The sequence below is a fragment of the Acanthopagrus latus genome, chromosome 6, assembly GCF_904848185.1.
Source record: "Acanthopagrus latus isolate v.2019 chromosome 6, fAcaLat1.1, whole genome shotgun sequence".
NCBI lineage: Eukaryota > Metazoa > Chordata > Actinopteri > Spariformes > Sparidae > Acanthopagrus > Acanthopagrus latus.
Window position 1 is genome coordinate 29,165,749 of NC_051044.1, and position 230,286 is coordinate 29,396,034.

General features: G+C 41.5%; 5 protein-coding genes, 21 non-coding genes and 2 pseudogenes across 27 annotated transcripts; 15 read left to right on the forward strand and 13 right to left on the reverse strand.

Moving 5' to 3' along the window:
• Window positions 1-63,679: 63,679 nt before the first annotated feature.
• Window positions 63,680-113,339, forward strand: cdk18 (cyclin dependent kinase 18). The gene is made up of 16 exons (XM_037102351.1): window positions 63,680-64,029; window positions 85,526-85,661; window positions 95,422-95,558; window positions 99,269-99,400; window positions 100,542-100,598; window positions 101,788-101,902; window positions 102,984-103,078; window positions 103,176-103,238; window positions 105,319-105,442; window positions 105,927-106,047; window positions 108,349-108,446; window positions 108,579-108,684; window positions 110,149-110,191; window positions 110,299-110,389; window positions 112,081-112,158; window positions 112,795-113,339. Exons 2-16 carry the CDS (start codon window positions 85,544-85,546, stop codon window positions 112,827-112,829), a joined length of 1,413 nt encoding a protein of 470 aa, XP_036958246.1. The 5' UTR covers window positions 63,680-64,029; window positions 85,526-85,543; the 3' UTR covers window positions 112,830-113,339.
• A 7,615-nt stretch (window positions 113,340-120,954) lies between these two features.
• Window positions 120,955-162,043, forward strand: mfsd4aa (major facilitator superfamily domain containing 4Aa). Its single transcript, XM_037100856.1, has 10 exons — window positions 120,955-121,300; window positions 124,594-124,792; window positions 125,428-125,679; window positions 128,102-128,231; window positions 128,306-128,421; window positions 128,523-128,696; window positions 155,350-155,497; window positions 155,980-156,050; window positions 156,615-156,735; window positions 160,538-162,043. Exons 1-10 carry the CDS (start codon window positions 121,068-121,070, stop codon window positions 160,588-160,590), a joined length of 1,497 nt encoding a protein of 498 aa, XP_036956751.1. The 5' UTR covers window positions 120,955-121,067; the 3' UTR covers window positions 160,591-162,043.
• LOC119021995 lies at window positions 131,615-131,730 on the forward strand (annotated as a pseudogene).
• Window positions 131,962-132,080, reverse strand: LOC119021985 (annotated as a pseudogene).
• Window positions 134,830-134,902, forward strand: trnaf-gaa. The gene has a single exon. It is a non-coding gene; the product is annotated as a tRNA-Phe (tRNA).
• On the reverse strand, window positions 135,080-135,151 carry trnag-ucc. The gene has a single exon. It is a non-coding gene; the product is annotated as a tRNA-Gly (tRNA).
• trnaf-gaa lies at window positions 136,159-136,231 on the forward strand. Its single transcript has one exon. It is a non-coding gene; the product is annotated as a tRNA-Phe (tRNA).
• On the reverse strand, window positions 136,409-136,480 carry trnag-ucc. Its single transcript has one exon. It is a non-coding gene; the product is annotated as a tRNA-Gly (tRNA).
• Window positions 138,144-138,216, forward strand: trnaf-gaa. The gene has a single exon. It is a non-coding gene; the product is annotated as a tRNA-Phe (tRNA).
• trnag-ucc lies at window positions 138,395-138,466 on the reverse strand. Its single transcript has one exon. It is a non-coding gene; the product is annotated as a tRNA-Gly (tRNA).
• Window positions 140,129-140,201, forward strand: trnaf-gaa. Its single transcript has one exon. It is a non-coding gene; the product is annotated as a tRNA-Phe (tRNA).
• Window positions 140,379-140,450, reverse strand: trnag-ucc. The gene has a single exon. It is a non-coding gene; the product is annotated as a tRNA-Gly (tRNA).
• On the forward strand, window positions 142,113-142,185 carry trnaf-gaa. The gene has a single exon. It is a non-coding gene; the product is annotated as a tRNA-Phe (tRNA).
• On the reverse strand, window positions 142,363-142,434 carry trnag-ucc. Its single transcript has one exon. It is a non-coding gene; the product is annotated as a tRNA-Gly (tRNA).
• On the forward strand, window positions 144,756-144,828 carry trnaf-gaa. The gene has a single exon. It is a non-coding gene; the product is annotated as a tRNA-Phe (tRNA).
• Window positions 145,006-145,077, reverse strand: trnag-ucc. Its single transcript has one exon. It is a non-coding gene; the product is annotated as a tRNA-Gly (tRNA).
• On the forward strand, window positions 146,085-146,157 carry trnaf-gaa. Its single transcript has one exon. It is a non-coding gene; the product is annotated as a tRNA-Phe (tRNA).
• Window positions 146,335-146,406, reverse strand: trnag-ucc. Its single transcript has one exon. It is a non-coding gene; the product is annotated as a tRNA-Gly (tRNA).
• On the forward strand, window positions 148,070-148,142 carry trnaf-gaa. The gene has a single exon. It is a non-coding gene; the product is annotated as a tRNA-Phe (tRNA).
• Window positions 149,316-149,388, forward strand: trnaf-gaa. The gene has a single exon. It is a non-coding gene; the product is annotated as a tRNA-Phe (tRNA).
• Window positions 150,562-150,634, forward strand: trnaf-gaa. The gene has a single exon. It is a non-coding gene; the product is annotated as a tRNA-Phe (tRNA).
• Window positions 150,812-150,883, reverse strand: trnag-ucc. Its single transcript has one exon. It is a non-coding gene; the product is annotated as a tRNA-Gly (tRNA).
• trnaf-gaa lies at window positions 152,547-152,619 on the forward strand. The gene has a single exon. It is a non-coding gene; the product is annotated as a tRNA-Phe (tRNA).
• trnaf-gaa lies at window positions 154,450-154,522 on the forward strand. Its single transcript has one exon. It is a non-coding gene; the product is annotated as a tRNA-Phe (tRNA).
• trnag-ucc lies at window positions 154,700-154,771 on the reverse strand. Its single transcript has one exon. It is a non-coding gene; the product is annotated as a tRNA-Gly (tRNA).
• Window positions 162,044-162,071: 28 nt separating the features above from the next.
• On the reverse strand, window positions 162,072-183,526 carry elk4 (ETS transcription factor ELK4). The gene is made up of 6 exons (XM_037100857.1): window positions 183,329-183,526; window positions 175,207-175,421; window positions 169,359-170,129; window positions 168,161-168,400; window positions 165,397-165,516; window positions 162,072-165,311 (listed from the first exon to the last, which is right to left on the reverse strand). Exons 2-6 carry the CDS (start codon window positions 175,411-175,413, stop codon window positions 165,213-165,215), a joined length of 1,437 nt encoding a protein of 478 aa, XP_036956752.1. The 5' UTR covers window positions 175,414-175,421; window positions 183,329-183,526; the 3' UTR covers window positions 162,072-165,212.
• A 6,756-nt stretch (window positions 183,527-190,282) lies between these two features.
• Window positions 190,283-198,825, reverse strand: si:ch211-117k10.3 (Krueppel-like factor 15). Its single transcript, XM_037102388.1, has 3 exons — window positions 197,819-198,825; window positions 194,315-195,486; window positions 190,283-192,694 (listed from the first exon to the last, which is right to left on the reverse strand). The coding sequence occupies exons 2-3, from the start codon at window positions 195,418-195,420 to the stop codon at window positions 192,526-192,528; spliced, it is 1,275 nt and encodes a 424-aa protein (XP_036958283.1). The 5' UTR covers window positions 195,421-195,486; window positions 197,819-198,825; the 3' UTR covers window positions 190,283-192,525.
• A 14,083-nt stretch (window positions 198,826-212,908) lies between these two features.
• nucks1a (nuclear casein kinase and cyclin-dependent kinase substrate 1a) lies at window positions 212,909-227,842 on the reverse strand. Of its 2 annotated transcripts, none has more exons than XM_037101615.1 (8): window positions 227,546-227,842; window positions 220,655-220,704; window positions 220,251-220,341; window positions 218,152-218,198; window positions 217,910-218,059; window positions 215,602-215,751; window positions 214,822-214,974; window positions 212,909-214,540 (listed from the first exon to the last, which is right to left on the reverse strand). In XM_037101615.1, the coding sequence occupies exons 1-8, from the start codon at window positions 227,560-227,562 to the stop codon at window positions 214,290-214,292; spliced, it is 909 nt and encodes a 302-aa protein (XP_036957510.1). In that variant the 5' UTR covers window positions 227,563-227,842; the 3' UTR covers window positions 212,909-214,289. The 2 variants fall into 2 exon arrangements, with proteins under 2 accessions (XP_036957510.1, XP_036957509.1); XM_037101614.1 differs by having other exon boundaries at window positions 217,910-218,062; window positions 227,546-227,839.
• Between the last annotated feature and the right edge of the window lie 2,444 nt (window positions 227,843-230,286).

Genomic DNA, 230,286 nt, shown 5'->3' on the forward strand with positions numbered 1-230,286 from the left:
TCACGATCTACTACCTCAAGATATGCAAGAATAATACAGCCTCTACTGTGTATCCACATCCACTGGACAACTTAACAATATCCCATTCAGAGCTCAAACAGCTGCATCCACTTTAATTGTCTATTAAAGAATGCACACTACAGCACCAAGGTTACATCAGTCATGCTGTATAAACTTTATCCACCTGCATTTTGTTGCTCGCTCCCTCGCCTCCTTCGGTCTCCCCCCTTTTTTCCAACCCTCTTTCTCTACTCTCGCCATCAGCCGTTGGTATTCTCATCTGAAAGAGGAGAACAGAGCGCGAAAGAATAAGCATGGGGATGCAAGGACGCGTGGCGGAGAGAATACTAAGCACCGATGGGTGTTAAACACAAAGCCCTCAACAGACGCCGGTGTGCACACACACAAACACACACACGCACACACACACAGAGGTGTATATAAGCACACATTACTCAGCGGCACAACGGCGCGCACACATGTACACAAACACACACTCTGCTGGGTATTAGCCGACCCCTTGGTGCTGGTTGAATAGAATGTATTTGTACCTCAGGCTTAAACAGTGAGGATTATGGGGGATACGAGGGGAATGCTAAAGCCAGGAGGGAGGCCAATGACCTTGGTATGGACTCAGAGGAGGAGGAGGAGGAGGAGGAGGAGGTAGTGGAGGAGGAGTTGGTTGTGGGTGGCACATCATTCAAAATTGCGGTAAACATGAGCACTGAAAACAATGATGGCCTTGTGTGGTTTGTGTGTGTGTGTGTGTGCGTGCCTGTGTGTGTGTTCATTTGAGAGAAATCAGTATCGCTGTCATCAGATATTCGATGCTGAAGAGTTTCATCTGCCCAAAACGATGCAATATGTTTGTGAACGACGAGCTTGGGCTTGTTTGAGATTAGCATCAATACATTCAGGTCTTTGTTTTCCAACACTTTTTGTGTGCTTTAGTTGTGTGTGTCTGTGTGTGCATGTGTCTTCCTGCACAACCACTTTTCCCATTTTGCATGTGTTTCTTTGTGCCCAATTGTGTGGAAACAGGGGATGTATCATATACTTGTTACGAGTGGTGTGACAGAATGCATAATTCATTTTCATTTGGCCTCCTGTAATAGGGTGTGTGTGTGTGTGTGTGTGTGTGTGTATGTGATGTGGCGGTCACTGAGAATGTGCTTTTTCTTGGTCTAAATGTTTCGGTGCGTGTGTGTGCGTGTTAGCGATTGAGAGAGAGTTGGCACATCTGTGTAATAACCTGGGATTGGATGTGTCAGGTCATTTCTACAAGTGTTAAAGAAAGCAGGGAGGAGAGACAGGCAATCTGATGAGTGGCGCTGCATCTCAGCTCATCAGTGGGGTAAAGGGGATGGAGAGATGGTGAGGTGGAGGAGGAATGGGGGATGGAGAAATAACAAGGGTGTTGGAAGAATAGCCAATGTAGAGAGTGAAAGAGGAGAATGTTAAAGTTCATGAGGAAGGGGGGAGCGAAGGACAAGACAAGATGGATAAAGAAGGATGAGGAAGTATGGATGAAGGGCAAGAGAGGCATGGAGGTGAGATAGACTAGTAAGGGATCACAGGACTACATGAATGGGGGAATGGCGAGGGATGGAAACAGGAATCAACACCATAAGAAGAAATCACAATTCAGATGAAATAAGGGAGAGGTGTGTAATACAATGCTATCTTTATTGGTATCAGTATATGTTTATTTTAGAATAAGCTTTATGAGCTACACCGGAAGGTATCATTTATCATATATGAATGTTGATAAAGGAGAAGAGTTCATCTAAACTCACTTGAAACAGAAGCCTTGTAACTGTTCATGGTCCAGATGGAAAGCCATATTGGAAATAGAACAGGAGACTTTAGTGGGAAAAAGATTCAGAGGAGATTATTGGGTTGTACTGCACGCAGGTCATATCTCATGGAAAGAGGCCAAGTAAAGTTGGTCTTTATGAACATGGCTGATCCGTGTATATACAAACAATAAGAAAGCTATTTACAAAGACCAGTCTATAATAGCTGTGGAGCCGTTCCGTCCTGGGCAATGCACGAACCATTCCAGTTTGCGATAATATTTTAGTCAGGATGCTTTCTGTTGCTCCTCTGTAAAAGTTGGCAGCAGAATTTAGCCTCATTAAGTTTCCTCAAGAAGTTTTTCTTTGCTTTTTTAATCTGTTTTCTCTTTTTCAACCAGGGTGGTGATCTGTGAAGATCAAGACAGGTTCTCTGCGATATCGATTCCCAGGAACCTGAACAACTTGACTTATGTAGACATGGGGGGGCGTGTCTTCGCCTCCTTGTTTTGCTGACATCGAGCAGTAGATTGTTCTTTGCACCACTCTACAAGTTTGTTGATTTCCTCCAGATATAAACTCTTATTGTTGTTGTTTGTAATGCGGTCGATGATGGTTGTGTCGTGGGTACGCTTCAATAGATTTCTCTTGATTTTTTGATTGCACTCATGGGTGTACAGGTTGAACAGGACGGTGCTGAGCACACAGCAGAGAAAAGGTGTGACTGCCAATCCAAACAGTCTTGGGGTCTGTTTGTGAGTCCAACAGCCAGTTACGAGGGTGAGATTGTGTTGGGTGCTGAGCTGAAATCAACAAACAGTTTCTTGATTTGGGTGTTTTCACTTTCAAAGTTTGTGAGGACTGAGTGGAGGTGGATATGACATCTTGTGTGGATCTGTTGGTTTTTGAACGCATGCTGGTGAGGTTCCATGCTGGCTGGGATGATGCCTTTGATACGCTGGAGAACCAGTTTTCTCGAGGCACTCGAGACTGCAGACGTTTGAGGAACAGAAACGATGGCAGCCGTTTTTGAAGCTGGTGGAAATCCTCGTGTGAGAGCGAATATGTTAGAAATGTCAGTAATAACATCAGCTAACTGATGTTTTTGGTACACGGGTTAGGGATATTGAGGGGGCCCAGCAGCTTTTACTCACATATACCATCAGCCCGATGTTTCTCCCAGCCACTGTGGATACAGACAGTTCCCAGTCCTCTGATGTTGGAGAAAACTTTACAGCTGACTGTTTGTCAAATAATATTCTTAAGCAAGCGCAGAACGTCTGTCGCTCATCTGGCAACATGGCATCACACATGTTGTCGCCGATAAAGTCAGTTGAATTAATCAATCAGTTTGTTTCCTCCATACAGCTGAGGAGGTGTTTGACACCACATATCTGCTGGCTCTGAAGTATGGAAATCAATATCATATTTATATTTATTAGACTGAGCGCAGAGATGCGATGGATGGAGAGAGATTTTGAAAGGGAAAGGTAAGGGTGGACTGAGTGATGGAAAAGGATGCTGGAGGAAAAAAATAGAGATGTGTGGACAGAGGAAAAGAACCTGAGGGAGGCTACGGAGGCTGACAGGATAACGGAGACACGAAGACAGATGGAGGGCAGCCGGAGGGTCGGAGCAAGCTATGGATGGAGTCTGCGGAGCAGGTGGATGGAGGTTGCAGAACGGAGAAAAGGAACACAAGAAAAAAGGGTTTAGGAAGAGGATGAAGGGAAGGATGATAAGACTAAAGGAGGGATGGAGGGGTGTTGGTGGGACGGAGAGGTACCTCACTTAAGAATGGTGTGTGTGTGTGTGTGTGTGTGTGTGTGTGTGTGTGTGTGTGTGTGTGGGCATTTGATGTTAAGGTGAGCTGATCAGTCACCGGAAACTCCCTCATACCTCCCTCACTACGGCTGTTTAAGGTCACCTTGTCCCCGTAGCAACAGGAACGTCAGTGAACATCCCTCCCCAAAACCCCCGCACGACTCTGACCAAATGCCACCATCTGTGTGTGTGTGTGTGTGTGTGTGTGTGTGTGTGTGTGTGTGTGTGTGTGTGTGTGTTTCCTGAACTTCGACAAATGCCACTGACCAGTGACACCATGAAACCAAACAACAGGGTCTTGGTAGGGTTTTCAGATCGTGTTAGGAGTGTTCGCTGTACAGCACTGAGGCCACACACACACACACACACACACGCACACACACACACACACACACACACACACACACACACACACCTACTAACAGTGCCCATGTTCTCTCTGCACTCTTCTTTTGTACTCCTGTTTTGCCTTTTCCAAAAAGTTTAAACTGGCGAGAGTTTAGTACAGCATGTGCGCCGTTCTGGCCACGCATACAGTATATGCACACTCACTCACAAACACACATGCACACACACAGACACACACACACGTCTGAACTTTCTTCAGGTGTTGAGTTAATTGGACTTTAGGCCATGCATTTACTTTATATGCATGAATGTGTGTGCCCGCGCACCTATCCTTGCCCCCTCTCATTTGCCTGCAGTGACAGGCTTGCCTCTCCTCGCTAATGCTAACACGCTGCTGCTTAGCTTCTAATTAAGATGTATGAGTCACCATGTCTGCGTGAGTGTGTGTGTGAGTGTGTGTGTTTGTGTGAGTGCGTGTGTGTTGTCATCACAGTCTGCCACACATGAATAGCGCTGTCTGCGTTGTGTTTGGCAGGGTTCAGCGGTTTCGCGGCCAGGAATGTTGTCTAATTTAAGATGTCACACATGCTCGGTGGCTCATGTACGCCGTCCTCTCACACACTCACTCCGCTGTAGTAACAGGCAACACGCCGCGGCCCAAAGGCCACACACACATAGATCCACACTTGTGCCACAGAACATCTTGACGGATCGACAGTTGGGCGAGGGGGTGTTGATGAGAAGCGCACACAAATGTCATCTGTTTGCGAACCCCCCCACACAAAAACGTGCCATTTTTTTTTTCTTTCTTTTTTTTTTTTGTTTTAAAAACAGCAACCACAGTGCCATCAGTTCCCTGGCAGGGGGTGATTACTACTTTTATCATCGTGCTCATCATCAATCATCATCCCACAGACACATGTGCACTATGCCGACACAAAGATGCTTCAGCTCTTAAACACATATATGGGCCGCAGCATCCGTCTTAATGATTGTACCAGTGATGAATGATGTTTCTGTGAGCACACATTCATGTCGGCCTAAATAATGGAGCTAAAACGTTTTGTCCAAATCGAGTGAACAAATGTGTGTCATAAAACCTTTATTTATGCTGGAGCGAGGTAACAGGCGTAAAAAGCATGTGCGTCGTGTACTAAGCTAGGCTACTGCTTGAGTTTTGGTGAGGGCGGGCAAGTGTGAGCAAAGATAAAACACATTTCTTTGTTTTAAATATGGCTCATTACAGACGACCCTCACTCCCAATGTGTCAGATATCCTCAAGCACCCCTCTAGGTGCAGTATGTGTTTAGCTGAGTAGCTTTTACCTGACCATATGATCTCTGAAACTCAAATCAGCCGACTCATCTCTTAGGAGGGCCGCTACAGTGCGTGCATGATATTTCGTTTTAAATGCTCTTTTTATTTCCATTAGTAACATAATAATACAGAAATGCAAACAGTGATGAGTGTACATTTTTGTATGATTAGTTTTTTTACAGTAAGTGCAAATCTTGCTTTCCCTCCTCTCAAATAACACATTGAAACCTTGGAACACTGAAATAACAAATTCAGCTGAATTCGTACTTACCATTTCTTGAGAGAAGACACCTGGCCTCATATTTAACAAGAAAAATGCAAACAGAAAAACATCTGAATGCACATTAGCTTTTAACAGTGCAAATCTTTTTTTCCTAATAAATAACCCTGCACTAGACCTGCCATCGTAGTCAGGAATCCCGGTGTTACGCTGTGGTCGGGCTCACACCACTTACATTACCTGACCATTATCCACCGCCGTTATTTTGCTTTTTATTCAATCAATAGTTCAGCTGCGACTGGATGCGTCTTCAGCAGCGGAGAAAGCAGCAAAGCTGCAGGTCAGCAGGAGTCTCTTTTAACTTGGAGCGTGGAGAGGGCAGACTAAAGAGACCAGAGGTGGAGGATTTGTTGTCAAAGTGAAAAGCAATCACGCCTGTTTGGCAATATGTGGGATTTCACCCTAAAACAGGAAACATGATAATGTTTATGCAGATGGTCTTTCTTGTTCAATAATCCCAGGGACTGAACAAAACTACTCCCCAGCATATTTCAAATGGATCTGCTGTCTACTAATGTCGAAATATAAGAAAGGTTTTGCTCTGTAGATGCATGTTTGAAATCACAGACAAAATATTTTGCTGACTGTATCATGTTACTAGAAGTGGCAGCTTGAGATCCCTGCTTTATGTCATCACCCCCGAATTTGTCGCTTGCATGTACACATCAACACAACCTTCAGTCAGTGTGTGGAGTGCACATGACTGCAGTGAGGCAAGAATAACGATAGCACAGGAGACAGAGAGAGAACGGGAAGACGAGTCAAAATAGTGCTGAGATGGAGCGCATCAAAAGGAGAAGAACCTGGAAGGAAAGTGTCGCCACACTGGGCTGGACTGTTGTTAGATTCCTGGCTGGAATTTGTATTCAGTCCGCTCCTCGTTGTTGAAAGTCTCCTGGATTTGCATCCCAAAACCTTTCCTAACTGTTTCACAAGGTTCGAAACATGCCAAAACTCATAGTCATATCACAATTGTTCAGAGAGCTTAATTTTGAAAGTCTTTTCAGATGTTGCACATGCATTATTGATAACTTGATTGTCGAGCCATCCGTGCCAAAAAACTGACTCCAGAGAGGCAGGTAGAGTGGAGGCTGGAAGCCAAGCTGCCGTGTTTGATGAATGTGCAGTAAGAATGTGTTGATCATTACAAATAGGCCATGCTATGTTCAAAACATAGCAAGAAGTCACTCAGCTATTAGCAAAAATAAATAATTAATAGAGATTTGATGCATTGCTAGTCATTTAGTCATTTTGTAATCCCATCCCAGCCCCTCTGAATGTGAATCTAATCCCAGAGATTCCCACCTCTAGCATAAAGTGCCACTGGGTTGTTTGAAACAGCTAAACAAGTATACAGTATGTCTGTTCTGGAGCAAAGCCACCAAAATGTCTGGGAGAGCCAAAAGAGGATTGAAGGGGGATTCTCTCAGTGATCGGGGAGCAGGAGACAGAAACTAACAACAGTAATGTGTTGTTGCTGCTGTTTACTGTCTTGTGCGCGATTAACAAGCGAGAAACCGTAATTATTGTGTTACTTTTTTACACAGGTGTTTATTTTGACATTAATGTAAGTGCACTTCAACTGTAGAGACTGTGAGGCTGCACTGACGCTCAGCAGTGCTTTTAGCTAAATGCAAATGTTTGAGACCCACAGATGAAGTCGTTTATTGCGGATTTCAGAACGGCCTCTGAACTGAGCTCTGTTTCCTAAAATCCTTCACACCTAGGTGCATATTCAGCTTTGAGCTACTGTTGGCCAGGATGACAGACCCCCCTCTGTCCAGATAGTCAAAACTCCAACTCCTTTGTTCTCTCGCTCTCCGCCTCTCTCCCCACAGGGCTGCCTGCCCTCAACTTGTCTTCTCCTGGATTCTTTTGGACCTAAAAGCTGCTGTGCTACATTTCGTTCATTACATTTCATTTTGATGTGAATTATGCTTCAGTGAGACTCAGGGCCTTTGCACGCAACTAACCACCACCAGACTTTGGAACTTTCATGCTGTCTGTTGATTTGGTGAATTGGCAAGCTTTTACCTTCTGCAAGTGTGGTGCCCTGAGGTGATCTAATGTAAATTTGATCTTGTAGTTTATCATCATAATAACTAGCCCTGATAATGAATGATATCAGGGACAGTCATTATTTATTGTATGTTTTATTATATCAAATTTAACCCAAAACTCCCTGTTAATGCTGCATGAAGCACTACACTAATGTTGGAATGGCCACACACACAATAACACTGTTTAAGTGTCGATGTTAAGCAGGTCATATTTTCCACTGTTTCTATCCTATGGTACTTGACGAGTTCTGGTCCACATCGCTGTGTTAGCATTGGAAAGAGGACACGCATTATCATTCCGCTATAACAGGGGAAAAAAAGCACTGGCTTTTTATTTTTACAGTTTCTCTAAACCGGTCACAGTCGTGTTGGGCGGCACAAAGCCCAGGATGCAGCATTGTAACCCTACTTAAAAAAAACAAACAACAAAAAAACCTTCAAAACTCCACGTTGTTCCTGGAGAGGCAAGTTCATCACTAAGGACCGTCTTTTTTGAGTTTCACAAAATAAACTGACGTTCTTCAGATCTGGCTGATTTGACTGTTCAACTGCAGAGTGCTTACTCGCCAGACTGTTTATCGTCCACGAGGGCCTGTTTGTTTCCATTGCTGCTGTTTTCTTGCCACTGAGGCATGTTGGCAGGCGGCTGCTAGGAGGCTGACTCTACCCAGCCAGTACGTCACTGGCCGATCGGGAGCCTTTAAACAAGCGCACCCACACACGAACAAATACACCTCCCTTTCATTCCATCTTCATTTCTGAGGCATGAAGGCCTGCATAGCCTTTCTGATTCCTGACTGGTACATTTTGAGTGATTATACACAAATAAGCCATTCGGATTCTATGATTTCCTCCCTATTGTTCTCCATGAGACATTTTGTTTTGATTGCTCACTTACAGTATTTAATTAAAGGCCCTGCTGTTCTTCAGAATGACTAAAACATTTCCCAGAATGATGTAACGTGCTAAAATGAATCTGCTGAGGAGGAAGTTGTTGATGTCTTGTGCCAACTGATGCTCTGTTGGGCCTTTGCATCTGTTCTGTTTGTTCCTTTTTTTTCCCTTCCAACTGAGTGAACCGTTTGAATGCTGGAAATCATTTGTATCACCAACACTGAAGCAAACGAAAATTCTAAATCTTTCACAAATTATTATTAGACAGGCTCATCGTGGGCTTTGGCTACTTTCAGTCATATTTCATGCTGTTTGAAGACCAGAGACACAAATCCATCCACACGCAGTGATATTCTAATGCATTAAGTGGACATGAGCCAAACTCTCCCATATATGTGTAGTACAAGACAACGCAGTGGAGGTCTGTCACAACTCTTGCCCTGAACCGGTCCAGCAGCATTGGCATTATGGACCAAACAGGCCACTGTGATTTCTCTGTTGAATTCATGCACCGCCAGAAGAAATCAACCGACCAATGAATTATGTTGCAAGCTTGATGTTGGAGTTGGTCTTTTCCTTGGCAGTGAACGCGGTTAACTCAGACTGTGAACGTGGCATGCACAACATAGCCCTGGTTAAATAAACTGAATATATTAATCTGACGTTAGCTCAGTTACCAGTGTATAAGATTCTCTGTAGATGTGCCGACTAAAGCTGTGTGTACGCACAAAGACAGAAATATGCACACACACAATATTTTCATCAGATATATATAAAGCTGCGTGAAAGCATGATTCTGTTTTATAAATAAAAAGAGTCATTGTGGAAACAGCTAACACCCATAAACAGCTGTTTGTATATCGATACTTCAGCCCGCTCCATCCCTCAGAAGACCTAGATGAAAGAAAAATGAAAAGTGCAATGCGGTTCAACCGACTGTGTTTCATCAGTGCGCCAACAGCTGTCATTACGTGCGCCGTGGCTATTTAAAGCACCGCGCTGGCACATATACCTGCTCATATCAAAATCAGAAAGGTGCTTTGCAATTCAGGATGCAATGAGAAGATCATTAACAGAGAAGCAATGGCTCCAAAGTAAATAAAAGAAGGATAAGATTCATCACTCATAAATCATTTAAAATGACCTTTTTAGATGAGCCTCTCTGTGACATTAACAGAACGCTGAGTAGATTGTTACTAATGTTCATAACACAATTAGTGAACTTGGCAAACAACCTAAATGAATTTCTCACCTCATAGTTGATGTCTTTGTTGCAGCCTAGAGATATGTGTACTTGAAAAAAGAGTAGATCAGACCCTTTACTTAGTGACATTGTTTTATTTAATTTGTACATTATGTAGCAATTATATTCAGTCAATAAAGTTTTGATTTGTATTAGTGCATATACAAAATAATATATTTCTGTCCTGAGCAACATAATATGTCATCAGCACACGTGCAGCTGTGACGTCATTGATTACGGTTGAAAATGTAATTTTGTTGTGCATGTGTGAGCGCTGGAGAGAGTCTGGGAAAAAACAAGCATAAAAAAGTGCAGCACGGGGGAGAATAAAGTTGCCAAACTGAAGACGGAGTCCTGTCTGCTTTAAGGGTGCAACATCTTACTCTGACATCTCACCAAAAGGTGTCTCTAGAAAAACGTGGATACATGGTGTGCAGTATGCTTTAGGTACTCGTATTCTTACTGCAGGCTCTTCTTTTAGAAATACAAATTTACGTGTGCAAAAAGTGCACACATGGTTTGTGTGCACTGACGTCGTTTGTGGTACTTGAGATGGACCCCGCGTTGAGGAACATTTTAACTGATCGCAGACATGCAAGCAGCTTGTGCAGATAGCTTTTGAGATCTTATAGCTAGATCCCTTGTAAAAAAAAAAATTTTTAAAAAATCCATAGGCGCATTCAAAAAAACTGGATGCGCCATCCCACTATAACTGCCCCTCACAGGCTGACTTCAACCAAACAATAGGAGAGCTTAACCGGCATATTTTCCAACTTCAGTGCCCGGCTTCGCTCCTCTTTTAATGAAGAAATGTTGTCCACTTCAGCGTCCATGCTGACTTCTTAGGAGGCCGTCATTATTTAAGAGCTGGCAGTCGGTTCTTGCTGTTGTCAGATCTAACCCACATCTGTGGCTGCCGCCTCTATTTCATCTGGAGAACCTGATTGGTCACAAAAACGATGGCCACAAAAGTAAATCTTGAAGCCTGACAATATTGACTTGGTAACATACCTGTGATTTCATAATTAAAACCACCTCAACATGTCTCTCCTGTTCTGTACACACTGAGGGTGGTATACTGATTTCCTCCGATGCATCATTCATGTATATGGTTGTGTGGGTGTAGTGCATGGATATATTCAAAGATGACGACGAGGATGAGGCCAAAATGTCCCAGATTTGTACGCTGCCATGTTGCACTGTTGATGTCATTTGGAGTCAGAGACTGTGAGGTAGTGATCGGGTGGTGGAGCACTGAGTTCCCGCCCACGCCCACCAGCTCAGCTGTCAATCATTACATCTCCCCCTCTTTTTATTGCATCAGAAAACTAATTTAAACCAAATCAAACAGAAAAAAATGAACATTTAAAGATCAGCATGATAAGGAAGACTTCAAATTCACAGAAACCATCAAATGGATTTATGTGAATTTATTGTGTTATTTATTATGTTAATTTATTCAGTAATTTTAATATATAACACGGAGTGGGCAGCGTTTATGACTATACTGCAGCCATCATCGAGAAGTTTTGGTGTACATGGGCTCACGTTGATAACAATGCACTTGATAAAAGTATACGGAAAGGAGAAATAAATGCGCAAAAGTTCTGTCTGTCCACTCTGGCACCACTCCTGAGGTCCTGTCTCGGTGTTTCATGTACCCGCAAAATTCTCTGTCATGTGAAAAACTGGTTTCTCTTGAATCAATACACAAAGTCAATTCACTGTTTCAGCGAAGCCTCCTGAGGGCCTTAATGAGGCATGTGTGCGAGGGCCACAGTCACTTTGTAGAGAGGCAGTTGTGATGTCTTTAGGTGTTTAACATAATCCCTGATGACCTTCAGTCCCCTCTGGGTGTCAGTGGCTGTTCACAGGCTTCCAGCATCAATAATAGAGAACAGGATGAATGAATAACATTAAAGGTATCCTCTGAGTGTTAGCAGGCCTGGGTGAGCCAGACTCCTGGCCAATTAAAAAGACTGACTGGATTAATAATGAAAATACATGCGTTTGGCATGTACAGGGTGGACGCACGAGATTTGGCATCAAGTTGAAAGTTGTGCCGATTGTCAGTCTTTTGAACAAGAGAACTCAGAGGCTTACTACACTTCTATGACCATCTTCTGTATGAAAACGTAAATAGAGAAGCATTAAATCATGCAGCTTTATTTGACAAGGACATCTAACTCAGTGGGGCAATCATTTTGTATAACAGTGACAGATTCTGCAAGTTTGAAATATTGATACTGGTGCCATTCTCACGCACCACGGAGGAACGGGAGACCTAAAAAAAAAAAAAAAAAGTTTACTGAGGAGATGATAAAGATACTCAAACATTGACTTTCTAAGATTAAAAAACTACACTACCAGGAAAAAGGGATGAAAATATATTAAAGGATGCTGTGAAATGTCTTTTCTTGCTGCATGGCTCTCTTCTGCAAAATATGTTCCAGACTTTGGTCCTGACTGAAAAATCTATTGCATGGATTGCCATAAAATTTAGTCATACAGTCATACATGGTCCCCAGAGAGCAGAAACAAATTACTTTGTGATCCATTCATATACCCTCTAGTGCCATGATGAGGTTGACATTCGTGGTGTTGCATGAAATCTCTCAAGATAGTCCAAACATTCCTGTTTTCCTTAGGATGAACAGGCCTAATTTTTCCTCCAGCGCCATCGTCAGGTAAAAATGTTGTCAAACACTTCATGTTATATTTTAAAATGCCTGCAACACTAATGACAACACATCCTTACAATAAAACGACTGAATAGGGCAATTATATATATTATATGACATATATCACCATTCCAAAGACAACACAGCTGTTGATCGAAAGCATAAAATATACCGGACCTTCGTGGTACAGTGTGAGTTTGGTTATGCTCTTTGTGTTTATCGTCTAGCGTACCAAGACAAGTTGTAGTTAGACAGAGAACATGGTAAGCTCTAAATAATATTAAAATATACTGTAAATCTATAAACTTCATTACACCTTCTTATCACTATGTCAGCAATGCCATTGTGAACATGTTACCATGCTGATGTTAGCATTCAGCTCAAAGCGCAACTGTGGCTAAATACAGCCTGATAGAGCTGCTAACATGGCTGAAATCTGTAGTTTGAGTGTGTGCCAGTGGATATTCACATGGATTGATTATTGTATAAATAAGAACATTTTCATTGTATTGTTATTGTCCATTATGGATTACTTACCTTTCCTTCAAATTCGTGGGACAAACTGGAAATACACCACTTTGGTTTCTGTCAGAGAAAGCTCGTCACTGTCACACTTACAGCAGCTAGACACCAGATCGCTCTAATGTCGTATCAAGCTAACAATCTGTAAAATAGCGGAAATACATTTACATTTTCTTGTTTAGAGGCAATTATCCATGGTACTTAAGATTCAGTGTCTTCCGATGGTAAACACTTGACATTGTCACTATGTTACCAATAAAAACCTCTCTAAATAGACAGTGATTAACCCATGTGCCCAGAAAAGGTCACATGACATGAACTCTCCATCTGCTACAACATATGGAATTCTAAAGATGTGTCAACTTGTTTTTTTTGTTGGAGAATAAAATGAGACGAAAATGTACATCAGTGACATCAGAAGGCTGACATATCCTATTTTAAAACTGCAGGCTCGCATTAGTGAGCGGGGTCCCTTTCCTGTTTAACAGTCTGTATCAGTGCATGCGTGTTGATTTCAATCTATTGTCCAAAATGTTAACACTTTTAATCAATTATTATCACTATTAATCAATATGCATGTTGTATAATTGTCTATTCATTTTAATCCTTTAACTAATAATTGAAATCCCTTAAACTGCAGGTTTTTACTTGACAGCAACAATATGCATTGCAGTAGTTGAATTTACCAAACTGGAATGAAGAAGCCAAAATGACCTGGACCTATTCCATGTACACCTGCTTAACCTCTGGGGGGCTGGAGCCTGTCCAAGTTTGTACTGAGTGAGAGGCAGGGTACACCTGGAATCGGTTACCAGTCTATCACTGAGCCACTTGAACTTTTTACAGCCTTAGAACACATCTTTAAAACTTATGTGCTTATATAGGCAATTAAAGCAGCACTAATGGATTTTTTGGCAACTTGGGGCCAACTATAGCACTCTCCAGTAATGGGCACGAGTTCATGATAAAAAAAAAAAACAACAAAAAAGTAAAAAAAAAAACCAAAAAAAAAACCCGTCAAAGAGCCAGATATCAGTTAGCTCATCTGTAAGTTATTCTTTTACGTAAACATTATCTTTACTTCATCATTACACACACTCAGCATATGCAATTATGCGCTTATGCACACACACACACACACACACACACACACACAGACTCACAGGGTGAAAACACCGACCAATGCTGTGGCTGCTGGTAACCAGGTTCAGTGTTTAAATATGTTGGATATATTCAGTAGAGGTACAGAGAAAGATGACGTTAGAAGACATTTTATTCATTTTGTATTTTTAGTTCACAGATTTTTATGTTGTGATAACTATCTGAGGTCATGTCTTATCTAATAATGTTATTTCTCTAAAATTGCTTTTATTCAGCTGTGTGCAAAGGGGTTTACATGCAGCCACCTCAATCATTCAGCAATACTGAGATAACTTCTACAGGAACTGTTTGCAATCCCTGTTGTCTGATACAACAAAGCGGGTATCTGAGCGCCTGCCTGCCAAAATGTCGTCAGTCAAAGAACTCTGTGACATACCTAACAAAAACTTCAGAAATATTCAGCCTGATAAATTGGTTGGATTACAGAAAATATGAATTCTTTTCATGATTCTGTCATTAATGCCTCTTGTAATAATAAGACAACTCAGTCAGAATGTCATGACAGGCTCAGGAGGATAAATGGTTTTGGTTTTCAGATTAATTTTCTACCTGAGAGTCATGACCAAGAGAGATGTGCAGCAGGAATTGTTTGACAGAATGGCAATTACCTCTGATTACTTTCCTAATCATAATCAGACAGGCTCCATGTTGTCCGTGACAGGGTTGAACTCAAACAGTGTCCTTGTCAGAGAGCAGTGATAATGATGGCAGTTTTTTGGTTTTTTTTTTTGCCTCAGGTGAGAGGAGATGTGTGTTTGAATTGTGTTTACTTCCCACAGTAAACACTTGCTCTATCAGATGCATTGCTTTGAAATGAAATTACCAACTTGTTTTCTCCTCTGAAATGATAAGGCCTGAATGGCGCCCATTTGTGTGAATCACCCACATGTTAATTGCCTGGAGCTAGTCTAATACACATGTAAATTCGGTTTTGTAGTTCATTGACAACAATTCCTAACCATTTAGCATCTCATCTGTCTGCCTGGTGTTACAAAACATATCATCTCAAGACCTCTGCAGTGTGGGCATTGTGCTGTTATTTTAGGTGCTTTACGAGATGGCACAGTTACCCTAATGGATTCTGCTGGAGACCAGTGCACCCGGCCAACTCATCAGCCTTATGAGGCAACTCAAACCATTGTACCCAGGAGATGAGACTTCAGTTCAAAGTAATCGGCTTGGATGCAAATGATAGGAGGAGCAGAATAATAGCTAATAATAGCTGATGTGCACCCATTTCTACATTCTGCTGAGGTAATAATGTGGTCACCCTCAGATACTCAGTTTATCCTTTTGTTTTATCGCTATCTTACAATAAAAAAGGATCACTCATCCAACTATATATTGTAAATGGGTCCTCCAAATGAAAAGAAAATGGAAATGGAATGGCCCTTCAGTGTTCTTTGATCTGATGCACCTATTGACAAGATGTGTGTGCCTTCCAAAACCATTATAAATCACTGCTGCAAAAATGAAAACCTTTTTCTGACAGCACCATAGTAGATGTTTGGTTAGGACTGGGCACAAAACTGATTTGGTTAGGGTTAGTGAAACATCGTGGTTTGGATAAAAGGAAAACTGTAATCTTTTGAAAGAGTTTGATGAGAAGGTCAATAAAACTTTCATATGGGGGCGCTGTTGAGCGACGAGCAAGTAGGACACACTCTCCAGTGGCTCTCACGGACTTTAAGTTAAAAACTCCATTTCAACAAAACCATACGATCCAAACTTTGGGGAATTTACCAAGTAAGAGTTTGAGAACTTTTATGCCAGAGGGGGCACGCCAATAATGCCGAGACAGGCCAGCATGAAGCCTCAGGCTCGGCTACAGAGATGAGAGCCAGTGAGAGTGTCCAGCAACGTTGTGCTAATGGCCATAACTTCACTCCACTCAGCGCTAGCAATTATGAAGTCGAAGCAGTTATGAAGATCTGTAACAAGAATGAGGTGGAGATTTCAGCGGTAACTACCACCTTGAGAGGGGAGATGCGCTGAAAACCGAAAATAACCCAGCAGTATCGACGCTTGATACCCAAATGGATGCACAAAGGCAAGCTTTGAAGAAGCTAGCAGACGCTGCTAACGACACTTCAGACACAATACAAGAATTGGAAGACAAAGTTAAGAGATTCTCTGGCCAAGTTGAATCGCTATCAGAGAAATGCCTTGATCTGGAAGGCCGTTCGAAACGACAGAATCTGAGAGTGGCCGGAATTAACGAGGGGAATGAAGATGGCCAAAAACCGAGGGAGCCTGTGGCTCAGTTGTCAAAAGAAGTGTTAAACCTCACAGATGCACCAGGTACAGACCGAGCCCATAGAGCCCTGAGGAAAAGACCTGGCAATGATGAACCCCCTCGGCACTTTATCGCAAGACTACCTTACTGCCACGCTTAAGACGATATAACACAGAAGGCGATGTCCATCAGAGATCTAACGCACTGGGGCCAGCGGATACAGATCTTCAGAGATCTGCCGCCTGAAGTCGCAAGACAATGGAGGACTTCAACAGGTGACCAGAAGTCACAGCAGTTGCCGGTGTTCTGTCTACATTTAAAGCTACAGTTAATGTTTCTAGCGTTAATGTGTCATATGATATTCCTTTTACATATGGTTTAATAAGCTAAGACATGCAATGGCTGTCTTGCTGAGTTGACGACAGGGTTAGAAGCTCTCCCCATTCCATGTGGTGCTGTTCATGTATATAAATAATTCTTTATTTGCATGCGCATTTAATGTGGATCAGATGGTGGCATCAGGAGATGCTGTTAATGTTAGTGTTAGAATCAATATAGCCACAGTTTATTGAGGTTTTTGGTTGTTTATATAACTGCAGAGCTACACAGTTAGGAGCAGGATGGTGATGATTAAGAACAGGTTTTTTGATAAGAGTTGGGGAGATCGGACCTCTGGGAAAGAGGCCTGGTCTCACTTCCAGGTTTTTGACAGTGGGTTGACCTGTGGGGAGTTGTTGTCAGGGTTTTTCTGTATGGTGCGTATTGGGGCAAGGGCAGGGTGGGTAAAATTGCCACTTAGATCAAAATACAAGGTAACAGACGTGCCACATCAGGGATCACAGTTGGAGCAGATATGTCACCATGACTACACACACTGACATGGCAGAGGGAGACATGAGAACAGGGGGAAATTTAAAGTTTTGCTCGCGGAATGTAAATGGAATTAATGAACCAGTAAAGTGAGGGAAGGTGTTATCTCATCTGAGGCAGATCCAAGCAGATGTGAATTTTTTACAAGAGACACATCTGAAAGATGAAGCACACAATAAAATTAGAGCCAGACGGATAAACCAAGTACACCATTTCAAATTTACAGCCAAAGCAAGAGGAACAGCTATGATAATTAGTAAAAATGTTCCCTTTCTACATAAGTCTACCATAGCTGACAAAGATGGGAGCTATATTATGGTCGCAGGAGAGATACGCTCCATACCAATCACATTACTGAAAGTGTATGGAAAGTGAAAGTGAAAGTGATTTTTTTTTTCTGCTAGACGGCAAACTTCTATTTGGGGTAAACAATGTTAAATGCCACAACGTAATAATCTCAGACCACTGTCCGGGTTCTGTCTCATTGAAGCTGCATGATTTGAAGAGACATTTTGGATCCTGGAGGCTTGATCCACAATTGCTAACAAGAAAACGATTCTGTGAATATTTGGACACTCAGATAGAATTTTGTTTTGAAACAAACTCCTCCCCAGTTCTTTTATGGGAGTCTTTCAAAGCGTATATAAGAGGATGCTTTATTTCCTATCAGTCCTCACAAAAGAAACGCAACAATCAAAAGCAGACAGATCTAGAGGAGCTGATATGAAAATTACATGCAGAAAACGCCGCCCAACGTTCCACAGAGAAATACAATCAAATCTCAGCCCTCAAATATCAGCTCAATACACTTATCTCTGAAAAAAATTCTAAAGCCTTTACTTCTACTGAACAGACTTTTTTGAATTCGGGGATAAACCTCATAAGCGGCTGGCAAGACAACTGCCAAAGAGGGAAAGTGATAGGGCTATTCATAAGATAAGACCAGGCACTGGCACCCCTGTCACTTCACACAGCGATATTAATAATGCATTTCGCCAATATTATGAAGTTTTATACAGCTCCCAGGCACATGCACCTGAGATTATAAACAGTTCCTAAATGCATGTCAACTACCAACATTGTCGGAGAGTGATCAGAATTCCCTAGGAATGGAACTTACAGAGGGAGATATAAGGAAAACAATCAATTCTCTGAAGAACGGCAAAAGCCCGGGACCAGACAGGATATGTAATGAGTTATATAAGAAATTTGGCAGTATAATATCTTCATTTCTTCTCAGGATGTATAAGAAGTCCTTGGAGGGTGGCAAATTGCCATCAACACTGAATGAGGCTACAATAACGCTTATTCCAAAGAAGGGAAGGACTTGGAGCAGGTGTCACTGTTAAATTCTGATTTGAAAATCTTGGCTAAAACTCTGGCTTCAAGATTCAGTCCTCTTGTAACCAAACTGATACATCCGGTTTACACCAGGTTTATCCCAGACAGACACTTACTGTATTTCATAATGTTAGACACCTACTTAATATCAGGCATCCAAAGGAAGAGTTTAGATGCTGAAAAGGCTTTTGACTGTGTAGAATTCCCATATTTGCATGCTGTATTAGAAAAATTTGGACTTGGAACAAGATTTATCTTGTGGATAAAATTACTTTTTCCAACCCTAGTGCCAGAGTTCTCACTAATCAGACAATGTCAGGGACAGTTAACCCATAGAGAGGCACTAGACAGGGGTGCCCTCTTAGTCCCTTGTTGTTTGCACTAGCACTAGAACCCTTAGCTGCGACTGTTTGCACAAATAAGGAGATTCATGGTTATGACACAAATATTGCTAAATGTGGACAACATTTTGACCTTTATCACAGAGCCACAAACTTCAGTGCCAGTCTCATTGTAGACAATTGATTTATTCAGCTCGCTCTCCAGATACTAAGTGAAATGGGCAAAAAGTGAGCTGATGCCAGTGTGACGCAGTGACCCAGGTGCACTAGAACGAACCCCATTCAGATTGGCATGGGAGAAGTTCACATATTTGGGGTTAGAAATGATAAAGAGATATGATAAATTATTCGAGGATAATTATGTGGCTATATTAAATAAATCTAAAAACAAACTAGAGTTCTGGAAAACCTTCCCTATTTCCCTGATAGGTAGAGTAAATGCAATTAAAATGGTCTGTCTCCCTCAGTTATTGTACCTCTTCCAAAACGTACCCATCTTCCTTTGTAAAACCTACTTTAAAAAGCTAGAAACTATGACTCCTCCATTTATCTGGAATTACAAAACACATAAGATCAGAAAGGGGCATCTGTGCAAAAGTAAAACAAATGGTGGGTTTGCCCTCCCAGATTTTGTGAGGTAGTATTGGGCAGCAAATATTTGATGCATCTCCTACTGGCTGGATGAGACAGTTGTGCTTGCCAGCTGGCTGGACATGGAGCGAGAGGATTGTATTCCCTATTCGTTCGGTGCTATTGTGATGTCTCCCACCCACCTTAAAAAATCATATTATAGCTACAATCCAATTATACACAGCACTTTTCAGATCTGGAGGCAAATATCAAAACAACTCAAACTTTGGAAGCTATCCTTTACACTCCCAGTAGCAGCAAGTCCATCATTCGACCCTTCTATTATAGATGGAGGCTTCGATAGATGGAAAGAACTTGGACTGCACAGTGTGGGTGATCTGTACATTAGTGGTTCATTTGTGTCACAACTGCAAGAGAAATATGGTCTGGCTAAAAGTAATTATTTTTTTTAGATATCTCCAGGTCAGACATTTTGTAAGGACACACCTGGGCCACCCCTTACAAGCCAGCCAGGTGTCTCAGAGACTACACAATGGAGAGGAATGCAACTTCAGTTATGTACACACACTACACACTATGCCCCAAACTGGAAGATTTCTGGACAGCAGTGTTTTCATTTTTCTCAAAGGTCTTCAAGACTACATTAAGGCCAGATCCAGATCAGGGAGCACTGGGAACCTGCAGAATAGGCAACACCAACTTCTATCCTATGGTCTCCTCTGTGGGAAAAAAAACTTGTTCTCCTCCAATGGAAAAAGATGGAGACACCACCTTTTAAAGCATGGTTAATGGCACTGATACCTTGCATCTTGAAAGGATTTGTTTTTCACTTAGTGACAAATTGGAGGACTTCAAAAGGATGTGGCAAACCAATTATTTCTTTCTTGAAACAGGATGTAGGACAAACCTGAGTAGCACTGGGTGGGACAGGGAGGGAGCTAAGTACTTAATTACTTTATTTTATCTTATTTATTTAGTTATTTTTGCATTTTTTACATTTTTTCCCATCTACTGTTTTTCATTTAGTTACTTACTTCTAGTACATCTTTGCTACTTATGTTACAAAACAACAAAGTATTGCATAAACTAAAGATGGCTGTATTTTTGATATACTGTTTGCTTCACAATAAAAATATCTGAAACAATAAAACTGTCTTATATGTTAAATACAAGGCTTTACCCAGCAATGTTCAGGCCCGAAATCTCTGACCTTTGTAAAACTGTCACTTCTCTCAAAGTTATTGGAATTTAACAAAGAAAACAAAACAAAAAAGCTTGAGAAACCCTAGACTTTAGCTCTGTGGCAGCATCTGGTGGACATGTAGCTAGCGGATGGTAGCCACATCAGGTTGCACAGAACAGATCGATCCAGAGAGGAAGCCAGACAGCGAAACGACATAGAGCAACTGGTCAGTTTTTAAAATGATACAACACACCCTGAACACACGCACAGCGGACCTGGCAACGCTAAAAGAAGAAATGAATGAATGATGAAACTCATGGCATTGCAGAGGACACCAGAACACACAGCATCGTTAAAATAATAACTGCTTGGTTATGGTTAGGAAAGATGGTTACGGGCTGGAGAGTGGAAGCGAACATCGGTCTCTCATGTCTAGGATTGATGTTTGATGTTGTTTTGTTGACCCATCCATCCATCTGCAGACTGTGGCTCTACACCAGTGCCAGTGTTTTTCTTTTCTCCCAGCTAACAAGAGACAAGAAGGCTTCTGTCACTTGAGGATAAACGCACCTTGTTACAGGCATTTGGCGTAACAGTTGATGGTGTCACTTTTCTTGCAAGAACAATCTAATCTCATGAGTCGCAAGTCTTTTTTTTTAATGAAATAATTACTTATTGACGTTACAGATTTATCATCAAGATTTATTCCCTGCAGCCAAATTGCGCTGTCTGGGTGCACTGACATGTAGTCACAAAATCAACTCCCGTCAAACAAGACATGCAAATCTAATAAATAATCAAAACTGTGTCAGGTGTCACACAGTATTGCATTGCATAATCAGAAATACACATTTACACTGAATATAACCAATTACTCAGTGCCACGAGAAATAATCATTTCTGTCCCTTGCACCCCTCAGAGAGACAGCAGGAGCTGGGAAATCTGCCGAGCTGTCAGAGGAGCCGCAAAGAAAGAAACATGTTGTTGTTGTTGCTGTTAGGAGCTGTCGATGGAATCTAACCATGCACCTAAACTGACATTTTTATTTACTACCTTGCTTTTTAAAGCTGAAATTCCAACTTCTCACACATTTGTGCCTTTTTCAGTGGCAGGAGGAAAAAGCGTGCTACGAAGAATGTCAAAAATGCACTAATCAGTGTTTTTATATTAGCACTGGCTCAAATTAAATCTAATGTCAAAGTTGGCAGCGAGTGAAAAACCCAACGATTATTATCAACCAGCTCTGCAATTCCCGCCAGCTCTGCAGAGCATTTTTAGTGTCCTTCAACTCATTGTTTTGGTTCTGCAGGTTCCAGCCCCCTTTACCAGCTACTGTTCTGGTTCAGTGTCCTGTCCTCATCGCTCTCATGGTAACTGAAGGGCTTTCCAGGCGGTAACTACTTATTATCGCAGCTGGGAGTTTCAAACAGAAATTGCAAAAGGGCTTTTTAAGTGATCGACACCAACTTCTATCAAATACATAACTGGTTATCATGAGTTTGTTCCTTTGCTGTTCTAAAACTGGCAGATTGTGTGAACGACTGTGATTACATCAACCACAAGTCACAATAAATGCTCACCTCAGATACCATCTCAGTAACTAAAACTCCTGTTTTGTCTGCATTGATCACCCATCCTGAACCAGAAAAATGACCATATGTGTCAACTATGCAATCACCTTTTAAGACACATAATCTTTGGTGGCTGTAATGATTATTAAGGTAGCAAAGGAGAAAGTATCAGGTAAATTATTATAAAGAGGGATATAGGAGTTGCATTATCCCAAATTTTCCCAACAGTGTTCAAAAGCACAGAAATCCACAAGTTTACTCGAGCTAACGTTTCATTTGGTTGGTGCTGCTAATTCCGATGTAGGGAGGTCGGCGATTGAGACGAAATCTAAGGTAAATAAAACTTTAAAACATTACCACATCTGTGAACATTTGAAATGAGTTCGACAGCAGGATAATTTCTGTGTATTTGCTTTACTCATGCGGTGTTTATCTGCCCCAAACAGCCAGCTTACTTTGCAGAAGACTAACCATGAGCTGATGTTACCAAGCAATGGCACACTGACGGCATCCATGTGGTTAAATTCAGACAACTCTCGGTGAATTTAGTTGCTTTCTCACCACAGACTCTGCTTCTCCCTTTTATTTCCTCGTTTTCTCACTGTCATGTTATTCACGAGGTTAAGTAAGGGAGACCCGGGGCTATTGTAACAATGTATGGTTTTGATGTCATTACTCAGAAACCACTTTGACTAGTTGGTGAAATTTTCTACGTAGGAAACTTCTATCAGTGTTTTTGCCATCAAATGCTGTTCTAATCAATGTTGACTCACAATTGTGATTGAAGCTCCAGAAGTCAAATCTGCCCCCATATGCAGGGGCGATTGTAACAGCAAGTGTAACTCCTACATATACTCTAAACACCAAGAGCCACAATAAACTCCCAAATATATAGATGTAGTTAAAACAATGTAATACCCGTTCAAAAAATGTATTCCATTGTGAGTCCAAAGTTAAAAGGATTAGTAAGAAGTAGTAGAAGAAGACTTAGTAGAAAACTGGTAGAAATAGAATGATAAGTAAGAGACACTAGGCTGTTTGTTGGCTGGCAGAGAGACATCATCACAAACAACATTCATAATGCTTTCATGGCTCTGTGTTGTTTCTGCTTTGTGCAGTTCCAGATGTTACGTTTGCCCCTGGTCTCTACATTTCCCCTCCAGCTCAACTCAGCAGTCAACATTACAGAAGATAAACATCTGGAGATGGAGTTCAAGCTCCACAGATCGCTGCTGCAGTCAAGAGTGAAGATAAATCCACTTTTTAATTCCAAGATTTTGAAAGTAATCGCCAAGTGTCCCTCCCGTTGGTAAACGGCGCTGGATCAGAGCAGAATTTGAAGCCAGGTGTTTAGTCTCTAGTTCGCTCTAAGCCGCTTCCTTATCTTGTACTAAACCTGCAATCTTGCTTTAACTTATCATTCTGAAGTAAATAATACATGGCACACCTCACATAAATTGTTTTTCTCCTGTGCTATTCAGTCCACATTTTTTCTGCATAAACAAAGGTCGAATTATGGCAGGAAAAGGGGGAGACGCATTGTATTTACTGGTCGCTAAAGGTGAAAGGTAACATTGGAACAACTGGAATAACTGTGGAACCTGCAACTGCAAAAGAAAAAGAACCTCTCTGACCGAGGAGGCATGGAAGGTGAAGGAAAGTGACCGAAACCGAGGTAAATAGAGAGTGAACGGCCGAGCAGTCACTCGATGGAGAGTGCTGTGTCAAAGTCTGTTCCCCCGCTGATATGTGTCACATGTCCCCACTGTGTAAGCATACTTTCTACTAGAAAAACCTGCCTGCTTGTTGAAACAACAGACTGTTGTAAGCACTGAGACTGGGGTTTCCTGGTAAAATGGTGATTCATACTGTTTTTTTCCTTTGCTTTGGACAGTACCGCTAGCAGTAGCCATGTTGCTAATGTCGTGTGTTCCGACAGCACCGCCAACGGTGATGACACAGGGAATCGCTGGAAATGCTGTGCTTTTTGCAACCCAAACTGCGATATTTTCCTAAACCTCCCCAAGTAGTTTTCTTGCCTAAACCCGATCAAAGTACGAGTTGCGACGAAGGTGCATTGGGAGCAATGATACATGTTGTCTTGGGAGTCACCGTCAGCCAACATCAACCTATTCAGTTGTACGGGTGTGAGGGGGTTTTGGGATTCATACGTTGCTCTATATTGCTTCACACAGTCCGCTCTCTTCTCTGAGGCCAGTAATCATATTGATTTAACTGTCAATATAATGTAGACTTCCTGTGGTTTCTCTCAAGTCGGTTTCTGTGTTTGAGGTTTTTGTTCTTTTTAACACAACTTAATAGCTCTTGACATCGCAGGAACATTTATACTGGTGTGCCAGGATCGAAAGTTAGCAGCCAAACTATACCTAACTTATTATGGCTAAAACTGCGAAGCTGTGATCTGATAATTAGTGCTGCAGTTATAATGTTTTCATATGCTGTGTTAGAAATTGAATCAGATGGTATTACTCCTAAAGCCCTGTAAGGTGACACTGGTACATGGAGCAATTTACAGTCAATAAAGCCCATAATGATTAGTAAAGTGTTTCGCCATTTAGAGGAACAGCACGTTATGTGAATATTGGATGACTTGGAGCGTATTTAGTGTAAAGGAAAAAAAAATGCAAATTTGTTGAAGTCATTTTGTGGACTGCAGGGATCCTCCTTATGGCTGATTACAGTGAAAGGGATAGATGGATGCGGTCATGTTACTGATGACTTTGTGTCATGCTGTGATGAATTTTCCTTTGACTCAAAACATTTTACAAACTAAGGACATAGCAATAAGTTTCCTACAAGATTACCGCCTTTCTGTAATCGAAGGCAAGGAAATTGAGTCGGTGGACAGCTATAAATATCTGCTGCTGATAGCAAACTGTGCTTCAAGAAACATGCAGGAGCAATCTGTACAGGCGTGGCAGCAGCACCTGTTTTTTTTTTTTTTTTTTCCTGCAGGAAATAATCTCTTTTAATGTGGGTGAAAAGCGATGACCTCGCTTCATCAGAATTCTGTTCAATATGTTTTGACATTTTGTATCGTCGGCTGAATTGACGTGCTGAGTGTGTATAAATCAGACTGAGGGGAAATACAGCCAGGAAAGGTTATCTGTGGGAGAAGGACGAGGTAATGGTGTGACATGATGTTATCATGTGCTATAGTATCTTTCTGCTCTTCTGAAACAGCACTGGTAGGCTTGTACTATTAACCGTTCAGTAGCTATATTTTACAAACAGTATTTTCTGCCATTGGACTGACCTGCTGACTTATGTAACGACTTGTTGTTGTTGGTTTGTGTGGTACATTACACATAAATGTGCACGGTGCTAAACGTGTTGAAGCTTTTTATGTGAGTCAAAACAGTCATTTCTATGATAGTAATAATTATGTATCAAATGACAATGTGACAACACCGCTAAAGGCGCCACTTGTAGTGACGAACCTACAGAGAAAAACTCCCCCGAATCTGCAGTTTAGCTCAGCTTTAGGCCTCATGTCCACTTAGCGTTTTTTCTTTTGCAGGCAGAAAAGCGCTTGCGGTGTGCTCAGGAGCGCTGGGAGCAAAGAAAAAAAAAAAAAAAAAAAACGCTGCTCGTTGGTTTTGATTGACAGCTGCTGGCACTATGGTAACAGAGGGCTGACATCACAAGCGTACACTTTGTGGATACGGGCTAGCTAAGGGCAGCTGTGGCTCAGGAGGCAGAGCAGGTCAAAGTGTCCTTGGGCAAGATATTGAACCCCTGCTCCTGATGGCCGTTCCATCTGTGTTGAGTGGACGTGTGAGAGGCTGCGCATAGAAATATCGGTGGGAACTTTGGTTTGGAAGTGTTGTTTTGCCCCTGATAAGAAGGTCGGCACCTTGTGGAGTTGTAAAGCACTTCTAGTGGTGAAGGCTAGAAAAGTGTCATATAAATCCAAGTCCATTTACCAATTAGAGGCTGTTCCAACTTTGCCATTCTGGTTCACTCTCGCCGCTTCCATTGCATTGTTTTTAAAGAACCACTGAACACTATCTTCTCCGCACCAGGAAGCAGACAAACATAGTTAGAGACTAGTTTACTCAAGTAAAAGCAAGTACAGGTTCTGAAATGTACTCATAAGTATAAAAGTAAAAAGTGTTCCTCTTTTGTCCATTTCTGTGTAAACCTCTTGTCACATTAATGTAATTCACAGACTATTAAACGTAAAGGTAGAAAGGCAGTCGTTTCCTCAGAGTAACGACTGCGACAATCACCGGACGAAATGTGAGAATTCATTTGATCATTTGATCTCTAATGGAGATGTGAAACCAGGTAGAAATGATGTCAGACTGCCAGCCTTTGTGCCTGGTGGCAGACAAAAAAAATACTATAGTGAAAGCAAAGTTTATGGGAAACAAATCCAAATGCTGGTGCTGGCATTATTCTATAGCTGTTGTATTGTGCAATCAAATTTTACTTTATAATGATACCTGAAAATGAAAAAAAAAAAACAAACAAAACACCAGTTACAATCATTGGTACAGGTACAGTCAATGACATGTGCCCATATGGGGAGCAAAAGCTGCTTTTTTTTGGAGAGTTTTCAGGCGTCGACATGCTGCAGATGTGAAATTGTACAGAAAAAAAACACACAGAAAACAACAACAGTTGGTTGACGCTGCTCCAGGGCCAAACAAGTGAGATTTAGTTCACTTTGTGCAAGGAAATGTTAATGTAGTTCACTTAGGAACATTTTAACTAAAAGCAGGTGTGATTGTGTCTTTCCCAGGCAGATGGCAGACATCCCCATGCAGTCAAACAGTGGTGTCTTGACACACACACACAAAGTTGTATGAATTCGTCCTGTAGGGAGCATAAACGTCTGTACAAAATTCCATGGCCACTCCAGTAATTACAGAAATATTTCCTTCTAGAACAAAGCGGTGGACCAGCAGTCCAGCCGGAATTGCCATCCCTAAAGCCACACCACTAGCAGGGCTTAAAAACTAAGAATTTTAAATTGAATGTTGCACCGCAGTCCTATCCAGATTAATTTGCCATTGCTAAAAAACTGATAAAATCTCGAGAAAATATGCAATTTGGTACCATTTGTCTGGCAAAGTTGATGCCGCTAATGTGTTGTGAAATGTTTAATACATCTTTAAAAGCTTAGCTGTGTTTACTATTCCCTCTATCTGTTTAAATTGTGCCAAAATGCTGCCAGCGGTGATAAGGGCTGAACTAAACTACATTAGGGCAAGGCTCCTGTGCAGCAACACCATCTGTCTGTCTGTATCGCTCTCACACACATTTTCTTTCTCCTCCTCTTTTCTGCACAGAGGTGCTGCTGTCTCTTCCTCTTTTCACCAAGTTCCCCCTCCGCTGAAAGGAAGATGCCCAAAATCAATTGCATTCACTCAATTTATATCAGGTGAAGTCAACACGGCTGAATGGAATGGAGGGGACGTGCCGCCTCCCGCCAGTCTAAACAGCTGCGACGCTAACGCAGCCGATAGACATCAAGTACAATGAAAGGGCACAGAAAATAAGCATTACTGTTGAATCGTAGATAACAGTATGCTTCATTCTCCTGAGCAGCGCTGAGGCAATTCAAAACAGACCATTATGTTTACTATCACTTCCACTCGCAGCAGCGACGGTCCTGTAAGTGAGCCCCGCTGTAGGGACTCTATCATTTCAACCCACTAGCCAGGAGGACTGTCATGTGATACATAGAGGGGAAAAAAAAAAACCTGTCCGAGTCTCTGGAACTCAGACTTGCTTTGAAATGATTTTTACCCAGACGTTCAGGCAATCAGCATAAGTATAAATAGTCAATAAGTCACTGTCATGAAGATGGATAAATGTATTGTTCCAGTAAAGGCACTATGCACTATGCAGGATTTATCAGTTGCTATTTGTAAACACACGGTTTCAAAAGTGTAGGACAATTGATTGGTGAGTCTCATTCCCAGGCCATGGGTTGGTCGCAACCAACCCAAAATCACCTGAGACAGAGACTCCGCAATTATCTACAATTTCTTAACTGTGGATATTGTTAACTAGACAGTATCCAGGCATGTTTGTGGCAATTTAAAAAAAAAAAGGTTTTTGTTTAATGACACAATTGGGCATCTTCAGCGGTGTTCCCAATGACAAAGCCAAGTATTTTAAGACATGACACAATTTTTCCTCACGCTTAGCACATGTTTTTTGTGCCTAAATCTAACCAGACAAAACACCCAGGAGGAGCGCTGTTTGACATCGTGGCCAAACTAAGTAGCTACAACTTCCTGTGATGCACTGGGGCACAGAAAGATTTTTCTTTTCCCCATAAGCTTACATTAAGTCTGAAACTTAGGGCTCACACGTGTCCTTAACAACTCTGTAAGAACACACCCACACAGAGTTTAAAAGCCCGCTAACCCTGTTCCACTTAGCTAGAACTGAAGAAGCCTCTTGGATAACAGGTGAAATGTCTTCAAGAAACTGAAACAAGTCCAGTTGCCTACGATACAGCGCCTAAATTTACCATGACCTGGGTGACTGAGAACCTTCATCAACATACATTGTGGAAGATACGGCTGTAATATACATGCCTGCATAGTATCCCTTTGATTAACTATTATTTCTTCCCTCTGTGGCTTGTTCATATTGATATTTCATAACCTCCGTTAGAGGACAAAAAGGAAAAGAGAGAGAGAGAGAGATTTACGGATCAATAACTCACCTGCTTATTTAATAGTGAATAATTTGACGGTCGAGCCAAATATCCCCACTTCAACAAACAGAATGATCATGTGATGCAAAATGACGAAATTGTTCTGAACTCCGGCTTCACCTCACAGTGACGAGTTCTGCAGAAAGCAAACTCCATTTTACCTTTAAAATATTCATAGTCATAATGTATTGGCAAACACAAACAGCTGATGCAAGTGTTTGCCCTGGGATATTGGGCTGGAAAGGGAGCAGCATCTTCCCCTCGCGGGAGGCAGAAATTCAATTGAAGGATTTGGAGAAAATCCTGTCGGGTGAACTGTGTCTGCTCCAGTTGCAAATGCAGTGTTCTCCAGCATCCTGTTGTTTCCCTCTGGGCTCTGTGTATGTGTGTATTAGTGTGTGTGCATGTTTGTCAGAGACTGTGAGGTGAGGGGGCGGGTTATAAAATCAAAGTTTTTTAGTTCCCAAGGCCTCAGAACTGTGAAAAGAAGGGAAAGTAACAATCTGCTCCATTTTCATGGAAATAAGTCTGCATGGTGTGTTATCCTCCATAGCTGTGCAGCAGGGATTGCATCGATGACCACTATGCTGTTAATTTTGCTGCTGAGCATTACTTCTTTCTTCAAACACCCGCTATAACTCAAAAGTAAGCCTGTAAGACAGAATATCTTTAATAAACACCATGGAGTGTTTTATTAGAACATGAATCTTTCTTCGAATCACACGCCCGGCAACTCTGCAACCTTCAGGAGCTTAGGAGAGTACAAGAACAGCATACCCTGTACCTGACAAGAGAGTGGCAACTCAAGACCTCACAGTGATGCTCTCTACATGAGGGTTAAAGTTGCTTTCAGCATGAACATGTTGGAAAGTTAGGCTGATGATGCACTGCAGACTCCCAAAGGTCTTACACATCCAATGCGCCAAAATTATATTACTTGATTAGAGTTCTACGTATGCTGGATTGAATGTTTGCATATATATATATATATATATATATATATATATATATATATATATATATATATATATATATATATATATATATATATATATATATATATATATATATATTACCGTGCATATTCTCAAGTCTACATCCATTCGTAATTATGACCAGATTTTCCATCTCAATTCACCGTTAAAGGTAACTAAAAGCATATTCACTGCTTTTGTAAGGGATCATAGCCAATGAAGTGTCCATTATCATGAATGAATGGACAACACGTAAGCCAGAGTCCATTATATCCTGATAATGGACACCTAAAAGGGCATCACCCGGATTATACCATGGTCACAGGCCAAAGAAAGAATAAAAACCCTTAATTTATATTTTCAAGCACTTTACAGGTGAAATTATGTTTTGGAACATATGTACTTTGAACATATATGATAATTTTGATGCTAGCGTAAAAGTGCCCCATGCACTCCTACTGAAAATGAGTTTGAGCGAAACGAAAATACGGTCAATCTTAAAAGTTCCTCTTTCGTCGTAATTGTGCTTTTACATGAAGGTTTGACTCATATACATTCACAAAAAAGCCTAGGTTGCTTTTTGGCGAGAGTTTCACTTTAACCAGGCAGTACAGTTCTTCGCTTTGTTGTTTGTCTTAGATAAAGCTTAAGGAAGATGTGAGGGCGAGACTCGGAGGTTAGAGAAGGACATAGGGGATTTTGAAGAAACGGATTCCCTCATGTGCACGGCATACAAGAATCAGTATTTGATGTTCTTGATGGAATATTTTAGAAGGCATTTACCAGCTCAACGGCTGCTTTATTCTTCAGAAAACCACAGAGTGCTCAGACTGGAGGTGTCTGCCCGAATGAGGAAGGGCTGATAAGAATACCTGATCTCCTCACAACTGAGACAACAACATTACCTTTCATCTGCTCTCTTAGAAATCAAGCATTTTACTGACACAATGTTACACTATATCTTTTGTATCAGTTAAAAAAAAAAAAAAAAAAAAAAAGCATATGATCATTAAAAGTATCAGAAGAACCCCTTCATGTAAAAGCTCTACCTCTCTGTGAAGTGCCAAGTGCTTCTGTGCTCAAGGATCCCTTCAAAATTCATGAAAAGGCCCTCCCTGTGTCCCCCTATCACATCATGACATCATCTAATACTGTCCTGCATTGAAAAGATACGAAATACAGACTCACTGGAATGTATGATTGAATCAGAAGGGCTGCTGACATTTGACTTCCACTGGTCCCATCATCCTTTGATCCTTCCTAACCCTGTCTCAGAGCTGGCCCGGGGCTCCAGTGAACTGAGAGGCTGCTCAGGGCTCTGCAGCCACCACGGGCCTCCAGATGAAACATGTCAAACCTCACAATTTATGCCCAGTGCCGACTTTCAGGGCCAATGACGGAAGTAGTGTGTCTTTAATGTAATGAGGCAGAAAGCAAAGGCGTGGAGGTCGGGCGTGTAGTGAGTCTGACATTGATGCCGGCAGAGAGAGTTCACGTACTGTCATAGAAATGACACTTGCTCTGAACTCTAATCATCTTTCCCCAACAAAGTCTTCTAGTGCAAGACTTTAACCATTAGCAATACATGTGTTCACCCAGACATGTCACGGTGTGGACGTCACGGTTTGGTGGATGCAGTTCAACAGTGCTCCGTGGTGGAGGGTGCACAACATATCACCTATCTGAGAGTGTATGCTCACTGTTTACTTCTTAATTCACTAAAAGCTCTGCCAAGTACCTCAGGTGGAACTTTATGTTAAATAAACCAAACAGACATGTTTTTCTTACCCTAACCAAGAGTGTTTTTTTTTTTTTTTGTTCTTGTTCTGGTTAATCCTAACCAGACCAGGAGCACAGTAATGTCACAACATGAAATAGAATCTAAAGAAATGTAAAGTTGCGATGTGTATCCATGGTTTTCAGAAACATACACCGACAACATTCATTTATTCTTGTGATTTGGTTGTTCAGTTTTTCAACAGGAGGCTTGGGCCGCTGTTTGAGCATTTAATAAGACTAGTGCATCACCTGTAGGAAGCATGTATTCCTATAGAAAAGTGGCAGGTTAAGTAGTTTTTTCATGGATGGCCAAATGAGGCTGTGTTTGAAGGCGGGACTTCAGGGATATATGTAATTGGCCATTTTTGACTACTTTTGATTTTACCATTATTTCATTATTTTCAGCTCAATCTTACATGTGTGACTGTACAGTTATTTTTTTCATTTTGACATACACTATATTAACACAATGGACCTAAAATCACAAAAAAACATAAAATCAGAGTAGGAAAAAGTTAGATTTTTTTAGACTTGGTTCAGACTCGTTTGGTCTCATTAATCTACAACAGTCAGTTGTTGATTAATCCCGGTCCAGCTCACGCTGCTGCAGGTACAAAATCTGCTTGTTTCTTAAGGTGTGTTGTAGGAATGGGCTCTGCAGTGATTGGCTCTGGTGCGCACGTGGCTGTGGTGGCTATGGTTGACAATGCTAGTGGAATTGGTAAAGCATTTATGAAATAATTTATGAACGGTATCATTGTAGTCCAATCAAATCCAATGTTGCACACCCTTGGACCACGCAGCAGCCATGTTGAAAATCTCAGGTCAGTCTGATCCTGATCTGCAGAGATACACACACACACACACACACACGGACAAACAGACAGTTTCCTTGCTTTTATAGAGAGATATGTTCAGGCCTATTCATGGCATTAACATCAGGCTGCTGGTGCTCTGAAGATGGACATGAGAACACTGAGTGATAGGTTCAAATTCATATTTATATTATTCGATATCGATGTGAACAAATTCCTTAAAAGAAGACAAATCCATCATGGTGGTAGTCAGATAGGCAGTCAGGTAGTCAGGATGGACTGGCCCACCACTGACTAATGATAGATGAACACATTTCCTAAAGTCATTAAATTTCTGCCTGTGATTGACCACAGCGACATATTTCAGAAACATGCAGCTACCTCCATTTTGTGGAGCTCAGTGTGCCATGTACCTTTACGTTTCTCTGAAAATGTCTCGCACTCACCACTGGATTCTGTATGATTTAGTGTGTTGGACATATTTGACCACTCACAGACGAATTCACTGGTATGGATTTAAATTATAGATTTAAAGCTGCATCAGATCCATATGATGTAGGGGGAGGGATGTTGCCAGGCTGCGGAGACACTGGTAAAAAAAAATTATCTCTAAAGCAATACGTCTTAAACTCCCCACGTTCCTCTGTACCCCTCTCTCACTAAGCTCTGCGAGTTAACTGCTATGCTCCTCCAAAATTGGTTGCTTTTTAATGTACCCTGGGTTTTCAGGGATTTGGCCAAAACATATGCATCATGGTAACGGAAAAACTTACAAAGAAATCTGAAAAATTGACTGGTGTTCATCATGGGTAACTGCATTCAAGTAGTGAATGAAGATAAAAGTCAATTTTATCCCTCTGCTTCTTCGCCTGGATTTTTTTCCCCTGTAGTTAACAAGAACAAACTCAGTCAGATTGTGGTGTGAGTGTGGGTCTACAAAGACACAAAGACTTACAGTGTTTCATAAAACCTGAGTGGCAGGAAAAGACGATCTATCACACACTTTCTGTGGTGAATGTCTTGCTGCCATCAGGATGGCGGTACAGGGTACCAGCTTTGTGGACTTCCCGTGCCCAGAGATTCTATACCTGTACCTTCATGTATACCTGTTAGACAGATCTGTCTGATAAAAGGTTTGTGCCACTTGCATTTTTACAACAGTTACAGACAAAAAAATAACTTCTGTTAATAAACAAAACTAACTAGATATTTAGTGATGGATTTTTTTAGGGCATCAACTGAAAATGGTGAAGGAGGCATGTGGGTGATTTTCTTGAGTGCTACTGTTTTATTGTGCAGTTTTGTACATGGTGCATTTTAATACATTGTGATTTTCTACGGCTGTTACTTGGCTAAGTCTGTCTTGGAAAAGAGATCATGATGTCAATTGTAAAGCAAAAGTGAAACAAAGCAAAATTATTAATAATATTCTAGGACGGGAAGCCTTTGCGGGACGGATGTGCCCGGAGGTGTGCTTTGGAAACACTGCATTAAGAAAACATCGCAGGCCAAAATGCTTCAGGTACAGGTGGAACCATAACATACAATCCAGGAAGCTAAGTCTGAGTGATAACTTCATGAGTCTGACGGCTTATCGGGCTCCAAAACCCAATTCAAAGTTAGAGCAAGTACAGATCTCAAAAGTCTACAAAGGCATGAGGGTGAGTCTTTTAATGTTCTGCCTCGACAACTTCATTATAAATGGTAAACTTATCAACGAACGCAGCACCCTGCAAGATGATGTTTCCTTGTGTTACAGTAAAGGAGCCCCCCTGTCTGTCGGCTGCAGTCGCCTCAATGTAATGAATGATGACAGTTCTAATTACAGTCTAACCTTTTCCTCATCCAAGTGGATTTAAATCTTATGCACTTATTGCTCTGTTTCAGCAGTTTCATTACTGACAATTAGAGCCCGGCCGATAAAGGATATTTAAGGCTGATACGATACAAATATTTGGTGATTTAAAAATCTGATATTCCGATATATTCCAAATATATACTTTTTTTTTTTTTAATCCAGAAACATGTAACAAAACATAAACAGATCTCTATAACACTGGTTATTTGTAGTTATTTATGAGTCCTCACTGAAATAATATGATAATGCAGTTTTGAAAACAGGAACGTCAAAATATATTACAGGGTTTGTGGGGTTCTAAACACGAGTGTTGCCGAGACAGAGCAGGGGGGCACACACTTTATTAGCGAGCTGCTTTCAAAATGACCAGGTCAAAATGATTCACAGACATAAAATATAGTAAACATCTATTTATTTATACATACACTGAGTATACTTTATATAACACAATGTATAACTGATCTTGAGATTAATCCAACCCTTGGTATTACACATAAAAACTGACAGCAGTAATGCACATAGGTGACAAACAGCCATCGATACTGCACACAGTTTACACACCAGGAGCTGCTGGTTTACTCAGTGAAGTTTTCGAATGTTTGAAAAATGTCCTCTCACTGCGGTGCGTTCTTTCATGGGCAGTAATGTTAATAGCTCCTCTTTTGCAGTCACCCCCCGAATAAAAATGCACAACTAGGCTGTATCGCTGGTGTCTGCAGACTCGTCTAATTGCAACGAGAATCCCTCGCAAGTCTGCGATGTCTCTCCAAAGCTGCTGTGTCAAATCCTCTGCCATCACTTCACAGTGCTGTGTAACTGTACTTTTTAATCGCTGAAGCGTTCTGATTGATGATAATATTTCTGGTTTGTTTTTAAAATCCCGAAGCAAGGCACAACAACTTAACGAAGGGTTATTGCTCCGTCTTGGAAGGACTTCTTATGCATGATGATGGAGTGACTGACCCATAACGATGCTTCGGTGTCAGTGTTTGCTTGTGAATTCCGCTGTGTGAAAAATGGCTGTTGTCCGATTAACTGTGATTTTAGTTCTCTCACCTTTCTTTTTCTCAGCTCACTTTTTGGAGGTCAGTCAGCGTTGTACTTTTTATGAACAGTTTGAAAGTGCCTCTCAACGTTCCCCTTTTTTGGAATAGCGATGGTGGTTTGACAAATCAAACGAATGCACCTTATTATATCCCGTCTTTTGTTGATATCAACTGAAGCCACTAACCACGTCACTTAGCTCACTTGTGTTTTGCAGTAGCTAGCGCGTTTGTGCATGTGACACGTGACCCCTACAAAAGGATATCTGTGTTTCATCCTTTTTAAAATTTTATTTTGTTAATATTCAGTAGTACATTCATTCATAGTTTGGAAAATGCCTATTATTGGCGGATTAATTGGCCTGGAGATAAATCAGTCGGGCTCTACTGACAATCCTACATGTGCATGTACAGTAGGGCAGTCCAGTCTACCCACAGTCCTCTGCTGGTGCCACTGAACAGCTCCTCTCCCATTTCTGTTATTCTGGCTGATATGTCTGCTTCCAAAACACTGACTGGCTTTGGAGAGACACGGAATGCCAAGAAATCCTCAGACCTCCTCTTCTCAGCGAACAGACAGCGAGGTGCCAACATGAGGTTTTTGCAATCTGTTTTCGTCTCACGCTTCTGTCTTCACACTGTTTCACAGGAACTCCAGAAATGCCTGCAGATGTGTTGGAGCTCCATAAAAAATCAGTTAAGGAGGAAAAAAAAAAACTCTCTCTTGCTTATACACACTTGAAGCAGCACAGCATTTTCAATGTAGCTGATGTATTTGCTTAGGATACAATCTGAATAAATGTAATGCAATGTTCTCAGCAGGAGCAAACACCACATGGGATATGTGGATCCTGGCTGCCACCCAGTGGCTCCAGTGGAGAATCACATGTGTCTTAGCTGTCTCTGGGTATAAAAGCTGTGAGGACATAGAACTTTTCATCTCACACACAGTCTCACACAACTCTTGGGCAGTTAAACTGATAAAACACGGACCGAATGTCATGGCATGTTGACAGGAACAATATATTTTATGGTTAAACTATTATTATTAGTTTAATTTGTGTGTTTATTAAGGGAAAATCACAGTTTCTACAGCACAGTGCAAAATACAGAATGTTATTCACAATCAGGACTAAGTAACCTTTCAATATCAAGAAAAACTGGCCCTGCCACTGAGCCATAGCCACAAGGTTCCTAATGACAAAATGGCCTAGCCCCCACTCTCCTTATCATTAGGTCGACTAATTCAGTTTTATGTATATACTTTTAACTTTCGGTATTCCTGTGCAGGTTTGTATGGCCCTATATTTAATGACAGATGCGTTCTGCTGTATATAAACATCTGGTGGGAAATCCGAGACGAGTCAGCCCAGCATGTGCAGCACCCGACAATAAATCCACAGATCCATCACTTTAGTTTTTTTCCAGTCCCAGTTTGGATTAGCTTTGTCTGCTCATGTTCCTATGAAGGCATGAAGTGTGTAATTTGTGCCGCTAAAAGACTCACAGGCTACCAATTGACCTCCATCAAAGAGATGCCCAATACTGGAGCAGTGGAGCACATCACAGCTGACCCTGCATCCACAGATAAACAGCCCTGTTCCATTAAAATGGCCCCGCGGCACTGCCTGTCACAACTCCGCCAACCATTACAAGCTTTGTTTAGATTTAGACTTTAACTCAGATTAACAAGTTTGCCAAACTGGTTTATGGACACGGCTGGGAGCTACACTTTAATGAGAAGAACAGAGTTTTAAATGTACCCCAAAGCTGTTAAAGGTCGATTTCAGCTTGTGATGCAGAAATCCTGTGGACGTTTTTGAGTGAACATTCGGTTGAGATCCATACCAGTCATCTACAAACCTACGGTAGATGCTTTGCTTTGTTAAAGGACAACAGTAGCATCATCTTAAGGAACAGTCAGCCTGAGTTGGGTTGTTTCACAGTGGTCAGTAAGTTGCTTGAAAGATGAGAAGCACCAGCCTTGAACGATGGGTTCTCTAATGTACTGTTTCGCTGTACTGATGCAGCCCCATCAAAAGTATCTGGAGGTGAGCAGGCCTCTCTGGATCTTGTCCTCTTTGTCCCTGGGCAGCTGTATGCACTGGAGCTGAATTACATTTAAGGCAAAGCTGCCCTGCTGCATGCTACTGACTCTGCTGTGTCCATCTGACTGTATTTCACACTGAACACTGATGAACAATTTAATTCAGAATAGAACAAATACAAAAGAAAGCAACAAGATAACATTTAATCTGGATTCCAGTTGACTGGCCACAGACAGAGCACCTGCACCACAGTTTATCAGTCTCTTGACTTCATGGCCACAGCTTCCATCAAAAGAAAGAATTGAGGGCCTCCACAAGTACAAAAAACGGCAGGCTGGGTCACTGCAGACTTACCACCACTTAGTTTCACAGCCTGCTGTTAAACTAATGGATTCAAGGTTAAAGGCCATCGGTAGCCACGAATCATCCTACCAATGGAAAAACAGATCTTACACCAATTAGTCATAACATTATAACCAGTGACAGCTGAAGGGAATAACACTGATTAACTTGTTACAATTTCAGTTCAGTTCAGTTCAGGTCTTCATTGTCCCTCGAGGGGAAATTTGATTCACAGTAGAGGGCAAAAAAAGCACAAAGACAACATAAAGAGGACATGGGACATTAATCACAGTTACAGCAAACAATCAACCAAAAGATTAAAAGTAAAAGTATCAAACCACTGACCTTTTCCCCTGGCGCTACATTTCACCTGTCTGTAGGAATACATTTGTTGCACAGTTGATGGAATGTACTGCCAAAGGAAAAGGCAGTTTAACAGCAACATAAAGGGCCAAAAATGGTCCTCTGTCCTTTTTCCCATAGTGCATCCTGGTGCCATCCCCCCTACAGGTAAATGATGCATGTGCTACTGGCCATCTAGCCTAAATTGCTACAAATATAGTGTGCACTCAAACAGATATTTATCTAGGTGGCTGGTCTGTGTTTGTTTAGTTATGTTTCAGTTCAAATAATCATGTGATATATCATGCCATCTGCTAAAGAAGTGCATCTGGGTCTGTCCTATTTGCCTTTAAACCTGTGTGCAGCTCACCCTCGGATCCTAGAGCCAGAGTCTAATAGATTAAACTCAATAAGTAAGACTCTAACAGGTTACACCTTCTGTGTTGTCTGTGAGGTTCAAGGTGCAGTGTGCACATCACCAATCACAACAAATGGGTACAATAAGAATGCATAAATGCAATGTATACATGTGTTGAAATTATGTTTTAATCAGTTAAAGCCTGCCTGTAAACTTAATTAGTTTATTAACTCAAAATTTTGTTTTGGTAATTTTGCCCTCGGCAGCATGCAACAGTCCACACATAGAAGTGAATTTTTCTGTCACCTGTAATAGGAAGACGTTGGAATAGTTAAAAAGTTGGCACCAAAAGTCTCTTTACTTTCTTTTGTGGTTGTTCTCTCTGTAGCGATACTGCTCTTCAGAGGAAAAATGATGTGACTGTATCATCTAACACTGAGCTCACATTGTAATATAGAGATGGTTCCCAAATGCTTTGTCTCTTTTTTTTTCACTCAACAATGTGCTTTCATTATCAACATTTTTAGATCACAATGTCCTGCAACAACTGCAGCACTGCAGGTGGATGGATCGCTAACATACAGCGATGGACCACCCTGATCTGTAGAATACCAGATATAATATGATATAATATAATATAATCTCTTCCTTGAACCGGCACCTTATCGTGGTGGAGGAGTTTGAGCACCTGAATGATCCTAGGAGCTATGTTGTCCGGGGCTTAATGCTGCTGGGCTTAACCCTCTGTCAAGGAATACTTCGAGGATCTCCTCAATCCCACTGACATGTCTTCCATAGAGGAAGCAGAGGCTGGGGACTCGGAGGTTGACTCATTCATCACCCAAGCCGAAGTCACTGAGGTAGTTGGGAAGCTCCTCGGTGGCAAAGCACCGGGGGTGGATGAGATCCGCCCTGAGTACCTCAAGTCTCTGGATGTTGCAGGGCTGTCTTGGTTGACACGTCTCTGCAACATTGCATGGCAGTCGGGGACAGTGCCTCTGGACTGGCAGACCGGGGTGGTGGTCCCCCTATTTAAAAAGGGGGACCGGAGGGTGTGCTCCAACTATCGGGGGATCACACTCCTCAGCCTCCCTGGGAAAGTCTATTCCAGGGTACTGGAGAGGAGAATTCGGCCGATAGTCGAACGTCAGATCCAGGAGGAACAATGCGGTTTTCGTCCGGGCCGCGGAACACTGGACCAGCTCCATACCCTCCGCAGGGTACTCGAGGGTTCATGGGAGTTTGCCCAACAGGTCCACATGTGTTTTGTGGACTTGGAGAAGGCATTTGACCGTGTCCCTCGTGGCATTCTGTGGGAGGTGCTCCGAGAGTACGGGGTCGTGGGCCCTCTGTTAAGGGCCGTGCAGTCCCTGTACGAGCGGAGCAGGAGCTTGGTTCGCATTGCCGGCAGTAAGTCAGACCTGTTCCCGGTGCATGTTGGACTCCGGCAGGGCTGCCCTTTGTCACCGGTTTTGTTCATTATTTTCATGGACAGAATTTCTAGGTGCAGCCACGGGCCGGAGGGGATCTGGTTTGGGAGCCACAGGATTTCATCTCTGCTTTTTGCGGATGATGTGTTCTTGTTGGCTCCTTCTGGCCGGGACCTCCAGCATGTCCTGGGGCGGTTTGCAGCCGAGTGTGAAGCGGCTGGGATGAGAATTAGCACCTCCAATCCAAGGCCATGGTTCTCGACCGGAAAAAGGTGGCTTGTCCCCTCCGGGTTGGGGGAGAGCTACTGCCTCAGGTGGAGGAGTTTAAGTATCTTGGGGTCTTGTTCACGAGTGAGGGAAGGATGGAGCGTGAGATTGACAGGTGGATCGGTGCGGCGGCCGCAGTAATGCGGTCGTTATACTGTTCTGTCGTGGTGAAGAGAGAGCTGAGTCGAAAGGCGAAGCTCTCGATTTACCGGTCAGTCTACGTTCCTACCCTCACCTATGGTCATGAACTTTGGGTCATGACCGAAAGAATAAGATCCCGGATACAAGCGGCTGAAATGAGTTTCCTCCGCAGGGTGGCGGGGTGCTCCCTTAGAGATAGGGTGAGGAGCTCTGTCACCCGGGAGGTGCTCGGAGTAGAGCCGTTGCTCCTCCACATCGAGAGGAGCCAGTTGAGGTGGCTCGGGCATCTGTTTCGAATGCCCCCGGGATGCCTTCCTCGGGAGGTGTTCCTGGCATGTCCCGCTGGGAGGAGACCCCGGGGAAGACCCAGGACACGCTGGAGAGACTATGTCGCCCAGCTGGCCTGGGAACGCCTTGGGATCCTCCCAGAAGAGCTGGAGGAAGTGTCCGGGGTGAGGGAAGTCTGGGTGTCCCTGCTCAGACAGCTGACCCCGCGACCCGGTGCTGGATAAGCGGAAGAAGATGGATGGATGGATGGATGGATAATATAATATATAATGTGACGTTATGTGGTCAATAATAGAAAGTCAAATCAAGCAATCCCACAGCAGCAGCAGTGCAAAGTCAGTAAGTGATATTAGATTATAAGCATCAGCTTTAAGATATCATTGCTGCTCTTCTCATATTTCATTAGCTGGATAGTGTCCATGCTGCATGTGAGTCATCACCATCTCATATGCACCTGGTATTACAGTAAAAGGTCAACTTAATAATCTGAACCAACTTAAGAATCTTGAACTGAAATGCAAATATTAATTAACTAACACATATTTGATCATTTCCATACACATTTTGACATGACAATCCAGAGCAACCAAGACAGCTCTAATACTGGCTTTATTAATCATTTATTTTATACGTTTTTTTATGAATGCACTGCCGGATTCTCAGTATTTCTATTGTTCCTACTGAGGAAGCTGCAAATCACTGTTATTAGTGTCACTCCACACCATGCTAGTGCCTTTTATTCGCAGCAGTGCACATAAATGGTATGCAGGTACATATGCGGACACAGGCTTGGATGACTGGACAACAAAGTTGGTCGCTGTGTTCACAGACGGGGCTGCTGTCAACGTTGGTGTCTACAACAGCATTCTGCCAAAACTCTGGCAACTTGCTGCGGTTGGAGACTCCCTGGTGCACATTCTGTGCACTGCACACACACTGGAGAATTGTGCAAAATCAGCTGATCGCAACGTTCCTTCCTGTGAGACATTTAATTTCTCTGTGATCAAGCTGTTGCAGTTTTATTTGCAAAAAGAAACAAAAAAAGAAAAAGAAAAAAAACTGCTTCACTGAAGAAGCTGTGTGAAGAAAATGGGATCTCCTTTGTGAAACTGGTTAAGTTTCATAATATCAGATGGTCTGCATGGAGGCATGGAACACTGCTAAAAATATCAAGACTATTGCCAGCCATTAAAATGCAACTGGCTACGAGTAATAACAGTGAATTGCAGCATATCTGCACAGAGCGTTTTCAGTGCTTTCTATCACACATGCTTGACATTGGCAACATTTTGAAGACCACATCCATTAGATTTCAGAAGGAAAAGCTGACCACTGGAGAATGTGAGGATGATCTCATGGTGGCTATTGGACAGTTCACACTTCTGCCTGATGGTGACGGCCACAGGGCACACGCTGTTCCTAATGCTGATGCTGACAGAGACAAGACAAACTTGCTCAGGGGGTTAATTGAAGAGTTTGAATTCAGATATGACTCCCTCAAGTCATGCGATCATTTCTTAGTATTTGATCCTTCTACATGGCCTCAGGAAATGCAAGACCTCCACAGTTTTGGAAACACAACAGTTTGCAGCATTCTCAAGAAATATGAGGGCACCTTGCAACTTGACAAAGACACCTCTGTGACAGAATGGATGCGCTTAAAGCAGGCAGGAAGATGCCTGAGAGCCTCTTCTGTATATGAATTGGTCCAAATAGTAAATACAAGTAACCCAGATGCTTACTCCAACATCAGCAAGGTGGTTAAGCTGTCTCTTACACTGCCTTTAAGCAGTGCAGCTTGTGAGAGGGGATTCTTATTTCTCAACATAATAAAAACCAAGTACAGATCTCGTCTGTCACATGCTCGTCTCTCAGCTCTGATGCACATTCACCTGTCAAAGGAGACCACAGAGACATTTGTCTCAAAGCAAGCTGTTGACCTGTGGATGGAGACAGCTAATTGGAGGCTCAACCAAGGACAGGGAAGTGCATCTGCAACATCTTCATCATCTACCATGCAGGAAGCTGAAGCAGAGGACAGTGGGGGCGACGCTGAGGAGGACAGTGAGGAAGACTGCACTTTTTAAAACCACGCTACATATGGGGTGAGTACCAAACACAATCTCCTGGTACTCACCTGAGTAACTCACTGAAAAAGTTATGTGCACCCCTGTTTATTAGAATAGAAAGCATTCTCTCAAACAGTGTAACCATAAAACACAATTTCTTATTTCATTGGTGGTAGAATTTGTGTGTGTTACTCATTCCCTCGACCAAGGAATGATACATTTTGGGATTTTATTTCTACAAACACATACAGCACAGTGCAGAACATGCAGTAGAATTGCTCTTTTTATGGGGAATTCCTTTTCTTTGAAAATGGAGCAAGAGAAGCGATTATAAATGCTGTTTGCTTAAATTTGAGAGGGAGCAGAGCTGCAGTTTTAATAATGATGATAATTAATAATAATAATTTAATAATAACTTTAGCTTCTTATGGTTGACGGCATCTCCCAGGTTCCAGAGCTCCTGCTGCAGCCATACAACACGTATACTTTACAGTCATGGAAAAAATTATTAGACCACCCTTGTTTTCTTCAATTTCTTGTTCATTTTAATGCCTGGTTCAACTAAAGGTACATTTGTTTGGACAAATATAATGATAACAACAAAAATAGCTCGTAAGAGTTTAATTTAAGAGCTGATATCTAGCCATTTTCCATGGTTTTCTTGATAGTAACCAAAATCACTTAAGTTCTTACATCAATAGCTATGGCACTGTACTGCCAAAAACACTGCTTTTAAGCATTCCATGTTTTCTTTTCTGTTTGCTTTAAACACATGATACACACAGGAGTTAGTACTTGATTGCGTAACCATTGTTTTTGATGACTGAAGCCATGCGTCTTGGCATGCTCTCCACCAGCTTCTGACATTGTTCTGCTGTCACAGCAGCCCATTCCTGTTGCACAAATTCAAACAAATTTGCTTTGTTTTTGGGCTTGTGGTTCTCCATTTTGAGTTTGATGATTTTCCATAGGTTTTCAACTGGATTCAGATCTGGTGATTGAGCAGGCCAAGGCATGGTGCGAATGTTGTGGTTCTCCATCCAGGCTTTAACTGACCTTGCTGTGTGGCAAGGGGCATTGTCTTGTTGGAAAATCCAGTCATTCGAGGCAGGAAAGAGTTTTCCAGCTGATGGAAGAAGACTGTTTTCAAGAGTAGCCCTGTACATGACCTGGTTCATTCGCCCTTCACACAATTGCATTTGCCCTGTTCCACTCATACTGAAACAACCCCAGATCATCACTGATCCACCCCCATGTTTTACTGTAGGGGCAAGACAGTCTGGTTTGTAGGCTTCTCCAGGCCTCCTCCTAACCAGTAAGTTAGCTGGAGTGGGCATCAACTCAAAATTGGATTCATCACTGAAGAGAACCTTAGCCCAATGATCAACAGTCCAATCCTTGTGATCCCTAGCAAAGAGTAACCGGGCCTTCCTGTGCCTTTCGTTGATGAAGGGCTTCTTCCGTGCTCTGTGTGACTTCAGACCAGCTTCAACAAGTCGGTTTCGAACTGTCCTTGCCGAACAAGTCACATTTCTCGACAGTGCCCACTCATTTTGAAGGTCCCTGGAGGTCTGACGACGATTCCTGACACAGGAACGGACGAGTGCACGGTCATCTCGTGGGGTAGAGAGACGTTTCCTGCCGCGGCCAGGTAGCAATTTGGTAGTGCCGTGTTCGGCTTGTTTTTTCTTGTTGTAATGAACAGCTGTCTTGGAGATCTTTAGTTTTTTTGCTACCTGTCTCTCACTCATGCCAATTTCCAGCAGTGCCAAGATGGCTGCCTTTGTGGCTTCACATAATTCTTTTGTTTTAGGCATTATGTGAGAGCTGACAACTTCTGAGCTGTGCTATGGCTTGAATGTAAGCAGGAAACCACTCTAAGCCTTTGCATGTGCAGTGCTGCTTATGATATGAAATGGCCTCTTATATACCCTGGGAATACAATTAAGCTTAAGATTGTCAAATAGGACATAAAGTATTATGTGATCAGCTGCATTTTTTGTTGTGTTCATTGTATTATACCTTTAGTGGTACCAGGTATTAAAATGAACAAGAAATTGAAGAAAACAAGGGTGGTCTAATAATTTTTTCCATGACTGTATGTGGGCTTTTGTGGTTGAGCTGCAACACGGCCTTGCACAGTCTATAGTTTGTTTGTGACTGCAATGTTGTTGAGGTAAGGCATTAAAGTTTTTGTCAGTTTCCACAAAGCAATTTAAAATCTTGAAAGAGGAAAAAAAACAAGGCAAAAAGGCAAAATATGAATCATACAGTCCAGCTGGGCAACATGAAATCTCTGAATAACAGCATTTTGAAAGTGCATCATGTGTACGGCTGTTGGAGGAATTCACCTATAGTGTGTTTCACCATGATGCTGAAGTCACTGCTGCTGATGACTGTCTGCTGTAAACACTGACCTCTGCTGGACACCTGTGACATGTACACCATTGTTAAAAATTCTCCAACCATGTGAAAACCTTTAAGCTGCTTTTTGCAGAAGAAAACATACTGCGATGTGATAAGACTGTGGTTAAGGTTTGATCTGGTTTAGGCATGGAAACTACTCTGCAAGACCGAGGGGAAAGGGCATGGTTCGGTTTGAAATGCGTTCTTTGTTCAGGTTTGGAAAACAGTGTCATTCGGGTTAGCGATAAAACTAAATTTCTGCATTAAAATCTACAAGATCTGTGTTATATATTTTGTTGAGTTTTGTAATTAGATAAGTCTAAATTATCCCAGATCTGCTAACAAGGCATTTGAAGTGGTTGCTTGCTGCTAGAAGGTTCCAGGAGTCCTAGAGTAAGGAAAGCAGTCGGCAAATAAGATTATTAACATAATGCAAATTCAACTTTAAAATGTTAGATCACTTTTTTAATTCCGAAAAATAATACGCTCTCTTGGAGCTCTCCTCACATTTGTGAGCACCGGTCACTTAATCTCTGCAGGGGGGGTCTCACTCTGTGTCACGGTGTGTTAAACCATGGATTAAACTTAACACCGGAATATCCCTTTAAGGTTACAACCATTGTTACAATGATAAATGCGAGGAAATGATGAGTTGACAATTGTGGTCATGCCTCTTTAAAAACCAACATTGGCTGTCAAAAGTGATGGATAACCAATAAAATGCCTGTACCTTATACCACACAAGAGTGTGCAGCACGCCATGGGGTCACTGTATGGAGTCTGCTGGAATTGCTAAGAAGTACAATGTGTCGGTGTGTGGCCAACTTACAACAACATATCAAAATGGATATGAAACCGAAGTGGACTGAAAAGAACTTTATCGCAGTGCAGTGTGAACTTGATATTTGTCTTTGGTGCAGTAATTGGCATCACTCCTAGTTTTTCAGCACCATCTGTTTGTGATCCCTCCACCCATTCACCTTTCAAAGGGACAAGTGCAGACAAGTGCAGTTGAGTTGAGAGCCGGCGGGAGTGCGAAGACGAGTGACAGAAAGGACCTCAAAAGCTACTGTGGGTGGAGGTTAACCACACTGTGGATGAAGGGATGTGGGAGTTTGAAGCCAGTGCAGAATTGGCTTTTCACAGAGACAGACACATCATGCACTCACAGATGCATGTACCACAGTGAGTAACAAACCTTTAATTTGTCTCCATCTCCTGTACTGTATTAGAACTCTTGTGTTCTAATGGCCATTTGTTATAATATGTCAAAAAGTTTGACTTGTACCACTGTCAGACTGGTGGTACATCAGTGTATTGGTGACTCTAGCAGAGCTATGAACTGGAGGATCGATACGGCTACAGGAAGTGAAAAATTGATTCCATAAACCTCATTAAGGTTTCTTCTTTTATTTCTCACTCAGGATCTGACGACGTCCATTAACCTGCAACCTGACAGTTAAATTATTAGAAATGTACCTCTAAAACCTTATTTTTAGTTTAAAGGAGACATGCTAATATTCAGGTCAATTCTTACATTGTGGGTTAGTACCAATGCTCTATATTCAAAAAACACATGTTTCTCACACTGTCCAGTGCTGCAGCATTTTATTCACCCAGTCTTCATTTGAGCCCAGTCAGTCAAGTTGGAGAAGGCACTGCGAACCATATCACCAATAGCTTTGCTTAATGAGCTTCCAGGTAGAGCAGGGGTCTGCTAAATGCAGCTCTAGAGCCCCTCTGCAGTGACTTCCTGTGGCTTTGACATCTACATGAAAATGAATATTTTTTTCTTTTTTTTAATCATCATTACTGTTTTAGGTGTGAAGTGAGTCTTACAATCTTCGACACCAAGATTGGACACAGAATTCAGTATCAGTATCTGTTCTATCAAGCTGTGATAAATGGAATGATCCTGAGTTAATATCACCGCTTCTAAACCAAATAATTTTCCAACTAGCATTAGAGAGGTAATGTAATATGTGTATGGAGTTAGCAAGCTAACTACTGGTTGCTTATCAAAGTTCCACTCAGTGGCTGTGCAGTTTGACCAAGCTATATATATATCTTAAGGAGGTACATATTTGTACAACAGCAACACACAAACATATACCAGCAAGGGATTCCCTGACCGTACTGGGCTTCAAATAACAATACAACTATGCTAGCTGAGCTAATACTGCGGTAACCTATGACAACGTAGCGAAAAGCAGCTTAAAAATGCAGGTACCAGCAAACCTACTGCTAGTTATTCAGTTTTCTTCACATACAGCTTTACGTTCAGACAGATTCTTCTGACTGTTTCTCAATATTACCACATTAGTTCAGCATTGACCCAGACTGGCTGTAAGCACATCAGCTGAGCAACATGCTAACGTCTAAATCAACTGGCTGGCTTGCAAAATATACCCAAAGCAACATAAAACATGGCAAAACTCACAGTCAGGGACTGCTGGAAATGATATTCTTCACTTTGGCCAGTTAGTGGGACTCATTGATAATGGAGTCCGTAGCAAAATCCACTCATCTAACCCTCGCTCAAGGACACTTCAATGTGTAGACTGCAGGGGCCGGGTATCAAATTACCGGCCCTCCAGTTGGTGGATGACCAGTCTGCCCCCTGAGCCATGGCTACGCAATCCAAATTCTGATTAGCCTGTTGAATCACATCTTTTCTGATGGAGGCAGCCCTCAAGAAATTGACAGGGTCGTCTCATATCACAGTTTGTGGTTAGGTAGTCACTCCAGATATCAAAATGTATGTGAAATGTATGTGTATCTGAAAAAGCAAGCGTGTGATAGTAAGATAAAAATCTTAAAGGCCCAATTTCTAAGATAGTTGATTGCTGAGTCTCATTCCCAACTTCAGCGTTGGCACTCTGGGTTGGTAGGTCGGGCTGCACATCAACCCAACATGTCAGAATTTAATGAGACTCACTGTCAGCTTTCTTTAGGAGCACAGGCAACCTCATTAATGCCTCTATTTGCCTGTTAAAAAAAACAAACAATCAACCATCAGAGTTCTCTATGCTGGCGGAGAAACAGGTATTATCAGAGAGAGAAATTAAAAAAGAAAGTTATAAAGTGTCACATCCAGGACACTATCACAGCACCGGGCAGCTCCTTCAGAGATGGACTGATTGTGTGAAGGAGAGGTAAAGCAGGTCCTTCCTTCCTTCCTGCTGTCAGACTGTACAACCAGTGCTGCTCCCAATAGGCCTCACTGTGCACTGTGCAATACAAACTCTATACATAGCCCATTTCTCATTTGAGTTTGCACTTACTGGGCAATTTTCATAACCATATTTCCGATTTATTTAAAACAATACACTGCCACACTGTTAGTAATTACACTGTTTATATTTGTACATATTATGTACATCAGGGCTATCACTATTTTTTACATTTTAGTTATATTTTTTATTTTTTTTCTATTATTATTGTTTATTGTTACATTGCTGCTGCTGCTGTGATGCACAAATGTCCCCGTTTTACTACAAGAGGAATCCTGAGTCTAATTCTGATTCAGTGCAGCTGTACATGTTGTGAGTCTGCTTTCAGAGAAAGCAGATTTTAGATTGGAATCTTTCTTTGATCATAACAAATAAATAATAATTATAATTATAATGTATAGTAATACACCTGCTTTATTGCTTGGGGTTGAATAAGAAAATCAGCACCTCTTTCTTTTCTGTGCATATATAGTTTATAGCTGGGCCTGTGACAATGTGATGAAAAGCGAGCTGTCCGAAGTAAAAAAGAAATAATAATGAAAAAATAATCTACATCTACATTCCATTACACCAACTGACACCAACATTTGCTAGTGTTTCAGGTTTTCTAGCTAGCACAACAAATAGATAGATAGATAGATAGATAGATAGATAGATAGATAGATAGATAGATAGATAGATAGATAGATAGATAGATAGATAGATAGATAGATAGATAGATAGATAGATAGACCTTTAAGATGCTTTGAGAAATGAGACCTGGGCCTGTATGTGGAGTTTGTTGTAATCTGATTGAGCATAAAAGATTGCTCTTGACCTTGGCTGTGTTTATGAGTACATGCAGCACAATATCTCTCACTGTTGAGGTGGAAAACCAGGCAGATTTAAGTTTTTTTACTGCCAGGTGACAGTAGAATCAGTAGCTTCAATGTGTGTAGTAATTCTTCAAGCCAAAACGTTCCAAAGCTTGGGAAATATTTGGAAGTCTGCTCTTTAGATTTAATAGGCAGTACGAATGAATCATTCATACCGATGTCCCCAAGAGCTGAGCTGAGAAAACTATATTTCTTCTTTGTAGTCTCTGGTGGGGTGGTGAGTGTATTGGCCATTTCTCACCATTTCTAGCGCATTCTCTTGTCAAGACAACAATTCTGCCATCATTTTCTCCCAACCAACTCCACCGTTCCCTTCCTCCCACACAACTTCCCTCCTTCATCCCGTTCTATAACTGCTTCATTCTTAAGCAATCGTGCCTTCTCCCCAGTGTTCACTCACCCACAGCCACAGCGGGCACCTGTCCTTGAAATGTGTGAGTCCAAAGCAGCCGCCAGACGTCCAAAGAACTCCCCTACCCTGACAGTGGATGTTAGTAATTAGTGTCAGCTAGTCTAATTAATGTCAAATCTCTTGGTCGACGTAGAGCCCGGAGGAAACCACACAGCCTGTTAATGCTGGATCTGCCAGCACACAAACACTTTGAGCCTCCTGTAGCAAGCTGCGGTTAATAAATATCCTGCTGTAACTAAAGAAAACGGTGCAAATCATTATCAACAGCAGTCTTGTGAACTTGTTAAAAATAGTTACATAACAGCGACACATGGCCAGCTTATGTTTGCAGTGAGTGGGCATCTTTAAAGCACACAGCCCCCATTGTTTTTTGTCTGTTTCACAACTGACAAAGTACACAACCTCCAGCTCACGTTATCTCCAGATCTCAGATGGAAGGGGCAAATTAATATGGATGTAGCAACATTTTGGCAAGTGTATTATTCTGCAGGCCTGGTTTAAGAAGTTTCTCTGGACATTTTGCTGCTGTTTATGCCTGGCATTAACACGTGTCTTGTGTGATCCCGCCTGGCATTAGGATGTGTCTGAACATACGTCTCAAAGGAGTTGTGAACAGATCTCACCTCCCAGATCGGAAAGATAGAACTTAACAAAGAACAGTTTACAAGGATCTTTAACAAACATCAATTCCCAGTTCATTTTAAACCCACCAGCATGCTGAGGCAGAAACTTGTCCATCCTAAGGACCAAACAGCAGAGTAATGTAGTTTATGCTGTTCAATGCAGCCAGGACTGCACAGATTTACACTGTACACTGGGGAGATAAAACAACAAAACTGGGGAGATAAAACAACCTCTCCAGAAACGAATGGCAGTGCCAGCCCTGAGCAATTTGGTGCCCTAGGCGAGCGTTTAGCTGGAGCACCCTTGCACCGCAGTCATTTCACAATCAATTTTCATACATTCGCACGGCAACTGCATGTATGAATTAAAAGTTTATTTCTTTTAAGTTAAAAATATTGCAACAAATGAAAACCGAAGAAAGCTCTCTCAGCCTCAGTTAGTACCATCTCCTGCTTATCTATTGTCAGCCCCTTTGCGAACCTCCAATTCCTTCCATATCGCCATGTGGGTATTGTGCTCCTGGCTATCCTCATGAACCTTCAGCAAGTGGCGTGCATTTGTCTTGTCTTTTAGTCCTCCCTTATTAAGTCTGTATTCTTTTGGAGAAAACATTTAGCAGCAGAAGCAGTGCAAGCTACCATTCTTGTTTGAGTACATCAATCAGCTTCTTTTGACTCTTTCCCACTTTGACTAAGACTCTGTTACAAAAGTTGTGTTGACACTCTGAACATCTTTGTTTCTGGGAAATGTGTAACTGCTTTTTGATTTGAAATGGTCCTCTGTGAACTAGCTCTCATCATATGTAGTCAGTTAGAAGAGACGGCCAGTCAGCAGGGTGTGTTGTTGCAGCCTTTAGTCCTGATGCTGTGTCACTCTGCTGTGCGGAGGTCGAGGGACAGGAGCACCTGATGCTGTGTCACTGGGTAGGTGCTGAAATATGTTGAAAGTGCACCTGAAGAGAGAAGAGAAGTAAATGTGACCACTGCATGTTATATTTTATGTTAAAAACCTTCTTTTTAGTAAACTCTGTGTACACAAACAATGTTCTCAATGCTCGTGTTCATGTGTAGAGACCCTGGTGATACTACAACCAAAGATTCATGTTGTGTCGAGCCTTCTTAGTGTTTTAAAAGTAGCGATTTTGATGCTATCGCTAAAGTGCGCCAAGCACTCCCACTGATGACGAGTTTGACCCGAAAACTAAAATACGGTAGCTCTTAAAAGTGCCTCTTTCATTGTAATTATGCTTTTATATGAAGCTTTGACACATATACATTCACAAAAAAAAGCTAGGTGGCATTTTGGTGAGAGTTTCACTTTTACAGTAATACACTTTAACTGCATTTTAGCATTGAAGTAAAGCCCCTGTTGATGACGCTGCCTAGCATTTGTCTATACAGCATATGCCTAGGGCCGGCTCTGACAAATGGCACAACACAGGAGGGCCAACTCCTCAGGCCAAGACTCCACTTACATCTGAAGGGGAAGAATCATTCCTTTGAGGACAACAATGTGAACATCTTGACCAGAGAAGTCAGACGGTTTGAAAGAGGACATAATGGATCTATGTCAAACTGGAACAACATTCTAGGACGTTTTTATGGTTGAATGTGGGCGTGTAGAGGGCGTGATGTGAGGCTGTGATTTTATCTGCCAGTAAACATACACTTCCGATCATACATACAACATCATACATACAGTTCCGATCCTGTGCCCTGATTTTATAAATGAAGCCCTTCTACTCAGTGTGCTGTCTGCCTGTGAGAAGGGAGAGGCTCAATAATAAACTCAGTTCACTCACATTTATGATTAAAAAAGTCGAACGGCAAGAGAAAACTCACCCCGTCTCACCTCACTGTCTCTCTGGTTAACTGCTGTGCCAGGACCCTCCTGCTCGTCTGTCTGGCTGTCCGTCTGTCAGACTTTCCGGCTGGCTTCCCATGAAAATGTGTGTCTGTTTTTTATATCTCATGGAGCTGAATGACGACCTCACTGCTAACAGATTAAAAAATCCTCAAATTTTAAGTGGCAGTTTATTTTTCCACACAGCAGCGTTTTACCGTTGCCTGGTGTGGTGACTACGCTTCCTAAACTCATTAAACTCTGTAATTGAATGATTACAAAAAACGAGCAAATGGTAGTAGAAAACATTTTTTTGTGTTCCATGTCTGCTGTCTATCTGCCTTTCTCTTTCTGCTTATATGTCAGTCTGTCTGTCTGGAACGCACGGGGCCGGACGGCCCTGCAATCAAGCAGCTTGTTCAGTATCGTCTGCTCACAAACCCAACATAGAGGAACTGTTAACTTCTCATTCAACAGTGAATCTGAGCCACTGGCCATCTTTTAGCTTTTTACTAAGCGCTCTTTGTTCTGTCTCCCTTTGCAGCCATCTGTCTGAGCCTCCACACTCACCACTCATTCTTCTTTCATCTCTGTGTCTCAAAAGCGAGGATTGCATTATTCATTATGAAAATTGACTTGGTATCAATGATGTGGGCTTTCACACAAACACACACATTCACACACACATAATTACAATATGATTGCGGTTCCTTTTTAGTCGAAGGAACAAGAGCAAAACTGGAAACGTGAGGACGGAGGCACTGCGACCAGCAGCCTGATACAGAGCGACGTATTCACCAAACTGTCACAGATTGCAAGACTTTTCAACGATAACAATCGCGGTGCAGCTCAGTTGCCAGAATAAAATGTTGGCGGTTTACTTTCCAGGCACATTTTGTCATACATGCCTTTTTGAAATATTCACCATATATTCACAATCACATTACATGCATTTCAGCTTACCTTCAGTTTTCACTTTATCTTGTGACAATGCTGTGCTTGTGGTCCGAGAATCAAAAACACAGGACATGAACTTATCCCTTGTGCCACCAGGATGAAGTGATAGGGATTAATTTACCATGACAACATAAGGGATACTAACAAAGAACATACTCAGTACTAAATATTTTTCAAGTCTCAGAACATGAACAAAAGTTGATGTGAGAATGGATGGGCCGGAGGGACGGGGTGCTGGGTTTTAGTATGGTGAGGATAAATAGGAATGTCACTAGACTAGACTGCTCTCTCAAAAAGAATCCATATCTGATGTCAAATACTCACAGATTCAAGGTTTCAAGTGTAAGGTTTGCCACCCGTTATTTTCCCTTACATCATCTACATTCATCAGGTGGACAGAAACATGACTCCAAATGACTGGAGCACACAGTCTGCGGGATGTGCAATTGTGCAACACATTCCCCACACCAACTTCTTAAAGTGGACAATTCATCAACCTTGTGTTTACAGCCACGCAGCAAGAAAAGACTGGGTTTGGACCTGCCAGCTGACTGGGACCTGCCTCTGTGGAGTTTCTATGTTCCCAGTGTGCCCGTTTTTTCTCCTGCTTTCCTCCCACAGTCCAAGGATCGACGTGCAGGTTCGGTGAATTAGCTATTGTGAACTGCCTGTTAGGCATGAATTGAGTGTGAATGGTTGTCCACCTGTTTGCGTCCACCCTGCGATTGTCCGGCAACCTGTCAGACTGGGATAAGCTCTAACCCCCCTCCAGACCCTCCAAAGGATAAGTGGACACAGCTAATGGATGGATGGATGGTTTTCACACTGAACATTTGAAATGACTATCTGATCACAGTCACTGATATAAACAGGAGCTCAAAAATCAATCACACAGATAATTCTACACTCTGACCGCGCATTGGTGACAGTTAGACAAAAAGGCTTTTGGATGGCAATAGTAAATACTGGAGATGAATGCACAGCTGTTCAAAAAGTAACCTACACCTTAGCCACTTTAATTTCACCCTGAGCCAAAGCAAACACCAGAGATGCAGAGGAGAGCTGTTGTTACTGAAAATATCCCTGCTGTCTCTATCTGAGGTGGTGCAGCTGTTGAGAGAGAATAGAGGTCTCAGCAGGGCTGGGAGGCAGGAGAAGGTGTATTTATCCTCCTGCTGAGAGCTGAGCTATTCTGCAGTGCTTCATCTCTCACCGTGCCGCTCAATCCGAAGGGGAAACTCCCCCATCTGTTTCCCTGCAGGGAGAATCTCATTTGGCTGAATGCGACGACCTCAGTGATCCTGGCAGACTGTGAGGTTCATGCGATGGTTGGTCGAATGTGCATGTCTGCCTGTGTGAGTGCTCTCTCTGTAGTCTCGTGGAGACGGTTGCGTAATAGGCTGCACTTAAAACGACAAAATGTACATGAAAGACACATACTGTGTCTCTTCAGCAGCACGGCAGTGTTAATACCATGTTCTGTGCTGTAAATTATTGATAGACCTCATGACATCGGTTCTAACCTGAGCTATTTTCTGCTGAAGTTATTATTGACAGGTCTTTTAAGGTCTGTCCTAACGAACAACACAGGATTTACGAAAAGAACGACATATAGACTCATACAAAAATAACCCATTTTAATCATCACGTATGATCCACTAAAAGTGCATGGATGTGGCCTTTTTTTATTGCCATATTTTCAATATTTTTTCAGCTTTTTGAGTGTTGTGCAGGGATGCGGTGTGTTCATTTGTTGTAGAACGCAACCACATAAAAACAATCCGAAAATTACGTTTCAGTTCTTTGAACTAAATGTTACACTGCTTTGTTCTCACTCACACCACTTCCTGTCTTCATTCACTCTCTAGTTCGCCCGACCACAAGCTGCTTTTTCTCACTCTGTCACTGCTGTTTAGCAGGGAGGATGGGCCAACTTTCAGTGATGATTTTACCAACAGTAAAAACAAATCCTTCATAGTATGCCATTAAAGGATATGGCTGGTGTTAATCCCATGAAGACTGAAACTGCATGCCAAAAAAAAATGCATAACAATGAGCTGAAAGACACTATAATCTCTGGAAGTAGTAATGTCAGTTTGGTGAATTTAGCTTTTTATAGCTTGACACCCATTAACCTGTGAAACGTCTGTTGAAAAAAAAAGAAAGCAAAATGACATGGAATGTAAGTGAGCTCTGGCACACAGCGTCAGCTCCTCTGACAACAGTTGTTTCACAGAGCTGGGCAGGTTTCCGCACCTTGTCTTGTCACTGTGTCAGAGAAAAGAGCACACTGAGCTGCATCTTTCAGCCAATGCAGGCTGCGTGGAGGGTGCTGTCATTTGTGAGAGCTGTCCAGCAGTCACTAGCTATCCCAGGCGCTTGTTCTGTTAAACATTAGAGTTGCATCACACATGTTCACTTACATTTGACTTTCTTGCCTTTCTGAAGAGAGGGGTGCTGTTAGCAGACAGTGTGTCCTGTAGGCAAATGAACCTAATGACCAACACATGTAACCAGTCAAAAATTAAAAGAGAGAAAAAGATTAAGGTGATGACAATTCTGTGGAACCACTCTGTGGATGCAACCTTTTTCACATACTGTACAGGTAGTCATGTTGCCCATTATTATAATAAGAATATTGAGCAAAGCCGCTCTATAATCTATAATCTAGTTATTTCTGAATTACAAGTTGCCTGTGATATATTGCATATATTTGTAAAATGATAATCAAGTAAATCTAGCTCTTAAATGTGTATGAGGAAATATAAATGTGTTGTGAAAGTTTGCTTCTGCACCCACAGATTGTCCCTGCGGAAAGCACTTAGATTTGATCAGATTTATCCAACTATTTCATTGTTTTTAGACATACGGTAAATGAGGAGAGCACTTTTCTGCCTGCAGCACAGACTCATTAACATATGTCCATTACACTGTTTATACAGCTCTCCAATATTAGGATGTTAGTCACCTGCTGTGTCTCTTTGAAAACGTCCTCTGGTCTTATGTTTTATTTTGCCATCACTGCCAACACTAATTCAAGCGATTGGTTGTAAGAGAAGAACATTTTCAAACAGAGCACAATTATGGACCCTTATAAGACATGTTTTCAGAGGTTTTCAGTTTCCACGGGACACTGACGGTTGGTTATTTCAGTGAAGCTGTTTGGAGTCATCATACAGTCAAAGCATTGCAGTTTGAAGACATTGTCAAATGTCTTTGGTAAAAACCGATGTTACGCCCCTGGTCTAGGGGAACCCAAGATGTTACATAATGTGCATCTCCCCCATCCTTTAAACTTGTAAGAAAGCCAGTGTCACAGAGGAGTTATATTCAAAGTAGCACTATTTTTGCTTCAGAGGGAGGGCAAAGCAATGAACAAAATAATCTGTTGCCCTTCCTTTCTGCCACAAATCAAAACAATAAAACAAAAGACACAATCCTTTCTCCTAACTCAGGAGATGAAGAGAGTCTCCCTCCTACTATGCTACTACTCTCTATTTACAAAGGTACAAAGTACCAGTTTGTTCTTCAGCAGAGTTATACACAACAGCTGCAACAAAACACTAGTCAAACTAGACACCGGTCTATGTTGGTAGTGGTTGAATTGGGGGAGAGGGAGACTGCAGTCAGCCGGCAGTTCAAAAGGAGCTCCTCTCCTCCCTCTGACCAATCCCGTGTCAGCAATTAGGCTGATCAACCCAATCGGCAGGTCCAACCTGCTCTCAACCACAAAAACACACACACACACACACACTCAGAGAGACTGCTCACACATGCAACAAGCAGGAGGAGGGACAGATCTGCCGCAAATGTAAACACAATAATGACTCGGGGTCATAACACAGCACAGGTGATGTGTTTTTTACTACCTCCATGCCTAACTGTGAGGGTTCAACCAGCATTAGACGGAGGGAAAAGGAATTAGAGAAGGAGAGAAGGAGAGAGGGAGAGAGAGAGAGAGAGAGAGAGAGAGAGAGAGAGAGAGAGAGAGAGGGAGCCCCGTGTTTGCTGACCAAATATGAATCAGCTTCCTTGGTGCCAGCAGCTCTCCAGGATAGATTTTAATTTTCTGTAATGCTGTGTGCTTGTACACTTTGTCCTGTGTCACTGTACGAGTGTGTGTGTGTGTGTGTGTGAGAGAGAGAGAGAGAGAGAGACTTGTCCTGTACTGAAGGACAAGGGCAATCTAATCACAGTGAAGAATGTTCTAGGCCAGGCTGTTGGCTGTTCCCTGGTCATTGTTGTGTTTGATGTGATGTTTTTTTCCGTGCTTCTCCACAGAGTTCACATGAGATGAAAGAAAAGTTTTTTTTATTTGTAATTTCTCCCTTTCTTGTGCATTTTAATGGCATTTAATCTTTCTTTGCCTGTCGAGTCATTAAGCAATCTCCTCTTCACAAAACATAATGCATTACATTACTGTATTTCCAACAATACTGCATTTTGCAAAGTGAAATATTCCACTATAATGTTAAACAATACAGTCATACTCTATGTGAATCTCACAAGCTTATCGGTCGGTGAGCTCACTCTGCCAGGACCACCTGAAAAGGTCCACCGAGCTTGACTGTGGAGCAGTTAGTCGATGCAGCATGCCGCAGGGTTGTCATTACTGTTTTATCACTGATGAAGTCTGTTTGATCACCACCACAGTCCAATTAATCTTGTTTAGGACTAATGAATGGTTTGTAATAAATCAGTGTAAAAAGTGGCATCCTGTTTGGGTGTCCTAGGGGTAGAATTGGTAGTTGAGCACCTATTTACCCCTCCCCCCCATCACCCAACATCTTGCCACTCACCCTTTGTGCTTCCTGCGTTATGGTGACAAGCTTTTTTTTCCTCTTTGTTAGCTCTGTTGCCAGTCTGCCTGTCACATATCTCTCGAGACAATTCGGTACCTATAATTCTCTCATCGTCCTGCAGCGGTCCTCGTGGTATTCCCACCTTCTCAGCACCCTGCTGCTCATCAGCTCCTCACCAACTTGTCCTGCCTGTTGTGCTTATGGCATACTGCCTGTCTTCTTCGCGTGCTTGCTTATACCAGTTTGGTCTTGGTCACCTCTTCTGTTACCCATTTCTGTTCTTTACTGACAAAATAATCTTTGCTTTACCTGTCCTATTTTGCATGTGAGTAATGAACACGGAGGCCTAGAATCAATACCACGCTGGAGCGCTACCTGTCCCCAGGTTGCCTGTGAGTCTTATTAAGGAATGTACACCATGCGAGCACAATCTAGAATAAACGTCACAGACACATACTTTGGCACAGACCCAACCTTCAATTCCAAAGAGAAAAAGGAAGCAGCATTTGAGCGCTGCTTACCAAGTTCAGATCACATTGTTAAAAATTTGGCGATGCTGATAAAATATAAATCAGGACACTTTTACTGCTATGTACCGCTACCTACGTGTTCACTGCTAGCTATGAAATGTTTTTTGAGAAGGTCTTATGAGAACAACATACACACAGTGCGATGTCATTCTCGGCACACAGCAAATTGTTGTTTTTGCTATATTAATGTTCTAAATCTCAAATGTTCAAAGTCCTACAGTATGTTGTTCTCTGGTGGCACTGATTTGCAATGAAATAAATTACTGTTTACCTGCTTTGCCTGGTTGGCGAGTTTAGCCTTAAACTATCTGTTACTTGCCCTCCAGATCCAAAAATGTTGTGTTGGTGCTTGGTTTGGCTTGAGGACAAAAGCAGGACATCAGAACCTCCATAAAGGTAGGAGATCTTGCAAGACTGATAGATTAAAATGCATCAGTTTAAAGCAATATTTAGAAATTGGTATTTTTAAGCAATCTGACTTGTACATATAAATCCCAGGCCTGCAACACTCGTCAGACATAATGTGGGTGCTAACTACAAACAAAACTCATTACATCTCAACATTGTTACGTGTTGAAAACACATAAACATGTATGTAATGCTGTGATCCTACTGTCTCACTGAAGTTACAAAGGGCAGAAGCAAATGATAGAAGTCTAGGGTTTAAGACAACACACTGTAAAAAGTTAAATAATACATAAATATGTTTGTACTTCCCTACATTGAAAGACTGGCAGACTTTTTGTAGTTTAACTACTCAATAACTACAATTCTGACCAATAACATGAAATATTTTTTTTTATTCAAAAAAGACCTATATAATATAAATTTTAGTTTATTTTTCTTTGAAAAAAGGCATGAAACATGTCGTGACATGCCAAGCCAGCGCTGCCTCTGATTGGCTTGCCCTGGCAGCGCTCAAGTGCTTCACAGAGTGGGTGGGTCTTTGTGCCAAGGAAGGCAGTGCTCATATGGCACAAGCATGTCATGGACAACCCTCCACTACCCCCAGTGTGCCCCCTAACACACCAGCCCCAACCACGGTCATATTTGAGCATGTACAGTACATTTATTAGATATAGATGCATCTACAGGCACGACCTACTTGTTCACATGTGAGCCCTGCAAGCCGAAAACAGCAATAATTTAGACGTTTTTAGACTTTTAGACTTTAGACTTTAGTAGCTTTGTTCAGCATGAACATTTCAGTCTTGTACAGCAGGTATACATGTTACCCCCATGCATTTCGGATTCAGTCGACAGACAAAGAAAATTTTCAAGAAGTTTTGAATCGTCCCTTCAATGTGCTTTACATCAAATTATGATGAGTTGAGATGAGTTTCCATGATCATATTTTCTGTTTACTCAACCACACAGTTGTTGTATGGCTCTAACAAACAGATCAAATCCTTTAAAGAGAATTGAGAAACGATCAGAATCAGAATTTGATTCATCTTCTTCCTCTTGTTTTCCTGTTAGCAGTTAACATCAGCAAAGCACCTACGTGCTATGACTTTACAGCAAACAGACATACACATATCCTAAGCAATCTGGATGACCATGAAATCTGGGTTACCATAATGTTGTGGTGATAAAGATGAAAAGAAGACACAAGAAAAGGTGTTGCAACAGCAAAGTTCTCCATAGAGATTTCTCTTCAATCTGGACCATGATCTAGTAGTATAAAGCATAAATCGGCATCATTAAAAATATCTGGGTGATGTACAAGTGTAATTTTAATTAAGTAAAGTACGTAGATTTTAACAACTTTTTCAAGGCATTATGTTCATGTCATATATTGGGATGGCTGCATATATCATGGACCAATGCCACATCCCGCAATCCTTACATTCAAGCCTAATCTGTTTTTCAGTGCCTGTCCTTACTGGTTTTGTCTAGTTATAAGCAAATTATGTAAAATAATATGTACGATATAACAAGTACATCCAACTCAGCTGTGGGGTCGAGGAGAACATGGACCTGCTTCCAGATCTTAGTAACATGTAATCTTGGTAACTGTAACATTTACTAAGGAACAGTAGAAACGTACAGGGCGGTGACTGCATCCTGTAGGGAGCACTCAGTCATGTAGTTAAAGTCAGGAGGTTCAGGATAGCATCTTGATTACTTAATGAGTCTGTTTTGCAATAAACAATACCAGAGAAGGGTTGCTTGCCTCAGGGCTTGCAAAGCATTTATGAACCCACTCATAACCCTTATGCATGTATACTGTGGCCATTTGAAATCACACTTGTATGTTAGTGTTAGTGTGCTGTATGAAACTTCAAGAGAGGCTAACTCTCTATCCCTGTGCAGAGGGTCATGCTCCGCATGGTACTGCTGCCATTAATCATCACTTTACCAAACACCCACAGAGTGACCTGCCACCACTCCTCTATATCTAATGCAATCTATGTGAAAAGCCTGCAAATGGACTGTGATAGCTGCTGAGTCCACAGCGCCAGAATGAATTTTCATTGTTACCTGAAATGAATGAACTCTGTATGTGTCTTGGTGACAAAAGTCTAAAAAGAGAGCTGGGCAATGACAACGTTGGTTGTTGTTCCCACTGAGCCCAGTATGGGAGGGGAGAAAACTAAATCAGTGCAGCTGCATTCAAGAAAAGTTGCCCTATTTTAGAAATGGCTTACTAGGGCTGGACTAGTTGACCTTATTAATTATGGGTATTGCAGAAAGGAGAGACGAGTTCGTGGATCAAAATGTATCAAAGCAGCACCTTTTCAACACTCTGTGACTTGAAGTCCGCAGTATTGACAGTAAAACTAGTGGACAGAGCCATCATGCTGTCGGCCATTGATTTTTGAAGGGCCAAAAAGAAGCTCAAGCAGGGTGACACCGGCTGCTCTACTGTCAGCTAATAAAACAATGTGTAGAGGTGGAGCATGTATTGGGCTGAAGCAAGCCTGGTTAGTTGACCAGACCCACCTACCAAGCTAGCTAAGACTTACAAGCTGTCCGTGTTCTAACATATAAATTAGCGTATTCCACCGCTCAGTTTAACTCCAGTTTTTTTTTTTAAATGTTGTATCTCAAATAGCCCAAATACCTTACACAGTGCTGTAGCCACAAGACAGCGAATAACAACTGACTGTGTGTGTTGTGTGCGTCTGTTTTCAGTTTTGTCTGAACAAAGTCACCAGTTACTTCTTTCAGTTATCCTACAGTGTATTTTTTTTCCCCCATCTCCTCTCTGTAAGTTTGAAAAGTAAAGTACGTCCCCATCCATTCAGCAGTCAAATAAGAAAGAATGACAGTTCATTACAGTGGATTTCGGCACCGCTGCAGCTCCTTGTTGTGGACAGCTTGAGTAGCAAGAGTGATAATTGATTGAATTTTTGATCTCAGTAGATTGAAACAACTGTACTCTCCTCGAAACCCTGGGGTATTCCTCCAGAAGCTCTGAGCTCTGCCCAAGGCTGTCTCCTCCACAGCTCACCGGCACCAGCAGATGTCTGCTGGTTAACCCTTACATGGTAGCCTGTTAATCCAAAACTCTGTTAGTCCAATTCAACTTTAAGCACATCATATTGTATATGGCCAATATTTGTATTAGAAATTCTCCAAAAGGCATCAACACAACAAACAAGGCTGAGAGGTGAACATCTGTGAATTAGGTGAGGTGTAGCTTAGCAGACTGCTTACAGGCAGTTGTCACTGAAAGTGACCATGCCTCTAATTACGTATAACTTAAAGCCTCAAACAAGTACACAAGTGAGGTGTATACAGATTCACCTCCGTACAGTTGTCATGAGCAGGGTAGCTATAACATGCAATGTTATGGGGATTCACGCTCTTTTGAAGCTGTCCTAAAGGAACTGCAGTCTTTGGTACATCCACGTTGTCCTCATATTTTCAGCCCTGATGGTTGCTGCTTGGGTCTGCAGCCATGCCCTGTGAGGCTCAACTGGAGACACGTTCAATATTTAGTTTGTTTGCCTTCATGCATCTGTGGAAGAGATTTTCAATAACAATGGTGAGGAAACTTTATAATAGACCATGAGGTTTTGTAGTGATGTATGTTAATATGCCATAAATTAAGGGTGGATGCAGTTAAACATGTTGATAAAGTTACAATTGATCTATAAAGCCTTATTAAAAGATCTGAAAATTGATTAAAAAATTGTATTGTACTTTTTCAAACCTGCTATATGAAACAGAGCTTCATGGAAATAATCATGATTTACCTAAGTAAAAAAAGTAAGTAAAATTTTCATAGCTGACAGCCTTGTTTTATAAAACAGATTATCATTAGTTCATTAGTACTAATGAACTAAAGTACGTATGGTAATGCCCCATACGTTGGCTTTCAATTAAATCATGTCAGTCATGAAACCCAAACTTTAGAGCATCTGCTGTCATCTCAGCGCAACAGAGAATAGTGGCTCAAATTGCCACGCTTACAAAGAAAACGAAAAGTGTGAATTGTTCTCCCAGTACAGAGTGAGGTGGAGCTCACAAAGAGTCTCTTTTTGGTAATGTAATGTTAACCTCCGGCATGAGAATGCAGAGTTGCAAAGAAATGTACAGTATGATATACTCATGCTTCAAAATATATGTGACTACAGACCACTAAGTGCCTTTGAATGTTCAATGGGCCATAAATTGGCTGCATGTCTGTTTAACACTGCTGCTCCAACTTATCTCATGCTGTCAGCAGCTGCTTTGTTTGTTTTGTAACTGTCACACTCTTGCACTTAATTTTGTGCGAATGGAATTACAAACAGGAACACTCATATCACATCAGGTATAAATACACAGCTGCTGCAGAAATGCTGCGAAAGGAAACACAAATATTCACACTCACACATACACTGGTGCAGTACAGCAAAGGTGCACGGGCGTTTTTACACACGTGTGAGCATACAGACGCACAAATAGATCTACATTTATCCACTCTTTGCTGCATGTGTGCAGATTTCACACACCACTGCATACACACACACACGCAAACACACACTGTATAATTACACTGTACACATACAGTTGCATACATCAATACCACCATACCAATGCACATGCAGACTAATGCACACACAATCATAAACATATTTATCTACATGCTTATATACGCACAAACATACAGACATGCTCTCACTGGTGTGTGACAATCCAGTCACCACCAGAGGCCAGCCGAAGAGGAGGAGGAGGAGATGGAGAAGAAGGAGGACGGAGAGGAGGAGGCTTGTGCTATGCCAAGTGGTGATTGGCCGTCGCCATGCCAACAAGGGAGGGCCAAAGTCAGAGACTGGTGGAGGAGGAGCTGCAGGCTGATTATAAAACACTCTGAGCAGCAGTTTCCTCCTCTTCAGAGCTGTCTCCACTGTATCTCTGTCTCTTTATTTAGCCTTTACTGTTATCTGGCCAGTTAGTCAGCTCGCAGTGCTCTGTGTGGAGGACCGAGGGAGGGTGGAAGGGTGAGCTGTCAGAGGGACCCGTGGACAGGTCGCATTTACCCAGCCTGCCAAGCTGTATGTCAATCACTGTTACAGGGCTGCTTGCATCTTGTGGATTTATCTCTGTGTGAGTGACACCTGGGAAGGCGAGGGAGACCTGAGCAGAGAGGCCGGAGGCTGCGCTGTCCCTCCTGTGCGTGTGGATGACCTGTGCTCCTCTGTAAGTAGCTCTGCTGCAGCCGCAGCCACTCACACTCTTCATTAAAACATGTCGACCTTATAGCGAGGGTCAGGGGTCAGAGGATGGCAGAGACAGAGGTACATGTCACATGATTTCAGGCTGAACGTGTGCTTTGAGAATTACTTTTGTTCATTCATTTTTATCAGGATCCCTCATCATCTCACCAGACATCTCAGGGGGTGTTCCTACGCTCCAGTGAGTCTACTAATTGGCTACATTAGTGGTTACTTTTCTCTCTTTTTGGTCTTAATCTTTATCTTGAGATCGGACTTTTATGTTACTCTGTATGTCATGAAATTCAGAGGTTGCATCGCTGTACAAAATACCAAACTGATGTTACACTGGAACTGCACATACTGTTCTACATAACACAGTCAGTTACTGATAGTTCTGTGCGCAGTGGTGACCACAAGGTCATGCTGTTTTTAACACTTCAACAGTGTCATATAATTAGATGAGGCTGCAATAATTGATTTGTAAAAGTCTTTGTAAAAGAACATGTCAGGACATCTGAAACCCCCTCAACCACGCACCAACCCACACACTCATCCAACCACCCCTCTCCTGTCTGATGAGCCTCATGCATTAAGCACTCACATGTCAACTGACACTGACACAGTAGTAACAAAGGAAAAGGGCCACTCCAATATACTGAAGTCTATCCATAACCACTGAACAAACAGCACTGTTTACCTACAGCACAGGGCCTGCAGGAGGAGTAATTGGCTGCCTGGGGTGTGTGTGTGTGTTTACATGCACAGAACTTGTGACCCTGTTCCATATCATTGACATGCGTTTTTGAGTCACACAGTGACTGCAACTCTACTGTAATGATTTTACTGCCGTAACTTAGTATAGTATAGAAGTGACATGTCTGGTGAACACATCAAGATGTCTGAAAATATGTTTCAATTGATTGGAATTATGTTTTGGGTGTATTTATCCACCCTTTGTTACTGGTATACAGGCTTCACACACAAATGCACACACACACACACGTACGCTGTAGGCACACACTTGCAGACAACAATAACGACACACCAATATACATGCAGACTTACACACAGACACACAATCGTAAACACCAAGAAATCAGAAATGGGCTTTTTTCTTTTTTTTTTCCTGTCTTTAAAGGCATCAGAAGTTCATTTTGACGTAGCTCTGACATTTGATAAATCAATCAGCAGATTCCAAAATTTACATTTGGATAAACAGCAATCTTCCAATCATTTCATAGCAACTGTTACTGTCAGTCAGTCTGTGGTAGGCTGTGTCAACATGCTGACACAGTGTCAAAGGGGCTTTATAGGAGTGACATCTTATAAGTATCCAATATGTTCACAGTGATATGCACAATGTTTTTCACCATTCCATATTTAAAACACAGGAGAAAAATGAGTTTCTAGCCAGCTTGTTGACATTATAAAGCTGATGTTATGTCCAAAGCCACAGAGTACCATATAATTACCTTACTATTATTTTGCGTGTCAACAGGTGACATCAGAGATTCCCATTCAAAAGCAACACTTCATCAGATTTTATGTTAGCAGCTCTGTCCTGCTTGGATTTTAGAAGTCAACTCTGCCAGCGACAGTTGACAGATGGCAGAATTGATTCAAAAAATGATTTAAAGTAACTGATAAAGTGTTAGTCGTAATCACTGTAATTTGTTAATGTGCAGTGCTAACATGCTTAGCAGGTTTAGCGACAATGGGCTCTATCTTACACTCACAGCAAAGTGTTTTCCCATGTTGTGAAAATAGTAAATGTACTTGCACTCACATGTACACCCCTGGGCGTGTTGCTCATAAAGTGAGGAGTGGTCAAGTACTGATGGAGCATTGTTATCTCGGGGCAGCAGAAAGTAGCAGTGCCACTGACGAGCAAAAAGCTGGTCTGAAGTCAAAATTGCAGTCTGTTTCCCACTATTTAAAGGACACATTAGACATGCCTACACAGGTGGCACACCGTGCATAAAGTCTGATTTTATGATTTGAGAGGCTGCTTTCAGTTATTTTAAACATTTCTATGAACGTAGTAATGTCCCTGTTACAAATATCGTGGCACATTTAATCAACAGTGGTAGAATCTGCAGAGGAAACTCTCTGGAGAAAACAGATTTAAACTTCTAAAGCTTCTAAATGTCAGGACCTCAGGATTTATCCGGACGGCTGCTTCATATTTTTACTGTATGAATCTGTATTGAGTGCCTGACCTTTCGATGTGTGGAAGAACACAGAACATGAATTAACATGAAATACTATCTGCACCTGTCGGCAAAGTTTTAAACAATCATTAAGGTTATCAGCTGTTCCTCGTGCACAAATGTGCATGCTAATGTGGAGACAGCCGTATGGTTTCTGCTGCTGGTGGACCGATGCAGCTAATCATTAACTGATCAATATTTTCATCATTTAGGACATATTTCTCTCCATCCATTCCACCAATTATTGATCAGAATGATCCATGGACTGAGAATCGTGCACACACAGAGGCACACAGCAGCGCTCCTCTTCCTCCTCAGTTTAATATCGGTGTATCTTTATATTTGCAGTCAGACAGAGTTCTTGATGGGACAGATGATTGTGGGGGCAGAGGGTCCGGCAGCTGAGGACCACATACATGTCCCTGCCCTGAAGACGAGTTCTACTATTTGATATGAGCCAGGCCCTGGCATACCTGGCTCTTAAAGAGAATGGGAGATGACACTCAGACTGGTTTAATCTATGTTCCACCCAAAACACACCCATGACTAATCCTCATACACCATCTTTAGGATTAATACAAAGCTATTGTAATATGCCTGACATTGTTACAAAGTGTTTTATTCTATTTGGTTGGTCTTTTGTATTTATTTTAGTCAAATGTTTAAACACAAATAATTGTTACTTGCTACTGTAATTTTCGAATCCGTAGTAGCAATCATTCGCCTTAGCATGCTGCAGCTGAGGCACAATAACAATGTTTACATAAGGAGTTTATTATTGAGTCCCTGATTCATCACACAGCCCCCAGGCCCACTCAGCCATGATAATGTGAAGATAGACCCCTGCATGCTAAACAATAGCCCTGGCACCAGCACTAAACACCACAGATGAACAAACACATGCAAACATTTGGTCAGACGCACCAAATGGAAGGCAGTTTACCTTTTCACACAACACCGAGCCCACTGGCTGCTGCGGTGAATGGTTAAATGCTTCAGCAAGCAAGCATCTTTCGTGAAAATAAGTCCATCATCTCTTCCACCTGAGACTCCATGGGTCCTCACTATGTGTCTAAGTTATCCTATGATGGTTTTAATGGTGGAGCCACTGGATGGCCAACATCAGCTCTGTTGGTTCAGTCACCGCTTTTGTGTTTTTTGTGTGTAGACATTATAGACTGGCTGCGTTGGCACATGCGAGTGTGCTATTTGCGTGTTACTAATGTTACAGAATTTCTCGGTGAGAAACATTAGTCCTCTGATTGTTGCCATTTTGAGATGCCAACATGCAAAATTGCCAGCTGTACCATGGAATGCTGTGTTCCCAGTCTGTTCTTGTTTCACTCTCTACTGTTTATTTGGGAAAATGCACACTAGCAACATCACATTATTGCTCTTTTCCTGTTGAACAGCACTTCTCAACTGGTCAGTGCACAGTTGAATAAACTGGAGGAAAAAAATCACACATAATTCAAGCAGCAGCAACTAGCACCACACACACACCGATTATTTATAATCTATTTATCATTCTGTATTATTACTTTATCATTATGTAACTGCAGCTGCCAGTGAAGATTCACACAAACAGCACACTGTCACACACTTCTTTGTCTTACAGAACACAATGTGGAGATTAAATACTTTGTTTAAATGCAAGAGTACATTTATATTCACTGTTGATCATCACAACTCAGTGTGTGAGTGCACTTCCTGTCTCATAGAACACTGGCAAAGCCAATATTTAATGGTGCCTTGTTAACAAACATATTTCCCAGCTTGCATTTTTCTTTCCTGTCTATGTTGGGACTTATCTTAGCTCAAGGTCTACTTTTAGCTTTCACAGTTTTCAGATATAATAAGAAATCACCATTGGTACATTTAAAATCTTGTCTGGCACAGTGAAGCTTCAGCATCAGCACCGGGACATCATTCGATACAATTCTGTGTGCATGAGCAGCAGCAACATGTGCCACTGCTGCTGCCAGGGTCACATTAAATGACTAAAAAAAGACCTAAAGGACCTGAAGTGTTGCTTGGCTTGTTTCCCTCATTCACGCCCAGTATGCCTCAAAAGCTCTTCACAGGTGGGCGGGCGGTGCACTCAAAGCCGAGCTATCTAGCTCATTTAAAATCATTCGCCCTATGTGAGGCTGCCAATGCTTTATATAGAATTATGTCGTTCTCGACAAACACTGGAGAGACACAAATGTTATGGTATGCACTATGTGATATGTCTGTTTGAAAGAAGGTGTTCAATGATTGCTAGGCACCCTGAAGTGCTGGATTTCATTCTCTGGGCAGGAGGGCAGTCAGTGTGTTCACTTTTAATTGTGGTGATCCGCAGTGTGTTTGGGGACTTTGCATAATTGCAGGCTTTTTTTCTCCCAAGTTACTTGTCCAGTGCTGCAGTAGTGATGGCTTATTAGAGGTTGGCTCGCACACACAGACACAAGCAGAAGCCACCTAGGGAGATTGTATAATGTGATTTGTGCAAGTAGTCTGAGGTAAACTGTGAGTCACAGAGCTGCTCTTGTCAGAAGCAGGACCATAAGCCAAAACCCCAAGGGAAAGTCCTAACAACCAGCATATCAGAATAATCACACGCATAATGTGATGTGAAGAGGCCTGACAGACGTAAAGGTCTGAAACACTCGTGCGTGTTTCTGACGTTAAAGTAAATTGACTTTTATCTTGTGTCTTATGTAACTAATTTAATAGTCATATTTTGGTTTGTCTGCTTTGTCAATTAATAAGTAGGCTAATTCAGTACCTTTATTATTTAACGTACATAATGCATGGATTAGCTTCATGTAATAAAACCTTGTCCAGGTGTGCTGTAGGCCTATCCTACTCTACAAGGGGTGAATAAAAAACTATTCACTTAAGGAGGCTTCAATATTTTATTCACGTTCCGAAATCGATTGATTCTTGAATCGATTCTTTGATTTCAGAATCCATTTTATAACAACAAGCGCTTAGTCCCTTGGCTTGGTGAGAATACATAATGGGCATTCCCGTTAATGTGCTAGCGGAAGTTACCATACCAACAGATGAAACGATTCATCCTAATTCACACACTTAACATTAAATGACGTGTGTTCATTGGCAGCGATACAGTCAGTTTTTAAAATTTGATAAACACTTTTTTTTTAAATTTATGTATTTGATTAGGACAATGCACATTAATTAACATATTGAAGAGCATCAATGTAAATATGCTGGAGTTAGCATAATTGCTAAATTTCATCCGTTGTCCTCAGGAAGGTATTATAAAAAGAAAACATACACACCATGGCAAAAAAAAAAGATGAGCGAGAGAAAAAGAAAATGTAAAAATTTTACACAATAAGTCCCTATTCACATAAAGATTAAAGTACATACAAAAGGTTTTAAAGGACATGTATATCGTGGCAGTCTTCAGTTCCAATGATTTCTACAGCTCTCATTTTTCTGTGATGGAATGAGATGATGCACCCAATAGACAAACACCACAATGAGAAAGTCTAAAGAGCTCAGCATTGATCTGATTATTGATTGATTTGAACAAGTCAGGAGCAAGTCAATCAATTGGAGCCAGTTAAAGCAGTTACAGGTCCCAAGATGAACTTCGCAAACAACTGACTGTAAATATAAAGTTCATGGCACAGTCACTGCCATGAGGAAAAGCCTGCCAGAGGTTAACTTTTTGGTTAGATGAAACCAAAATGTTGTTGTTTGGCCACAATGAGCAGCAATATGTTTTCCTGCAGTCAAACATAGTGCTGGTAGTATAATGCTGTGGGTCTGTTTTGCTGCCAGTGGATCTGCTGCTCTAAAGAAAGTAAAAGGATAATGAAGAAGGAGGATTATCTTCAAATTCTTCAGGAAAACGTTGGAATGGCCTTCTTAAAGTCCTGACTTGAACCCCATTGAAAACATGTGGACTGTGCTTAAGAAACAAGTTTTGTGCCAGGAAGCCAACAGATTCAGTTGAAATACATGGATTCTGTCAAGAGAAGCGGTTAAAGTTTCAGCCATAGGACTACCAGAAGTTTTTGGATGGTTATCAAAAGCATTTAACTGAGGTGAAAATAGCCAAGACACATCTAACCAAATATTTGAATAACTATACGTATACAAAACTTCATGAATGTTTTTTGTGACAAAGTAGTATTTGTTCCACTCATTACATCATAGACATTACATACATGTTCTTCACAAGTGTAAGTAAACTTTTCACCATGACTGTATGTATTTCATATGGCTAGGAAACATGCTTGCTTTGTAGAATTACATCTCAAAGCAGACAACCTTCAAAAATCGTAGGGAACCAGTTTACACACAGATGGTGTCATTTTTCTATCGCCATTACACTCTGCAATCAGTTTTTGCTTTAGAATTTTAATTTAAAGCAAAAACAAAGCTAACACTGCCTTTAAGCCTAAACTCCAGCTAATTAAAGCAATAACTGAAGCCTTGAGCTGCTTTATTTATATTTAACTAGGTTGAAAATTCCAAATGTATGTGTGTAGACATTAACCTAAAAGGGAGAGGTACACCCTGTATACAGCTGAACGCTACCAAAAGATCTAAGGTGTTTGCTGCCATACATACCAGGGGAGGAGTACGTTAGCAGGGAGTGATAGCATCCAGATTTGTGCACACATGGTTTGACTGCTTAGCACCTTCTAGCATTCAGAGTGAGAAAGTGAAAACAAGGCTTGAATAAATTCATGGGCACTTGCAGATTCATGAAAGTTGCAATTCAGACAGCTTTGGCTTAACTTTGTTTCCTCCTGTCAGCAGGAGGTTCCTCAGTCTAATTTTACAGCGTGCCCTATTAGCCTTGTTTGAGTAATTTCATGCTTTTAGTCACAATAAACAGATGCACATTAGACTGAGTCTGTCTGACGAAGATATCTGTGTCGCTGCTCTATCAAAGAAATCCCTCCCACTCTCTGTGTTTATCTCCTGACTCTTCCTCTTTCTCTGCGATTTGTGCAGGTGGTGGGGTAAAACCATAAACACATTTGATTTGAGTCGTGCCTCACATCACGTGGTATCTCACCTTCTGCATCATGACTCACCTCTGATGTCACTCTGACATCAACGCTCAGTGTGCATGTGCACGTTTTGGTATGTTGCGTACACGAGTTAAAAGAGAATGGACATTGTCGGAATGAGTAAACTATCCTCTCATCAGTCAAGGACACTGCATGTTATTTGCAAATCAGGTTAGACAACCTGTCCTCTTTACACGTGACTGCAGTTAACCTATTCAGAAGCTCTTCTATCTTAAAGACAGCTTCATATGTCACCAGAAAACCCGAAGGCTAAGGCTGAGACAGGTTCACTCAAATTTGATCTGCTGTCTTTCCCTTTAATCCATGCATGGTATCAACTAAAAGAAAAACTACTAAACAGATTTCCATTTGGAAGGAACATGTGCCTCAGCCAAATATACAGCAGACCCCAATAACTTTTGCCGACACAGCTAAAGGGGTGGATCCAGAAATTCTGTCTCACTTTCTTTAACATGGCATGGGCATTTTTCAAGACATTTTCATTCTGGACCTGTTGAACTTAAATTGTGGTTATGCAGTCATTAGTGGTCAGTAATTTAGAGGGATACGGGGCCATCAAGCTTGATATTGTATTAGGCTTGATTGAATTTAAGGGAACTGTTGGCAGCAGCTGCTTTGGTGTTGGGACTGAGGCAGGGCTGCGAGGGTACTGTTCACTTTTGAGAGCAAGATAAAGCGGGGGGGTCAGCTGGTGCCTCAGCAGTCATGTGGACACTGTGATGGTCTGTTACACTTAACAGGGATCTGAGCTAAGGCCTGATGTAGACAGATAAAAGTACTGCTTGAAAAAATGCAGCCCAGTCATTCATTTGAGGCTGAAAACAAAAACCAGACCGCTTCATCTGGCCCACATACTGCATGGAATGATGGTACTTGGGCGATCCACTCTTATTTGCTAGATCAGAGCGGAAAGCATAGAATAAACTCTGGGCCATATCCAGCCCACCAGAATAGAACAAAGTTCTGGTGATCCAGTTTGCACTTGACTGACATTTGGCCATACAAGGGACTGCTTGTGGCTCAGATCTGGCAAACAGGAGGGAACCACCCAAATGTCATCATTGCACGTGGTATATGGTCCGGGTTAATGTATCTGCCGAGGGCCAGATCTGGGCCACAAAAATTTTGCTATCCGGGCTTGCCTTTACACATTGGGGTGTCAGTGCAATGGGATGTGGACAAGAAATTGCAGGGTCATCTGACAAAAAAGTTTGGCCTTGCTCAACTTTTGCTGCAACTAATGAGACATCCAACATTCACATTCACATTTTAGGGCATTCACCAGATGCTTCTGTCCAAAGCAACTTACAGTTATTCATACATCCATTCATACAGTTATGGTGGTGGCTGCCATGCAAGGTGCTGACCAGCACATCAGGAGCAGTTTGGGATTCAGTATCATGCCGAAGCACACTTCTACATGCAGGCGAATCAAACCAGCAACCTTCCAATAACAGCGCTGGCTCCACCAGCTGAGACACAGCTGTCCAACATTGCACTGCAATGACCAAACACACAGGTGTGGCCCGCATTCCTGGTAGATGACTTTGATATGTGGAAACCATATTTCAGTAGTTTATCTCAAGATCATTATGACAAAAGACAAGATGATTACCAAAATTATGAACTTTCAGAGCATTGAACTTCTTCATCATGATATTGTACGAGTAGTGTTTAGCCTCTGTAAAGCCTTAAAACTCATACAGTGAATAGGAGATATGAGGAGGAATATCATTCAGCTTGTTAGGAAAATGACCAAAATGCATCACTGATACCACTTTTGAACTTGTCATCCCCCCCTCTCCATTTTGCAGCATCAGAGCAAGTGCAAGGCATAGAGTTGTTTAGTTAAACATGTTAGTGTATTCTGCCCGACTCACTGATGCTCTATTTGAGTGAGGTTTGTCGGGATCCCTGACCCTAACCCCAAACCAAAGTTCACTTTGCTAGTCACGGGTGAAAGACACAAATTGGGTCGACATACAGTACATCGATTACTCAAACATTTTCATTATCCCACCGGTAAAACACCAAGGTCTGAATGCCTACCTAATTTGGTGCCAGCATCCAAACCGCATCAGTAGCAGGAACAGCATTATAATTTATTCTTATGTATCAAGCAAAAGGTTTTTAAGTTCCTTGCAAAACTATGTACAGTATGAATGCGTGTGAATCTCCAAACAAAACAACAATCTCGGTATGTGTTGTATGTCTCTATTGCACAAACCATGGTGGCCTGCGGTACAATAGGCCAGTCTGATGTTGACCCCCAACACTGTTGTTATTCACTCTGCCGCTGGACACAGTAGGCCTACTGTTCACATGGGGGCAGGGGGTGACATGTAGACAGACACAGACAGACAGAGGGATTTATTGTTGCTGTCAACACTGTTTTTTTTTCTGCAAATGATACCTTTGTTATTTGCGCTTCTCTTATTTGCAACTATTCTGTCCAAAGTTCTGAACAGAAGTGAGTTGGATGAGTAGTCAAAGACAGTGAGAGATAAACAAGTAAGAATAAACATATTTATGTCAGGTAGATGAACAAGAACTGTGGTGTATCGACATATAACCAGCAAACAAGGTAGGGATTGTTGTCTAGTGGGGCCTAATTCCAAGAAAGATGGGATGGGACAAAAGAAAAAGGTCATTTTTATTATGGCTTCAGCCTAGACACAAGAAGAATAAGAGGACAGTGTGACATCATATTTCAGACTACATCATAAATATGTGTCATAATTCATTGAGTTAACTCTAGAACACTGCACAGAGAGATGTCTGACATAACTGATTATCACAGTGGGACAAGGTGGATAAATCTATTTCTTCTATCTCCTGAACCAATCATACTCAGGGCCTGAGCCAAGTGTCTTGACGAATAACCATTAATACAAATGTAATCATCCAAAAACTCAGCTGATTCCTAAACTTTTATAGTACTTTGGTTGGCAAAATTCTGTCTAATGAAGAAAATGATTACCTCCATGTGACTGGGGTAGATAAGTTACAAATGATTATGTGTGATGTGAATGTTCTTGCATTTACTGACAAGCTCATCCAACCCTGCAGTTTCCCTCAGCTCTACAGACCCTTCTTTTTAGCTAGTTAGATCTACTCTCACCAACCTTGTTTTCAGCAGTAGCCTGTCCAGCACCAAAGAGCAGATATTTGTTTGAGGGCCCTAACACATGAAGCTGAAGGTCAGCTGATGGCCAGTGTCAGGGTCGTTGTTGAGCGTGGCCCTAGTGGCTGCAGTGTTGCACAGTTGGCACTGGTCAGCTTTTGTCTGCAGCTTTTTGGCCAATTGAGCACAGTGAATGGCAGTGGAGCCTGATGGTGAGAGAAAAACTGTGAATGGCTTTTCAGCTAAGCAATCACAGCCCCAGAAAAAAAAAATCACTAAAAGATAGAGAGAGGCTATGAACGAGTTGAAATTGCCTGTTGTCTTTGAGTGTTCAAGTGCAGTAAAACGCAACAGGCAATCTTTGTTGTTGCTAGGTCTTGTCAGGTGTGCTCGTATTCAAACACGAACTGACAGCCTAAGTGTTTGCTCCTGCTTGTTGTCTTCATGATACGTTTTCTAACTTTTCATATTTAGTTTAAACTCTAACTCTCAACAAAAAAGTCAATAAGCATATTTCCGAACTGGTATAAGTATTCGCTTAAACCTTGTCTCAAAGCTGTGAAACATTTACATGTGGAAAAAAGGAAAATGGTAGTTTTTTCTATGACCAGTAACACAAGATCAAACATTTAGATTTTAAAATTAAACTTTTAGATCTAAATGTACTATGTTTCTGTTACAAAGTTAGAATCATTGTAAGAACCAGGGCGAAACCCAAAGTCATCTTTTATTTCAGTACATATTTACGCAGCACCTCTTGTTAAACAACTCACCTGCTGGCATAGCATGAACATACTGTATGAACTCAGGTCATGTTATTCTAAGTTTCTGTTTGGCAATGGACACAACCAAAGAGTTCACCGATACAAAGACGTGCATTATCTCTCTTATATGTGTATTGTTGTCGGAACGTGGAAGGATAATGGCAGCTAAAATTGGATTAGCTGCAGTACAGACTGAAAACACCAGCTGTTAAACAGTGATTCTCCCCAACCACTCTGGTTCCTGTGAAGCAGCACTGTCACCACCATTCTTCTCCTTTAGGGAAAATGTGTGTGCACACATGTGTGTGTGTCTGTGTGTGTTTGCAAAATAGAGAGAGCAAATGAAAGACAGAAAGACAGGGAGAACATCTGTGTATGTGTGTGTTGGGTCATATGCACTAAAGCTGACCTTGAGCCTGAGGTTACATTACTGTGTGCTCCAGTAGTTCATATGGACTGAAAATACAGTTTTGCTTACACAACTGTGTGTTCACACACATACAAACACACACACACACACACACACACACACACACACACACACACACATGCATGCATGCTCTCTGTCAAACAATGAAGGAAAGAAATTAAAGACTACAGAAAAAAGTGCAAAATGATGATTTCTACACATACTGCAGTAATGCTATGCATTTGTTTGAGCGACTTAAAACACTGTGTTCTCATACTTCTTCTTTTCTTACTTTTCTTGAATATTTGCCATGAAAGCCTTGTTTTCTCGACAGTAACAAACCGTATGATTATTTCAGTAACCATTCAGATGCATTATCTGCTTATTTATACCATATTCACAACAAAGTTAGCACATATAAGCAGTTCTTTTTAAATGCTGGTAAACCTGCTAAAAATAGATAGTTGACTCCTTTCCCATAGCCAGTGGACAAGTTTGCCTTTCAATTTTTTTTTTTTTCTTTTTGCTTCTGTGACATTTGATGTCAGACATGCCAGAAAAAAAAGGGAACAGTAAAACAGTTGCATGGAAGCCTGTTCCAACCTTGTTACTTTTTACCCCCGTCAAGGAGGCTATGTTGTCCACCATGTCCATTTGTTTGTTAGTTTGTGGGTTTGAAAATGAACGAGTCATTTGACTAAGGAATGAATGCTGGTTGTACGCTTTCCCACTGGAGACAAATGAAATGTTCTAAAGTGTTGCTGAAATTCTTTTTTTATCACCAACATAAGTGGCTAAAGGTTATTAATGTGACTTAATCAGCAACAGAAGATAAGAAACCATTTCTTTGTTAGACAAATAAAATGTTTTCTTTTTTTGTCCTCTGTTGTTCTTCCTTGAAAGATCGATCTAGACATGCACACACTCTCCAAATCACATTTCCACAGTTTGGCTGTGGCGGCTTATGATTGACTGCTCTTACCTCATGTGTGTTTGTGTCCATGGGTGTGACTGCTGCAGTGGACAGATACACCTGCATGTCATCATTTCATCAAATCCTGGCCTATCAACCCTTCATCACTGCTGTGCCATTTCTTCCATATGGTGACTATGCTTTCTTCGAGTTTTTTCAACATCAGTGTTTTTCTAGTTTTGCGACATTTTCTGGTTCCTTTGCGCCAGTGTTTTTCCCCTTTAGTTTCATATCGTGTTTCGTCTTCCCTCGTCTGTCAACAACATTCTCTGCGATGTGCTAAACTGGTTTGTGTTTGTCTATTTGGATATTCTAATCTTCTGCCGGAGTCAGGAGGAGTCGTTCAACATGCCCAATTTGTACTCCAGAGGCTCCTGGAAAATGTCCTCCCCCTTTAGGAATGGAGACATTGGCCGGAGGGAACTGCCCGTCCTTTCCTTGTGTGGACTGAGTACTACTGTATGAATACTACACCTGTCGTGTGGCCAAGCAGCTGAACTCCCGCCAGGCTTGCTGGGCTTTGTTTCTCAGCTTCGACTACACCGTCACTTACCGCCCCAGCTCCAGGTTCACTAACCCGATGCGCTTTCTTGTCAGAGGGGAAACCTCTGAAGAGTCCATCATCTTCCTAAAGTGTGTGGTCACAGCAGTCAGGTGGGAGATTGAGCACTCAATCGAGGTGGTGCAGCACTCTGAACCTTCCCCAAGTAATTATCCACCTAATCGTATGTTTGTCCCAGATTCAGCCAAATCCCTAGTGCTCCTGTGGCGACACGCCTCAAAAGGTGGCCTGGCATTCAGGTTTCCAAAAAACCCTCTTCCTCATCCGACAGCAGTTTTGGTGTCTAACTGTCTACATCCAGAAACTTAGAACTTTGTCTCAGCCTGCACAGTCTGTGCCCGCAGCAAAGCCTCACATCATGCTCTGGCTGGCCTCCATCAGAAGGTTATACCACAATACTCACCATTGTCAACTGATTCTCCAAGGTCGTTTTGTCCTGCTTCATATGCAGAACCCTCAGCATCTCTCTGCTCAGCCGGCAGCTCCACCAGCTCACCTGTGTCTTCACCTCATCACTTCCAGCTCACTCAAACTGCCTGCCTGCCCTCCTCTCTCGCACTTAGTTTTTTGTTAATAAATACCTTTTTAACTGTTTGCCTGCCTCTAGCCTCTGCGTTCTAGGTCCACCAGTTACTTCAACCTTAACACATTGTTTCTATTTCGCTCTGTTTTCTGCATCTCTGCTGTTGCCCCCCCCCACATCTTGACCCTCCCAGCGATCACAGCTTGTGTTGGCAGCTTGTTTGGCTGTCAGGAACAGGAAGTGGCCATGCAAGGTTCCAGTGGACAGAAACAGTGGTCAGCTGAAGCTGTTAGTGGGCTAATGGTCTGCCCTGACACTCTGTCACTGAGTTTCTTTTTTTAAGGGCTGTTCAGAGTTATTCGTTCATTCAATTCTTGGGTGGACACAAAAAAAGACAGAGAGAAAAACTTTTGCCTGAAGGTTTGATTTAGTGTCTGTGTATGTGTGAACTCATCACCAGCATGAGTAACAGTTTTCTATTTCCATGCCGGTGCTGTATTTTGATTTTTGAGACTGTTGAATGTGTGTCATATTTTCTGATGACTATGCCCACTGACCTGTATAAAACCATGCAGCCCATGCCCCACATCTACTCCATCAGCTGGCACCATTCTAAATGAGTACACACGAGGGGAGCTGCGTATGTTCATTTAACGGGAGCCGACATGGGTCACTGGACAACTGACATATGGCTTTTTTCTGAATCAAACAGAATTGTCCTCAACCCCCCCAGAGGCAACAACCACTGAGCTGCCACAGTAGCTTTGGTCACTGGCCAAAAGGGGAACATTTTGGTTGCACTGGGCATCTTGTGTTTTTACCCATGTCTCCCTCTGTAACAGCTCCACAAGTAAACCAGTGTGTTACATGTATTGAAATAGGCCTGAATAAATTGCTGTCAGCTTTCTGCAAAAATATGATTTCTCCAGTGTCGCAAATAAGAAACATGGCTATATCCATGAGGGGATAAAAGGCACCTCATTTCCTCAGCTGGAGTTCTCCCTGAGAAAGTCAATTTCTTGGACATACTCACCAGGTTCACATCAACATTTTATAGCCTACATTCGTATCTGGAAGACTTCAGGCAGGAAAATAATGTTGTAAGAAAATAATTAGATACAGTCCAACTAAAAGTCAAACCAACCAAAGCCTTGATAAGTGTAAGTGGAACACATTTGCACGACAGAGACAAGCACTTGTTCTGTAACTTTCATGTCAAGTTCCACTTGATATATATGGGCCTATTCACACCTTTGACCAATAGGAAAACTGTCGTGACAGTGCTGACCTTTGAAAGAATTAAGAATCAGACAGCCTGCTTATTATATTGCTAGGTTTGTGCAGTAAAAAAAATAGTTACCAGACAAATTCAAAAGGCACATTTGTGCCATCACTTTCTGTGACGATTTACACCAGCAAGCTTATTGTTTGGTCTTTAGTATCACACTGAGTAAGAACGTCATCTTATAAACAATGCAGTACAGAGAAAATAGAAGTCTGGATAGCTATTCTGACTGACTAGTGCTACCTGCACTAGCTATCCGGCTGTTATCATCTGTATTAGTGTTGTCACAATACTGGAATTTTTGCTAAGTTTGATGAAATACCTGGATGCACATCCTTTGCCTGGTCATTAGCCTCAAATAATAAGAATTTTCAAACAGCACTCCTGCTGTTTTCTTGGTTAATCAAAACCAGAGATGACTGACAAGAATTCACAAGCACTTTGAGTGAGTGTATCAATGCGGGCCTGGCTGTATCAATGCTGCAGAAAATAAGTGTTAGGGTAAGCTAGCTAGGAGGCAGGTCAAAAAGGTGTCACCGTTAAAATGGCATATTTCTACTCCTGACAATCTGGCAATCTTGACTACAGACAGGTTGCAATGAGGAACCATTTCCACAGTTTTATCATTCAGTGCTCAGAGTCTGTTCCATTTCAGTAAACACATCAATGAATTTTCGTTCCCATCTGAATATTATAGACCTGCGGTCCTCAATAGGCGGCCCCTGGGCCGCATCCGGCCCGCCAGCCTCCTGTTTATGGCCCTGGAACTATTATTCCTTCACTATGTGTTTTGGTTGGGTCGGCATGTGTACACCGGGTCTTGTCTCCATGCCAGCGATACACAGACAGCTGGGTCACTCACTGCTGCGAGCTCAACTTTTAACTTTCACTTTCCTTTTCAGAGCAGTTCGCGTATTAACATTTTGCAGACTGTAAGGGATTGAAAATGGCACGTTCCAAGTAAACCGCTACAAAAGGGGACGATGAAAATCTGCAACTCAAAGAAAGGAAGACTTTCCATTAGCATTCATTCTCCCTTCAACCAAGAACAAGACCCGTTTACCAGACAATGCAGCTTTAACACAGATATGTCCAATTAACAAATTATAAACAGATTCATCACATATTTACAAATGTTGCTGTAGTATAACAGACAGGAAGTCTCTCCCGGCAAAAACCCTTTCACTCATGGTGCCAACATTTTTATCATCCTTGGTAAAACTCAACACCATTTAAACACAGAATGCACAACGTGAATTAACCCACAACCATCTTACATATCATCTTATTCACAAACACACTCAGGACCCAAAATTACACCAACACCAACAGAATACCGAAGAGTCATTGCGCCACAGTCCACAAGGGGCGTTACATTATGCCAGGAGAAGCTGTGATGAAGATTTCCAATTTGAAACGGCATTATGAGATGAAGCATAGGAATTATGAAGAGATTTTTCCAAATTCAGAGATAAGCACAACACAATTAAATGCACTGAAATCGTCACATCAAGCTGCAAGCAGGATTCTTGTCACATCTATGACACAATGAAATAAAATAATGTATGGCTGAAGTGATGGACACAATGTTTGAAGGCAAACAAAACAAGGAAATATTCAACTGTGTAATTTAATCTATGTTAAAATGGAAATGACATTTTATTTTAGTTCGTATTTTGTTATTTTGAATGAAAAGGACATTTTGTTTTGAATATTACAGTATTGTTGCATGTGGTCTGACCGACCTCAATACATGGACCTTTTAGTCCAGTTTTTGTGGTCCTTTAAGATTTGTATTTGAGTACCCCTGTTATAGACACTGACTGGCGTAAAGTCGCTCGACTGCATTATGTAAGATTTGCCATGTGAAATGTACAAGAACAGAAATGAAAGCTGCATCAAAAATGTATGAAACTACAAACAGAGTAGATGTAAGTCCTCATGGAGATCCATGACAGGGGAGGGAGAGCCAAGAGAGGCGAACAGAGACCAAAGAGGAGCTGGATTTAAAAAAAGAGGAGAGAGGCTAATGCAGAGGCTAAAACATGTTACATGTTTGTGCCCAGAGTGAATCACAGCAACTGGCAGACTGTTGATATGTTAGCACCTTGCTTGGAGCAGATGCACTTGTGACATTAGGTGTGTATGTCCCTCTGATAAGGTAGCTGTAAGACCGATGCCACATGCTCCTGCCTGACTGCAAGCATCCAGACCCTTAAACTGTACGCTTCTTCAAACAGAGGAGACTGTTGTTCATGAGATAAATGAAGCCCACCGCCAGTTCTGCACACACATACACACTGTTCATCTCAATCAGGAATTTTCTCACTCACAACCCATGCAATTAAGTTGTTCAAGAGGGCAAATGAGGGAGCAGAGTGAATAAAGAGAGGCTCACAATCAGAGTGGGGGCTGGTGCATTTCTCTGGGTCCTGTTCAGAAAAGAAACACTTTGGATTCTATTTCAAACACCAGATGAGAGGGGAGCACAGAAGAGAAGGCAAGGGAGAACAAGAGAAATGGATCTCGATGTAAAAAAGAGATTTATCAGTGTAGTCTCCCCTGGGTGACGGTGCCAAAGAAGTTACATCCCCATTTGTGAACACAAACACTATGGTGTATTGGAAAATCTGTGCACGTTAATGATTTTTAGTCATGATTAACATGTTTCTGAGTAAAGATGGAATGATCTATAGTGGAAAGTAAGGTTTCAGGATTACGTAGATATACTCCTATCTATGTCCTTGGTCTAAATTGTTAACAGGAGGGAATGCTAGTAGCCTACCAAAAGTTGCAAGTTATTTTACATGCATTAAGACCCTGGAGTTTTACTGCACTCATCCAAGGCTGAAAGCTTCATTGGTTATCTTCCCATATTAAAGCCAGAGTTGATAAGGAAAAAAAAATCCTGTGCCTGTGGCTGTCTTAGGTTTATAATATTGCCTATTTTCATTTGGATCAAATTAAATGACTGGGCGGCCTACATCCTTGTCAACCCACGTGCAGGCCTGCCTCTGTGCACTCTGCCCGCAGCACTCATTGTACATGACCAGAATCATCCACAACGCTCAGCGCTGATATACTGTTAAAGCTATAAGCTAGCTAGTCACACAACAATGGCAGAGAAAGTGCAACAAAATTTGTCCCTCGGTCAAAAAACAAGTGAACCGCATTGGCAGTGGCAGACTACCGTTCAGCTGCTAACCAAGCACCGTTAGCATATAGCACATGTTATGCACATCAGTGAGCAGAAACTGCCAGGCTAGATAGCTTTTGTTTGTATGATTGCGGCATTTCACAGAGCATTTGACGTAGTAGAACTAGCCACTCACACACATTATCTCCCAGGGGGAGTTCTGGGACCGTCTCTGTTAGTTTTATAAGAGAAATGGGTGTTAGATACGATATGGAGCACATGAAAGAGAGTGTCTTTGGGTCCGCTTTAGTAGAGACTGTTATCCTCACTACTTGGCTGGCTTTGGGGATGCTGGTTAGTCATAGAGTTGCTTGAGCCGAGCATCACTTTGGTTCACACTGAATCAAATATTGACTGGACTGCCATTGCATTAGGTGCTAATATTAAACTCCATTGTAATTGTTTAAAAAAAAAAAATGGCAAGGACGTCCATGTCATTTCAAACATTCTTCTTCTAGTCAAAACGTGGTCTTTACAATACCCACAATACAACTGGACCAGACATTCAGATGTGTTTTGCTAGCAGCTGCTAATGTAGCCTAGAGTAGGCGGCTTTATATATCTTTTTTCACATATACAGTAAAACTTAATAACATCTGCAAACAGAGAGTTAAGTTGTCCTCTTAGGTTTCTAGGGCTCATTTCAGTTCAGCCATGTTTGGCTTTCTTTACTCATTAGTACCAGGTCCTCCTGTTGACTCCAATAATTATTCCCTATACGAATAGCAAATTAAAAAAAAAATTTTAAATGGTATGATTACTTACTGCACCAAGGCATTAACAAGTTCAGATTTGCGATCCTGTGGACGGGGGTAACTTCCAGTGAGCCTGTTATACAAACACTGACAGCCACAAGTAAGGCAAATAACAAATACTAAACCATTACAAAATAAGAAAACATTGTTAATGCTTCATATTCCAGTCAAACAGAATGCAACTAACATCCAGTTCAAGGTTTACTACACCACCTTATCCTCTGGACTTCCTCATCAATGGCTTCATAAACGTTATCCACGGAGAAAGAGTAAAGGAGGATGTTAAATAGAACTCACCGTTAAACTCATGAGTTAGTGGAAACAGTGAAGGACCTGAGTGAAACAAAAGATAATCCTCTGTATGTATTAGTTTTCTTCCAGAATAAGAATAATCGAGCCACAAACAGTGCTGATTGCATGGATTTGCAATAACAGCCACAAGTGTCTACAATAAGTGCAAACAATAACACTTATCTGACTGAGAACCCTCAGTAGACAATACATGTTGGCATCAGAGAAAAGCTGCTGGAACAGAAGAGTAAAGGTCATTTTTTCAATCCACACCATAACAATAAACACTGTCCTCCTCCACGCAAACATCACAACAAACCAACTGCGCACAAGGACCCAGCACTGTTACTCAGCTCATGACATAAAGAGCTCTTTGTTCTGCCGTTTTTCAACACTTTTACACGTCTGTTTTAGAGCTCAGTGTCAACTACAGTGCACTTTGTTTCAGTTGAACTCCTGTACGTATGGAGGTCCTCCCTTACTATAAAGGTACCTTGCTGAGGCTCTGGGGAAGTCTGCCTTCACAGAGGCTACCTTATGAATTCTAAAAGAGCAAAACATCAGCCACAACCACAAACATGCCAGAACTTAAGCCAGCCTAGTGGTATTGCTTTCTCTCTGCAGAGTAAGCCTCTTTACTTTTCCATTCTTAACCCTTTAATCTGCTTTAGATCTGATTGCTTTTTATTATTCAAGTTTTTCTCTCTGATATTGTGTGTTTTATGCCTAGTGATTTTCAGGTTTTCCCTTTCATTCCAGCTAATTTTACCATGTAATGTGACCATCAGAATATCTGCAGTGAGCTGGGAGAGAACTGCTGCCAGGCTGTGGAAAATGAAAACTAGTGACACATCTGTATAGATGTTAACTGCACCTTTGTCACAGTTGTCATGGATGAAATTGTGTGCGACAGAGCTACAAGCATTTTCCAGCTCTAAAGCTAAGGTCTTTTGTTGCTGATTCAGCTTCTGGATTTGAATGTGTGCTATGAACTCTATAAAGCAGGTTGGCATTCCTGCTTCGAGCACTGCTGTGGCAATCTCGTTGCTCTTTCCTGCTGACAAGATGGTGTTTCCCTCGCGAAGAGTCAAAGAGTCACATGAGCTCAATTTCATTGATTTCTAATGGCCTCTTCTCCCTTTTCCACATTAGAAACCCTCATATTTTCTGCACTGACCTGGGGACAATTTGCTTCCATTTTGAGCTGTGTCTTCTTCTCTGGCTATTCAAGTTATGGCACTCACCCTCATTTCACTGGTTTGACAATGCCTTTATCATTTCATGCAAACTCCTATATGCCTTGATGTCTGTGTGTGAAGTAGATATCCATCCTCATAAAATATAAATAGTATTCAAAAATCCAGCATAGTTTACATCCATGTATGCTTGAATTCTTCTACCACCTCTTTATCAGTGCAATATTGCAACATGATTTGTAAGACAGGTACTCAGCTGTGGTCACTGATCTCCCTCCCGCTTGTTGTCCAGCGGACTACCAGGGCCACGAAAACCTCACATTTACTTTGTGATGGAAAGAAGGCACCTATCAGATGAACTTCAGATGAGCTGTTATTGCGCATTTCTATGCATGTGTTGCGCATATGTGTACACCGCACGTTCCTTATTGGTTTCAGACAGTGTTCTGACCTGCGCTGTGCAGATATCGCATCAGTCAGAGTAGTCTGACAATACACTGATCACTCACAGGCAGTGATATCCTGATGGGTTATTGGGGTTTAAAAATAACAGTAGGGAATGTGGAGTCTTGCTGCAATTTAACTCACCATACACATCTCTCAGCCTCTCACAATAATGAGCCGAAACGCATACACATGAACATATCAGCGCCAGTAAAGAGATCGCGTAGACCCCATGACACCCGTTTCTGCAGCACACAGACCAGAGGAAAAGAGGAGAACAAAAAGTTATGTGAAGCAGAGTGAAAGCTAACTAGCAGGGCTGGATGTAGTTATATAACCGACTGAGGGAGAGGGTATACTGATCAGATGCTTTCCTGCTGCTTTCCACCTCATTATTAGATGACACAGAAGAAGCCTTTGGTCAAACTGCACACAGCCTGTTTGACCACAGCTTGTGTCATGCAGGCATCACACGTAGCTCTCTTTGATTTATGGTGTAACAGCCAATTTGTTCAATATATGCAGTACAAACAGTGCTATGCATTTCTGTCTGTAGTTTCCATTACATGGCTAAACTAAGTATTGCAGCTGTCCTTTTTTTCTTCAAGAAAAGCATTAGAATATGAAGATGCATGTAGGAATATCTGTGTGTTTATTGTTGTATATCACTCTCTCTTCCCCCAGAGTCTGCTCCTCAACACGATGAACAAGATGAAGAACTTCAAAAGGCGTTTCTCTCTTTCTGTTCCTCGCACCGAGACCATCGAGGAGAATGAGTTCACCGAACAGATCAACCAGCTCAACATACGGCACACGCAGGGTAAGAACCCTCATTTCCCGTAAAGCCAGGAGGATCTGAATTATTAACTTAAAGCTCCACTCGCTACTTTTGATTGGGCAAGTACCAAAGATAATTGCATTGATACAATAACATTTTAAAACTGACAGTCCCAGTGTTTTCAAAGTACAAATATAACCCATAACCGGAAATCCTTGTATTACTAGTAAGCTACAAGGTCTGGTTGAAGTAAAAACTCCACCAATCAAAGTTTTTAGATTACCAATTGATGAGTATATCTGGAATATCACTGACGGTAACAAACCAACAGAGAATTACCAGTGAAACACAATAGGTAAACTTCACTCTTTTTTGCCTGCACCCAGACACCTCCTCTCTTGTTTCCAGCAAAAATTAGGGAAATTAAACAAAACACATAATTTAGCCAATGTTGGATTTTACGGCTGTTGTAACAACAGTTATTTCATAAGGGGTGTGAGGCAGACCCTTCCTTCTTTTCTCCCATTGGATAGATGAACCTTTAATCTACCAAAGTGAGGCGGGTATGGAAAATAGACTCTAAAAGGGCACCCACAGAAAAGTGGGTGGCAACTGATAGATCTCCAAAGATCGAAGGCTCAATAGGATTTCTGATAGGACAGCGGGTGAAGCATTTGGGATTACTTTGCCATAGATTTGAGACCACCAGACGAGACCAGCAATCTGTTCAGACACTGGCTTGAGATCTGTTTCAATAAAGATTGCTCTATCATTTCACCCTGCCTGGCCTCCACAGAATTCTTTTATCAACATACTAAACACCGACACCTTTGATGAAGAGAGCTCAGAAATTACAAGCCTTTCATTTTTCAAACCACCTTGAGTGCCTGGACCTGGATCATATATCATTTATTTATTTTTGTCTTATTTTGGTCATAAGTCTTCCTCTCTTTTTTATGTGTAAAACAGCTTGTTACCTGTAAGTTTGAGATGAATGACAAGTTCAGTCTCCAGCATTACAGTCTGACGTATGTGTACATAACCACCCAAAAGCTCACTTCCACACCTGTATTTTCCCTCTGGCTAAAAAGTGCCATTGCAGTTGCATTTGCATTAAGCATTGACGCTGAATTTAAATATTGCACTGCAATATCGTCACAATACATATTTCCCATTGATACAAGAACTATGGGCTGCTACAACAAAATCCTCAGCCTGTCCTCAACAGAAATTCAGTAATTATTACAACAGCGAAGGAGGAAGTTGGATGGAGGATGATAGGATGTTGTTTGAGGAACAGTGACATACGTGTATGTCGTTTGGGGAGTCACTGGCAATCATCCTATTTAGTTATTTATGTATGACGATGTGTTGTAGCCAGCCCTATCTCTCCACTGTCACCTTTCCCAGGTATTTTTATCTTAGGCTGCTGGTTGGAGATATTTTTAGTCACTCCACTTTTACCCATTGGTCAATTAAGCATGTTCAAAGTCCTGAACCCTGAGCTCCATGCTTCCTTGTGCCTTTTGGTCCATGTGTGAACGAACAGCTAATGTCTAATAATAGAGCGCAAACTGCAATCTTGTTCTGGGTTTTCATGCCAAATACAAAAGCCTTCCTTCCTTCCGTGTCTGTAGCGGACCCTTACAGATTAACTAGGGTTTTTCCGGCTACGACTGGTACCACCACCGGCGCTGAGCCACTGAGGATCAGCAGGCTTCAAAGAGAAATGAGGGTTATGGTGGGGATAAGTAGGGGTAGATAATGCAAGGGAACTGAATGCGTTCAGAATAGGTTTTCAAGTGCCTCGGCCTGATTATGTAGAGTTTGACTGTGAAGATACCACAAAGAGATGGAATAACAATGAATTTGGTGAATACAAAGCGATCGCAGCGCACAATGTCATCACTGCGCAGTGATGTTTATATCCATTTGCTTTACGGGAGATAAAGCTTAGATTTGATGCTTCATACTGTCATTTAATGCACAGAAGCAACTGAATTGCGCAAAGTAAATGGGAGGTGACAAGTGGATCATGTGGGATACGAGGTCACCCTGGGTGCACTAAAATGATCTGCCGAGTCAAGTGCACAGGCATTACAGTACAATGTAAATGCAGTGGACGGTAATCAGACCTCCTTGTATAACATTTGGGTCAACTAAACATAATCAGACAACGGAAGCTTCTGCCTCCTCAGTGAACACAGAGCTCAGTAAAGTGATGATGTTATTCAGCTGCCTGATAGAGAGAAGCAGCTGGATATGTAGTTTAACCCCCCCAGAGGACATCCGTCTGCATCACTGTCTGCTCCTGAAGGGCAGGAAAGAGGTAACCAGACAGAGAGAGAGGATGAGGACAGGGAAAACGGAGAGAAGCAACTGAGCCTAGACGAAAAGGACACACAAAGAGAGACCCAGTGTTTGACCCAAACCCAGCAGCTGACTGATGTTTACAGTCCTCTTTAATCTTTTGCTCTTCCATCTTGCTTTCCTCTGTCCTGTGTGAGGGATTATATCATGCTCCCACAGCATAATCCACAGCATATGCTGCTGTTTAGACTGAAAACATCGTCTGACGTTTTTGCAAGGATGTAATCATCACATGCCAAGAGCATTTCTGTAGCAAGAAGATTTTTCATACAGTGGTCCATATATATTTCATTAATAGATCCAGTGAATATTAAGGTCAGTGTGATGCATATTAAAGGAATGATTTGACATTTTGGACATGTGCTTATTAGCTTGACTGCAGAGAGTTGTTCATGGATTCAAGCTTGATTTTTCTGGGGGCGCGATTTGAAAAGGTTGAAAACCACTGTCTTAAAATCTCAAAAGATAATACTTCAAATTATTGGCATCATTCGGTATGGTAGTCCATCACACTGCAGTTGAATATTGGACTCAAAAACAGACTCAAGGACAGGCTTGGCACTCACACCACCTTCACGTTAATGCTTAACACCAGAGCCCTCAAGGCTGTATGCTCAGCTCCCTCCTGTTCACACCCAATACCACGACTGTGCTCCCAAGCATCAAAAGCACTCTATTGTGAAGGATTTGGATGACACTACCATCATCGGCTGCGTTAAAAACAATGATTAGAGTTCATATGTGGGAGGAAATCAACAATCTTGATCCAGGGTGGTACACAGAGAACAAGCTACTGTTTCGCAGTAGACACACAACTTCAGCAAAACCAAGGAGCTCGATCGATGATTTTAGAAAAAAGGAGGCTAAAAAAACCCACACTTGTTTACATCAGTGGAGCTGAGGTGGAACAGATGAACACTTTTAGGGTATCAACATCACAGACAGTCTATCTTGGTTATAACACATCACCACCCTGGAAAAAAAAGAGAGAATAGAAAAATATCTACTTCCTAAGGAAATCAAAAAACCTAAATTCAGGAACCAATTTGTTGGCAGAAAGTATTACAGAAGAGCAATAGAAAGCATCCTGACTGGAAACATGACAAGCTGGCACGGCTTGTGCATGGCCAAGGAAAGTGAGGCTCTACAGCGGATGATTGAGACCACCAAGAACATCACTGGTACCATCTACGGAGCATCGGTGAAGTAATGTCTGCACGGAGCCCAAAAGATACTAAAAGACAACACCCATCCAGCCACAGTCTGTTCACCCTGCTGCCACCTGACAAAAGATACAGTTCTTTTTGATGCCATACCTCCAGACAAGGGAGCAGCTTCTTTAGTCAGACTGTCAGATTGGGAGTCATCCTACACACTCCATTGTACAAAATAGTTTATTTTAGTTTGTTATGTACCATAAAGGGACTCAGTAATGCTTTATGCAGGTGTTAAGATACCTCATAGGATGATTGCTAGGGTTGGGCAATGGGATGATAAATACCATGAGACATATACATGGTATATATACCATTACCACCTTATGATAATCAACCTACCTATCAAGTAACTCGAGATATCCTGACAAATTGAGGAGATTGTGTTCATATGCATAATTGTGCATACGAAACATATTGAATATACAGCTCATGAGTTGAACTTCCTCAGTCTTATCAGATTATTTGATTCTCTGTTATAATTTCTTGCATTTAAAAACAAGAGCTGGATCAAACTGACAAACACAAAGAAAAGTCAATCAGTCTCAGATCACTGACCATGGTGAAGTCATTAGCATCCCCTGAGGTTGCACTTACATACAAATTGTCAGGTAGGGGTTTTAAAGGGGAGAGACTATGGAAAGGGAGGTGGACCCAAATGCAGTTAATGGAGGCAGGATAAGGAGAACAAAAGGCGAGCTTTATTTAAAGCTGTTACAAAAAAAACAAAAGCAGACAAAAGGCAAAGTAGCAAACAAAACATCAAGACAAAGTAGCAAAAGAAAAAGGCAAAGTACAAATCAAACATGGAAAACTCAAAACCAAAAACATACCAAACGGGACAGGAGCCTGAACAGGAGCCTGAACAGGAGCCTGAACAGGAGCCTGAACAGGAGCATGAACAGGAGCCTGAACAGGAGCATGAACAGGAGCCTGAACAGGAGCATGAACAGGAGCATGAACAGGAGCATGAACAGGGGCGGACAGAAGACAGAAAACAGCAAACAGAAAACAATGACCGGACAAGGAGTGAGGGGAACACAGAGACTAAATACACAGACACTAATGACATGACGAGGAACAGGTGAGGAGAGAGGAGGAAGGAAACCAGGTGAGATAATGAGGGGGAGGAGCACAGAGGAACAGACCAGGAGGGAACAAGACAACAGACAGAGGGAGCCAGAGGGGAGAACACAGGAGAACTTAAAGGACACATGAGGGCATGGAAAAATCAGAACATGAGACACAAGACATGGAAAAAAGGACATGAATCAAAAACCAAAACCAGATACGAGGACAACACAAACAGGAGTCATGACACAAATACACACATGAGAGACAGTAACAAGACGAACATACACACACAATTCCATTACTGCGCGTCAAGACAGTTATTTTTTTAAGATACAAACAAAGGTGTGTGTGTGTGTGTGTGTGTGTGTGTGTGTGTGTGTGTGTGTGTGTGTGTGTGTGTGTCAGTCATGCCTGACTAATGACTAATACTTCACATTAGACTGAATCCCCTTGTTCACTTTCCATATATTAGTCCATTTAAAGATGTTTTCCTGAGCTCCCATATGAACGTGCCAATGTTAAGATGAGAGTAATCACATAAGCCACTGTGACATATGAGCACTCTGATGAGGGTTTCTTATTGATCACAGCTGAAAACTGCTGCAAGAAATGAATCCTGATGGGAGGAATAACAAACGAATGATTTAGTTGGTTGAATTAAATTGGTTCTGTGTGACGCTAAGTTAGTTAAGCCCTCAAATTATGAAACCCTCTGGCACTCACATACAGAGTTTTAGAGAGTGTATTAAGAAGCAGGTGAGATTCTTATCATAACTATGTTGACTACTTGGCCCAAAGCACACTGCCATGAGCTACTATTTACACCAGATTGACCTCCTATGACCCACTGGACCACATGATAGTTAAAGGTTACAGTTAAAGGTTTCTTGTTGTTCTTGTGAACAAAGCAAACTCCGCATTAAGCCTAACATTGACATGCTATCACCATATTAAGCTGTTATGGTCATGGTGTTCACAAACAGGTGCCTATTACACATCCAGCAGACAAGGAGCAACATTTTCATTCATTTCAAGTCATGTTTCAGACCAGTACTGTTTCCTGATTAATGCGCTGTATGACAAATCACCCATATTTAATTTTTATTTATTTATTTTTTTTCATTTCCACTGTCTCATGAAATAATATCAGTTTCTTCAGTCACTCATTATTCACTAACTTTGTCTGATATTTGGTGCTTGGCAAGTGTTACTGGCACAAGACCTAGGGGAAATCTGGACCAGCAGCAAAGGATACACTGGCTAGGAAGCACTGTATAGCCAATAAAACATCTATGGATTGATACATCTATATAAAACTCTCATATCAGCCACTTGAAGCTTTGTAATTCAGGTTCATGTCATGTTTAAACCAAAACACTAAATGACATAACAAATTAAATAACCAATATCAAAACCAGACTGTCAATAAACAATATAAAACATCCTACTGTTGATCAACTGTTAATAAGAGTAAAACAAAAATGAAACCATCAGAGGGAATGTCAATCAAAAACTCCCCAATGTATCTTGAAATACCTACGTGTTCTTTTTCAGTTTTAACCAAGACTGAGAACCAACCGATTGCAAATAAATGGACACAAAAATAGCCATGCAGCCATGCTAGTGGCTATTATGGGGCTAAGTGGTTGGCAATATCAGCAGGGTTGTTTGACAGTCAGTCCAGCACTTTGGTCCACACTGAAATATCTCACCAATTATTGGATGGGTTGCAGTGAAACTTGGTAAAAACATTCATGACCATAATCATATCTAAACATTACAAACTGCAGTTCTGCATATGGTTTGTTCTAGTGGTGTTGTCATACCTAACTGTACAATGTGATGGGTGTGCTTGCTCATGTGCAACTAGCGGGAAGCTGCTTAATCCAAGGACATTATAACTGTAAGACATGAGATGGAAGTACCATTCATTTCTATTTCAGCTGCTGCATGAAGCCAAATGACTCGCCTGTGCTCCGCAAAAGTTCCGCATCGTGGGGCACTCGAGACTTTCACTGACAAAGTCGGCCAACTTCTGGATTAGCGCCATGATATCATGAATGATGATAAAATTATTTAATCGTGTGGCTCCTCAAAATTTGCAAGTTTTGAGTTTTAAAGTGGAAAATGAGCATCTGCTGTACTGCCGTCTTAAGCTGCCTCACCAAATCTCGCCCTTGAATGTGTGTTACTCATGTTGTGTGAAATGTATTCAAACATAGCATAGGATTCATTCTGCCACTACCTGTTAAGCTTATTACCCAACTTACCATCGTTGTGTCTCTCTTCACTCCTCTCTGCCTCTGTCTCCTTCTCACTGTAACCATAGTTTCAGATGGAAATGCTACAAAAACATCATGTGGTGCACCATATTGGATTGTCCTTTTTCTAAGAAGATGTCTAGCAGGCACCCATCCATGTCTCACAGCAATCAAGCCCTGTGTATGTGTGTGTGTGTGCATGCATGCGTGTGTGCGTGCGCACGCATATATCAGTATCACCTTCACTGACCATAATTAGCATCAGGGGATCAAAGGAGCACTGTTGCTGTGATGTTCAAATGACTAGCAAACAGGTTGTCGTTTCATCCTCGCAGCCCATTTCCAAGTAGACTGTCAATCAATCAGGCACGAAGTGGCCAGTTAGAGGCCTCTCTATAGTGCTGTTAAACATTCCCAGTTAAACTCACCCAGACACTTTAAAATCTGAGAGATGCCTTAGCCTTACCTGTCTGCCTTATTTATCTAATACATCTCACATATTTCGCAACAGCACTTTGTTTTTTGTGGTGCATGTTTGCTGAATTGATGCTGTTAGTAATTTCCTGTAGTGCAAGAGAGACCATAGCTCACACGGTAACTATTAATTAGTGTGTATTAGTGTGTGTGTGTGTGTGTGTGTGTGTGTGTGTGTGTGTGTGTGTGTGTGTGTGTGTGTGTGTGTGTGGAGAGAGAGAGAGAGAGAGTTAAGGGGTAGGCTTTAAAAGAGATAAACAAGACTTCCTTCTTAACATCGAGACCTGCTTCCCTTGTTAGCCATTGGCCCCATGGAAACGAGGAGTTAAAGTGCTTTGTGCTTCACCACAGGAGGGAACAGCTATAACACACACATGCCTGGGGGGGTGCCTATAAAATGGAGGCAAATGTCCACACACCACACTGGCCATACCGGCGAGGAAGCCTCACTCGCATATAAATGGGAGATCAAACTGTCGCTGAAGCCTCACAGCATGTAGCATTCAAATACACCGACCAGCCATCAAACACACATCACATGCAATGCTGTATGCAGATCAAAGTCCACCCTTCCCACTACGCTAGCTGGATAGCTGTCACGCTGCAATGCTGGTGTGCTCACAGTGGAACTGTCTGACACATTCGATTCGGCTGCTTTGACTCTGATGTCCTCTGTTGTTATGTGAACGTCGTCTCAGGAAGCATGATGATGAGAGTCCATTTTGAGGTTGCGTGCAGACATTTGAGCCTTCCCTTGTTTCGATATATTTAATATTGTCTCTTCAGTTTTGTTAATGGTGTCTTCACTACCATTGATTGCAAACAAATAGCCAGAAACCTGTGGGAGAAACACAAGCAGCCGAAGCGAAGCAATGTTGAAACGTATCTGTCCCCATGACTGTGACAAAGTTACTACCCTTCAGCTCCTTAACACAGAACCATAAATCCTGCTTCAGCCTGAAATAACTCAGAAATAGCGGCATCATTACACAGTTTGCCTATCAGAGAACAATGACGAGTTGATATTTCAACTGTAAAAAACCTCTATGATATCATGATCACAATTCTTCGATGTAGCATTAATCCACAACAAGCTGATCACACAAACATTTGACATATTATAAATGTGTTAGGGAACAGTCTATTTACAATCCAGATGACTCGGAGCAACAGCAGCATTCATTTGAAGCTTTGTTCATGGTTGCCTTCCATGTCCCAAAATTCATCCTCCATTTCACTCTGTTTTAGTCTTACCTTGCAAGGCAGCTGGATTTGTGAGGTTCCATGATCATTTCATCTTGCAAAACCAGCTTGCCAGGCTTCAAGCTATGGACTTGTAGCTGAACCAATCAGTCTCCTTTGAGGCACTGCTGGCAGCTACGAGCGGGGTTTAGATTACAACCAGTTAGTGAAGTGACTGTTGGCAGAACTTCAAGAGGTTAGCATAGATGCTGTTATATCAGAACTGAGGAGTATATTTCATTGAAAGAAGACTGCCTGAAGGCTTTTCGTGACAGTAAACATGTTTTCACTCTCCTCATGACTGACTACAATTTAAGTTTGATTTACCCACAGGCCTCGCTGGTGGTAGCAGTGTCCTACAGTTAGTCTGATTGGTGGAAGTTGTCAAATCACGGTTTCTATTATACAGCACATTTCTTAGAGCAGCACAACTGAATTAAATCAGTAAAGTTAATTGCCATTGAACCAAAACAATGCTGAAAGTCACTAAAATCCTCCATACAGCAGAGGGGCTGCAGTGTTTGGTAACAATTCTATGTAAGTTCAATAGTGACCCCTTTCACACTGCACATCAGCATTTTTTGAATTATATTTGCTTTCTACCCAAGAGTAAGATGCGATTGTTACTGGTCTTGTGCCTGGTATAGTAAATATAACTGGAGCCAGCAGCCAGTTAGCTTAGCTTCACAAGTACTGGAAACAGGGGGAAACAGCCTGGCTTTGTGCAAAGGTATTCACCAACAACTGAAATGTGAAATGATAAAAACCTCCATAACATGAGTTGATAAAAAGCTAAAAGATAAGAAAGCTGGGTGAGATACAGCTTTGTTAGTGGCAATTGTTTGCACTGGCCACAGATGGATGTTTGCAGTGGATGTTTAAATGTCATTTCTAGTTCTGATTAAAAAAGCAGCAAGCAGCTTACGTTAAAAAACCTAAAAAGATGAGTGGAGAAACAAAATGGCACAAAGTGGCACAAGGTGTCACTTAATGCTTGATGACTATAATGAATAATATGAATCATATGACTATTGGGCACAGGTTTTGGAATGACATGTTGAGCTTCATCAGAATCAACATCATTGATCACTGAAGTTGTTCGTCAAAATGGTCGTGGCCCATCTGTGCATCTACAATCGCTGAGTGATCATGTTTCTCCTCTGTCAGGCCTGACTCCAGACATGCTGGGTCCTCCATCTCAAGATGCCAGTCCGGTGACACCTGAAGCAACAACACCGGGAGCTCAGTCTCCATCCCACCTCCACTATCACAGCAAGGCCCAGCACAGACGTTTCTCCATGGAGGTAAGTGGCAAAGAGCTAAAAGAATGGCTGTAGGCACACACAAGTTAATACGACAGATAAGGGGTGACTGGCAATGTGTTAACTTTGGTTTCCAGTCATGCTGTAGTCACACGCTGCCATGCTTTTCTCCCACAGTAATTTAAGAGTTGCTGATAAAGCAATGATAGGAAACTGTCTAGGTTCAGGTTGCCATTAAAAGCATTAAAAAGTCACTCTGACATAAATATCAGCAGTGGTTGTTTGTTCTCCTGACTCATTCCTCCATTTCCACCTCTGCCAGCTCAGTGAAATGAGTCACCGTAGATGCTTTTAACTATCCCCAGAGCACCAGGCGTTTTTTTATTGGAAATATATGAGAGTTCACAGTTCCACCTTTTCAGAAAATGTCCCTGTGGAGTGAGTGTGATTCACTTCGAGTCTTCCTCATACTCCACATTACTCGCACCAGACAGTCAGGTGAAGCTGTATGCCAGAGGGAAGTGACTGCACCGGAGGGACTTGCTGTCAGGACGGAAATAGTAATAGATAGTGTGACAGAGAGAGAGGGCTGGGATCTGAGGCAATCAGGACAGCTTCATTCAACAAAATGTAACCACTGGATGTGTGGGTAATTAATGCTTTATCAACCATCAATGTCTAACAAATTGGATATGCAGCGTCCAACAACGTTGCTATATGTTTCCGAATGGTAGGAGTTGGTTAGTAGCACACCACCGTTGTCACCACTGTTTCTCCACTGTCACTCTGATGACAGCCTCCACCATCTCCCATCACAACACGCATACTCATACTGGGTTTGCGAGGGTTTGTCTCCTCACCACATGTTTGTGACTTAGAGGTTAGCTATACATAGCTTAGAACATCAAGAGCACAACTGAGAGAATCAGCAGTCACAGCAGCCGACAGAAACGAAACACCGCTGCCACCACTGTAGCATTAGCGCTCTTAAACTCTTTTCGCTTTACTCTTTCACATTTCGAAAATGCCAACAAGTCCTCCCCTACGTCATCTCTGATGGAATACACTACTTTATTGGGCTCTCTGGTGGTGCGGCTTTTAAATCACGATGGTACAGGGTTCAGTAGTCAGCCATTAATCATCCATTGGGCCAACCCTAATCCATCAGTAAGCAATTAAAAGGGGAAAAAAAATATGTGGTTGACAGGGAGTGAATAATCTATTTGGCTTGTTTGTAATGTTGTTTTTTTGGGCTAGATTTACAGAACTTGAGAGCATAAACATTTAGCAGATTCATGACTTTTTAACATTTGAAGGCCCTGCGCAACGTCGTTAGCCTCCACCCACACAGGTGGTTTCACTTTTGACAGATGAGTCTCATCTCAGGACTGTGCTGAACAGATATATGAAGATGAGTCATTCTCACCGTAGGTCCACCGACCTTTAAACAAGGTAAAAATCCTAATAATTGCTAATCAAGGCAGAAAGTCTTAATACTACTGATCCACTCACTTTCTCATAAGCCATCATGTCTGCAGTTTGTCTGATTATCTTGTAGCTTGAGCAAATTACCCAGGGGATTTTATGAATCACTCTTTAATATTAATTAAAACATATTACGGGCTTAATTCACTTCATTAACTATCAGTGGTGACATTAATCTTTTATAATCAATTGGCTGAAGAACAGCATGACACACTGTGATTTATTGAGCTATCTTAATGTTACACATCAGAGCTGATTAATAGTCATCACCAGCTGTGCCCAGTGACTGCCCACAGCCCTCATACTGGAGCTGCTGGCTTCCTGGTCTGTTTTTGATGGACAGGTAGATATCATACAACATGTAAGGACATAGCCGTTGGAAGCCATGTATTTTCCTCTTGTGAAGGGAATTAACTATCTCACCTGTTATATTAAGTTAAACTGGATGCAATCAGCTTCACATGGCAGGCTATGCTGACTCGTTTTCTTTCTTTTTCTCCAACCAAGAAGATAAAACATGAGGGTTTTATAGGAGTATGTAAAAAGTCTTTTTTTTCTCCAGCTAGTGTCTCACTTTCTCTCAGTGTTTATGCCAAGCTAGCAAAACTTCACATTTAGCATGAAGTCCTTGTAAGACAGCAAGTCAACTTACTTCCTAAAATGTTTGAATAAATGGATTTTGGTCTGGCTCTGCAGCTATTTTACGGAAGCTGTCTTCTGGACTAGCTAAAAAGACGGCTATGTAAGTTAGGCAAGGAGATGCACAAGTCAAACATATTCGTCAAAAACCTGGGAGAACAAAAAATGTCATTACAGTTCATTTATAAAGCACTCATACATGATTATGGCCTAGTACATAATGTTTGACTGGCTACCAGCTGCTACCAGCAGCAGCTACCCTGGATTATCCAATCCAGTTCTTAGTGCCCTTAAAGTGCAACTAATATTAAACAGCTTTTTTGTCTGCAACAGCATACATAACACTGTGTGAATGTCTTCTTTGTGGAAAAAAATCACAAAGAGCTGGGGACAAAACTAGCAAAATTTAATGTTTTTTAGTTTCAGTGATGCCTGTAATTTTGCAAATAATTTAATGGTATATGTTATGGTATACGGTAGCACAAGTCATGTCCTGCACCTGAATGTTAGCTTGTTGGACAGACCATGAAACAAACATTTACCAGGGCTAAATTAACCACTACATCAGTGAAACAGCACGTAAACGCAACTCCAAATTTCACTTTGGTCGGGTTTGGCGGTGGTGTGGTCCCTACTCTTCATGTCTGCCCATTACACGTAGGCTACAGCACGAGTTTGCTTTAGAGTTGTGTGTCCTTCCCCAGGGAGTCACACCAGCTCTGTGACAGCCTGGAAGCTGTTGTCAGTCAAACACAGACAGTAATGTGCTCCTCCAGAGTGCTGAGATGAGCATTCCTGTTATTTTCTGAAGTAATATTTTCTTTCTTTCAATGATTAATAGAAGCAACAGGCAAGAGCTTGTAAGCAACAATAAAAAGTAGTATGAAAGTATAAAAAGGACTCTTTGAGCTGGCATTTAATACAAATGTCTATGTAGCACATTAGCAGAGCAGGAGCAGCTTCTATTCCATATCTGTGTCCACAAGAATCTACACAGGATGCATTAAGGTACAGTCTTCAGTGTAGGTCGGCTGCATTTTGGCAATGCTCAGAACCCAAAACACATTCTCTGTAACAAAACACATTAAAAAAAAGGAAACTTGTAAAGAGTGAAATGAGGGGAACATTTACACAGGTATTGCAGTAGCTGTTACGTAACATATGTAGACAGTGTAATCAATTAAAATACAAGTGTAGTTGTTCTGTCGGATGCATTTGAGATGGGTGACTGTATTTATGCACTTTAATAAACTACTTATTTCCCTTTCCTGAATTCAACAGTTGCCCTCTTTTTCTTCTTTACCTTATAAGTGACATGTTTGAAGCAGTTTTTTTTCTAATCCCCAATGACTTATTAATGATTATTAAGCCACTTTTAATAAAAAAAAATGCCTTATGCCTTGGTAACCAACATGATATAAAGATCAGTTAAACAAACTGAGCAGACGGGAGGCTGTTGGAGTCACATGTCGTAGAGGTTTGATTATCAGTTCAGATGAAGCATGAAAGATGTTGAAGATTGCACTAAAGATTTATAGTCTAAATGGCAAGCTAAACTTTCCATCCACAGCAGAAAAAATAAGGACGAGGTGTATTTTGTGACCTTAATGTGTTTTGACTCCCTGCAGGACGTCAGTAAGCGCATGTCTCTGCCCATGGACATCCGTCTGCCTCCAGAGTTCCTCAAGAAACTGCAGCTGGAGAGTGACAACTCACCGCTCTGCAAACCTCTCAGCCGCATGTCTCGACGGGCTTCGCTGGTTAGTACTCTGTTATACACTACAACAACAGGTCTATGCATGGATCCATCTGTTAGGATGCCCCAACCATTTTCTCCAAGACTTGATGTTAATAAGCAACCTAGCAATCTATTTGTCTGTCTATCCGTCTGTCTGTCCGTTCGTCTATTGTGGTCAATATTTCATCTGTAAACTAATTTTAATATTTGTTATATTAGTCTTGAGCCAGTGAAAGCAGCTCATGATGCTGACAGTATTTTCCTCTCTGCAAATGACTTGTCCTTCAATCTTGCCAAACTGTTATTATTATTATTATTATTATTATTATTATTATTATTATTATTATTATTATTATTATTGTGTTACCTTTATTATCATAGTAAGAGAAATACTCCTACTCCTACAAAGCTACATTAGCATGAAGAAAATTGCGATGCTGAGCACAGCACTGTGCTGGACCTTCTTGTTTTAAGATAATTAAGGATCTTCTCTGATGAATATTATTATAATGAGTACATTATTTTCTTTAATATTTACCACATATCTCCTTTAAAAGGCATTTGTATCCTGCCAGGTTGACAGAGTAAACATGGATTTCTGCATACTTAACTGAAAAAAACCTATTATGAGATATTTTAAACTTCAGAGCTTCATATATGTTATTGTGCGTATAAAGTTAAAAGGTCACCAGAAGCTTCTGTCTCCCACAAAAACACTGCCTCAGCATTAGTTTCGCCTTTAATTTTGTGACATCACACTATATCACCATATCCACATTTGGATAATCGGAATGAATTCACCGCAGCTGCTCTGTTGTTGTTCTCGGTGCTGGGTCAGGCGTGTGTGAGCCGACCAATCAAAGAAGACGGGGCTTGAACAGACAGGAGCTAAAACACAGCGTTTCAGACAGGGGAGAAAACAATGCCGCAGCGTTGGACTGTATGAAAAAATTGAGATGTTTTTTTTTTTGGCAATAAAGCATGTCAGCCTAGTCTAGTAGTAAACCAAATGAAACTCCCAAACCTGAAACTTGGCATGTCTTCTTTATCTAATCCATGCAAATGTAATTTTATTTGACTGTTTTAAAGTAGAATAAGAGGAGAAAATTATCAGAGTAAACACCATGAATTAAATGAATCTCTCTTTTTCTCTCTGTTTCTAGTCTGACATAGGTTTTGGGAAACTGGAGACATACGTGAAGCTCGGCAAACTGGGTGAAGTACGTTAATACCAATTATTCAAACACTCACTTTGTAACATGTTTCAGAAGGTCGATGGAAGAGGTGAAGAAGTCAGTTGAGAGATGAGTCTACAGCTTCCAATACTCCTACTACTGCTCCCAGTGCAGCCAGTGAGCGATAACTTGAACCCAAATGGACCATGCTGACGACAGGTTGTCTGAAAGTCTTCATTATACTTATCAGGTTTGCTGTGAGTCAAGCCTGGGTGCGACACTTGTTTGTTTATAAGACAAAGTGTGCAGTAAACCCATGTGTCCAATTTCTTGCCCTAGTCGGGTTTGGCTAGCACAGCTTCACAAGAATGATAACTACAAGTCTTAACTCTGCATTCACGCCATGTGCGCCAACATGTGTGAATACATCCCACTCTGAGGGTTCACAAAGCACAGCCGTGCGGAAGATGAAGAGGGCTTCAATACTGCAAAACTCTGCCAAAATCCCTCAACGTTTATCTGAGAACAGTTGTTGCCTTAAGGAGCAAGGAATGATTAGTGACAGACGCTGTCTGTATTAGTCTGAGTCACAAGGCTCGGCAGCAAATAACCGCATTGGCAAGGGATGGAAAAGAGCAGCTTTTGTTGTCAATTATCATAACCTGCTGTTCACAAAGGCATGGTTTAGATTATGTGCAGCGGAAAACAGTGATTTGAACATGTAGTCATTTACTACTGTTCCTGCTCTCAGTATCCGAAAAGGATTTGCTCTATTTTCAGCCTGCGGTAGCTGATCTGATGGACAGTTATTGCATCGCAGTAAGATATATATGAATGGAAGAATTGTCAGCATTGCAAAGCCAGGATTCATGAGGAAAAATCATCAGGGAGCTGTTAAATCAATGCCTGCCAGACACTTACATAACATTGTTAGAATGTTTTGATGCTGCTTATGGATGATAGCGGTTAAAACCTCTAACCTTAATCAGTTCAGTTGGAGTTATTTATCCATCCTGATTTCTGTTTTTTGTGCTAATGATGATGTTGATGAGAAAGTAAACAGACAGTGAAAGTAAACAGACTTTAATTAAATTCACTTACACACACAGAAAAAAAGACAGAAGTGCAGTCATCAGTCAACAGTACAAAGTATTTTTTTGTACTGTATTTACAACAAAGTATTTTCAGAATGTTATCTAGAGTCTTATGTGTGTGTTTGTGTGTGTGGTTAAAGGGGACGTACGCCACGGTGTTCAAAGGGCGAAGCAAGCTAACAGAGAACCTGGTGGCATTAAAGGAGATCCGACTGGAGCACGAGGAGGGAGCACCTTGCACTGCTATCAGAGAAGGTGAACACACATCAACACACACAAACACTCACACACATACACAAATAGAGGTTTGCCACTCAAGGGCTGCTGCCCCCAGGTAGATAATGATTTATTTAGGGTAAGTCATGCAAGAAAGAAATGACTGCAGTGCATTTTAACTGTCAACTACAACTGAATTATAGCATCTAAACCAAACGCAGAGCCTTTTGTAATTGTTCTGGTAAAGTCCGCCCCACTTAGTCAATTCAAAGACACCGCAAAGTAGCTGTGTACATTCACTTAGGAAAAAAATAACACAGCTTCTGTTTTATCGATCACAATATAGCTGTGCTTCTGTTTATCCCAATAAACAAGCAGTCTGAACTATTCATACAAATTTGCTAACAATCTCGCTGCACTGTAGTATCAGTAATCTGTCGGATGTAGTGACTTGCATTAAATCTGTGGGCAGTATGTGATTGAGCGGTTCACAGGTTGACGGACTGACCTCGTGTTCAACTTCACCTGCTGCTGCATTCATAACACAGGGTTGACACTTTGCAACATAATCGATAATTCTCTGTGTGGCATCAGAAATGAATTAATGCAAAAGGAATATTAATTAGATGCTGTTACAAACAGTTGTTATATCACTCTTTATAATAATGTGTCTGATATAATAATATATATTTTTACTGCATGAACTATGTGTTGGTATTCACAGTGTGGGATCACAGTGAAAGATTTGACTTTTTGGAAAAAAATAATTCAGTTATAGGAGTATTAATCTGCCCTCGTTCTGACCATTATTAGTCTACCATAAACCTCTGCTACATGAAGTTACATATCCATACCACATACGGCCTCTAAGCAGGTTTTGAGTACGAAGGGTACACTGATCAAGTGCTGAAATAAAATTATGCGTAAAATAGCCACAAAAGTGTGCCATAGATATGTACTGCGGTATGTAACTGGGACATGGCACATGTCTGCTGTCCATTTCAATTAAACAGACAACACAAGTTTAAATCCATTGTAAGCCTAAAAGCATAGCTCCAAGGTGTTAGAAGGTCATTTTGTCTATTGTCTCTATTTGCCTGTCCTTCTTCTGTGTACCCAGTGTCTCTACTGAAGAACCTCAAACACGCCAACATCGTCACGCTGCACGACATCATCCACACTGAACGCTGCCTCACTCTGGTGTTTGAGTATCTTGTGAGTACACTGACCGTTCAGCATGCAGGAGTTTTAAACACACACACACAGTATAGATATACTAAAGTGCGAACACTGTGGCTGTTGTCTCTTCCAGGACAGCGACCTTAAACAGTACCTGGACAACTGCGGGAATCTCATGAGCATGCATAATGTTAAGGTGAGCCTCCAGCATGAAAGTGACTCAGCGCGGTCACTACTGACTGTATACAAGGGAAAGGAAGAGGGACACCTGTGCAGAGGCATGAAACATAACACGTATCATACAATATGTTGGATTTCATTCAAATTCAGCTTTGTTCGGTCATTTAAGGGAGTTTTTCATTCAGCAGCTTGTCTCAAGCCAAACAGCTAATTATCAAGCAGAAGTAGTTTTGCATGCTAGCTATGCAGGCCTGAAAATGAAACAATGAAATCAATTCACATTGACAAAACACAGGCATTACCTGGGGAATCAGAGCACTAATCTAACAGAATAGTAGAATGAAAAGGTAAGTCCCAGTTTGTGCCTCTCGTGCATTATCATTACAAAACACTGTTCTAAATATCATGATGACAAAATGCTGTCTGCTGCACGATAAATAATACTTCTAATCAGTTTCTCAAGGTGCAAAAGGTCTGAGACCACTAGTGAAAGAACAATCATGGGTTGAGGGTCAGGTGACTGTGGAGTAGAGGTGCCGATAGGACCGTTTACAAACTATTGTTATCGGCTGAACTTGGCTCCGATAGTTGGAGGATACTCTGAGTCAATCATCTGAGAGCCACTTCTGCTGAAAATATATCTAAATTCTCTTAATCTCCCTCCCCCTCTGAATCTAAAGTAAACTAACTGACACAGGAAGGTAACTGCTGTACATTGATGTTATTTATGCAGCAGGCGTACTACAGCCTAATTAATGTCACGTTCTTCAATGTAGACTTAGAGAGACTAAAGTTACATCAGAGATATCTTTGTCCTACAGTAATTATCCACTCCATGAAACAGCCTCCACTTAATACTTTGGTGATAGGGTTAGAAAAAATGGGCTCAACTATCGTTATTATATTGACCTTTAAATATCCACCACCGGTTAACTACTACTGTGGAGGAAGTCAAAATGCAAAATAGAAGACTCGTGGCCTCAGACCATTTGAACCTACTGTATGTCATTTGGGACATTTCTATCTTTGTTTGAGTTGGGAAAATGATTTGCTGCTTTGGAAGTGGGTTGAAAATATTTTTTTTTATTATGTAGAGGACTGGCTTTTATTCATCCGCATGGTTAGAATGTTAATACCTTCAAAACAGCAGAAAATCTTTAATAACATTCTGTTTTAGCCATGCAGTTTGAGCTAAACTGAATGCTTAGCTCCATATCTGAGATATAACAAGAGGCACAAAATGGGATTAAGCGATACATGAATCTTTTCATTCTGTAATTGTGTTGGATTAGTGACATCTCTGTTTTGAGAATGTGAATTATTTCATTGTTTCAGCTCGAGGCCTTCAGGGAACAGGAGGGGTTTTTCACAATTTAATTCCAGGCCACATAAACATTAGAGCTGCCCTTACAAAGAGCTGGTTGTAAATGTAAGACTTTATAAATGTATCTGCTTGTTATCATATTATATAATTGCCTCTATATTCGATTTTCTTACAAGCTGTCAATGTTAAAAGCATGTTTCTGGTCAGGATACACAACTGCTTGCAAAATGCACCAAGTGAAAAACATTTTTATTGAGTAAATTCATCAGCCACAATAAAAATGACTTTCATTATTCATTTTATTGGGTAACTTGTACAGACTTTTGAGAATGGTGGCTGCCTTTAATTTCTTGGTGGCTAATGTTGGCATACTTGGATTCATGTTTGGCATCAAAATGCCACCGTAAATTCTAACCCTTCAGCACTGCCACCGCCTCATTACAAATAAGATGTACCTAATTTTCTCCATTAAGCATAAAAAAGATTATCTCTGAATTACAGAATAAAGTGAACTATAGAATTTCAGATTCTAAAGCAAAAATATTTTAACAACTTAAAATGATTTGTCTACTTTATTTCTTTGGAGTGACTTTGTCAGATTTTACAAGGTAGAGCATTGAGGGAAGACTTAAATAGGAGGAAGCCAATTTGGTCAATTTGGTCATAGGTTTGAGATTTATCCCCAACTTATCTAAGTACAATAAGTTTGGAATCCATATATTATTAAGATGTCTCATGTTTGATCCTCATCATTTTCATTTCTCTTCTATAGATCTTCATGTTCCAGCTGCTGCGTGGTCTGTCTTACTGCCACAAGAGGAAAATCCTCCACAGAGACCTAAAGCCTCAGAACCTGCTCATCAACGACAAGGGCGAGCTCAAACTGGCTGACTTCGGTAGGAATAACTTGGAGAAACACATGTACGAACATCAGTGAATGCAAATGTGGTCGTAAAGGCACATACACTTGGGGGTAGAATAGCAAGTTTCCTGCCACAATCGCTTTCCAATTATATTTTACTGCCACTCAGAGACCTTACTTCCTGTTTCCTAGCAACTGTGCCCGCTCTCCGAGTTTTCTCAGTTTTGTGCTGGAAGTGGTTAGATAAATCCACCAGTAAACCTTGACTGTTTTTCAACAGTTTTACCCAGAAACGGTGCTAATTGGGGACTTTCCAACTATTTGAGATTTATTGCCTCACACTGTTTCATTCTACACCTGTGGAAACACAACTTGTGAGACTTGTGACTCTAAGGGAGTTTGATTTCAAAGGTAGCAGCGAAGAGAAAAGAGGTTGAACATTTGCACAGAAAGCAGGCCTGCTGTAACAGCCTCACAAGGTCTGACACCAGTAAACCCCGACCGTGTTGTGCTTCCAGGTCTTGCGAGGGCCAAGTCCGTGCCCACTAAGACCTACTCCAATGAGGTGGTAACTCTGTGGTATCGGCCCCCTGACGTGCTGCTGGGCTCTACAGAATACTCCACACCTATCGACATGTGGTAAGTGTTACAGTATAGATATTTGATTATCAGTCCTCTGGTGAACGTTTGATCAATTTGATCGATTAGACACTGCAAACTGTCACAACTGTTATACAAGGTGGAGCAAACACTATTTTGTGCGATTGCAACCCGCATCATTATCTTATGTAGAGGCTTAAAACCTTAATGGAAATAGCAAATAACATGCAGCCAGTTTACTTGCACATGCGTTGTGATTCTACTGAGGGTTTGTTTTTTTGGAAGACAAGATCACAGCAATAGTAGAGGAGGCTGAGGCCAGTAAACTAAAGACTGAACAGTATAGACTTTGGTTAGAGATGAGAACATTTCCAAGTCAAAGGTTTTATAAGTAACTACGTCAGAGTGATTTTGTGCTGAACTCAAACTTAAGACCAAAACTTATTGAAAGTTTTTTTTATGAGGCCATGAGGCCACAAGACTGTTATACCTTTTATCACACAGTGATGGGAATAAAATATCAATGTAGCAGTATATAGAATTTCTTAGAAAATATGATTATTTTTTATTAGAACATGATGTGTGAATAGAAATTACACAAACAGTGTCTACATCTAGTGAGTCATAGATGTATCCTTTCTTTCTTTAAACATTTTACTTCCACAGCTGTTGTTCTTTCTGGCAGTTCAGCCTTTCTGCCACTTTAAGGCTGTTTTACATTGGAATGATGGCACACATGGACATGGACAAGTAGCAGTTAGTAAGACTCGGTGCACTATACATCATTTCATCTCAGTTCATGTCAAATTCTGTGAAGCTGACACCACAATGCAGTGAATAAATACGCAGTTCTAGCATTTTGTATTCTTCAGTTAGACGGACATTGTGGTGCGATTTATCAGCTGTCGCAGAATCATTGTAGCATGACTCCATCCTTATCATGGGAAGCATACTATGTACCAGATCGTATTGTGAGTTACTCTGCGATTTATAGTTTATCACAGTCATGGGTTGCCATGTCTATAACACTGAGTGCCTCATAATATTTGTTGTGAGAAAAAGAAACATTGAAAATATTAACTTTTTTCAGCACCTCGGAAGGAAGGAAAAACAACTCTAGGCAGGTGCAAAGTAATACAGCACACACCTTCTTTCACACTGGCACTTCAGCAGCGCGCTCACCACTGTGACTGGTGGAAGACATAATACACTACTGAATAAAGCGGCTTTATACATGACCACACTCTCGTGCAGCAGTCAGGGATGAGGAAGAAACATGCGATCTTTGATGCTACAAGGTGTATAATGACTTTAATGAAAAGGAGTTGGTTGGCAAGTGTACTTTAATTAGTCTTATAAGAGGCTAAGAGGATTGCTTGCCATCCTTTGAGTTTACAATTCAACACTTCTTGTAACACAGTTCATGAGCTGCTCAGTGACTGTAATGTCAAAGTAACATGAGATGGTTGCTCAGGAATATGACAGGCCTAGGTCTGGGCTAATTGTTGTCATATATAATATTATTATATTGCTGGATGTACTGTGTCATATTGGTGTTTTTCAAAAAGAATATTGGTTTGAAAGTTGAGACGAATATCCATATCAGTGTTTGTATCTATGTTTGACATTTATCACTTTCATGACTGATAGAAGTAATACTTTTATCTGACTCTGGGCAAGTGAGAACAAATTGGTTGTAGGCAGCGCACAGACTTTACCTGTTTTCACCAGGACTGTCTCATTTTTCTTTCTAAATTGGATTGGAGCAGGTCTCACAGACTGAACGCTGAAGATGCAAGGCACTCAGGGCCCTCTAAATGCTCACATCAGCCCTGATAATGAGCAATACTGGCTCCTTGGTAAATTAGATGACTGTCTAACAGCTTGAGGATCGTCCAGGATTCCCATGAATCATGCATATCTATTAAAATCTCCCAGGTTATTAGCAGAGATATGAGTCACTATTCATACACGCTCTGTGGCTCATCTGTAATTCACTTTTTCTTATGCTTTCTTTGCTCATTAGCAGTTTGTCAAGGTGAGAAAACCCTCACAGCGCTGTTAAACCACAAAGGACTAAATGTGGCTGTGTAGCAACACAGTGGCCTTTGATGAGCTCACCTAGCTACATATCCTCTTATCACACCACGGGGCGCCTCTCCAACACACCACCCCGGAGGGAACAAAAGGCTGCAGCATGCCCACTCACAGCATACATGTTTGCACTTATGATTAGCACTCTTTGAAGTGTCTGTGTGTGTTGGTTGAACACGGCTTCAGCCACAGTTGTATAATGTTGGAGGACTCTTTGTTGTTTGCTGCTCCTCCCTCCTCCTGCAGGGGTGTGGGCTGCATCTTGTATGAGATGGCAACAGGTCGTCCTATGTTTCCTGGAGCCACAGTCAAGGAGGAGCTACACTTAATTTTTAGGCTCATGGGTAAGTTAGCAGCATATTATTAACTCGGGGCAAGGTAAAATCAAGTAATATATTAAGTAAGAACAGGTAATATAAGTGATGGTGTCCTGGGATGCAGATGAAGATAAGTGTTTTTGTTTCTCTTTCTCCCAGGCACTCCAACAGAAGAGACTTGGCCTGGTATCAGCAGTAATGAGGAGTTTAGGTCTTACCTATTTCCTCAGTACAGACCTCAAGCACTCATTAACCATGTTCCAAGGTAATACTACCTAATTTCACTGTCTGTTCAGCGGAGTGGTGTCTGGAGGCTCTGTGAGGTTGAGCTATGAGGGCTAGGACAGGGGTTTTGAGCTAAATGCCCCATCTTCACATGCTCACAATATCGATGCTAACATGCAGATTTTTAAGAGGTTTAATTTGACCATGATCACCATTTTTGTGCAGATTGTTAGCATGCTAACAGTTGCTAATTCAGACTAAATACAAAGTAAAGCTCATTCTGAGAGACAAGTTCAATTTTTACTGACGACACAAAGTTATTATAATTCAATCTGTGGGACACATAAGTATGTGAACCAAATTTCATGGCAGTCAATGGTTTCAGTATTTGTCAAGATGTTTCACTTAAACCATCAAATGTGAAGCTCATGGTAGCACTTATGGAGAATAAGGAGATCACCAAAATCCCCAAATCAGTAGGATATATCATATGGAAACCAAGAATGTCAGTAAACTACTCCTTGGATTAAAAAGTGATTAAGATTCATTAAGATTCATCTTTATGTACCAACTTTTATGACAACCTAACCAATAGTTGTGTAGTTATTGAAGGCAGGCCCAAAGTGTTTGACCTACAGGCCAATGTGCTGTTAACAATCCAAAATTTCCATAGTTTATCCGTGTGAATCTACAGATAATTCATATAAACCAGTATGAATTTCTGCTTAAAGGGGTTTTGTACAATGATCTAAGTACACTGAGGAAATGGCCCTTAGTTGGCCTTCTTTAGAAAAGTAAAGTCTTTAAGTAAAGTTGAGTTTTCGGCCAAAACACAAGCTCAGGCTTGGTGCAAAAGTTTGGAGATTAATGTTAATTAGGACTTAAGAAATGATTGCTCGTGCCAACAGTGATTTTATAACAGACTGTTGTACTTGACAGCCAACTTGTTAAAAGTGTTGAAAGTTGTTTTGGTAGAGGTCTGGGCAGCCTCTCTGAAAATACCAACTGTATTATCAAGAGAGCGGCTTTATCTTCTAAGAATACTAAACTACATTAAAGTTAGTCAGGGGGCTTATGAAGTATATATATATATATATATATATATATATATATATATATATATATATATATATATATATATATATATATATATATATATATATATATATATACCAAACCAAACTACTACACACATTTTTCATCAAAACATTTTATTTAATAACATGCTTTGTTCAGAAGCGTAGTGCTGAAGTGTTTTATTGTGATCAGTGAACTGTGTTTTATATTTAAGTGGTATTTTCGTCACCATATTTGTTGTATATATTTCTTGTTCTTGGGATACTTTATGTTTCCATGAACAAAAGACCCATTTATTAAAGATACATGAAAAAACACAGGAAGAGTATTCACCCCCTCTGTATTTACTTATTTTAGTCATCAGCAATTCTTCTGTGAATAGTAATGATACAAACAGATTGTCTTTATTTGTCCTTGCCTCCATCAGGTTGGACACTGAAGGGATTGACCTGCTGTCTGCTCTGCTGCTGGTACGACACAAAAGCACAATGGCCTTCACTCGGTTGAGCTCTGAGGCAGGACTGAGATGTAATTTCAGTGATCATCTAATCAGCTGTTTTTTACATTCTAATTTCAGTACAACACAAGGACCAGAATCACCTCTGAAGCCGCTCTAAGACACCCCTACTTCCTGAGTCTGGGGGATAACATACACAACGTGGCAGACAGTAAGACACACACATTCACTGTGAACACACCTTTAAAGGCTCTTAGGTGTATCTGAGGTCTGCAGCTCTGGGTTACTGTTAACAGTAGGTTGCACTACTTTGACATCTTAAAGTGAAACTCTCGCCAAAATGTAACCTAGGCTTTTTTTTGTGAATGTACATGAGTCAAACCTTTGTGTAAAAGCATAATTACGATGAAAGAGGTACTTTTAAGATTTACCGTATTTTCGTTTTCGGGTCTAACTCATTTTCAATGGGAGTGCTTGGGGCAAATTAGCGAGAGCATCAAAAGTGCTATTCTTAAAACACTGAGAAGGTTTGACACAACATGAAACTTTGCTCGTAGTATCGCCAGGGTCTCTACACATGAACCTGAGCATTGAGAACATTGTTTGTGTGCACAGAGTTTAGTAAAAAGAGAGTTTTTGGACGACTGACATTAGCAGATATTTCCTCTGCTAGCTGCCGTCCTGCCAGTAAGAAGTGTCAATCTACGAATGCGATGTAACATGGAGGTGAGTTAAGGTGCAATGCTCCTAAAGCTTAGTTCCATATAAATGCACAGATAACTCGTTGTTTTGTTGTTAGCAAAAAACAATATTGACCTTGACGGTGAAAAAGGAGCCTCATATAAGAAACAATACTGAAATCAAAAGCCGGAAAAGTCACGTGAGATATCGCGTGGATAGTTGTTGCTGGAAGACAGTAGCAGTCCACCTTAACTGTCCTCCATGTTAAGTTGCATTTGGAGATCGATACTTCTCAGCTGCCACGACGGCGGGTGGCGGAACAAGCTACTTCTAACGTGAATTGTTCAAAAATTTTCTTTTTAGTAAACTCTGTGTACACAAACAATGTTCTCAATGCTCGTGTTCAAGTGTAGAGACCCTGGTGATACTACGAGCAAGGTTTCATGTTGTGTCTTATTAGTGTTTTGAAAATAGTGATTTTGATGCTATTGCTAAAGTGCCCCAAGCACTCCCATTGAAAATGAGTTTGACCCGAAAACGATAGTATGGTAGATCTTAAAAATGCCTCTTTCATCGTAACTATGCTTTTACACAAAGGCTTGACTCATATACATTCACAAAAAAAAAGCCTAGGTTGCATTTTGGCAAGAGTTTCACTGTAACTGTGAACCTTCTGAATCACATAGTTGAATAAGGGTTTGGGGTCACTTTGACCAAAAATGCTTAAAAAAATGCTTATTTGCTAGCACTCAAAAGGTCAGAAAAAAATGTAATGAATTAAACCTGCTGCTTTTACAAAACATTGTGCCAGCAGGAACAATATTTTTGAAAGTTAAGTTTGGCTCATTCTCTTCCCTATTGAATTTTTTTTAGCAAATGCTCCCCCTATTAGCATTTAGCGCATTAGACCCTTTTTATCATCCATTGAAAACAGTTCCTCTCCGAAAAGTATCAGTCTTTAAATACTAAGACTAAATATTCAAGGGGGGAGAGGAAAGGACACTTCCACAGCCAAAATAATATGGTGTCACTTCTGTACTGAATTCAGTTTGAATTGTGTTATAACCCTTTTTGTTGGGGACCCCTGCGGAGAGGTCACTGGACCCCATTTTGAGAACAACTGCTGTATAAGATACAGATACAGGACTATGAATTTGACAATTATAACATATTGCAACTTTTATGCACCCCTAACCATTCTTTCTCCCCTTTTTATTTTAGCTGCGTCAATGTTTTCCCTCAGAGAGATCCAGCTCCAGAAGGACCCAGGCCACCGCAGCTCAGTGTTTCAGCCTTTAGGTAAGATTCCAGCGTCCTGCCTCACATTCTCCCAGCAGGGTATGACTTTACTGCACGCTTCAGCCGAGTCAAGATAGTGAAGTTATGGAGAGCAAGTCAATTCACTACAAGGTGGGCTGCTATAATACTTCTGTGCATGTTCTGCACATAACGTGGGTGCAACATCAAACCTGTTAATGAGAACGTGATGTATAGTACATCCTGTACGCCGCATTTGTTCTTCATTATATTCTTCATAGTTACATATTACACATAATAAGACAAACTAATTAAAACTTTTGAATGAAGTCGTTAGTGAGGGAGAGTTACTTGAACACTTTAAGTTTCCTTACCGTCTGAATGAAACAGAATTAAACCCAGCTCGCTTCTGACCGCAACATATGAAATGTGTCTGCTGATGTACTTTGCTAACAGGCAAAGCTGTGGCGGAGGCCAGTATGCTGATTTTGTTTACTCTGACACAAGTAAAGACACCACAGAGAAGAGTCTCAGATGCAATGAAAATGAAATAGTTAGGTCTTGAAGTTAGCTTCCATATCATCTGCTTTTCTATGGTCTGTTTTTAATTGGTACTTTTTAGCAATGAATTATCATCCGTTTAAAACAACTGCTCAATCTCGATTTGTCTCTGTTCAGGTCGAGGAAAGAACCGAAGACAAAGCATCTTCTAGAGGTCACAGGGGACCGGAAACAAATACAAAAGAGGAGCTGCCTTTTCAGACAGCAGAACAAAGGCCAACACAGCTCAGTACATTCACAAGCATGCTTACCTACGTGCACACGTCTGCATGTACAAACAAAATCATGTGCATTCACTCATTTCCATGGCAGCTGACCGTGGACACACACACAGGGTTTCTGGAAATAAATTGTCCTGCACGTGAAATGACTGAGCTGAGATACACTGTCCCTCCACACACATACAGTACATATTTGCACACATTTGCACAATCAGCAACATGCTGCCATTACTTAATTGCACACACCAGAGTATCCTGCTGACACACGCACACACACACACACACAACCCAAGAAAATATCAGCTGTAAGTAAAACTTCCCTGCTCTGCTCCTTCGTGGTGTACACATGCATGCAAGCTTGTGTAACTGCCTATGAGGGCACACCCACTGCTTTGACCATCCAAGATGGCTACCACATCTTGGACCATCACACCAAATCCAAAAAAAAAAAATCTAAATTTTGATGATTGTTGGCCTTTTGTGTTTAGGCTTGTATCCACACCAAGATAGCTTAAAGGGACAGTTCACACCAAAATCAGAAATGACTTTTTTCCCTCTTACCTGTAGTGCCATTTATCTATCTAGATTGTTTTTAGAGAGAGTTGCTGAGTCTTGGAAATATCAGCCATGGAGATGTCAGCCTTCTCTCCAATATTATGGAACACAATGCATTTGAAAACCTCAACAGTGTCTCTTCCCAGAATTCATGACCTGGTTACTCAAGATAATCCACAGGTCTGTTTGTTAGCAGTCTCTTCCTGTGTAATCACACAGAAGGGAGCGTGCATCTACTCATGGATGACTAAGTTAGCTCAGCTGAGAAGGATGCCATTATGTTTACATCCCATGTTATCATGAGTACATCCATCCATAGATGCGCGCTCCCCTGTCGGCGTGCATCTACTCATGGTTGGTGTGTGTAGTTCAGAAAGAAAATAGTTCCTACATGATGCTGCTTACAAAAAGATCTGTGGAGTATATTGAGTAACCAGGACATGATTTCTGGAGAGAGAGATTGCTGTTGAGTTTTTTGTTTTTTGTTTTTTTTTATGTATTCTTTTACCGCTTTGCCGAGTACCATCTAGTTCCATTATATTGGAGAGAAGGCTAAAACAATAGAGAAGGATAAGTAGCTCTACAAGTAAGAGGAAAAATGTGTACTTTATATCCCTTTCAAGAGTCACTCTGCTTTTGGCAGAGCATCCAGTGATGCCTCTGAGTCACAAAAATGGCCTCTATGCTCAACAGTGACATTCCAAAATTTGTGGCGTTTTCAAAGAAAGGATCTCAGAAATACTAAGGTCATAAATTCCACAAATGTACCCCTCACAAAGATTATTTATTATATTTAGAAGCATTAAAGTCCTACACTTCTAGAGAAAATGCAGAAGATTTCATTTATTTATTAAAATTGTGCCCTACAAGTAGTCAAATCTATATACCAATATTCTAGATACAGAATCAGCTTATGAATTGCCCACAAAGTCTCTGTTTTAGTTATGGTGGCTACTGACGGTTAGCTATCTGTACCTGTCAGCTAATAAGCTGGTTGGTTAAACGATTCCATCCCTGTCAAACGACTCCCCTGTATGGCAGCTATGGGTGTCACAGGTCACCTGGCAGTCAGTCCACACACTGAAATAGTAGCAACACAGTGTTCATAAACAGTACCTCTTCTCACAGGAAAAAAATAATGAAGCTACCATACAATCTGACTCCATCATGGATAAAAATATTTAAAAAAAAAACCTCCAGTGTATAATGGATTCATGTTGGCAGACTTGCCTTGCTACAACAGCCCTGTGTTTCAGCTCAGCGTGGGGGTTTGTTCCATACAGTGTTACAGCTGACTCTCACTCCAGTTTTTGAAGTTGCCTTAGTAAACTGTGCATGATATTTTGACTTGTGAAGAATCTATATTTGATCTTGTGTAGCCATGTGTTAGGAGGCATTTGCTCTGTGTGTTTAAATAACTCACTATGAGTATGTATATGTATTTCTTAGTCTCCTATTTGCACAAACCAGAAGTGTCCTCTGAAGCCTGCTCCCTTCCCTTTGTGTCTTACTTTACTCGCTTCCCAAACGTGCCGCCCGTATCATACCAAAACCTCCTAACCATAGACCAGTAAACTGGGAAAGTATTATCTACAAGTACTTTCTAGTAGCAAAATATTATCAGTAGGACTCACCACTATCCCTTATGTTTTGCACAGCTCTTTTGCAGCTTTTGCCAGGGAGTTGCTTTTGGCTGTTGGACCATAATAAGCAGTGTATAAAAGTAAATACAGTGAAAATTGTAGAAAGGATACGTGTCTGCAGAAGCGAAACTTGTAAATCTTCCTTATCTCGTGCCCCTCACAGTTCTCTTGTGAATGGGACTGTGCCCAGAGGTTATGCTCATGAAGATGAAACGATCCGCAGACAAGAAACTGAGTTAGCTCTTCGTTCTCTGACTCCCTGACTCCCTGTCCATCCTCTCCACCTTTTGTTCAGTGCTTCTGAGACAAGGTGTCGGTGCCACGTTAATGTTTGATCAAGGTTCTCTGGTAAACTCACAGTGCAATAAGAAAGAGATACTAAATGTCTGCGTGGAATAAAATAGTGGCTACCTTCTGGTAGGTATGGTTGAAACCATTTGTTCAGATGTTCTGTCGTCTAACCACATCCGAAGGCAAAAGCTGCTCCGAGCAGCTACTCTCATAAGTGGGGCGATGAGCCTGCAGTCATAGAGAGAGTTGAGAGGTGATAATCCCTCAAATGGGAATAATGGAGGATGGTCTCTCCTTGAAGGCATTCACAGTGCTCCACTTGTCTGTGGACACAAAGAATGACCAAACAGTTGTGTGAAGAATGAAAAAAGAGAGCTTAGAAGAGAAGGTCAGATCTTACATGCTCTGTCCTGTTTTGCACACCTGGGTAGTCGCTGCATACAGTCTTCTCAGGATGTTAACATTCACAATTCGAAAAAGCCGCTAAGGTCATGTTGAGGGCCAACTCATCAGTCTTTTTTAGTCTAAAAGCTTTGAGGACCATGATATGCAAATATGAGCAGATGTGGAGACATGGTTTGAAAGAGTAGTGAAGGATGCACTTAATGTGAATCCTTGACTGAATCACAGCGTCACTCGTGTGACTCTAAAGTGGTCAGTCACTTCAGAAAAAGTGCAGTTGGAACCCCTTCCCCCACGCTTCATGATATCAGAATTGATGGGGTCCTTCAAACCCCTACTTGATGCATGAATGCGGCATCCGAATGTTATCCCCAATCATACAATAACAATAACACGCCCTCCAGTCTCTATTATAGACGTTTTTTGCCCCACCTTCAAAAGTCTTAGGATGTAATTAGACACTTTTTACTTCATGTCAAGCTAGAGTGCCATCCTGCATCCCTTCCCAGGCAGTTAAAGGCTCATTCACACCTTGACCCATGACTCTAAGGACCATGCTTGTGGAACATATTTGAGACGTCACATTCTGGGTTTATGACGACTGCATGTGGCTCCTTGGTGATGACTGGCTCTTAAGTCATTAGTAGCCCCAATCCAAACAGTTAATTTCCTGCCATCTTCTAAAACTCGCAATAAGATAATAAAGACCAGAGACCAAGCAACATAATAGAACATTGAACCAATTTGACAGATGTCAGAATGTTTGTTTTTTCAACACATCGATATACTAAAACAACTGAATTGGTCATTTAGGTATGAGGTATGTCCATTGCAGCATACCAGCAGTTCAAATGTTCTCGTTTTACTTTCTCCTTTGCTAATGTAATAATTACTATGGCCACTGGAGGATGACAACAGAAATGTGGTTCATTTTTTTTTGATGAGGCTGCTTTTTTGGTCTAAATGGCAATATCCGTTTTACCCTGACACTAAACATGTCAACCAGTGCTTTTTTTTAAAAAAAAACACAATAATGTCAATCGTATGTATTAATAGTGTTGTGTGGTGTAATTGTTTTAATTTAGTTAACAGCTTGAACATCAGTACTGTTGACCAGCTGGTTCGATTGCCAGCGTACGTAATTGGCCACAGCAGCGTGACGCCAGGTTGCATTTATCAAAAGGTTGATTTTTTTTTTTTGCTTTAACAGCAACGCTCGATGTGGCCTGAATGAGGCCTAAGAACCATCAAGTTCTGTTTACTACAGCAGCCTTCCAGTGTCCTGCTGCAGATAAGTTCACAGCTCCCTCAGTCCGAGAACAATGGCAGTGTAGCCGTCACAATTATGCGCTCATTAATTGTTGTGGACAGCGTGCGCGCAACCACTGAGCAGATCACGGTTGGAGCACAGACCATGCTGGGGGCTTAATGACTCTCATGACTGCCAATTTCCTGAATGCTCCACATGTGAATCTAGTGGCTCTCAATGTGTGAATACAAGTCCGCAGCAGTAGCCTTTGATTTAATACTTCTAGGTGATTGGATCCACAGAATTGAACAGGTCATCAATAAAAAGCCAATGACTGAAGCCTTGAGACTCTTCAGGGAAGCCAGAGGTAAAGATCTAACCAGTAACTAACCAAGATTTGTTGCTTCCACCCTAAAAAGCATGGTGTGTTCAAGCTCCCATTAGTCAGGCACTGAGGCGCTAAAGCACTCCAGCTCCAGACTGTCTGAAAGAGTTGTCTATGTACAGGTCAGAGGTGGTTTAAAGGAATATTCCGATGTAAGTTTAATCCATGGTCTAACACACCGTGACACCGAGTAAGCCCCCCCCTCAAGAGATCGAGTTTGCAGACCGCTAGCTTTTGTAGTTTTAGCAACCTCAGAAATGACCACGCAATAACAATACACTGCAGTCTATGCCCCCACCAGATACTGCCATCAAAAAGCCACTCATTGCCACAAATAATGCTCAGAACAGCACCAAACTTCAGCAACAGTACAAATAGGGTCCCAGCACATAGTTCAAGGCGTTAAACATCTGCTAGCTTAGCTGGATTTCTACTGAAAAGTGAACACAGCTCACCACTCCTGCAGCATGCTGATTGTGAGGAAGTCCCTGCGAGTCGATTACAGGGTGAGGTTAGAAATGTTCAATTCTGTTCTTTTTCCTGTCCACCCTGTCTAATAACTGTTATAAGCTGGTAGGTGAGACACATATGAACTTTGACTGCATTTCCATGGAGTAATAATCATACATTTTTATCCTTGAGCTGTGGAACTCTACTGCACTCAGTTCTGAGCATTATTTGTGACTATGAGTGGCTTTTTGATGGCGGTTTCTTGCTGGAGACATAGACTGCAGTGTGTTATCGTGCGGTCTTTTCTGAGGTTGCTAAAACTACATAAGCAGTCGTAAAACTTGATCTCTGGAGGGGCTCTTACTCGATGTCACGGTGTGTTAGGCCATGGATTAAACTTAGACCGGAATATCCCTTTAAGTCTGAGTATGAGTGAGTTCAATGCCAGTGAAAAGTTAAATGAAAGTTTTTCTACCTCTAAAAGTTAACAAAGCCGATTTCCAATGTTGTGATCCATCCAGCCCTCTGTTCGCCTGCCAGCTCGGGTGAATAAAGTTGAAGGCCGTGAAGAGAGAAATTCAGGGCGAACCTGCTGGGACTATTAGAGGGATGTATCTCTGTTGATGTTATACTTCCAGCCTCCCCCCTCCTCCTCCCCACGGTGGCAGAAGTATTTCTGTGTGTTTTAGTCGTGGTAAATGAAGCTATTTTAAATACTGTAATGAAAAGAAATAATATATATGTATTTTAACAGATGTTTTCATCTCTCTCAGTGGGTTTTATGCTGTTAAAAGATGTAGAGCACTGTATTTCAAACAAAATGAAGAAAAAAAACCTGCAGATGATGTCTAAATGTTTTATAAAAGATAAGTTTAGATTTTGTATGAGATGTGATATTTTGTGTGATTTGTCTACACTGTTATAAAATGAGAAATTGAATGTATTGTGATTGCCAACAGGCATGCAATTGATGAAAATAATTGATTAATTAATGAATAAATAAACTATTGGAATTCTGAAAACACACCCACCTGTTCAATGTCTTTTTTGGATTCTTACAGATACCATGTATGGCATTGTTTATAAAGTACAAAGGAAGACATGTTGTTACATATGTGAACAGAAGATGGTGCTGTTGTTCTACTGTGTGTCAGTAGAGGATGTCAAGTTGGTACCCAAACTGATGCACTGAACATCTGTTGACGGGAGCAGCAACACAAAATGTTTAGCAGCGCCAATAGTTATAATGATAATCCAGTGCTCTTTAATCTAGTATAGACAGTGACAGAGCAGAGTTTTTAATTTGAATATGCCAGACTTTTATATTCTGTTTTCAGCAAAAACAAGAAATGCAAACATTAATTTCCTATTAGTTTAAATTTAATTTATTTGAGCTTTACTTAGGCCTTTGGTAAAGGTAAAATCACTGACTGACAATGATCAGTCACACTATCATCACAATGTTTGTCTCACTCACAAATCTTCCATTGACTTATTATAGATAATTACTGACATTTATCCTTAAACCTTTATTGAGGCACTGGTATACTGCAAACAGTGTGTCTGCATTAGTGCGGAGGATCATCTGACTGTGTATGATTTGATGTCAGAATAGACGGAGAATGTGTTCTGTTAGTTTTGATTCTTCATATTTCATGATGGTTTTCAAGAAACTGTTTGAACTGATGTTGTTTCACTAGAAATACACACAAATACAGCTGAAAAATATATGGATTCCAACCATAATACAGCCTGTTTTTATGTAAGGTGATTATATCCCAACTCGTCTGTGTTTCTTTTTCATAGTGAGTTTATGTATGGTCAGTTAAAACATGAAAACTATTCATAATTTGCAGTTTTGAATGTGTTCATTTCTTTCAAAAACTAGAATAACATCCCAGTAGGGCGTATACCTCCGCCAAAGCCCCCTTGTGTACCCAGAAATACACCCAACTGTTTTCATCAAGATCCATGCATTATTTCCTGAAAAAATAATTAAAATGTTATCCTGCTATCCAAAAAAAGTTGGAATGTAACTAAGTACATTTAATTATGTACTATAATACAGTTTTGTGGTGGTACTTTACATGAGTATTTCTTCTGCTTCTTTATTCTTCCACTCCACTACAGTTTGCAGGAAAATATCACACTTTTTACTCCACCACATTTATTGGATAACTTTAGTTACTAGTTAATTTGCAGATTGCATGCTGCATCAGAATCAAAGAGGTGCATGTATTTATTTTATTTATTTTATTGTTTTATTTATTTATTTGTATGAAGGTACACAGGTTCAGAAATGGAAGGAAAATGGTTGAATTATTGTGGAGAACCATAACCCTAACCCTCCTTTTCAGGTATGTCAGTGCTTGTAAACAGAATGTGCTTTGTAACATGCTTTCCATTTTCTTTTGCTTATTTGTCAGACTAATTTAACTTTTTGTTTTGTTTCATTTTTTTTCACACATCCTAAATAATTGTGCAGTCAGTCATTTGCATTCATTGAAATCATGTCAAAATAACCATGATTCCAATCATTGGCTAAGTATCGGATATGATTAATGGCCAGACCAATTGTTTGTTTGATACCTAGTATAAAGTAAATATGAACATGTAAATGTTGTCTATGTACAGTTTACTTTTACTTTACTTTTGATACTTAAGGATATACAATAACAGATGCTTTTTGACTCTTACTAGGCTATGCTGGAGACGATATGCGCGTGTGAAAGCCCCACATTCGCACTTTCAGCTGGTTCCTCAGCTGGTCTCTTTATGACACCTCAGTAAAGTTTTGTTTTCTCTAACTAAACATGGTCAGACAGACGCCAGAGGCTGATAACACATGTGCCCCTTACAGCATTTGCACGGTGCTTTACTGCCACTTACAGTTAAGAAAATGATGTGAGTACTTCCTCCACCATTGGCAACATGACCCGAGTGTTCTTGCGCGACAGAAACTGATCTGAAACAAGTCCGAATGTGGGTTGTACCTCAGGACATCAGCCAATCAGCGTCTCGTCCGTCAGTGGGATAAGCAGCTCCTGCCACAGTGCCCGTGCTGAGTGACTGACTGACTGACTGACTGACTGCTGAAGCTGTCCACGTTTGTCCGGTAACACAGTGTGTATGTAAATGAGCCGTGTCCGCTGTCGGTCCTCAGCAGCGCTCGGAGCTCCTTCAAAAGGTCGGACATGAAGCTGCTGGACGAGCGGATCTGGTCGCTGTTCAAGCGCCACTGGCAGCAGACTCTGACCTACTGGAGCGTGTTCTTCAGCTTCGGTCTCTGCATCGCCTTCCTCGGACCCACCATCCTGGACCTGAGGTGCCAGACCCAGTCCACCCTGCAGCAGATCACCTGGGTCTTCTTCTCTCAGCAGTTCTTCCTGTTGGTGGGCAGCAGCATGGGAGGACTCTTCAAGAAGACGTGAGTATCGTTAGACCGCTCGTGTGTTGAAGAATCCGTGACTCTTTTAAACTTACCTCACATTGTTTTATCTACTTGCATCTTAAGGAGGTTCACTGCAGATAGAGACATTACTTGAGTTGACAGTACTAGAACTAGAACTAGTACTAGAGCACGTGTTCCAAATGAGTCTATGTGCTCTTACTGGAGTTTTATAACAGTTTGTTGATATGAGTTAACCAGGAGTTCAACCTCTGTGTTCCCTAACTGACCCCAAACATTATAAGACCTATGTTAACTTATCCTAGCATTCATGTGCAGCCCACCAAACATATAAAACATGAATTATGAACTGTTTTGGTGTAAAAACAATACTTTTCATCACCTTCAAATGTGCAAGCCCAGTTCATTGCAAATAGGGTCATTGCCACCTCAGTACTTTTCTTCATACTGAGTTTTAATCAAACTCAGAAGGAGTAGGGTCTGTGTGTTATCAGACAATAAGGGAAAAAGCCAACAAAACAAAAAGTGCAGACCTCAGTGTTTCTAAAATCCTGACGACAGCCCTGTCCCTGAAGCTGCATAGTTAATAAGATTTAGTCATATTTCAGTGGTCATATTGAGAGTTTGATCTCTGACAGTTAAGACTGTGTTCCTAATTTGACTGGCAAATCTACAAAATTCAAATGACAGTTGGTTGTTTCAGGTCTGTGCTTTAACTCCAACATTTTAAAGACAGTGAATTGTCACCTGAAGTTGTAACGTGAATGTGAGTGTGTGAAGTCATGAGAGACATGTGTGAGACGTCCTCCACATATAATACACAGTGTTGTATACATAGGAGTGAAAATATCCCTCCTGTTTTACATAAAGGCACAAAAAGATCCGTCCATGTACAAGCTCTGTGAGATAGTAAGACTTATCATTACGTTATTCTGGGCTTCAATAAAAATAGATGGCAAGAGTCTACAGCCATGCTAATGTGAGCTTGTGCTTTGCAGCTAAATGCTGATGTGAGCCTGCTACCAGGCTAATTACATGACAACAAGCCAATCTTCACTCTGAATCTATCCCAGTTGCAGTTCTGAAATGCATACCATTCTGCAATCAGATATTTATTATGGATAAGCATGCAACACCTCATTACATATAAGGTAGAGAGGCAGATTCTTTAAACATATTCAGGTACACTACTATATATCACTACTAGGTTTAATTTGACACGTGAATCTGCAATAGCAATAATAATGCATAGGAAGTGATATTATTGGTATAAACAACATTAACATGTTGAAAATGGACACTAACATGGCATTAGTCAACACCATCAGAGAAAGCGTCAACACCGTCAGATGCAGATTTTGATGGTGATGACATCTGATGGTGTTGACAAAAAAGCACATTTCTCCTTATATCACACAGGAATCTCACAAGAGCAATCTTGTTTATCATCTGTTGGTCATGGTCGAGCCAATCTATATAAATAAGTGCTAGATTGCAGAAAATTGTGCTCAAATGTCGACTTTTAGTAAGTTGATACGCTATGGTTGTGACACATACATATTAGTAAATAGATATGAAATACACCAGAGCAAAAATTTTCTAATGTCGCCAGGAAGACCAAGGAGGACAGAAAGGGGTCCTTTGAGTTATATCTGCCCTAAATTATTCCTAACTTTTTTCCCAATTTAAAAATGTCTGATGGTGTTGACGAAAACAACGGATACATTTTCAATGGCCCAGAAAGCACATTAAAAACATTTCAAAATTATTATTTTTTAATGTTTGTGAAATAAATACTACGTAATTTACACTTTGTTGAAAAAGTTCAATTTTATATTACTTTTTGGCCTTTTTTAAGCATTGTATTGTGATGAGATCTGTTTCCGGACATGGGCTTTTGTATGCACTGGTGACATATCATATCATTTAGAATAAAAACAAAATGTTAGACAACATCAAAACACATGCACATTTTAAGCTAAAAACTGTGATTAATGTCACAGACATGTTTTGTCCCAGGTCTCAAGAATCACTTTTTCAAGGCCTGTATAAGCCCCAGATAGATTTTCTACAGATATAACAAAACTGCATCTAGAAAAGGCCTCAGTAGCTACCATGTTCAACATCTTTCAGCAAGTTCAGCCTCTTAGCATGCTTATATTTGCTACTTAGCAATATATGCAAAGTACATATGAGGCTGCTAGGTATGTAATTAGTTTTGTAAGAATGTTGCCACAAAACAAAATATTGGACAAATTTCACCTGATGATGGTGCTAGATGAAATTTCAGGGAATCACTGTAGTTATTACAATTAATCTTGAGGGGGGCTTGATTGTGTGTTGCACATTTCATGACAGTTTATCCAATTTTCATTGAGACATTTCATTCAAAACCTAAAACCAACCTCCCAGTAGTGGTGGAAGTGGAGTCATAAGATCACCATCATCTAGTTTAATGAATGTCTATACTAATTGTCATGACAACATCTAGTTTTTGAGCTATTTTAGTCTAGACTACAGTGTCAGACTGTCCAACTGACAGACCAACACAGAGTGATGCTGCCGGTGATGCTAAAAATCATATAACACCCAACAGCCCACACACAGAGCTGAAGATTGTAGTAGCTGAACATTTTGTGGCACACGCACACATTGTCTCTCTACTCATTCAGTCATTTTCCCAGGAGTTTTGCTGGCTGATTAGAGCTCTGTTCTCCGAGTCATGTGATATTGATGGAGTATCTCATCCTTTTTACATCTAGACTACTCCAAATAATGGCTTTAGACACAGTTTATTTCAAAGTTGGGTTGATATGTTATTCATGACACAAAGTCCCAGCTCAAATGTTGATCTACTAACTAGTTAATGGATGAAGGTTACAGTGTGTTGGAGTTTATGCTCCATCACAGTCATTACTGACTGTGGCAACTTTCCCCAGGATGCAATTCTTCCCTCAACAAACTCAATGCTTTCTAAGACAAGGTTAAAAGGAGAGTGGAAAGTTGGCAGGAAAGAAAGAGCATACAAGGTGAAGATATTGGTGTACTTTTGCTGGAGGGCTGTATAGCTACAGAGTAAATAAAAGTTTGTGGAGCAGCAGACGATCAAGGTGACTTTACTACAGCAAGAAGAAGCTGGAAATCCCGGTTTTATTTCCCCTGAGCTGCAGTGTCATGTTGTTTAACATGCAATCATTCAAATTAAACTAAATTTTCACCTCTCAATGTGACTGAAAGTGTTTTAAGAAAAAAAAAGAAACCCAAACGAACAGCATAACGTTGTCTTCTTCTTTCTTCTGTGTCCTTTGCAGACTCCTGTCCTCCCTGATAGCCCTGCTCTCCTGCACTTTCATCATCTCGCTAGTGTTTGCTATCATACCATTATGTCACCACATTGTACTGTTGTCCATTGCCATGGCGATTGCTGGCAAAGCCATGGGGGTGATTGACACCATAGCCAACCTGCAGCTGGTGAAACTGTACCAGAAGGACTCCCCCATCTTCCTGCAGGTCAGAGAGGAGACGGAGGGGAGGGGAAATGAGAGCTGTGACACTGTGTGTGCGTGTGTGTGTGTCCGGTGTTGATGGCATGACATTAAATACCTGTCAGGAATCAAACCAGGGACACTGTACATGTATTGTCATAAATTGGCTTCACTTTTCTTGGTTGGTCCAGGTGCTTTCCTCTATCTATATCAATGGCTCTTAGAAACTCTGGCCTTCAGGCTTTTTGATAACCCAGTCCCCTTCTTGATTATATCACAGTTAAGACTATATTATGATTACTCTTTGCACTGCATTTTTGAACATAATGAAAGTGTTACATATTTGGTTACATGATTTAATTCTTATATTTGTGGTTACTTTTTCACACTTCTTATCATGACACTACAGCAGCTTTAATTGGTGGATGCACATTTCAATCAGCTGGTGCTGAGTCGTATATTTCACCATCTCCTTCACAGTTGATTACCCTTCATTATTTACTTCATCATTGTAATAGTTATTTTCAGTTATATTTAGTCACTACTAGTCTCTACTTACTATGGTTATTTTATACTATTATATGTTAGCCTATTTACCACTAGACTACTGTATGCCCCCAGTATAATCTTCAGGGAATCTCTGTTCATGTCTTGCTCTAGGCCTTGCATTTTTTTATAGGCCTGGGAGCACTGGTCAGTCCCCTGGTAGCTGATCCTTTCCTGTCAGAGGACAGCTGTGTCCTTGGTGCCAACTGGACCTCCAACTCATCCTCCTCGGACCTGGAGCACCTCCGCAGCAGCATGGCTGGGCATGGAGCAGCGTTACACAACATCTCCCAGTATCCTCTGTACACCGAGGGTGTAGTCGTCACCAAGGTGTCCTACGCTTTCTGGATCATGGCTTTAATCAATGTGAGTTCATGCCAATATTACAAATGATGACACAGATATGTGTACATCGGACGCTGATAGAGTGATCTATTAGCTAAAATGTCCAGTGTATGGGTAAATGACTTGTGTATTTCCCAGTTGACAGGCGAGATTAGCAACCAGGTGTATCTGTGGGATTTCAATACAAGTAATGACTTGAGATAGTCAGTATCATGGCAAAAAGCCTGAAGTCTCTGCTACTGAATGATTTGATGTTTTGGATAGTTGTTTAAACAGTTAGGATTAACACCGACTGACAGTTATTCCTAAAGCAGGATTTCCATCGACAGTCTTTAACATCTTCCATCCTTTGATATAAACAGAAACTCTCTAAGCTTTAACTTTTTTCAAGAGCAATTCCTGAGGGGATACCAAAGCAGTGCTGTAACCCTGCTCAAGAAAACACTAAACGAAAAACACACTTGCTACATTTGCTGTTGCTAGCACTGAAAACAGTTACTGTGCTACTCTGGCAAATGTCAGTTAACTTCTAGCTAACATAAAGAGTGACCTGGTTGGCATTATAAATGTGTTTAATTGTATTCAGTGGGAGAAGTAAATAAATATCAGACATATTGGAGACATTATAAGAGAGGAGATCAACAGCTTAAAGCTGGTTCACATTCAGACTGGCAGGAAATCTGAGTGTGGAAAGTACAAGCCATGCTTCTCCCTCCCTGTTACCGCCCTTGAGCAAGGCTCTTAACCCCAACCGCTCCAGTGGAGCTACTCTGTGGCCAACAGATCAGACTGTGGTTGTACTGGACAGCTTCCAGGTGTGTAACTATTTGAAAATGATCAGGGCATTTCTGGACAAGGGAGCATCGCTTTCAGTGGACCAACCCTGGATAAACAAAGGTTTAAAAAAAAGAAAGAAAAGAAAACTCGCACAGCTGTAATTCCCAGTGATGACTTATTCTGCCCCTCCCCCTGAAGAGCCAATCATCTTTATAGCATTTTACTTTATAGAAGCCAAAATGGGAAACACACCAGCCAATGTTGTTGCCAGTGCATGTTTGACATTCACGAGTCTCAACCGATTTGGTGCTGTTGCGAATGGACATCTGATAGGTGGGAAAGAGAAGGATATCACGCTGATGTACAACAAAAGGTTTAGGTATTCAAAGAAGGAGACATTAAACTTGTTCAAGTGCTCTGGTGGAATGAGCTGATGATGTCATGTTGCAGCACTCGTGCCTTGTGGGGAAAAAAGTCACCAAATGTTTTGGCTGTTTTTTTTTTTTTCTTTTTTCAAAGATTTGACTGATGAGTCTACACATCAGGGTTCCCTAATTAGTTTTCCCCAAGGGCCAAATTATGTCAAGCATACCAAGTCAAGGGCCAGAACATGTGTTGATCTTTCTTTCCATTGGACCAGTAAAAGTTGTTTTAAGTGCAGATGTTCTTGCTGCAGCTATTGTCATATGAATTTTCTACTAACTAGTTGGCTCTTGTCAGAAGAACAGCCTTATCCTCTGTTTCTGTTGTTCAGTTGTCATTCCTTTGTTCCTTTTAATTGAGCTGTGTAAAATTTTAAGAAAGAAAAATACTTCAAAAAAAGAAATTATTATCATTATTATTATTATTATTATTATCACAATAAAATACAAATGGGCTGAAGTAAATGGAAGCTCACCCACCGATGTCGTGCCTGTGGTCTGTTTGGGCAATCTGGAGGCACTGTCTAAAAAGTGCGCTGCTGTTTCTGTCCTGGCTCTTGATAGCTTTGATAAACTTCTATGCTTCTGGTTGCCTTGGCTGACAGCGTACCCACTTTAATAGCTCCACAACTGTTTTCTTCTTTTTCTCACCATGATTTAAAACTTCGCCAGCCATACCTATTGCACAATCAACTCAGCATCAGGGAATAGCTTGTCAGCTTTAGCAAGGGTTCATGACATACATGCATATTGTCACTGAGGTTTGATTGTCAGTAGCCAGATCTGCGTGTTATTACTATCACTGAAATGACATAGTTGTGTTAACAGTGATATAATGGGGATGACAAATCTTATTCTTTCCAGGATAGTAGTCAACACCTGTGCTGGAATCCCATGTAATGCTGTATAATTTGAATGAAAATGGCTGAAATTGATAAATAAACTGTGTCAGTGCTTTTCAGGGCCACTCAGAATTGTGTCCTTGTTTTCAGTTTTGTTCTTTTCTGAATTATTTGCCCTTCTTCTGATGCCTCAATATTGCCTCTCAGATAAAGAGATAAGCTCCCACCTCAGCAGAAATGCCACTGCCTTTTTGTGTTTGAACTGGATCTGTTTCAAGCAGAGGATGAGATAACAGTCTGGGTTGTACTTTTTATGAGGTCAGGGTCTCAATTTGAATCGGCTGACGGATGTGATAACTATTAACTTGGTTAACAATAGCCTGTTTGTGTGTGACCTGGCAGCTCCCTGTGCCAGCAGCAGTGCTCACACTGATGTACCATGAGAGACTGCTGCCATGCTCCAACAACAGTCCACGTCTGCTCGATGGAAACTCTCCGTCCAACACGAGCTCCAGGGAGGACAGTGGTCAAGGTACTGTGTGTATGCTTGAGTTTGTTATCACTCTGTTTATATGAAAAGACGTCTCAGCATCGCTCTCTCTCTAGGTCATGGGAGTGTGTTTGTCTGCTGTAACACTGCCAAGCTCTGGGTCCGCCCTGCTACTTTCTTCATCCTCCATGCTCTGGGTGGGGCTATCCTCTTCCTCACTGATGGGATTATAGTGAGACTTAATGCTAATACCACATACCACTCATAAACACGGACATTTGACACTAACATCCTGCTCTGTGCTAAGCTCCTGCTCTGTCTCTTGCTCTGCAGGGTTCCTATGCCGGCTTTGTCTACACCTATGCTGTGTCCCCACCTCTGCTCATGGGTCATAAGACCGCCGGCTGTCTGGACAGTGTATTCTGGGCCTCCATCACAGTTGGAAGACTGACTTTCATCTACCTGTCCTACAGATACACAGCACCCAGGCTGCTATCCTTCAGTCTGGTATGAACACACACAGACACACACACACACACACACACACACACACACACACACACACACACACACACACACTGGGTGGACAAATCTACCCAGAAAATTGAAATTGCTGTAGTGTCGTGAAAACAGAGCTCATAAGGTGACCACCAGGGTTGCGCTTTTATTGATTTCACACTGAGCGATCATTGCCAGTAAAGGCAATTTAGGCTATGCAAGCTGCCATTTGATAGTTTAAACAAATATTTGAACTGGGTAGGAAAGCATGTGACAGGACAAAGTCGTATCATTCAGAGGGTAATTAAAGACAACATGATACATTTAACATCAACACATGGTTACGGCACTGAAAGACAAACAAAATACTGCAGTCTTTTGTCTTTGTCAGCTTCTGTCTCTCCTTCGGCCTCAGTCACAGAATTGTTGTCTCAAGTGTGTTTACTTGCACTGGCCTAGTAATTTAGTAATTATGGCAGTAATTTAATATCAGGAACACCAGGCAAAATAAATTACACAGAATGAGCTCCACTGAAAAAACCTGGTTACTGGGTGATGGGAGGAGAGAAAATCACAAGAATGATTCAAAACAGCCATGGAGCTCAGAGGATCTCAGTTTTCTGATATTCTGTGTGGGTTACTTACTATGAGTGAAACCTTTCTCGTTGCGCATAATTAACAGATCTGTTATTAAAAACTTTTTTATTGTAATAGCCTTAAAGTTTTTTTTTTTTTTAAAAAGCATCATTTGTATAACAAAGGCTTGGAAGTGAGTCCTCAAACCTGGAAATAAGTTTGCAGTTCCGTCATCTTAAATCCAGTGAGGTTTTTGAATGTTTTTTGGATAAATGCTTGAAATTAACCTGAAATACAGTCTAATATTTTTATACTTGTTCTACAAGGTAAAATACACCTTTTAACACCTCACATTGAACTAAAAAGCGTTTTTGTGCCGAAAGAAGGTGGTTGCTAACGAGGGGCTATATGAGTATGCAAAGGTTGAGGAGGATGGAAGCTCATCTACTCACTACTGTCTTTATAAGCTGAATTTAGTTGCAAGCGTTTCTGACTGTAAGCATCCAACATGTTAGATTGATGATTTACATTTGCTTTTTACTTCACATTTACGCTTCAAAAATCATAAAGGTTGTGGTCATCTGTGATTATCTTGCTGAACATGAACCAACATGAATAAGGCCCAGCCCTCCCAAAAAAATCAACATTGCTCTATTATGTTTAATTTCCCTCAGATCAGACATCTCGGATCCTGTCATCATGAACAATGATATTTCAGCATCTAGTAGCTAATTAAATCCTCTGTGGGAGCAATACCTGAGTGTGGATGACAGTTTTATTGTTATAGTTCATAATATATAGGTAACCAAAATTAAGCACAGACCAAGTCCAGTTATTTAGGTATCTGTTTAGATTCCCTTTTACAGTATGTGTGTCTTTCACAATATCTTTAACGTGTTGCGAAGTCTCACCATGAGGTTCAGCCAGTTTGGAGTTAGCAACAACAGGATTTTGAACTGAAACCCAGCATATTCAGCAAGCATCTAATGACAGCCTGCCATGACTGTGCCTGCTGGTTGGAGGCTGCTTGTATTTGTATTTGTATTGTATCATTGGAAATGCTACTTTGATTGCAATAATAATGCAAAGCACTACTTGCTATAGGCTGAATATAATATTCACAGATAAATGTCATCATTTAAGTCATCTCAAAAAGAGCACTGACTGTTGGAGAGCTTTGCCATCTAGTGGCGTGATGGTTGAACAACACTGAAAGTTAAGGGCAGACCCCCAGAAATCAAAGAAATTCTCGGCATTTAGAGGTTACGGCTCTGTGTGCAGAATTAATTCAGACTTAGATTGTTTACTTGATTGTTTACATGAAGGATATACATGAGGAACACATATACTTTGATCAATCAATAACTGTTTCTAAAATGGCGAACATGTAAGATTTGAATTTTTTTGCAGCACCTTTAGCATTTCATCTTTATGTGTTTACTTTATTGTACCTATGTTTTCATTTAGCATGAGCATGTTTTTTTAGCACTTCTAACCCACAAAAATGTTCCTGATGTGGTGAACACTTAACATAACTTCTGATGATGACAAAGAAAGAATCCCCTAATGGTGTGGGGAAAAGTGTCTAATTTTTCTTGATGCTGTTCTAACGTTAGAGTAATTACCACTATACCAGGTAATTTTTAGTTAAAATAGCTAATTTGTGAGTACTCTAGACTGATGAGTCTTACTACAGGTGCTTTTGTCCATTTCTTTCTAAATGTTGTTTCTGTCGACACATCCATGCTGAGGATCCAACTCCTTCTGTTGCCCCTTTGTAGTCTTGAATTATGAAATGAACACATGCAGCTGTGCTAGGAGAGTTGGCTTTGAAATTGATCATGCCTTTTACATTTATTGTGCCGGAGAGTTTTAGAGATCTTTTGGTGCTCTAATGTGGCCTGTGGACCCCAGTGGCAAACCACAACATTTATTTAAAAAAGCTTACAGCACCCGGCAGTCTACAATCCAAGTACTAACCAGGCCCGACCCTGTTTGGCTTCCGAGATCAGACGCGTTGAGGGCAGGATGGTCATAAGTGAGTGTGTGGGAGACAAACGCACTATTCATAGGCGTCCATGTGGAGCGAAACAAGCAAAGCCGCTCTTCTCTACTGACTCAGTGGGACTGATGTTTAACACAGCGGTTTCTCTTCAGCTGTGCTGCACTGGTATATTTCAGTGAATACCTGGAACGATAGAAACCCTGGAATGTAGCCACTCTCTGAAAACACTGGCATTCCCCAAAAGCTGTTCAAGTGTGCTAATGTTTCCCCGCTCACAGATATAGAGAAGCAATCAGGACAGAGCCGGAGAAGGTGTATAAATAGTGTATTTGTCTGCTTTGCCTTCGCTTACGGCCATACCACCCTGAACGCATCCGATCTCATCTGATCTGATCTAAGGCAGGTCAGGCCTGGTTAGTACTTGGATGGGAGACTGCCTGGGAATACCAGGTGCTGTAAGCTTTTTGCCCCCCTCTCTGTACAGAGGGCGCTGCTGCTTCTTCGGTGGCGACACAGCTTTGAACAACAGAGCAGCTAGTCTGAGAAAGATGTTCAACCTTTTTGTGCTGCTTGTGTTTTTGCTCACTTCTATATGTTTGCGTCAAAAGTGTAGAGGCTTTATGTCATGACATGCCTCGGAAAATCCCTCAGCAATTGACTGCATTCCCTGCTTATGCAGAGAAATTGAAAAAAAGCTTACAGCAACTGGTATTCCCAGGCAGTCTCCCATCCAAGTACTAACCAGGCCAAACCCTAGTTGGCTTCCGAGAACGGATGAGGTCGGGCGTGTTGAGGGCAGTAAGGCCATAAGCCTAGGCAGAGAAATTAAACAGCATGACTATTAGCATTGTCAGTTATCATTTTGTTATTCTTTTGCAATTATCAGTGAATTGTTGATTTATTAAAATGAAGATCCTATGGTCCCTGGAATGACACTGGGTCTCAGCATATCAAATTTTCTTCTGGGGACACTTTTGACTATGGGCGTAGTGGATGCCATTACAACCATTCAATTAATTTTTAACACGTGGAAATGCGTTTTTCCGAGCCACCTTTAAATGCACCATGAGCAGGTGGAGCCAGGTGGCAAACACCATTGTGTTGTGATTTGAATCACACAGATGTCGATTCAGATTTGTTTCAACCATGTTAAGCAAACCAGCCAAGAGGCAAAAAACTTTACTCATTTTTTTTCCAAACAAACCGTGTAAGTTGAGTAATGTTTTTGCATCTAGATAATGTTTAGCTAAATGATGTTAATATATTAAGTTAAGCCAGTTAACAATTGTTAACTGTTACCCATGTTAAATTGATTGCTAGGTGCAGAGGTGGTAGTAAGTAGTTACATTTACTCCTTTACATTTACTTGAGTATCTTTTTTTGGATAAATTGTACTCTTAAGAGTTGTTTTACTGCGAAATACTTTTTGCTTTTATTTGAGCAATATTATTCTAAAGTAACAACACTCTTAGTATTAGACGAGTAACATTATAATTTTTGTCTACTCTTACGTTACCCACTTATTTTTAAGTTTAAAATACATATATTTGCTGATTATTATTTTTATTGAATGATTACATTAATGTTCTTATTTGATGGGTAAATCAGACATTAGGCCACTCAAAAATTACTCAGTACTTGAGTGTTTTTTTCGCCAAATACTTTTTTACTCTTACTCAAGTAATTATGTGGATGACTTCTTTTTACTACTTCTACATAAGTAATATTGTTCTGAAGTAACAATACTCTTACTTGACTACAATTTTTGGCTACTCTACCGCCTAGGAATAAACCCACTCCTCCTTAATTTCTGCACAGAACTTGTGCTCACTATTGTTTTGCACATATTTTTTTGATCTTTATACAATAGAAAGAACAGGGTCAAGGAGGAGAAAGAGGACCAGATGCTAGCAGCAGCAGGAATGAACATGGAGGGTCTTCACAGCAGGTGTGGAGAAATCATCTGGCTACTTACCCTGTAGATGCTCGATGGCCATTCTGTGTCAACTCAACCAGAGTTTCAGCTTCAGATTTTAGATTTTGACTTTAGATTTTGATAGTAAATCATTTTAAAAACTAAAGTTGATCACCTGGTGCTGTGCTGTTTGTGGTTATGTGGTTCTATAGTACTAAGGAGAGGTGAAATTGAATGCGAGAGGATGATAAATCACTCAATAGACCACAATTTGTCTCCCTGATATGATGGCTACGCCCCGGCTTTTGACAGTGGTTACAGCTATTGACTCATAGCAGACTGAATGGGACCTCTCTGTATTGAATATCCTACATGTGTTAGCATATGATTGTCCATAGTTGTGTCCAAGTGACAGAGCAAAAGTCCCCTAATTGTTTGTGAAATGTTTTTGTTTTCTGAAATGTTGCTTTAATTGTCTTGAGTTGTTTTTCCTTTTGTTGTAGGACCAACATTGTGGACGAGGGAGAGTTGGTTTCATGTATTTTGGGGATACACTGCCGTGGTTAACATGCTGAGTCACAGGGTACATCAAATTTCCCTTATTTTAAGTTTCCTTGAGCTATAAACACTATAAATACTGACTGCAGCTTGTTATTCATGCACAGGTCTTTGTTAAAGAGGGACTGAAAAGAAGATTACAGGCACAGTTTGAACTTTAAGATTGTTTGTTCTCTTAAGAAAGCTAGAAAAATTGTATGTGTATAACAAAGCTTTGTTTGCATGAAAATGAATAATTGGCATATCGGCAGGAGCACTATATTCCAATCGGATTTGGCAAATTAATACACATTCTTTACTAAGTAACAGTAAGAAAGTACACGCTCAGAGATGTACTCAAAGGATAAAATTAAATCCCACTGGAGGACATTTCTATCTGCCATTTCTGAACAAAAGTAATTGAACCTCATGTCATATTATATAATTCAAAAACAGTTTTACTTGAAGGTAGAATCAGTAGGAGTGGATAGACCATTTTACTTATGTTTACATTTAGGGTATTTAGTGGACACTTTTGTCCAAAGCAACTGACAATACGTACATTTGTGACAAGCAAGAGACGACGACAGATCACCATCGATACAGTAAATAAGCAAAACTGGAAACAATTGTCAAGCCCTCATGCTATTTATTAAATATATCGTTCAGTGCTAGCAATAAAAACATATAAGTGCATATACATACAGAGAGGGAGTCATACTGTGCAGGTATTACGTAAGCGACTACGTGTCCTGATATTCAGCAAAATGTCCCCAGATGTCTCTCTCTTATACCAACTATATACCACCATCGCGGTGCACCAAAAGCAAAAGCTTTGGAGAGTCGCCGAACGGGGCATTTCACTGTCTGTGGAAAGAAACTGTTCTTCAGTCTGTTTGTCCTGCCTTGACGTTGGAGCCACTGAATCAAACAGTACTGTTTGTTGGGGCCTTTGTCCCCATCTACCTGGTCATGCAGGTTTTCTGCAACACGTCCACACTGAGGATGCAACTCCTGCCATTGGACCTTTGTATACTTGAATTATTGTTGAGGTGTGGACCACTACATGTCCTGATATTCAGCAAAATGTCCCCAGATGTCTTTCATGTGCCGAAATAGCTCAGTTGGGAGAGCGTTAGACTGAAGATCTAAAGGTCCCTGGTTCGATCCCGGGTTTCGGCAGTTGGTCTTTGATGTTTTCGATACGCATTTCCTGGGTCGCACTGCTGAGCCACGGTAGTCTGATTCAGGGGCATTTTGTTCCCTTCCTCTAAAAGACAAGCGCATAGGTGACACACTTGCACCTCGACAGACTGTGGACTTTGTGTAGAACAGAAGTTGAATGTTGTTGACACAGTTTGCGATGGCCGGGAATCGAACCCGGGTCAACTGCTTGGAAGGCAGCTATGCTCACCACTATACCACCATCGCAGTGCACCAAAAGCAAAAGCTTTGGAGAGTCGCCGAACGGGGCATTTCACTGTCTGTGGGAAGAAACTGTTCTTCAGTCTGTTTGTCCTGGATCTGATAGATCTGCATCTCTTCCCAGAGGCCAGGAGGGAGAACAGGTAATGTCTGGGGTGAGTGGGGTCCTCAACAATACAGCTGGCTTTCTTTTGGAGTCGGCCAGGGTAAATGTCTCAGAGAGGGTGTAGTGTCGTCCCGACGACACACGCCGCTGCCCTCACCACCCGCTGCAGTGTACTGAGCAGGGTCTTCACCTTGCCATTGAACCACGGTTTCTGGTTGGGGAGCACTTTAACATTTCAAACTTTTAACATGCATTGCCTTGATGTTTGAGCTTCTGACCCATGGGGGCCTTATTGTTGGTGCTTTTGTCCACTTCATCCTGTCACACAGGGTTCCTGTGAGACAGCCATGTTGGCTGATGAAGTCCTAAGGTCTTTGGTCTCACTGACGGCCATGGCACCCGCCGAGATTTCCTTTAGGAACATGTTCAAGGAGGGTTAGAGTACCTGACTTTTAACAGGCTCATTAGGGTTTTTTGTTTTGTTTTGTTTTTTTATATTGGTTGTCCTACATGTGCTGGCATGTGTTTCGTAGTTATTGTTATTGGTGATTTTCAATTATATTATCTTGCGTGCCGCCGTGTGCTCAACATTTCTTCCAAAATACATCATTTCTTAGAGCTCACGACAGAAAGGCCTAAAGGTCCCCACTTCAACGCCTGGTTTTGGATGTTAGTGAGCCTTGTTTTGGGGAACACATAGCCTTGACGTTGGAGCCACTGAATCAAACAGTACTGTTTGTTGGGGCCTTTGTCCCCATCTACCTGGTCATGCAGGTTTTCTGCAACACGTCCACACTGAGGATGCAACTCCTGCCATTGGACCTTCGTATACTTGAATTATTGTTGAGGTGTGGACCACTACGTGTCCTGATATTCAGCAAAATGTCCCCAGATGTCTTTCTCATGTGCCGAAATAGCTCAGTTGGGAGAGCGTTAGACTGAAGATCTAAAGGTCCCTGGTTCGATTCTGGGTTTCGGCAGTTGGTCTTTGATGTTTTCGATAGGCATTTCCTGGGTCGCGCTGCTGAGCTACACTAGTCTGATTCAGGGGCATTTTGTTCCCTTCCTCTAAAAGGCAAGCGCATAGGTGACACACTTGCACCTCGACAGACTGTGGACTTTGTGTAGAACAGAAGTTGAATGTTGTTGACACAGTTTGCGATGGCTGGGAATCGAACCCGGGTCAACTGCTTGGAAGGCAGCTATGCTCACCACTATACCACCATCGCAGTGCAACAAAAGCAAAAGCTTTGGAGAGTCGCCGAACGGGGCATTTCACTGTCTGTGGGAAGAAACTGTTCTTCAGTCTGTTTGTCCTGGATCTGATAGATCTGCATCTCTTCCCAGAGGCCAGGAGGGAGAACAGGTAATGTCTGGGGTGAGTGGGGTCCTCAACAATACAGCTGGCTTTCTTTTGGAGTCGGCCAGGGTAAATGTCTCAGAGAGGGTGTAGTGTCGTCCCGACGACACACGCCGCTGCCCTCACCACCCGCTGCAGTGTACTGAGCAGGGTCTTCACCTTGCCATTGAACCACGGTTTCTGGTTGGGGAGCACTTTAACATTTCAAACTTTTAACATGCATTGCCTTGATGTTTGAGCTTCTGACCCATGGGGGCCTTATTGTTGGTGCTTTTGTCCACTTCATCCTGTCACACAGGGTTCCTGTGAGACTGCCATGTTGGCTGATGAAGTCCTAAGGTCTTTGGTCTCAGTGACGGCCATGGCACCCGCCGAGATTTCCTTTAGGAACATGTTCAAGGAGGGTTAGAGTACCTGACTTTTAACAGGCTCATTAGGGTTTTTTGTTTTGTTTTGTTTTCTTATATTGGTTGTCCTACATGTGTTGCCATGTGTTTCGTAGTTATTGTTATTGGTGATTTTCAATTGTATCATCTTGCGTGCCGCTGTGTGCTCAACATCTCTTTCAAAATACATCATTTCTTAGAGCTCACGACAGAAAGGCCTAGCAGGGTCTTCACCTTGCCATTGACCCACGGTTTCTGGTTGGGGAGCACTTTAACATTTCAAACGTTTAACATGCATTGGGTGTCTTACATGTGTCTGCATGTCTGTCGTAGTTATTGTGCTATTCAGTTCAACTCACTTCCCTTGATTACCACTGTGGGGTTTACTTGTGTGCCAAAACAAGCCACTTGACAGGTGGTAAACTCAATATGTAAAGATCCCTGGTCCAACCCCAGGTGTTAGCAGTTGGTGAGCTGTGTTTTTGAGGCCCCATTGCCTCGATGTTTGAGCTTCTGACCCATGGGGGCCTTATTGTTGCACTTTTGTCCATTTCATCCTGTCACACAGGGTTCCTGTGAGACAGCCATGTTGGCTGATGAAGTCCTAAGGTCTTTGGTCTCACTGACGGCCATGGCACCCGCCGAGGTTTCCTTTAGGAACAAGTTCAAGGACGGTTAGAGTACCTGACTTTTAACAGGCTCATTAGGGTTTTTTGTTTTGTTTTGTTTTTTTATATTGGTTGTCCTACATGTGCTGGCATGTGTTTCGTAGTTATTGTTATTGGTGATTTTCAATTATATTATCTTGCGTGCCGCCGTGTGCTCAACATTTCTTCCAAAATACATCATTTCTTAGAGCTCACGACAGAAAGGCCTAAAGGTCCCCACTTCAACGCCTGGTTTTGGATGTTAGTGAGCCTTGTTTTGGGGAACACATAGCCTTGACGTTGGAGCCACTGAATCAAACAGTACTGTTTGTTGGGGCCTTTGTCCCCATCTACCTGGTCATGCAGGTTTTCTGCAACACGTCCACACTGAGGATGCAACTCCTGCCATTGGACCTTCGTATACTTGAATCATTGTTGAGGTGTGGACCACTACGTGTCCTGATATTCAGCAAAATGTCCCCAGATGTCTTTCTCATGTGCCGAAATAGCTCAGTTGGGAGAGCGTTAGACTGAAGATCTAAAGGTCCCTGGTTCGATCCCGGGTTTCGGCAGTTGGTCTTTGATGTTTTCGATAGGCATTTCCTGGGTCGCGCTGCTGATCCACAGTACTCTGATTCAGGGGAAATTTTGTTCCCTTCCTCTAAAAGGCAAGCGCATAGGTGACACACTTGCACCTCGACAGACTGTGGACTTTGTGTAGAACAGAAGTTGAATGTTGTTGACACAGTTTGCGATGGCCGGGAATCGAACCCGGGTCAACTGCTTGGAAGGCAGCTATGCTCACCACTATACCACCATCGCAGTCCACCAAAAGCAAAAGCTTTGGAGAGTCGCCGAACGGGGCATTTCACTGTCTGTGGGAAGAAACTGTTCTTCAGTCTGTTTGTCCTGGATCTGATAGATCTGCATCTCTTCCCAGAGGCCAGGAGGGAGAACAGGTAATGTCTGGGGTGAGTGGGGTCCTCAACAATACAGCTGGCTTTCTTTTGGAGTCGGCCAGGGTAAATGTCTCAGAGAGGGTGTAGTGTCGTCCCGACGACACACGCCGCTGCCCTCACCACCCGCTGCAGTGTACTGAGCAGGGTCTTCACCTTGCCATTGAACCACGGTTTCTGGTTGGGGAGCACTTTAACATTTCAAACTTTTAACATGCATTGCCTTGATGTTTGAGCTTCTGACCCATGGGGGCCTTATTGTTGGTGCTTTTGTCCACTTCATCCTGTCACACAGGGTTCCTGTGAGACTGCCATGTTGGCTGATGAAGTCCTAAGGTCTTTGGTCTCAGTGACGGCCATGGCACCCGCCGAGATTTCCTTTAGGAACATGTTCAAGGAGGGTTAGAGTACCTGACTTTTAACAGGCTCATTAGGGTTTTTTGTTTTGTTTTGTTTTCTTATATTGGTTGTCCTACATGTGTTGCCATGTGTTTCGTAGTTATTGTTATTGGTGATTTTCAATTGTATCATCTTGCGTGCCGCTGTGTGCTCAACATCTCTTTCAAAATACATCATTTCTTAGAGCTCACGACAGAAAGGCCTAGCAGGGTCTTCACCTTGCCATTGACCCACGGTTTCTGGTTGGGGAGCACTTTAACATTTCAAACGTTTAACATGCATTGGGTGTCTTACATGTGTCTGCATGTCTGTCGTAGTTATTGTGCTATTCAGTTCAACTCACTTCCCTTGATTACCACTGTGGGGTTTACTTGTGTGCCAAAACAAGCCACTTGACAGGTGGTAAACTCAATATGTAAAGATCCCGGTCCAACCCCAGGTGTTAGCAGTTGGTGAGCTGTGTTTTTGAGGCCCCATTGCCTCGATGTTTGAGCTTCTGACCCATGGGGGCCTTATTGTTGCACTTTTGTCCATTTCATCCTGTCACACAGGGTTCCTGTGAGACAGCCATGTTGGCTGATGAAGTCCTAAGGTCTTTGGTCTCACTGACGGCCATGGCACCCGCCGAGGTTTCCTTTAGGAACAAGTTCAAGGACGGTTAGAGTACCTGACTTTTAACAGGCTCATTAGGGTTTTTTGTTTTGTTTTGTTTTTTTATATTGGTTGTCCTACATGTGCTGGCATGTGTTTCGTAGTTATTGTTATTGGTGATTTTCAATTATATTATCTTGCGTGCCGCCGTGTGCTCAACATTTCTTCCAAAATACATCATTTCTTAGAGCTCACGACAGAAAGGCCTAAAGGTCCCCACTTCAACGCCTGGTTTTGGATGTTAGTGAGCCTTGTTTTGGGGAACACATAGCCTTGACGTTGGAGCCACTGAATCAAACAGTACTGTTTGTTGGGGCCTTTGTCCCCATCTACCTGGTCATGCAGGTTTTCTGCAACACGTCCACACTGAGGATGCAACTCCTGCCATTGGACCTTCGTATACTTGAATTATTGTTGAGGTGTGGACCACTACGTGTCCTGATATTCAGCAAAATGTCCCCAGATGTCTTTCTCATGTGCCGAAATAGCTCAGTTGGGAGAGCGTTAGACTGAAGATCTAAAGGTCCCTGGTTCGATCCCGGGTTTCGGCAGTTGGTCTTTGATGTTTTCGATAGGCATTTCCTGGGTCGCGCTGCTGATCCACAGTACTCTGATTCAGGGGCATTTTGTTCCCTTCCTCTAAAAGGCAAGCGCATAGGTGACACACTTGCACCTCGACAGACTGTGGACTTTGTGTAGAACAGAAGTTGAATGTTGTTGACACAGTTTGCGATGGCTGGGAATCGAACCCGGGTCAACTGCTTGGAAGGCAGCTATGCTCACCACTATACCACCATCGCAGTGCACCAAAAGCAAAAGCTTTGGAGAGTCGCCGAACGGGGCATTTCACTGTCTGTGGGAAGAAACTGTTCTTCAGTCTGTTTGTCCTGGATCTGATAGATCTGCATCTCTTCCCAGAGGCCAGGAGGGAGAACAGGTAATGTCTGGGGTGAGTGGGGTCCTCAACAATACAGCTGGCTTTCTTTTGGAGTCGGCCAGGGTAAATGTCTCAGAGAGGGTGTAGTGTCGTCCCGACGACACACGCCGCTGCCCTCACCACCCGCTGCAGTGTACTGAGCAGGGTCTTCACCTTGCCATTGAACCACGGTTTCTGGTCGGGGAGCACTTTAACATTTCAAACTTTTAACATGCATTGCCTTGATGTTTGAGCTTCTGACCCATGGGGGCCTTATTGTTGGTGCTTTTGTCCACTTCATCCTGTCACACAGGGTTCCTGTGAGACTGCCATGTTGGCTGATGAAGTCCTAAGGTCTTTGGCCTCAGTGACGGCCATGGCACCCGCCGAGATTTCCTTTAGGAACATGTTCAAGGAGGGTTAGAGTACCTGACTTTTAACAGGCTCATTAGGGTTTTTTGTTTTGTTTTGTTTTCTTATATTGGTTGTCCTACATGTGTTGCCATGTGTTTCGTAGTTATTGTTATTGGTGATTTTCAATTGTATCATCTTGCGTGCCGCTGTGTGCTCAACATCTCTTTCAAAATACATCATTTCTTAGAGCTCACGACAGAAAGGCCTAGCAGGGTCTTCACCTTGCCATTGACCCACGGTTTCTGGTTGGGGAGCACTTTAACATTTCAAACGTTTAACATGCATTGGGTGTCTTACATGTGTCTGCATGTCTGTCGTAGTTATTGTGCTATTCAGTTCAACTCACTTCCCTTGATTACCACTGTGGGGTTTACTTGTGTGCCAAAACAAGCCACTTGACAGGTGGTAAACTCAATATGTAAAGATCCCGGTCCAACCCCAGGTGTTAGCAGTTGGTGAGCTGTGTTTTTGAGGCCCCATTGCCTCGATGTTTGAGCTTCTGACCCATGGGGGCCTTATTGTTGCACTTTTGTCCATTTCATCCTGTCACACAGGGTTCCTGTGAGACAGCCATGTTGGCTGATGAAGTCCTAAGGTCTTTGGTCTCACTGACGGCCATGGCACCCGCCGAGGTTTCCTTTAGGAACAAGTTCAAGGACGGTTAGAGTACCTGACTTTTAACAGGCTCATTAGGGTTTTTTGTTTTGTTTTGTTTTTTTATATTGGTTGTCCTACATGTGCTGGCATGTGTTTCGTAGTTATTGTTATTGGTGATTTTCAATTATATTATCTTGCGTGCCGCCGTGTGCTCAACATTTCTTCCAAAATACATCATTTCTTAGAGCTCACGACAGAAAGGCCTAAAGGTCCCCACTTCAATGCCTGGTTTTGGATGTTAGTGAGCCTTGTTTTGGGGAACACATAGCCTTGACGTTGGAGCCACTGAATCAAACAGTACTGTTTGTTGGGGCCTTTGTCCCCATCTACCTGGTCATGCAGGTTTTCTGCAACACGTCCACACTGAGGATGCAACTCCTGCCATTGGACCTTCGTATACTTGAATTATTGTTGAGGTGTGGACCACTACGTGTCCTGATATTCAGCAAAATGTCCCCAGATGTCTTTCTCATGTGCCGAAATAGCTCAGTTGGGAGAGCGTTAGACTGAAGATCTAAAGGTCCCTGGTTCGATCCCGGGTTTCGGCAGTTGGTCTTTGATGTTTTCGATAGGCATTTCCTGGGTCGCGCTGCTGATCCACAGTACTCTGATTCAGGGGCATTTTGTTCCCTTCCTCTAAAAGGCAAGCGCATAGGTGACACACTTGCACCTCGACAGACTGTGGACTTTGTGTAGAACAGAAGTTGAATGTTGTTGACACAGTTTGCGATGGCCGGGAATCGAACCCGGGTCAACTGCTTGGAAGGCAGCTATGCTCACCACTATACCACCATCGCAGTGCACCAAAAGCAAAAGCTTTGGAGAGTCGCCGAACGGGGCATTTCACTGTCTGTGGGAAGAAACTGTTCTTCAGTCTGTTTGTCCTGGATCTGATAGATCTGCATCAATTCCCAGAGGCCAGGAGGGAGAACAGGTAATGTCTGGGGTGAGTGGGGTCCTCAACAATACAGCTGGCTTTCTTTTGGAGTCGGCCAGGGTAAATGTCTCAGAGAGGGTGTAGTGTCGTCCCGACGACACACGCCGCTGCCCTCACCACCCGCTGCAGTGTACTGAGCAGGGTCTTCACCTTGCCATTGAACCACGGTTTCTGGTTGGGGAGCACTTTAACATTTCAAACTTTTAACATGCATTGCCTTGATGTTTGAGCTTCTGACCCATGGGGGGCCTTATTGTTGGTGCTTTTGTCCACTTCATCCTGTCACACAGGGTTCCTGTGAGACTGCCATGTTGGCTGATGAAGTCCTAAGGTCTTTGGTCTCAGTGACGGCCATGGCACCCGCCGAGATTTCCTTTAGGCACATGTTCAAGGAGGGTTAGAGTACCTGACTTTTAACAGGCTCATTAGGGTTTTTTGTTTTGTTTTGTTTTCTTATATTGGTTGTCCTACATGTGTTGCCATGTGTTTCGTAGTTATTGTTATTGGTGATTTTCAATTGTATCATCTTGCGTGCCGCTGTGTGCTCAACATCTCTTTCAAAATACATCATTTCTTAGAGCTCACGACAGAAAGGCCTAGCAGGGTCTTCATCTTGCCATTGACCCACGGTTTCTGGTTGGGGAGCACTTTAACATTTCAAACGTTTAACATGCATTGGGTGTCTTACATGTGTCTGCATGTCTGTCGTAGTTATTGTGCTATTCAGTTCAACTCACTTCCCTTGATTACCACTGTGGGGTTTACTTGTGTGCCAAAACAAGCCACTTGACAGGTGGTAAACTCAAGATGTAAAGATCCCTGGTCCAACCCCAGGTGTTAGCAGTTGGTGAGCTGTGTTTTTGAGGCCCCATTGCCTCAATGTTTGAGCTTCTGACCCATGGGGGCCTTATTGTTGGTGCTTTTGTCCACGTCATCCTGTCACACAGGGTTCCTGTGAGACTGCCATGTTGGCTGATGAAGTCCTAAGGTCTTTGGTCTCAGTGACGGCCATGGCACCCGCCGAGATTTCCTTTAGGAACATGTTCAAGGAGGGTTAGAGTACCTGACTTTTAACAGGCTCATTAGGGTTTTTTGTTTTGTTTTGTTTTCTTATATTGGTTGTCCTACATGTGTTGCCATGTGTTTCGTAGTTATTGTTATTGGTGATTTTCAATTGTATCATCTTGCGTGCCGCTGTGTGCTCAACATCTCTTTCAAAATACATCATTTCTTAGAGCTCACGACAGAAAGGCCTAGCAGGGTCTTCACCTTGCCATTGACCCACGGTTTCTGGTTGGGGAGCACTTTAACATTTCAAACGTTTAACATGCATTGGGTGTCTTACATGTGTCTGCATGTCTGTCGTAGTTATTGTGCTATTCAGTTCAACTCACTTCCCTTGATTACCACTGTGGGGTTTACTTGTGTGCCAAAACAAGCCACTTGACAGGTGGTAAACTCAATATGTAAAGATCCCTGGTCCAACCCCAGGTGTTAGCAGTTGGTGAGCTGTGTTTTTGAGGCCCCATTGCCTCGATGTTTGAGCTTCTGACCCATGGGGGCCTTATTGTTGCACTTTTGTCCATTTCATCCTGTCACACAGGGTTCCTGTGAGACAGCCATGTTGGCTGATGAAGTCCTAAGGTCTTTGGTCTCACTGACGGCCATGGCACCCGCCGAGGTTTCCTTTAGGAACAAGTTCAAGGACGGTTAGAGTACCTGACTTTTAACAGGCTCATTAGGGTTTTTTGTTTTGTTTTGTTTTTTTATATTGGTTGTCCTACATGTGCTGGCATGTGTTTCGTAGTTATTGTTATTGGTGATTTTCAATTATATTATCTTGCGTGCCGCCGTGTGCTCAACATTTCTTCCAAAATACATCATTTCTTAGAGCTCACGACAGAAAGGCCTAAAGGTCCCCACTTCAACGCCTGGTTTTGGATGTTAGTGAGCCTTGTTTTGGGGAACACATAGCCTTGACGTTGGAGCCACTGAATCAAACAGTACTGTTTGTTGGGGCCTTTGTCCCCATCTACCTGGTCATGCAGGTTTTCTGCAACACGTCCACACTGAGGATGCAACTCCTGCCATTGGACCTTCGTATACTTGAATTATTGTTGAGGTGTGGACCACTACGTGTCCTGATATTCAGCAAAATGTCCCCAGATGTCTTTCTCATGTGCCGAAATAGCTCAGTTGGGAGAGCGTTAGACTGAAGATCTAAAGGTCCCTGGTTCGATCCCGGGTTTCGGCAGTTGGTCTTTGATGTTTTCGATAGGCATTTCCTGGGTCGCGCTGCTGATCCACAGTACTCTGATTCAGGGGCATTTTGTTCCCTTCCTCTAAAAGGCAAGCGCATAGGTGACACACTTGCACCTCGACAGACTGTGGACTTTGTGTAGAACAGAAGTTGAATGTTGTTGACACAGTTTGCGATGGCCGGGAATCGAACCCGGGTCAACTGCTTGGAAGGCAGCTATGCTCACCACTATACCACCATCGCAGTGCACCAAAAGCAAAAGCTTTGGAGAGTCGCCGAACGGGGCATTTCACTGTCTGTGGGAAGAAACTGTTCTTCAGTCTGTTTGTCCTGGATCTGATAGATCTGCATCTCTTCCCAGAGGCCAGGAGGGAGAACAGGTAATGTCTGGGGTGAGTGGGGTCCTCAACAATACAGCTGGCTTTCTTTTGGAGTCGGCCAGGGTAAATGTCTCAGAGAGGGTGTAGTGTCGTCCCGACGACACACGCCGCTGCCCTCACCACCCGCTGCAGTGTACTGAGCAGGGTCTTCACCTTGCCATTGAACCACGGTTTCTGGTTGGGGAGCACTTTAACATTTCAAACTTTTAACATGCATTGCCTTGATGTTTGAGCTTCTGACCCATGGGGGCCTTATTGTTGGTGCTTTTGTCCACTTCATCCTGTCACACAGGGTTCCTGTGAGACAGCCATGTTGGCTGATGAAGTCCTAAGGTCTTTGGTCTCACTGACGGCCATGGCACCCGCCGAGATTTCCTTTAGGAACATGTTCAAGGAGGGTTAGAGTACCTGACTTTTAACAGGCTCATTAGGGTTTTTTGTTTTGTTTTGTTTTTTTATATTGGTTGTCCTACATGTGCTGGCATGTGTTTCGTAGTTATTGTTATTGGTGATTTTCAATTATATTATCTTGCGTGCCGCCGTGTGCTCAACATTTCTTCCAAAATACATCATTTCTTAGAGCTCACGACAGAAAGGCCTAAAGGTCCCCACTTCAACGCCTGGTTTTGGATGTTAGTGAGCCTTGTTTTGGGGAACACATAGCCTTGACGTTGGAGCCACTGAATCAAACAGTACTGTTTGTTGGGGCCTTTGTCCCCATCTACCTGGTCATGCAGGTTTTCTGCAACACGTCCACACTGAGGATGCAACTCCTGCCATTGGACCTTCGTATACTTGAATTATTGTTGAGGTGTGGACCACTACGTGTCCTGATATTCAGCAAAATGTCCCCAGATGTCTTTCTCATGTGCCGAAATAGCTCAGTTGGGAGAGCGTTAGACTGAAGATCTAAAGGTCCCTGGTTCGATTCTGGGTTTCGGCAGTTGGTCTTTGATGTTTTCGATAGGCATTTCCTGGGTCGCGCTGCTGAGCTACACTAGTCTGATTCAGGGGCATTTTGTTCCCTTCCTCTAAAAGGCAAGCGCATAGGTGACACACTTGCACCTCGACAGACTGTGGACTTTGTGTAGAACAGAAGTTGAATGTTGTTGACACAGTTTGCGATGGCCGGGAATCGAACCCGGGTCAACTGCTTGGAAGGCAGCTATGCTCACCACTATACCACCATCGCAGTGCACCAAAAGCAAAAGCTTTGGAGAGTCGCCGAACGGGGCATTTCACTGTCTGTGGGAAGAAACTGTTCTTCAGTCTGTTTGTCCTGGATCTGATAGATCTGCATCTCTTCCCAGAGGCCAGGAGGGAGAACAGGTAATGTCCGGGGTGAGTGGGGTCCTCAACAATACAGCTGGCTTTCTTTTGGAGTCGGCCAGGGTAAATGTCTCAGAGAGGGTGTAGTGTCGTCCCGACGACACACGCCGCTGCCCTCACCACCCGCTGCAGTGTACTGAGCAGGGTCTTCACCTTGCCATTGAACCACGGTTTCTGGTTGGGGAGCACTTTAACATTTCAAACTTTTAACATGCATTGCCTTGATGTTTGAGCTTCTGACCCATGGGGGCCTTATTGTTGGTGCTTTTGTCCACTTCATCCTGTCACACAGGGTTCCTGTGAGACTGCCATGTTGGCTGATGAAGTCCTAAGGTCTTTGGTCTCAGTGACGGCCATGGCACCCGCCGAGATTTCCTTTAGGCACATGTTCAAGGAGGGTTAGAGTACCTGACTTTTAACAGGCTCATTAGGGTTTTTTGTTTTGTTTTGTTTTCTTATATTGGTTGTCCTACATGTGTTGCCATGTGTTTCGTAGTTATTGTTATTGGTGATTTTCAATTGTATCATCTTGCGTGCCGCTGTGTGCTCAACATCTCTTTCAAAATACATCATTTCTTAGAGCTCACGACAGAAAGGCCTAGCAGGGTCTTCACCTTGCCATTGACCCACGGTTTCTGGTTGGGGAGCACTTTAACATTTCAAACGTTTAACATGCATTGGGTGTCTTACATGTGTCTGCATGTCTGTCGTAGTTATTGTGCTATTCAGTTCAACTCACTTCCCTTGATTACCACTGTGGGGTTTACTTGTGTGCCAAAACAAGCCACTTGACAGGTGGTAAACTCAATATGTAAAGATCCCTGGTCCAACCCCAGGTGTTAGCAGTTGGTGAGCTGTGTTTTTGAGGCCCCATTGCCTCGATGTTTGAGCTTCTGACCCATGGGGGCCTTATTGTTGCACTTTTGTCCATTTCATCCTGTCACACAGGGTTCCTGTGAGACAACCATGTTGGCTGATGAAGTCCTAAGGTCTTTGGTCTCACTGACGGCCATGGCACCCGCCGAGGTTTCCTTTAGGAACAAGTTCAAGGACGGTTAGAGTACCTGACTTTTAACAGGCTCATTAGGGTTTTTTGTTTTGTTTTGTTTTTTTATATTGGTTGTCCTACATGTGCTGGCATGTGTTTCGTAGTTATTGTTATTGGTGATTTTCAATTATATTATCTTGCGTGCCGCCGTGTGCTCAACATTTCTTCCAAAATACATCATTTCTTAGAGCTCACGACAGAAAGGCCTAAAGGTCCCCACTTCAACGCCTGGTTTTGGATGTTAGTGAGCCTTGTTTTGGGGAACACATAGCCTTGACGTTGGAGCCACTGAATCAAACAGTACTGTTTGTTGGGGCCTTTGTCCCCATCTACCTGGTCATGCAGGTTTTCTGCAACACGTCCACACTGAGGATGCAACTCCTGCCATTGGACCTTCGTATACTTGAATTATTGTTGAGGTGTGGACCACTACGTGTCCTGATATTCAGCAAAATGTCCCCAGATGTCTTTCTCATGTGCCGAAATAGCTCAGTTGGGAGAGCGTTAGACTGAAGATCTAAAGGTCCCTGGTTCGATCCCGGGTTTCGGCAGTTGGTCTTTGATGTTTTCGATAGGCATTTCCTGGGTCGCGCTGCTGATCCACAGTACTCTGATTCAGGGGCATTTTGTTCCCTTCCTCTAAAAGGCAAGCGCATAGGTGACACACTTGCACCTCGACAGACTGTGGACTTTGTGTAGAACAGAAGTTGAATGTTGTTGACACAGTTTGCGTGCCGCTGTGTGCTCAACATCTCTTTCAAAATACATCATTTCTTAGAGCTCACGACAGAAAGGCCTAGCAGGGTCTTCACCTTGCCATTGACCCACGGTTTCTGGTTGGGGAGCACTTTAACATTTCAAACGTTTAACATGCATTGGGTGTCTTACATGTGTCTGCATGTCTGTCGTAGTTATTGTGCTATTCAGTTCAACTCACTTCCCTTGATTACCACTGTGGGGTTTACTTGTGTGCCAAAACAAGCCACTTGACAGGTGGTAAACTCAATATGTAAAGATCCCTGGTCCAACCCCAGGTGTTAGCAGTTGGTGAGCTGTGTTTTTGAGGCCCCATTGCCTCGATGTTTGAGCTTCTGACCCATGGGGGCCTTATTGTTGCACTTTTGTCCATTTCATCCTGTCACACAGGGTTCCTGTGAGACAGCCATGTTGGCTGATGAAGTCCTAAGGTCTTTGGTCTCACTGACGGCCATGGCACCCGCCGAGGTTTCCTTTAGGAACAAGTTCAAGGACGGTTAGAGTACCTGACTTTTAACAGGCTCATTAGGGTTTTTTGTTTTGTTTTGTTTTTTTATATTGGTTGTCCTACATGTGCTGGCATGTGTTTCGTAGTTATTGTTATTGGTGATTTTCAATTATATTATCTTGCGTGCCGCCGTGTGCTCAACATTTCTTCCAAAATACATCATTTCTTAGAGCTCACGACAGAAAGGCCTAAAGGTCCCCACTTCAACGCCTGGTTTTGGATGTTAGTGAGCCTTGTTTTGGGGAACACATAGCCTTGACGTTGGAGCCACTGAATCAAACAGTACTGTTTGTTGGGGCCTTTGTCCCCATCTACCTGGTCATGCAGGTTTTCTGCAACACGTCCACACTGAGGATGCAACTCCTGCCATTGGACCTTCGTATACTTGAATTATTGTTGAGGTGTGGACCACTACGTGTCCTGATATTCAGCAAAATGTCCCCAGATGTCTTTCTCATGTGCCGAAATAGCTCAGTTGGGAGAGCGTTAGACTGAAGATCTAAAGGTCCCTGGTTCGATCCCGGGTTTCGGCAGTTGGTCTTTGATGTTTTCGATAGGCATTTCCTGGGTCGCGCTGCTGATCCACAGTACTCTGATTCAGGGGCATTTTGTTCCCTTCCTCTAAAAGGCAAGCGCATAGGTGACACACTTGCACCTCGACAGACTGTGGACTTTGTGTAGAACAGAAGTTGAATGTTGTTGACACAGTTTGCGTGCCGCTGTGTGCTCAACATCTCTTTCAAAATACATCATTTCTTAGAGCTCACGACAGAAAGGCCTAGCAGGGTCTTCACCTTGCCATTGACCCACGGTTTCTGGTTGGGGAGCACTTTAACATTTCAAACGTTTAACATGCATTGGATGTCTTACATGTGTCTGCATGTCTGTCGTAGTTATTGTGCTATTCAGTTCAACTCACTTCCCTTGATTACCACTGTGGGGTTTACTTGTGTGCCAAAACAAGCCACTTGACAGGTGGTAAACTCAATATGTAAAGATCCCTGGTCCAACCCCAGGTGTTAGCAGTTGGTGAGCTGTGTTTTTGAGGCCCCATTGCCTCGATGTTTGAGCTTCTGACCCATGGGGGCCTTATTGTTGCACTTTTGTCCATTTCATCCTGTCACACAGGGTTCCTGTGAGACAGCCATGTTGGCTGATGAAGTCCTAAGGTCTTTGGTCTCACTGACGGCCATGGCACCCGCCGAGGTTTCCTTTAGGAACAAGTTCAAGGACGGTTAGAGTACCTGACTTTTAACAGGCTCATTAGGGTTTTTTGTTTTGTTTTGTTTTTTTATATTGGTTGTCCTACATGTGCTGGCATGTGTTTCGTAGTTATTGTTATTGGTGATTTTCAATTATATTATCTTGCGTGCCGCCGTGTGCTCAACATTTCTTCCAAAATACATCATTTCTTAGAGCTCACGACAGAAAGGCCTAAAGGTCCCCACTTCAACGCCTGGTTTTGGATGTTAGTGAGCCTTGTTTTGGGGAACACATAGCCTTGACGTTGGAGCCACTGAATCAAACAGTACTGTTTGTTGGGGCCTTTGTCCCCATCTACCTGGTCATGCAGGTTTTCTGCAACACGTCCACACTGAGGATGCAACTCCTGCCATTGGACCTTTGTATACTTGAATTATTGTTGAGGTGTGGACCACTACGTGTCCTGATATTCAGCAAAATGTCCCCAGATGTCTTTCTCATGTGCCGAAATAGCTCAGTTGGGAGAGCGTTAGACTGAAGATCTAAAGGTCCCTGGTTCGATCCCGGGTTTCGGCAGTTGGTCTTTGATGTTTTCGATACGCATTTCCTAGGTCGCACTGCTGAGCCACGGTAGTCTGATTCAGGGGCATTTTGTTCCCTTCCTCTAAAAGGCAAGCGCATAGGTGACACACTTGCACCTCGACAGACTGTGGACTTTGTGTAGAACAGAAGTTTAATGTTGTTGACACAGTTTGCGATGGCCGGGAATCGAACCCGGGTCAACTGCTTGGAAGGCAGCTATGCTCACCACTATACCACCATCGCAGTGCACCAAAAGCAAAAGCTTTGGAGAGTCGCCGAACGGGGCATTTCACTGTCTGTGGGAAGAAACTGTTCTTCAGTCTGTTTGTCCTGGATCTGATAGATCTGCATCTCTTCCCAGAGGCCAGGAGGGAGAACAGGTAATGTCTGGGGTGAGTGGGGTCCTCAACAATACAGCTGGCTTTCTTTTGGAGTCGGCCAGGGTAAATGTCTCAGAGAGGGTGTAGTGTCGTCCCGACGACACACGCCGCTGCCCTCACCACCCGCTGCAGTGTACTGAGCAGGGTCTTCACCTTGCCATTGAACCACGGTTTCTGGTTGGGGAGCACTTTAACATTTCAAACTTTTAACATGCATTGCCTTGATGTTTGAGCTTCTGACCCATGGGGGCCTTATTGTTGGTGCTTTTGTCCACTTCATCCTGTCACACAGGGTTCCTGTGAGACTGCCATGTTGGCTGATGAAGTCCTAAGGTCTTTGGTCTCAGTGACGGCCATGGCACCCGCCGAGATTTCCTTTAGGAACATGTTCAAGGAGGGTTAGAGTACCTGACTTTTAACAGGCTCATTAGGGTTTTTTGTTTTGTTTTGTTTTCTTATATTGGTTGTCCTACATGTGTTGCCATGTGTTTCGTAGTTATTGTTATTGGTGATTTTCAATTGTATCATCTTGCGTGCCGCTGTGTGCTCAACATCTCTTTCAAAATACATCATTTCTTAGAGCTCACGACAGAAAGGCCTAGCAGGGTCTTCACCTTGCCATTGACCCACGGTTTCTGGTTGGGGAGCACTTTAACATTTCAAACGTTTAACATGCATTGGGTGTCTTACATGTGTCTGCATGTCTGTCGTAGTTATTGTGCTATTCAGTTCAACTCACTTCCCTTGATTACCACTGTGGGGTTTACTTGTGTGCCAAAACAAGCCACTTGACAGGTGGTAAACTCAATATGTAAAGATCCCTGGTCCAACCCCAGGTGTTAGCAGTTGGTGAGCTGTGTTTTTGAGGCCCCATTGCCTCGATGTTTGAGCTTCTGACCCATGGGGGCCTTATTGTTGCACTTTTGTCCATTTCATCCTGTCACACAGGGTTCCTGTGAGACAGCCATGTTGGCTGATGAAGTCCTAAGGTCTTTGGTCTCACTGACGGCCATGGCACCCGCCGAGGTTTCCTTTAGGAACAAGTTCAAGGACGGTTAGAGTACCTGACTTTTAACAGGCTCATTAGGGTTTTTTGTTTTGTTTTGTTTTTTTATATTGGTTGTCCTACATGTGCTGGCATGTGTTTCGTAGTTATTGTTATTGGTGATTTTCAATTATATTATCTTGCGTGCCGCCGTGTGCTCAACATTTCTTCCAAAATACATCATTTCTTAGAGCTCACGACAGAAAGGCCTAAAGGTCCCCACTTCAACGCCTGGTTTTGGATGTTAGTGAGCCTTGTTTTGGGGAACACATAGCCTTGACGTTGGAGCCACTGAATCAAACAGTACTGTTTGTTGGGGCCTTTGTCCCCATCTACCTGGTCATGCAGGTTTTCTGCAACACGTCCACACTGAGGATGCAACTCCTGCCATTGGACCTTCGTATACTTGAATTATTGTTGAGGTGTGGACCACTACGTGTCCTGATATTCAGCAAAATGTCCCCAGATGTCTTTCTCATGTGCCGAAATAGCTCAGTTGGGAGAGCGTTAGACTGAAGATCTAAAGGTCCCTGGTTCGATCCCGGGTTTCGGCAGTTGGTCTTTGATGTTTTCGATAGGCATTTCCTGGGTCGCGCTGCTGATCCACAGTACTCTGATTCAGGGGCATTTTGTTCCCTTCCTCTAAAAGGCAAGCGCATAGGTGACACACTTGCACCTCGACAGACTGTGGACTTTGTGTAGAACAGAAGTTGAATGTTGTTGACACAGTTTGCGTGCCGCTGTGTGCTCAACATCTCTTTCAAAATACATCATTTCTTAGAGCTCACGACAGAAAGGCCTAGCAGGGTCTTCACCTTGCCATTGACCCACGGTTTCTGGTTGGGGAGCACTTTAACATTTCAAACGTTTAACATGCATTGGGTGTCTTACATGTGTCTGCATGTCTGTCGTAGTTATTGTGCTATTCAGTTCAACTCACTTCCCTTGATTACCACTGTGGGGTTTACTTGTGTGCCAAAACAAGCCACTTGACAGGTGGTAAACTCAATATGTAAAGATCCCTGGTCCAACCCCAGGTGTTAGCAGTTGGTGAGCTGTGTTTTTGAGGCCCCATTGCCTCGATGTTTGAGCTTCTGACCCATGGGGGCCTTATTGTTGCACTTTTGTCCATTTCATCCTGTCACACAGGGTTCCTGTGAGACTGCCATGTTGGCTGATGAAGTCTTAAGGTCTTTGGTCTCAGTGACGGCCATGGCACCCGCCGAGATTTCCTTTAGGAACATGTTCAAGGAGGGTTAGAGTACCTGACTTTTAACAGGCTCATTAGGGTTTTTTGTTTTGTTTTGTTTTCTTATATTGGTTGTCCTACATGTGTTGCCATGTGTTTCGTAGTTATTGTTATTGGTGATTTTCAATTGTATCATCTTGCGTGCCGCTGTGTGCTCAACATCTCTTTCAAAATACATCATTTCTTAGAGCTCACGACAGAAAGGCCTAGCAGGGTCTTCACCTTGCCATTGACCCACGGTTTCTGGTTGGGGAGCACTTTAACATTTCAAACGTTTAACATGCATTGGGTGTCTTACATGTGTCTGCATGTCTGTCGTAGTTATTGTGCTATTCAGTTCAACTCACTTCCCTTGATTACCACTGTGGGGTTTACTTGTGTGCCAAAACAAGCCACTTGACAGGTGGTAAACTCAATATGTAAAGATCCCTGGTCCAACCCCAGGTGTTAGCAGTTGGTGAGCTGTGTTTTTGAGGCCCCATTGCCTCGATGTTTGAGCTTCTGACCCATGGGGGCCTTATTGTTGGTGCTTTTGTCCACTTCATCCTGTCACACAGGGTTCCTGTGAGACTGCCATGTTGGCTGATGAAGTCCTAAGGTCTTTGGTCTCAGTGACGGCCATGGCACCCGCCGAGATTTCCTTTAGGAACATGTTCAAGGAGGGTTAGAGTACCTGACTTTTAACAGGCTCATTAGGGTTTTTTGTTTTGTTTTGTTTTTTTATATTGGTTGTCCTACATGTGTTGCCATGTGTTTCGTAGTTATTGTTATTGGTGATTTTCAATTGTATCATCTTGCGTGCCGCTGTGTGCTCAACATCTCTTTCAAAATACATCATTTCTTAGAGCTCACGACAGAAAGGCCTAAAGGTCCCCACTTCAACGCCTGGTTTTGGATGTTAGTGAGCCTTGTTTTGGGGAACACATAGCCTTGACGTTGGAGCCACTGAATCAAACAGTACTGTTTGTTGGGGCCTTTGTCCCCATCTACCTGGTCATGCAGGTTTTCTGCAACACGTCCACACTGAGGATGCAACTCCTGCCATTGGACCTTTGTATACTTGAATTATTGTTGAGGTGTGGACCACTACGTGTCCTGATATTCAGCAAAATGTCCCCAGATGTCTTTCTCATGTGCCGAAATAGCTCAGTTGGGAGAGCGTTAGACTGAAGATCTAAAGGTCCCTGGTTCGATCCCGGGTTTCGGCAGTTGGTCTTTGATGTTTTCGATACGCATTTCCTAGGTCGCACTGCTGAGCCACGGTAGTCTGATTCAGGGGCATTTTGTTCCCTTCCTCTAAAAGGCAAGCGCATAGGTGACACACTTGCACCTCGACAGACTGTGGACTTTGTGTAGAACAGAAGTTGAATGTTGTTGACACAGTTTGCGATGGCCGGGAATCGAACCCGGGTCAACTGCTTGGAAGGCAGCTATGCTCACCACTATACCACCATCGCAGTGCACCAAAAGCAAAAGCTTTGGAGAGTCGCCGAACGGGGCATTTCACTGTCTGTGGGAAGAAACTGTTCTTCAGTCTGTTTGTCCTGGATCTGATAGATCTGCATCTCTTCCCAGAGGCCAGGGGGGAGAAGGGGTAATGTCCGCGGTGAGTGGGGTCCTCAACAATACAGCTGGCTTTCTTTTGGAGTCGGCCAGGGTAAATGTCTCAGAGAGGGGATTTCGGCAGTTGGCATTAGGTGTTTTTGATAAACATTGCCTGGGTTCAACCGCTGAGCCATGGGAGTCTGATATAGGGGCATTTTTTTCATTTCCTCTAAAATGCAATCACATAGGATGCTTGGAGAACAGATCCTCCAGTTTGCTTGTAGATGTTAGGTACTTTTCTATAGGTTTCTAACAGGGATAAGAATTGGGGTTATGCCAAGCTGTGTGTGGTCTCAATACAAATGACCAAAAATAATATTTGAAGTTATAAACGGAACGATTACCCTCTGTTTTGTGTCGTTGAAGTGTTGTGCGGAGACAGACATCTGTAAAGTCGTCTCATGTTCCTGTCTGTCTGTATGTCTGTCAGGTTGGGGTCATACTAGTGCAGTGCCTGTTGCTGATCTTCTACACCAGCTGTGTATTTCTCTTCATTGGTACCTGTGTGTTGGGACTGTGCATCAGTAGTGTGTTCCCCTCTATGCTGGCATTTACAGAGGATATACTGGAATACAAAGGTAAACTTACACACACACACACACACACACACACACACACACACACACACACACACACACACACACACACACAAACCTTCTAAGCATCAGCTCGTCTTGGAAGTCACATATACCAAAAATGAATAAATAAAGGCTGAAACGGAAATATGAATGAATGAATGAATGAATGAATAGATGATTCAATTGATAGATTAAAAAAGGTTATAAACTAATTTTGAAATCATTAAAATATTGTAAATGTGATTTTTTTTTCAAATCTATTTGTATAATTATTTGCACTCGTTACAGTGGTTATGTGATTATTCTGAATTATATAAATTACGTTTTTTTTTTCTGTATTAATTTGCACCAACCTAACAGTTCCTCTGTGCATTAATTTGTCTTGTGATTGCGGTTTTCATCAAGTACTTACTAATTTATATAGTAAACACTGTTTTTACTCCATAATAGTAGATAGGTTGTTTATCTCGTTTGTGTCAAAGGTTGTGCCACAACTGTCCTGGTTACGAGTGCAAGCACAGGAGAGATGATGCTGCAGCTGCTCGTTGGATCTGTAAGGAATTTCCTTTTTTCTTGAATGTAATTTTCTTTTCTTTTCTTTTTTTTTTTTTTTTTTTTTGCAATGAATATTACATTTAAAAAAAAAAATTAAAAGCAAACCAAATTCTGAGTTTTTGTGTAATTCCTTTCAGTGTAATTTCTGGATATTGCAAATTGCTTTTGATACATAAATATTTGCTCCGCTGACCTGTGTATCCAGTTTATTCATTATTGTGGAACAGGCGTTTATTATAACAATAAAACAAAAATAGATGGGATCCCGGCTGTGGATGTTGACTTCGGCCTCAGTTTAAAAGTGTTTCAGGATTGTTGGGAACTTGCCTGCAGCGGGGCATTATTGTCCACAAGGATTAGTGTGATGGCTGCAGCCCACTGTGTCTGAATGAATGAAGGGAAAACCCTGTCATTATAAACCTGTTCAGGCTACATCGCTTTCTAGCTTTGCAATGCATGGCAGTATTGTTTGAGATTAGAAACCCAATGTGTGTGTGTGTGTGTGTGTGTGTGTGTGTGTGTGTGTGTGTGTGTGTGTGTGTGCGTGCATCTCTTCTTGCAGGTGATCCACAGTGAGGGCAGTTATGCTTTCCTGTTGTGCTGTACAATAGCATCATTCATCAGCCTCTGCCTCTTCCTGCTGTTCCTCTATGTCCAGCACATCCACAGGAACCACCACACAGGTAAACACACAACAGCTGCACACATATGGAGAGAGTGGATGAAATTCCAATAACACTCTGGACTTTGGGAATCAAAAATTGCACAAATAGTACTGCCAGAAACAGTATGTCACACAACAAGAGAAGATGGCAACATATGCAATGTGATTTAATCTGACTTGGAAGAGTGGAAACCTAAGCAGGTGGAAGCTGCAGTGGAGCAGGAGCTGACAGCAGCAACACAAGAAAGCATATCCATGTTATAGACTGAATAAAATGTTAGAACTGATGCACAGAGATTATTGACAAGTGAGATGTGTTGAGCAGTGTTGGGCAAGCTACTTGGAAAGTGTGTGAGCTAAGCCACCAGTTGCTCTACATTAAATTAAGCTTCACTACATCGAAGCTACCCCCAAGAGAAATGTAGCAAGCTAAGCTACAGCAAGTCAGCAAAAGGAGTTTAACTACATCAAAGCTATTTTTTAATATATATACATTGAAACAACTTTAGCATATTAACATAATTAAACAGTGTATACTCAGCAAAGAGTATATTATAGTCATAGTTTTCATTAAGGTTCTCTAGTATGTATTGTGGTTCCAGCTTTTATATTTATATTTTATATTTGAGTTAGTCTATTTATTTATTGTATATAATTCAGCCTTGAAGACTTTTGTTTCTTTTACATACCTCATTGTTTTTTGTATTAGATATATGCCAATGGCTGTAACACTTTAATTTCCCTTTGGGAATAATAAAGAACTCTATCCATCTACCAGTATCCCATATAACTGACAGTTTCAAAAGTGGTATTTTTTATTAGGCCCACTCTGTACTAGTAGCTACATCTACATACATTTTAAGCTAATAATTTTGACTAACCACCATACTTTGGTTTTGTAGACAATGCATTTTTGTTGTACCCTCTGCTGGTTAAAAAACATGAATGTAATAATTCAGAGTAATGTAAACTTTTCAAATGTTTTTTCAAATGAGCCCAAGGATTGGTTCGTGATGTCCCCGTCATACTGAAGTGCTTCTGTCGGCTCCACATACACGGCCGTGTACAGCGGTGGCGTCACTGACTGATCCTTTTATTTCACGCTGCAGCAGAAAGCTCCGCTGCGCTGAGCTACAGGGAAATTTGGAAAAATGTAGCTTGTGTAGACGCTACGTATACCGCATTACTTGGTAAATAAAAGAGCTAAGCTACTGAAAAGCTATTTGATACAGAAAACAGCGATGCTACCACCAAACTGTGTTTAAACTAGTAACACTGCTACTTGTAGTGACGTTACTGCCCAACACTGGTGTTGAGGCATAAGTTAACTGTCATCCCACAATTAATATATATGCACATAACATATAAAATGCATACACTCACTGTTAGAATCAGCCAGAGAGGTCATACAATAAGAAACTGCAGCTTACCTTTCTTTATGAACCAAACCAAACAAACAAAGCCTGCAGCACAGGCCGTGGCAGTGGTCTGTCTGTCATCTACCGTGATGAGCTGGATCTGTCCCCCTGCCTCTACCTTAACTGCCCTCTTTTGAGTGCTGGGCATTTAAATGTAAGCCTCCGTTCCTCACGACTGTACTTCTCATCTGTCGTCCACCCAAACCAAACCCAGCTTTCATTCCAGAGATGTACAACCTCCTCTCATCATTCTGTACTACATCTGCCAATACAATTATACTGGGAGACATGAACATCCACTTCAATACCCCCTCCTGCTGTCTTGCCGCTGAATTTCTTCAATTTTTGGACTGTTTTAATCTAACTCAACATGTTGATGTACCCACTCAAACCAGGGGGCACACACTCTCGATCTGGTCATCACGGACTCTGCCCCTATCAGCAATCTGTGTGCGACCTGGGCATGTCTGACCACAAGGTCATCTCCTTGGAGTTGCCATTTCCATCTCCCCACATTAGGAAACAACACCAATTACGCTTTAGGAACCTGAAAAACATCAACCCAGATAATTTGACAGTGGACCTCCAGCGTCTTTCTGCTGAACTTTCATCAGCCAGCGATTCTGTGGATTTCTATAACAAAACCATGCATAACATCCTGGATCTCCATGCACCCATTGGGACAAGAACAGTCAGTTTCTCCTGTTCAACACCCTGGTTCTGTAGCGAACTGTGGAAAATGAAGACAGCTCGGCTCAAGGGTCAGTCCTTGGCCCCACCCTCTTCACACGCTACATGCTCCCCCTTGGCCAGATCATCAGTCGCTTTGGAGTATCGTGCCACTGTTACGCTGATGACACACAACTGTACATAAAAATGGACACACGCCCCTCTGCAACTTCGCCTGCACCATCACCACTATCCACTCTTACCACCTGTCTGGAGGAAATAAAGGAATGGACGAAGCACAACTTCCTGCAGTTGAACAGCTCCAAAACAGAAGTCATACTTGTTGGCACCCCACACCAGATCCAGTCATCCTCCATAACCAGCATTACTTTTTCCGGGCAGGTCATTCCCCTCTCCATGTCCGTCACTAACCTTGGTGTCATATTTGACCCTCACCTCACCTTTGAGGCTCACATCAAACGCCTCTGCAAAAACTCCTTCCATCACCTCAGAAGTATTGCCGAACTCCGACCCTTACTCTCCTTTCTTGACACCGAGAAGCTCATCCACACCTTTGTCTCCTCCAGGCTGGATTACTGCAACACACTTTATTGGAACTCCTAACAAGAGCATCCAAAGGCTCCAGTGCAAAACAGTGCTGCTAGGATCCTGATGAGAGTGCTCAAGTATGAACACATCACACCCATCCTCCATTCACTTCATTGGCTTCCCATCTCTGCCAGGACTGACCACAAGGCCTCCATCCTCACACACCGGTGCGTCCATGGCAACGCCCCCTCCCATCTCAAAGAACTGTTAACCCTGCAAACCTCATCTCGATCCCTCCGCTCCATGAACACACACCGTCTCCACCCCCCCAGGACTAAGTTCCACACCTTAGGGGACTGGGCATTCTGTTCTGCTGCCCCTCATCTGTGGAACAACCCCCCTGACTACCTGAGGGTACTACAGACTGTTGAATGTTTTAAAAAAGGACTTAAAACTTTCCTTTTTAGCAGATCCCATGACCTCTAACTTGATTTTGACTTTGAGGTGTTTTTGTTTTGTTTTTTTTCTAATGTTTTCTCTTTTGCTGTTATTATTATTATTATTATCATTATTATTATTATTATTATTATTATTATTATTAGGGCCCAAGCAGGGAACCTTCAAGGACCCCTGAGGCCAGTGGACCCTCCTGACAAGAAGTTATCAAAAGAATTTTGATAGTCCCAAAAACACTTGAAATATAAAACAACAAATTCCTGCATATTGTGTTGAAAGCAGACAATCTTGCAAATCTTTACAAAATGCTGTCTGATTATCACGTAAATGTTCAGAATTGTGTTCCATGGACTGACGAGGCTTTGTGTAAAATTTGGTGCAAATCGGCCAATAGATGGTGATCTGATCGCAGTCTAATTAGTTTGAATGGAAAGTAAATGGGAAAATCTTAAAATCCTCTTCAAAACTCATCAATTTTCGACCTCTTCCTGTGCTTCATGCTTTGAGCTACAGATACCAATCCACCTTTTAAAGAGTCAGAAGACCTTGAACTGTTGGGCATGTATTCAGTTTTTAAAAATCTTTTACGGTTTTCAAATCATCACAGTTTTAGTTTTAAGGATTTTTAGGTCGTCTTGCATTTTAAATTAGTTAGAAAAAGACTAGCTGAACACACTGAGTTTATCTCTGCATTGTAAGTCAACCTAATGAATACTGTTTACTTTTCAGATTCATCTAAAAACACAGAAATGCAAGAGAAGCCCCAAACAGGAAGCTCCTGATCTCACAGTCTGTGACAGGCCGACCCGAGGACACAATTGACCAAGTGGCTCTGCTGCTGTCACTGTTGAAACCCTTTCTGAGGCTACAGCCTTGTACCTTATTGTCTGAATTTGAGATTTTTTTCTGAACTTTTTGCTGGACATAAAGAGAAGTCTGTTCTAAAGCCTGATGATCAACGTGCAGCTCAAAGGATGACTGGTGCGCGACTTGATTTACTGTTCGGCACAATCATCTTTTGCAGCACATTATAGTGATATTCGAAAGAGATTTTAATGATTAAATATTGCCTTTTTATGTAAGTGAGTGGACTGTGGTGGGTTTCTGAAGTCTGCTCTTTAACACCTGCAACATAATTGGTTGCTGCTGTTGATATGTCTCATATGAATCTGTGTACACACTACTGTTGTGATTTTCTGCTGATTGCATGGGCATTACTGTAATAACACATGACGTAATGACAGAATACAGACATTGTTAGAGATCTTTAATTATTGGTCTCGACTATCTCTTCCATTATAAACACATCCTCTACACCTCTCACACATCAATACGCCACTTAAGACAAGCAGCTTGTAAACATTTGAAAAAGCATCAAACAAAACTGGACAGAACAAAGCAAGAACTGTGTCATTTCTTTTTAAAATGAGATTTTACATTTCAAGGTAAGTTGAAGGAAAAACATCATCAGAAGATACAAATGAAGACATATGCAAATGATAAGTCCTATAAGACTTAATGGAGGAAAGTCTTTTTAAATGGGTTCTGGGGTTATAATGCAGCTATTTTATGTTTTTTTTTTCATCAAAGTTACTGCAAAACTGCAATATAAGCTTCCAATTCTATTGGGCTCCGTTATAAATTCAAATAAATAAATATTGTGTGGTTGTGCCTAATCACAAATTATTGTAAATGGTTTGATATATATTGTAAAATATTAGATTTATCGTATAAAATACGAAGTGCATAATTTTATCCTCCCTTTGGGAAAATATACATTTCATAGTAAGCAAACGTCACCAACATTTCATCAAAGAGGAAATCTGAGTCATAGAAAAGTGACAGAATCCAATACTACAGGAACCCCAAAAGTTTAAGTGCAAACGTTCCATCACAACATCTGCTTGTACAATATCAACACTATATCAAAACACTTTACATATAAAACATAGATTTAGATTTCTCCCCATAAGGCTTTGATTCCCAAAAAATAGCCAATACCTCCATGGGGCAGCCGCCTCCCAAATAGGCAAGAGGAAAAACAACATAAAGAAACACATGCACAAGGAGAACATTATATCAGAGAACCAAATCTCTAACCATGTGGCAGTTACAAAAATAGAAATTAATCTTAAAATCGGTGTTACAGGAAAATGAAAGGAGAATACACAAAAATAATAAACAGGATTTTTATATATATATATATATATATATATATATATATATATATATATATATATATATATATATATATAGTTATAGTTCATTTGTTATCACAAACATTAATCTGCAGGTTAGAAAGAGACATGGCCGCAAACTGTAAAACATGGCTTGATAAGATTTACACGCTCTGCATATTAACCCATGTTGCTGGCTGTATGTACAGTTATGCATCCTGGACAACACTACAGCACATTTAAAATCCTGTGGCAGTCCACATGAACTCAAGTGTGCTTGCACACAAAACATCCCTGTGAAGTTTTATGCCAAACTTCTGGGGCTCTGGTTTGGTCTACACAAAGATATGGCAGAAAAACAAATTAATGCTGTCATATACTGTTAGTATAGACACTAACATTTTAATGATAGAGCTCCATCCACTTTTGGGTGATAAACTTGGGCTTGGCTGTGGTAAGGCACCATATATCAATGTGACGGACTGCAGGCTGCAGGGGGCAAATGTCTGTTAGTTGAGCAAAAATGAGTATGAGTTCCCCCCAGCGAGATTTGCTTGTCATCCATCCCTGGGTTAGAAAGGGACACTTCGGTAAAGAAACACTTCAGCGTGTTCTATCCAAGTATCATGTAAACAAGTGCGATGTACAATTTCCACATTTGATAGCATATAGATGTGGGATCTACCTATCGAGTCTGTATTTCAGACTTATGGCTTCTAAGTCATTTACAAAATAGGTTTGAACCTTTCATGGCTGATCATCTAGAGAAGGAGTTTTTAGGGCAAGGAAGGTGCTTCAATTCTCCAGAGGGTTTTCTACACTCCTCTGGATTATTTCAGATGGTTAAGGCTAGGCAAAGGTTAAGGCTGGACTGTAACAAGTCTAGCCACTAAGAGTTGGAGATAAAATAGCTGCAATGACGCTGCAAGCAAAAATGATCTAAGCTCAGTCAACTGGAACGATGAAAACAGAGCTGACCTGTGAACTATCAACACAGAGTTAAGGCCTGGTGTGATTAAGCTTCATGAGGAACAGTTTTAAATTTAACTTCAAGAAATAATTTGACATTTTGGGAAAAACGCTTACTTATTTAAATGCCAACTTGATAAAAGTCAGGTAAAACGATTGGTACCAGCTTCATGTCTGTATGCTAAATATGTAGCTGGGACCAGCAGTTGGTTAACTGTTAACTGAGTTCCCAAACTGATTTTAAAAGACGTTTACAGCCAAAATCTATGCTGTTGCTGCTAATCTAAATGCATGGACCCAGTCTGAACACAAGCTTGACGGCACATCAAGACTGGAATAACACCATTTTAGGTCAATTGAGATTTGGACTTAGATTATGCCAGATGAGATGTATGGATCTATTTGTTTAGGAGAATGCTGTTGTTGAAATGTTGTTTGATGTCAAGCTCCAGAAATGTTTTGTGTACCACCAAACTTTACCCAACTATCCATTGGCAAGACAGTAAGTAAACAAGTATTGGTAAGTAAACAATGACTTGATTTGAATTGCTGGATAAACTTACACTTTAAGAAATATTGTGATATTTAGGAAATGCACTGCTTACTTGCTCAAGAAAACTAAGAAGATTGGTACCTATTTTATGTCTGTCTGCTAAATATGTCGCTGGAGCAAACAGTCGGTTAGCTTAACTGGGGGGCTAGCCTTGCTTAGTCAGAGAACCTAACTTAAGCTAACTTATTAACATGTCATATTTCGTAAAAGTGCAAAAAGATCTACATGTGGTTTATGGGTGTGCTTGAACTATCTTAGCCTGGAGCAGTCCCAGAGACCCAGGGGAGACTGGATGAAGAAATAGTCAGGTTTTGATTTTAGTGGCGATTAAACATACAAGACAGAACAAATCAAGTGAACATTAGGGGTGCTTGATTTGTGTTTAACTTTGGTCAGAGCCAGGCTGGCTGTATCTCACTGTTTTTAATCTTCATACTAAGCTAAGTTAACCAGCTGCCGTCTATTATTATTTACTTCACAGACATGAGAGTGGTATTAGATTTCTTATGGAATTCTTGGCAAGAATGCAAATAAGTATATTTCCCAAAACTCCGAATTCCGAAAATATTGAAACATTTTGTTGGAACTGTTCAGTAAAATAAATATTCCTACAACTTCTATTCGACACTAACACTAAAAACTAAGCATTCTTAACATGCTGGCTGCCTTCAACCAGGTAAGTTCCTTTAAAAAGGCAACATCAGAGTGGTTACCAACACAGAATTTATGTGCTGTTACTTGCGAAGTTGATGCACAGAAAGGGCTATGGCTTTACTTTATTTCCTTTCCACCTGAAAGCCTACCAGCTGGAGCGGATCAGACCACATTGGCTTTCCGGGTTATTCTACTGTATATACACATTTGAACAGTTAAGTAGAGGCGTGATTCAAGGTTCAGCTCAGATTATGGCAACACGTCACCATAAGCCAGTCAAGGTAGAAGTCCTGTTGGATATGGCTATAGTGAGCCAGCATTTTTGAGCAGCTAACAGTGCACACTCAGACAGGTGAGGTGAGGTTGACAGCTGGGTAAAAGATAAAAGAGTCGCAGGTAAACATGCAGGTTATCAGGTTAAAGCACTACTCTTCACCAAGAGTAAAGGTTAAGGACAGAGCACAAAAAGGAACAGAATCACTGTCAGCAGAGAAGTAGACATGTTAGAAACTAACTCGTGTTTTTTTTGGCAGCAACTTGTCTCACAAGAAAATAAGGGAAATCTGTAAAAAGGAAAGATTCTGTTATCCCCAATCGCACTGGTCCGTGTCCAAGTATGAAGCAGATTGTCACTGCTGAGGGTCCAATCCACATGCACCAACTGTTGCCATAGAAACTCTTCCCTCCTTTGAATTGTTGTGACTGAGGATCCCAAAAAGCCAGACACAATTAATCCATAAGTGCATAAGCAACAATGGCATCAGTGTGTATGAGTATAGGAGAGCAACCAGAGAATGTAAGTGCTCAAAGAAAAACTGAATGTATCACCCTAATCCGTCAAATGTGTACTGCCAGCATCTCTCAGACTCCACCTCCATACATCTGATTGTAGTGTGAATTGTGTGGCAGTGAACTTAAAGCACCAGAGTGATGTGTAATGTCAACAACTGTGCTCCCACATAATTGTCCTGGATGTGGGAGGTGAAGATGGAGCCAGAGGGGTGGGGAGAGCTGTCTGTATCAAAATATGGTGATGCAGTACAGGTTAATCCTATGTCTTCTGAGGGTCTGGGGAAATGGGGCCAGGTGTGTTGGTCCCATCCATACTGTGTACAGGAATCTGGAACTGAGGGGTGAGGACAGACGGAAACTGGAAGAGAGCCGAATGGAGTGTTAGGACACTTCAGAGCATCATAGACACGTAGAATAAATACAGCGTACTCTAATGTACTGACCTGAAAGAGGTGGCCTCCCTGGCGTCGTGTGGCTGGGCTGAGGGGAGCGACTGGACTGAGCGTGCTCCAGAAGTGGATGTTGGATAGCAGGGGGCTGGGAGTCAGCAACAGAGTTGGTGTCTGAGGAGGAAGTCGAACACTGTTACTCATTAGAGCCGAACTGGTAACGGCCGATTTTACATTTTTAAAGATATGATGTACCAGCATATGGACTGAATATGTAAGACAGTAAGTACCGAGAAATGCTACTGTATGTTTGACATAATTAACAGAGGCTCATTTACCAAATCAATCAGTGAAAGAAGAGAGAGAAACCAGAAAGAGGAACGTATTCATGTGAGCTCATTGGCAGCCGGACACTGGATCTCATGATCAAATCTGACCTGATTTGCTGAGGAGGAACAGAATAAAAACAGCACTGTCTTTACCGGAAAATCTAATAGACTCCAGAATTCTGATCAGTGGCACACACAGTCATGTGGTCTGCAAACAGCATCACTGAGAGCAATTTAAAGCCAACAAAAACAGGGCCAAACATGCCAGGCATTACAGATTACTGCTCCACTGCTGCCACCTGCTGGAGTACTGGAGGCTCTCTGTGCAATGTCAATTCTTGGTGCTGTCCAGTCCTAAAGAGGCAATTTTCCACGAGGATGACCCTTGGGCTGTCCATGCAGTAGAAAGTAACACGGGTTGTGGTATTCTGTTCTGCTCATAGGGTAAAAAACCTACAACAACCAGAACACACTGTGCCGCACTGGACAGACAAAGACTTTTGCTGATGGGTGATGTTAGTTAGGCATGCTTGGTTTTGGCTAAGAGTCCATTTTGAAATAGGAAACAGTAAAGCAGCCAGCTGGTTGCAAACAATACTGTATTACATCTAAACAGAATACTGAAGTATGTTTTGAAACTTAAAAATGTCCCTGAAAGCATTTTAGAGTTAAATAGGCTGTGTTGTAACAGTATCTAGATTTATAGTTTATTAGAGAGAGAGAGAGAGACCAAGGGTTAGACTGATTATTTGCCTGGCCAATATTCAGCATATTTCTCATTCAATGTCCCACCCACAACAATATCTGATTGGTACCACGCCACAAATGATAATAATTTACAGCAAAATAATTAAAGTTATCAAATAAATTAGACAGAGTTGAAGTGTAAAGTGAGCAGAAAATGAAAATACTCACGTAAAGTTCCTCAAAATTGTACTTGCGCACAGTACTTGAGTAGATTATAGTTAGTTCCATACCATCACAGGTTATTCAAAATTTTGACACCAGAACCATGTATCAGTTCTCAATATTGTAATACTCAATATCGGTTGACTCCTAAGGGAGACAGCAAGTAAGTATAGACAGTAGTTTGGACACTGTGGTCACTCAAACTGAATTTCACCATCAACAACACTTTTTGTGTTACTCACTGCACCACACACACACACAACTGTGACTTCAAATCCAGAGAGACAGAGGTGCATCGAGGGGCTGAGCATAACCCAGAATACATATGGCAGAGGGGTTTGGAAGACAACACAGAGAACCACAGTCTGTGTTGTCTTGCTGAAATAGACTTTCTGATTGTGACTTGACAGTGTGATTGTTTGGAGATGATTGATCTCCCCATCACCACCATATGGAGTTACTGACACCTACATTGTCACCATAGCAACCCCTGCAGACACAGTATGTTGGTGATGTCTGGACCAAAAAGCTTGATCTGATCACTTACAAATACTAGCGCGGACACTCCACCTTTCAGATATGATCTGAAAAACAAATGGGTTTTTACCTGCTGTCTGAACAGCCTTTCTGTGTCCGTGGACCCAATATTACACAACGCAGGAAAACAATCTGTAGTTGATTCAAGAACAGAATCCTCTTGATGCCTTTTTTGTGTCAACTGGATGACTTTTGCCAGCAAAAGCGTAGGGGGCTCTGGCTGCAAGTTTACATCGTTCAGTTTCATACATTACCAAGATTGCAGTGATACACAGCCAGTTCAAAATCAGTAAATTTTCAGTTCAAACTGTTTTGGGCCATTCTTACATGCGTACTAAAAGGTTTACAAAATACCATAGACACAAATTGTATGCATAAATAAAGATGCAAACAAATGCATGTATCACTTAAATAAGCAGCACCAAAGTTCGATGATGAAAAATCTTTTGAAACCTGCTATTGTAAACAACTTGGAAATTTTCTAGACTGTTTTGAGAACAGAGTGGGAGATTAACCTCATTATAAATTAATTACAGATGTGTGTTTTATTAATCTTGTTCTTTTTATTAACAATTTATGGGGCATGAATCAATCTTTGGCACATTGAATGTCCACCAGATCAGTTTCAAGGGACCTCCTGGGTTTATCTAGTCTTGTAGTTAGTTAATAAAGAGAAATGAATCAATGCAACAATACATTACATTGTTTGTGACAGGCTAAATTTGCAATTTGTGTGTAATAAGCAAATGCTCCCAAAATGATACTAGAACAAGTGATGTTGTCCAACTCCTAATTACACTTCCTTTTTCTATGTATGTCCTTATTTCATCTCCTTTAAAATATATTAAGGTGAGGCTAAGACTGAGAGAATGCAGTGGGCATATTTAAGTGGTTCATATTGTTTATATACTAAAACAACATATTATTCACTCACTTATTATTATTGTATTGTTGTTTATTTGTATTTTAATTTGTGTTTAAATATGTCTTTTCATCAATAAAACTGACTTCAGTACGACATGAGGATAAATCCACGCTCTCACCTGTAGCATCGCTGGTGTGAGAGAGGCAGTAGGTAGGGAGGGGCTGCACAGGTTCATGGGGGAGAAGTCAGAGGTGGTGACCAGCAGTGTTGGCGGGCTGATCTGCAGGACTTTCGGTGGCTTGCGTGTCTTTCCTGAGCTCTGAGTGCAGATTGTGGTGCTGCTGCTAACTGAGGACGAACTGGTTTCAGCTTCCCCAAAGCAAGTCTCATCTCCTGAACAACCAATGCCACTGTCCACCTGGTCAACAAGAGACAGACAGTGATGTGTTTTATTATACCATTTTCTGATTTCATTACTTCTGTAATGAATACATATATACATATATATATATATATATATATATATACATATATATATATATATATATATATATATATATATATATATAGATATATATATATATATATATACACACACACACACACACACACACACACACATATACATGAATGACAGAGTTTTGGTTTTCAGTTGCAGCAGGCAGCTGTTTTCTTTTTCTAGAGAAAAAGAATTCTCTAAAACTCCACTGTTCACTACTCCCTCAGCAACAAACAGGAGCCAGACAGAGACTAACTGGAGAACATAGAGCAGCATTCTCTCAGTAGTTGGTGGAGAATACAAACAGAACAATAACAGAGTAAATATTTGACTTAAAGGAAAGATAATGTTGTTCCGAGTCTGCTGGAGGTGAAAAGACTGTATGCGCGTTTTCCCGTTTCGAGATTGGGATTTATTGATTACTCTATAAATTATTTCTTGGATTGATCAGTTGGTCTTATTCCCCAGTGTAAAACACAGCAACGATCTGCCTCATCCTGGTTGTTTACTTTTATTTTAATCCGTTGATGACAAACGATCACTAGTAGGACCACCATGCCAGCAGCATAACAGCAGCTTTTGTCCTTTGTCCTTTAGCAAACTGATCAGTGGGGGTCCCAACACTGTGGGGGAGTGACACTCCCACACTGCCGCACCAACCTGCGGCGTTCTGCCGCACCACTGGATCTTACATAAATTGACATATTTACGCAATCGACGTGTCACATCGGATGTAGCTCTTAAAAAGACAATCGGAAACTGCCAAGATTGATGGGAGCTAAAAGCTGAGCCTTGAAATGTGTATTTTCCTGTTATTTCTTCAATTATTTAATAATTAGCACTGCGTGACATGTGTTTGTATGTACAGTAGACTTGCCTTCTCCTGTGCCTGAGCATCTGGGAGTTCCGACGCCTGAGTGTCTGCAGGCTGAGATGATCGAGACTCCATGTCACTGTCAATCACCAACTCCTGGGAAGAATCAGGCACTAGGTTTGGGGACGGGTTTGCAGAGGTCATGTCTTGTAGGCTGAACGCCGATTCCGAAGGGCGGATGTGTTCAAATGAGTAGACGGACTGGGACGGCAGGAAGGAGTGTGTGCTGATGTCTTCGGCCCTCTGTGGTGGTGCTTGTAGAGGATCCAGGTGGTTGGAGATCAGTGTCGTCTCTATATCAACCTGAGGAGGTGGTGCTGGCTTTGGAGGGGTGTTTCCAAACTTGATTACAGATGGCAAACCAGTTGGCTGCTGTGGCTGAGTCAACTGCTCCTGGCTCTGGGCTGTGGTAGAGAGAGCTCTCTTATCAGCCATCTTCTCTGCAGGGTTCTCTATTTTGATGGACTTGAAGAGCTGGCGTCCATTTTGTAGTGAGTTGAGGGTGAAGGAGGTGTACAGGCCAGAGTGGATATAGTCATTGCGGTTTGATTGCTTGGTGCTAGAGCCCAGAGCAGCTGTGCTACCTCCTACCTTGCTACGGTCACCAGACTCACTCTCTTGAAGGGTGCCGTCTCCCCTCTTTGACAGGGGAAGGATGCCCCCTGCACCCACATCCCCGCCCTCTGTTCGGGTAGCAACATCTCCTTTCAGGATGTCAGGATAGGACACAAAGCGATAGACAAACTTCTGGCCATTCACCTTCTTTATGATGTTCTGTAAGACACAAAAACCAATGGGAGAACAATACATGTTTATAAACTTGGTGGATATAATAAAAAGTAAAAATAAAAGTACATCATTATCATCTAGGCAGAAAGTACACAGTGAGAGCAGAAAAAATTTAGTATTTGTCTACCAAAGAGGCACGAGCAGTAAAAAATACAAGAGTGAGACCACAGTAAAGCCTTTTGCGTGGGACAGCTCTGTCCTTCCTGTCTGTACCAAACTAGCAGCCACTAACACTGCAGCCAAACATACCATAGCAGCCCTGCCCAGAACGCCCACAGGGTCAGACTGTGCTCCTGCCAAACCACAAGCAGAGTGGGAGACAGACAGCACTCTCCCCCTCTTCCGCATGTCACTTAGCAATGGACTTTAAACAATTCTGAGGAGCAATTAACTTGTGTTTTGCCATTTACTGGTGCACTGCTTGGTGCAGCTGTCTGGAAGAAGCAGTCGCCTCTGAGTCTCCAGCTGCTGCTTCAAAACAAGTGCTGTTATGCAACTTGGGCATCAAGTAATTGGTGTAATTATGACTGACAAGCATCTGATCCCATATGCATATTACCCATTCTCATCAAAGTCATATTCATTTAGACTTTTTGGAACTGGGGGGTGAGAAAAAATATTAGGGTGCTTAGTCCACTTTGCACACTTAGAGCTGTACATCTGTGCAAAGTTTATTCATTCAGTTTCAATAAGAACTCTGGATCATCATTAAGGGTTGAAAAGAGAGCAGGAAGAGAGAAAGAGTCCACTTTATCTAATGTGCAAATTTTAAAAATAAAATGATTCTTCCATTAATTCACAATACTGTGAAATCTTAAAGCGGCTGTATGTGTTATTTTCTTATCAAAATGACTGTTCAATAGCTCTATATTCCAACAGTAATCACTGTTACAAGTGTTTCGTCAGTAACCCATGTCTCTCCTCCCCTCCCTGCTCATGCTGTAACATGTTCTGGTATCCCTGCTCAATTTATTAAATCAGGACAGAGAACTTTGTAAAGAGATGATCCTGTCTGCTCGGGGTTCTGTTCTGGTACCTACACTGGCAATGGCGGAACAGGGAAAGTTACCAATTCCAGCGCTCCTGATGAGGAAGAAACAGGCAAAGAGAGCTGCCTCTGAAATAGAAAGGAGTTGTACAAGTGTGGTGACATGAAGAGGAGGACAGGAAATTTGCTAAAACAACAACAGTGCTTGCAGCAGCTTTAAGTTCACTAAGGGTTAACTGTGCCACAACTATTTAAATCTGTATCTTGCTTCAAGTTCACTTCAGATAAACTTTATAACCCATCAACCCAAATTTACTGTGGCTTTCATTTAGTGGTAGTAACTTTAGTAAACTGGCAATTAAAATGACTTTTTCAGGAGTTTAAAACAATTCATCTAAATATTAACAAACTGCACTATGGTCAAGTGTAATATGAAAAACGCTCTACCTGCTGAATTTTTTTGCTGAAAGGTCTAACAGCATTAGAATGAAGTACTGCAAAGATGCCCTGACTTACAAATCTTGTTTTTCAGATTTAAGACAGCATGTTTGTTTGGTAGACCAAAACAACCAGACCAGAACAACTGTAACATTATTAAGATCTTAACCATTTAATCACTGGCAAAAATAAAGACTGTGATGTAAATGATAATTTACACTAATTGTAAATCATATCAAAATTGTAATTAAATAATTGCAATATGATGTTGTCTTTTAACGCACTGCCTTACTCTTCATAATGTAATCATTGCATTTAAAAGTGTTATTATGTTTGTGTTAACAGATATGTTGTAATGGTAATAATAACACACATCTAGTAAAGTACCCCTGCTAATTAAATCTGAAGGTATTAGATATCATTCTAACCTAACTACGTTGACAGCTCTCAGTCTATACTGTCGCTGCTGAGTTAAGGGAAGCTAAAGTCAGAGTTTCACAGACTGATGGGACAAACTGCCCCTCTGTCCTAATCATCCATATGAAAGACATTAAGATATTAATTTCATCTTCCAAGTATAACTTAGAGATACCATTTACTATTTGCTGACATCAGCTCATGGTCAGTGCTTGACTTCTATCCAACAACAATACACAGCATTGTGTATGAATTTTTAGCTCACTTAATACATTAATGTCTGGTAAATATTATGACATGTGCAATCAGCTAACTCAAGATTGTTTACTAGTCATTGTTGACAGATATTCTGAGAATCCTTGAAACCGCTTAAAAATCTAATTGGTACAGAGTGGGGTTTTCTCTCTAAACATCTTTGGCTGAGTGTACAGACACTGGTTTGTATTTGATATTTGCTGCCAAAAGCTGATTTTTGGTTTGGCTGACTCACAAAATAAATGATGATACAGCTTATGAAATCCAAAAAATGGTGTACAATAAGGCACAGCAAGGTTGCAGTGATGTTACATGTTACTCTTCAGTGGTGTGCTCTGAGTCTGATATATCATGACTTCTTTATACATTGTCCATTTTAGTTAATCAGACGTGCAAAGATGGTTTGTTACACAGAAGGCAAATGGCCCTTAGAAACTGTTCGGTAAAAGACTTGGCAGGTGATTGGATGAACCATCTGACCATCTGTCTGTCACCATTTATCATGGGGCAAACTTCAACCAATCAGATCAACAGTAGGAGAAGGCTACCCCAGCAGAGCCAGTTGGTAAATCAACCTCTTACCAAACAAATTTACTGAAATGGTTCGTATTGATCTGTACTGGGAAGTATTATGTTTTTTTTTCTGCTGTGTTTCCAAATCATAGTTGTTGAAATTAATCAAGTTGATACTGTTTAAGCAATATTGCCATTTCAATCCTATGAAGAGGGCAATGTAACTTTTGCTAGTGTGCACCCCTGTTGATTTGGAAAATACCTTTTAATTTTACTCAGGAACCAATTCTGATAAGTATCTTGCAGACACCAGCATTAATATATATGTGAAGAAGTTTCTCAGCAAACAAAATAAGGAGTATAGTGAGCTTATTGCATAACACCATGCCCACATAATTTCTCAGAATTTTCAGTTTGACTGAATGAAAATGTCACAATGTCAAAAAAATGCTCGAAGACCTTAACAAACTGTTGTCATACTTGAATCATTTAAAACTTTCTCTGCCTATGGATTTGGATGGCAAATAGAATCAATGGAGGAAATAAGTAGAAGTAGAAATACCCAACTTAAATTGAGTAATCTATCAGTCAGGGGCACATTTTGGCCAACCATATTCTGACATGTCCACAGAGGTCAACATCAGACTTCAAAAAACAACTGTAAAGGCTGTAACTGGTCAGATGTTTGACAAGGTTGAAGGACAACACATGCTTGTGTGGTGTATATGAGACATAGCTGAGTAGCACATCAAATCAGGCTTCGCAATGGGAATGACAAGTCTGGGACATGTGGGATAACCACAATGTTTGGGGCGCAGGTGAACAGCCGACTTGTGGTGGTAGCATAGTCATTGTTATACACTCCTGATCAAAATTTTAAGACCAGTTGAAAAATTGCAAGAATTTACATTTTGCATTGTTGTATCTTGAAAAAGGTTCTAAGTAGAGTTTCAAAATGCAAAAGAAATGGGAGTGAAACAAAAAAAATGTGATTAAGCAATTTATTGAAAACAACAATTAAACTGAAATAGGCTGAAAATAGACCATAGCTCAAAAAAAAACCCGAAACCCCCCTAAAATAGAAACAAAAGTTTAAAAAAGGACTCAGTAATGAGTAGCTCCACTGTTTTTGTTGATCACTTCAAAAATTCGTTTCGGCGTGCTTGATGCGATTGTTTCCAGGAGGCTAGTGGGAATGTTGCTCCAAGTGGTGAAGATGGCTTCACAGAGGGCATCCACTGTCTGGAACTGATCTCCATTTTTTTAAACTTCCCTTGCCATCCATCCCTAAATGTTCTCAATTGGATTTAGATCAGGGGAACATGCAGGATAGTCCAAAAGAGTGACGTTATTCCTCTGGAAGAAGTCCTTTGTCAAGTGGGCATTGTGAACTGCAATGCTGTCCTGTTGAAAAACCCAGTCATTACCACACAAACAAGGGCCCTCAGTCATGAGGGATGCCCTCTGCAACATCTCCACATAGCCAGCCGCCGTTTGACGCCCCTGCACATCCTGAAGATTCATTGTTCCATTGAAGGAAAAGGCACCCCATATCATGATGGCGCCCCCTCCACACGTAGAAAACATCTCAAGTGGGATCTCCTTGTCATGCCAATAAAGTTGGAAGCCATCAGGACCATCAAGGTGAAATTTTTTCTCATCAGAGAATAAAACTTTCTTCCACCTTTCAATGTCCCATGTTTGGTGCTCTCTTGCAAAGTCCAAATGGGCAATTTTGTGGCGTTGAAGGAGACGAGGCCTTTGAAGACGTCTTTTGTTCTTAAAGCCCTACTCTCGCAGATGCCGTCTGATGGTTATTGGGCTGCAGTCGGCACCAGTAATGGCCTTAATTTGGGATGAGGATCGTCCCGTGTCTTTACAGCCAATCAGATCCTCCGGCTCAGCGCCGGGGAAATTTTTTTGGGTCTACCACTTGACTTTTTTGTTCCATAACCCTCAGGATCTCTGAAGAAATTCAAAATGACTGTCTTACTGCGTCCAACCTTAGCAGCGATGGCACGTTGCGAGAGGCCTTGCTTATGCAGCTCAACAATCCGACCACGTTCAACGAGAGAAAGCTTTCTGGTTTTTGCCATCAGGAGGTCATGACAGTGTGAATGCCTGACAGAAAATGACATTGAATCCACATTTTTGTGCAGATTTTGTCTTTTAAAGGTCTTAAAGTTTTGATTAGCTGATAGACAGCCTATTTCAGTTTAATTGTTGTTTTCAATAAATTGCTTACTCAAATTTTTTTTGTGTCACTTCTATTTCTTCTTTTTGCATTTTGAAACTCTATATACAACCTTTTTAAGATCCAACAGTGTAAAATCTAAATTCTTGCAATTTTTCAATTGGTCTTAAAATTTTGATCAGGAGTGTATGTCAAACCGAAGCACCTAGAGACTGAGCAAAGACATAAAACACCAGGCAGTGACGTGATGCATTTACCTTGTCGTAGTAGTATCTGAGGGCCCTGCTGAGTTTGTCATAGTTCATGTTTGGCTTGTTCTTGCGTGCTCCCCACAGCCGGGCCACCTCCTCTGCCTGCAACAGTTTAAACTCCCCTTCCTCATTGGTCCAGCAGATCAGCTGCTCATTGCTGGGATCCAATAAGAGCTGGAGAAGGAACTGCCACAGGGTGACAGAGTTGTCCATGTCTCTCACTGAAAAAACATAAACAACAAGTAATACAAGTTAGAGTTTGAAAAATAAACATGAACCACAGAACTGCTGCTTACAACAAAACAATATGCGCTTCCAAAAACTTGTGAACAATATCAATTGGGTACACTACCGGAGTTCAATGGGTTCAGCTTATTCTGATAATTACATTGTGATGAAGCGCTGTAACAAAGTTTGTATTGTATCCACTGTCGCTCTGGCTTGTGTCCTTTAATTAATAAATGAATTAATTGATTAATTAATACACAGTGTCAGTCTTACATGTAAGCAGTACATGTGTCAGTCTTAACAACATCACAACATGAAAAAAAAGACAGCGCTATATTTGAACTTTTTGAGCACAGTGTGGAGTCTGATCCCAGATGGAGCATTGGGAAAATGGTTAGAAAAAAAACAAACAAAAAAAACTAGCCAAAAAACCAAAGAACCCACTCAAACTACAAAGTCCGTTGGATACCTAAACGTATGGGCAGAAATGTGGAGTAAGTGCTGTAAAAGGTTATTTAACATCCAAGTGTAACAGGCTGTTAAACAGGACCAGGTGCACCATCTGCTGCAAATGCTGTTCCCTTATGCGGTTCTCACATACCAGGGTGATAATGCCACCATACACCCTGCTGAATAGATTCAAGAGTGGTTTCATTAACAGCTGGATGAAGTCAGACACCTTCCATGCTATTCCCTTAATGTGATGTTCTGGAGCCAAGAGTGTACAGAAGATTTCCAGGTTCTTCATTTCTTGGTGAGCTTGAGTGGACATTAAAGATTGCTTTCTATCTGATTTATTCAAGGACTGTGGCTGCTCATAAAGTGAAGAGTGGCACTGTCGATGATAGTGAAATGATTTTATGCATCTAGTGATGTCACAGTAAACTAATTGTTGTGAAATAATGAAAACAAATTATATCAATTCAACAATCCCCCCGCACTCTGTCTTTTTTTTTGCCTTTTAAGAACACATGGTGTATAAAATGTGGCACTGTGAAGTGGAAACTGACTAGTTCTCATCATGGCCAAACATCTTGTTCACATCTGGCTTTCAAAGAGCAGCAAAACACCATAGCCATGAAAATTAAATGCCCCCGCACTGTGAGGGACATTTCATTTTCACGGCCACGGAGGTAATGAATGATATTTTAACAACAGGAGCAGAGGAAAACCATTCACAACACACTCTGCAAGGACAGTAATCCCGACATAAGGCCAATGGTATCCACGATATAGTGAAAATAATAATGATTTTTTTCAATGCTGTATTGTTGTCACTATAGCTAAGCTTTTAAAATTGTTAGGACCTTTTTATTGCACTTGACTATGTTCAACTACTGCAGCCATTCATTTTATTGGGTAGATACTGCAGACCTGCCAATGTTACATTTTTTATTACTGAATTTAAGCAACAATGTTGCTTTCTGGATTGATCTCTCATTCCCAAATCTTCAAAAAACAATGCTTTGGTAAGCAATAGAACTGAGCCACTGACCCAAAGCATATATGGACATTTTGATAATAACCTACATTTTTCATAATGCAGTCCTACTGTTTGTCCTACTTTGTTTGGTTTATCTTTGCCATATTTATCCCTTTTTAGCTGCGACCAGCAGCTGTATCAGTCGCTCTGTCAATCGACAACTCTTTGGCAGCCACAGTTATTTGCAATATGACTATGTGAAATATCCAAATCGCAAGAACTGCAATTATCTTATAAAAAAGCAAAATGTGTCACAAAGTGTTTTAATTAAATTTTGTGGTGCTGTAGAGATTCTATGGTTCGTAAAGCTAGTTCTCAAAGAGGAGGTGCCACAAATCAACATGACTTTATTAGTTTGCCAGTGACAATGAAAATCGTGAGGTAAAACTGAATCATCCATAATGATCATTAATTATATCGCAATATCTACCAAAATAATTACAATATCACTTTTTTGTTATATATATATATATATATATATATCCCTAAAGAACACAAACTAATTAATGGCGAGTTCTGGGTGTGATTACATTACTTTGACAGCTGCAGGGCTGCAGAACATTGTGGCTGGTAAACAAAGAGGTTGTAAAAGTGGATGTTGCTCATGAATTTATTGTGATAAATTCATTTTTGTCCTCCACAAAGGTGCAACCCCCACCAAGCCTTTTCACAGATTTTTTTGAGTGGGTTTGTTGCAGCATGTTTTTTAACATAAATGCCACCAGTGGTACACTACACAGGCGTTTTTCACTTTGGCTGATGAGACCACCGCTCATTGCTGTATGGAAGTGTTACAAAACATGCTTGATTGACATGGTTTCCAGCTCCTGTCAGAGTGGGTCACCAGTTGACTCATTTAGGTACATGACCTGAACAGACTGCTAGTATTGTTGCACCAAGCCTCATTCTGAAAAGAGGTCTACTCAGACAGAAGAAAACATCTGATTTACACATTAGCTGATAAAATGCTTCAACTTAATTCAGTAAGTCTACTGACAAATGCCAACAAACCTGAGACAAATGTACATTCCCTATCTGAAAACCTAAAAATTTCACAACTGCACAATGACATGATGTGCAATTTTGATGTCCAAAGCACATTTATGGAGTAAAAATACAAAAGATGTTAATAAAAAAACACATTAATTCAATCTATTAGTCTCTGTTTATCTAATGATAGTAAAATGTATTGAGGGTTTTACAAAGTTTTATAGTTTTTAGACACAATGGTCACAAAATGTCATACCGGATAACTGTCCGGACCTCATGGTGAAATGCAAAAAAGCTACAAAATAGTTGAAAAGAAAACAGGTTAAAAAATCTCTGTCCCGGGCATCATTGTATGAGTGTTGCCTTTGATATATAAAATGTTACAAAAATTATGACATCCAGTAGATTGTTATGCTTTGGAGCAGCTTGTCCCAAAACTGATATGTCAGCCAATGTTATCCAGGATAACAAGCAATCTGGAGCAAATTTATTGGGCATTATGGGGCACACATTATCAGACAAGTTAGGCCATCAGGAAGACCCGAAACGACCCCAAAACAATGGTGAAAGTTAAGTCTCTCTTAAAACGTGTTTGTTTTTTTGTTTTTTTTACTCTTTCCAGTCACTGGTACATTATGTAGTAAAATCCTGTGTCTGTTACCCCACAGTGTCATCCGTTATACAGGATGACACATACTTGACAGTAGTACTGTTGTTTTCTGTTTTTATTTGTATAATTTCCATTCATATAGTGATATTAACACATTATTATGCACATTTAAATTTATCGCTGGCATCCTATATTTTAATAATGGTATTTTTAAGCACTTTTTAGTATTTGAACACTTTAAATTGCTTAAAGTTTTTCAAGTATGTTATGTGTCCTCTGATGTAAACATGGTTTATTGATGAACATCAATTATATTTAGGATGTTTAAAGATGACATTTCAAGTGGAAACATTAGGTGTCATACCGAGTAACAATTTCAGTCAGGTGGGATAACACTGATTAAAATGCCTTAAAATGCATAATTTCATTTTATGGTGTTGAGAAAATAATAATAGTATGATGCCAAGCACTGTAAAGGATTTTCAGACATTTTGTAGATTGAATCACTTTGCAGCATTAAAATGGAGGTGAGGGTCATGTCTACAGCAAACACATTATAATGAAAAAGGAATTGTCCAAGTTTCATTTTCTGAGCTTTATATATTGGTAACTGTCTTACTTTACATATTTATAAAGCATTATTGACTTTAAAAGTTCTAATATAATAATATTTTGAAAATTCATTAACGTTACCCAGTATGACATTTTTGACTGGTCTCATCAAATAACTCTAAATGAAAACACTTAAATAACATCCTCATAAAAAGGTAAAAACTACAATGATCTGCAGTTTTAACCTTTTTACATTTTTCGTCAAAAAAAATCATAATTTTTTCCTAATTTCATCTTAAAAATCATTCAGGCCAGTCCCATCTGCACCTGGAGCAGGCTGGACACTGACATGTGTAACTGGTGCGTCCTATTTGAGCGTCTCAAACAAGTCAACTCAAACCTCAGGACTAATTACAATCCTTTCTACCGCTCATCTAAAGTAGGTGCACTTCTGAAGTGTAACATAATTACAAGCTGTCCAGAGGAAAGTGACAGGTTCCTCTTTTCACCAGAGGAAGTGCTTTCGGCAGATAAAAACAGAAGATGTGAGTGACAAGAGTGGGATCCCAAAATTTAAGACAGAGTACACATGTATATGTTGTGGGTGGATATTATAGAAACATCAAACACTACATAACTATTAAGTGACTCATAGATAGTAGGATAACACATTGTCTTGTGCACAGAGTCGGTGCTCTCTGCATCCTGTTTAATGAAACCTGTGTAAGGAAACATTACCTTGGAATCTCACACAATATCCAAGTAACCTCAAACATCAATGCTCTCTCATTTTTGCATGACAACCACTCTGCTGGGTAACGCATGTTAGTCTGCGTTTGTTATAATCATAATCCAAAAAAGATCCACAAATGTTTTTCACTTGTCATGATATCCAAGATCTGCAACATTTTGACCACACCCACACACACATAAACACACACATAGGAAGCCCCGCAAATTATGCCACCTACCCCCTTGTATCAAAGCTGTGTCAATGTAACAACTTCAGGGAGGTGGAACAAGCTATATCTTCTGGTCATGGAAAGAAGAAAAAAATACAAGACTTACAGGAACAGCTGTCAGGTAAACTTGTGGTCTCAAACAGTGACATTATACAGTGCTTAACCTAAATCTCTCTTTCAGTGTTTCGTTTACCTGCCACTTCCAACACAGTTCTGCAACTCTGTGCCTAAAATATGTGAGACTGACATACCTCTCACCTTATTTATTACATCAGATAAATGCCAATGGGCAGCAGTGTTTATGAACTGACCATTGCATTCTCCTGCAACAACCTCAACCATACAGACCAGACAATATATAGATGGCACTTGCATCATTTTAAATACAGACAGATTGTCTGGTCTCTTGGGCAACATGTAGTTATAAATCAGGACTAATAGGCTACAAGATTAAAAGCAATAGATTGATATGACTAATGAGTACAGTTAATATGCTTAACATTGTGTAGCCAGAGCTGTGTAGTCAAGTAAAAAGTTAAGACTGGACTAATCAGAGGGTAGCAGAGATAAGCGCAGTATTATATTTGATTATTTTCTACATTTCATATTCTCCACAATTTCTCATTATTGGTCATGTTATTCATGAGACAGTTTCTTAACTGTTCTCTCAATGTGCACCAGATTGATACATTTAACTTTAAAATGTGCAAATTTTTCTTCAGGGGGGAACATGACCCCAGTCCTCAGAGTGTTACTCACCATAGTCTAATGAAATCCTGTGGAAAACACTGCATTCATTAATAGTTATTTCAATGTTAACAAACAGTGAAATGCTTTATAAACCTTTTATAAAGTATTTTTTTGTACATGAATACAGTCAACTGACCAGTACCAGGGGTAACTCAAATAGTGTCAAAGATGTTTCACTGATTCTGATTTTTTGGGTTTTGGAGGTTTCCTTTTGGGGGAACAACTGAATTGAACTGATAACGTTGTTGATTTGCTTGGGAAGATGGCATAATCAGTGTAGATTTTAACAAACTGAATAATCTTTGACTGTTTATTATTGAATCACACAAGGGTTGTATTTTTTGTTGAACACTGGAATCTCTATTAACTAAACTTGTCTTACCTGATCTGTAAAAAGCATAAGTCAAGCTGTGGTAAAATTAAAGGGATATTCCGTTTAATCCATGTTCTAACACACCTTGACACCAAGTACAACCCCCCCTCCAGAGATAAAGTTTGCGGACCGCTAGCTTACGTAGTTATAGCATCCTCAGAGACGACCGCACAACAACAATACACTGCTGTAAATGGATCCAAGTATAAATCGCCATCAAATCTTTTCCGACAAAGCCAGCAAAGATATCAAATGTTTGATGCCTCAAAATATGTGCTGGGACCCTGTTTCTAATGTTGCTGGTGTTTGGTGCTGTTCTGAGCATTATTTGTGGCTTTTTTTTAAAGTATTTTTTTGTCCTTTTCTGGCTTTATTGATAGTACAGCTGAAGAGTGTGACAGGAAACAGGGTAAAAGAGGGGGAGTGACACGCAGCAAGGGGACCTGGGCCGGGAGTCGAACACGGGTCCACTGCAGAGCCTCGGCACATGGGTCGCGCGCTACCGACCGAGCTAAGCAGCACCCCTATTTGTGGCTTTTTGATGGCGATTTATATTTGGACCCATTTACTGCAGTGTATTGTTGTTGTGCGGTCGTTTCTAAAGATGCTAAAACTACTTAAGCCTGCGGTCCGCAAACTTTATCTCTTGAGGGGGGGTTGTACTCGGTGTCAAGGTGTGTTAGAACATAGATTAAACTTACACCGGAATATCCATTTAATGTCTTTTAAAATTAAAATAAAAAACTTGAAAATATAAATAATATTGGTTTCAGGCATCAAACAAATGATCTGTTGATCTTTAAAAATATAGATATGTGTCTAACAATAGCATATCAATCGCGCATATTTTTTTTTCCTTTTTTTGTTGAAGATTGTAATGAATCATGACCCTAAAATTGAGAGTCAAATCAAATCATGGCTTTTGAATATTGTGACACCCCTCTGAATTACTGAGTATCATTTCCAGGTCATCAACACTTTGGGTTGATGGTTCAGTCCAAGCCATAACAACTATAACAATCCATAACATGTTTGACCAGTCAAATATCTTTCTCCACAATCATTCACTCTGCCTTTTGGCCATTTAGGAAAAGGTCTCTTTTGTGGGTGTCAGCTGTTATGACCCTATTTAGTTAAGACTGTGGCACTACGGTGCTTGCAACCCACAATTGCACTGTGATGCTTACTGCAACTTGAATATTACTTGTTAGGGCCCAAGCCTCCAACATAACCAATGCTACAAGTTTTTGCAACTACACAGAGAAAGTGTCAGGAAGGGCACATTGCTTCTCCTAGAAAAGGATATCTATCATAGTCTTCATTTTTAAGGTATCTCCACAAGCAGGTTTGGTGTACACTATTCCTGTGATTCACACCTCAACTTTTGAAGCTTATTCATATTGCTTTGACAAGCCACACAAGAAGTTATTGGCAATGTGTAGACACAAGCTGCTGTGTGACAGTAATCCTAATAATGACTGGTATGTGTCGCTGGATTTTCATGTGGTATTCCTGCCATTTTGTCCACTACATATTACCGACTGAATGTGACAGTGTCTGTCAACAAGTGTGTGTGTGTGTGTGTGTGTGTGTGTGTGTGTGTGTGTGTGTGTGTGTGTGTCTAAGCTTCTTATGCGGACGGGTAAATCTGCCCTGACTCATCCAGACCTGCTGGGTTGGAGACACACCCCCCACACACACAATCTGTCCCGAACTGTCATGTTAAAACCGGTGATATCGGGGCAAAAATAGGACAGTGTCAAAACTGCTGCCAGGGAAAAAGATTACCGATGAACGTTATGTAACGCTTGACATTAGCGGCAAACGTTAACAACCGAGCAGTGAGATAACCTCAGATAGGTCGAATCAGTCATGGAACATGGGTTATTCATGCGCTAATAACGCTTGGACTTAAGTGACTGGTATCTACTGTCCGATAGTCAGACCAGCACCCACACACTGCATAATAAAAGACCACTTGTTGATGAATAACCTCAGTTTCGTTATCGTCAACACAGACTGCCAATTGTTTCCCGACAAGTGTCACTGGCGAGCTCAAGTGCCACCGTCGTCTTGAGCGCAAACAGCCGAGGCAACAGACAAATGAAAGCATTAATGTTAGTTTGCTAACTGTAAGTTAGCTCTCGCTAGCTTCGTGTTAGCTTCTCTGCTAACATTACCTCGCTCGTAAAGCCCGCTGAATTTCCGAGTCGTCGAGCCGCGTCGAAATATTCCCAAAACATTGCTGGAAAGCTTTCTAATGTGTCATAGTCCCGGAAATAAGTTTCAGCAAGAATGTCAAGGAAATAACTGGAGATAAAATACATTAAACTGCCTTTGGCTTGTACTGACGATATATCCTCTGAACTGAAAAATGATGCGTTCAACGTTCCTCGTACACTTTAAGACGAAGAGCCGTGGCGTCTCTGAATGGATTTGGTTGGAGACTAAGTAGATTGTGTTGGTAGCTGTTGTTCTGTAATGTTGAAATTGTGCAATAAATACTATTAAATACCACTATTTATTGCACTAAAGTTGACTTGCGATGCCAAGGTATTTTTATTAGCGTTTTTTTTTTAATATAATCACAAAATCTAAAAAAAAAAAAAAGGCAGTGACAACTCAAAGAAAATTGAACATTTAAATCAAAATTGTATTCAGTTGCTGTACCTGTACCGTTTCCCTCGCAGATGCGGTTTATTGTCCTCTATATTAAAGAGTACATCTCAGCGCTTCCTGCAAGAGAAAATGACCACCTGTTAGCTTGATGTTTACGGCGGTCAAAATTCCGATGCCTCCAACAGCACGCAAATGTGCCATTAAACTCTCGCTGAGATCACTTCCTCTCTGTGTCTCTGGCGAGGTTTATTATTTTGTTGACGCTTTAAAGCACAGTTACAAAGTCCCCTCATATACATAGTAGTGATTGATGTCTCTAACATACATGACCTGCTGTTTATTTCTTTACCGTAGGCTTGTGGTTTACAACGCCTTTCTAAAATCTGTGCGGCCAATCACAATTAGATTTTTTTTTTTTTTCAAAAATCTGTAAGACTTTAAAAAGCGTGATCGCAGCGTCAATTTAATTAAAAACGATTCAACAAAACACATTGAGCAGTTATGTCAGGTTGTAATGTGAAAAAATGGATGCACTGTGAAATAATTCGATTTAGTGCCAATAAAGGAGAAAGGAAGAACCACTGTGGGGAAATGTAGTTGGCACCTGTTAATGAAAAAGGAATGAAAACAAAGAGGTGGTAGAAGCATTCCTGGTGCCTGTGCAGAGTATTACCACACTACATGCATTTCTTCCTCACTCTAATATGACTGTCAGTCTATCCCAGCATGCATTTGAGCTGGACATGGGTCCCCATTCTGCAGTCTGCACACACATCTCTGCAGTGGCCACCATCTGGAGGAGAGTGATAGCTGCAGAGGGTTAGACCTGTTGATGTACATGATACATTAAATGTCCCGTCCTTCAGGCCAACTGGATAATTCAGTTTCTCTCAGTCGTAACATTTGAGCCAGACGGGGGAATAAGGTGTTACACCTGAGAATTTTTTTTCCCCGTCTAGTGGCTTTTTTCTTTCTATAGTATTTGAAGGTCCAATGCATGGTATTTAAATGATGAACTGCCGTAGCAACACCATATTTTTACAGTAGCCCAGAATAGACAAACCAAATTCCGACTCTGGAGGGCCTTTTGTGTTTTTTTGCACTTTTAACAACCACTGAATAGCAGGGTGAGACAAGCGAAGTTCAGTTGGTATCAATCTACAACCTCACTATTAAACCTCGTTCGACCTGCTAGCTGAAATGAAATAAGTCACTGTAATACAGCAAGAATTCAAACGTTATTTTGGAATTTGATCTGAATTTTGAAATTCACGACACTCACAGAGGGCGGCTGTAGCTCAGCGGGTAGAGCAGGTCGACTAGTGATCGGAAGGTCACTGGTTCAAATCCCAGCTCCCAAGTGTCCTTGAGCTAGATACTGAACCCCACGTTGCTCACTAGTGAGGGCCCTGCGATGAACTGGCGACTTATCCAGGGAGTACCCTGCCCTCGCCCTGAGACAAGGCTGGGATTGGCTCCAGCAGCAACACCCCGCAACCCCATGGAAAGGGATAAGCGGTTACGGACAATGACATGACATGACGACACTCACAGACAGGCTTTTATCACTAAAAATAAGGTCATTAATATTATAAACCAATTTGGCAAAACAGTTTTTTTTTTTCCCCATCCAAACACGACAATTGTTTACACTGTGTTTGCTGGTTTGCCCAGACAAGCAGCAGAGACGCTTCAGCTCATTAAGGTGTAGCAGCAGAGCACCCACTCGCTGACACGTCTTACTATAAATTGGCTCCCACCAACACAGAAACAACTTACACATAGTACTACAAGTCATTCACTGAATAGTTGTTAAGAATGAATAGTTTTTAGAATCTGCTGAGGTTGCTTTGAGTTAGTTTGGCCCAACTGTCTGTGACAAACTGCCTGGTGACCTAAGATCTGTCACAACTGTGTTCACATTCAAACACTTACTGAAAACATTTCTCACATTACACCAGGGGTCTGTGCTATGTGTGTGTGTGAGGTGGAGGTTAATGATGAAATTTGCATTACTGATGAAATGATATGAAACAAATTAGAGTTCACGCCAATCATTATTTGTTTTCCCTCTTTTTTTCTTTCCAATTTGGAATGTTACATTTCTTTTGCATAGCAGTCCTTGCTAATGAAAATTATAACAGTAAAACCATCATTGTAGTGATTTTTTTTTATTGAGGCAGATTGTCACTCTTGTCCATAGAAACGTACATTAGAAACAATGAAACTATGAGTCTGTTTTTGAATTAACCACCAAGTGGCAGCACATCCCAGCAGTGTCACATTACTCTCAAACAGCCCCCCCACCCTCTTCATTTTTACTTACTTGTATACAGTTTAATTTGCTCTTATCTGGTATAAACGCAGAGATAATATATAGCTGATCTCAGGTCAACCATGTGCTGATAACAGAGACTGAATTAAAAATAATTAATTCATACAATTCAGATGTTATATTTTAAAGTATATGTGGTGTCCATTCAAGATAAACAAGACAAACATATTAGCACACCTTTAAATTACTAGGAATCATGGGCAAAAAGCTGCCTTACACTATATTACATTATCCATGAATAAACACCATCATGTCTTCTTGCTGCATAACACATTTGGCTGCATTTAATGGCAGAGCATAGCATCAGTCCTAGGATTCTGACATACAGCCAAAAACACTGCAACTATTGAGCCCCTTCATGTGATGCATTCAAACACCAGAGGGTGATTATTTATAGAGTGGGGGTGCTGGATTGATTTGCTGGCTGAGTGACTCATCACAGCCGTGGGAGAAATCCACAGTATTTGGATTCCCCCTGTTAACATCTTCTTCTTCTACACCTGGCTTTTGTGGAAATCCAGCACTGTTTTAGCTGCAGACTTCAGATATACAGGAAGCTCTTGTTAATCAAAGAGACTGACTGAAGGTTTGCGCAAAGATGACTGGATCCATTGTGACCCATATGAGTAAAACTTTCGGTCTCTGTCATGATAGCCAAAGCATTATGTTGCTCGTAGGAGGGTGTCTCTGTCTCAGCCAACCTGCTCTTTCTCTTGTTTCTACACTATGTCACTTCAGCGAGAGGGTAGGATCACAGGGTTACATACATGTTGACTTCAACATACAAGCTTTCATTATGCAACATTGTTATGATGTAATGAGTTTTGTTTGTAGTAAGCACCTACATCATGTCTGACACATTTTTAGAGTCCTGGGATTTGTATTCATGCCAAAATTGTACAAATGGCTTATTTCTACATGATGTTGTGACTGTAGAATACAGTTGCAAATGCTTTTGTTTTAGACAGAAGAGTTGACATAAAAGTAACTACTATAAAGCCTTCTTATAGCATCCTTTATTTATTTTTTTGGTCATTTGGGGGCAGTGAAAGAAGCTTTGTAGATGACATTAACATTTTCTCACCTGATATAGCTGTTAATGCTCATAGGTTAGTGCAGCACTTTCTATCCAGGCATCCAGCAGACACAGAACATAAAAGTTCATCTGGAGTGGCGTCTCTGGCCTCCTGATGAAGGTCTAATATTCACCTTTTATCCATGTCTGTTTGGGCACTTGTGTCCCCATAGCCCTCAGCAGTGGCACACGATGCAGTTATACTACATAAGGCAATCTGAGTCATTGGAGATTGACACAGTCCAAACAATGGATATGTTGGACTTTTTCAATTTTATGTACAGCTAAATTGACGTTTGCAGTCGGAAATGTAGCAATGTAGTTTTCCTTAGCTGACATAGTTCCACAGCAGAGTTGCAGCACAACTTTCCATGTGAATTGCTCTTGAGAAAATTGCATGCAGCTGCTCCCTCTGAAGTTGATGGATGGAGTGTTTAGCGCCTATATTCTTCACTAGGTTCACCAGATTGTTTGTCTGCCATTGAGTGTTGGGAACAGAGAATACGGTGAATTCATCAGCATCAGCGAGCTAAAAGATACTGAAGCGCTTCATTGAGCGTCAACTTCAGACACTTTTTTAGACACTGTCATCATGCCTGCTAAGGAAAACTAAGCATTATAGACCTGGATGCTGAGACGCTGCTGTGTCATGCCTCAGTTTTGCCCAGCGACCACTGAAGGCAGCGCAAAAAATTCCCCTGCAGCCCACATAAGACATATTCAAACTACAAACAAGGTAAATGGTGACTATATTTGATCCATAGAGGTTTTAGCAAAACACTAGCAAGCACGTGCTCCCTGGGATTTACGCCTATGTGTCGAGCTGATGGGAACTGCAGAGTTGGGTTTAAGTTCTCTGTGGGTTCATCAATGCAAGCAGTTTCTTTTAAGCTGAATATAATCATTTAATCCATTGTGAATTAGTTAGTGAAATATTTATCACCAGCTTTAAGCTTTTCTCTGGCGGCTTTCCTTGATTCTTATAAGTATTCAGTTTAGTTTCCATCTAGGCCAGAGTGAGGAAGGAAGAAGGAAAGAGGGAATATAGGGAGGAAAATCATTTCCCATAAATTCTCAAAATAAGTTTCCTTGTAATTGACAAAGGAACAGCCACAAACTGCCCATTAAAACCAAATAACAATGTTCCTCTCTGTTCTACAGCTTTTAGAGGGAGGTGATAAGAGGAAATCTGTAGCTCTTTAAAGGCAGAACTGTTTCTTTTTAAAGACACTACAGTACTCTATTGTACAATAATCTCTGGTCACAACTGTTGTCAGCGCCTCTCATTACATTACAGCCTGTGGACATATTCCATTTCTTAAAGGAAGCCTCCTTCCTCCCCCTGTCCTCCTGCTCCAGCATACTTTCTCTTCAGACGCCCGTTTCAGCTATAGTTTATGAATCAAAGCAGCACGACAGGAATCAGATGCTTTCATGACTACATCATCCCAGATTAGTGAGAGCGTCCCACAGAGTAAAAGAGCATAGCAGGGAAGGAGGAAACAGGGCTTTTTGCTTTGAAGCTGGTCCCAGTTTCCTGCGGGTGCTCCTTCCTAGCCAAGCACAACTGGAAAGCACCAGCAGCCAGAAATTCCACCCTGATATGCGTGCAGCCAGAGCGGCAGCTTCCTCTCTGCTTGTTCGAGTTTTGCACAAACAGATATTGCGCCACACTGCAGCAGTCAGATCAGTATTGGAAAGTGATTACAGGATTGAAACCTGCCTGCAGCATTTTTTTTATTTATTTATTTCTTAACTCAGACTCACCCAAGTGGCCTTGATGTGGTTATCGTGCCACCCACACTGTGCTGTAATCCCTGCTGTGATTCTGTGCTGCAGGAGATTCCGATTGGTGTCATTTCACTGAGACAGTCACTGGGTAAATTAGCAGAGAGGAGGTGATAATAGACATGCTGAAAGGAGAGCAGGCCCGTAAATTTTTCTACCAAGACAGCAATGCTAAACAAAATCTGGAGGTCCATTTCTGCTTTATTAAAGCATGTTGGTGGATAAAATACAGAATATTCTATTCATTATTTCTATTGTTCTGTATTTATTTATTTCTGAATGCTGGTTGATGCTTTACAGCTATTTAATTAAGTGTAATTGCATGCAAAATGCATTAAAAGAACCATTCAACCAAAAATGAAAACTCATGTTATCTCTATTCACCACGCCGATGGAAAGAGTCATGGTCCACCAAAACAAATCTGGAATCACAGCAAAACAGGTAGAGCAGCGCTTCTGCTATGGACTGCAAACGCCTGCAGAGAGTGGTAAAGACTGCGGAGAAGATCACCAGGACTCCACTGCCCTCTCTGCAGAGCATCTACCACCGCAGAGTCCACAGGAGAGCTGCCTCCATCCTAAAAGAACCCGACCCACCCCCAGCACACTTCTACCCTCGGGCTGGAGGTACAGAAGTGTTAAGTCCAAGACCACCAGACTAAAGAACTCTTTCTTTCCCATGGCCACAGACTCCTAAACAGCAGATAGGAGTTTACAACCATGGCTCATAACTATCCCGACTGTTAACATTTTGCACATGCATAATTGCACAGCTACGATTTGCATTTTTTAAATTATTGTTATTGTTGTTGTTGCTTTTTTTCCTTCTTTATCATATTCTGCCTTGTAAAATGGCTTTACTTTGTAAATTCATGTTGTACATTGTGTTATAATTTTACATTATCGGCATTCTGTGGACAGCAAAGGAAGGATTTCATTGTGCAGAGAAACGTGTTTCCTTACTGTGCATATGACAATAAACACTTTGAATCTTGAAATGTGTAGGAGAATGCTGCGTGTTTTGCTGCAAAGCTCCAGAAATGTTCTGTGGACTTCCAAACTTCACTTGACTTGAAGAGTTCCTGAATAATAAGCTTCGGCCAATCATTTGCTTGCATATGTCTATACAGGACTACACCATGCAAGAGTATATCACTGCGTCAAATGGTAGCGAGGATTAAAAAAAAACCCTTTCAACTCAATATCTTAACTTTAAAGAATTTATATATTACAATAACTGTAACTCCCGCTACAGTTCTTTAAAAAAAAAAAAAAAAAAAGCATCCCTCAGAAAGCAACAAAGCAACGGATTCAACATTTTCATTTTTTATTTGCTTTTATTTTTGCAAATAGGAAAATAGCATTTCTGGTATTCAAAAAAAAACAAAACAAAACAAAACAAAAAAAATACAGCCTGTGTTCAACCAGATACGCAGGCAGGACTGAGAGAGACACAGAGAAGAGGGCGAGAGAATTGGATGATGATGATTAGGGGATACAGGTCTGGATGTAGGTCAGTAGAAGCAGCCTGGGGAGGCTCAGACACAAAGACAGCGCTGGTTCAGACAGATAAATACGTCTGCCCGTCTGTCTGCTTTGAATGGGTTTTTTTCTTTTTTTTACATTATTAAGCATGATTGTTTGTTAAGAGCGGGACATAATGTGTCCATGATGCAGAGAGACGCAGACAAGCATGATCGCTGTGTAAAATGACTGTGCATTGCTACATGCAGGAGTGCTCAAGTTCAGCGTTCATTCGAAAGCACCACTGTTGCTCGGGCTAAGTCAAGACTGCCAGTAGCCAACGGTTTGTAGTAGCAAGTGTCTGCTGGTTCGACGGAGACAATCCAGTTATGTGAAGCATTATACAGTCTCTCACGTGAAGAAGCACTGGTAGGTTAACAAGCACCAAAGTGTTGAGATCAGGGGGGTAAATGACAAATAGTGACTGCACTGCTCCGTGCAGTTTAACCACCCATGTTTGTTTCTTTTTTTTTTTTGGCATTTTATGGTTCCAATACATTTTATGGAACTGCCATAAGAGCGCAATGACTGTTTTTCTTACTTTCCACTAACCACACAAGTGCACTTGAGACCAGCAGACTCAGCTTAATGGTTTGTGAATGGGTGGAGTGGGACTCCCAAATCCCAGACCGTAATCACTCTGACATTCCACAGATTGATCACGCTTACAATCAAACCTCTCCAGAATCACGACTGAATAGCTTAATGCACTGATTGAAAGTCCTCTTCGATAAAAAAAAACATCTATATAAAGGCTACAAGCTGTACACGTTCAGTACATATTATATTGAGTATGCTAATACAGATCATTGAATAGATGTTAGCTGCCTTTCCAGCTGTTTAACGTTTTAGCTTTTCTTGCTGCTATATAACCCACAGAAAAATGTTTTACAGCATCTGCTGCTGTAAAAAAAAAAAAAAAACAATAGAGAGAGCAGTGTTTCACATCACTTTTGCACCATGGAGCCAAAACGTAGCATATAGGCCGAGTTGTTTTCTAGGCCACATGAGTTCGGCTGCAAAATTATTTTCCAAGAAAATTTCAGAGAACAAAGAGCTTATCAACTGTCACGCAGTGAGGATGTCGCTTTCTGGCTCTCGCAGGGCCAGAACAGGGATTTCTGGTTTGGCAACCCCCAGTTTAGAATCACAGTTAAATAAGAGCAGTCACATGATTGCAGTGGGATCAAGTGAGGTTTTGTGATATAGACAAAGGCATCGATAGAGATTAGGGCATAGTGGGGCTGAGAAAAAGGCATACAGGTCAAAACAGGGTGGATTAGGATTGGACGAATGCAATAAAGGCCAGGGTTGGATGTGAAACACATCAGAAGTTTTTCCTCTGCTCGGTTAAACTGCAAGCAGAGCCACGAGTTTAGTTTGTAAGAATATCTCAGAATTTACTTCTAATACAGAGAAAATCTAAGTATATAGAGGAGATTCTGCTGCTTTAATCATCATTTCACCCTCCATGAAACCTTGTGATTAGAACACATGGCACACATGTGACGCTCCATGGACTAAATCTTCACTAAAACATTGGGAAGCTGAATTCATGTGGACCCTTTGGCTTTAAGGAAGAAGGGCAATCACAAAAGCAGAAAGGAGATGACAGAAGACACTCCTGTTACTGGTTACCACCCTGCCTCCAACAGCACCTGGCAGCTGGGGAACAGGAACAGCAGGGCACGCAGTGGTTGCAAGAAGGGCATCTGTAACACTGTCTCCTGTTTTGTGTTTTGTCTTGTGTGAGTGTGAAGGCCAGGAAATCAGCTTCCAGCTGACTTTTTTCCTGAGGTGGCTGTCTGTTCAGTCTAAGACGAGCTGCTCAGAAGGAACAGTGGAAGATAACCCACAGGGAGGAGAGGGAGGAAGGAGACTATGAGGGTACAACAGCAGGTGGCTCTCAAGATTCTTATGAAAGTTCTGCTTGCGAAGCACCAAAAGTCCTGAGGGAGTCCCGCAGCCTACTGGTTTAAAGCCAGGTCAGGGCTGGGTGGGTGGGTACAGGGCAGGTTGTAGGCCAGCTGAAGGTGTCACACGTTGGCTCTGATAATCCTGCTGGGCCTGGAGCTGCGGTGGACCTTCGTGTGTTTGGATAAGTGATCGCTGCGGGCAAACTTCTTCTCGCACAGTGAGCACTCGTATGGCTTGATGCCGGAGTGAGAGCGGCGGTGACGGGACAGTTCGTCTGATCGGGAGAACCTGGACACACAGGAGCAGGCAGGAACAAAGTCACAAAGAGAGACGATCAGTGTTTTTACATTAGCTGACTCACTGACTCATTCAACTATCAAGTGATGAGATCACAGGCCGTCAAAACTATCCACAGTGTAGCTAGAAGTAGTAAGCCCACAGAAGGAATACTTCATAATTCAAAACATCCTAATAGACTTTCTGTGGACCAACAAATATCATCATTTCTTACCAAGAGTGCAATGGTTAGTTCTCTTATTCTACCTTCTTCATAGTGAATATTTTACTCCTCTATGACAGTAAACTGATCTATCTAAAACAAGAAATGTGAGGCTCCTGCAAACACTGATGGACATTTTTCCATCATTTTCTGACATTTGATAGACCAAACAATGGATCGATCAATGGAGGAAATGATAGATTAAATTAACAATGAAAGTAATTGTTAGATGCAGCCCTATTCCGCAGAAGTGGTGACTCTACTAGTGGAAACGTTCACCAAGACTGTGGGTATGTCCGAAACCATGCCCAGATTACTACGGTGATAACTATATTTACCACAATGAAATAGAAATAGCAGTTTTCAAAGTTCCACAATGTAACGCAGGCCTTGATGGGTGAGTAAATTCAGCGAGTTCACCCGTGATCATGATTTATATGTGCCTGAAATCACTATACTGTATGAGTGTTTTGACAATAGGTGAGTAATGATGAGATTTCAGAAGCAACATGTAATGGTTATAACTCAGGAGAACTGTATGTACATTCACCCTGAATATGGCTTTTAGTGCATGTAATATACTTCAAAAAACAGCAGTATATGATATGCAGCAAACAGCCTCAACCTTTTTAAACCTGTAGGAGCATCGCATCCTGTTCACACGAGGTGAGAAGGAGACTGACAATTCAAAATCACTTTCAACAGATGAACATGTGAATGCTCAAAATCATGCTCCAAGGACTAGTTTTCATTTCTGTCGAGTTTCATTACCACTCTGAATTGGCACATTGGATGAAGTTAGCAGATCCGTGTGTTAGCATTACAAAAATCTTCTTCTATGTTAATATTGTGAAAATCAATAAGCTGAGGAAGAGAAAAAGAATCAGCAACAACTCAGATCATGTTTAGATCGTCTATCAGAGTTTTCTTTGCTTTGTCTCTGATTAATTTATGTATAAACTGAACATATTTGGGTTTTGGACTGCTGCTCACATAAAAAGAAAAAATCTGAAGACATCACCATGAGGTTTGGAAAATGTTAACAGAATTGTTTGTTCTGACACTTTATAATTTCAATGACCAATCATAAAGTTAACCAAAAACAACAATAGTTGTAGCCCCAATTTTTTACAACTTCCTTTTTATGACTAGTCAGTCACTTAAACGTTACAGATATACTGACACTAATTATAATGTTGGGATGGCGCACAGGGGCTCTAACAAATATGTGCCATAAGCCTGTGCATCCTATAATCCTCCAAACTCAAACTGGAACTGTCACATCGACTCGACTTCCTGACTGAGTTTCATTCTCCCATTAGCACTTAAAGCAACCTGCCTTACTTCAACTACTGGGAAAGTCCCCCAAACATGTTTCTTTACTCATCAGTGCACATTACTTCACGTACCTCCAGCCACACTCAGGCCAGCTGCACGTGTAGGGTTTCTCTCCAGTATGTCGGCGGAAGTGGGCTTTCAGATGGCTGCTTTTGGTGTACATCTTCCCACAGCCTGGGTGTGAGCACTTATGGACCCTCTCTGTAGGCGGCACCCTGGTCAGCCGGGGGGCCACAGCCTTCAACAGACCACTGGCCTGGCCCCCGACCCCAGTCACCCCCGTGAACTCTAGCGTCCTCATAGTGATGGGCAAAGGGGCGATCTTCACGTACTTCTGGTCAGGAGACTTGGGATCTCCACTGTTAAGTGATAACAAGGTGGTGGGGGTAGAGGACACTGACGGGGCCAGCAGAGTAACATTTCGTCCTGCTCCACCCTGGAGCCCCATGACCAGATGAGTGAGCCAGATGCCACTCTGGGCCCCAGGAGGAGAGCCTGCTGGGGTCTGAGGCTGGGCCAGGGGTAAGGGCTGGAGCTGAAGCACCAGCGGCCCGCCCAGGAGCACTGGCGGGGTTAAGGTGGATGGTGACGGGTTAAGTTGGGCAGAAGGGGAAGCATCAGCTCGGCTGGGGCTCATTTGCTCATTCTTAGGGGTGCTTGGGCTTGAAGTGCACTGGGAGGCACTGGTCCCAGGGTCACTGCAAGTCTCTGAGGAAGCTGCTGGGGGGGTAGTGGAAGATGGAGATTCACTGCAAGGCAGAGGGGAGGCCTCCTCTTTGGGGGTCAGTAGCCCCTCTTTGACCAGTTCCATCTTTTCCCTCAAGAACTCCTCTATGTCCTCCAGGGTCGGCGAGAACGGGGAAGACGGGTGGAAAGGGAATTCTGGCAGCTTCGGCTCCTGACTCGCAGACTCATCTTCTGCTTCTGCTCCAAGGAAAATGTGCAGGCGCGCCCCCTCGTCTTCATCTTCCTCCTCCTCCTCCTCATCCTCCTCCTCTCCAGGGCTGGAGCTGTGCGGAGCCCCCAGCTCCTCGGCCTCGGGGCTGTCGCAGGAGGCTGAGCTGCCCCCCTCGCTGCGGGCTCCGTCCCCCAGGTCGAGGGAGAACAGGCTGCTGCTGCTGCTGTCCCTGAACAGGTCATTGTCCAAACTCAGCGTTCTGCTGCTGAGAGACACCATTGATCCGGGCCAAGCGCAGAGGAGAGGATGTTGAGGAAACACTATCCAGAGGTGTGCTCACAAAACCTGCAAGGGCAACATTGAGATTGGATTTTATTACCCAGTGGAAGGTGAAAGTGCATGAAGAGTGATATGTTTACCTCAGATATGGATTTTAAGCTTTAAAAGGCGGACGCTACAGGATAAACGTGGCTACAAAGAGAAGTAACTTATTCCACCGGCAACTGGTTTGCTAAATTGTTAGAGGCCCAGATTTAATCATGGGATGCTTCCAGCTGCAATACATAAGAATTGGTCCACCTATTGAATTCATACTGCAGACAAACAGGGTCAGTTTATCACCAGAGTAACTGCTAACTGCTGCTAATTGTATTATGGGTATACATCCAAGACTGTAACAGCAGCTTGGTTAGCCATGCAGCTAGCTGGGCTACCGAGGGAGTGTGGGCATGCACACTGCCAGCAGAGGAACTTCTTGACCACTGTGAGAATGAGGCTTACAGGCTCAAGGCTAGCTACTTAGCATGCTAACTTCAGCAGATATCGCTGCAACAGAATAAATAAAACTATTATTTCTTAACATTCTGTTGATAATTCTCATCAATTTTTGAATGTATTAAACTAAAATTCTTACATAGTGTGGATTAAATGCAATCAAATGAGTACCGCTGTTATAACCTGCTCTTCACACATGTGAAACAAAATAAGAAAAAAATAAATAAATATACACAAAAATTGCTTCTATTTTTGGAGGATAAAAAGCTTGTCAAATAATTAGAGATGTGCCGATGGTATTTTTTTTTTTCCCCGGTAACAATACTTGGCTAAATGGCTAAAACTTAGTAAATTACCAGTCAGTTAATAAATGTATATATCATTGCTCAGTACAGCTCAAATAAATCACATAGCACTGATAATACTGATTCCAGGACTCAAGGTTGGTAGGAAGCATGTCCGAACTTGCTCCCGGTGTCGGAACAACTCTATTAATGATAACACAGCATGTCCATTCAATATTGACACAATTCTACTCAAACCATAAATGATTGTATTGATTAGATATTGCATGCACATCATGAGAGAGCCAGAATTTAGCAGACAGGAAGAGCCGGGGATCCAACTGTAAACCCTACGACTGGCCGATCAGCTCATGGCCAGAGGACCTCTCCAACAATGCAATACTTTTCACACAGGCCTACTAAAAAAAATAAATAAAAACACTATGACCTATCAACTACCTTCAGTTGTTATTGAACTTTAAGCACTTTAAAGGGAAAGTATGTAGTTTTGCAGATTGTTTATATTTACAACATTAACACGGTAATAATGCAAATTCAGAAAGATTCCACAAATAAACAGACTGTTCTCAGAGGAAGATAAGGTCTCGTAACAAGCTAGAAAGGTGGCAGGGCCTGCCAAATATAAACAAGTTAAAAAGTATGAAATTGTGTCAGTTTGCAAGTGCGCCTTTAAAAATATCCGCAATTAATTAGACTAACAAAATCCATCCCACAGGCGTTTATGGCCCTTAGAAGCTGGGGGCCCAGGGCAGCTGCCCATTCTGCCTGCTGGTAATCCAGCCTTGACCCAGCTTTACCTGGTGTTTCAGCCAGCTACTTAATTTTGACATTTGATACCCGATATCTGCTGTCAAATAAAGGGTCGCCTTGATGGAATATCCCCCTGAGCCTCCTATGATAACCTGTCCTTTTAAAAAAAAGCTCCATCTTCATCTGTGGAACAACTTCCAGCACGCCCCTTTTACTATTTCAGCCAAGTGCTTGCATAACAACTATATGTATATAATAGAAGAAAAAATTGAATAGAGAAAATATAAATGATGAAAAGTGATTTTGATGAACAATTAAGTGTATTAAAAGTTATATTTTTAATAGCTGCGGGGGGAGGGGGGCCTGTTGGGGCTAGACCTCATGTTTGCGACCAGAGTGGAAAAAAAAAAAAAAAAAAAAAAAAAAAACAGGGTCGTCTCTGTTGACAGAGGTAGCACACTCTCCATCCGCTTATGTAAAGGATGTTTGTTGCCGCTGTCAGACCGTCGGGCACATGTTGCAGCAGGGCCTCGTACTTCAACACAGGGCACGAACAAGGCGCTGGTAAACACGGCCCGCACTGACGCGCCCATAAGCGTACAGCAGGAGAACTAACCCCGATCCAACCATCGGCCCGTCAAAGCTGAACACACAACCCCTGAGAGCGCATTAACGCGGGAGGAGCGCCCCGCAACATGGCAATCCACCTGAATACAACTGCGTCTGTATAGGAATCCACGAGTCTCAAGTTCGGCTGGGTCAAAAAAAAAAAAAATGTTCTATTTATACTCCTCCGCCTGTACGGGTCGATCCGAGCAGAGGAATCCCGGACATTTGGCTCGACCTACCGTGTGTGGATCGGGGGAGGCTCGGTGGGGAGAGCCAGCGCCGTCGATGGCTTTCGGTGATTTTCCCGTTTTCTCCTCTCCTTCGTCGTGTTATTGTCGTAGCACGCTCACATCCCGTCCTTGCCACGGGTCCATGTTGGCATTCCTCTTTCCCAGCGTCACGTGACGGCATCGCTGCACAACTCGGAGGCACGGGTCCTGTTCCGCGTCTCCCATTGGCCGAGCGCGGCGGAGGCTCGCCCTAAGAGGAGCGAGCTCATTGGCCGCCGCCCGATAAATTCTGACTGCCATGTGTTGATGGAGGGATCGCCGAAGCGCGACTCGAGAAAACACAATGTGGCCTTGTCACGGTGTGCGCAGGGGCTTGACAAAATAATGGAAACCCCCCTCCACCCAAACAGCTACAGGGCTGCTTATATCCTGCATCCTGACAACACACAGAACAAGGAAGAACTCTGCTCTACTCGTGGATTTGTGGAGGAGCACCCCTCATATTTGCTATCAATCAGAAATAATCAGACTCAAGGACTTTGACTCCTCCCGACGCAAATGTTGGTGAAGCTCCAAAGATGACTCACCAGCCCTTGTTGTTTTGTTCAGTTATACTCCTGGTCTGTGAAAGGCAAGACCTGGATGAGGCCCTGCTGACCTACTTTCTGACTGAGTCATTCAAGAAGTGTCCAGGGATGAACAGAAAGTATGAATGATGCATGACCGAGAGTCCAGAGTGTGTATCTTTGTGTTTATTCTTCATTTTCTACCATTGGCCAAATCAAATATAGATAACAATTCAACACTATCAGTACTTACCATTTGTGCCAGAGTTTTACATTTCAAGCACAATGCAATTATGTGAGAAAAACTTGGTTTTTCTGTTACCGAGAATTTCAACACAGAAAACAAGGTTCCCTTAAGTTTCTGCTACATCTTCCTCTCCTCTGAACCCACAAACCAACCAACTCATTCAGTTTAATAATATTATCACAGTTAGCTCATGCAGCCACACGCCACTCCAGTAAGAATAATTTTATTTATACTACCAAAGAAATGAGTTCAATTATATATATATATATGTATATATATATATATATATATATATATATATATATATTACAAATAATGTAAAACAATGCATACAATCATAACATCACTATTTTTGAAGAAAAGAAGAAAGAAGCTATTGAGCTGCAGAGCTAAATGTGCTGGCATCTACAATGAGTAGAACATCAACATTTAATAGACGGCTGATGGCAGCTACATGCAGCTGGAAACACATTTTCAGAATTTAATTATGTAAAGTGTCAACGATCATAAATTCACCCATGACAGCATGATTTACTACACTGTCCTGTATTATCAGCTAAAACAGCTGCCTCCACTCATGAGGAGTTATAGTTATTAATAAACACATAAGCACTTAGTTATTGCTTTCAATTACAGTAAAGTTTGATCATTTATTTATTGCTTGTAAATGTTAAATAGATGGACTTAAAGTGTTGCAGAAACAGTAAACCACATGCGGCAGTGATCACTGCCTGACATAAAATGTCTTGCCCATGCTAATAATAAAAAAGTCCTTTATCATACATTTTTATTATTAAGGTTTTTATTTGATTTATTATTTAAAGATTTTTAAAGATCATTATTATTCTTTTAAAGAAGTCTAACACTGGCTCGGCTCACGCGTCCACTGTGAACTTCACCATTAAAGTTTAGCCCAGTGAGGATGCTGCAGTTGCTATATATATATATATTTTTTTTTTTGGCCCACGACCACCCCTCCTCTTCAGAGGACATCTTTATCTTTATTCAAGCATAGGTATACAACAACAACAACAACAACAACAACAACAACAACAAAAGGTTTAAGCAGTTCCGAAACCCACTCACCATAACACAACAGATAAAACAAAACAAAACAACAAAAGACAAGCAATTATACAGCGAAGACGGGGAAATGAAGAGTGAGATTGTGACAAACAGACGAATATTCGAGACATTTTAGAACAATTGAAATCAGAGTGTTAGGCAGCTGTTGGGCCAGAGTGGGAGTGTTTTGAATTATGGAAGCTCTGCAATGGAGCTGCATTTAGAATTGTGATGTGGACTATGTGAGTGTGAGTGTGCATGAGAGAAAGCGTAGCGCTGTGAGTGTTGGTGTATCTGAATTTCAGTGTGTGAATAAAAGGAGTTGTTTGGAAGGAATGGGAGGTAGATGGGAAAGGGAGAAGAGTGGTAGGGAGGCGAGACGATGATGGGAATGTACGTGTATGTGTACGTTATTTACTGTTTAATTTGTAGAAAAGTTATGAACGGATCCCAGATAAGGCAGAGATTTTGCTCTTTTTGTATACTGCAGTTTCTTCTGTTGATATTCTGAGATTAGGTGGATGACATGTCAAGATGTTCTAGATTTCCACTTTTAAAAGACTATTTTCTTAGCGATAGCCAGAGAGACAAGGACTAGGATTGTGTATTTTGGAGGAAAGGGAGTATCTGAAGTGTTGCCTTAAAGGCAGAGAGTGGGAGACAGTGGGACTCTGCAGTCCAGGACCATGAATACTGTCTCAGTTACTGTGGTCCAGAGAGAATGAACAGGTTGGCAGAGCCAGGTTGCATGAAAATATGTGTCAGTGCTCCCCAAAGAGTTCTGTGAATGGTTTTGTATTGTATGAGTTGCAAGTTGGTGTTTCCTGCAGATTTGTCTCCAGAGGATAATGCCAGATCACATTCCCATTGGCTTTTGGAAGTGTTATTGTGGGGTTAGATGAAGAGATGAGTTTGTAAAGCTTTGATATACTTTTCTTAGGGTGGTCAGCAATGTCTAATACCTGTTCACTGGTTTTAGAATGGTGTAAAGTGTTGTTAGTTAATTTCATTTTAGATTTAAATAAAGTTTTCAGCTGTTGGTAATGAAGAAATTGGTCTCCCCTGACCCGGATTTCTGGATAATTGAGGTAAATGACATAAATTTGTGGTTGAAGATGTGATGAAGGTGGGTGATGCCTTTTTGCTGCCATTTGGGGAAGTGAATAGAGTGCTACATTTCAATATAACAAGCATCAGTACTGCAGGAATCAATCCAGGGCACCTGCAGGAAGTACAGGGACATTTATGGAAATGATCATGTAGACAAGGTTGTGCTGACAGCCTGAACACATGAAAACTATAGATGATCATAACGCATCAAACGTAGCAAAAAAATGATCATAGGCTGTCTGACAACATCCTATATAGTAGCCTGTATGGACACAAATAAGACTGCAGTCTAAAGATATGGAGAGAAAAATCGTCATGTTTTTAGACACTAAAACTGTCCTCTTGGTCAATAAATCCTTTAGGTGGTTTAAAAAAATTGAACTTTTTGGCATTAAATTCCTCATACTATAGGTACTTATCACATCACAGTCAGCAACTGGCATTTGATTGATTAGTTAATTGGCGGATGCAATAAAAGTCCTTTTAACTTTTTTTTTGTTCTCTGGATTACTGTCCGTCCACCATTTTCAAAATGTATTCACAAAAATGGTCATGTGTAACTATTCACTCATCACAGGTCCCCTTTGGTTTTCATCCAGTTCAAAAATGGAACAAAAGAAACTGGGGCCGCTCCCAGTTGTTTTCTAGTCTCTTGTCTGTTTTAGTCTCTGAGTGGATAGGCCAGTCAATCTAGCCCCAGAAAAACAAAAAATTTACAAAAGAAATGCCTCGTAGTTTTTATTGGTCCTAATAACCTCCTGAATCATATACTAAAAGTCCACCACAGAAGATGGAGTGGAACATATTTTTTTTTTTTTAGATTAAAAGCCAAAGTTGACACTCTAACTAAACTGCGTAGAATTGGGGAAAATTTTCAATTAACAGCTATCACTATGAAACTTCTCCAGTTGATTAGTGACATCATACCAAAGAAAAAAAATACGTTTTTGAGATTTTATGTTTATATATGCAAATTAGGCATTTCTTCATAAAATGTGCCATAATTTGCATATATTACAAAACACAAAGTCTGAAAATTAGACACAAATTGGACATTTGTTGACACATTAGCAAAAAGACAAAATTAAAGACGGGACTGTGGCTGTGTTTCTCCATCATCCCATACGTTAGAAGGATTAGGCAAAGGCAGAGATTTTGCTTCGACCATTTTTTGTAATCAAATTATTCAAGATATTCGAGTAATCGTTGCAGCTCTATCTGTGTCATTGCCTTTTCCCCCTGCAGCAGCAATTTTAGTAGCAGTTTGTTTCTGAAAAATGCTGGCCTGTACTCTGAATGTGTCACTTTCTTGAACCAGATGCAGAGATACCTCTGGATGTTGTATCACAACCAAGTATAGCGCGTGTGAATAAAATGTTACTGCTCACATCATCACTCAATACATCTCTTGCATGCCCAAAAAGCTGTGACTTTGTTAAGGCAAGTGCAGGTCTGGTTGCAGCACAATATGCTGCAATTACCGTCGTCGAGGCCTCGACTGCTCCCTAGCTTGCAGAGGCATATGTGCAAATACGTCAGCAAACTTGGATGAGAACATGGATTGAACTTTTTTTGTTGTTGCCACAGAGTCAAATCTCTAAGTGTTATGGCCTACCTCCTATTTTGTATATTGAAGTGCCTACTGGGCTTTCTCTTCTACATCTGTCTCTTGAGTTGTGGTTTTGGATACGTATTGTCTTTTTATATATTTTAATATCAGTGACTTGTCTGTTAATAGTGGTTTCCTCTGAAAAATTGATTCCCTTTCACTGTAATCTGTAATGGGTGTTTTTCGCAAAATTAAGTTTTTGTACACTGTGGAGGAGAAATCTCCACTTCAGTAACACCTACATAATCTGGTCTTTACAGATTTCCTCCTGTCTATATTTTGTGTTTGATTAGGGAGGAGTACTGTTGATATATTTTCAATATGAGACATGAGACATTTCTTTTGCAATTTTTTAGTTTAAAAGAGAAATTTATACAGAAAATCTCTATAGTAAGTCCACTTTTTTGAAACAGGAATAATAAATAATTTCCACATGGAACAGTGGGGACATTAATATGACTTGATCACACTGTATCCTGACATATCTGATTCTGTTGGACAGCCTCTATTATTAACATGAGGAGTACCACAAATAACTCAATAAAGTGCAAAGAAATATAGACATCTGCATCAGTCTTGACTTGATGATGGTGTGCTGCTGGTCTGCTGTACAAAGGCGCCATCTGGTGGTTTGGCAGAGACACAAAAAGGTCAGACTCCAAATAATACATTTTTACATCAATAGGCAATGAGGGACACTAGTCCACGTTCAGTCATCAGAGCCTCATTAAAGCCCTTGGTTTGCATTACCTTTCTATGAAAAACAAGTATATAGTTATCATTCAAATAAGGGATATGAAAATGTATTAATTACATTTCATGACAGTAGATATACATATGTTGTATGTTGATCTATGTCACACAATATGACTTAATAATAATTTCCTGTGGCTCAGTAAAATTTTACATCTGCTGATCCAGGTTAACCCTTTAAAAACTAGAATGGCAAATTAAAATAATTTGTCTCAAGTTGTCTGCTTTATACACACATAGTAGATCCCGAGGGGGAGATGTACAGCAGCAACAGATGTTTGAACAGAATATTGTGAATAAAATATCACAGATGTCTTTTGCAACACTTCCAAATACCCTTATTGAGACTGACTGACATGCAGTGGAATATCTGAACGTCCTTGGTCTTATTGTAGGCCTGTAGATTCACTCTAGATGGGAAAATTGGAGATTTCACACTGTAAAAAGCCAGTATTGTCCCTGAGATGTTTGAATAATCTGAGGCCCAGAGGTGAAACAATAGTAGTGCAAGCTGTAGAGAGATCATTCTGAAGTGATCACTCATTGACTTAGCTCATGAATAAGCAGTACAGCTCTAAACCACTGGCACACCTGGTGGGAGAGGTAGCTTTATTTAAATGTTGATGTTTTTCATTGGGTAATTAGCTGCATTCAGCCATGACATGCCGGCTGTAAGCGATGCTCCATAAAAGCCAAACAGAGCATATGGACAGGAAGGCTGCAGCATAATGCAGCACACGAGGAGTGTCAAGACTCCAGTGTGGTTTCTTAGCAACAGTACACAGCAGGATATCGCTCCCTATCATTGCCTGGATATAAAAAAAATAAAAAAAACTCATTTTATACGTGAATATAGTTTGTGCACAGTTGGATTTTACCCACAATACACTGCTCTGTGATGTTTGTGATGAAAGCGACATATTCATCCACATCTCATTACTGGCATTGAGACCGTGCTGCCTTCAGCTGAGGCTGTGTGTGATGCGCAGCATGTGGCTTTAACTTGTAATCACAACACAACACAGCATAGCTCAGCTTTATACATGACAGGTCCCTGAACCTCTGTAAACTTTCAGTAGCACAATCACTGTGTCATCGGAGGTTATACTGCATTCTCTGCCGATGTTCGTGATGGAGAGATGGTCAGCGTTGAAGGTCAGCGTGCCTCTAGACAACCCCAGTGCAGAGAAAAACCAGCAGGCTGTCAGGCAGCTGCACTACTGAGCTGAGGCACATTGCCGGCAGCTCCTGCAGGAGATACACAGTTACATTTACATGGATACATTCTATGTGTTTGAAGGGCTATTTGCTGTAATTTCTAAAATAATATGAATGCATAAAATATAAAATAATTCCATTTAATCACAAAAATTAGCAGGTTCAGCTGGACCAGGATCAGACGTCTTTAGCCGCAGTGTGATTGATACCAGGTGAGGGCTATGGCTAACAATGTTTTGGTATCATTACCTGAGGGTCTCAGATGACTGTTATTAGCTAGTCACTCAATTTAGTTAACTTCAGGTTGCTACGGCTCTTTTTTTTAATATTTGGTAGGCCGAGAGCTGGCAAAAATTAAAGTAACTGATGTACAAACTGACTGTCTTGCAAAAGTGAGCAGCACCTTACTGCTCATAAGCTTGAGGATGCTGAACTGAAGTTGCTTTCCAATGTAGGTGATTATCACTCAGAGAACAATTAACAAAATCAAATGGTAAAGGACATAAAAAGCACTGATTGCTACAGCTGGATGAAACATTACATTAGAGTTGACATGGACAGTACACACAGACATGCTGTTGGTAAAATGGATAAATGTACTAGCCTACATTGTGCAAGTAGTGAATAGGCCCATTTCACTAACTCAATAATCAGACTCATTTGCAATTGTGTTTTATTTATCGAGTCTGACACTGAAGAGGTATGTTTAAAAATCTTTAATAGAGATTTGCCATAACTAATGAGAATCAATTTATCTGTATTGCTAATGTAAGTTTCATTCAGTTGGAAGCTGTGCTAGCTGTTGCTAGGAACAATTAACATTTATGAAATGACTGAAGAAACACATACGCTGACTTACAACTTGTATTGGTTAATGGATCTCACTCACATTGTTCATTCACACACACACACACACACACACAATACAGAGCTGCAGCCATGCTAGCAACTCTGAAAGGCTGTAGCGGGCACAGTGGTGCTTTGCTAACATCAGCATGCTGATACGCTTTGGAGCTAATGACACTAGCATGTTGGTGTTTAACAAGTACAATGACTGCCATGTTTGCCTTCTTAGCTTAGGGAGCATGCTAACCGAGGCCAGGAATGTTATTAGTTTTGGACTTAGACGTGAATCATCACCACGAATGTCGGTACAAAATTTCGTATTAGACGGAATCCATCCAATACTAGTCGAGACATATCAGTGTGGACCAAGTTAGTGGAGCGAACAACTGAGTGACAGACCAACATTGCCGTCCCTGAAGCCTTGCCTCTAGCTTGGCAAAAAGTTGCTGATGTAACCCGTATTAGCAAAAATGAGTGTGATGTTGCATCAGCAGTGGTCTAGTTTGAGAGTGTCTATTTTAAAAGCATGTGCCAGGTTTTTTAGTGCTTGAAATCAGAAATTGTGTGTATAAGAATACCTTCATGATTTGATCGATTGATTGATTTGTTATTTGTTACATGGCATATGGTGGTGAGGGTGAACAAAGCTGATGATACACAAGATGCTGTTCTGTGGTGTAGGTCAGAGCCATGAAGTTTGCCCAGACATTCTCAGGTTTTATACTGTCTTCCTTAAATTCCACATAGATTTACAGCCGCAGCTACATACTCGCAGCCGTGTGTCAGTGCCCTTCACCCACGCTGTGTTTTTAAGAGCTGTGGGGCAGAGGTGACTGACACACTCTCTCACATACTGAAAAGAAACCTTCAGGCGTACAGGCAGACATCTTGTTGTCTGCTGCTTGGCGAACGCTCCGCAGTCACGGAGCAAGAGTTCAGAGATGATAGCTGCTTAAGCCGTTTTGGCAGCCGAGGATCTGATGATTTGCAAGATGCACAAAGACGTTTCCCAGCACAAACTGTTCTACAAACAGTGAGAGAGCTGCCGGGCTTTTCCATTGTCATGTTCGATGTCTCCTGAACTTTCAAGCCCGTGGACGCAAATACTCAGCAGTATGGATCAATAAATGCAAATCTCTCCTCCAATGGAATATGAATATTTCATATATTTTGTTCTCGCTATGGCTGATTGATTTGTATGGATCTGAAATGTTTAGGTTTAGGGTGGTTTACTCACACACTGGAACCAGCTTTTCGGTGTGCTGTTTCCCATGGAAAATTATAATGAAAGTTTAAAAAAAGTTGTCTTTCCACATTACCTGTGAGAGCAGGTAGGGGATGTCCAGTCAGGCTACGTCAAAAAAACAAAACAAAAAGACAGTGGCAGAGTGTAAAGCAAAGCATGCTGCTGAAGGACACTTGCATGAATGGACTTAAAACAACATATAGATTACACCAATTTCAATCTAATGTCTAATGTAATATTTTCAATCAAGTAGCATCTGATTAAATTGTACGGTTCTCGGTGAACTAAATGTAAGATTCTGAAATTTGGCAAATATTTGGCAAATGCAATATTATTGGCAGAAGTGCATCATGTTTTCAGGACACTGTCTTACATGACTTTCATAATTTAAACCCCTCTTCATATATTTATTGCATTATAAGGCTTAGCACACTCTCATTACATGGAGACACTCAGATTTGTATACAATTCAACTACAGAGCGTTTCCTTTGTATAGGGCTGAAGTGTGCAGTTGGGTGATTAACTCACTCGTCTATTTGAGAGACAGAGACCCGAGGGACGCAGAGTATTTATCCTCTCAGTTGGCATTCGCAACAGTTCGGGTGGACATTCCTGCAGTCAGCATGCCGATGGCACACCCCCTTAAAACTTGCGACATCTGCGGCATTGTGTTGTGTGCTAAAACCCTCCGAGGCACACCCATGCAATGTCTGCGCTGTCTGATCAGCATCTTGATGCATCACACCTGTCAGGTGGAGGAAAACGTTTCACACAGATCTGTTGTGGTCAATATTTGACAGAAATAAATGTTCTTCTTGTGTTTACAGGAAAAGAAAATAAGCCAAAAGCCAAATAAATTCCACGTCAGACAGATATGCAACAGCATCCCTGAGGCTCATCACCTAACAGGTGACAGGAAAGGCAAACAGAGAAGGGCGTGTACTTCACCGTAGTCTAGTGTCAAAGCATGCCTTCATAAAAGTGAAAGACAGCAAGTGAGAGACAGGACCAGCCAGGAGAGAGAAGCTTAAAAAGTGCAATACCCCAGACATCCTCCCAGGACAGCCATCAGGGAATTAACTAAGACTGGCCTGCTGTTCTCCCCCTCCATGGGGAACACCAGCAGGGTTGGAGAGGCCAAGGCTTATCTGATGGCAACTTTGATAATAACATTTAGTTGTTGCATTAAAAGGGCCACTGTGCAGGATTTAGTGGCATCTACCGGTGAGGTTACAGACTGCACCCTCCTCGATGATGGCGGCTAACAATGCTTAAGATGCTGTCTAGAGATAGAGTTTGATTTGTCCGTTCTGGGCTACTGGTGGTGCAACATGGCGGGGAAAAGGACCCTCTGACGCTTATTATAAGGTGACCAAAACATGATTGTTGGTTTCAGATGATTATACATTAAACAATAATGAGTATTATATTACATTTCTGCCAGTAGCTTCCCCTGTGTCCATACCTGTTCTTTAAGCTCACTTGATCTGTCCTTTCTTTTCATCATCCATGCTGCAGAGAATGAGGATACACTGAATTCTGACAACACAAAACTCATTACATTACCTGGTTTGTAAGTGCAAACCAAGTCTTTGGGCCAGACAGTGACTCACCTGTCACACAGAAGCCCATCAGACCCACAGCTCCAGCCTGAGGGTCCTGTGGGGACATCAGCACGGCCGGGTGTCAGGCCGGCGGTGGGATTTGCAGGCCTCCTAGAACTCCCACTATCAAGATAAACGACTGCTGACGACCAAAACCGCCTCGCCGGGAATCGCTAGCTGAACCAATCATGGGCACAAAGATGAGAACAAAGAATTCATGTATACCACATGTCCATCTAGCCTATTATTCCTATTCACAGAGACGGGAATGCATGGGCAGGCTCCCTGAATATGTGGCAACCTAGGTAACCATGTAAGACCAATCGACAATTTGCCACACCTTTTTCTCACACGGTGACTGTCCGCATTGCTTAACAACCATAACTAAATGTGGCAGCTCCGTTAAGCTCTGGGTTTCTTTGCAGACTGCTGGAGCTAACCAAGCTGGCTAACGGTACAACTCAGCTGAGCAGGGCGCTTACTCACCGCTCTGTCACGAGCATGATCTCCATCGATGAGATGAACACTTCCCTCTGCAGGGTGTTACAACGGTCTTTGGATTACTGTTGAGTCTTTGCACTTTTATTTGTCTCTTTGAACACCACAAGCAAAGTTCCTCCTAGTTCAATTAGATATGACAAAAGGCAGACATCTCTGCAGCAGATATCTCCAAAACTCTGCCACTTACACCAAATCAATTCAGATGGATGGATAAAAATAAGTAGCACTACAGATGAGAGGACGAATGTGTGTTTTTGATGTTTGGATTCACTATTTAACACATTGTGTCTCCTTTTTTAATCCAAACTAAAATCTAAGTGTAAAAAAAAACATGAACTGTGGTTTGGTGAGGGATCATGTACCAGAATATGTCTTGCTCTGGAACAGTTCCTGAAGTCTCCACTGGTTGTCAGCAGCCTCTTGACTTTCTCTGGCCACATTCCAATTATAACTTGTTTTACCTGCACAGCCTTTAATCAACATGCACTTTCTCTGTTATATCAACACCTGCTAATGGCAGCTTGAAACGGGGTCACCCGGAGGCATTTTAGATGACTCACTGAGATCAGAGTTTCTCTTCTTATCCTCAAGTGGGATGATCCTTCTCTGAATTCATTACTCGCTCTGGGGAGTTCATGTTTTGCTGGCACATTAACAAGACGGCTTCATCACATCTGTCTGTGGTACAGTTCATACAACCGATACCACCCCGAACAGATTTCAAAAGATAAAAGCTTGTATTGAAAATGAGTTTATCACAACTCTCTCATCAGTTGCTAATCTTTCACCTGACACCCTCTGCGATGTTTACTTCAATTACTCATTAAACAGGAGCATCCCGGTTCTGTTAAACATTCATTCTCAGATGCACCGTTAAGCTGTGAAGTGAAAAACTGCTGAGTTGCTTCTCTCGCCTCAGAAAAGCTCTCCGATGTCTCCTCAAGGAACAAAAGTGGCTGGAAATGCCGGCGGCAGCTCATCCAGTGTGCTCACACCTTCGGTCTAAAGCTCAGTGGTGTGTGTCCGCATGAGCGTCTGTTCCAGACAATCCCAGTGAGATAACATGATGATGGGACGCGCAGCCCTGCCAATGGGCGAGGAGGTTCTGGCTCACCGGGATTAAGAGGCTGGAGAGTAAATGACCGGGTTCCACAGCAGACTCTCTGCGGGCCCTGTGGGCGTATCTCCTGTCTCACAATGAGACGTCAGTTGCTCTGTGGTTACACGTTATGTGGTGTGTCCTTTTATTTCTCTCCCTATTACAGTACAGGCCCACAGGTCTATTTCACTAGTGGTTTTTCGAATCGCGACGCCCTGAGAAAAATCAGCTGGGTGTTTTTGACCCCCTGTTGAAAATCAATCAGTGCTCTAGACTAGATTTTTCCCCAACAGGTAATATGAAATGTCAGAGGTTACCATAAATATCAAGTGCACTCTTAGGTCCTATAGATTTAATATATTCTCAGCATAAAGTTTAGAATCCTCCTGTCTTTGAGTTTTATACACATGGTATGAAAACTTTAGTCTCTGTTTGGTTATAAGGTTGAGGGGAAAAGGTTGTAAATTGAATCCAATTAATAGATATCAATATCGATAGAAATCTTCTTTCTTTTGTCGATTGTCGAATAAAAATCAACTATGCCAGTAGTATCACAACCGGACAAAGGTGCAACAAACCACACATAGGGATTGTGTCCATCGTCTTACACATTTTGCTTTTGATCCCTGAGAAACTGTCATGTATTCTCACGCCGGGAGAAACATGGGCAGCAACCAGCAGCTTGCACTGTCCATGTGATATTTGCGCCAAAGAAAAGAGGGAAAAAACGCCATATTAGGGTGAGATCCTGGGGGGAGGTGTGCATGACTGAACAAATGGAGGTGAGTAAACTTAATAAAATAAAGCTTTGATAACCTCAGGTGAAAACAGGATCTGAAGTCACACATACATTTGTCTCGAGGGAGATTTGTCGAATGAATCTTGAATCTTGAACACATGAGATTATAATCACACACTGTGTCATTTCATATGACAGTTTGTTTTCTACATGAACCCCGAAATGGACAAAGTTGAACAAAGCTGTACAAATACAGCCTGGAGATCATATTAAACAATGTCCTCACCTCCTTCAGATCTTGCACTGTAGATTCCCATTATTTGACCAAAGCACTGTACCCATGATGCAAGATGTTGTTTTCGGCAGCATCATAAACCCAACAATCATATCCTGCGAATAAAAACCTACTGTCAGAAACACTGTAACCACGCGAGCAGTGTTGTAAACAATACTGATTTACTCTCTTCGCTGTTCCAAGTGTGATGATGATCGCAACCAGCTGGTTTCAGGACAGTTCATCTGTCTTCGGGTGACCGGACATATCGCTTAGCTCTGTGTGTGTAACACTCAGATCGAGGTGTTAACACGGCATTAGTACTGAGTGCTGAGGAGCAGACTGAAGCAGGGGAAAAAAGAGGTGCAGAGGGCAGAAACATTCCCGCCTTCACACCACTACTGGATAACAAATATCAATCAGACTATTACTACATATTTGAAATCATGTACGTTTAATTTTGTCTCTTTCTCTTTAGCTTTATGTGTCCTTTGTTTTATTAAATCTTTTTTTTTTTTTTTTTTTTTGCTTGCAGTCTGTCATGAAAGCTTCATGTCATAATGCTGGTTTGTCAGTCCATAGTTAGTTGCAAATTAAATTTCACCAGGATGACATGAGATGATTATTCTTTTGTTTCTGACCTCTGGATAGACACGTTACATACATGATACAAACAGATGATCATGGGCCCAGACATGACGAGGGGTCTGTGGGAGTAATACAGTTTAGATGGAACCCTCCGAGTGATCAGGTCCTGCAGTGCCTGAGTAGCGCTGTCATCAAGCTGATCTAAAATGGGACCGCTCACCAGATCAGATGAATTCATGAAAAATGCACAGCCCCACTGAGAGGCAGACTTCGAGTATCGCTGTGCATCGACATCTAAATCCAGCACTCGAACATTTCACAGAGCTCAACGTCACAAAACAAGTAGTTAAATCCGTATAAAAAGTAGGTTGCCTTTATTAGAAGCTGGGAAACCAAAACATTATCAACATCGTCGTTGTTAATACTTTTTTTGTAAGACCACAATATTGCCATCACCAGCATCATCATCATCATCATCTCTTTGCACTTTTTCCACAACATGCAAAAGATTCAAGAGTTCAGCGTTCCTTTTCCGCACCACTGACAAAAGCTTCTCCACTTCATCTCCTGTAGGAATCACAACTTGGCTTACATTTACATTGCCAGTACAACTGAAGGTAGATAGAAAAAAAACATCAAAAACAGTACAACAGAAGAAATCGTAGAATGGATGGGAGAGGAGAAATTCACAGCCTTTTGCCATGTGCCCCCTGTGGGATGATGAAGAGGACCCCTCGTTCAAGGCCTCAACGCTGTGATCTACAGACAGAATCTGATCCTACTGCAAACAGCTCTCTGAGCTTTACATTGGTAGAAACAAACTTTTTTTTTTTCCCCCTATTTATTTTCAGATTTGTATCCAATTGCCTTAAAATGACATTAAGGATTGGGTGCCAATTCAGGACCTGAACGTAGAAAAACACACTAACCTGCTAATAAGGACAGTTGTAAAACTATTGAATGTGCTTCTGAACCGACGACTTGGTTCGAGTCTGTCCTGTACACATCCAGGACTCATTTCTATTGCAGCCTTGGGACCAATCAGGAGTTCTCCTAATATGAATTTAGGTTCCCAAGATCACAATGGCAACTTTTTATTTTTATTTTTTTGCTTTAACATCAAAACACTGTTTATCGCAAAAAAGGACAATCTCACAAGTGCTGCACCTGATCGCCCAGTCACTAGTTTTGAGATCGTTTATGGCTTTGGATGGTCTGCTGATCATACAAATTGTTGACTTGTTCTCAGCCTAATTTGCCGCTTGTAGCAAAGACCTAAAACATGAGGACAGGTTACATTCTCAGGCCTCCAACGACGTAATCAGAGCCGCTACCGAACTGAACTCAATGAAAATTAAGGCATATAAAGACAAATGAATGCCTGATATAAACTGAGCTGCTGATCTTGTCTGAGCCTCAGTAATGTATAATTCTCAATTGAACAAAGTAATTGCTTGTGAAACACTAATGGGCGAACAAAAAGCTGAGAAACAAATGGACAAGGATACCCACAGTAACCATTAAGCTGATGGGACTGGGAGAGGGAGAGAAGAGAGTGAATGAGAGGACAGGAGTAAATTGGGGAGAGACGGCTGGTCCAGCCATCAGGCAGAACAGATTGGATAGGGTCAACTTTTTTTCTTTAAAATCAAGATACATTTTATTTCTTTTCTTAAAAAACAAACATTACAAAAAAAATCTGAATAGAGAATTAGAACAATGAACCAACAGGAGAAAAACGACATTCATTTTTTTTAACTCTCAAAAGAAAAAAAAAGAAACATCTCTTCTTGCATTTCTTAAAAAAAAGAAAAAAAAAAAGATTTAGGGGTGCCTGGCACAAGGGGTTGAATGTTGAGAAGATGCTGTAGCCATGCAGGGAGGTGGGGATTTTGTGTTGGAAGGGGTGGGGTCGCTTCACGTAGCATGGTGCATCATTAGAACGCCCAACATACAACAAAAACCGTTTCACATAGGCAGCTGATGGGCTGAGAGAAAAAAAGCCAGACCCTCTTACAGGAAGTAGTACAGGAAGTACTCTCACAAGCATACAAATTTAAACAAGTACATAAACACACACACACACACACGCTGGCTTGAAATGTGTGTTTGCGGTGGTCCGGGGTGAAGCAAACACTCAGCCGTGGCTCACCACGCCGCCGTCTAAAGAACACACCTTTAACTATTGGAACTGGTACATGAAGCAGCCGCTACAAGTGGAATACTTTTCAAAATAACAAGCTTTATTTTATCTCCACACAGGCCCACAACAAGAGGTCAGGGCACTAGTGTAATATGAAACAAGCAGGGTGATGTTTAAAAATAAAATTAAAAGAAGCTGCTTCAACCGAGAGAACAATTCGACAGGTTTTTAATCAACGAGCTGACTAATGTTGCCCTGTTAAAACATGCTCCTAGTTTAAAAGCACAAAGTACCAAAGAGAGGGTGAAGACTTCAGCCCGGCGCGTGTTGACTCAACGTCGCTTTGTAAATACAGCGCTTTAGTTACTGATACTGAGAGGCTCTGAGCTATTTTCCCTGTAATCACAGATGAGGTCAAACAAACAGGAAAAAAAAAATTGACCAGTCATATATGACCACTGATAATCCCAAGGGAGAAAAAAAAAAGAAAAACACAAGTGAACTAGTCTGTTCACACTGAGGACGGATGCTCACTAGCACTGCGCTCTTTGTTTGGATTTTCACTAAAATGCAGAGTGTAAATGATAAAGATGGGAAGGTGTGTAAGGCTGAATGTTGTGACTCTGGTGTTAAAAATTAAAAACTCTTTATATACACCAAATGGTCACATGAGCACAATGTCTTGGTTGGAGGGGGATGAAGCAAAACAAGAAAAAGCACACAGAGTCCAAACCATTGAGCCAGGCCACCAGGAGGAAAAAAAAAAAAAAGTAACAGGAACAAAACAACTCTAAACGCAGAGCAACAAAGAAAACAAAAACTTTGAGAAGAGACAGAGACATGGAGGATGGACTTCAGCAGGTACCATCTTCTAGTCTTCTCCAGAGGGTGCCTCCTCTTCCGAGCCGTCCTCCTCCTCTTCGTCTTCCTCTTCCTCATCTCCTCCTGCGGCCTCCTTTGTCGTCTTGGGGGCAGGGGAGGACTCTTTCTTCTCAGCCTCCTCCTCCTCTTCCTCCAGGGGACTCTCAGGGTCCTCCTCTTCCTCCTCTTTGGGTGAACTTTTCTCAACAGCCTTGGTGCTGGGGCGCCCCTTCCCCTTTCCTTTCATTGGGCTGGGGGTCACTGAAGGAAAAAAGCACATCAGTTGGTGATGACGATGATACAACCTCTGGGGGCAATGGACAATATTTTGGGGCTTCCAGTGTAGCCAGCGTATATCAAGAAAAACATTTCACTCTAACATCTAACGACTAACAGCATAATTTTATAGTTTTACTGCAATTTCTAAATTGTACATTAACATAACTCATATCAAAGAGTATTGTATGGATTAGAAAACACTTTTTTCAGTCTGTTTCCACCTTTTAGACCATTTTATTATGTTAAGAATTAGGATTTCTCACCTGTGGCCTTTAGTCGAGGTTTGGGGCTCTTCTTCTCCTTCTTGTCTGGCCTTCCCCGTCGAATCACCTTCTTGCCTCTTTTCTTGGAGTGACCATAGTCACTGTCATCATCATCCTCCACCATGAAGTCCTCATCGCTGCCGGACTCATCAGCTGCACACAGAAATGGGCCACATAAGAATCTCCAAGTACTGCAGCACTGTGAGTATAACTTACTGTTACACACTTTACAGACAGGGGGACTGGAATTCCAGCACCACGTAGAATGAAACAGTTTCATATAAAAACATTTGTCCATCTTTCCATCCATCCATCATAACCACCTATATTTTGTAGGGTTGTAGGACACGGGCAAACAGAGCTCTATTCCCAACTGAGTGTAAATAGCAATGTCACAAAGCTGTGGCTGTAGGAGCTTTCTAACAGCTCACCAGAACATTTTATCAAGACCTGTGATGATAATAACCTTTTCCTTCAGATTGTTTACTTTGAAGGATTTTCAGGGCCCTAAAGAGGTCAAGTATGCAATACTGTACAAGAAAAATAGACTCAACTGAATATAGTGAAGTAATACTCTAAAGCATCTTTTACATTGACAAGCACTCAAGGCCTTCAGTTCATTTTCTTTAGCAATCTGCAAACATCAATTCCATGTAATGTTTGTAATGGTTCATACACAAACACATTGGACATTTCCAACAAGTCTGAAAGGCATCAGCTTGTTAATGGCTTGTGTGTAGCATTTGGTGAAGGCATGTTTTACAGTGCCATTGTACATACGGTCCATGTAGGGTTCCTCTTGGTCTTCGTGCTCTTCATCCTCGCTTCCCCCGTCGCCCAGCAGGATCTCCCTCTGTTTGGACACGGCCTTGGAGGCCGCCTGGCGCACTGTACGCTTTCGACTCACTTCCCTGTCATCATCACTGTCATCTACACAAAGGACACACAGGTACACAATGATTCACAATGTAACAGGTAAAAAACAAAAGACAAAAGACCACAGAGTGAGACATCTCAACTTTCTTTCTTTCTTTGGAACCACCTATATCACCTTTAGGGTAAGTGAAAAACGTTATAATTCATAACTAGCTGGATACTGATTGTGTCATTTTTAATGTCATCGATTTCTTAGATATTTCTTAGATATTTTATAATTTTTGTTACTGGCAATGTTTCAGCGATTCCCTGCTCTACTTTTCTCCAACTTGTCCATCATGACAGTGTAGTGTTTCTGGATCAGTTCAAGCTTGTGAGAGTTGGTCAGGTGTGCTTGTCTGGCTGTTTCAGAACAAAAGAAAGGTAATGCAGACCCCCTGAAATGATTGTTTCATTGGTAATCAATCTGTTAAAATTAGACAACACCTGCAAGCTTAAACTAAATTCACGTGATATAAAAGGCAGCAAATCATTAATCATAAAGCTGGAACCAGCAAATATATTCAGCTGATGTTATTGTATATTTTGTTTGATAAATATCTTTAAAAACAGGTTGATGATCAAATTGGTTGCAGATTAATTTTCTGTTTTAGCTACCTCCCACATCAAACTTTCGCAAAGGGATTTTCACTGCTTACATGTAATCCAAACTACACGTGAAACACTACAAACATCCAGCTCTCTGCTCAGTAAAGCCAGACCTATTGTGAAGTTTTGAATGGCATGTTTTGCACAATACATGATATATTGCATAAATCTAGATTTGGAAAAAACTCAAAGTTTTCCTTTAGCTTTCATGGCTGGGCAAAATGAGCCTGTTGGTAGCAATCACCCAGGGGTTCTAACCATCCAGTTCACCTGGGGTGTATTCCAGGGAACAAAGCAAAGCAATTCTGGATTACAATGCATTTAAATGGAACATATACTGCCATGATGTGTAATGAAAAGCCACAATGCAGGGATGCTGTTTTTCCTGTGAAGGACAAATGAAGTGCTACACTGCCAGGTCCGCTGAAATTACTGATTGCACAAACATTGTGCCTGTAAACATTAATCCTTCATCAACCTGTGATGACACAGAAATATAAAAAGTTATTTTTTAGCATTTAAACTTATGAACTATCAATGTCGTTAAGACTATCACCTGGCTGACCGCAAAAGATGACAGTGATTGATCGATCAATCGGGCTCATCAATCACACTTCTGACCTACAGTCATCCATCAAAGCAGAGCATCAGAGTGTTGGGGAATGATAGAGGCAAACTGACTCAGTCAGTCACCATCAGGTGGAAGTGTGGGAGGAATAAACTTGTCTGGGAAAGCAGTGCTGCCTGTCAACCACCAAGCTGAAGTCATTTTAGATATTCACATGCTAAAACATGAATATCAAAGTACCAATGCCTCTTATTATTTTAGATAGTAGCATAGGGCCACCATGGCCTTGCTGCCTGGACTTCCAAAACATCCTGGATCCCACGGCTAGAATATATTGCCTGGCAGCACAGAATAAAGTCAGCTGGAAACGGACTTATTTTGTTTTCAGTCATATTTAATTTAGGTACAGTGGCCCTCATTTATCAAACTAACGTATGGAAGAAAACCATGCATATGACCATTTCCACGCAAGCTTCGGCATTTATCAATTTGGATGTGAGCGGAAGCTACAATCAGATCTCATGTCAGGTCTGAGCTCGTGTCTGCAAATCTGAGTCTGTTGATTTGCGGTGCAGCACAGCAAAATCCGGCTGAGTCTGAAAGTAATTATCAAACAAACCTCAGCTGTCATTAAGCATAAGCAGTCACATCTTTAGAACAGGTCAAAAGGGATTCTTAAAACGAATAAAACAAAATAAAAAAATGTTATTTAAAAAAGCCCAGGTTTTTACTGAGAAAGTGTGCGATATTATTTTGGCCTGTTCAGTTTTGCACAACATTGCATTAGTGAACGGAGTGCCTTTGATGTGCCGGCGCTGCCAGGATGCCGATCTCCATCTCGGAAAAGTTTATCTTCTTGCCTATAGGACAATACCTGACATACTGTAAATCAACGTTAATTTCCATTAATAATCGTGCCAGTACTGAAAAAACAACTGCTTTGACTTCGATCAATCTAAAATAGAAACGTGATAAGGAAAGAAACTGGTCTGTTACCTGCAGCCCGTTTTCTCTTTGGCCCCCTCTTAGCGGGCTTCTCAGGCTTGGCTTTCTTTGCCTTTTTCCCTCTTTTTTCTTCATAGTCACTTCCTCCATCTTCATCCTCCTCCTCTCCAAAGTCATTGTCTTCTTCATCGCTGCCAAAGTCTTCTGTAGCAGCAATACAGAGGGAAGTCATGGAGAGGAACAATCTGTCTGAGCCAACCTTCTCATCTAAATCAGACAACAGAGCAACTTACCTGCTGAATCATTTTTGGATTTGGAGAGCTTTTCATCAGACTCCTCACTAGAACAGAGATCAGGACAAAACAAAGTCTTAGCAACTAAAGTAAGGGTACCCAGGGGCATTATGAACAAGGAACAGATTTGAATCTGCATTTCATTTACCAACAATTTAACTTGAAATAAACAAACTCGGCAGGGTAAGCAATACAGAACGGGTACTGAGAACTGATCAAAAAGTCGCCCCGTAAGCTCCCGAGTAAAGATGTAAGGAACGGTTCTGTTTTTGCTCTCATTTCTCATGAAATTAAATAAACAAATCTGTTCTTGCTATGCACTCTACATGGTAAATTCAGATTTGACACATAGATTTGCTTACATGCCTGTGTTTACTTAATCTGATATCTATCTGTAGGTATAACATACCAACACGCTGTTGAGATGATCATCACACCAGTGCTTGTTATTATGGCTGGGACAAACAGACAATATAAAAAGGGCCATTTCCCCTCACACTAAGCCACAAATGTCATCAATTATTGAGAGATGGAGCAAATACATTGTAAACTGAAGGAATGTAGCTGCCTAATCAATTTGCCAAAGTAAGCTTCCTTCAAATTGTTTCAAACCATTCATTAAAACTTCTCATATTCATGTGTTTCAAAACAAATGAAATCCAGATTTAAAGCATTTTCATATACACATGGTCACATATTGTCCCTGCTGGCCTGATCACAATTCTGATTCTAACTCGGCCAATAACTGATCATCTCAGTGATTGGCTGAATTAGAGATGTGAAAGTGGGTGGGATCAGAGCTACTCTTTCAAGCACTCTTTTCATTCTCCACCAACAATTCGTCTACAGCGCCTTTACAGCCTTTGAGAAGAGACTGTCCAAACATACCCTCCATTATCCCCATGTGCACCACACAGTAAGTCTCAGCACACATCAGTGTGTGCATTTAAAAGTGTAGGAATAATTATGTATCAAACATGGTTAAACAAGTTGTACAAACTAGTCCATCTATTGTGTTCAGGTTTGCCATGTGTATATCTGGTTGATTAGACCTAGACCTCCACGTAAGTACTTCAGAATATTTAAACTTGATGCATTATCACATAACGTAGCTTTGTCAGCTGTTGGCTAGGTAAGCTGTTAGCGCTGTTAGCTTTCATGCTGCATGGTTCGAAACAAACTTTGTTGCCCTCTAACCGGGGATGACAGAAAATGCATGTATCATGGATACATTGCTCTTTAAACTCAATGAGAGAACTGATGTGTTGAGAATTACCTGAAAGCCTAACCCTTCCACAGTACCGGTTGGGCTTTCTGGGATTTTTCTATATTGTATTTGACTATAAATTACATCTTGTATAAACAAAAATACATTTTGTCTCCAGCATAGACACTGAGGGGACAGCAATAAGGAGGAGGCCAGCACAGCTCAGCTGCTCTAAGCAGGAACACAGCTAAAGCGGGCCGACTCAGACCCATAGAAAAACCTATACGATTTTGGAGCAGTCGTACATCACAAGTATCATCCATGATAAATCAAATGCAGCTCTCCTGCCTCCCCCACAGTTTCCTCCACCTGAGTTTCTTTCTCTCTACACTCTTCCAGCTCACCCACAAGCCCTGCTCTGCCTGACACATGGCTATAGCACACCTGGCTGTCTCCTCACCTTAATGTTTTAACAAGACTGTTGTTGTTGAATTGTCATCAACACCATCACATTTTATATCATATTTGTTACTGTAAGGAAATGAGGAAGACCCGATGACAGTAAAACTGGTTTCAAAGTCACCATTAGAACTGTAATGGCATTATTGATTATTCATACAAGTACTCTGTATCAGCAAGTAACCAAATCTGAGAACCTGTGGTTGGTGTGAGGAAAAGAAAGTCGTATTGGTGCATCCCTACTTTCCAACTTGTTCAAACAGATGTTGCTGTGTCTCTTAAGGACAAATATCCTGCACCTCTCTGCATGTGTTGAAGTGGTTAATTTGAACATTTAAGTGTGTCATGCGTTCAAGAGGAGAAGCATAAAATTGATATAGATTTAAAAAGTCGAAGCACTAAAATTTTCTTCCAGTCCCTCCTGAGGGCTCACCTGTCATCCTGTGAGTTCTTTGAGCGCTTGTGCTTGGGCTCACGAGGGGCTGTGCGCACCTTCTTAGGCTTACTGTCACCATACTCCTCATCTGCAAAGAAGGGACAAGATTTTAGACATTCACTCTCTTGCATCAGCAAACAAGGACATGTCCATATTACACATGATTATACTGTATTTTTAACTTTTACATCAGGTGGTGGTACCTTCATCTGTCAGATTAGCCAAAAGGAGACGTTACTGTTTGTTATTTGATTCATTAACAATTAAGTGACTTTCCTAAAAGTGTAACATATTACATAATTTACTATATATGCATATAATATCATATAAAATATGATACATTATGATATCCACTGTTACTATCACATATATTACCAAAATCATCTTCTGGATTCTCTTACCTGCATCATCCGACTCATTGAATTGTGAGTAGTTCACCACTTTCCTGTTCCTGTGAAGAAGTACACACACTGCATCAGATTACATTTACACAGGACAAAGTTACATCACCTGACATTAGACACAGCTATGGGTGCTGGAGGGCAACACAGCAACTGCATGGCAGGGCCAGCAATTCTACAGGCTGCAACAAGTCAGCTGTGTGTGAATGTGTGGATGGTATTAGTTGTTTTGAGAAGCCATAATCAGCCTCCAGCTGGGGCACTGAACTGGACACTTCTCTGCCTTCTACAGTTTCCAAGGCCAATTTGGCAAAGTGTTTGAGGGAAGCCTCAGGTAACAGTAGCCAACTATACTTCAGGTAACACACGACTCGAGAAGGTGTGTTGGTACAGTTAGAACTACAGAAAAACAATGCATCATTCACTGTTATGCATTATCTGAGGTATTTTTCACACACTCTGTAAGACATGGTAATAGATTTAAAAGAAAACAAAAGGCAAAATAAATCAAAATGGAGTAAAGACATATTTTGACACTAAAAATGTCTAAACACACAGTACTGAGTCAAACATTTGACACACAGGCATTTGATGCAGTGATCACTTTGAACAACTGGTGGCACCACAGCTCATCTGCAAGCATTGCCTGGAACCTACGCATCTGCAGATCCTAACCAGGTTAAATACCAAGCCGGAGTAGTGTGGTCGAGTGCGTGTGTGTGTGTAGGTGGGGGGAGGGTGAGGGCCTCATAAACTTTTACAAGTACTTGGATTACAACTACACACCGACCCTCACCATGGTAAAAGCCATAGACATGTGCAACAACAGCTAGTGACATGCAGCCGAGCTTGCCACACATTATCATTCACATCTCAGGGATATCAGAGAACAAGATACTATTTTTCCTACGAGCGCCGTGATAGTGAGTCACCAAACTTTTGTGTTATGGTAACTTTCTAGGAAGTGTGCGATCTTGGCGAGTTTTCAAAACAGGGCCATGATTCATTCTCATTTCTCAGTGAGCACCACCCTTTTCCTAACCATCACTGTCAATCGGATACTTGAAATAGATGAAGGGACTACTATTTTGATAGTTTAAGAATGGCTAAGAATGGCAGATTTATCGGCCTACCTCTAATATTTATCAGTACTGAATAGTTATAGCATATCAAATAGCAGGGGACCTGGCTATCAGACCATCAAACACAGTTCACTCTACAGCTTTTAGATATGTTTGATCGGGTGTTTCTTCCGGCTAGACATGTTGCCCCCGTCCGCTTTGTATTTTGCATTACAAATATTGCAGCGAGTGTTGCTCTGTGCACTGTGACTTCTTGCAGGGGTGGCAACTTGCTCTCAACTGTTCCCCCAAACATCACTCTAAAAACGCTATCTCAAGTATCACAATATGGCTTTGGTTGATTTTACGAGAATCTGTACTCTGTATTACCAACATAATTCTCTCAGCACAGTGTTTGGTACCCAACTCTCAGTCAATCTCAGTCAATTCTTAGTCAATATCTTGGTTTTTTTTCGACTGTTGGTCAGACAAAAAGTTCATCATAAAAGCAATCTATTGTGAACCCTATACTTTCCTTTTGACATAAAAAGTGATTAACAAAGAGTTTTGACGGTATTTTCTAAAACTCCACTAAGCAGTCTTGGAAATGTAAGTGTCTTTCTAAAATGAAAGCCAAATGGATTGTTTATGAATTATATGGATAGTGTGGGGAGTAGTTATTTCCTCGTGGTGAGAGCAGAATAGTCAGAATTATAAGACAGGACAGTCATCATATTACTATTTTAGTTCAGCTTGCCCTAATAAGTTGTGCAATGTTATATATAAAAAAGGGTTGTGTAGAGTAAAGTATCAAACAGCACATGTGGCAATAATCATTATCCTCTCAGCTAGTCACATGACTATTTTAAAACTTTAAACAGCTGTTCCAAACACAATAGCACATGTCGAAAATGGCTGCCCAATCAGAGAAGAACAGCCTTCAGCCTTCAGCCTTCAGGTGGGAAAATAATCTGGCAACCGCATGTAACAGTTGTCTGTATACGTCATACATAAAGAGTAACCAGAAGAGGAGGGACTGTGGATATACACACCATTATAATAACAAAGCAGCATCTTCACACCACTCTCACATATAAATATAATCACTTACAATCAGGAATATGTATACGAAAAAGTTCAAATTGGCACTGGTGAAAAGGTGCAGGTGAAAAATAAAGAAAAATTACACTAAATGGGTGAAATCATGGTTACTGTGACGAACATACGGGGCTCTCCCTTTCTTATTTAATTTCTCCTCTCCTGCACTGATTCACTTAGCTGAACAGCCAATCAAAGTGCTTTCTCTTACTGACTCTGAGGGCTGACAAGTGATAACAGTGTAGGTTGAACGGTGCTGCGCTGGAGGCTAGGTACTAGTTTATGTTAGCGGGGTCCACTATAATCTAACACTAGCTACTGTTGCTCTCTTAGTGCGGTGGAGAGAGGCCCTGAGATGAGGCACTCCAAAAGGTATGACTTTATGCGCCCTCTGACCTATGTCCCTCACATGATTACAACATAACAAATTACCCACTGGCCTTTACAGGCAATCGCGAGGGGAGGGAAAGGTCTAATTTTTCACGTCCTGTTAAAATTGCTAATGTATGGGGAAAAATAAATAGCAAATTAACTAATTGTTCAACAGAACCACTTTAAGATCAACTCTGAGGACTAGCGAACATCTGACCCTTGAAGATCTGGGCCTTTTAAGCAGTGTGTCTTTTTAAAGCTCATTTTATATTTGTGGAGAACAGTCATCCTCCTCTTCTTGTGCACATCACTACTGATCCAATTACCACAAACTTACTAAAACTGTAGTAAATTCAAGTTTGCACAATAAGTAAATAAAAGACGAGTTGTGCCTTTTTTTGCAACATCAGAGAGATCAGTTAAGTTTTAAAGGTAAAGTAACAACAAATCACTCTACTTCATAACATTTTTCAAATGAGAGACTGCATATGGAACATATATCCGCCTGTCATATTGCGACTAGCCATGTTCCGATCTCCATACTTCCCGTACTTACTATACTTAGTTTGAGTACTTAGGGTGTTCCGATATCAATCGCAGAGAAAAGAAGTGTACCTAAAGGACCCGGATGGGGCCCTCATAACGGCAAAAAACGTTGAGTATGCAACAATGCACACTTCACGCACTCTACGGCTGCCATCTTGTCTACATAGCGGAAGAAGTGGAGCCAGGCAGAGGCGCTCAGCTCGGACCATTTTTTTTTAAAATGGCTATATGGTTCAAGCTGCTCAAGTGTGAGGATTTCATGTTTTTCTTTGTCATGTGATCTTAAACAGAATAATTGGAATTGCCATCCAGATTTTAAATGCGTTTGGACAACAAGATATTTCCATATGCTGCCGTTTTTCCTAGCTCCTCCCCTTTTACCCATAAAATACTGATCATGGAAAAAACATTTGCTAAAGCTCAATGACTCATTACATTCAAAGTAGAGAAAAGTACCAGATGCCATTGTGCAACATGATCTCTGATGGAGACCAGGAATTAGAAGTTGACCGATTTTAAAGGCCGATATTGTAACAAATGTTGGGAGAAGGAAAAAGTTGACAGCCGATAGCCAGGCAGAGGCGCTCAGCTCGGAACATTTTTAAAAAAAAAATGGCTACCGAGACAACAGCGCCTATAGCGGAGCCATATTGCAGCATTGTAAATGTTAAAAAGTAAAGTCACAGATGTCTTTTGTTCACCGTTCAAAGCAGGATGTTTTTGGTGGGTGACGAGCCGCAGCGGCTGTCACAATCGTAATGTCCGGTAAGGGCACCATGGAGTATTAGATTTGGAACAACACTCACCAGCTGAAATCTGTGTACTTAGTAAGTGCAGATAGTGTACTACGTTTAAGTGTACTCATATAAGTACAAATATCGAAACACAGCACAGGTATCTACTGATGTTGACAGGTGCATTTCCTGCATCTCTGACTCATTAAAATTTGAAAGGACACAGTGAATTCACGGTCCATACGTCCAGAGCACTCAATATATGTTGTTACAATGTAGATAAATCGTTGTTGAAATAAGGAAACGCCTTATCCCTATGCCTCAGGAATTGGGCTGAGTTGAATCCACATAAATAAACCACTAGTTAGTTTATTTCAAAATTACATAGACAAGTGAATCAGGATGATGTGATAGGACTGTACCCAACTTGGGTTTTTATCAGTTGAAAGGGATTTAGCTGTTCAACTGAAACAGTGAACTGTTCGGCTTTTTTTCAGTTTAGTCTTACACTAAATTTCTCTATCAGGCTTCATCGCTATGTTTTACCTGCAGCCACAGACTTGCATTTTAACGCCTGTCATTCACCTGTGATGTGAAAATATCAGATTTCCACAGTCAGAGAAAGTAGAAGTGTGAGTCTTGCTCATGGTTAAGTTATAAAACCCCAATGCACCACTGAGTGTATCTGCTGCTCTCCTGACTGCACCAGCAGGGCTGCAGCTACACATTTTGGTGGCCTGGGCCAGATTAGGGTGTGGCGTCTCTAAATTGCAGCTGCTCTAATCAGCTAACCATCATCGCATGGTGTCAGTTAGATTTTCTTGTAATTAATCGGACGGCCAATATAAAAGTATATTTATCATTACCTTTAAATATAATTTGTCATTGAGACATCATCACTGATCCATTTTGTAGTCTGTGTTTTATCCTGTTTTTTATGTAATCTGATAAGATCTGTCTCCTACTTACTGGTTCAACAACTTTCAGGGGAAAGCCCTAGATGTACCAGTTTTTTGTTTTCAGAATTGGGTTTTCATTTGTTTAACATGTGGGTCCCGGGGACTCACTGTACAAAAACCCTATTGATATCACTGGCAAAAAATGTACAAAACAAGTAATAAATCAAATCAAACAAAAACATGATTCTAAGACTGTTGGTACGTGACAAGAAGTGTAATTCTCAGTTTTTGAAGGTGTAGTTGTTTTGCTGATGATACAAGTTGCACCCATATGCTACCTATATTAAAAAAATAGAAATGTACAATTTTTTTTATTAAATAATTACCAGTGTCTCATGGCTGACACTTTTAAGTTTACCAATAATTTAAAATGTTTGTATTTTAAAAGGTTTCAACCCTGTAGTTTGAGCACACCTGAAGGTAAGAAGGGCTGAGATGTAAGTGAGCTAAAATGATGTAATATTTCAAAGCTCAGATCAAACCACATGTACCCGATATCACTATTACAAATAAATTGATCATGCCTTCCTCTGAAACTGGAAATAAGGAAGATGACATGTTTGACTTTCTAGCCCACGCTCCATGGCTCTGCCAAAATGAAGCAGTTTGATGAGCACAACAGCCAGCCATGATTGTTGTTCTTCTGTGAGCAAAAGTTGCATAGCGCCACCTACTGAATTGAAATGTGTCGATGTGGAGCTTATTCAGTCAATGAATACAATTTTGCTTTGTATTATAGGCTCTATTTATCAATATTAATATTAATAGGCAACCATTTAATTACTGGAATAACATTTAATAATAAAAATCTAAATCTGTGTTTCTTTAAGTGTGTAAAACAGTGGGCCTGCAATGCCACAATAATAATTTTGAGTTATATTTATTATTATTATTATTATTATTACTATATACACTGTATACAAACAATGGTATACAAATATTATTTCATATCAGAGGGGAAGGTTGTGGTTTATAATCCTCCAAATATTCATGACTAATTTATGAATATGGAGATTCCTACTTCTTTTTTTTATGTACATGTTATTCACATCTCATTCAATATTTTTATTATTTTATTTTGAATAAGGCCTCTAAAAACTTGTCTGATCCCAAATAATGTAACCTCAATTCCCCCCTGGAGAAAGAGCAGATAGTTGCGTAAAACATATCCATTTAGAAGCCTAATATAATGCGTTCAAACGCTGGAAAAACACAAGATTTATCGAGAAGACCCGACTATACTGGTTTTGATAGCATAAAACGACTTGTAGTTGAGGTAAGGAAAGTTTAAGTTTGCATGAGAGGGGCTCGGAGACACCTCATGCGTTCTAATCACATTGAGGATCTTGCATTGTGGGGGTGTGGTGACTTTTTGTAGTTCTCCGCCTTCCTCTGACATCAGCCAGCAGTGTTAATTTACTGCCAGCGCTGAATGTAGAGCTGCTCTCCCTATTTTTTTTTTTTTTTTTTTTCCTTTTCCAACGACGACATTTTTGTTCAACAGCACACACATGTCCACGTTCAGTAGCGACAGAAATAAGGACCAAGCCACGAAACACGATATAAAAGGGACTGCATGCCTAGTCTGCGCGGTAACAAGATCAAATCCCGAGGCCGAACACCACCTCCTCCTTTTTTCAGCTTTGGTGAGGGAGGGGGGGTATTAGCGTTTCAGAGCCTCCCCTGGATGAATGGGTAGCCATATTCTCATTCTCAGTCAGAGAGGGAAAAATGTTATCAGACCTGGCATAAGTGAGCCGTTAAACGTAGATGGTTAAATCACACCGCCTAATTTTCCGCCTGGCCTACATAGCGGCCAACAATGCACATCATGGATCCGTTTAAAAGCATGCTAGACACGACACGGCGGCGGGCTGCGCGTATCTCCAACAAGACATGGCGAACAGTCCACACTGCTGGGATCCATGTTAGAAAAAAACGAGGGTGCACACACGCGAAGGGAAACACACGCACACACTCCCATTATTTTTTCATGAAATAAACATATCTCCAGCTCATAAAACACAGCATGGTCGAGACGTGCATGTTATCTGCGATGCCCTGCCAGCACGGTGTCGTTAATAACGTGCGGAGAGCAGAGGACGGATATAGCACACCTACCTCACTGGTCTTGACATTTTGCAGGAATACTGTAGAGGTTAAGGATGTAAGAAAGGGGGGAGAAGAAAAAGCACAGGGGGAAAAAAAGAAATATAGATTCCCGCTCTGCAAAACACCGAGGGGACCGAGGTTGACGCACGACTCCACCGTCCGAGCTAGCGCGTGAAAATAAAAGTACGGCAGCGGCTTGTCCTCCACACGCAAATATTCTTAATTTTTTTTACCTTCAGCTACTCAAAATGGTGAATAAAACAAACTGAAACTGCAGCCTGTGTGCAACCAAACCCCGCGGCCTTGAGGGGTGGGATCTCGACGACAAGCACCGCCCCTACGAAGCTCTGAGAGGAGCATCGCGTCACTCTGCTGCTCCCATTGGCTGATTTGAACGACGACTTTTCTTTGTACTGGATACATTGGCTGCTCGTCAAAACACTTTTAGCAAATAGTTCCCCGCCTTCTTAAGCAGGCTCGGTTGAATTAGCACTGTTAAGAAAACAAAAAGAGGCCCTCAGGTCGGATGCAAACATTGAATTCAGTGTGGGTCCCAAAAGACCATAAAGGAATATTGCAGTTATAGGTTACAACGTGCACAAACATCATGTATATGTTATTATAGAATTTAATGTATTTCAAGATTCACACTGACTGTTAAATGGCTGATCCTGAGACCAAGCTTCTTCTGTTTCACCTGGCAGACTGCTGCAGCATGAGATGCAGGTTGGAAGCATCATAGCATTACAGCTGCAATGTCTTTAGTTTACACATTTTCTTTCATGGATAGATTTAACAGAATTTGGCTTTCCTCTTTTACATTTTAAGAGCTATAATAAGAGTCTATTACCAAATTGTACAAAGTCAAATAATAAAAAAATAATAATAATTTGCCACTCCCCTACCCTTACATACCTTTGAGTCCTCTACACTGACCCAGCATAACCCCAGTTTTTTCATATGGTTCAAATAAGTTGACATGTAAACATGTGCCTGTTCTTGACTTGTGTTTAACACTGTTACGATGTTGCTCCATGTTGGGATGAATGGATAAACAGAAGTTAATATGATTACTGTTAGATTCATAGACAGCACTTTACGGTATCCTGGTTTTAAAAATGGTGACAAACTGAATTTGCTATGACAGCAGAAAGGGTTTGTTCATTATACTGTGCATGAAAGTATTTCTATAACTAGCCCAAGAGCAGAATGAGTTTTAGGGTTAATAACTAGGCTACCAACTTCATCATCCGCATGATGAAAGTGTTCCTTCTGTGACAGCTGTCTATTAAAATCATATATCTGAACAAAGAATTGTGCAGTAGAAATACCATGGGTGCAGAGACTGCTCAAAACATAACATAGCCTTGAATCCATACCATTTAAATGTGGTTACACACAATGATTTTTTTTTTTTTTTTTTTTTTACCACTTATTGAATTTTATGATACAGAGTAGTCACTACGCTGCACAGTCTAGGGCAGATTCATTGTCAATACGGACATTATAGGCTGAGAATTTAATGTACATTTAATGTACTACAGCTTGCAGTCTTGTAGCTTTATGGACTCGCGCTAATGTAACATTGACTTCTTTGATGCGACAGGTTTTTGATCAGAAACTAAGTTGACAGAATTCTTATGACAAGGTTTTTCGACTTGTTATTGTTAGCATTAAGCATGCTAAATATAACGTGCCAGCAGGAGCAGGCTTGTGCAGTTGTGCATTCCTGATTTTCCATTTTTAGGAGCCAGCCTGTTTCTGGTTCACGTGTAACCCAGCATGCATTAAGACTTAATCATCGTAGTGAGATGCTAATCCAACGCCAATTTGGCAAGTGCTGAAGTTGCATGCTACATAACCATCTAACCCTGACCCTAACCCACTGATATATTATATGTGGAGAACTGATTTAAGTTTAACAATAACGAGCTGTGCCTGATTAGTTGCTCGATATGGCAGCCATACACATTAACACTTTTAATTAAGAGGACAAGGCCTGTCTTCTGCCTCCACCATCAGACCATCAAACCTCATGTTTGCAAGTTGCAAGTTGTCTAGTGTACTAATGAGTGTTACAGTCCAGCAGGACTATTAGCGTGGCTGGAGACTTCAATTTTTTTTTTCCCTTTGGCAGAGACAAAAAAATGTTTATAATACTGTGTTTGCTTGAAACCAGTTTTTAAAATCTTAACCAACTTGCTTGGCAAAATGATACAAATATTTTGCGAACCAAAATCTTCCTTTCTCTACTTGCGTCACTGCAAAGACCATTCATACTTACAGTAATGGTGTGTTTCCTACAGAAAGCAAAGCTATTTTCTTTTGCACATCTAGATTACGTAAAAACCCTTTTACCTGGAGGAGCTGTGCGTGTGAACACAAATGTTTGCATTATTTCCCCGGAATTTACCCTGCCAGCTCTCTAGTCCTAAGTCCTGGGTGAACCACATGTGTGAATGAAGTAGACAGTTGACAACAGACAATGCTGTTCTGTGCTGCATGTGGGAACATGTAAATGTGGACATTATCCTGATCTTAATCTCTGGATATTTTTTGCATTCATATGTGAAAGGGGCTGTAGAAAGTCAATGGAAGCCTGGCGGCGCCAGTGGTGTGATGCAAATGACATGGTCTCCACTGTTGAGGGTAGAGCCAGAGCCTTCTGGAGGAATAACCCCTCACATCAGATTCTGCTCTGATTTCCAGCTATAAATCCATGGTAGGAGAGCTCAAAGATGACCTTTTTC

What these genes read in the sequence shown, in the direction of transcription:
- cdk18 (XM_037102351.1), top strand. Translation starts at nt 85,544, where the DNA reads ATGAACAAGATGAAGAACTTCAAAAGGCGTTTCTCTCTTTCTGTTCCT. An exon ending in TGTCTCGACGGGCTTCGCTG is followed by an intron (nt 99,401 to 100,541) that starts GTTAGTACTCTG and finishes CTCTGTTTCTAG; the next exon opens with TCTGACATAGGTTTTGGGAA. An exon ending in CTTAATTTTTAGGCTCATGG is followed by an intron (nt 108,447 to 108,578) that starts GTAAGTTAGCAG and finishes TCTTTCTCCCAG; the next exon opens with GCACTCCAACAGAAGAGACT.
- mfsd4aa (XM_037100856.1), top strand. Translation starts at nt 121,068, where the DNA reads ATGAAGCTGCTGGACGAGCGGATCTGGTCGCTGTTCAAGCGCCACTGG. An exon ending in GGATCATGGCTTTAATCAAT is followed by an intron (nt 125,680 to 128,101) that starts GTGAGTTCATGC and finishes GTGACCTGGCAG; the next exon opens with CTCCCTGTGCCAGCAGCAGT. An exon ending in TCCTCACTGATGGGATTATA is followed by an intron (nt 128,422 to 128,522) that starts GTGAGACTTAAT and finishes CTTGCTCTGCAG; the next exon opens with GGTTCCTATGCCGGCTTTGT.
- elk4 (XM_037100857.1), bottom strand. Translation starts at nt 175,413, where the DNA reads ATGGACAACTCTGTCACCCTGTGGCAGTTCCTTCTCCAGCTCTTATTG. An exon ending in ATGCTCAGGCACAGGAGAAG is followed by an intron (nt 168,401 to 169,358) that starts GCAAGTCTACTG and finishes CTTGTTGACCAG; the next exon opens with GTGGACAGTGGCATTGGTTG. An exon ending in AGGGAGGCCACCTCTTTCAG is followed by an intron (nt 165,312 to 165,396) that starts GTCAGTACATTA and finishes GCTCTCTTCCAG; the next exon opens with TTTCCGTCTGTCCTCACCCC.
- si:ch211-117k10.3 (XM_037102388.1), bottom strand. Translation starts at nt 195,420, where the DNA reads ATGGTGTCTCTCAGCAGCAGAACGCTGAGTTTGGACAATGACCTGTTC. An exon ending in TGGCCTGAGTGTGGCTGGAG is followed by an intron (nt 192,695 to 194,314) that starts GTACGTGAAGTA and finishes CTGTGTGTCCAG; the next exon opens with GTTCTCCCGATCAGACGAAC.
- nucks1a (XM_037101614.1), bottom strand. An exon ending in AGAGGAACCCTACATGGACC is followed by an intron (nt 214,975 to 215,601) that starts GTATGTACAATG and finishes TTCTGTGTGCAG; the next exon opens with CTGATGAGTCCGGCAGCGAT. An exon ending in ACCTCGACTAAAGGCCACAG is followed by an intron (nt 214,541 to 214,821) that starts GTGAGAAATCCT and finishes TTTTTCCTTCAG; the next exon opens with TGACCCCCAGCCCAATGAAA.